This window comes from Strongylocentrotus purpuratus, unplaced genomic scaffold (assembly GCF_000002235.5).
Source record: "Strongylocentrotus purpuratus isolate Spur 01 unplaced genomic scaffold, Spur_5.0 spur5_scaffold_11, whole genome shotgun sequence".
In the NCBI taxonomy this organism is placed as follows: Eukaryota; Metazoa; Echinodermata; class Echinoidea; order Camarodonta; family Strongylocentrotidae; genus Strongylocentrotus; species Strongylocentrotus purpuratus.
In genome coordinates this window covers 27504179-27771366 of record NW_022145596.1, presented here as the reverse complement: position 1 = coordinate 27771366, position 267188 = coordinate 27504179, and the positions used below count along the sequence as shown (strand labels likewise).

At 37.3% G+C, this 267188-nt stretch overlaps 6 protein-coding genes across 16 annotated transcripts; 3 read left to right on the top strand and 3 right to left on the bottom strand.

Moving 5' to 3' along the window:
- Window positions 1–23962: 23962 nt before the first annotated feature.
- LOC587558 (proton-coupled amino acid transporter 1) lies at window positions 23963–48235 on the top strand. 4 transcript variants are annotated; one of them, XM_011678345.2, is made up of 13 exons: window positions 23963–24072; window positions 31389–31577; window positions 32236–32502; window positions 33591–33611; window positions 36704–36794; window positions 40229–40317; window positions 40952–41050; window positions 42642–42726; window positions 43902–44069; window positions 44822–44959; window positions 46057–46223; window positions 47016–47188; window positions 47821–48235. In XM_011678345.2, the coding sequence occupies exons 3-13, from the start codon at window positions 32309–32311 to the stop codon at window positions 48063–48065; spliced, it is 1470 nt and encodes a 489-aa protein (XP_011676647.1). In that variant the 5' UTR covers window positions 23963–24072; window positions 31389–31577; window positions 32236–32308; the 3' UTR covers window positions 48066–48235. The 4 variants fall into 4 exon arrangements, with proteins under 4 accessions (XP_011676647.1, XP_030836938.1, XP_011676649.1 ...); XM_030981078.1 differs by having other exon boundaries at window positions 32210–32502; XM_030981077.1 differs by lacking the exon at window positions 23963–24072 and adding an exon at window positions 24833–25054.
- Window positions 48236–51700: 3465 nt separating this feature from the next.
- LOC593572 (nuclear pore complex protein Nup98-Nup96) lies at window positions 51701–100652 on the bottom strand. 7 transcript variants are annotated; one of them, XM_030981070.1, is made up of 29 exons: window positions 100542–100652; window positions 98050–98163; window positions 90798–90968; window positions 87840–87992; window positions 86279–86448; window positions 82780–82887; window positions 81713–81890; window positions 80452–80666; window positions 77568–77690; window positions 76437–76587; window positions 75187–75387; window positions 74607–74682; window positions 73851–73953; window positions 73014–73088; window positions 72137–72196; window positions 69356–69466; window positions 68165–68286; window positions 67470–67568; window positions 66833–67050; window positions 65472–65699; window positions 64203–64342; window positions 63666–63878; window positions 62826–63048; window positions 60877–62427; window positions 59656–59911; window positions 56216–56625; window positions 55550–55668; window positions 54952–55134; window positions 51701–54485 (listed from the first exon to the last, which is right to left on the bottom strand). In XM_030981070.1, the coding sequence occupies exons 2-29, from the start codon at window positions 98102–98104 to the stop codon at window positions 54315–54317; spliced, it is 5883 nt and encodes a 1960-aa protein (XP_030836930.1). In that variant the 5' UTR covers window positions 98105–98163; window positions 100542–100652; the 3' UTR covers window positions 51701–54314. The 7 variants fall into 7 exon arrangements, with proteins under 7 accessions (XP_030836930.1, XP_030836933.1, XP_030836934.1 ...); XM_030981073.1 differs by having other exon boundaries at window positions 66833–67047; XM_030981074.1 differs by having other exon boundaries at window positions 75187–75378.
- On the top strand, window positions 100642–118741 carry LOC577830 (PGAP2-interacting protein). Its single transcript, XM_778037.5, has 14 exons — window positions 100642–100843; window positions 102853–103165; window positions 103623–103777; window positions 104823–105003; window positions 109137–109261; window positions 110276–110468; window positions 110983–111143; window positions 113847–114035; window positions 114619–114754; window positions 115265–115471; window positions 116666–116753; window positions 117258–117319; window positions 117899–118051; window positions 118307–118741. Exons 1-14 carry the CDS (start codon window positions 100654–100656, stop codon window positions 118401–118403), a joined length of 2250 nt encoding a protein of 749 aa, XP_783130.5. The 5' UTR covers window positions 100642–100653; the 3' UTR covers window positions 118404–118741.
- Window positions 118742–124449: 5708 nt separating this feature from the next.
- On the bottom strand, window positions 124450–135225 carry LOC100893136. Of its 2 annotated transcripts, XM_003723696.3 has the most exons (8): window positions 135044–135225; window positions 132655–133726; window positions 130206–130475; window positions 129439–129561; window positions 128909–129069; window positions 128102–128703; window positions 127354–127597; window positions 124450–126138 (listed from the first exon to the last, which is right to left on the bottom strand). In XM_003723696.3, exons 2-8 carry the CDS (start codon window positions 133684–133686, stop codon window positions 125697–125699), a joined length of 2874 nt encoding a protein of 957 aa, XP_003723744.2. In that variant the 5' UTR covers window positions 133687–133726; window positions 135044–135225; the 3' UTR covers window positions 124450–125696. The 2 variants fall into 2 exon arrangements, with proteins under 2 accessions (XP_003723744.2, XP_030836927.1); XM_030981067.1 differs by lacking the exon at window positions 135044–135225 and having other exon boundaries at window positions 132655–134353.
- Window positions 135226–135904: 679 nt separating this feature from the next.
- LOC584996 lies at window positions 135905–166020 on the top strand. Its single transcript, XM_030981069.1, has 12 exons — window positions 135905–135922; window positions 138490–138550; window positions 139864–139888; window positions 142836–142964; window positions 145849–146021; window positions 147173–147372; window positions 148398–148484; window positions 149647–149683; window positions 150111–150138; window positions 155635–155762; window positions 157202–157253; window positions 163726–166020. The coding sequence occupies exons 5-12, from the start codon at window positions 145969–145971 to the stop codon at window positions 163783–163785; spliced, it is 645 nt and encodes a 214-aa protein (XP_030836929.1). The 5' UTR covers window positions 135905–135922; window positions 138490–138550; window positions 139864–139888; window positions 142836–142964; window positions 145849–145968; the 3' UTR covers window positions 163786–166020.
- Window positions 159343–163400, bottom strand: LOC115922319. Its single transcript, XM_030981068.1, has 3 exons — window positions 162812–163400; window positions 162260–162363; window positions 159343–161414 (listed from the first exon to the last, which is right to left on the bottom strand). Exons 1-3 carry the CDS (start codon window positions 163174–163176, stop codon window positions 160873–160875), a joined length of 1011 nt encoding a protein of 336 aa, XP_030836928.1. The 5' UTR covers window positions 163177–163400; the 3' UTR covers window positions 159343–160872.
- Window positions 166021–267188: the final 101168 nt, after the last annotated feature.

Genomic DNA, 267188 nt, shown 5'->3' with positions numbered 1-267188 from the left:
TCACTCTTGCTCTAAAAATCTAAACATCCTAAGGGTTTTTATTGTTACAAATATGGTTTTTGGTGTATTCCCCTGTATTTCACAAAATGTCCAAGTTTTCCCCATATATTTGCTAGACGCTATTTCTCGTCCGGTATTAAGCGGCCAACCCGCATCTATCCGCCCCCCCCCCCATTTCTCTCTAGACGTCATACATGTCTGCATACCTGAGGCAAATCCATAAAAAACCTCTTACACCCCCTCCTCTGTACTCATGCTCCATGTCATCACGTAAATCCAAACAGAATCCTTCTATTCATCCCAGGCTGCAGGCTAGAAGGGACGATGGGTGACTCCCGGATGAAAATGTCATGCATAGTGAAGAGGGGTTTGTCAACTTAATGCATTCTCTTGTCGAATACCAGGGTACAGTTTAACAAAACCATCATTAGAACAAGTTCGCCAATTTCTCACTGAAACGCGCACTTATTTTAATAACGCGACAGGATGTTGGTGTGCTTGTACTTGTGACGGTCTCGTAAAACGCCACCCATAGACATCGATTACTTGAGAACAGTGAGCGAGACAGACGAACCTTGAAGTAGCAGGTGAATTATTAATGTCCCTGTCCTCAGATTTTAGTTCACTTTTCTTCTCGTCTTTCTAGCCATCGAACAAAGAAATGCCTGCACGTTGTCTCTCTTCTCACTGACTATTCTGTTGACTAACATAACGTATGGACAGCAACAAACAAATTATCTGTCTACCCAATGTTCACTTTACAGCATGAGGACAGGAATTGTCGCGGCTCTTAAAAGTGTTCATGATTGTGAGCACGTATGATCATCGACATGTCTCTGGTCACCTAAATCTCTCTCTGATTAATAGCCACCTGAGTGGAGAGTAAACCATGTGTCTTTATTCTAAACAGTATCCATCTTACAACGACAGAAAAATGTTGTCTCTCGATAAACCAGTGCAAAAATGGCAACGTATGGGCAGTGAAATGTCAATCTCTAAAATAGTTTCATCTGATAACGTATGGACCATATACACAATTCCACTAACCAGTGTATATCTGACAAAGTATACATAGAGAAATGTACAACTTTTACAGCCCATTTTGTTTTACTCTCCATAATTATGTTATCAGATTTTATTTTCCCTTAAAAGATGACAAATGTTATCATTCTGTATTATGCTTTGAAGATCTCCAGGTAATGTGAAGGCTTTCATAATGGTTCAAATCATCTCAATGCATGATGATTTCCTCTATTCTTATCAGCTTCGTCAAAATTAACAACATTTGCGTACTGATATATCCGCATAGATACTTCATATAATAACTCATCCGTTTTAAAACGATCAAATTATATCTATAAAAAATGCATTTCTATATGTTCAACCATCTCCACCACAACATATGTAAAATGAGATTCTGCCCAATGTCACTATTGAGAATGTCTTACTTCAGCAAAATATTCTTTAACGGATAGATCCCGGTAGTGCACTTCAGTTGTACAATCAGTACACTCACTATACCCAGCCGCATTGGGGAAACGCCACATGTAAACAAAAGCGCCACCGCGTGTCTATTTTAATCGTGAAGCTCGTCCACTCGAGTAAATATATGAAACTTTAGATGATCATTTTTTTCCGTCAAGCTAGGTCTTCCGTTCTCCTTCGAGATGTAGGCCTACCGGGGAGGAAATAAAACAAAAGAGTCGTTGAAATACTTCAAGGTACTGGATTACACTTCAAAGGTACTCACTAACAGTCAGGATAACTGTTCGCGGTTTTCGCGGTGTTTCCTACAAGCAAAACACAGAGGTTCTCGGATCTTTAAATACTCATTCAAAATAGACAAAAATGGCTTTAGTGGCTTTCTTATTTTACCGACTACGAATTTTTCAACAATCATGTAAGATGATGTTAAATGGGGAGGGGGGGGGGGGTCCACTCCACTCACCCCTATGTACACCCTTATCAAGATTTTTAGGAAAATACATACAACTAAAACATTAAAATAGCAACAACTTATACTGGATTCCATGCATGTGGCGGTGTACAAGATGTAGATTCATCAATGCTTAAGCAAGAAGTTTTCGAAAGCTGGAATTATACCATCAGCTTTAGAAAACACAAATCAATATTATAAAGAACAGAAAATATTCACACATTTTCCCCTTCACTTTACTTTAATGAAATAGTCTGAATAAAGCAGAAATTTTTAATATCATACTGTCGAGAAATTATCATTTTTAAGTAAATGGAAACGACTACCAAAACATGTCTAATCCTATGTAAAAAAAAAAAAAAAAAAAAAAAAAAAAAATCCCGACTCTATTTTGTGCTTTTACAGCAACGTTTTCCTGTCCAGATTATAATGCACTTTAAAGTGTTTCTCAGAGAAAAGTTGAAGATACGAACGATTTTCCTTTTTTAGATCTTGACCTTTGAAGTTTGGAACCCTTTTGGTCTGCCCACCCCCGTCTATAAGAAACCATGTCGCGTATGGCATACGTGATGCTGCATGGCAGACAGCTAGCAGACATCGATCGTTTTAACCGAATTTTGAAACCATTTAGAAATGATTGTGCCAATATCGAAGCTCAAAATAAAATGAAGCTAATAGAATACATTAGAGAGTATCTCGGGCGTCAATGGCATAGCAAGGATGCAGTCATGGGTGGGGGGGGGGGGGGGGGGTAATGCTACAAGGACATGTTTCGGCTACAATCGCCCCACGGTCATTTTTTACAATACCTTCCTAACTTCAACTCTAGACCTAAATACACCTGAACCTAAACTAAAACTCACTTGCAACCCTAATCTTTATTTCTAACAATTGTTTTAACTCCCCTCGTTCTGTCTATCTCTTTCAATTCCCCCCCCCCCCCATTATCTCTCTCCCTCTTGTCATTTCTCTCTGTATGTTTGTTGCTAATAACAACAATAATAATAATAGCTAGTTCTTATATAGCACTTTTCAGGACCGAAGGCCCTCTCAAAGCGCTTTACAGATATATAGATATAATTATTACCCCGGTCATCGGATTCAGGCTTACCCGCACACAATGTATGCACATTCTCCACTCCTTGGGGAGCATTCCAGTCAGGCGTCATTTTTACAAGCGCACACTTGCTAATCTAAGCACATTAGCTTTCGCATCCATATAACCCTTGCGTCCCCCATGTGACGAAGCAATTACTACTTTACTTCATAATGTTAAACGGTAATTTTTTTAAACACAATTTAATTATTAAATAGAACGGAAGTATACCAATGTGACGGAATGAAAAGGAAATATTTCAACACTTTCGCTAAACGGTCGATAAAACGCCTCTCGTCTGGATAAAGTGTCCTGCCTACATGAATAGGGGAAAAGCTTCGATTCCTTTTCCAAGAATAAAGCAAGTAAATCTGATTATAAATGATGTCTCACGCTTCAGACGGTCTGCACTAGCTAGTTAAATAATCAACTTAAACACTTCAGCAAATCAATACTACAATCAATAAATTGTAGCTTTGATAGCATGCACATTTCTAAGGAACGTTATTCATAAGGCAATCATATACCCGTTTGCAAAACACTTTTTCGACTTTCGATTTTCGCCTTTATTTGTCACGAATAAATGTAGCATTATAAGATATTTAACCGACATACTAATATTGATGGAAAAAAGTTTTCTTTCATGAAACAAAGGCACCTGGTGAAAATAGAGGGGGTTCTTAAGCTTAAAGCTACTATGTCCCATTTGCAGACCCCCACAAAATGAAAAGTTTAAATTCCAACGGCATTTGAAAGATAATACTAATTTAGAACTTCCCTAAAAAAATTGGGGCTTGAAAATGTCTTCAAGTGGGAAAAAACGACTATTAGTTGTCAAATCGACTTAGGAGCTATAGAGCCAATAAGTAATAGTCTTGATTTTCAGACCATTGTACCGAATGGTCGTACGTTTTATGCTGCGCAAAGATTCAATCAGTTTAATTTTGGCCATTACAAGAAGTGGGTTATTGATGTAGACAAATGCTCATGTACCCATTACAGCTCATTTTATGTATGTTATTACCAAAAAAGCCAGTTAGTCACTCAAGAGTGTCTGACAGTGAAGTCTAGTAAATTAACGGGTTTTCTTGCATAATTTGAATATTAGGACACTGCCAACGTTTAAATTCCACAGATAGGACATACATGACATATTCATAATTCCTGCAAAGTTCTACAGAATTTGAGGTTGGCTGCAAAAGGGACAGAGTACCTTTAACACCTTACAGATCAGCATACTGTAAAAAAGTTTGGAAGCTGAGACATCTTGAAGAAAGAAGACGAACTAATGGTGACAAAATGTGTCTAGTCCTCAAACGTAATAGTCAAAGATTTGTGACAGGTAATCACTGAAGTAGACAGTTTCCTGACAGTTTGTTTGAATGCACGTTCAAGAAATAACAAATGACTTTCGCCCTTAATCACTCCTCATCCAGGGGTATGGCTAGACTATTTATGGGAGGGAGGTTGTTGTCTTACCATAATGGTTCTTATATCTTTCATTTGTCTAAGAGGATGAAATCAAACGATATCTCTCAAACCAATTCATTTGATTTTTAAAAGTCCAAACAGCCTTAACAGCTACTAATTGACTATATTTTTTTTTTGAAAAAGAGATGTAAAATCCCCTTATCCACCCCTTGAATAGCCCCCTGTGGTTTTCATAGCTCCGCGGCCCACTAAGTACATTTCGGCATGAATCAGGAAAGTGGCGCCATTTCCTGTATGTAGTCAAGGAAAGGGGTTATGTTAGCCGTTGCTCCATGTACAGAATATGCCAAGAAGGCGAGGCTTAGCTAGAACATACTTTAGATCATGGCGGTGTTGTACATTAATGTGACTCACGGATTTGCCTATTCTCCAACAAGAAATGCAGGGGAGTTACGGTAGAAACATTGCATTTACTAATAGAAAAATACGTTTACCTTGGAATTATTAACCCTGGTAGCTTGATACTTGATCGATTTAAGACATCAAAATCACAGGGAATTTGAGGCAGATATTGCTCAGTATTACTATTAGCTTATAATGGATTAGCTTCGATTGTTAAGATTGATATACTGGTCAAGAGCCGATGCTATTTTCTTGCCTTGATTTCCTCTTTTCCCCTTCCATTTAGTACAATAACATTGATTGGGCATGTTGAGAATGCTATTATTCCTGTCTTGGATGTGTCATATTTTTATGAACAGACCACATTAAAATCTACATGTTCTCGCTTTAAATTCAACGTTAATCATTGTAACACAAGGCAAGCAGGCAGGTATAACATGCCTTATACCCTTCGAGTGCAAGCTATAAATACACACCATTTTAAGTCGAAAAGGCGCCTGCCCAAATAACTGGCGGGAACGAAATGAACGATGGAGCATTAATGTAGTAATGAATGAAATCTTGTGACGTCAGAAGGGAGCTTGGAAAATCGCTTTCATTCATCAACAATCTCGAATCACACAAATTCCTACGGGAATCACTTAATAATAGAGAGCCTAGATGGCTTTAAAATCTGTGACGCATTTGTAAGCAAGTAGCTGATAACTGCCCCCCCCCCCCGAATCCTCTCCCTCTCATTTTGAGTTAGCTCTTTATCGCTTTCTCCCATTCTTTCTCAATCACTCATTACTATCTCATTCTTTCTCCCTCTCCCTCCATAATAACTCTCCCTCTCTCTCTCTCTCTCTCTCTCTCTCTCTCTCTCTATTTCAAACATAATCTCTCGTTTTTCAACTTGTTCACTCACTCCTCCGTATTTTCTTACACACACACCCCTACACACACTACCCCTCTTCCACTCTCCCTCCCTCTATATGTACCATTTACTCCTATTTCCTAATTTCTGTCTACCACTACGATATATCTCCATCTCTCTTTCTCCCTCTTTCTCTCCATCCCCTACAGCTCCTGTTCCTCCTTCTCCTGCCCCCACCTTCCACCTCTCTCCCTCTCTCCCCATCCCTATTTATCAAGTCAATGAATTTCCCCACGACACAGTGTGCGCCAGAAGATATCCCAAAATGCGTCAATGTTAGCATGGAGGAGTCGTGAATTAAATTCAAATGATATACCAGGATAACATTGCCGACAACGAGACCTCGAGTAATTCAGAATCTAGGATTTAATGTTGACAATATATTAGTGCTATGAAGGATTGCCAAATAAATCATATGCTGTAATCATAATCGTAAACAATCTTTTAAGGGACTTATCACCCCCAAATATACATATTTTGTACATTCTATCGATGACATAAACATTTACTACCTATACCCCACTACAGTAAACATGTATACATTACTGGTTGTGGTTTATGACTTCGAAACATCATAACTTTCATGATTATACCTTTACTTGTTGTGAAATATTACAAACCTATTGTAAATTATTATTCATTAAAATGTGTTAAAGAATGATCAGAATTATATAGACGGGTCGACTACAGGGAAATAAATCAGCCCCTTTCATCCCCTCCCTTATCCTGGGTCGGCCTCTCGATTATGTGTCTCCTCTTTGCTGCGGTATTGCCCTTATGATGAACTGTTGCAGAAACATGCTCAATCTCAAATGCACCTCTTACTTTTGTGACTCGACATTTGCTGTGATGACATTATTTTGCTCTAGTCTTTATTTCATCAAAGAAACATATGATTAGGGTTATGGTTTCAATTTTGTGTAAGGTTATGCTTATGCTTGCCCTCAGCCTCGCCATTAGCCTTAGGCATAACCCTAACCCCAACCCTATCCTAAAGCCCTACTCTCTTAAAAAAAGAGTGAATTTTCACTCTATTTTCACTTTCTTGGGAGTGACGTCCGTGATCACTTGTTTAGAAGTGAAAATCGATTGATTTTAGAGTGCTCTCTAAGAAGAAAAAAGTGAATGTTCACTCTATTTTCACTACATTTTCACTCTCCAGAGGAGTGACGTCCGTGATCACTCGATTTTTTTAGAGAGTAGTCTTAGCCTTAGCTATGGCCCTATCTCTCTTCCAGAACATGTTACAACTGTAACAAGTCTGTTGGCATACTATTTTAAATTTCAATTGAAATAACAATAAACTAGTTTGTTAATGAATATGTAATTAGCTTCAATGTTAGATTAGTTCTTTCCTCACATGTTGTAAATTGTAACACTTTTTTAAATTCTATTTTACATTTGTAATATATGCATATCATTAATCAATCAGAATACTCATTATTTTATTTATTCATTGTTCAAATATATTCCTAGTAGAATTATCCTTAGCCTTAGAATTACATGTAGTAATAACCCTAGCCTGAGCCTTAGCCTTAGACTTAGGTTTTGTTGTTGTTTGTCTTGCTTTTGCTTTTTAAAGGTAGGTGTATACTTTGTATACTTTGTATACTTTCACGCTTTAACACAATATACCAGTCTTTATTGGGAAACATCCATTTATAGGAGAGTGTGCTGCCAAATCAGATTAAACTTTTACACGGATTTCATTCCAGTGTCGACGCAGAAAATGCTGAATAAAACTTATTGTCTTACTTATGAAGTCCTTAAGTGGTACAGCGAATAAACGTTCAAAGAACTTGTGCTATTAGATTGGGGGGGGGGGGGGGTAGAGTATTGGCGTGGCAAATGAAACTCTAGGATATATATATATACCAAGAAATGGCAGAATACAAAAAGCTCTTAATTCGGGTCAAGGTGAAAAGAAATACGAGATTTAGTCATAAAAACCGACAATTTAAAGATGTTTACGTACGTATCCAGCGAGGCTATGGCGATATGGGGCATTTGAGTATATACACACTCTCTCACAAATCATCTGACTCAAGACATTCTTACACAAAGTCATTTCTCCCATCCATGCTTCAGAGGCATCAGGTAACTTGCCAATTTATAAGATTCCACATTTTTGTTTTCTTCTTTTAAATAGAGTTAGAGTTTTTATAGGAAATCGGTCAATTCCAACCAAGGCCGTTTTTATATATGTATGGGGTAATTTGATCGACAAAATGGCAACTCAATTTGCTATTTCCACAAAGTATTTTGGTTGGGCACAATTTACTGAATGACGCAATGGTCGAAATTGACCAGTCCGTTTTAGAGGGTAACTCATTTACAGAAAACCGATTGTGTATCCACTTTTTTTCATTTGGATGAGTGCAGCCCATGAAGGGAATAAAACGACAACCATTTGGCCAATGTGCATGTATATAGTGTGATACGGTATGTCACTGAAACAGCTCCCGTAGGACTTTTGTGCCAATTTTTTTGTGCATTTTTGTGCATTTTTAGATTCATTGGGGTCCAAGCTATCAGAAATTGATGGGGTTCAAATTTTCCCGAAGACACCAAATTTCCCTATTGCGCTTTATATAAGCCATTTTGGCGCCCAATATGGACCCCCAGGAAGGGTCTGAAAATGTGAACCCCCATCATTTTTGGCCAATTGGGACCAAAACAGCAACAACAACAACAATAAAAATTCAATTTTGGCAAAAAAATCCTACGGGATTACATACCATACCACACTATTTGGGCCTTTTTCGAACATTAAAAGGCGCTCTATAAGTCTTAAACAATCTCGATTCGCGAGTCCCTGATTCCTCTTCGATAATGGAGAAGGAGATGAGAGCAATGCTAATCCTCCTTTAAGCAAAACATTGCACTCAATCCCTCATTCTAAAGCCCTTTCCTAATAGAGGTTTCACTCAAACTAAAATCTGACATGTTTCTTCCGAACCCATAATTTGTTTTTATGCCATATTTTGCTGTGTGCACACATCCGTCTCTTCAAGAATGAGTACCTTGGGGGCACTGCAATGCGGACATGCAGAAGTAGAATGACGGGATTAAACAAACTGAGGACTAGCCCAGACGTACGTGGCCATTTCGTTCTGCAGATTTTCATGTTTACTGAGCGAGGTTTACATTCCACACAAAATGCAAACATGATTCAAGCGCAGATGTGATTTTAATGCTTTGCTTTATTTCTCCCTTTCTCCCTCCCCCCCCCTCTCTCTCCGTCTCCCTTTCTCTCTCTTTCTATCTCTCTTTCTCTCTCTCTCTCTCTCTCTCTTTCCCCCTCTCTCTCTATCTCTTCCCCATCCTATGGTACAATATTATGATTAAAAAAGCCGCAAACATGGATCGAATGCTGATGTGGTTTTGATACGTTACCCCCCCCCCACCCCTTTCTATCTCTCTTTATATATTATGTGCATGTATATCTATCTTAGATTTATCTATCTCTACGAGAACTGGATCAACATAGTAGCAGTAAATATAATACCTGCATTAAATTCTAGGTTTCTGCATTTGCAATTTAGAAATAGAGAAGTTCATATCTCACATAGATCTATGATGTAATTCGGACAAGGATAGACGTGATAAATCAAGGATGAAATAAATTCTACTTGCCATGCGATTGCATAGGAAAAAAAACATTGTCATTATCATTGTCACTGTTACACTCACCCTTCCACTTTAAAAATAAAATAAAATAAATACACAATAACACATTTAAAATAAGCGGTAGCCCAATGCATCTTTCAAGAAATGAAAACCTTCTCTCAGACGGACCATAATTATCATCTCGAATGTCAGCATATAAATTTCAAAAGTGTTGATATTTTTGTATCGTGATATTCACTATTGGTGGTCTACATCAGATAAATTATCAAAGAATCCACGTCGCTATCTGAAAAATAAAGAGGTGACGGATCCTCGAATTTGCGGTTGGGGGAAGGCTGCAGCCCCCTAGCCCCTAACATCGAACGAAATATTCAGAGCACACATGCAAATAGGACGTATTGATTTTATCCATTTTTTTAGCAGGCTATCTGCAAAATGTTTCTGTACGACAATGAGAATAGCTCTGTTGATGGTTCATGAAAGATTGATATATCGACAGACAAGTAGAAAAGAAATTGTAGATGCCATCAGCTTTGATTTACGGCCTACTTCTAGTGAGATCTCTTGATAGAGTTTAAAGGATGGCTTTCATCAATGGCGTCATGTGTTACAGTTTCATAATCGGTCTCCGCAAGACAGACAAATTAGCATCTAGGGGCTAGAGGAGTGGAGTGGAGTTCATACGAAGGTTTATATTGATTTAAACAATAATTAAAACGATATCAAAGACTTTCGAGAATCAATTTAGGGTAATTTGAATTGTGCGAACATTCTATGACGTGTTACGTAATCCAAACATGATTTCTATCGGATATACAATAAGGTATTGAAATCGCCCGTCGGTTTTGTTCTTTCTTCTAAAATCTTTGTTTTTCTTTGAAGAGATGGTTTCCTGTAGTATTTCCTCCAGTAAAACAGTAATTCAGTGCTCTAAAGATTGACAAAATCAAAGGGCCCTTCTGGGCATTAAAAAAATGGGACCATTTTGAGTGTGACCAGGGTCTAGAGTAAAAAATGACATGGTAAATCACAGTTAGTACGTAATCCCTTAAAATTCCTGATCCGTTTGAGAAAGATGTACCCTTCCTCTTTCGAATCCAAAATTGTATAAATTTCCCCAAAATGTCATGATCAAACAAGGCCATGTGAATCAAGGATGCCTGGTATAGACGCGTGTAGTATACCCTTGGATCCATAGATCACGGTGATATATAATTTATTATTGATCACTTTTCGAAGTATCCTCAAGATTTATTAGCATACGAGCTCTGAATAGTGGTTATATAGTGGTGGAGATGGGGGCTCAAAAATTCTTCAAGTTCCCCCAAAAAGTCTTGTTTATAAATGAATGTAAACGAGGCACATGTAGATGTAGAAAAGGGATGCAAGAACCCCCCCCCCCCCCCGCCCCCCGCCCCCCGCCCCACACACGAGGATAATCTTCGCAAACCGCTCCTGCAGGCGCTGTAAGGATGTGGTATAGAATAACGAGGATGTAGGGTTCTGAGATCTCAAAATCAAGGATAATCGGAATCGGATTATGTTTTATTGGGTATATTCTAAATTAAATTAGCATGGCTGGATGAGGAGATGGATAAAGAAAACTGTAGGAGGGGCATGAGGGGATGAAGAAATATGGAGAAAGGGGGATGACAGAAAATGTGAAAGAGGAGAAAGATATAAAGAGATAGAGAGAAAGGAGAGAGCATGGAATGAAAGGAAGAGGGTGGGAGGGGCGTTATGAGACATCTCTTTTGGGAGTATAGGAAGAAAGAGTACTCACCTGAAGGAAAAAAAATGTCAACGCGACGCTTGATTAAACGGTATGTAAACACACCGCCCTGCCCCAGGTCCCGCCAAGGAACACTCGAGGTGCGAGCTAGACTCATGTGATGAATGCACTTCAATAGTAAATGATTGAGTCTTTGGGGTATACACAGAGCGATGCATTTCATTAAGCGTTCCTATCAATCATTTTGTCTCATTCTCACTGTGTAAGAATGTGAGAACTGTGAGCACCAGACGAAGCGTGATGAAAACCAAGACAGTGTTTAATTTTTTAACTTGTAAATGTACAGACAACCACCCTCCGGATATAGGATAACCACCCTCTAGGACAACTACCCCCTAGGACAACTACCCCCTAGGGCAACCATCCCCGGATATTACCACCATAGGATAACCACCCTCTAGGACAACTACCCCGGACAACTACCCCCTAGGACAGACAACTACCCCCTAGGACAGACAACTACACCCGGACAACTTCCCCCAGACAACTACCCCTAGGGCAGTCCGGGGTGTAGTGGTCCTAGGTGGTATAATATACGGATACGGTATAATGATTATCTTTTTGATGGGCTTTCAAACGGGGGTGGGGTGTATGCCAGCTTCACATTATATGCCATCATATTGATATCGGCGCTTAGATTACAATTAAATATTGATGTTGTTCACATTATAGGAATTTGAACTTCGTAGGTAGTATGGGATTTTGATTTAAAGCAAACACCAGGCGATTTAACTCATGGAGACTCACTCAACAATAAGAAATATAATTTCCCTCGCTATTGCAGTTTAATTGAGTTTTTAGCCCGGCGTGCTATTGCCGATCAAATGCCATTCGGTGAAACCGTTGTAGAAGCACGTTCAAGAATTATGGCCCATGTTTGCGCTTGCCACTTGACATTTTCATTTCTAGCGATCAGAATATTATAATAATATGCTTAAAGTATGTCTATAGAATACATATTTTTATGAGCCCATGATTATAATGAAAGCTAACATTTCATTAATAACCCCAATTAAGCCATTAATTTTATTTTTTATTTACAAAACTCAAAACATCCTTAATACCGTAAGACCGTAGGAATTGGCACAAAATGAATTAACGAACAGTTTTCAATGTCATTGATTCTACACGATAATACACAAATATTGTCAGTTCGCCACATTTCTTCTTTTTCTAATGTTGGGTTATTAAGAATATAAATAAATTACATATTTAATCTGAAAATAATCAAAAAGATAACTATACAGAGATAGAGAGAAGGAGAGAGAGAGGGAGAGAGAGAGGGAGAGAGAGGGAGAGAGAGAGAGAGAGAGAGAGAGAGAGAGAGAGAGAGAGAGAAAGAGAGAGAGAGAGACTGTCAATCATTAAATTAATGATTATTCTAAAATCAGTAATCAGTATAACCTCGCTGAGCACGATTTCAGTTTTAATCAAACAATCCACATTTTCTTCGTTGGTGTTGATATTGTCAGAAAAATATTGATCGATTGCCATCTGTCATCGAACTAATAGACTCAAGTGAGCAAAATATGTTTAAAGATAAATTTACATCACAACCCATCAACCTGCATCATCACTCAGACAATGACAAACATGGATAGGGGGATCCTCCGCACTGAACGGCGTGCATGGATGAACGTTGTAGACTCAAGTGAGCAAAATATGTTTAAAGATAAATTTACATCACAACCCATCAACCTGCATCATCACTCAGACAATGACAAACATGGATAGGGGGATCCTCCGCACTGAACGGCGTGCATGGATGAACGTTGTGGACGCCACTGTAGAATAATTTTTCAAATATTTTGTAATGATGAAAATGCAGAAATGCCAATATTACCGAAATGCATGCTTATGCTTCATTCCAAAACTTCTTTTCCAGTTTCGTGAACAGTGGCGTAGCGTGGACTCAGATATAAAGGGAGCATCAGTCGTTAGTATACTGATCAGCGTTATCAAACTGTTTTCTTTTAGTCACGGCAACCTTTTCGCATCACCCAAATCCAAATTTATCAAAGATGATTTGTTTCCATCCTTCGTACACAATCGTACGGATCCCAGATATTGCGAGCAAGCGAAACGAGCAAGCAAAAAATTGCTCTATTAATATTATGGAAAAATGTTATTATGCACTATACACAAAATGTAAAATTATATATTCGGTCATCTCGTTGCCATGAATCATCCTGATTTATCAATTTTGCGAGAATGAAACGAACGGGGGGGAAAATTGCACTTTGCTGTGATATAAATTTAATTTCTATGTAAAAGCACAACTCATATAAGGTTATACTCGGGCGCCATGCTGCCAAAATCATGACGATGTTCGGTCAGTGAGATGCGCGTACATCGTCATATCAAAAAATGATGTAGGGACATTCATGGACCACGCTCCGACTGCCATTATAATGGTCAGAATTGGAGGGGGCTGATTGACTATAGACTGGGACAAGGTATACCCCTTGCCTCTTTAGAGTGGGAAAGCTTTGCACTTTAAAGTGAAACGGACACAAATACATATTCTCTATGTCTCTTCTCCGGTGTGTCTTCTGTCTTTCTCCGCTGTACGTAGACCGGATAATCCCAAGGCTTTTTTCCTTCTGATTCACAGAATAGTATAATATTTGATGTGCAAGATCGAGCAGTTTATCTTCTTATATTATCTCACGTTCTTTTTCCTTTTTTCATCTCTCCCCTTGCTCTCATCTCTCCCTCTCCCACCCCCCTCTCTCTCTCTCTCTTTCTTGCCATTCGATTTGGGAGGAGGCGCATGTCTCCCCCTATAATCTAGGCCACTGTTTGTTATAGTTAGCATCAAACCTATGAGAATCAGCATTTTATGTTTTCATTAAAGAGAGAGGAAAGCCTTTGTTTGTTCCATTTCAAACGAAAATGATGTCAGTATGATTTATTTTATCTATAAATATTCTCCTATGGTTGTATATAATGTATATATAGGCCTATATATATATATATATAGTGGTGCACTATTACGCGTGTTGGACTGCAGATGGCAGCAATTATTTTCACGACTGGAGCACAGTTGAGTATAACCATGAAACTGACACTCACAGCTTTAATTGCGCTGCCGTCGAATCCCCTTTCAGTGGTTTTCTTTACAGTGTTAGCATCAGGGAAGGTGGGAAGAATTTGTCCCCTCACCGACTCAATTCCTTCGCCTCCTCTCCCCCTTAGAAGTCCAGTAAAGAAGCAACAAACAAAAAACAAACAGAAACGGAATTTCAATGTTTATCCTCTCCTTCATAAAAAAATTAGATGGCTGGATAAAAGTGGACAAAATGAAATCAGATCTTCTTTTTCATTTTTACCCATGATATGAAAATCCGCAGATACTTTTGTACAATTTAATTCAACTCAATTCAATTTGTATTCATTAAAAACCGATCAAATAGGATAATTCCCAACTTTTGAAAAATATCATTGGATAACAAATTTCAAAATTATCGTGAAACATACATAATTTAGTGCAAAAGTAAAGATTACAGTAAGCAGGATTGACAAAAATGAACGTTCTACTGTTTGTCTCTTCTGGAATATAATACAGAGAATCACTCGTCATACTTTTTACAATTTTTTCTTTTCTTTTCAAAATAAAAAAAGAAGAAAAAACGTGCAAGTAAAACAATATTGTATTATGTTTTATGCTTACTAACCCCTCCATGTAATTATGGTCGCGGGTGGGGCACCCCTCTCAACCCAACCCCCTCATTAATGTTGTCTTTCTTCAATAAGGGAATGTGTGCCCGAATGTGTGCCACGGCTAAGGCGTGGCCCTGTATATCTGTAAAGCGCTTATAGAGACATTGTATTAAGCGCTATATAAAAGTGGAATATTATTATCATTCATCGGTAGCAACAGGTGAGGAAATTAAGGAATGTTAATTCACCAATCAGAGGAGAATACTGACAATCTACCGGCACATACTTACACATGGTTGGTCCAACCCATTCCCACATAAACATGCTACAGGACTCGGTTTATTTGGGGGTATTTTATGATCAACCATATTTTTATTTTGAAAACTGAGAGTCCATTTTCGGGCAAGACGTACGGCCACACCCCAACTTCGTCACCCCTTATGAAATGTGGGCCTACTCATACACCGATGTTGGTGAATTACCATGGGTAATAATCTATGTTCTCTCTTACATAATGTTCTTTGATGGTTGTGATAACAGTAATAGGTTATTGACATAATTCTAATTATTATCATAAATTTGAAAATCCGTTTTCAGCTGACAGTGACACGTCCCATTCATAAGTTTGTAACAACGTAGCCGTAGGGCTACAATACATGTAAGACTTTGCAATACGGCACCAATATGCTTTTTTATTTAATAAAACTGAGTTGAATGGAAGATGGCTCAAAGTAAAGCCAGCTAGAGTATTCTTTAAATCTGAAGGGGGTAACAAGGCATGGTGGAAATAGATTGTAAACAAACAATTACTATGAACGCCTGAGACCTAGACTATAATAGAATTTCAGCTGTTCGTGATTATGGGTAGCATATATTGGCACCAAGATTAACGGCGATATGAATATTCATTATTCCCTACGTCACAGACGTGCGGCGTGCGTACTCTGTCATATACACATGTATTCAGTACATGAGTACGTTCGTAAGCATTAGGTCATGTACATTGCTCCGGAATGAAGAGAATCATTATAAAGGACGAATTACTCCGTGAAGCCAAGTACAAGCAGGGAATTGAAAATAGCAAACGTTCCTCGGAGCGGCTATACACTCCCTAATCTAGCTAGTTTTGTAATGACAGTTTATTTAGGATAATGGACATTTAGTAGGCCTATTGTTTAGTTGTTAAATAACATCACTCAGTGTGATTTGATTCGAGATCTATCTCATTAATAAAACAGTATAAAGGCTGTATGAGTCTCGAACGAACCATATCGCCACTAATCTTGGTGCCAACACCGTTAAACTATGCTCCAAATTTAGTAATACATTTTGTGTGCCCTATAATGACCCGGGTTGGATTATTTAGGAGAACAGAAGATTGATATTGTTAAGTTGTTTCATAACATCACTCAGTTTGATTTGATTCGAGATATATCTCATTAATAAAACAGTATAAAGGCTGTATGAGTCCCGAACGAACCATCGCCACTAATAATGGTGCCAACACCGTTAATCTATGCTCCAAATTTAGTAATACATTTTGTGTGCCCTATAATGACCCGGGTTGGATTATTTAGGAGAACAGAAGATTGATATTGTTAAGTTGTTTCATAACATCACTCAGTTTGATTTGATTCGAGATCTATCTCATTAATAAAACAGTATAAAGGCTGTATGAGTCTCACACGAACGATCGCCACTAATCTTGGTGCCAACACCGTTAATCTATGCTCCAAATTTAGTAATACATTTTGTGTGCCCTATAATGACCCGGGGTTGGATTATTTAGGAGAACAGAAGATTGATATTGTTAAGTTGTTTCATAACATCACTCAGTTTGATTTAATTCGAGATATATCTCATTAATAAAACAGTATAAAGGCTGTATAAGTCTCGGACGAACCATCGCCACTAATCTTGGTGCCAACACCGTTAATCTATGCTCCAAATTTAGTAATACATTTTGTGTGCCCTATAATGACCCGGGGTTGGATTATTTAGGAGAACAGAAGATTGATATTGTTAAGTTGTTTCATAACATCACTCAGTTTGATTTGATTCGAGATCTATCTCATTAATAAAACAGTATAAAGGCTGTATGAGTCTCACACGAACGATCGCCACTAATCTTGGTGCCAACACCGTTAATCTATGCTCCAAATTTAGTAATACATTTTGTGTGCCCTATAATGACCCGGGGTTGGATTATTTAGGAGAACAGAAGATTGATATTGTTAAGTTGTTTCATAACATCACTCAGTTTGATTTGATTCGAGATATATCTCATTAATAAAACAGTATAAAGGCTGTATGAGTCTCACACGAACGATCGCCACTAATCTTGGTGCCAACACCGTTAATCTATGCTCCAAATTTAGTAATACATTTTGTGTGCCCTATAATGACCCGGGGTTGGATTATTTAGGAGAACAGAAGATTGATATTGTTAAGTTGTTTCATAACATCTCTCAGTTTGATTTGATTCGAGATATATTTCATTAATAAAACAGTATAAAGGCTGTATGAGTCTCGGACGAACCATCGCCACTAATCTTGGTGCCAACACCGTTAATCTATATGCTCCAAATTTAGTAATACATTTTGTGTGCCCTATAATGACCCGGGGTTGGATTATTTAGGATAACAGAAGATTGATATTGTTAAGTTGTTTCATAACATCTCTCAGTTTGATTTGATTCGAGATATATTTCATTAATAAAACAGTATAAAGGCTCTATGAGTCTCGAACGAACCATCGCCACTAATCTTGGTGCCAACACCGTTAAACCATGCTCCAAATTTAGTAATACGTTTTGTGTGTCTGCAAAGACCCGGGGTTGGATTATTTAGGAGAACGGAAGATTCCTATATTGTTAAGTTGCTCTATAACACAGGCGCGGTTCCAGGGGGGCAGCGCCCCCCCCCCCCCGCAAAAATAAAGAGAGAGAGAGAGAGAGAGAGAGAGAAAAGGAAAAGAAGGACAGGAAAAGAGGAGAGAAAGGGAAAGAAAGAAGAGGAAGAAGACAAGAAAAGGGGGAAGAAGGAGATTGGGGGGACCGAAATGGCCTTGCCTTCCAGGCTGTTGCCTCCCCGCCCCCCCCCCCCAATCAAAAAAAAATATGAGCGAAGGAAGGAAAGGGAAGGGAAGAAGGAAAAGAGGAGATAAAGGGAAGGGAAATAAAAGAGGAAGAAGAAAAGAAAAGAAGGAGGATATCAGTTTTCCTGCCAATAAGTTGTGGTTCGGGGGGGGGGGGGGGGGTTATTTCTAATTCCATAACGGTGACTTACAAATGTTGCTAAAATGACATCATTTTCCGAGATTGTTCCTCACTTTTTATTAAATTATACTTTTTTATGCGTTTGTTGGAAAATGACATATTCCGAAATTTACAGTCAGGCAAGAAAAATATGCTTATTGAGATGCCTACATGTCGGGGCCCGCGGAACGGTCGGGATCGGGAGCCTCGAGCTCCCTCGCCCTCCCCCTCTTTTTTGAAAAAGTATATTAAAGAGAGCAAGAAATAAAGAATAGTGAACTGCCAGTGTCACAGAAAAAAATGAGGTATCAAAATATGCTCATCTGACCGTGATTAAATGCCTAAACCCCCCGAACTTTCGGGGTCTCTACCCTCTGGATTCCACCTAGGGCCCAAAGGTCGGCCCTTAAATGCTCATCTGACGGTAATTTAATGCCTAAAACCCCTGGAATTCTTGGGGCTTCGCCCCCTTTACCCCAAGCCAAATAGTGTCCAAATAATGTCACAAAATAATAAGGTATCAAACATTGCTAACCTGACCGTAATAAAACGCCTAAAACCCCTGAGCCTCCGGGGCTCTGCCCCTGAACCAAACCAAGGGCCCTAAGGCGGGCCCCTGAATGCTTATCTGACGGTAATTAAACACCTAAAACCCCTGAGCTTCCGAGGGCTCTGCCCCTAGACCCAACCAAGGGCCTTAAGGCGGGCCCCTTGATACTCATTTAATTTAATGCCTAAAACCCTTGAGCTTCCGGGGGCCTCGCCCCCTGAACTCCACGACAATTGGTGATCTGCCAGTGTCACAATAAGTCCCCCCCCCCCCGCAAAGAAAAAAGAGAGGAGAAAAGGGAAGAGGTCATAGGAAGAAAAAGGAGCAGACAAAGAACAATTTTGAAATTCAGACAAGGATTAAGAGTCCAGAACGGTACACAAATCGTCTTCTTTCTTTAATGATTTAATGAAACGTCAAAGCTTCCGCGCTTCGCGTATGAGGGAGGGGAAACTCGCCCCTCCCTGCATCCCCCCCCCCCCCAGGGAACGCGCTCTGTAAGTGATTCGCACGCATCGCGTGCTCCGACCCCCCTAAAATAAAATCCTAGCTACGCGCTTGCCTGACCGTAATTAAACGCCTAAAACCCTGAGCTTCCGGGGGCTCCGCCCCCTGGACCCCACGCAATTAGTGACCCTGCCAGTGTCACAAATAAGGTATAAAAATATGCTCATTTGACCGTAATTTAATGCCTTAAACCCCTGAGCCTCCGGGGGCTTAAGGTGTGCCGCTGAATGCTTATCTGACCGTTATAAAATGACTCAAATCCCTGAGTTTCATGGGGCTCAGCAAGTAAGTTTTGAAAAAGAACAAAAACGAGTAATCCAATTGTATCGGCAATTGTGGTATTGCGAATGTCATCAAATATGTTTTTTCCTTTTAACACAATAATTGTTTTGCAACTCAATTTAGGCCTGACTAAATATATACTTTTTCGTGAGGCCACAGACAAGTTATTTTATCATATAACTGATTAACATTTGAAGTTTTCCTACACTAGTGCCTGGCCGCAGTGGCGGATCCAGGGGGCCCGGGCGCCCTCCCCTGGGGAAAAAAGAAGGGGAAAAAAAGAAGGGAAACAAAAAAGAAGGAAAAAAAGGAGGAAAAAAAGAAGGGAAAAAAAGAAGGAAAAAAAAAGGGGAAAAAAAAGGAGGACAAAAAAAGAAAGAGAAAGAGAAAAGGAAAAGAAGGGAAAGAGGAGAGAAAGGGAAAGAAAGAAGAGGAAGAAGAAAATAAAAGGGGGAAGAAGTGATCGGGGGGGGGGGCGAAAGAGCCTCGCCTCCCCCTCTCCCCCCCCCCCATCAAAAAAAATAAGAGAGAAGGAAGGAAATAGAAAGAAGGGGGTATCAGTTGCAATTTTTCCGCCAACAAGTTGTGGATCGGGGCGGGGATGGGGCAAAATGCCCTTGCCTCCCCTGCCCCGCTAAAAAAAAAGAGAGAAAGAAGGAAAAGAAGGGGAAATAGATCATTTGCAGTTAATCCCGCCAACAACATGTGGAGAAGGGGCCGAAATGACCTTACCTCCCCCTCGCCCCCCCCCCCCATCAAATCTTACAGAAAGAGAGGGAAGGGAATGGAAAGGGAAAGAAGAGAGAAAGGGAAAGAAAAACAGAGAAATAAGAAAGGTAAGGGAGATCAGTTGCGATTTTTCCGCCAACAAAGAGTAGATCGGGGGGGGGGGGGGAACTGGCGTATTGATCGAGGAGGGGGCTCGGGGGAAATAAAATTTAAACGTGGTTTATTTCTAATTCCATAACGGTGGTTTACAAATAATGCTGAAATGACATAATTTTCCGAGATTTGTCCTCATTCTTTAGTAAATTATACTTTTGTATGCGTTTGTAAATTAACAACCAGGCAAGAAATATGCTTTTTGAGATGCCTACATGTCAGGGCCCGCTGAACGGCGGGGATCGGGAGCCTCCAGCTCCCCCCCCCCCCCCAATTTTTTTTTTGGAAAAGCATTTTAAAGGTACTATGTCCCTTTTGCAGCCAACCTCAAATGCTGTAGAACTTTGCAGGAATTATGAATATGTCATGTATGTCCTATCTGTGAAATTTAGACCTTAGCAGTGTCCTCATTATTCAAAATATGCAAGGAAACCCGTGTACTTGCTAGACTTCACTGTCAGACACTATTGAGTGACTGACTGGCTTTTCTTCTTCTTTGGTAATAACATACATGAAAAGAGTTGTAAAGGGTACATGACCATTTGTCTACATCAATAACCCACTTCTTGTGATGGCCAAGATTAAACTGATTGAATCTTTGCGCAGCATAAAACGTATGAACATTCAGTACAATTGTCTGAAAATCAAGACTATTACTTTTGGGCTCTATAGCCCTAAAGTCGATTTGACAACTAATAGCCGTTATTTTCCCACTTTAAGACATTTTCAAGCCCCACCTTTTATAGGGAAGTTCTAAAGTAGTATTATCTTTCAAATGCAGTTGGAATTTAACTTTTTCATTTTTTTGGCCTGCGAATGGGAAAAGAGAAATAGAAAGAGAGAGAGCAAGAAAGAAAAAATAGTTAACTACCAGTGTCACAACAAAATAAGGTATCAAAAAATTGCTCATCTGACCGTAATTAGACGCCTAAAACCCCTGAGCTTCCGGGGGCTCTGTCCCCGGGACCCAACCAAGGGCCCTTGGGCAGGCCCCTTGATACTCATCTGACCACAATTTTGTGCCTAAAACCCCTGAGCTTCCGGGGGCTCTGTCCCCGGGACCCAACCAAGGGCACTTGGGCAGGCCCCTTGCCTACTCATCTGACCAAAATTTAGTGCCTAAAACCCTTGATCTTCTGGGGGCTCCGCCCGCTGGACCTCACACCAATCAGTGTCCTGCCAGTGTCACAAATAAAGTATAAAAATATGTTCATCTGACCGTAATCAAATGCCTAAACCCCCGAGCTTCCGGGGGCTCTGCCCCCTAGACCCTACTGGATGCTAATCTGACGGCAATGTAATGCCTAAAACCCCTGAGCTTCTTGGGGCTCCGCTCGCTGGACCTCACGCAAATCAGTGTCCTGCCAGTTTCACAAATAAGGTATAAAAATTCTGTTCATCTGACCGTAATCAAATGCCTGAAACCCCTGAGATTCAGGGGTTTCCGCACCCTCGACCCCACCAGGGGCCCTGAGGCAGGCCCCTGAATACTTATCTGACCGTAATTTGCCTTCAACCCATGAGTTTCCTGGGGCGGACAAGGTATCAAAATCGTCTTGTTTCTCTAATAATTGAATTAAATGTCAAAGCTTCCGCGCTTGGCGCAGGAGGTGTGGATTAAAAGTCGGGAACGGTACAACAAATCGTCTTCTTTCTCTAAAGATTTAATGAAACGTAAAAGCTTCCGCGCTTCGCGCGCGCGGATAGGAGGGGGGGGGGAATGAATTCAGACGAGGATTAAGAGTCGAAAACGGTACAACGAATCGTCTTCTTTCTCTAATGATTTAATGAAATGTACAAGCTTCCGCGCTTCGCGCGGGAGGGGGGGGGGGGACTGAAAACAAACGAGGATTAAGAGTCGAAAACTGTAATCAGAAGAGCAGGCGCGTACGGAGGGGGGGGGGGGATTTGGGGTTGAACCTCCCCCTGTTCGGTTTTTTGTTATGTGTGTATCTTGGAGCAACCCCCCCCCCCCTTTTTAATTATGCCAATGGCTGTCCTAAAAAAGGTGACCTCAACACCCCCCCCCCCCCCCCTACGGAACAAAATGTCAAATTTTCAAATTTCGAGACCCAAAAAAAAGTGTCCTCTTACCCCCCCCCCCCCCCCCCCCCCCTGACTCTTTTTTGTTCCCTTTTAGCTCTCCTCTTTCCCTTCCCCTTTTTCCCCTTCTTTTTTGGCGGTGGGGGAGGGGGGGGGGGGAAGAGGCAAGGGCCTTTTGCCCCCCCCCCCCGGATCTACAACTTGTTGGCGGAAAAAATAGTAACTGATATTCCCCTTCTTTTCTTATCTTCTTCCTCTCTTTTTTTCCTTTCTGTTATCTCCTCTTTTCCTTTTTGCTTTCCCTTTCCTTCTTCTCTCTTTTTGTTTTGCTGGGAGGGGGAAGTGGAAGCAACATCATGGGAGGCAAGGCCCATTTCGGCCCCCCTCCCCTGATCTCTTTCTTCCCCTCCCCCTTTTTCTTTTCTTTTTCCTTTTCTTTCTTTTCCTTTCTCTCCTCTTTCCCTTTCACATCTTTTTCTTCTCTCTCTCTCTCTCTCTCTCTCTCTTTCTTTCTCTCTTTATTTTCTTCTCTTTAGAGACTTTCACACCATTATTAAGAGACATAATGCGCAATCAAATCAAACTGAGTGATGTTATCGAACAACTTCTCAATATCAATCTTCCATTCTCTTAAATGATCCTGGGAAGCCTCGGTCTTTATAGACACACAAAATGTATAACCAAATTTGGAGCATAGTTTAATGGTGTTGGCACAAAGTTTAGTGGCGATGGTTCGTTTGAGACTTGTACAGCGTTTATACTGTTTTATTAATGAGAAAGATCTCGAATCAAATCAAACTGAGTGATGTTATGGAACAACTTTACAATATCAATCATCCGTTCTCCTACACAATCCAGCCCCGGGTCTTTATAGGGCATACAAAATGTATTACTAAATTTGGAGCATGGTTTAACGGTGTTGGCACCAAGATTAGTGGCGATGGTTTGTCCGAGACTCATACAGCCTTTATACTGTTTTATTAATGAGATATATCTCGAATCAAATCAAACTGAGAGATGTTATGAAACAACTTAACAATATCAATCTTCTGTTCTCCTAAATAATCCAACCCCGGGTCATTATAGGGCACACAAAATGTATTACTAAATTTGGAGCATAGATTAACGGTGTTGGCACCAAGATTAGTGGCGATGGTTCGTCCGAGACTCATAGAGCCTTTATACTGTTTTATTAATGAGATATATCTCGAATCAAATCAAACTGAGTGATTTTATTGAACAACTAAACAGTAGGCCTACTAAATGTCCATTTTCCTATAAACTGTCATTACAAAACTAGCTAGATTAGGGATTGTATAGCCGCACCGAGGAACGTTTGCTATTTCAATTCCCTGCTTGTACTTGGCTTCACGGAGTAATTCGTCCTTTATAATGATTCTCTTCATTCCGGAGCAATGTATGTAGTAATGCTTGCGAACGTACTCTTGTACTAGTACAGTACATGTACCTGTATATAAGACAGATCCATAGACAGAGTACGCACGCCGCACGTCTGTGACGTAGGGAATAATGAATATTCATATCGCCGTTAATCTTGGTGCCAATATATGCTACCGTGATTATGATGGCAGAGCTGCAGATCGCCTGACACTGATAGGTCGTGTTTTCTGAAACGTCTGCCAAAAACTCCTTCTGAATGAAGACTTTTCATCCTTTCTATTTTTGTAAGTTACAATTTTATGTTTATTGATGTTTTCTTACTATCAAAATGATATGAAATCAGTTGTTTTGTATGAGAATGTGGCCTTGATCGTGCAGCGTTCGTGACTGACTGAGCCGACTGCCTGGTTTATGTGCTCTGAGGTGGAGTAGGGTGTCATCACCGCTGAGCTCCCCGGCGGGTCGGGTCATGATTTAAAAGTCAATATGTTTTTTGAATAAATAGTGTTAGACTAGATCTACCTGTTTCATGTCAATTTTCTTATCTTTTCAGAGTATTTTTCCTAAAAACGAAGACGTAGTTTTCAGAGACGCCAAGTTCAAAGATCAGCAATGCGTAACATGTGCATGATTTGGCGCGCTAGCGCGCGGGCGAGGTTATAACACATAATGCTAACTGAGGTTAGCATTATGTGTTATAACATAGGTTATAAGGTATATAGCATTTTTGCAAAATTTAGCGCGCGCGTCGTGCGTGAGAGCATTTCCAGACCCTCGAATTGCGTGATGTCATGCCTAATGCGTGATACTTGGTAGCTCTGAGTTTTATAATATGCACTTTCTCACAGGATTCACTGCAAACTGCAGCACAATACAATTGCATACCGTACTGACAGTGGGATGCGGGCATGCGTGTGTTCAGTAAAGCGACTGTAACTGTACACACGGACGCACCCGCACCCCACCGTCGGTACGGTATGCAATTGTATTGTATTTAAAGAAAAAGACCAGTTATGGTCATGCGATTGAATTGTGAAAGAAACGTTTTTCTTTCTTTTTTTCCCCAATTGTCAATATGGTTGGAAGTTCACTTTTAGTGGATTTAAGAAAGATGTGCATAGTTCTCGTCAGTTAGCATTTTTCTTCTGACTTCTAGAGGGGGCTTGTTCATTTCAACCTGAAAGGCTGCAAGGGATGTACTGTGCAGTATTAAAAATGACATCTATTTTATTGAATCAAGAACTTTTGAACTTCACTTGCTGAATTGTAAGTCTTACATCCATAGTCTAGTAATGATCTAATCAAATATCTATAGGGCACAAGTAAATTTTTTGTGTTGTTTCCCCAACTTGTACCTGCTTCACTCTTCAGGATGTTAGGTTTCTTTCTGCATCTGTGCCTAATGTTTTGGATACAGTCGTTACATGTGAGTTTACTGTCAAACAGGATACATAGAAAATGTATGATTTGTTTGGTATTATAGTTTTTTTCAGTCTAATTTCTGGAAGATTTGATCTACATGTAGTGCTGTTGCTGAAGAGTGCAGGGATGCTTTTGTTTTTCGGATAGTTTGAAACCTCATTGGTCAGACCAGCCTTATAGGGTGTTTAAGTAAGTTAGAATTCTTTTCACAATAAATTCAGTGGCATTACATTAGGTCCAGATGTCTATGTACATGTAGCACAATTGTCAGTCATCATCTTATCTTCTTGAAAAAAAGGTAAAAAGCATAGTATTTTCTGTTATTATTCTTGCCATTTTCTTCAAAACTAGCTTTGTGAAGGGTTAAATGAAAGATGTCAACATGCTTACATGTAGCTCAAAACAATACATGTACATGAAAACATACATATCTAAAACAGGGTAGTCTTCTGGTATTTTTCCTATCACTTGTCAGCAACAAAAGCAGAGCATGGACCTACTATGGGCAGAGTAAGCAGATTAAATGTTTTGGGATTAAGAGTGCTTGTTTGTCCACAGTTTAATCCCTTCTGTGCCAGTATTCAGGAAATCCCATGGTCAATGTACCTGTACCACTACATACACTGAGGCCTTTTGTATGACTCCTTTTTGCCCATTCATGTGTTTAACACTCTAGCCAGTACTTTTCCACTCCCAAGTCCAAAGCTGTATTATCAAGCGAACATATAGTGTCAAAGGGTCATTACAGTTAGCAGGATTGGGGGTATTCATGAAGCCATGTCTTATCTAGAGTTTGAATTAGTCATTGTTTTAATTTGTTTAGTTCAGATCTGGTTTAGTTAGATCTTCAGTAGGCCATATGAACTTTGTGATATCACACTGTAATATATAAGTACTGTAATCCATATTCATGGAAAGTCAAATATCTTATTGCTCACAAAGTGCGATACATAAATAGACCTAAGAACTTATAGGAAATAATATGAAATACTTGTAGTAATTCTTCAAAATAATTACTCTTCCTTAATTGTATGCACTAAGATTAAAGTAAAGGTACATTGATTTTGATGATGATTCAATCTGTATCACTAAATTTTGTGGCAAAGTGCTTGTACATGTATATATCCGAAATCCAGAGAGGTGCTCTTGTCTGTGTTAAATTTTTTAATCGTCTGATACGCAGTTGACCTAAAACTTTGACCCTATTCTGTCTCACTTCTTGGACCGATCTACGCTGGATTGGTCTAACGGTGAGTGAGGGCACACAACCATGCCAGGAAGCGATCTTCTGGACAGATTAAAATATATCACTTTGCCATGTGGTCTTCTGGACCGGTTTGCTTCCTAGACCGCTCCAGACCGTTTTAGCGAGCAGTGTGAATTCAAACCGTACCAGGATGTGTACTTCAACCGGAAGTGAGTGTTTTTGGCAGAAAAATAATGAAAGAGAGAAAGCAAGTACAAGAATAAAAATAAAATAATATAAGGAAAGATAGAGAGAAAATGATAGAATGATAAAAACAAATAACAACATAAGAGAAGGTGATAGAAGGAAGAAACAAAGGTAGCATAAAGAAAAATAGGAAGAGGAAATGATAGAAAAATCAAAACAGAATAACATAAGAGAAAATGATAGAAGGAAAAACAAAGAATAACATGAGAAATGATAGAAAGAAAATTGATAAGAATAATAAAAAACAAAGAATATCATAAGGAAAGAAAAGTAGAGAAATTGATAAAACAAAGATTACTGGTAAGGCTATTTAAAAAAAAACATGTTTAGCTTCCTGCCTTTTTGAAAATTAGAAAGGAGGAGGCCCTTTTTTTCTTCTTCAAAATGTCTGCTCGATACATTTTCCCTGACAGTAGGGCTATTTATCTTGATGGCAACCGGCATTTAAAAAAAAAAAAATTTAAGCAGTACGTTTTTCATTATTTTTTTTATCTAAAAAAAAATAAAAAATGAAGGAGGCGCTCCCAAAAAGGAAGCAGGCAGGGACTCTAAACATGATTTTTTTTTTTTTTTTTTGCCGAACAAGAAAATGATAAATAATAGAAAATTCAAAGATAGAAGAGAAGATGAAAGATGGAAATACAAAGTATAACATAAGAAAAATATAGAAAGAAAAACAAAGAATATATAAGAAAGATAAAAAGAAAATATAATAGAATGATAAACAATATTAGAATAGAATATCATAAGAGATGAAAGAAGGAAAAAAAACAAAGAATAACATTAAGAAAGACAGAAAGAGAAGGTGATAAAATGGTAAAGATCAAGAATAAGAAAGGGAAAAGTAATAACTAAAAAAAATAGTAATTTTGACTTTTGAGATGGAAAACAAAACAAACCAGGACTTACAGACCGCCGTACATACATTTTAATTACGCGCTAAAATGACCCATGATATCATAGCAGCAGGAACTGTTTCTGTTGCTGTGGAATAACGTGTCTCACCAGGGTAAAAATTATGATGAGTGTGAACCCAAACGAATCGTACCTCTAGAGCACCCAGTGGATTGGTCCAAAGAGATCTCTTTGATTGGTCTAGTGTAGATCCGTCTAGCACAGTGAGTGAGAATGGGGTCTTATATGATAGTTATCTGCAAGCTTCCTGGTTTCTAGTGATAAAATATTGGAAGTACTTGTAATGTTCAATTAATATCTACTTCAAAGATAAGCTTGTTTCTATTATCAGCCTATTGTATTGGTTGGCATTGTTCAACAAAAATCATTTTCATCTTAAAAATGCATATTCAATCAATTTATCAGAACTATGATTTGCACAAATTAAAAAATGTAGATCCATATTATTGAATATCATGTAGTTCCAATGTTAACAGTTTGACATTCAAAGAAAGTAAACCAGCTATAGTTTTAAAAATCTTAAAACTTTCACTTGTAAAACTCCTAGCACAGAGAAATTCATAAATTTCTGACACATCACCATAGTGCACAAATTTCAATTTCAGATTGTTTTGGCATTCATGATGACCACTGTCATTTACAAAAATCATGCTCTCTTTTGTCGGAGAAAGAAAATTGCTCTGCATAACAATGCCAGTTCAGTTTGCAACTTTTCACTTTGTCCATGCCATTCATTATGATGTACTACGCCATGGCTGCAAAAGTATGGTATCATTTTGAAAAGGAATACCGTACACACACTTGCTAATCAACGTGATGATTATGCCATGATAAGAAAGCTATATCAATCCAACTTGAGTTTAGCAACTTTTTTGATGGATTTATGTACATGTATTTTAAACCAATTAAAAAATCCTTACAATGATCATGTAAGTGCTCCTCTGAAAGTAAAGTGAGTTAAATTGAAAGTACATGTAGTTATAATTTAATGAAGTATTCCAATAGATTAGTTTCTAGAGGTGTACATGTAAATGTATTGTGCAACTCTATGGCGTGTCTTTGTGCATGTGCTGTGGGTATTACATAATGTAGGATTATAATGTGATTGTGATATTACAGACAATGTACCGCCGGTATGCTATTCAGTCTACTCTGAGAGTTCAGATCGTATATGGAAGGAAGTTATTGGTACATTAAGAGTGTACATCAGCCACTGGCTTTACCAACAGTAGGGTCATTCACATACATGATTAGTACCAGTAATATTTGAAAATCAATTTTTGAACTGAAGTTGCAATCTCACTCTTTTTTTGTGTGTGAATGGAAGAAAATAAATCATTGAAAAGTGAGATCCTGATCGTGACTCAAATTGAACTTGTTGCATTTGTGTGTGTGTGTTGTGAATACTGGTAACTTGAAGTTCCTGTGTCATTTATGTTGAACAGAGCTAGGTCAGTGAAAGGAAATCAATTTTGATCATCCAACTATGAACGGATATAGAGAAGAGAGATTTCAACTGATCTTTGTTGTAACAAAGCATTTCATACATGTATACATGCATGTTTTTAATAGGATGTAGAGGTGGCTGTGGTCTAGTGAATACATGTCACTGGACTGTGGATCACATGGTTTGGGGTTCAAGTCCTGTTGCGTCATTAATGTGCTTTAGCAAGACAATCTACATGTGCTTATTTCTGCCCAGGTGTACATCATGTAGTAAATGTTTAGCTGGTAGGAGTTTGTTGAAATAGAGCCTACATGTAAGGGCAGCTAGACGCAAACCAGGGTAATAATACACAGTAGTAGTTTGTACAGTATAGTCACCTTTACAGTAAATACCTCACTTAAGAGATCCAGCCATCTGATTGGTCGAAATTGCAGTGGTGATTTTAGCCATTCCCGTAAAGAAACAAAAAATGCCAAGACTCGTTAATAGTCCAAGAGTAAAATCCCTAAAAATCCCAGTTACCAGGAAAATAATAAAATCTTGCTGCGATTACCCATTGGTTTATGTGTTAAATTGTTCTTTGAGCGAGCGCGGACACCAAACAGTGTTTTTTGTCTGTGATTCCCAACTGATCAAAAACAGACAGCTTCTCAGATTTTCTGTGATGTTTTAACCAATCTTTACTCGATAAAAGGATAAGGTAAGAATTCTAAGTAGATTTTTGTTTTAATTTGGCATATAAAAGGGATATCAACTGCTTTAATATTCGAGGTCTGGCTGGTTTTGTATATGCTTGCGGGAACTCGCTCAGATCCTGCCATGACCCCTCGGCGAGCCTCAGGGGAATGGCAGGATGCCTGAGTTCCCTTGAGCATATAAAACCATCCAGGCCTCTCAAAGCGGTCGATATCTTTATATCGGTATGAGCATCCTCTGGGATAGTGCAGATTCTGTCCATTTTTTTCTTCTTTTTCTTTGATCATCTTTTCTCCCCTCCCTTATACACGTCCCACATAGAACGCATTGTCTCCACAAATTGTTTCTCCCCCCCCCCCAAAAAAAAAAAAACAAACACACCACCTATCCCTCGATTGTCTCCAATTTGTCGTTGAGGGTGTATTGTTTTCTCAGCAGATTAGGCTCACGACACAGAAGCAGTCCAGGCAGTGGACTGCCTCTGATACCCTTTTCTAACTGCACTGATTTTCATCGGATACATCCGGACGCATCCGATGAAACGGCCAGTTAGAAATTCTCATTCTATCAGTGTGACACTGATTAAACGGCCAGTTAGCAAACGGCGATTAAAACAGCGATTAAAATGGTCAAAGGGCGCAGTATACGCGCGTTTTATCGTAACCAGCTGTGTTTGTTGACTTATGGTTGAACATGCTGCATGCTAGCTAGATGGAGCGCGGGCTTAATAATTACGCAATAATTCTTCACTTCCGGCAAGGGCTCGCCACAGCGAGTGAATTTCACCGGCAGTTAGAAAGCGACAGAGGGAAAACTGCGGTTTCACCTTTGTTAACATAAGGAAAATTCAATCTGTATTTTCATCGGTGTGACTCCGATAGAAGCCAGTTAGAAAGCAGTATGAGATTATGTTCCTCCATATAAATGTAGCTATTATTATCCTTTATAGGGATCCGGTAACTTTGTCTCAGATTCTGAAACAAAATCCCGGATTTAGCTCATGCTGCAATGATAATTATAAACCCTTAGGTCGGTCAGGAACCCCATGACTTTTACAAACCGATCGCCTGTCTGATTAACACAATATTTATGATTGGAAATCGAAACCAAAATTTGTGTTTTCCTAATGGTTTTCGTAACACTACAGTCTATTGGGGAAAACAAGTACCAGTACATGGTAAAACCGGTCACTCAAAGATTTTTACTTTTTTGAGGCACTTCTTGATCATTTTGAAGCGCAATTTTGTTAGGGCTTCAATATTACACCATATCACAGACACTGATAACACTTAGGGCCGTGCATCTCAGATTTAACATTGTTAAACGATGCCTTTAATATTATGCTGTATTTCAACACGAGATAAGAAAATTGTTCTTATATATCCAATGTGAGAAAAGGGACAAAAACCTTTCAGATTCAATTGCAATTTAGATATCACTATTTCCTTGTGTGAATGTGTCAAATGGAGTGGAATAGAAGGTGTGTGGGTTGATCAAGGAAATCAGCAAGGTCATTGTTATCTGAACAAGGTTCCTGTCACGTGAATATGACTGTGTCTCGCCGCATTTATGACAGCTCTATCTCCTAAAACAGTGTCACCGGCCTTTTAGAAACAATGTGATTATTCTCACCAGTTCTCACAATTTCTCATCGTCTCTCTTTACAGGGCCTATAGATCTGAGTACAAAGTCTGATGTGCATGTGCAGAGTAAATGCAGAGGATTATTTTAGTACCTGTGAATGTATCTATATGTAGGTAATGGATTAATACCTACTGTAATGGTACATTGTGCAAACATCAGGTGACCAACAGATAAGACACAAACCCAGACCCAGTATATTTTTTTTACTAAAGGTAAGTCCATTTCCTTTTTCTTTCAAGTATACAGGGTGAAAAAAGGGTTTTCAAATAGAAATGTAATTCATGGTAATACATACCATACTGTAAACAAAAAACTTTCACATGCAAGAAACTTTTCTATATTTCACAAGTGATTCATGTCTCATATACTTCTAAATATATGGGGTGCACACAGGGATACATGGTACCTTAGTATGTTAAATTGTTAATTAAGACATACATGTACTGTAAGTTTGTGAGTACTCCATATTCCTAGAAGTTGCATGCTCCAGAATTCCAGCATCAAAACTTTTTTGCTGCAAAATTGTTGTGATATATAATTTGAGAAGTTTTTCTGGTTTATGGCCTCAATACACTTTACTGTAAGGAGAATGTACTTTAAGTTTGAATCTACTTTTACTAACTACATGTGTATATTTCGATGAAAATGAATAAAAACTTCCATGTGAAGTGAAATGCACATAATGTGATGAGAATTGTAAATCTAAATGTTGTTATTGTCATACTACATACTGTATCTATGCCATGTACATTCAAAGTCAATTGAAAACCATGTTCATTCAAAGTCAATTGAATACCATGACATTTAAAGTCAATTTCAATTTTTGAAATTATCAAAGATATAGAACATCGTTTTATTCTCTATTGACAGAGGAATTCATGCATGCTGGTCAAAGAATATAATTGCCCCCAACACCCTGACCTGAAGACATCTCACAATCACCATGTCAACCCCAGAAGAGATGCGGGCCGAAAGGCAGCCCTTTCTGCATAAGTCACAAAGTCTGAAACCACAGGTAGACTTCCCTGTTGATGGTCACGGCAATGAGAGTCTGGAGAGAGGGAGACAGGAGGAGGAAAGGAACGCTAACCTGACCCTGTCGACAGAGTCACGCCTCTTTACCTCACATTCAACCACGTAAGTCCTTATGCCTCTTATTCAAGATTACCGTAATTAACGTTGTATAAACCGCCCTCGTGTATTAACCGCACCCCTCTTTTTCGCCCTTACAAAAAACAAAAAAAAATTGCTGAGATTTTTTTTTGTGTGTGTAAGATCATCGATGTAAATTAAAAATTGGTAGGGGACCTAGGATAGAACCTTGTGGTACGTGTAATAGAAGAAAAATTGGAGGAATTATTATTATAAACTAATGTACATATTGAGATCTATCAGAAAGATTACTTTCAAACCAAGATGACAGACAAATTTGAGTGTTGTTCTAGTTTCCAATTGGTGAGTCAACACACCGATTACCGAGCTGGGAGACATTGCCAGGCATAGCGCCAGGTGGAGGGGCATAAATCGAAACTTTAAACAAATTTTTTGGTGTACCATGTATTAGCCGCACCCCCGACTTTGAATTTTTTTCGGCAGCAAAAAGGTGCGGTTAATACACCGTTAATTACGGTAGAATAAATACAGTCATTTCAACCTGCTTTTTAGATAGCGACCACCTGTATGGAAAGACTACATTTCATTTTCCCATACCTTGAATACCATTTCCCATCAAAACATGTACTAAGGGAACTTGTACAAAAAAAAGACTACATGCCTGTTAAGACCACTTTTCTTTTCTTTATGACAGGTTTCGCTGTATCAATGATAATAATGCACATTTGTATGTATCTTCTTCTAATTCTTACCTGAAGACAGTCCTGTTCAAAAGCATTACAGTAATTACAAACACATTTTGTCCTGTTGTCTTTTTTTGTAGTTTTACTCCTAGATGGTGCAATACAATTTCAGGGGCAAATTTGAGGTTACACTCATGTACATGTGTACTCGGTACTACTACTAGACTCTTGTGCACATATATTATAGATACTCATACAAGTGTACCGGTAGCTCATAAAATTGTTCAAATCTTTTAGTTGCAAGATTTTGCATTTACTTTTGTTTTAATTGAACAAATTGTCATATGAAGTAAAAGAACACTCTACAAATACATGTACATGAGACTTAGTAAATATTCTCTTTTAATCTTCATTTACACTTCCATTAAGTCCTTTTCCAAGTAAACTAACGTAAGTATTCATTCAATTAGCAATATATAAAACTGAGTATTATTATTATTATTATTATATTGTACAATATATATTTCCGTTTGTACTTGATTCACCTTCAATATCTGCATCATTTTTTAAAAAAAATTTGTAATATTATAAGTTTCTTTCTTTACATGTTACACGCAGACAAAAAAGCAACTGAAAACATCTTAAAACAGAATTTAAAATAGTTATAGAAATCTGGATTGCTCTTTATACAAAAGTTTTTGTTTTGTTTTGTAGAATTCATTCAAGGATGATATGCAGCAACTAGCAATTTCATTAATGAAAACAAAATCTGAATATTAGACAGGCCTCTCTCATGTATGATTACTGTTGAATAGTGATTACACAAATAATATTGCTGTAAATGCATTGCACAGAGATGCGCAAATATGTATTAAGTGATTCAAATCAAACTGCAGCTCTTAGAGTTGCATTGTGGGTGTTATTGTTTGTATCTGTTGATTCAAGTAACCAATCACATAATAGTTTGACTGGCTAGAGGCACAAATTTGTATGTATTTGGCTCAATTTTATGATAACAATCACTATATTTTGCAAAAGCACGCCTGTCAGAAAAAATTAGAAAAAGAAAGAAATTGCACACAAAAATTGATAGTAACAATGTGATATATATGCATGTGAACTCAAGCTGGTTGATTTTTAATTTTTAACAAAAACGTGCTCTTGTAAATTTGAATTTGATTGAAAAATTATGGTTATCTGAAACTCACAGTGAAATAAATAGCAAGGTTATTATAGAAACTACATGTACATATACATATCAGGTTACATTTTGTTCAAGACTATGAAATAACTAGATATTGCAGACAACAAGATCTATAATGGCGAAACTATTTTGATTTGGGGGATACATGCACTATACCTTACATGTATGTATCATGTTATTGTTATGTCTAGGATTTTCTTTTGTTCCATACTACTTTGAATAGCCACCTATGAGTTTTACATTTTATCATTTGGTAAATGGGTTTATCATTTTCATCATACATGTACTTTTCATTTGATTTATTGAAGATATAAAACCTCTTTTAAAATCAAGGCTCTTTTATGACATATTTAGCTTGTCCGTCGTATTAAGAGATTTAAATGATTACAACCCGCAAGAATTTTTGAAGGGCCTTATTTTATTTACAGTATCTCTTCTCGATGTTTACAGGCAAGTCACTCTCAATCTAGTATATTTTATCACATTATGTCTTCTCATATCTTCGCTACCAACCATTTCTATTTTGGAGGAATAAATCCTTTTTTTTTTGCCTAAATGATCTTGTGAACCCTAGATTCCTCTCATTTTCTGAAAAACCAGTATAAAAAGTTAGAAAATAGAGCATATTCTTAGTTTTGCCTTGTGAGATTCCTATTTTTGACTGTGAAAGTTGAATTGGCGGGTGTTCAATAGCATGTGAGATGACGAGCAAATATATTCCATTTTTCTGAAGGACCATAGAAACTAGGAATAGAAACATACCGCTAGTTTTATTTTTGCAGACAAGGATGTCTCCTGAAGGCCTTGTTAATAAATAAATATTGAAGGATAATGAAGTGTGATGTAGCCATAAATATCTCCTTCATCAGTCTTGGTTTTCTCTTCAACTAGACTTCAAAATGACTTTACAAAATTATAATTTCTAGAGTATGATTTTACTATTCTTGGATATATATACACATGTAGTGTAATTGCATGAGAGCCCAAATGAAATACAACTTTCTGTTTAATGATTCCCTATGATATACAAAATAAGTGGTGTAGTAAGGGGCCCAGGAGGGGGGGGGGGGATCTATTTATTTTACATTTGTAATCATTTCTTTTCATCAAAGAAGAAGGATCATAGTTAGCCATTTATATCTCAGAAAACTTGTCTTTCTCATATACAGGTCTGTAAGTGTAGAATTGTTTGGTACTGTTTGCACAGGGCAGATGGTAATTTGTTCTCTATTTGCAATTCAGTAGAATACTATTGAAACTAATCATTAGAATGAATGTAGGTGTGATAGCCGTAAATATCCACTTGATTAGTACTTTTGGTTTCATAATGTTTTGAATCATTTGAAAACACTTCTGTAGAAGGTGATTTAGAGACAGGTTCAATTACATATCCTGTTTAAAGATGATGAATAAAAAAATTAATCAAGGAAACACATCAATATATTGCTGTATCTGTGAGAGTGTGAAAAGAGACAATTTGCAAGTGATGCAATGCATTAGAAATTGATGTTAAAAAGGGGCACATACAGTATCAGTTAGATTAGTTTCATATTGGAGTTTTGAACAACCGTTTGGTTTAACACTTTATGCACAGTTCACACCGACGCCGAATGTCGCGCTTTAAATCGGCGATCAATTCGGCGTCACTTTTCAAAAAATCTCACGATCTTCTCAGATATGTTATGCTCTGACATCTTAACAAAGCGTGTCAATTGGTGACAGAGCGTACAAAGTGGGGTCACCGCTTTGAACCAAGCTCTGTTAAGCTTTCCTATGCTTTGAGCAAAAATTTGATAAGCTTTGTGATGCTTTGATAAGCTTTAATACGCTCTCCCCGCTTTACGCAATTCGTGACAGATCGCCTCAAATTTTTAAACAGTTTAAAAAAATTTGGCGCTCTTGCCGAATGTCCCGAATTGCTCAAAGCTTTCTCATGCTCTATTACGGTCTTTACGCTTTAATTAAGCTTTGCTATGCTTTGCCGTCGCTTTGCTCGCCGATTTAATTCGGTGTCGGTGTGAACTTAGCATTACAATTGTTAAAAGGGAGGATGATTTTGATTTATTTTTATTTCAGATTTGAGTACCGGTAGAATGTCAATGTCTTCAACATATATTTTCTTATACACCCTGCCTGGGCATATACATGTATGTAGATTTGACACATTGTCATATTGTCCAAAAAACAATACATGTAGTCATGTACCTTTGGTTTTCATGTCCTATGGACCTATGATTTCAAGAATACTATACCATTAAGCCATAAATGCAAGTACAATGTACGCTATTAATTTTGTTGACTTGAGTTGACCTTGTTATTTCTTTGAACTTCTCCACAGTAATGGCCAGACATTGATGCATGTGATCAAAGGAAGTCTGGGAACAGGCATGCTGGGACTTCCTTTTGCCATCAAGGAATGTGGCATTGTGGTAGGTATTACATTAGCTTGGGGTAAGGGAGAGGGGTTGAGGGGAAGAAGGTCTCTCTAGGCTACAACCTATGAGACCAATGGCCCAAAAGACAGGCAGCCCACAAGATCGACAATGACAGTCTAGCAAACTTTCTAAAAAGTTTTGAGAAGGCCCAGGAGACTGACATGTTTGTAGGTTGCGCCTTCTGACAATTTTTTATGAGGCTTCACCAGGGCCGCTTCTTATAAATTTAAATTTATTTGCAATTGATATCAATCGCAACATAAGATTAATTTATTGCAAATATTGAAAAGATGGGGCCGCGGTCTTGTGTGCTGTCAGTTTACTACAGTAGGATATCTGGGTCTGTAAAGTGGGTTCTGTGCTTGCTTGCTCTTTAGTTAGCACCTCCATAGTTTTTTGTATGTTTGTTCTCATGTGTACAATTTAAAATATATGTCGTGTTCTGTTGAGGGCCAAAAGGGCATTACACTCGGTGTATATGGAAAGGCTTACATACACATGTATGCACTTTATGTAAACACACTTTTGTTTCTCAGTATGTGATAGAATTGATGTGTTTGTTTATCATCCAGTGTACATACAGCATACATGCCAACTGTTCAGATTAAAGAGGAACATTCCTCTTTTTGGGAGAAGATAATTATCATTTTAATGCAGGTGTTCCTCTTCCTGTACAAATTTGTCTGTAGTATTGAATAGGAGAGTTAGGATTGTTCCTCTTTTTTTTAAAAATAGCATAATTTGTACAGATTTCTGATTTTCAAATGTTGGCATGTATGATACAGGCATGTATGAAACAAGCGGTGTTGGCACTGAATGAATGAATGTTCATTTCTTTTAACAAGAATCATAAGTACTCTCTTGGTAGTGCAGTATCAATAACTAAGAGATTACATTTATACTAAAGAAGTCATTTCAGATGAATTACATACCATTGTCACTACCCATCACTTTTTGGACTGTAATTTTCAAAGTGGGTACATTCAATTTTTTAATTTTTTTGGATTTAGTCATTCAAAATGAAATAGTACCCTTCAGATTCATGTAATACGAAGGGTTCTCATTGTACAATGCATTTAAGTTTGAGTGGAAGACAGTTGCTGAAGTAGGGGCTCGAGTGTGAGAACTACAGTGTGTTTACTCCATCTGATGTTGATGATTACATATCATGTGCAAATACTGATAAGAGCTTGTAAGAGAAAAATTGAAGGAGATAAAAGGCCATTGTGTGCAGGAATGAAACAAATGATTAGGGCAGTAATATATTGAAATTGTTAATGCCTTTACAGTCAACAACTAAATTATTCGTACCCCTTGTAAATTTGAGGTTTTTTTGGTTTTTTTTTGTTTGTTATTCAAGAATGACAGGTGGAATCGTTAGAATTAAGGCTTTTGTTGAATATTTTTAGATGTACACTTTATTATGTCACATCTCAAGAAACACAAATCGGGGACAAAACAATTTTTCACAAACATTGAAAAATAGAAAACTTGGTAAGGGTATGAATAATTTAGTTGTTAAGTGTAGAAAATGATGACATTTTCGTGTTTGTGTCTTTCTTCTGCCAAGTGCATTAGAAATATACATTTTCAGATAAATCCAAGCATTAGCTTTATAGACATTTTAATTGTGTACTGTAGGATTGATTTCATGAACATGTAAGGTAAATAAAAACACATAGCAGACTACAATTACATATAGAAAGGAGTACACCCACTATTAAAGACAGGTTTGAAACATTCAGTAGCTTGAATGTTGTTTACTTCTGCCATTTGAAGGTCTTTCAAACCCATGACGGTAAAAAAAAATAGAAATATGTTGCTGGATAAAATTTTGAATTAAGTGCTTTATATTTCTGTATCTTAACATACGATTCAGTGAGTATGCATATGGCCTGGCAATTGTTGCATGAAGCTATACTCCCCCCCCCCCTAAGGAAATATTGCTTCTTTTGCTTCAATTTTAAGCGTTTGTTGCAGTTTTTAAGGCAGTTTACAATGTCATGTCTGAAAAGGGTTTTAAAGGTAAAGACCAGTTTTGGAAACGCCCCAATTTCAAAAAATTAAATGGAAGCTCTTATTACCAATCATGTGAAAGAATTATGTTTTGAATAATACATGATGATAAAAAAATTGCCGGGAAACCCCCCTACTAATTGATATATTTGGTAAATTAGTTTATCTATTGGTGTGTGAGAGATAAAAACGCACATGTCGCGCAAGTGTGCGTAGTCCTATATACATCTTTCTGTGTACAGTGCTTGTAACTTTATGAAGACTGGGCCAAATGTTGTATCATTTTGATGATTCCAGAACCTTGCAGTACATCTATGCTAGATGATCAACCTTTTCTGATCGATTTCACTACGTTTCTTTCACAATGTAATCGCATGACCATAACTGGTCTTTATCTTTAAAGAGTTTACGGATTTGCATGCTCTCACCTTGAATGTAAGCAATGTTGTAATACATCAGTGAACATGTACAGTATGAACTAGTGTGATACTCTTTAAAAAGGATCCTAACAATTATGTGGTATATTCATTTTTTGCTATTGAGACCTCAAATTTGTAAGTGGCCTTGATAGGCCCATGTATTCTGTATCTCATACTGTACATGTACATTGTATGTACGCTGGTATGAATCATGCTCTGTGTACAGTGACCTTGACAAAAAGTTCAACATGAAATCAAAGTCCAAGATCATGTCCGATTGCACAGGTCTTTGCTGTAATTAAAACACTTTAACCTCGGCGTCTAGAATTTGTGGAATCCCTCTTAATTAATTTAGGTATTTATTTGGAATATTTCTCTCTAATAATGCTGTGTTTTAAAGGAGACGAAAGTGTGCTGTCCAAACAATGTTAGATGTCATATATCTCTAGATAAAGAGAGACAAATGAATGCAGAAATCTAGCAAATGATGATTTAGCCTGCATGCATATATGGCTCTCAAAAGTGGGGTTCAAATATCTATAGCCCAATGCAATTTCAGTGGCCGGTGAATCCAGCATAGGATGGAGCTGGATGCACCCCCCCCCCCTCCAACACCACCCCCCCCCCTCGTAAGCTAAGAAAAAAAAAACTAGATCTTTGAAATATGCACGTGGAGGCAGCTTTGATAGGTATAATTTGCTCCCCTGACAGGGAGAGATAATAATAATAATAATAATAGTGGCTACTTGTATAGCGCACAGATTCTATAGATTCTATAGATTCCACACTACTGTTTGTTTCAAGTATTTTTAAGATACAGTAATTTTTTGGGGCTACACTTTTCTTTCTGATACATAGACATTACTTTGGGAGAGTTTTTGCCTGTTTATTTGTTTGTATTGGGCCATCCACAGGCAGGCTTCCATTCTATTCTATTTGACTCTCTGGACATAACTAACTAATTCAATATTTGTATGACTTCTATTTTCACAGCTGGGTCCTCTCCTGCTCTTACTGATTGCCTTCATGGCTGTGCACTGTATGCTTATTCTAGTCAGGTCTTGCCACAACCTATGCAGCAGGTAGGTCATGACCTAGGTCAAGACTAGGGTCAAATATTTCAATGCTCTTTCATTGTCCAACATTTTAAAATCAGTTTACAAAATAGGAAATAGTGTGTGTACCTTCTTGTCAAGTCAAGCCACAATCTACGCAGCAGGTACATTTACATGTACATAAACAGTTTAAATAATCTTGCAGAAAATACATGTCTACTAATCAAAACACTACCTAAAATATACATGTATGTGGTTGTCCAATGAAGTGAAATGCATACCGGTAGATACATTTGGCCACTGTTCATCAGTGTGCATAGTAATTGATCTGTATGCACAATGTACATCTATTTGGAAAACAACTATATATAGTAGCAAAACACTTGAGTTATGTATTCTCTTTGACATTTAATACTCCAATGAACTTCATTTCCTTTTGAAATACCCACTGCTCTTTGCTACTTATATTCTTGGACATTTCAACCACTTCAAAATTCATTTGAAACATTGTGTATTTCCTTGTGAGGGAGTGACTGCAACTATTTTTGAATTCACATGTATATTCAATGTATGAAAAAAATTATCACTTAAAGCTCTCTCTCTCTCTCTCTCTCTCTCTCTCTCTCTGGCTTGCTCTCTTCCTCTCTGTCTCGCTCTCCAGAACATCTCACGTGTCTTTAGATTATGGAGAGGTAGCTGAAGCAGCTCTTAAAGTAGGCCGTATACCAAGGTGGCTCAGAGAAAGACCCGGTATAGGAAGGTAGGTTTGGGGGCAAGACATTCATTCTCATTTACCACTCTCCACCCAGGTGTTGAATGGGCACCGGTAGGAATAAATTCCCTGAACGCTAAAATCAAATCAAACCAAAATCAATTGTCTCATGGTATATTGGAGTGCCTTGAGCACTTTGTGTTATCAATGTTAGTGCTGTGAAATGTCCAATACTTTGATTATAGTTATTCGGTACACTGTAGATACCATATTTTGTACCCGTTCTATGAATCATTCCTATTCTATTCAACTCCCAAAATCTTACTTATGCATAAATGGAAGACTTTTATTACTTGTAAATGTTGAAATGTAATGTGTACCAATTCAATTGAGATTGAGACCATCAGAAAGGATGTGAGTCCTCCTACTCTATTTGATCAGCCTCTTAAACTACTTTTATAAAGGTAGCATATCAATGTTGTTGTTCTAAACTTCCAGCTATGAATCTGAATTTACATGTATAGCACCTAATAGGAAACATTGTCTCTAAGCACTTTACAGGTTATTTTTACCCCTTTTATTTCTAAAAAATGAAACATACACAGATTGGTTTATCATTCAAAAGTAATATGACATACACAGTCCTTGGTAGTATACTACTGTAGTGCTGTGTGTTTTGCAAGATGGGGTTTGCATCATTATATTTAACTGTCGCCTGCTTGGAAAGGGATAATTGGAGTAGTATTCTTGACCCCTTACAGGATGAAACTAGATACCCAATACAAACCTCTTTGTTGAAAGAAGGGCAATACGTTGTTATTTTCAAGCCAAAAAGTACCGGTAGAATGAATTATACTGTATTTAGCAACGTGATAGACACATCCTGTTTCGGTTGCGTCGATATACTCAGGGTTAACTGTACTTCACCAACGTTTCTTAAATTTGGTTGAAATTAATAATAGCCTATTGGAACATGAAAATTTAGAAGTCAACAGATTCACCCCTTCCATGGCAGCTAATTTTTATGAGCAATTGTCAACATTTATATCTCAAGAGTAAAATGTTGTGTTATATACTTTGTTTCATTAATGGATTCAGGAGCATAAAATGGCCCCCATGTAATTTGACTTCATAATACAATATCATTATTCAGTTTTAGGAAGTTGAGATTTTAATTTGTGATTGTCCAACAACATTGGAGTTATTGTGTGTGTGTGTTTGTGAGGACCTTGGCATGAAAAGGGTTAGGGGTGTAGTGGTCTAGTGGATAAGTCACTGGACTGTAGATCACAGGGTACAAGTTCAAATCCCAGCTCAGTACTCATGTCCTTTGGTAAGACATGAATCTACATTTGCCAATCTCCACCCAGGTGTTAAATGGGTACCAGTAGGATGCAAACATTAATGAAGTTTGCTCAGCATTGTGATTGTCTGTAAAATAGTGCCCAGTGAGTAGAGAATATGCATACATTGTGTGCAGGCAATCCTGATTCTTATGAACGGGCTAAAATTATATCTGTAAAGCCCTTAGAGACATCAGTGTTTTAAGTGCTATATAAACACAGAATATTATTATTATTATCATGTGATGGAAATTAATTTCCCTGTGGTCTTGCTTCTTTTTTGTCTTCCCATGCAGGATAGTGGTGAATGTTTTTCTTGTTATAACACAGTTTGGATTCTGCTGTGTCTACTTTCTTTTCATAGCAGATAATATACATGCGGTAAGATTCTAGTCTCCTTCATTAACAACACCCCCCTCCCCCCCCCCCCATTGTTATTTTATGAAATTATTATTAGTACAAAACACAAGGAAATTTGTTTGCAAAGGAAACAGAGTTTCTAATTTGGAATATATCAAGTTCAACTTTAACAACTCATAATTGTCATCACCCTTATCAATTGTCCTCAAACTGTTTTTCTTATAATTCTGACTTCATTAAAACTATAACCTGGATGTCAGGGTTATTTCCCTTAAAGGTACCATGTCCGATTTGCACGCCCCAAAAAACGAAAAGGTTGAATTCCAATGGCATTTGAAAGATAATACTAATTTAAAACTTCCCTCAAAACGAAAGGGCTTGATATTGTCTGTTTGTGGGAAAATAAGGAGCATTAGTTCTTGAATCAACTTTAGTGATTGTAATCACTTTAGTAAATAGTTTCATTTTCAGACCCTTGTACCAAATGGCTGTATGTTTTGTGCTGCGAAAAGATTCAATCAGTTTAATTTTGGCCATTACAAGAAGTGGGTTATTAAAGTAGAAAAATGTTCATGTACCTGTACAGCTCACTTTTTGTATGTTATTACCAAAGAAAGAAATTCACAGCTAGGACATACGTATCATATTCAATATTCCTGCAAAGTTCTACAGAATTTGATGCTGGCTGCAAAAGGGATACACTACCAGTACCTTTAAAGGTTAATCCAGTCTCTGTTGATCTTTTTCATGGTTATAAAAACTTGAAAGATATTTCCTGTCACTGTTGTTAAATATACTGGTACACTGGTTCTTCTGTTATTACTCTCTTGAAACCTCTCCTTTCTAGCATCTCTTCAAGAGCATATCACTTACAAATGTAAGGTATGAAAATATTGCTCCCTCTTCCACGTATTTCAGTGTATGCCCATCTATGATTGTACATTTCATCCAGAACCTTTTTTCTTTTTTCTTTTTTGACATTTATCTTTTTGGTTAAAAAGTTGTCTGTGTATTAAGAAAAGGAGGGTTGAACAGTGAAATATTTAAAATAAATAAATTAGTTATTACATAGTGAGGTTCATTTTAGGGGCAATAGATGGATATTTGCTATGTAGCCATTTTCATTACGATATTGTTTGTCAACATAGTGAGCACTGTTATTAGCCCGCAAGACTGTATTGTTTCTCCCCTCTCAGGTATATGAACAGTTTTATCCGCACTCTGTGCCTGATGAAAAGGTATTTGTTCTGATGGTAGCCCCAATGATCATCTTGCTAGTCTACATCAGAAACCTGGATGACTTCGCCCCTCTATCGACCATCGCCAATGTCCTCTCATTTGTTGGAATTGCCATTTTATTTGAGGTATACATATATATTTACATGTAGGACAGTTTTAATGTAAAATGTAACCTGTTAAGATTAACAACATTGGATCAGCAAGAGCAGTGTTTTCAGTCTGTGAAGCTCCCAAAGAGCTCAGAAATATGAAATTACAAGAACAAAATTATAAGAGGTTATATTCTAAAATGTTATTCTGTTTTATTTTTTATAATATATGTTCAAATTACTCCATCTTTCCTTGAATTTTATGGAAAACAGTTTTCAATGACTCAAATACATTGTAGTCTGTTTTCACTGTGGCCAGATCATATATTTGTTTGTAGTCAACAGTTTTTTGTTTTGTTGTGTACTCATGAAGATGGAATTATCTGATATGCTTTTCATGATAATGATAATAATAATGATGATGATGATGAAAATAATGATAAAAATAATAATAATAAAAGATAACAATACTATTTTCGAATTCTACGCAACTGTACATTTTCTATTTTCTTATATTATCTTATTTTTTTATGTTATTCCACTATGTAAAAACGATTTATATCCCTGTTTTCATATGAATATGTCATTGTATGTTTGCTAATGTGTATTATCTATTTGTGTATATTATTTTCTGTTGTATATTGTTCATGTGCCTAATGGAATGCCAACAACTGAATTTCCAAATAGACCAATAAAATCAATCTGAATCTGAATGAGCAAGAACTTTGTCATTAATGTGTCTTTGTTTATCATTTCTTCATTTGTCCATATCTCTCTTTCACATTTAGTATATGCTGACACATTTTGGCCATGGTAGTGGAAAAGCTCCGCCTTTTAAATTAAGTGAGCTGACTTTTGTTGGTGATGTAGGAGGCATCGCATTCTTCTTTGGCACTGCAATGTACTCATTTGAAGGCATCGGTGTGGTGAGTGAAACATTGACATTTTCCATTCTTCTTCTCTTCTCCCATCTTCTCTCTAAACGCTATGCTTACAGGCACTTGAACTCAATTGTGACCTCTTGGTGACCCCATAGTTAACTTGACAAATTACTTGATGAGGAGGGTGCTCTATTTGTACAGAAATTCAGATTGGAGTTGGAGTTTCCAAAAAACTTGTTATTCTTTTATCACTTTAATAGCTGTGTACCAATTGAAAATGTTAAATTGAACTTCCTCTTGAACATTTTACTTACGTTTTCTGCGTAGATGCTTTCATTAAAGAAATTCACTAGGCAGATTATTATCTTTTTTTAACCATAATTAAATGAAGATCTGCGAGTGGACCATTCCTTATATGAAATGTCCAGTGACAATATTGGGGTCAATTTCTTACATTTTCCAAATGTGCAACTTTCGTCATGGACCTTATACTATGCCTCACCGTAACCATAAACCTAAACCTAACCAAAGGCATTTTTGCAACTGTATTTCCTCATATTCCCTAACACAAAGTTTTTATGAAGCCTGTGGGATGTTTCACAAAGATCCTAAGTTGAACTCAGACATAAGTTGGACTTGACAATTATGGAAAGCCATTAGCATTTTGTTAAAATTTTATAAAAGTTATTTTAAAGGGCATAAAGTGTTGATTCAAATCATTCATATTTTCTATTATCAAGGAAATTTCATGTTCCTGGTATGGAATTTATGAAAAGTCTAAAAAACTTGGATTTTTGCTTTTGAATATACTTTATTTGAAGGCTACAAATGGCTCTCCATAACGTTGAAGTCCAACTTAGATTTCAGTTCGACTTTGGATCTTTGTGTATCACCGCCCTGATCAGATACTGCAGACTGAAGCATATCTACTACTTGTGAACTATACCAATCAAATGTTAACTATAGAAACAATTTTAAATTTAGGAGCTTACTTTTGCTTCTACAAGTATATCCTAAGTGTGTACTACTGTTAGCATGTACAAGTAGCATAATAAATGCTTATTTATTATTAAACGGTAATACAACTGAAAAGTCATTAACAGAGTAATCCTCAAACCATTTTGCTTGTGTGTTGTGCCTAGGTATTACCGTTAGAGAACAAGACTCAGCACCCAGAGGACTTTCCCAAAGTGCTCAAGATCGGGATGGTGGTAGTAGCCTTCCTCTACATCGCTACAGCTACCTTAGGCTATCTATGCTTTGGGGATGAGCTAGCAGACACTGTCACAATCTATCTTCCTGATAATGGGTGAGTTAAGTCACGGAGTGTTGGCTCAGTCAGTAGAGCGTCCGCCTCACAACCGGGAGGTCGTGGGTTCAATCCCCGGCCGTGTCATACCAAATGACGTTAAAAGATGGGAGTTGCTGCTGCCTTGTTTGGCGTTCAACAATAAGGGATAGAGCAACATTGATCTGGCGCTGCTCAGTGGCTGCCGGGCTCACGATCAATTGGGCAAAAAGAATTTTCATTTCGGTTTAATAAAATTTGGAGTGGACTAAAAGATTATTATTATTAAGTCAACTCAATTTTTATTTTAATTATTTCATAAAAATCACATTATTGAATATAAACATGGGGATATTCAAAGGTTATAACACCCTAAATATTCAATGGCTTGAGGTAAGAGGGGGATTCATAACAGAAATGGCAATGTAGTGATGAAGCATATATATAGAATAGGGTATGGCATCAACAACATTGGTATTTATGATGATGTTGATTTATATTTCAAATCATAGTGCAACTGCTAAACCGAATGCCCACGTTCAACAAGTGAAATTGAAATACTGTTTAAAGGTTGGACATGCATGCTTTGTCAAAAGTATATCCATCTCTTTTAGAGGTATGAAACAGATATTCAAAGCAAATTAAGCAATTAAATTGATATTCTTATTGTGAACAATCGGTAAGTTTGTAAATGCTACTTTCATTAGCCAGCTGAAGCAAGACAAAGTTCCTAAAGCCATCAGAAACTTCACAGCGGTGTTCATGTGATTTATTAATGTATGAATCCCATTGTTTTTCATTCTTCTTTAATAGTTTATATACTGCAACTAAGCTGCTTTTTGTTGGTGCCATCTTTATATCATATGGACTACAGTTCTATGTACCGCTCAGCTTTGTGTGGCCTCCCATAAGAAATAGGATACCCCAGGAGAGATACCACACGCTGGCTGAGTATGTCTTCAGAACAATAATCGTCCTTATCACAAGTAAGTTACACTCTTTTAGGACAAAATGCTTTTAAATATGATTCAGGAATCCTTTCTTTCTTCTATAGATCATAAAATAATTAAAAGCAGGTTAGAATTAAGACACTTTTTCATTAGTTGTTCTTTCATTTGTAGAGAAGTTTTTGGTCTTGATACTTGTGAGACACTTGAATTTTTATCCATGTTGATTACCATATAGAATGGTTCGATAAAAGTTTAAATTGATGCACATTGACGGTGAAACGGTAAAGGTAAAGGATTATAAATGGATTTCTTTAAGTTTCTTCTTTTTCTGTTGACCAATATGTTTGTAGAACATAGTACCATAGATAATTGATATACATGTATATGGAATATTCATCCTTTTTCCACAAATCAAATGTGAAGTATGTGGATCTTGTGCTGCCACCATTTTGCTTTGCTCAAATTTACTCAAATTTACTGCAGCTGAAACCTTGCAAGTATTTTGTCATTTGTCAGATTAATCAATCCAACACTTTTTTTTTCGGAGGGGGGGGGGGGGGGGCATTACCAACAGTATACAATGGTTATTCTCACACCTAATTATGGCCAACACTATATGCCATTATAAACTGAATTAAATGAAATATTGATTTCTCTTCTCCATGCAGTGACCCTTGCCATTGCTATCCCACAACTTCCTCTCTTCATCTCCCTGGTCGGAGCCATGGCAAGCTCCACCCTCGCCCTCATCTTCCCTCCTGTCATAGAGGAGCTCACGTTTAGTTACCATGGATACGCATCAAAAGCATCCATCCTCAGACTGGTTAAAAACGCTTTCATCTGTTTATTTGGTTTGATTGGATTTGGGGCAGGTACATTTGTTTCTATTAAAGGTATTGTAGAAAAGCTTTGAAAATATGAACAGTACATGTACATGTAGAATATACATTAAAGCTAATCTTGAGCTCTGGTATGGGGATCGTATTTCGAGAGAAAATTGCTATGATTTATTCTGGATTGTTTATCCTGCAGTAGATTGGTTGTTTGAACCAATGAAATAAAGACATACGCACAAAAACGCATCATCTTTGATAAAAACCACAACTCCCATTTGCACATAGTGACCTGTGTTAAGCACATGGTGTTGGGCCTAATTACCGGATTTCCTTATCTTTTTTTGCTCATTACTCAGCCACTATACATTTTATTTGTAATCTTGAACATTCAGTGTATTAAAGCTTCATTGGATTCTTTGAGAATTTATTTTGTATATTTACCAGAACTCAAGTTTATCTTTAACATTTCAATGTAATACTTTGGATGAAGATCCAAAGTTAATATATTATACAAAATTATACACCGTCTTGAGAGGTTCTAGTTGAAACTATGGGCAAGAGGTGACTCCAATAGTACCATGTGCTTCGAGGCGTATATGCTAAGTGGCGTAGCTCCGAAGCAAATGGTACTATTGGAGTCACTGAGGCTTGTAGTTTTAACCAGTACCTCGAAAAGAAGGCATGGTATATTTTTTTTATATCTTGCATCCACAAATTATTTTCAAATTTTGAAAAAATATTTATATTTTAATAAATTTTTCTTTTTAAATGTATACAAAAATTTTAACATTTTACAATTTTACAGTTTTAACAGAATTTTAAAATTAAAAAAAATATATTAAAAAAAATGTCAACTCCCAAATAGTACTTCTACTCCTAGTATTAACCCCCAACTAGTACTTTTTCAGAGCAACCTTAACATAGTTGAAATATTTCTGGTCACGTGAAGAGCTCTCAACCAATCTAAACCAATAAACTTTTGATGCAGGATCTAAAACATTATGTTCTCATGTCAATTATGTATCTCTTTTTAAAATGTATTAATTGCAGTTGCATCTGAGTTGTTATTGTAGATACATGATCCACGTAATAAATAGGGTCATATGGATTCATTTTAATGATTATTTTTACAAATGTGAGGGTTCCCATTATATTACATCGAACTCCTCATGTCAGACATGTCATCTATCTATCGTCTTTGCTAGTGAAAATGCCAGTTGTCTGTAATAATACATTGTGTGTGTTTCTACGATGGACTTAAATTCATTTTAAATGTACCTCTTACCCATATGGCTCCTATGTGCATGAATACCGTGTATACAATCAATCCTATTAGGGTCTGTTGGATGGAGAGGATTATAATCAGCTATCTTGGCTGAGCTCTCAGGTCGAAAGTGATACCAGCTCTCAACTCTTAAGAAGGACCTGACAGTACTTATAAGAAATGTCTGAGGTTTAGAGAGTAATACACATTACTCTTCAGAGTATGTTGTAAAAATATCATCAGACATTTGCTATCCATGATAAGGCCATGAATCAAAAAGGGTCCTGAGTTATTTGGCTTGCAAGAATAGTAGGAGAACAAATCCTAATTTTGTCATAAAAATGGAATTCAGGGAGAACTGAGCACCATTTTCCTTGCTCAACTAAATTTGCAGAGCAGTCAGTAACCCTCCTTATTTCATTTTGAAAGCTCTATCCTCATTAGAGGATCTTGTACATGTATGATCTTGGTGTTGACTAGTACTTGAGAGAGAATTATTAACTTTTTACCCTAGTCTATATTTATCAGTTTTGTCTTGTTTTTATCTTTATTACATTGCAAGCCGATGCATTTTTTAAATTATTTTAACCAAATGCACTTTTAAATGAATTTTGTTTTAGGTTAAAGGGAAAGTTTTTGTCAAATGTTAGTAAGAAGATAATCTTAATGATATTGAAAAACTGCATACAATGTCAGTTAGTATAATTACGAGGGAGTTATTTAAGAGAGTATAATGAATTGCAAGGATCATTTTCCAGCATTTATGAGATGAAGGCTGAATGTCGGCCTTTACAGTTATCTTTGCAAAACAAGTTTTGAAGTCAAATGTATTGATGTGATGATGCATAGCTTCATGTAGCTACGATTCTGGAAAAGCATGTAACTGTAACATTTGAATACTGTATGCTTTTGGAACATTTTACTGGTAATCATTTCAAATTGTTGGAATATTTTGTAGAATGTACAGGGCTCATTTTGTTATACTCTCTTTCTTTTTCAAGGTTTTGATTAAAATGTGATGATAGTCTTCCTTTGTAGAGCTCACTATGATTCAGGGAATGGCATTGACAAATTAGGAACATTTGATTTGTCATTAAATTATGACAGGTGTTGTACATGGTTTTTAATTTTTTTTTTAGCATTCATGGGGTCACTTTTCCTAAATCAGCTTTCAAGTTGATATCCGTCTTCTATTCTTTTAATTGAAATTCACCATGAGTAATATCTTTCATGTTCTTATATCAAATATTATACAGTAATGTTGGCTGTAACAGTACCTCTCTGTAGATAACTACACTGTATACCAGGTATGAATGCAGTACTGAAATATGCACATATCTTAATATATTCAACTGTGTGAAAATGTAAATGCTCATTGTGAAAGCAGTAGCTTTCATATGTTATTGCATGGAATGTCTTTTTCCTGTTATACAATTTCTTTTTTGAAGTAACAGGTTTCAAATTACATATATATTTTGTGTGCAATGTCATTTTCTTTTCGTATAAGCATGTATACCGGTAGTCAGTTTTACATATATACAATGTACTGTATATTTTAAAGAGACATTTATTTTCCTTTTGTTACATTATCCAAAGCATTTTTTGTATAAGTTCATCTTGTTGGATTTACTTTTTGTTTGTGTTGTGTTGTAGAAATAATGTTATGTATTGTCATTTACTTCCCTTATGCACTTTATTTCATTCAAGAGTAACTTGAAGCAACTGAAGGACTTGTTTGAATACATGTGTGCAACCCAGTCTGAATGAAGATACAGATTGTACATGTATTAAACCACTTCAGCCCCTCTCCCCTCCCTCTTGCCCTCCTCCTAGTCTTCTCTCTCCCTCTCTCTCCCTCTCTCCCGGCCCCCTCTCTTCAATAGTATGTGTAGGTTTGATAATAACTCACTTTCAAACATACATGTATATCTTGTAAAACTCTAGTTTTTATACATGTATATCTTGTAAAACTCTAGTTTTTATACATGTATTATCTGTCTTTTAATAACATTGCATAACTGGGAGATTTATAAAATATTTTATGAGATTTTTGTCCATGGAATTGATTTCCTGAATGAATTTGTAAAAATATTTGAAATAAAACAATTTATTATATATTTCCAAATTTGTATGATGCCTATATTTCTTTATGTATGACGGTAGTTGAAGCAGTATTGCTGGAAAAGAAATTCTCACAATGAAAGTTAACCACAGTAAACACTATTCTTACAGCTTGAGGTTGGTAATAAGGAGTCAATCTTTTTCAGCCCTCATTAATTTCACAGCATTCTTAAATTATCCTCTTCATCATCAATGATCATCAATGATCAACAACGATCTAATTATCACCTTCATGATCAACATAATCACTAGCATCATAACCATCACCTACATACGAAGCCCTTGGTTGTACACTATAAAATATGTTGGAGACATGAACAGGACACATTCTGACAATATCACATTTATTTTTCATGACTTTCATGACTTGACAAATCATTTAAACAGAACATTTTCTACATACTGGAATTTGACATTAAATACATCATTTGATTCAAATTAAAAAATTATAAAGACAAATTCGGTTATCCTGAAACGGTAGCAGTACTTCTGATTCGTATGTCCCTAATTAATCTAAAATCATAACGCAACACTCGGCCACAAGTCAAATGAATCCATGGTTTGCTCAGCATTGACATATTGTCTGTATCAGAGCCAAAAGGTTGTTAACTCTGTGATAAAACTATATGAGTTAATGTCCTTCTGGTTCCAAACAGACGATACATAGATTACTGGGCATGTCCAGGCTATTTGTCCAATACGTTAAAAGATAAATGCATATTTCACTACTATGTGTATGTTAAAGTGACAACTTTACTAAAACTGGAATAGGATAAGAAAATTGTAAATCATATTCAATGAAGGATGTGATACACTGTATTACATTACGATAATCAAGCCCTTACATGACCATATTCATCTCTAAATATCTCATCATTTAGCATAAAAAAATACAAGATCTTGACTGTTGTATTTTCAGTGTTCAAATAGCAAAATCTCTGATTATATTTCTTATTGGTCTACCCACTTTTCAAGTTTCTCATTTATATTGATCGACTTCGAGAAGCATCAGCCCAACAGAAAACAATGGGAAACATTATCATACACCCCTAATCCATTTTCATGATACATGTATACAAGTAAAATTATGCAACTCATTAACATTTGGAGAAAATGCCCAAAAGTATTCACCGATGACAGATTTACGTGGCTTAGTACAAAAAGAAAAAGATCTTAGAGCAAAAGTATTGAAAAATTGTCACTGGGATACTGACATGGATAACTTGTTGCCAAGCGAGTTTTGCAGCATTTTCACCTACAGTACCAAAAATAGGATTTATTTTTTCCATGGGCATTTTGTGAGTGTTTGGAATACCAATATCATTCCATTCTCCTTTGGTACAATTAATACATAGAAACCCTGGAATTACAAATACAATATCTAGAAAATAATTATTTTTCAACAGAATATACAACAAAGCACAGAATTAAAGAACAACAAGTTTTTAATAATTACAAGAACTTCATATATCCAAAGCAATGAACTTATATTCTTAGTGACAGTCCGGATCATACAAAAATGTATTGGTACTGGCATACAAGTGATCAAAATTACATTTTAATTCCCTCAAGTCCAAAGGTGAATTATATATTTACAACATGTACAGAATATACTTTTTTAAAGTTAGCATTGGTAGAATATGTTTGACTGTCTATTCTGCATATATTGACCAGCGTTGGTCTGATTGAAAGTAGATTAATGTCGTTCATCTACAGCAGCAAAGGCCGACTTTGTACACTAAATACATGTGGATGTAGGGAGATCATTTGAGCAATTAAGGAAAAACTACATATGCGCAGACAAGAATGAAAAATTGTTCACTGAATTTGAACTTACTTCATGATTCCAGCTGAAGAAACAGAGTGACTTCAATATCGGGGAAAATTAGTTAATAGTTAACATTGGATAATTAATGACAAAACAAGTGGGAATATGAGAAAGTGTACCCTTTATGAAAGAGGATTTGGGGAATGATCTCGCACGTTTCCTCTCCATGACAAGTCTGATTGATTATAGAAGTACTTGCAACACTAAAGGATGACATTACCATAAAGCAGTTGGCCATTTACTAATAGAAGCTTGGAGAGAAAGAAAGTCAGCTCCAGTGGCCTCATAACCATTTCTGCTACTCTGATGTTAGGGGGTGACAGGCAAGCACTGCGAGCAGACTGCAGCTAGCTCCCACTCTCTACAAAGAACATCAACTGTAAAAGGGTTTGTTATTTTATAGAAGTGAGCTTTTTCATGGTAATCCAATACAATGCAGCTCTTGTGGACAACCATGTTTTGAAAGAGGGGAGATTGGTGACATGTAGAGCCCCCCCCCCCCCCCACAAGACTTCCCCCCACCTCACCTAAGAGCCTAGCCCCAGAGCCTGGAACCCAGAACCCAAAACCTTAAACACAAGGCCTAGAGCACAGAGCTCTGAGCCTGGTGACACATGGACCTGGGAGCCCAAATGGAAGGTTTGTGAAGTCAAGTGATGAGCCCCTGCGTATAGAGACAAAGGCAGCTTGATGACACGTGGAGAAAGGAGCCAACATAGAAGGTTATTGGACAAGTCTGTTAAATCACGCTGTGAGCTCCTGCATACCGATACAGCTCCTGGAGAAGGCCAACCTCTGCGAGGAGCAGCTTGGGAAATGTGAAACCAGCCAGGAGCCAGGAGCCCAAATAGCAATGGTTGAATAGGTCTGTAGCAGTAAGCTCCTACATGTAGACTCTGTACCTCCTAGAAAGTCACCCTACAAAAGAGGGAGACATAGAGAGGGAGCCAGGAGCCCAAATGGATGGCAGGTCTGTAATATCAGATGGTAAGCTCCTGATAATCTGACGTAGCTCCTGGAAAGTTTAATTCTCTACGAGAGGAAGCTGCGTATAATGGGGAGCCGGGAGCTCAAATGGAAGGTTTTTAGATGCTGTTGGTAAAGTCTGTGAAATCATGCAGTGAGCTCTTGCGTATAACTCCTGGTAAGCTGACGTAGCTCCTGGAGACTGTAATCCTCTGGAAGAGGGAGCTTGGTGACATGAGGAGCCAGGAGCCGGGATGGAATGAGAGGATTGAGTCCCCTGGTGGGTGAGGATCCTGCAGCACTAGCCAGACTCTCTTGCTGCAATGGAGAAACAAAGGGAAAATGGTATTGTTATAAAAGCACTTTCTTCAAATACCATTCCATGATAAGTTTTTACATGTATGATAAAACATAAACATTTTAGTTGTGAGATATTTAGAGATGAGATTGTGTTTTTCCTTCACTTTTGTTAGTTCCTTAATCTGTCAAAGATATAGTTTTGGGGAACCCCCTATTTCATACCACCTGCAATATCTCTGTAAATAAGAAAATTCTATACCTGTCATTAACAGAAATAGAATTGTGCAAAAAGATTGAACTTGAAGAAAAGATCACAGCCTCAATGTGTACATCATGTAGTGAAGCCCTGACTAAGAAACAGGTTTGCAAAAGTGTAAATTGCTCTTTGCTCATAACTTTCTGTATTTCTCGCATGGTTAACAACCAATCAAGGATTCAAAGTACAGCACAGCACTCAAACAACACTGCATTTGTGTTCATTTACCTGAATAGTGAGGACAGCTTTCATCATGTTGGCCGTCCGTTTGGCAATCTCCGAGCGGCAGACCCTATCCTTGACTGTCTGGCAGTAGACCCCACCCACACGCAGACATAGAGATGCTATGTCAGGGTGAAGCTTCTCCACCTCAAATGTTGTCGGCTCTCGTCTACCAAGCTCTTCCAAGCGCTACAGAAAGAAGGTACAGGGTTGGCTTTCAAATGCTTGATCTTGGCATGCAGAAAAATCAAGTTAAATTCTAAGCTTTAGATCTATTCTTTCTTCAAATTTTATACAACTATCAAGGCTGCCATTTTAAGGTCAACATCAAAACAAAATCTGAAATGTTGTATTTTTTTCTGAAGCATCATGCAGCACACATTCTCTGAATGCAAAACAAAAATGACATTGCATTCATTGTCATGATGGTAAGCTTACCAATCACATGTTCTTAGCCTTTGGGCTAGATCAAACTACATGAAAGTGCAATAGAGATCGGCTGTTACTCCTGAATAAATGTGATTAGGGGGGGGGGGGGGAAATCAACATCTCAATTTTTTTACAAAACCCAAAGCACTACATCGCCCTGTCCACCTGTCCTTACCTGATTAATATTGATGAAATCCAAGTAGACTTGACCATTGGTTGACCAATCCTGAATGAGCGCTGACCTCTCTATGTCACTCAGCTCGTCCAGTACTCCTTTCAGAAAACCATAACTCTCTGAAAGATAAACAAAACACACAAACTTGACTGAAACATAGAACCATAGGGTATGTATAGGTACCAATACAAGCTGCAGACTTTTGCGTTAACCAGATTATTGTTGTGCTCTCTCTCAGCCCACCAACCCCCCCCCCCCCCCCCCCCCCACCCCCTGGCTCTTTTAGGAATAAATGTGACTGCTCCGTCATGAAATAGGCATATTTTAGCAAGAACAGCAACCTCTATTTGCAACTAGTGATATATATAATCCTTTAATTAATTTGAACAAACCTTTCTACACTTTCTTAATAATGATGGAAATGGGAGTTACTTTTCACTATTGCCATTTGTCAATGTAAACTTGCCACTTTTGACTATGGTTTTGCAAGTGGATCACTGGTGGGAAGAAATTCCTTGAGTGATGGAATCCAGAGCCTTGTACCCTCCAGAAATGTCACTTAAACTGACCTATCAAATTCATTAACCCATTGGTTACAGGAAGTGGGTGGCTTCTGTGATATGCCTATAGGGATATCTGTATTCAGTAGTCAACAGATTAACTTACCATTGATAATAGCATCAGCTGCTATCTTCTTAATCAACACCATATGACAGTCATTCCATCGCCCCGCCCTTAAGAGGTGCCAGGCCTCCTCCCGCTCCCGGCCTTCGTACAGCGCCCTCAACGCCTTCGCATCGTGGATCCACTCCACAGGAACATTGAGCTGGATCAGGAAGCTCTCCTGAGCGGTCAGCTGGTCACCACTCAGCTCAAGGGTGATGTGACGTCCAAGGAGTGACCGTAAGAGATCCTCTCGGGCCAGGTCATTGGGTACATGGAGGAGGACGAAGGCTGACCAGTGCCAGAGACCGATGGATTCAAGCTGGGAGGCATAGCTGATGGTCAGGTGAGCCTGACGATGGGCAGAGAGATGACCGTAGCCTAAAGCTTGAAGGACCTGTAATGCATGCCAGCTAGAGTGACAAGAAAGAGGATAGTGTGAATCAAATACATTTTTAAAAGAATTTTGTAACATTGCTCCAGGATACAAATCTTTCCTGTGGAGACGTTTGAAAGAAGATTAAAAAGGATACAAACTTAATACTGAATGTATTTCCATCATTGACAGGAGGAAACCTATGTTTAATCTAGTCTTTCAACTGAATTATTTGCAAAGAACTGATGGGCCAACAAAAAGGTTGAATTTAGAACAAAATAACTGAATTGTAGCAAAAATCTGTGCAAAAGTAGGTCATTCTTTAACAAGAATAACAAACAAGTTTATGGAAGTATTTTCAATCACCTTTTTTTTCCTTTTACATCGAGGCGATATAAATCGAGATGTAATTCAGAAGTTTTTTTACAACTTTTTTTATTACTAAACATCACTGGGTTTGATGCCAAGAATTAACAAGGAAAGTCAACATTAACCTCTTCTAATTGGCAACGTCTGGAACTGAATTAACTACTAGAAGTCAACAAGAATTAACTAATCACTCCAATTTCTTAAACAGATCATTCAATCACAAAAAGACATGAGAATTCATACTTTAGAAAGTAAATGAAAAATACCAGTGTTGCCAATTCGAAGAAGAAAAGATTCTAAATGCCTGGTTTTAAAGATGAAGTGGAGTTCTGGTTATGCGATTGCATTGTGAAAGAAACGGTGTGGAATCGACCAGAAAAGGTTGATCATCTAGCACATAAGAATTTGTGTGTATTGCAAGGTTCTGGAATCATCAAAATGATAAGAAATTTGGCCAAGTCTTGGTAAAGTTACAAACACTGTACACAGAAAGATGCATATGGGACTACTCGAACACTTGGCGTAAAAATCCTACCCTGGAGTTTTACGATGTTACATGCCATTAGGCTTGGGAGCGAGAGCCGAGTACCCGACTCTAACCGATTCTGAAATCCAGAACCGAGGAGTCGACTCCAATCTCTAGAGAGTCGATTACTCGAGCACGTCGGTTCCGAGAAAAGGAGACTCGGTTCCAAGATGAGAACCGAGTCTTTAGCGCTGGAGTCGACTCCACAGCACCAAAATTCAAAGAGATACTTTGCAAAAGTGAACGAAGGAACATTGCCCGAACGAACTGGTGTCGATTCCACAGCACAGAGAATGAACAAAATCAGCTCTGTCAAAGCAGAATGCATGCGAGCGATGGGCGCACTAGCAGCATGCTGTTTTGATACACACATTTGTGTGTGTACCTCCTTCGTAGAACTGTGCATCACTGCTGCATGTTGTCTGTAACTGCCCCCCCCCCCCCCCAGCTGAACGTTTGACCTTTGGTGAATTGCGCAAGAGTCTTGGAACAATGGCCCCATTTTCTCTCCTCTTGGAGCGTGTGATCAAGGAGTTGATTCATGTTTTCTCTCGTGCGCACACTGATTTATGTGACTTTGTGTTTGCTCTCTCTCTCTCTCTCTCTCTCCCTCTATCCCTAGTCTCCCCTTCCCCTAGACATCAGACGTTTAGTTTTCTTCCTCAAATAAACTAAATCACACAACTCACAATTTTCTCCTCCTTTCTCTCCCTTGAATTCTCCTCATCAAGTTTTATTCTTCTTAAAAATAAGTTTGACAGGTCTACAATTTACATGTACATTCCCCCTCCCCCTTTATCTTGTTTCCTTCAGTTATTTTGTTTTCCTTACAAGAATAAATGTGGCAGGTCAACATCTCCCCTTCTCCCTTTCTCTCCCTCTCTAGCATCCCCTTCTGTTATTATTTTCGTCTCAAGAAAAAGTTTTGCAGATCTACATCTCTTTGTCTTGTGTTCTTTTTGGGGGTATTTAAACAAATAAGAATAATTCAGGCAAGTCAAGTGTCCCCTCTCGCTGTGGCATTAGCGCAATCTCTAATAGTGGCTGAAAATGCAGACTAGTTATTCTGAAACTAAGATCTAGCGCTGTTATCTGTTGTTTAGAAAGCACGTGGTTAGTAGTAACCATGGGAATGGAGTGCCACGAGCTGGGGCTGGGGTCATTAAAGTTTTTGGGTGGCATTAGGCGGGCGGGCGGCCATGTGAGCATGAGTTATTTACACTTAGCTCTCAGATAAAGGTTGGTCCCTGGGAGGAGAGCCAGCGGACCAGGCATGTTTCGGATACATTCCATTTATTTTAGGCAGGGAATCAGAATCTTTAGTTTTACATAATGGATTGTTTACCGTAATATTGGAAATAATTGTTCTGCATTTCTTACATTTTAGCAGTGTAAGTACGAGTTGATTATTCCATCATTCTATGTTGAAGTTTAGAATTTAAATTAGACCTAACATGTTTTTGTTTGTTTACATTGTTGCCAAGTTGCCATGAGTTATTAAATAATTAATTACTTTATTAGCAGTGGTAATGTTTTTTTCTCGATTTGATCGAAAGTAGTAAAATAAATCATTTCATAACTGTTTATGAAGGTCTGCACTTTGATCTTCTTTATATATTGTTTGCATGTAATTGCAGAGATATCATGAGACGAAACAGATATAAACAAAACATCAATTTACACACACATACATTCATACTTTTGATACTCATTTTTAAAAGTAAAGTTTTCCAAAAAAATATCTCAGAAAATCATCTGTTGCTATCGGTGCCACTGCTGAGTGGAGCCGACATGCACAGTACATAACATACAGTGTGTAAACACCTCCCTGGTGTGTGTGTGTGTGTGTGTGGCCTTTACAGCATTGTGGCTTCAATTACATGTACTGTATATGGCAGCCAGCGGGAGTCGATTCCACTTGGAACCGAGGCCGAGAGTGGGAACCGGAGTCGGTTCTCATCAACAAGGGAACCGCCCAAGCCTACATGCCATATTTAGAATATAAAGGCATTTGAAGAGCCATGCTTTTCAGGTAACATGTCTTATCTGATGTTCTTCCACACTTGTATAATAAACATGATAACGTTCACAAATTATTTTTCACCTCTTCCCAGAACTCAACCTTCTCTTTAAATACTGTTGACTCAGTGTTGAGCTCATATATAAACCCACCTGAGTCTATAGTCCAGCTGGTACTGCGAATGAGCCGTTGGAGCAAGGACGTTGTGCATGTGGTGCGTCTTGTCACAGTAGAGCTTCAGCAGATGATAGCACATGTCCCAGACAGGAAACCTATCTGGACTAGGCATGAGACCATCTCCTTCATCCATCGATTCTAAGGCACTCAGATCCTCCCTGTAGAAGCCAGGGTTACTCTCCATGTAAGGAGGGCGGGGCGGAAGGCAGTAGTCCCCAAGAGATGATTTGCCTACAATACAGGGATGGTAGTCAGGTTAAAAAAAGTAGAATATAAACTTTCCCTCGCTTCTACTAATAAATCTATACAAAAATTAAAGTCTGTATATTGAGGACTCATACAAAGTAATGTTATACAAGGAAAAGTATGCTGCAAGCTAGGAATAACATTGCAATCGTACAGTTCATTGGATGCAATTTTACAGGTCCTATCAGTCTTTACAAAATAAGAAATTATGTGATTGACATAATATAGAGAGATAAATGTAACATTGAAAAAGAAAAGTTGAAGTTACTTGTGGGCAAGAATCAAAATGGAAATTTGATACTTTAACATAATTTAAAGTATGTGAGCCCCATGAAAAAAAGACATGTAACTAACCCAAATCCATTGCAAGTCCTCTAAATCAATTATTTTGAATGTACAAGGTTGAAATCAATTTCAATATATTGTATAGACCAATATGATTAGTAAGCCCCTGGGATTACTTAAAATTATAAGATGATGACGTGGATCCTAATCAAATGATTGGTTGAAAGCCACACGTGACCAGGCATTTATTTTGCCTCACGCGTAATCGCGCGTAATTTGGGTAATGACCGGTCATTATCCAATGGTAATAACCGGTCATTATCAAAATCATGTTAGAAAACATCATTTTATAAAACAAATAATACACATCATTTTGTTCGGGCATTAGTAAAATTACCCACACTTGGTACCTTCAAAATAGTCGGACTGTTCCAAAGGTACCTCGTGTGGGTAATTCTTACTAATGCCCTCACTGATGTGTATTAGTTGTATATTGTAAACACATTAATATCAAAGTAAGGGCTATAACACAAATGAGTGGCATACATTCTGTGATAAAGTGAAAGTTACTGCTATTTTGAACAAGGTTTGCATTCTACAGGACAATTAACACCAAGTATCTATTAACCCTGGCACACCTCTAAGCCAAATTGCATTCTACTCACCAGTGAAGCCATCTTCAAATGCAAGCAAAGCATCTTTAATGGAAGCCTCTTGGGAGTTGTGATACCAGAGGTGCACTGCCAAGGCTCTCTTCCAGTCAAGATCTTCACAGATATTGACCCCTCCTCTAGATGACTGCCATACCAGTTGACCAGCAAGCAGCGAGTACACTTTCAGGTACTCATCAGCGATGAACTGATCAGCTCGTAGTTGCTCCCAGTGAATGAGCTGCGTCGCCACCAGATGGCGGGCTTCATGAGTGGCCCCAGCCTGAGCGAGTAGGAGTGCTAACCTGTGGTCACCGGATTCTTGCGCCTTGAGGCACGCCTCGTTGATCAGCCGTCCGGTGAGAAGAGCAAAGATGGCCTCCACGTGACCCAGGTGACGGAACTTGGAGTCCTGGACCTCATTGTCGATGTGCTTCCTGCAGGAATCTGAGAGCCACTGTGACATGGCCTTCCTCCTAGCCTTGCGATACGGGTAGCTTATAGGATCCAGCGGACCTTTGCTTTCTTCTTCTGGTAGTCGCCCCCAAAGAGCAACCATGAGAGCCCACACCAATCGTGTGTGCTCCAAGAGTTCTGTATCGTCCCCTGTACCTTCTTTCTTATCTTTGACGGATTCAATGGCATACCTGTGTAATGCATCAATACCTGATTGTGGAGCAAATGCAGGACAGAGTGTTTCTGTGGCACACACACTATGGTCTAGCGCTACCTTGAGGGATCTTTCGTACATTCTTGTTGAATGACCTGGCTTGCCAAACATAGGTGCAATGTTCACTTTCTCAAGAGTCACTTTGAAAGGGGAGCTTTCCGTCGTTGGTTTAACCGTAGACTTGGATGTCAGCAGAGTGAAAGGCATGGGTTCCTCCTTGACCTTAGGTCTGAACCCCTGGACCCCGACGGCATTCCCAGAATGGACCAGTGTCCAGTTAGGCCCCCATCCAACCCTGAATGAGCGACTCATCATGAGTCCTGCATCAGCTATGTGATTATGACGCTCACATACCACTGACTGCGCTACAGGAACCAGGCCAAGGTGGGGGCGTGAACCCACGATCTTCGGAATCTTCTCATGAGGGCTCATCCCACCTGGCATTACCGGAGCTTGTCCAACATACCCTCTCTGGTCCCTGGTGTCCATGGACTCTCTCAGGAAGCGCGGGATGGGACTTGCCACTCTACCTCTCAACGCCGGTGATGACATGCCAGCAAGGAACTTGGCTGGACTACCCATCATGCTGGCCTGCCACATATCTCCCGTCTGCTCTCGCTCAAACAGCGGCTCCCGTGACGGTCTTGGTGCCCTCTTCTCTCCATCCATGCCTGGAGCTTTGGCGAAGGATCCGGAATGGGCATACTGATCCTCCTCCTCCTCACCAAAGAATGATGCCTTCATGACCTGCATCCTGTGAGAGCTCACTCCGAGGGCCTCGGCCAGACGATGAGAGACGTCTAGCGATCTCTGACCTCCCTCTATCACCTCATCTTGCCCAGTCTGCATATCACGATCAGCATCATCATATGGCATGTAGGTATCAAAGTCACCAGCTGGGCGAAAAATGAACAAGACCATCATTAAAATCTATTCCAAGATATTTCAAAGTAATGTACCAGAAATAATTCATTCTTTTTTTCTTTTAAAAAAACAATACAGAGGTCCAACAATGCCAATCTTTTTGATGCAGTGAACTTCATAAAACCTCTTTTTATCAGGAGTGGAGGTTGTATATGCCACACTCTTCCAAAATTCATTATTTCCTTCTTTATATTTGTTCTAGGATATAAATTTATACCAGGCAACTCTACTTACTCAATTTAAAAACCCATTAAGTGCATTGAATGTAACAGAAAACAATATGTACAAGGTTAATGAATACACCACAAGCATATCATAATTCCTAATTCAACTAATACAAATGCCAAAATATATGATTGAAAGAACTCACCTTCTCCAGCCATGAATTGGTCTTGCTGACCCCCTAATCCTCTGCTCCTTGGTACAGCCCGGTCAGGTTCAGTGTCAAACTCCTCCCTCATTGGCTCCTCAGCTAGATACTGGATGCTCCCATTCTCTTGGAGGGGTGCCCTGGTGTTGCTGGATTTCTGCTTGTCGTCCCTCTGCTTGGTTGGAGGTAGCTTGGTGGAATCCTTGGAAGGAGCTTTCTCCACCTTGGGGTCAAGATATTATATAGTCATGGTAACAGCAAACAACAACAAAGTACATTGGATATCAACAAATTTCCAAGGACTTTTCTAGGTCTTCTGATCTATACGACATATTTATGCAGTCATTTGGCAATGACTATGTAAGGTGTAACCATCATCAATATACACCTGTATAGAACACTTACATGTATAATCCATACTATGAAAGTAAGAATTATATACATGTGCATATAAGACAGTAAAAATTAAAGACTTTTAAAATAATTGTTGGTTATGCTTTGAACCCTGAAATTACAAGTATTTTTCACTTCTATAGGTCGATTGCATTTGATTCACTGGCTCACTCAGGGGTGTCAGCAGATTTTCAGAGCCTCGTCAACAAATCACATTGACCTGTCTCATCCTCTGCAGGCTACTTAACATATCTGACAACCAGCTTTTACACTTGTTGGTAAATATGAAAGCACCTTCTTTGTCAAATTTTGTTCAATTTTGTTCTCATTTTTCTGGTCTTGATGGAAAATTTGACTTAATCATTTGCAAATTTGCTTCAACACCCACCTCTCCCACCCCCTGCAACTGTAAGACGTTCCAAAATTGGCAGCCGCAATATCCAATACCTTTTTAGCTCCCTTTTGAGCCTGTTGCTGCTGGGCCTGGGCCTGTCCTCCGTCCTCCTCATCACTGTCTGTCAGACCATACTTGGAGAAGTGCTGGACCTGGAACACCCAGGACCCGGTCTCGGGACGGTACTCAATGAACTTGGCTCCAAGCTTGGCTGTGGCTCTCTCTAATCTCTCCTCGTATTCCAATGAGGTCAGTCTCTCAGGGTCCTGCGAAAAGTAAATAAATAGTCAAACGATATCTGCCAAGCTAAACAACAAATTCAGAATCTCTCAAGGCAGCATTAGGAGGGGGGGGGGGGGGGAATGTATTTTATATGATTTTTAAACAGAACTTTCCAGGGGAAAAAAGGAATCCCAATTAGGAATCCCCCTTGTACATTGATTGGTTGTCTTGTAGACTTGTCAATGTTACTTTAGCTTTCCTGTCATGTCCTATACCAATGCAAGGTTTACTGGTATCATCAAGGTCTAATATCTTTACCCCCTCCCCCCCCCCCCCCCCCTCCCCACCATCTGGAAGAGGCCATGTACCTTGATTGGCTGCCTGTTAGACTTGTCGATCGGCCAGGTCGCGTCTAGGGTCACTTCAGCTTTCTTGTTGAGTCCTGTACCAACGGTAGGTTTGCAGGTGTCATCAGGGTAGAGGGTGATCTCCTTCCGTCGGAAGTGAACTGCATAAAGATTATGAGGAAGAATATGATCAAATCATGTGAATGTAATCATTCAAAGCTGAATGCAATCAAATGAATACAGTTGTAACTATCTTAACATACATGTTATAATATTGAAACAAATGTAAATATTATGAGGAAGATTAAATTTTGTCATGTGAATGTAATTATTGTTAGTAAATGCAATCATTTTCACAAAAAATGTTGTAATATTGAAGGGAACAAATGTAAATAAAATCATAATCATTATGAGGAAGAGTACATTCAAGTCATTTGAATGTAATCATGCAAAGCTAAATACAATCAACTGAATACAAAATGTATTCATTGTTAGTTAATGCAATCATCATGTAATACTGAAGGGAACTTTTCTAACTAATACAATCATAATCGTTATGAGGATGAATATAAAGCTAAATGCAATCACAGTTTTAACATAAACATTAAATATTGAAGTGAACAAGTGAAGTGAATGCACTTCATCTCAATATAAATTGAGCTATTTTGAATACATTACAAGCAAGTTGAAATATAAAATTGAATATGATCATTGCAAAAGAGGTAATATCCTGAGAGATTAATACAAGATGAGAGCATTTGATCATCTTGAAAAGCTTGTCATCATCTATAAAAGTATAATCTCACAAGCTTTCAAAGAATACAACCATATGGAAGGAGAATGAATTGAGCACAAAACAAACATGTCATTTAAAGAGAAGGTTGAGTTCTGGGAAGAATTGAAAATAATTTGTGAGCGTTATCATTGGTTTATGGAAGTGTGGAAGCACATCAGATAAAAGATGTTCCCTGAAAAGCATGGCTATTCAAATGCCTTAATATTCTAAATATGGCATGTAACATCATAAACATCAGGACAGCTTTTTACGTCACATGTTCGTGTAGTCCCATATACATCTTTATGTCTACAGTGCTTGTAACTTTACCAAGACTGGGCCGAATTCCAGAACCTTGCAGTACACACCAATACTTGTATGCTAGATGATCAAACTTTTTTGATCGATTCCACAACGTTTCTTTCACAATGCAATCGCATGACCTGAACTCAACTTTATCTTTAAGTAATGTGTTTGTCTATGAACACATACAATCAGAAAATAGATGAGCTTACCAATTTCATCCAGATTAAGTCCTTTCACATTGGTCATTCCTGGGAAAAACACGCTGCCATACCTCTCCCTCCCGACAGAGAAATCATCGACAAAGCAATTGCCATCTGCATCAGTGAGCAGAGCCAGGTCCCCTAGGGTGGGGATGGTGTAGTAGCCAGGGCGGCGTAGGACCACCTTGGCAGGGTGGGGAGGGGGTTGGTTCTCCTGGTCGATTACTTCATCATCTCCTGTGTCAACAAACAAAAAAGTTAATTTCAATAATAATAATAATAATAATGATAATAATAATAATAATAATCTTTTAAAGTCCACTCCAAATTTTATTAAACCGAAAATGGAAATTCTTTTTGCCCAATTGATCGTGAGCCTGGCAACCACTGAGCAGTGCCAGATCGACGTTGCTCTATCCCTTATTGTTGAACGCCAAACAAGGTAGCAGCAACTCCCATCTTTTAACGTCTTTTGGTATGACGCGGTCGGGGTTCGAACCCATGACCTCCCGGTTGTGAGGCGGATGCTCTACTGACTGAGCCAACACTCCAGTATCTATAAGTTCTATCATTGAATAATGATAACAATATCCCATGAATACATACATAGACATACATCGCTTGAAAAGTTCCTGATTGTCAATGCCTAATACAGGTTTTCAAGATACTAGTTACTTGGACAAAAATTCTACAAATCTGGGATAAAATTTCTATTTTTAACTGATAAAACACAGGCAACAAAACAACTGTGTAAAATCCCAGCTGACCAAGATGTTCTCAGTCTTCATCACTTACCACTTACCTTTTAGATATTTTGTTGAGCAGAACTCAAATGCATTCAGTATTTACCATTCAGTAAAAATGTCATTGGATTCAGCACAAATATTTTTCATTACTCATAACAAATAATTTTAACAAATTACATTTTGACAGTGCATTTATCTCTGCGGGACAAAGTCAATCACAATTTAAGTCATACGCCAGAAAACAAAGGTTAAAGACATGGAGAAAGCCAGAGAATCAAAGTGGAGATGGGCTGGGCATGTAGCAAGACTTCAGGACAATAGATTGACAAATCGTTTAACACAATGGCAACCAAGGATGGGAAAGAGAAGAAGAGGAAGGCAGAAGAGAAGATGGAGAGATGACCTAACATCATACATGGGAACGGCCGCTTGGACAAGGATAGCTAGAGACAGAAGAGAATGGAAATGTTATGAGGAGGGCTTTGTCCAACGTCTAGATGAACTATAGCCTGATAGATAGATAGAAAATGACTATGATTGATTTCTACGTTCAAACTCCAGATAAACTTCAGTTGGCCTTCTATAGCTTCAATCTGGTCTGGTGTGTCCCCCCTCCTGACGTACCTGATATCTCCAATGATGCATCCCCTATGCTTCCTATGCTCTGGTTAAGGGGCTCCCTGCTAGATGATGGAGGAGTGTTGGGAGGGGAGCTTCCTGGTGGTGAGGGTGGTGGTGGTGGTGCAGCTCCAGAGCCGCTGGGTTTCCTCTGCTGTCTCTTCGGTTGGGCATTCATGGCATGGATGGTGCAGTCTGGGTCCTCATGCTTATTGCCAGGACTGGGGAACATCAAATCATTGAAATAGGATATTAAAGGTATTATGATACAAACAATTCATGTTTGAGAGTGTATAAGTGTATATGCACATCACAAAGGTTAAGTCGCAATCGGATAATTAACAAAACTTATCAAGCTCAGTCTCATTGTGACCTAACATAAGGTTAGTGCATATCACTAAATTCACAAATTAAAAAAAAGTATTAATTGTTAAATGGTTGGTTACATAGTAAACAACGTGACTGTGTTTTAGGAGAAGTTAGTAATCACATTTAAAAATCTTGTTGAAAATCAGTACCACTGAAAAGCACTTTAAATTATAAATTTGGGTATATGGGACTACATAAACTTGTGGTTTAAGGGACACAAGTTTTGAATCATATGTATTTGAAGTGATATTTGAAATAGAAGCTAATTTCTTACCTGTCCATACCACTGGTATCTTCCAGTACTTTAGGTTTGCTGAAGAGGGGAATGTCTGGGGTGTTTGGTTCTTCACTGGACTGTCTAGGATGATCATCACTAAGGAATAACACAATATAAGAGTTGGTAGTGTACGTAGAGGTGTCGTGGTCGAGTGGATAGGTCACCAGACTGTCGGGTCACAAGGTCCGCGGTTTGAGTCCCACTGCGACATTAATGTCCTTTGGCAAGACATTGATCTACATTTGCCACTCTCCACCCAGGTGTTAAATGGGTACCCGGTAGGATGCGAAAGCCAATATAGTATGCTTAGCAATTTGAGCCTAGTAGCTCTTGCTAAAATGCTCCCCAGGGAGTGAAGAAAGTGCATACATTGTGTGCGGGCAAGCAAGAAACTGATGACCAGGGTAATAACATATCTGTAAAGCACTTAGAAACTTGCACATTGTCAATGTATTAAGCGCTATATAGGCAGAATATTATTATTATTGATGATCAATCAATCAAATTATTGGTAATTGATCATTTGTCTGATTGAACAACATCCAATTTAGAATTGGTCAATACACATTCATCAGTACACATACATTTTATCAGTAAATAAAACATCTACACTGCAATGCAACATTAGAAAATAACTCTATTGACGGACTACATAGAGAAATTGAAGGAAAGTGAGAATGAGATAGACTTACTCCTTCTCTGGTGTGAGATGCACGTATGATCTGGACTGGTCTCTTGGGTAGACTGGGAGGGGTGAAGCAAGCTCATCAGGCTTGACTGAACTCCTCTGACCAAAGCTATCATTCCGAGAGTCCTGCAAAGTCACAGAGGAAACCACATCATAATCAAGTTTGGTGGTCTATGGCAATGCAGAACTTATGGATATTTCTGAAATGTTATTTTCACCTCTACGACAGATGCTCCAGTAATAGGGACTTTTAGACTTGCAGGACATTGTGGACTGCTACGTCACACATGACTGCCAGTGCCTCAAAATGATGTCACACGTAGCAGTCCGCGCAAATCTAAAAGTCCCTAATAATTGGTCCAAGGTTAACATTCTACACTAACAGAGGTCTTAACTCACTCCAATACTAAACCCTAACCCTAAATCTAGCCTAAAACCTACTTGCAATCCAAAGCCATACTTAATATCTTGGACACAATAAAGCCTGAAGCAACCGTCTTTGGGGCATATATGTCGTCCCACCAAGAAGGTAGAATATAGCCACTTAATTTTTTGAAATTAACTTACGTAGAAACATAATATTTTCAATACAGAATCCCTAAAGTCAAGATAAATCACTATGAACATGACGGACAAAGAAAGAGGACAAAATATACAGTTCCTCATTCTACCCTCAACAATTGCTGTGGTAGACAAAGGAACATCCCTTCACTGCTATTATGTAAAAATGTGTAGAACAGGTGAATAAGCATGTGACACCTGTTCTACACATTTTTACATAATAGCAGTGAAGGGATGTTCCTTTGTCTACCACAGCAATTGTTGAGGGTAGAATGAGGAACTGTATATTTTGTCCTCTTTCTTTGTCCGTCATATTCATAGTGAATGCAAGCAGGATATAACAAAAGAATCCCATATGACTGTATATCAGTGCTAGTCAGCATGCTAAAATACATCAATAAGGGTTGGGTTTAGGCAGTCTCAGACTAAAGTGGGCTCAAGGTTCTATGCAACATTTTAATCAACAAAACACAAACATGTAGGTCAGAGGGATGTGGACAGTGCAATAACCAAAAAGACAAATAATAAATAGGTTCACTGCATTTTCCATTTTCAGTTAAATGATCTTTCCATCCAAGCTCCCAGTATGTGTTTCTTCCAATAGTTACAAATAGATTCATCAGAGGAGACTTACATCCTGGCTTCCCTTGTTTTTGATAACGAGTTTCTTGATGCTGCGTCTGGTAACAAAGGTCTCTGAGTTGAGAGTATTGTCTTCCTCTTCAAGCCCATCAAACAGCTTGGACTGGAATGCAAAGAAAACATCAAAAATCAAGGTGATTATTTACTGTAACAGATGCGATGACTCAACATGCCAATAGTCCTAATATAAGCATTGTACATAATAAATGAATGATTTATCACACTTTCTTTAACCCACCAGCTTTCATTACATTCATTTAAAAAGGTTTAGCTTGAGATCACTCTAAGAGTATTAACGTTGACCTTCTAAACCTTGAGAATTGAAAACCTGACCACATCCTTTATGTGTTCTTAAAGATAATGATCAGTTCTGGTCATTGCATTTTGAAAGAAACGTTGTGGAATCAATCAGAAAAGGTTGACCATCTAGCATATAAGTATTGGTGTGTACTGCAAGGTTCTGGAATCATCAAAATGATAAGAAATTTGGCCCAGTCTTGGTAAAGTTACAAGCACTGTACACAGAAAGATGTATATGGGGTCATTCCATGTCAAATCACCCAATGGTTTTAACCCGACCATTTTTGATTTTGATGAAACTTGGTGAACTTGTTGAGTGTGATCTCACAGCACCAAATCCCCAATTTTAGGTCAATCGGGTGAGGGGTTTGGGAGATACGGCCCACCAAATTTTGAGATTTTTTCAAAAATGGGGGTGGCGGGCCTACCTGTGAACCCTTGTATCTCGGGACCTAATGGGTCAATCTTCACAAAATTTGTATTGTTGGAAAGGGAATTCAATAAGGATTCCAAATCTGCCGTCATTTTGAAGATTCGTACATGTTGGGGTACTTTGACCTCTTGACCTCAGATTTGACCTTGAAATTGACCTTGTGGATCACGTAACTTTGACAACATTTTTCATGAAATGTAATCTCTGACATGTTCACTAAAACATATAAAAGTTTCAGAGATATAATATTTTTTGTTTAGGAGCAATAAGGATTGAAAGTATCCATGCTCACAGATATTCACAATAAACCCATATTATAATGTATACAATACATGCAATATGCACAGTACAACATACATCTTCCACATGCTTTTTTGTTTTAGGCATATCCATCCTAAATGTCAGTAGTACTTGAATAGAAATAAAATGACAAGTTCATATAGGCCTAAAGGGTTAACAGGATGTATGGCTTTAGGCCTCTGAGTCGGTTCTAGGATAATTACCCCCCTGAAAAATTAACCCTCAGGAAATGTCTCCCCCCCCCCCCGAGGACAATTACCCCCCAAGGACTATCACACCCAGAGGATTATTACCCTCCAGGAAATTACCTCCTAGGACAATCTGTCCCCCCCCCCCCCCAAGGACAATTAACCCCCGGACAATTTCCCCCTAGGACAATTACCCCCCCCCCCCCCAGGAAAATTACCCCTCAAGAATAATATACCCCCCCAAAAAAAATCTGCTTTCATTAAAACCACTTTATTATCAGGATGGACTTCCCCTTTAACAAATAGGGGGGGGGGGGGGGGTAATTGTCCTCTGGGGTAATTGTCCTTAGAGGGTAGTTTTCCGGGGGGGGGAATTTTCCAGGGGGTAATTATCCTAGAACTGACTCAGAGGTCTAAAGCCATACATCCTGTTAACCCTTTAGGCCTATATGAACTTGTCATTTTATTTCTATTCAAGTACTGCTGACATTTAGGATGGATATGACTAAAACAAAAAAGCATGTGGAAGATGTATGTTGTACTGTGCATATTGCATGTATTGTATACATTATAATAGGGCTTATTGTGAATATCTGTGAGCATGGATACTTTCAATCCTTATTGCTCCAAAACAAAAAATATTATATCTCTGAAACTTTTATATGTTTTAGTGAACATGTCAGAGATTACATTTCATGAAAAATGTTGTCAAAGTTACGTGATCCACAAGGTCAATTTCAAGGTCAAATCTGAGGTCAAGAGGTCAAAATACCCCAACATGTACGAATCTTCAAAATGGCGGCAGATTTGGAATCCTTATTGAATACCCTTTCCAACAATACAAATTTTGAGAAGATTGACCCATTAGGTCCCGAGATACAAGGGTTCAAAGGTAGGCCCGCCACCCCCATTTTTGAAAAAATCTCAAAATTTGGTGGGCCGTATCTCCCAAACCCCTCACCCGATTGACCTAAAATTGGGGATTTGGTGCTGTGAGATCACACTCAACAAGTTCACCAAGTTTCATCAAAATCAAAAATGGTCGGGTTAAGATTTTCAGATTTTTTGGGTGATTTGACATGGAATGACCCTATGGTACTATGCACACATGCGCTACACGTGCGTTATATCTATCATGTCCAAATAGATAAACTAATTTACCAAATATATCAATAGGTACGCGGCTTCTCGGCAAAATTTGTATCATCACGTATTAGTCAAAACATATTCTTTCACATGATTGGTACTAAGAGCTTCCATTTCATTTTTTGAGAGGGGGGCGTTTCCAAAACTGGTCTTTAGCTTCAATTTTTGAATTTGCCATACATAAGAACCTGAACTTTCTGCTAACTAAACCAACTGCAAAATTACTTAATACTTGATGTGTAAAGACCCTGTGTCATTTTACACCATATAACAATTATTCAATCCCGCAGTATTCTTGATCTGCTTCGGAAAAAATATAATTTCAAGTTTGTTCAAGTTTTCACATTGTCACTGAAATTTTTCTAACAACTGGGGTAAGAGTAAGAGGACTAGCCGTTAGCTTTACCTTCCCTCCACCTCTCTGTAGCAGCTTGGGTCGTAGCTTAGCTCCTGGTCTGGCTGATACCTGCACAATGTAAACAATCAGTTTATTAAGCAATTTTTAATTTGTTATTATGCTACATATCTGTATCAAAAGCTTCACAGTTCAAAAACATGGTATTTGAAGATTTGGAGGAAGAAAAAACAAATAATATTGAGACTGAAAAGTCATTTGTGTCATTTAATAAAAGGGAAAGTGTTTTTTTTTCTTTTCTTGTGAAGCACTTTGCCAAGCTTTAAAAAAGGGTTATCAACTAACTGTTTGGTGAGAAAAACCATTATAGCTGTGTGTTTCTACTGCTTAAATTATATTTTGATGGCCTGAATAAAATTATCTGGCCTTTTACTAAAGAAAATCATGACTTCTTACTGGCAAACATTTCTACTCCACAAAGTTACTTTCAGAGATGCCAACCTCTTGACACAAAAAACAGACTGAGTATCCTAAAAAATCAGATTTTGGAGAGAAAAATCAGATTTTCACGAAAACTTGACACTACCAATGGCCGGTTGGCCCCGGGCCAGTAAAATTTCAGAAAAATGTGATACTGGTACGTACAGTCAAGTAAAATGTTTGCTCTTTCATTAAAATTTTAAAAGAAAATTGTAAAGCAAAGTTTTTGTTGGGGCTGCGGGGTTTACTTGTTCATGTTTTAATGGGTATTAAAAAAATATATTAAAAAAAAAAAAAAATTTTTTTTTGTTTTAAAAAATCATATTTTAAGAGGTGATATCATCGTATTATCGTATTCCACTCTACTAAATACGATTAAATCGTACTGGTTGGCACCTCTGTACTTTGCATGGCCTGCATACCAATTATTTTCTGGCCTTTCATTTACCTTATAATGTGATGGAGCGCTGAGAGACTTTTGAGCAGAACTGCCAGGAAGGACATCTTTCTTCTTGTCGGAATCCTGGGGAGAAAGTAAATCAAATATACAAACATTTGAGGTACTGCACAGGAAATCGAATGCAAGAGTTCGGGCAAAAATTCTTCATTTGACTCCTCTAATTTGCATAAAATCATATTTCATATTTGTATTACCACTCATTTATGATTAAAAAGATAGCATTACTCTGATTAGAGCATGTGTCTTCTAGGAAGAGAGAGCACTGTATTAGGAAACCTTACAACGCCCTTTAGCAGATAACATTCACAATCACATCATGTGTGGCACGTGTGTGAAATGTGCAATAAATAAATCTTAAAGGCATCGTTTAAAAATGTTAAATCTGGGATACATGGCCCTACGTGTTATTAGTGTCTGTATCTTAAAGGCATCGTTTAAAAATGTTAAATCTGGGATACATGGCCCTACGTGTTATTAGTGTCTGTAATATGGTCTAATATTGAAGCCCTAAAAAGTGGCTGACAAAAGTAAAAATCATTTTCCCCAATTGACTGTAGTCTTGTAAAAACTGTTAAGAAAACGAAAAATGACATTTCGGTTTCCAATCATAAATATCTTGATAATCAGACAGGCGATCGGCTTGTAAAATTCATAGGATTCCTGACTGACCTAAAGGTTTATAATTATCATTGCAGCATGAGCAAAATCCAGGATTTTGTTTCAGAATCTGAGACAATGTAACTGAGTCATTTTAAATCCAATGATCTTCTGCCCTTGTGAGAACCCTGCGTGTGTGCTACCAAGAGCATGACTGTGTTGACTTACTACAAGTATGTTCTTGAAGAGAGGGTTATCTCCATACGGTGAGTTGAAGAGAGTCATCAACTGCTGCTGAACTTGAGTGTTCTGATCTACATTGGCTTGTTGACTGGAAATGAAACAGAACAGTTGGTCATTTTTAGTGGACATAATAGATAAGTTTTTTACTTGGTCCTATATATATTTTGTTAAAAGATAGTTATACCAAAGACTGAGAAATATCGATGATCTAGTCCATGAGGATTTGTCTATTGATAAATTCACTGCCTGAAATCTTAATAAATTCAATGTAATTTAATTGTTTCTATTTTACAATGGTTGTGTAAACTTCTTGTCTTCTTGATGATATTCATTGAAGTGATCCTACCTCTACTCTACAGAGTAATAACATCCAAATGGCTTATATCTTCTAAGATTCTGTGTTAAGGATACATAAACAATTAAAGCTGTTAGTGAACTTTGATCAGAAATACATTTGAATAAACATTTCTGATTAATTTCATTTGGCAAGGAAAGAAAGTGAGACTACAAGAAAAAGGAGGTCAAATACTGAGTCTGGAATTATAAAAAACATACAATTTTTAAAACTAAAAACATAAATTTTATTGAAGAATGGCTGTACATATTGTATATTCTTCTGTAACTGTAAAAGGATCTTCTCATACGAAATGGAACAACACTCATTCTATTAAATCCTTTCAAAGAGTCAAGATATACAGTACTGATAAACCCTTTTGAACCCTGGTTCCATGATGTACTTACCCTCCTATCATAGATGCAGCTCCTAGTCCTCCACCAGTCAGGCCGGTGGTGCCCCCGAGTCCTCCACCAAATGTACCTGAGGGATGACATCAAACAAAAGCTGCAAGACTTGTAGGAATGGTGAGGTAATGTCACGCATCAAAAAACAACTTGTCTTTGTGGCTACCTATTTGTAAACGGCACCTGTCTAAAGTAATGACCTATATTGTCTTCCTCCCATCACTACCAATATCACTACCAGTCTCCTACTGCTTCTAATACCACTATCATCAGTACTGCTATAATCATCATAATCACAATCACATGACTATTCTTATCAATTCATACTAGCACTTCTTGTTTTTGTAAGCAACCATGTTCCAGATTTTGTAATTATGGCATAAAAAACAATGCTTATCTTACATAGTGCAGTATATTATTTGTAATTCTTTAAAAACTAAGTACATGTCATATTTGGTAATGATGATACTGTCTAGAAACGTCACACACCCTCCCCCCCCCCCCCCCCCCTCACAGGGCAATTAAAAACTTTTTAAAACCCCCTTCAAAATTTCAAACTACACATTCCCCAACCAATTACCTGTATTTCCAAATGTGGTACCCAACCCCGCTGGCTTGTTACCTCCAAAGAGGGAACTAGAGGTGCCCCCACCAAAGGTGGAACCCAAGTTACCACCGAAGCCACCTGTAGACAGTCCAGTGGTGCCGAAGCCTGTGGTGCCCTTGTTGCCTCCAAACAGACTAGATCCAGCACCAGTATTGCCCCCAAAACCTGTTGTACCTTACAAAATGTAAGATGAAATGAGACATTGTGCAGGGAAAAGGATGGTGGTTGAGTTGTACATGAATTTTGTAATTGATCACATAATGCTTTATGAACATAAATAAATATTGAAAAAATCATAATAGTGTGCTACAAAAAAAGCTCTTCTCTCAGTATCATAAACCCCTGAAAATATTTATAATTATTAATTCTAAACCCCCGTTGAAGACTGCAGGAACGTCTGTGAAAATGTGATAAATGCAATCTCAAGTTACAGAATTGGAATTCAATCAGTTGTAGCTGTTGAATTTTCATACCGTATTATAATGTGAAATATGGATGAAATGGATAAAAAGGCAAACAATCTTCCGGGAACTAATTAAAAAATCACCTAAACTGGAAATCAGCAATACAAAATCTGTTTTTTCTTTACTGAACTCGTACAAGGTACAGTGACCGTGCATTTTGTGTAGCAACCCCTAAACTATGGAACAAGCTCCCGATCAAGATATTGTTAACTTCTCTATGCCTCGTTACTCGTCTCTCACAATGTTTTCTCTTTATACTGTAGTTTAAGGAAATATACTCTGATTTGGTATATTCTTCCTTATTTTCCATTCCATATATTTTCTCTAATATTTCTTACTACTTTCTTTGTAAATTTAGTTTACAAGTCGTTAATTTCTTTTCTCAGGCAAGATACTTTTAATTGTTTTGAAAAATTGATGTAAAGCACTTAGAAACACATGTATTAAGCGCTATAGAAATATAATTCATTATCCATTTTATTATTGTATTTCTTTGTCTTAACAAAATGGAAGTTAAGTTTACAAGTAAGCAATGTACTTACACAAATTCCTTATTAATATTTTTTAATTCTAAAATCATACATGTATGTTCATCTTTTACATTGACTAGGACACAGTCACTTACATGTACATCCAACGGTACAGGTGCCGTGTAAATCCAGTTAGTACTATCATAATCCTATATATTATATGTGACCCTTCCTATTAATATACAATGAGATTGAAGAATGATTGGTCGATGTGAATGTTTCCACTCACCGAATCCTGTACCTGTTCCAGCTCCTAATGTCAGTCCTGGCTTGCTGGCACCTCCAAATAGACCTACAGTCCCTGTATTGGTTCCAAGACTTAGTCCTGGCTGGCTGGCTGGGGTTCCAAAGTTGGGCGCAGACTTTCCAAATAGGCCACCCTGTTGGTGAGATTTAGACAGGAGGGGAGAGTGGTATAAGGACTTTTGTAAAGGAAATGATGATGTAGAAGGGAATAGTCAGGTTTATCTATCGATCATCAATATCAAAATTGCTATGATAAATAACATAATCAAGCCACTTCAGAAACTCTTATTTGTATATCATCAGCAGTAATCTCTATCTTTATAATAGATGTTGCTTCTAGCACTTCTAGTTTAATCCTCATCCTCCCTCAACATCCTTTATAGATATTAGTCATATCACCAACATTTCTGTCGGACATATTCTGTCATCCAGGCTAACTTCATCGTTGTCGTCATCGTCGTCATCATCATCATCATCATCACCATCATCATCACAACCACCATCATCATCATCATCATCATCACCACCATCATCATCATCATCATCATCATCATCACAACCACCATCATCATCACCATCATAATCACCATCATCATCATCATCATCATCATCATCATCACAACCACCATCATCATCACCATCATAATCACCATCATCACGACCACCATCATCATCACCATCATAATCACCATCATCATCATCATCATCATCACCATCATCATCACAACCACCATCATCATCACCATCATAATCACCATCATCATCATCATCATCATTATCATCATCACCATCATCATCACAACCACCATCATCATCACCATCATAATCACCATCATCATCATCACCATCATCATCATCACATCATCATCATCATCATCATCATCATCATCATCATCATCATCATCATCATCATCATCATCATCATCATCATCATCATCATCATCATCATCATCATCATCATCATCATCATCATCATCATCATCACCACCACCACCACCACCATCATCATCCCTTTTATCAGCTTAATCATCAACACATTTCATCATCAATATTTTTGTTAACACCACCACCACCACCCCCACCACCCACCACTACCACCCCCACCACCACATACCTGGTTTTGCTGTCCAAAAGTGCCCGTTCCAAAACCTCCAGTCCCAAAGCCAGTTGTACCTGCAGCTGGAGTGCTACCAAATAAACCAGTGCCTGGGGTTTGTGACGTTGCTCCAAATAGACTCTATCGATCAAAACAAAACAAAAACAAAATGTGACAAGTAGATTCTTGCTACTCTTCTCAAAAGTACGTAGAAAATGAGCATTTGGTGCCTGGCTCTTAAATTTGAGAGTCAAGAAGTAAAATTTGGGGGACAAAATACATTACATTTTTTTAAATGAAAACCTTCATATAGAAGTTCATATACATCACATTGAACTGTGTGTTAATTTCATTACATGCATCACAATGGGATGTCAGAACTTAGACTTGAGATTGTTTTGTGAAACAGTGACCAGGTCTCTGTACAGTGTAGTACCAGAGCTGCCAAGTAGTACGGATTTCCTGTATTTCGTACGGAAATCAACTTAAAATACGGACGTACGTTTTTTCATGTTAAAATACGGAAAAGAAAATATCAGTCGTGTATAAGTCAACGGGCGGTGCGTGCGCCGTGTCAATTGTGTATTCGTCTATGGGCATGGCTGGTGCGCACTCCGTGCGCTGAAAGATGTGTGTCGACTTTAGATATCCATTTGTATGTTTACTATGCATGTGTGCGGTGCTTCATGCATCGATCGTTTGCGTGTGGGACTGAAGTGAAATCGGCGCTACAACTTGCCAATATGCGTACATGTGTGTGTGTGTACTAATTGTGCATGCGATGTCACTACGAGTCGAGTGCTAGTGATGTTGTTGCATCGTGTCGTGTTCATGCATCTGTGGACAGTGCCAGTGTTGCTTTTTGGTTTGATTTGACATTTAATGTCGTGGAAATATCAAAATGTCTTCTAAATCAGCTCTACCACGCAAACAACTATTCAAGGAGGAAAATTGCCCAACGTTGAAAGTGTATCATTAGGTCAAGGAGGGACCAGTACAGTGCGAGATGCACAGTTTGCAAATGTGATTTTACTGTGAGCCACGGAGGAGAGACTGACATCCAAGCACACATGAAATCCAAAAAGCACAAGTCACAGGAGGCAGGGAGTTTGGATACTTCAAAGATAGCAGCCTTCTTTAAACCCATCGGGAAAAGAAACCTCCCAGCTGCGTCCTGGAACAAAATCTACTGTGAAAAGAAAGTCTTTGGATGAAAGTTCTCAAATGTCGTCTGAAATTCCTTTTCTAAAGCAGCCTCCATCTATGAAAAACTAGTGCAAGATAAGAACAAGTTATATTGTCTTTTTTTGCGTGTGTTTAACAGTGTCAATGTGGAACTTCAAGAAGAAGCGCCAAAAATCCATATGATGCTTGATATTCTTCAGGAATTACTTCATCAGCTTCAACTTTGATTTGTCCAGCCAGAGATGATGCTGGATGGTAAAATGCCAGACAGGCGTGACTTCAAATGTCGCAAAAAATCAGCAGGAAGATGGAGACCTGATTGTGGGGACAAAAGTGAGAGAATTTCTCAGCAGTGGAAAGCTCGGTGAGGAGGAAAAGATTGTTACAAAGTTCCCTCTCCAAGATGATGTCATGAAACATGCAAGGGTGGGTAACCCAGCAAACAGAGTACCCATGACTTACTCTACAGTTGACTATTTTGTCAATAGGTTCAAGCTGGATGGCATTGACAGAGATGCTCTTGAGTTAGAATTTGCATCATACCAAGTGGACACCTTAGATGGAGTAATCCTGGATGAGAGAGTAGATGTGGTGTGGACTCAGATCTCCATCATGGAGAACAAATCAACTAGCAGCAAGAACTATCTCAAACTTGTCAAGAGTCATGCTAACAATACTCAGTCTTGCACATAGCAATGCCACTGATGAACCGGTGTGTTGGCTCAGTCAGTAGAGCGTCCGTCTCACAGCCAGGAGGTCGTGGGTTCAAACCCCGGCCGTGTCATACCAAAAGACATTAAAAGACGGGAGTTGCTGCTACCTTGTTTGACGTTCAACAATAAGGGATAGAGCAACGTCAATCTGGCGCTGCTCAGTGGCTGCCGGGCTCATGATCAATTGGGCAAAAAGAATTTCCATTTTCAGTTTAACTTAATAAAATTTGGAGTGGATTATTATTATTATTATTATGAACGGATCTTCTCACTGGTTAGGAAGAATGCAACAAAGTTCAGACCCAGTTTGGCAACACCAACTATCTCTGACTTTCTGACTCAAAAGGTCTGCAGTCAGGCCATGGGCTAGGCTTGCTATGAAATGACCTTCTCTGATCGACTTCTTGAGAAATGTAAGAAAGCTACAAATGCATACAATACAAAAACTGCATAAGATGCTGCCCACTTGAACAGAATATGGTACATGTATGTGGAGCCTAGATACTTTCAGTAGCTTATAACTTTGAAAGCTACATGTTTATTAGAGATACATGTACTTTATATGAACAGTTGGTACTGAAATGAAGGACATTTGCAGAAAATTTGCAGAAAAGACTGAAGGAATTGTCCAGTCAATGACGGTAATGAATGTCCATTTGATAAGCTACATTAGCTAGATGTATGTGTACTTCTAAGGGTTTTTTTTTGTTGAAAGGGCAAATTAAATGCATTAAGTTCAAAGTGTGAAGTCCATTGTGCAGTGCTTAGTGTACAACACAATTGTTTACGAGTGGGACGGATATGTAATAAGTGATCAAACATTTCCGATATGCATGCATATTTTTTTCACGCGGACAAAATTCTGATTTTTTTTTTTTTTTTTTGGGGGGGGGGTCAAAATACTGATTTGGGGAGATAAGAATACTGAAAATGCAAAATACAACTTGGCAGTTGTGTAGTACGGAGCCGGACCTGCCACTGTCAGGTACATGTCAATGGGTTACCTTTTGCTGGGTCTGGTTCTGACCGAACAGACTTGTCCCAGATGATTGGCCAAAGAGACCACTCCCTGCTGTACTGGTGGTAGTCTGACCAAAGAGTGGTTTGTTCCCAAACAACCCACCACTCTGTTGCTGTTGCTGCTGTTGTTGCTGTTGTTGTTGTTGCTGACTGCTGTTGCCGCCAAACAGACTAGAACCGGTACCAAAGGAGGTGGGAGCTGTTATGGTAGAAGAACAATGGCAATGAATACCATTAAACATTTTGTTTATACATGTAGCTACTAAATAAATTGTTATTTTTCAATCTTCAGACACTATCTTACAAATTTTGGAATATCTTCCAAGTATCTCATGCTTGTTTCCTGTCAATTTCAAGTGAATATCATACTTAATTTTATATTAATATTTTATTTTGTAAATTAAACAATTTCAGCTTTGGAGCTTCATGCTTTTATGAGTGTAAGCCCATTGAAATTGCAATGAAGAATACAAGTAGATTACAGTTTGACAGGAATTCCTGTAATGGTGAAAAATACAGCACTTTTTTTTTTGCTGTATTACTTGGTGAGAAGTTTGTAGTGTGGATGATAATAATAATAATATCGGATTCTTATATAGCGCATGTATCGACCTCGCAAAGGTCCTCAAGGCGCTCCAACATTACCCGGCTATGCTAGGCTGCCGATTTCAACGCTCACGCTCAAGTAACTTCTTGTGAGGGTTCGAATCTGTCTATATATACTGTAATTAACGTTGTATAAACTGCCCTCGTGTATTAACCACACCCCTCTTTTTCGCCTTGATTTTTTTTTTTTTGCAGACTGTCGGCAGCAAGCCAGGTCTGTGTTAAAAAAAACCCACGCGGAAAGGCCTTTCATTTCACTGCGAGGTGCAGTTGAATGTGTAAGAACATTAATGTAAATTAAAAAGCAGTAGAGGACCTAGGATAGAACCTTGTGGTCAGCCGTGTGTAATATCGTAGAAGAAAAATTGGAGGAATTATTATTATAAACTACATATTGAGATCTATCAGAAAGATTACTTTCAAACCAAGATGACAGACAAATTTGAGTGTTGTTCTAGTTTCCGAGTGGTGAGTCAACACACCGATTACTGAGCTGGGAGACATTGCCTGTACCTGTGTATAAGACGCACCCCCGACTTTGAATTTTTTTTGGCGGCAAAAAAGTGTGGTTAATACAACGTTAATTATGGTAGCCGACACTGCCTAAACAATGGAGCAGAACACAAGAATTGTACTTACTGCTTCCAAATGTGCTCTTGTTTTGACCAAAGTTGAATGCACTGCTGGCTGTGGATGCAGGTTGCCCAAAGAGACCAGTTGTTTTGTTGTCTGGTTGGGTCATTCCTGTTGCCCCTAGCAACCCGCCGCCAGAGGTTCCACCTTTCCGATTGGCCAAGTAGTCCTCTGTTCGCAATTCCTGCGATAAGAAAATTAGATTATATGATGGGGAGTTGGGTGTCTGGACACTTAACACATATCGTCCCCATACATACAAGAGGAACACCTGCATTAAAATGATAATTATCTTCTCCCAAAAAGAGGAATGTTCCTCTTTAATCTGAACAGTTGGCATGTATGCGTCCCTATTTTCATGAAGTGACGGTAGTGAGGACAATCGTCAAGCAAATTGTATGTGATATTCCTCACTACCGTCACTTCGTGAAAATAGGGACGATAAAAAGACTTCTCTTTCACTTCCAGATTCCAGAACAGAAAACATTCATCAAATAGCACTAACCATCATGAATATTTATCAATATTGTCCAACATAAGTCTTAGAAATTTTATGAAATACTGCTTGTAAACTTCTTCAAATTGCTGTTTTAAATCAAATGTCAAGATACACAACCCATCCGGACATACGTCATCTGGGTATGAATAGGAGATTTGTAATTTGTGCATGAAAAGTATGTTTAGAAAGACTTCCTCTATCTACATACTGGTTTTCTTTCCCTTGGAAAATGTTCCTCACTGAAACCTACATGTATACTAAAGGAAACCTGTACAATTTATATAGACCACCTCCTAGTAAAGTCTGTCTGTAGTTTTACTTGAGCAGGCTTCTTATACTTGCATGAATTTAAAATTGTGTGACATTGACTTTAAATGAAATGGTTGGGAGTTTAAACCTTTCCTAGGAACATGCATACTTAGACAAGGTGGACAAGGTGTTTTATCAACACTTCTCTCCTTATAATCTAGGTGTGTAATTGGTACCTGCTAGAGCCACACACATTCTCAGTGTGTCAGGTGTTACAAAAATATAATTAATATTGATTGATGTGATTAATATTGATGAGCATTACCTCAAATGATTTATTTGTGTATTCTTTCATAGCCGTGATGACCTGGTGCTTGGTGTTGACGTTGGTGGATGCTCCATTCTTGACCATTGTGTCTGACCCTGTGGTAGGCTGTGAGGAACAGAGGAAAGAGAATAATGCGTTCAATAGACAGACATGGCTTAAAGGCATCGTTTAACAATGTTAAATCCGAGATGCATGGCCTTATGTGTCATCAGTGTCTGTGATATGGTGTTATATTGAAGCCCTACAAAAAAAAAATGCGCTTCAAAATGATCAAGAAGTTCCTCAAAAAAGTAAAAAAGTTTTACCATACTCATTTTCCCCAATAGACTGTCGTGTTATAAAAACTGTTCCAAAAACAAAAAATGAAATTTAGATTTCCAATCATAAATATCTTGATAATCAGACAGGCGACTGGCTTGTAAAAGCCATCAGATTCTTGACTGACCTAAAGGTTTATAATTATGATTGCAGCATGAGCTACATCCAGGATTATATTGCAGAATCTGAGGCAATGTTACCGAGTCACTTTAACCGTAACAGGGGCCCTTAATGTTTTTTTGTGTCTATATATCATGGTATCTTCTCACAACTTGGAGGTTGATGGCCACATTTCCTCCACACATCTCTTTTCTCTGCCATTCACTCTTGCAACAGCATTCCACTCCATGTCTTTCAATGTTCACCTCCCAGTTGGTTCTTGGCTTCCCTCTTAGTCTATGAACTCCAGACCCTCATCAGTTCAAAGTTTAAACAGAGGGACACATGCGCACAGAAAATATATAAAAGCCTTTCATATTTTTCACCAAAATTAGACAGTTAAGAAAATTTGGATATTGCTAAAAGCAGGGTTCTCGCTTCATTAGAAGGTAGACTGAAGCATTTATGGACATTTTGAAAGTAGTATTGCTTCATATTTTTATTTAAATTTAAGGTTTTCAGAAAATATTTATGTGTGTGTGTTTTGCCTCCATGCCAATATGCCCTGCGATGGAATCAGGATATTGTTACAGTAATTGCACTTGCTGAAGGCAACTGAAAAAGACCAATGGAACTGATACCGGAAGGAAGTGGATGTGTGTCAAACATGGGCTTTATACACATGTAAATAATGATACATGTAGGTATAAATGTCTGAACAAAGAAAGACATTTCCTTTACATCCCCATCCTAAACCAAACTGGAAAAGAAGCCATCATCACTAAGTCTACATAAATGTCTAGTTTACTAGATCAAATTGGGTGTATTTTTCTCAATAATAAAAACAATTAAATAAAAAAAGTGGAAGTGGTCATGGGACAACTGATTCCAAAATTTCATCTGGAAGAGCCTACCAACAAGTAGAGTGACGATGAAGGCAGTGACATAATTTCTGTCAAGGGATAATATATAACACTGAATAGAACACACAAGCCTTGTTTTGAATTCTCATGAAATTCAATTACCTGAAATCTAATTATCAATTAAATATCAGGTGCATGGGATACTCTGATATCAAAACTATTTTGAAGAGCACTGTAAAGTCTGTAATCCAAAGGAATTTGAACTGACAGGAGGGGTAGGGTGCATGGGTTGATTGTTTCATTTCTGAGCGATTATAGGAAGCAGCAACCATTAGGTGATTTCCTGCAATGGGTTCAATGTGAATTTCCCCTTCAGAGACACCATAGCCGACCTTGGTAATGACTTCAACTCAATTTCCTGCATGTAATGTGATCTTCTAGACTCTGAACAAAGCCCCATTTTAGGACAGGATTTATTTTGATCCCCCTCTACATGCCAAGTCACATGACAGCGAGGGCAAGCAGACATACATTTTAATGGATTTCTTACGTGAATGAGGCTAATGTAACTCAACAGATGGAATTGCAGAATTCCCTCCCTTTATTTGCCCTTTTTCAGATTTATTATTAAGTCAGCATGGATTATCTTTGCACATGTAAGTATGCTGGGTGGAGAATAGGTATATCAGCAGCTGAAGAGAAAGGATATACATGTAGCTAATAATGAAAGACACAGAGTAATGTAGTCAAACAAAATATCAACAGAAAATTAATTCATGTTGCCATAAACCTCATTTTAACAATAAATCACAAAATTGTCATGCTAAATTTACCCTTATAGTATACTCATCCTAATAAAGTATTCCCTGTTTTGCCCCCCCCCCCCCTCCTCCCCCTCCCCTACCCATTTCTCTCTCTTTACTCCCTCCCTTCTCTCTTTCCTTAACTTGCCCTATCTCCCTCTCTCCATTTCTCTTTTTAACTTTCTTCTCCCCCTCTCACCCCATGTAGCTGTGCAACAAGGAATCACATTATCTCATCCAACGTTCCAATCATGTCTGATCAACAATTGTTGGGAAATGTCTCTATCTACACACATGCTGTCTGGACATAATTGAACATTAATGTATTCCATTGTTCCTCTGTTCGGTAACAAAACTTGCCATGATTGTTTTTCATAATGTTACACACCGCTGTATACTTGATAGCAACTGAGCCATTAGGGGCTACTCCGCTTTACCTCAACCACTATAGGGTTGATGCTATCAAATGGTAAACCTGACCTCTGTAATTTATGAAATATAATTTATATTTTGATGATCTTTACCCACAATCATACAGCCTACACAAATTTCATCCTCAACTTGAAGCAATAAGATGAACTATTGACAGAAGCAACCCCCCCCCCCTCCCACAAAAATATCTATAACCCTCCGTTGTCTTTTGTTATGAAAACTTCCAGTTTCGATACATTTCTCTCAGAATGTCATGGTTGTATATTAACACCATCTTGCACCAATCCCTCAAATGTCAAAACTGATGATATCCAAATCATCTATACATATCAATCTACAGAAGCATGGGGAAATAAGCTCTCCTTTCACAATATTTCATCATCTACAGAAAAAAAAAAATCATTTTGTATTTTGGAAGGGTTTTGTGTATTCCCAGCTGGATTTGGATCCCAGGCTGAAGCTTCTGATAATCTGATATCTGTATTGAGATCAGGTCATGAGTCAGGTTTATAATGTTCACTTTGTGTCGATGATAAACATGGAGAGAGTCGGTTACATCTGAGATGACAGATGCCGGACCATATATGTTGGAAACATTGTAATGGGCGGGGGAAGATGGGGGGGGGGGGGGGGTCTATTGTGGCTACTGCCAGATGAGATGAAGCACGACTTTGTTGCAGAGCCAACAGTGGGGGAGAAGCCCAATTCCAAGAGAGAGGAAAAGAGGAAATACATGTATGTAACGATGTGCTGGACGTTTTGGCTTTCTTGTAGTTCTTATCATGAAGAGGAAACAGAGAGTGGGGTAGAAAAGCCGGGAGAAAGGAACGGAGAGTGTGAGAGAAGAATGAAGGATGAGTTTAGTGGTGGTGAAGAAGGCAAAACATTCCAAATTGAAAAGAAAGTAATGAAACAATTTAAATGTTCTGCTTCATCTATCACCATCATAAATCTTCCAATGTGCATTCAAAATATACTTACAGTAAACTTGATGGTGGTGCCATTTTGTTGTTGGGTAGCGCCGAACAGCCCAGCCCCTGTTGTCGCTCCAAAGAGCCCCCCTGAAGGTTGGGTTGCTGTCTGACCAAAGGGGGTGGTGGACGTTGCTGGCTGACCAAATAGACTTGTGCTGGAGGTGCTTGTGCCAAACACTGTGTATGAAAAGCAAAGGAAATCATACAAATTTAATGCTAGCTTTTGAAAGTCAAAAGATTTTGTTCTTTTATTTGTAAATTACCAATTTGTAAAGATGAATGTTATAACTGCTTGGCACATAAGTGTGCTAGTATTTAACTCAATTACAGAATACCTGGCATAGAAAATTACTTTGTAAGGTGCATACAGAAACATAAAGTAGCACAATGCGACTGGAGAGGGAGAGGGAAAGGTTAGAACAGAGAGAGACAGAGAGAGAGAAAGAGAGAAAGAGAGAGAGAGAGAGAGAGGAAGAGAGATATAGAATAGTGAGAGTGAAAGACAGGGAGAGAGATAGAGAAGTCAGTGGAAATGAATGAAAGGGAGAGAGGATAAGATTTACATATACAGCTGCATCATTACTAACTCTTACTTTTGCACACTCTTCAAAAAAAGGTTTAGAAGTTAGAAGACAACTAACAGCAAACAGGTCCGATTATAAGGACATGATGCACATAGAGCAATCAGTCACATATCTTCACATAGTTTGATCCTTCTTAATTTGGCCTTTCCCCAGACCTGAGTCTAGTCCTCCCAGAGGGACACTTCCCAAGGAGAAATGGCGGATTGACAATGTGGATCCCCCTACTTAATTCAAGGATGCCAGACGGATACTGGAATCACAGGACCTCCTAATCACATCAACCCACCAAGGGCGCTAATCACTTTAGAAGAGCAGTGAAAGAGAGAGGGAGAGAAAGAGAGAGCAAGAGAAAGAGAAAGAGAAATGAGTGTGGGTGCCATGGAATTGAACCAAGACAACCGAGTCTCCGTCCAAAAATGGGAGGTTCAGCAGTTCAATCGTCTGTTAAGCCTGAAGAAGAATCAGTTTTGGATCAAGTACGATTTGCGATGTGACTATGTTTGAAAGTGAAGCTCATCTAATTTGGACTGAGGAAGAAGTATTCATATGATTTTGTACACCTGAAGGAATCAGTCATTACACAAATAGAACTATCAGGATATACATGCCTTGCAGTGCTGGCTGTTTTTTTGTTTTTTTGTTTGTTAATATTCTCCTCTTTTTTTATAATACATATAAAGAACCTTCCAAAATAGGAATTATTTCAATATCCACAACAAACTCTCATCCTAACAAATGAAGATCAGTCATTACAAAAGATGTGCCATAATCATATCTTAAAGTCGTACTATTACTTTGTTTCATTTTTTAACAATAGCACATGGTAACATTTTTTCATCATCTTTAAAAAAAAACGTGTACTACTACACCGTATAATGTACTTCAACTGGCAGAAATCCTAGGAAAATACTCAAGTCTGTAAAGCAGATTTGGAAAGAAACAACTAAATGCTGAAGGGGAGACATCTCTTCAGCTTGTACTTACAGGGTTTGTTGCCCCCTCCTGCACCAAAGGCTGTAGTACCCCCAAAGGATGTCGAGGCAGAAGGCGTGGGGAACAACCCCCCTCCTGTGCTGGTACTGGTAGCACCAAAAAGACTACCGGATGCACCAGGGGTTTTATTCCCAAAGCTGAAACCTGATTAAGAAATGTATGAAAAAAGGGTTAATGCTAATATTTCAAACCTTAAGATTTATCATCAAACGTCTTACATCACAATAAGGCAGCAATTTTTGTTTTTTGCATGGTCTCTGTTTTTCTATATCTTTCTTCCTCTTTCCTCACATCCTCTCTCTCATATCCTCTCTCATTTTCTCGCTCATATCCTCTATCATCCTCCCTCTCATCCTCCATCTTCCTCGCCCACTCCCTAATCCTTTATCTTTTCTTAGAGTCAGTCTGTCCGCCTCTCTCTCTCTCTCTCTCTCTCTCTCTCTCTCTGTGTGTCTCTGCCTCTCTCTCTCTCTCTCTCTCTCTCTCTCTCCCCTCTCTCTCTCTCTCTCTCTCTCTCCCTCCTGCACTTCAAACATGCCTGTGGTTTGTCTGTTGGAGCCAGGGCATGAGTTCTTAGAAGGGGATACCTGATACAGTGTCTAGTGAAACCCTTCAATCCAGAGAAGCCACTAGGGACAGTCCCACACGTCACACAACATCACCACTCTTTCACCGAACATCATCAACACCGTCTCTCTATTCAGGGTGCATAAACACTGGAACATTTTTTTCTTTCTTTCGTTGAATAACAACATGAACCTTTACACAGGTAAACACTAGTTTGCAGACACAAATCCTAGCTAGTTGTAGTGTGTATTTGAACAGAGTGTCTGAACTGTTAGACTGTATTGACTGCATGATCTACTGCATCACGTAGGCTCTGTGTAATAGTCGCTCATGACTGACACAGCCAGAGATTGACATAGCTAGGGTCAGCTCAAGGATGGAATCAAATCAACAGTTTGTGCTTGTAGACAAAAAACTGCTTTCTTCATCCAATCTCAAGTTTAAAAGGGATGTAGGGGCATTTTACCCTTCAAAACCTTTTCTACAAGAACTTATCTATTTGAACAGTTACTCCATCAAGGGAAAACATGATCTCCTTTCTTTAGAAAATGTCCTTAAAATGACCCTTCAACCTAAGGCTAGGAGTGAGACCCTCATGGGTCTTAAACAGTACTAGAATGAAGAAGAAAAGAATGAGGGTGTGGATGGGGACTGTGTCATCTAGTGTATTCTATTTCTAGTTCTCTCTCTCTCTCTCTCTCTCTCTCTCCCCTTTCTCTTTTCCTCTCTCAGTTTATCTTTCTATCCCCTCTCTCTCTCTTCTTTCCATTTGCCAGGTCCCCCCCCCCCCCCCCCCCCGGGGCTATGCCACATAATGTGAAGCCTTTAAAATATAAACAAATGAATATGACAGGTGTACATTTCTACCGCAACTCACTCTTGAAATCACATGAAATGAATTTTCTTCATGACTTTGCACTTCCCGCATATCAAATTTGTTCCAATACCACAATAATCAAATTACGGTTTGAGACCGATTGGCACATGAGGATTATGGCCACTGAGTAATTGAGTTAGAAGCATGAATTATGCAATTAGATGTTTAATGGCAACGATTCTTGTGAATCATCACTTTTTCTTTGCTGCATATTAAAACTCTTGGAGTCTAGAGGGGAAGCCTTAACTTTTCCCCCTTCTCTTTTATTGCTCCATAGAAATTGGTTTATCCCTTGAATGGAAGTGTGACAGAGACAGAAGCAATGAGATTTAGCTCATCAACTTCCCTGACATTAAATGACATCTTTGACAAAGATTGAAGCAAAGAAAAACAAGGCAGTAAGCATAAATGTAGAATATTAACAAAATTGTACCCATAAAATCGTCATCAAATTAATTTCAAATCCTAACATACATATGATATGTTGTATAAATTGTAGTTGTTCATACCATACTTTCATTTTCATTAGAGGGAAAGTCCATTTTGGCCTCAAGAGATAAATCACTGGATATAATTTCCCCCCCCCCTGATTCTTCTCCTATTTGCACCTCTGTGATTACTACTGCAAGCACCTCTACCATTAATTCATTAAAAAGGTCTTGGATAAATAATTTTGTTAATTAACAGTATACTTAGTATCACTAGGGCACAAGTGTAATAAAATATTGGGGTGGAATTTTATGAAATTTCTTAATACAAAATTGAACACATGTTTGAGTAATCACAACAATGGTTTTCCCTCAAACTTTCACAGACATGTTTATCTCATTTCTGCCATTATTTAAGCCAATTTTATAAAAAAAGTCGATTTCCCCTTATTTTTTTCTTTCAAGAGAGCCCTCCTCCTATTTCTGATAATCATACATGTAAATAGCATTCTGTATTTTTTGTATCAGTTCACAATGCTTCACACCAAGTCAGCTGTATGAAAAACACCTTTATTTGAGAACAAAATACCATCTATTGTACTTCACATGCAAATGTCCTTGCAAAAAATAACAGGTGTGTAAATTTTCTTTCTTCAACAAACCCCTCAATAAACAAATTTACGGTACCATCCAACTACCATAAAAGTAAAAAAAATAAAAAAGGGGGAGGAGGAAAGTTAAACAAAAAAAATCCCAATGCGAGCTCTTCTGGAGGTGAGAGTGAGAGGAAGATATCTGCTTAGTAATAGTAAATAGTACACTCTTAATGTAAAATTTCTTTCATTTTCATTTTATTTTAATTTATTATAAATCCCTTTCAGTTTACCAGAGTTCTGACAATTGTAGAGCAAAGCTGCTCGCTTCTCTTGTGAAATTTTTCCCTGCTATTCAAATACCTTTGTTTGTAAATTACTACTCCTGTAGCGAGGCAATGGTATCATATTAATACAGATTAATACTATTATCATCAATGCATTTTAAACCAATTCATTACATAAACATGTAGATAAAGCCTACCTGTGCTGCTTGGCTGTCCAAATGAAGTGGTTCCTCCGCTAAACAGTCCGCCAGCAGTAGATGTACTCGGGTTAGCTCCAAACAATCCTCCTGCAGGCGTGCTCTGCCCAAAGGCATTGGGGGTGCCAAAGCCACCCGCAGCGGGTGTGGCCGCGCCGAAGCTGGTGTTCCCTGGAGGATAGAAATAAAGCCCTAGGTCAGAAAGATGTTTGGGGATTCCCCCCATTAAGCCATCAAGGTAAAGCTCAGAGGCTTCTTGGGAGAGAGGGTTCAGCATGGTGCCCCTTTCTACTCGCTCACCTACCACAAGAGTTTAATAGCCAGTCACTTCCTGTAGTTTCCTATCGCTGTAGGCACAAGCAGTGATGCTTCTCATTTGCAGAAGTCATTAATTCATTATCCTCATAAACATTATACTTGTTATCAAAATAAAATCCTTCATCAGTAGAGGGCAATGCTCTCCTTCAAAAACTCTGCACAGAGCAAAGCCTCACAATTACAAATAACTTGGCATTTCAGCAAAAACACAGCGTCAGGATCCCTAAGGCAGCGATAGAGTTGGAGGGCTATCATAATATGATTTTGATACAATTCCTTCCTCTCATTAACAGAGACAGGAGTAGGTTCCCTTGAAGCGGGAGGCAAGAACAACAAAAATCCTGATCCAGCTCTGGCTCTGGCTGATTACTTCACTGATGTTGAGGCAGACAATCCCCGAAGAAAGGTAGCAAGAGAAAGAGGGGACTTCCCTTGCACTCTGCACTGAATCCCGGCCCGAAATGAATCCACAGAGATAAGCCCTAGCTGTCTGCCTACGACCTACAGCTGAATCAAGGGCCCCAGGGGGATACCCCCACACTACCCCCACGTTACCCCTACACCGTAACAGCACAGGTTATAATTACGCAACTAATTCGAGGTGACTTCTCAGTTAACATTTGCCTCTCACCGCTGGTCCCATGAGTGTGCTACCCAGCCAGTGAAAAATGTCATGGCACTTCCGTCAATGATCTTGGCAATGTTTTGCCCTGACATCCTATCCACAATGTACCTTCTCTTTCTTTTCTCTCTGTTTATCCTTGGGGAGGAGAGGGGGGATTAGGATAGAGGAACATATCTTGCGTCACAATGTTCAATATTTCTGTGAAAGACGTAGATGTAAAGTGCGCACAAACATAGAATATACAATTGTACAGAAAGAATGAGGGTTCATGAGGTATAAAGCTACTACAGCGTGGAATGGAAGATAAGTTTATTAAATAAAATTAGATGTCTAAAAATAGAAAAAAGTCAAGAGAGTGGATTCAGCGTATTCAGCAACCCCACTGGTAAGCCGTGAAAGGCTAATTTTTCAACTCGCGATTCAAAATCTTATAACCAGGGCAGCGCAGCACAAAGCTAGTCACTGATCAAAATGACCAAAGTGGTCCGAAGAGTTCACATTTATATTGAATTTGGATGTCAGAACCACAAATCAACAGAGTCTGATTGAAAATTTGACATTTTTGTCGACTGCAGCACATGAAATGGACTAAAAACTGGTGTCGCTAGATGGCGCTATGTATTGTGAATCCACTATATTGAATTTACACATCATTATCCAGAAGGTCAAAAGATTGATTGTATACAAATTCAGTACATTAAAGGAAAGGTGGTGATACAGTTTCTTTTATTGAAATAGGGATGACTGGGCCAAAAAAAAACCAACAGGAGAGTACAATCAGCTGATGGCAAAGAGAAATTACAAAAACTACTAATGTGATAAACAAAAAACAAAAAAACAGAAAAATAACAACTTGCTGGAATGGCCTGTGCAAACTTTACTTGGGAACATTCTTTATTCGCCAATGGGTTTTTTTTTTGGGGGGGGGGGGGGAGGGGCCCTTTATATTAGGATCAACTTCATTCCAAGCCCCCAGTAATATCTATCCACATGTAGTACTATATATATATATATATATATATATATATATATGTATATATATATATACAGTATATATCAAATTAAAGCAATATGGTAATTGTATTCCCTTAACAGTGGCTTTTATTTCAATACCCAGCATACAAAGGGGCTTGTACTGCCTTTTACATTTAATAATTCTGCCCTATTGCTACAAATGACCTTAGAAAATAAGACTTTGGGGAGACAGATTCCTCTCCATGTGCCCATCTGAGGGTGGGGGGGAGGGGTGGGGTGGGTGCCATACATGTTTTCCTAAGAATAATTATAATATACCTTCTTCTTTTTGTGTGTGTGTGTGTGTGTGAAGAGAAAGGAGCTATTAATTGTAGACAATTGCTATCAGCTCAAGGCAAACTATTTTGTTTTCATACACAAGTACAGTAGGTGTGCAAGATTTAAAGGGAAAGTTGAGTTCTGTTTTCAGACCGCAAATGCCTTCAAAGTGCATGGTTATTGCTCTTATTCTTATCTTTGACATTTATAGTGCCCTTTTAGAACCTAAAATTGCTATGAAGGTAATTTTAGACCCCAAAATGTGTGAAATTTAGCCAATACAATCATATAAATTCAGCTCCACTTTAAAAAAAAACACGATGACAGTTAATTAATTATTTAATCAAAAATAACAATACATGAACCGGCTAATTGTGGTAATATAAGCAACACGAAAATGCCAACAAAAAAGTCAATATCTGCATTGGCTGAAATACGACGTAACAGGCGTTATTTCGTTTTTCTTCAACGGTTATTTCAAATTTTTCAAAATATCTAATATTTGTAGTGGTACACAAGTATTAGAAATTGTTATATTTCAGCCGTCTCTGAACCGATTTTGATCAAACAAAGATGATTTTGTCATTTAAATATTATGTTCTTTCAAATTTGACACTCAGTTTTTCATTATCTCATAAAAAAATTATTTTGTGTAGCACCCTCTGCAACAGAACTCAACTTTCCCTTTAAGTTTACTTTTAGAAGTCTAACACATGCACAATTGCCAGGGCTTGGCACTCACATGGATCTAGTGTGCATTTGCCCTCAAATTATTAACTACGGTACATGTATGGACCCCATGTTCCTGGTGTTTCTCATGTTACACTCCCACACATTTCAATTCATTATGCGCTTACATGTAATTCATATTCTCTATTATTATTATAACTGTATTATTATCCAATTTTCAGACTCATTAAACATATAGGATGGTTAGGGGCATGCCATGTCAATAATGTGAGCATTTCAGTGCCAAATCATTGCATAAAGGGCATTCAGGTTTCTGTGTATGTGTAACAGCGCCATCTAGTGCCGCATGAACGGCCATCATCAGATAAATAAGTCATCATCGTTTAAATGCCGGCAAACCATGTGTTTGATGCACTCGCTCAACCAGCGCAGTCCCTATGTTTTTTTTTAAAAACAATATTGTGCCCCTATATACAGCCAAATAATAACCCAAGCCATGGAGGTCATCGTACTAAATCACCCTCAAAATGACGGCAAACAGACAGTTATTAAAACTTGCTTGAGAAAATATTCCAAAATAAATCCTAGAACTATTACTGAGTTGTAAACACATTTGAAGAGCTATGACACAAAGTTTGTCAGCAAAACAATTGACCCCCAAACATTCCCCATTTTGTATACCCATGCTTGTAGTTTTGTACTCCTGTTCCAGCAACCCAGCACGTGATCTGCTATCTGTGCACGTGCACTTGTGCATGCGCAGTGATTTCGTATTATAGCTAATGGAACATGCAAACATTAAATAAATGTTCAAAACATAAATGGGTTTTAACTGTAAGCTAAAAGAGTTTCTTATACATTTACAAAACTGCTAAGCATCTAGTACAGAACAAAGGACTTGCAAGCAGCAAAAATGGCAACTAGCAGGAAACATTAAATTTTCATGTAATCTTCATAAATCATCAAATGACTCCAAAAATCAAACTACCGTATCAATTTGAAGACGTCCCAGTCCACCTGATGTCAAAGACCCCTTCCTCGCCCAACTTGAAGTGCAGGAAATTTCCAATGACACTCATCAATGTGACTCACACATGGATGCATGTTTTCAATCATCAAACCGGTACATTTTGGGAAAGATTTGATGACAAGCAGGAAAGTGGTAGAAATGACGGAAATTTCATATTTTGACAAGAGAAAAAACATTATGCTGCCATCAGAGTGTACATAATTACATACATGTGTGTATGTGTAAATGCAATGTTGTTTTTTTTCTAAATAAAGCCTTTCTGTATATTTGAAGGTTAGAGTTGTAACATGCCTATAGATGGTCGTTCTTGACAAACATGTACAGAATAATGTTTAAAGGAGAAGTCTACCCAGTCAAAGAGCTGGCTTTTAAGAGCAACAGAAATCAATCAATAATAGTGTGAGGAAGACACCCACTACTAAAGGCTAAAAATATTTCATGATGTAGCCATGGTTACTATACATGTATTTACATGAAATTTCTTTGTACATCAACAATAAAAATGAAAAATGTTATTCATGATTTTCAGTTTTCAAAGCACATATATAAAGCAAAGAAAATTATGAAAACTTTCTCATACTTTTATGTCAAAATTCAAGTGCAGGGCTCCACACTAACTTTTTTGAACGGGAGTCAAGATTCAACTTTTTAGAGTCGGCATGCTTAAAGGGATAGTTAGTTCTTGTTAAAGACTACAAATACCTTCAAAGTGCATGGTTATTGCTCTTATTCTAATTTATAACATATTTAGTGCCCTTTTAGAACCTAAAATTGCTATGAAGGTGATTTTAGACCCCAAAATGTGTGAAATTTAAATTAAATACGATCATACCAATTCAGCTCCACTTTCAAAAATATGGTGACTGTTAATTAATATATAATAACAATACACAGGCCGGCTGGCTGCTCGTATTATAACCAACACAAAAAAGCCAACAAATGGCCAATATTGGCATTAGCTGAAATAAAAATAAAGGTGCTATCTTGTTTTTCAATGGCTGGTTCCAAATTACTGAATATTTGTAGGGCTCCACAAAATATTAGAAATCATAATATTTAAGGAGATTTCAGCCATTTCTAAACTAATTTTGATCAATCAAAGACGATTTTGTCATTAACATGTAAATTGTATATTCTTTCAAATTTGAAACTTAGTTTTTCATTATCTCACAAAAAAATATTTTGAATAGCGCCCTCTGCAACAAAACTCAACTATCCCAACATCAAATTCTGTAGAACTCTGTAGAACTTTGCAGGAGTTATGAATATGTCATGTATGTCCTATCTGTGATATCTAAAGGTGAAATTCAAAAAATATCACAAATATGTCACAAATGTATCACTAGAAACTGGTAAGCTAACAGATGGCCATCGTACAAGTTTGAGGTCAACTACATATCGGGTGATTTATAGAAATACAAATACAACCACCTCCATAGCAGCTGGGATATACGAGAGATTCGCCGGAAAAAATAACGATGTTTTAATGACGTCACTATATGGACCAATGCTGCCCAAGCGGATGACATCCCATAAAGAATGAACATAATTGCAAAGCTATTATTTGTCAAATTATAATGAGTTAAGTGTATATAAATGTAATGGCATGTCAAACCATTCAAAAGGGGATACGACCCGATTCTGATAACTAAAATCTTTTGCTTGTAAATACACAGGATGGGGGTTAATTAACAATCAAAGAAGCTAGACTTTCAAATTGAAAGACCCCCGGAATGATATTGAGGACGGCATTTGTTCCCTCTTGAACCGCCTAACAAACCGCGGTGTGTGCAGCTGAATATACAATGGCATCTTATTTTGTTTACAAGCGACAGATTCCTTTATTTTTGTATCGCTGCATTTGTCATCAAAATAAAAACATGCGCGGGTTTAGAGTGAGGCAATAGATTATACATTTAGCCTGACGGTAGTGAAGAAAGAGAAAGAACTCAAGAGAAGATGAAAAACAGGCATTGAAAATGTGTGAGATGTCATAGGACATCGTCTGCTTGTGCAAATCATGTCCATACTGTGATCTCACACATCTCAGCAGCGTTCGGAGAGCTCTTCAGGTGCTATGCCCGGGGCTGTATTTAAGCGTTTTGTAATTTATAATAATCATTACTTCGAATGTTACCAAGCATTGAATTTTGATAACCTTGTCGAATCAAAGTTTCAACTTTGCAATAATGAAAATAAAGTTTAGTTTTTTAAATCAATGAATATCTACTTTAAACGTTACATGTAGCTGTGTCCTATTATTCAAATTATTCATGGAAACATGTTTAGTATTCTAGGACTTCACTGTCAGACACTATTGAGTGCCTAACTTCGTTTCGTTGACGATCAGCCATGCATGCATCACGTCTTTCATTTTCTTTGTGCATGGCTGACGCACTGTACAGTATTCCGAAAAGATTATCAATTTTTTCAAAGTTCATAAAAGATTGTGAAATGTCATGCATGAAATGATACAAATTATATACATGTAACCTGGGCAATGGCAAGGGGAAATCAAGTTCTTGGGTATGAAAAAGGGAAATTAATGGGATAAAAATATGTAAAGCAAACAATGCGTCCCAGAAAAATGATGATCAGCCTTGCATCAACTCTTTCGTCTTCTTTGTGCATGGCTTGAGGTCAACGAAATGGAGTTAAGTCTTCTGTCAACTCTGTTTGTTGCTACGGCAGGCAGTCAGTGAAAACGATTTCGTTTTATCAAATTATGGAAGTGCAAGCTTTATTTTAAACAAACAGAACTCTCTCATTCCTATCTCATTTTTTCTGATTGAGGTGTCATATGAAAGGGCAGAAATTGAACTTTCTAGAAATCTGATTTCCTCTTTGAAATTCAGATACCGCCAACCAAAGGTCTTCAAATTGTTTGTAATCACTCATGCATGAAATATGTATCATATGAGTTGCATCACATGAAAGCGGAGGATCTAAGCTTTACAAATATGGGTCATTTATTAATTATAATTGTGATTAAGTTGTGATAAAACATTGACAAACGGTTTTGTTTTTCTGGGACGCATGATAGTGAGGCAATGACGTCACAAACTATTGAACAGAAAGCAAGTTATTTTTGGAGTGGACTTAGCCTTTAAAGAGGGTTGATTTCTGTTAATTTTGATATATATGAAAGGTAGGTTTATAATCACTATTTATTTGAAAATCTTTGTCAGAAACAGTGTCCACTTTCTATTACTGCCAATAGTATCTGAGTGTACACTAAACTGAATTACTTATCCTGACAAAAAAAGAGTGGAGTACAAAAGTAAATATGAACTTACCTGTCCCAAAGGATGACGTCCCCCCAAAGGGGGTTTTATTTCCCCCACCAAACATTGTCTTTTCTCTGTTCCTCTAGACTGGTGTTGTTTTCTGCTACTGCTTTAGAATAAGATCTAGAGGCATAAGATAAAAGAAAAGAAAAGATGCAAACATCATTTAATTTCAGTTTCTGTAATTTATGCAGAAAAATGTTTTTTTACAACTTTTTATTCATAGACCTAGTGAATGAATCCAGGAAGCTGTGCCGTCACTGCCGTGCACCAGATTGGAGGGCTGTGGGTAGCTGCTTAAAGTTTTAAAGCTTATCTGCCGTAGTTTACAGGAGGGATTAGACTGCCCTGCAAGGTCACTGAATATGTGGTTATCTCATCAACTCAGCTCTCAGTTAACATAAGAAAAAGAGGATCATGGGGGACCAATGGTCACCGATTAGGCATTGTTTGTTATATAGAGGGCACAAGTAGCTACAAGTAGTGCAGTGGGCCTCTAAAGATAACAGGGTCCTGTTCCTGTTGTTGGAGAGTGCCCCTAAATTCAATTATTGAATGGATTCTTTTTTGGTGGGCAACTTTCTTGTCGCTGGGAATATAACCAAATTTGTTTGGTAAGGACGCAATTTATCTGCGTTTACGAGGATAACCTCATTTAAGTGGACAATCCTCATTCTCGGACCAGCGCCCCCCCCCCCCCCCCACTCTCAATATAAAATTATTATAATAAATCTAGTGACTAGTCTACAGTAGGGCGGCGCTGGTCCGAGAAGATGCGTCAGTAAAAATAAGGATCGTCCGCATTTTCGCAGACGTTCATAATTCCGATCCGCGCTATGACGATGCAAAAAACGGATTTCGCAAACGAACTCACCAATGTTTTTTATCAAAAGATACAGCCCCCCAAAATCTAGGCAATATTCATTCAATTTTTGTCAGAATCAAACAAAAAAGATGTACACGCAGAGTTATATTCCTTACGACTGGGACTACTTATCGCTCGGGTGTCATTTTTCAAAAGTGGCATATTCTCGGAGCTAGGATGCAAACAATGTTTAATTCGCTGTTTTGAACAAGATATTTTTAGAACTACGAGATGACCCCCCTTTGGAAATATGGAGAAAAACCTGCTTTCATATGACATCTCATTTATTGAGTATCACCTTTAGGATCACGAGCAATAAAGGTTTGAATCTTGATTTGGTAATAAAACCATTTGACCAATTTTGCATGAGCACGCAATGTAGATCTAGATCTAGGTATAGACTGCAATGGATGCATGCAATTGCAATCTAAATCTAAATATGGGAAGGATTTTAGCACACAAAATCGAGTGTGTGATCATTATAAGCGATAAATCCTCAGGAAGACGGACAAGTGGGACAACCCATAAAATTAGTATACAGTGAACCTTATTTTTTAGGACGCAATTTGTCTGCGTTAAAGAGGATATCGTTTATATTAAACGGATTATTTCAGTCAAGTTGGTAAGTGGAACCGATGTAGTATAACCTTCTCCTAATTTTAAATAATCAATGCATGAGGTAAAATGACATTTTGGGGGATTTTGGGGGCAAAACGCTACGACCTGAAATGGCCGTGGCGTTATCAAGGGAATGTGTATAGACGGTTTCCGTCTCTAAAGAGAGAGCCGGCCGACCCTACCACAATAAGAGGCTAACGAACGAAAGAGACGAAAAATTCGGTCTAATACTTTACATGCTGTGAGGCAGGGACCTAGAAGTCTATACACAAATACACACACCACACAATATCGCATAGACTGTACACAATCATGTTGATGCGGCTGTAGGCCTAAGCAAAGTTTGACACAAGACTTACAATTTGAATTTTTAAATTATTCTTTTTAACATCAGTATGACAGTAAGTTGAAAAAAATGTATTTTACTGCTAGGCCTATTTAAATTTAGACTAGTCTAGGTGTCATCAATTGTCACTAAAGTACCGATTTTGAGTGAAATCAGTTGAGTTTTGTACAGTGGTGTTTGAAATGTTGAGAATCAAAAGCACAGCTTTTAGTACTACACAGCCAGGATAGTGATGCTCCTAGTGAGTAGTGTGTCTCGGACCAGCACTGCACGCACTACTCAACTTTCTGGTCTAGAATTATACTAGGCCCAAGTTAGGGACCATGTTTGCTCACCCTCTTGTTTACGTTGTTCAATTGAAATCACTCAGTCTCCTCTTGTCAAATCGTCTCATCAATGTCATTCATTGACTTTACAATTAATGCACCAACATGACCAACGCAATGGCAATGGCGAGTTTTAACGTCAACAACGTTTTCACACAAAATCAAAATGTAACGTTTTGTCGTTAGATCTACTAAAAGTAAAACACTCGTAGATCTAGATATATTACCCTTTGGATTAAGTTTAGTGTGTGTGTAATGCTAGTAAGTAGCATACTGATTACAGTCAACAGATGGTACACCTTTATAAACAAGTTGCATAGAAAAATCTCTTCGAAAATAATATTACCAGAGTCAAAATATCCAGTTCAAACCCGTCCAAATCTAGTACACGCTAGATGCACGTTACACATGTGTTAAAAATATACCCCGCCGTATTTTAGCTGTTTTTCAAAACGACAATGCAGAGGGAGCTATTCAAAATGGCGTCAAACACTGGAGACGAGAGTTCCAAAACTGCTGAACAAAAAGTCGATTCGACTCAAGGGAACTCATCAGGAAATGTCCAAAAACCATCTGCAAGGAAGCCTATTAATCTGGCTTACAATGGTAGAAGTTTTATGCGAGACATACTGTCGGAGTCGATCTTAGGTATGGAATGAAAGTTATTTGGCATGCATGTGGCATGCGGCCACGGCGCGTCTCTCAGTCCCAAAGATATCGAAATATGTAATGGGCGTGTAGATCTACGTGTGATTTCATTTTGGGGGAACTGCTTTCGGCACTTGTTCAGAAGCCTATTTAAAATTTGACCCGTAACTCCGGCGTGGAGACACCCGACCAAAACATACCCAAAATGAAGTAAATAATAATAATAAAGATAGATTTATTGAGCGCATAATAAACCGAAGTTTCTCTATGCGCTTTACAAATCTGAAAAATTGAGCTCATAAAATGAGCATTATTTCAAGTATTTTTCAGATTTAGAATTAGAGCCCGTTTTTGTGCGAATCGCAAGCTCAAAAGTATCTCATCGCATGTATTAAATCAATGCAGCCGGACACCGCAACGCACACACGATATCTCTGTCTAATTCAGATTCCAATTTCCGTTCAACTCATTTTATAGTAGATCTACCCATATTTCTTACATACACGCGTAAGAAACTCGATTTTTCAGATTTGGGTAGCGGGATCGGGACCGCCGATTACATCGCTAAAATGTGATATTTAAGGATATATTTTCCATTGCAAATGTGGTTCTTTAGAGACTCTGGCATTGTAATGATATGTGTGGGATATGTGATATTCTATTAGATCTAGAGTAAAGTACCCGGTTTTCGGCCACTTAAGACAAAATCCTATTTATTGGACTCTTTACTTTCTATTTATTATCATTTCTTGTTCAAATCATGAAGCAAATATTATTATTATTTAAACAAAAAAAGAATCCCAAAAAAAAATCACGAATTGCCATGACAATATTCATTTCAATTTTCACTGTTTTGGAGCCGGTTATCGGCCGAGCGTTTCAGTTTACGGCCGCATGTACAAAGTCAATAGGAAGCGCTCGCGCGCGCCGTGCGTTTCTGCGCTGATGTATAGCACAAGCGGGCGGAGCAGGTATCCCACGCCGGAGCTCCCGGGTGCTCGCCTGGCCGAATACAGGCACAGCGGTGATCGGAAGTTGGAATCTGAATTAGACAGACATATCGTGTGTGCGTCGCGGTGTGCGGCTGCATTGATTTAATACATGCGATGAGATACTTTTGAGCTTGCGACCAGCACAAAATCGGGCTCTATATCTGAAAAATACTTGAAATAAAGCTCATTTTATGGTACCCATATTTCTTACATACACGCGTAAGAAACTCGATTTTTCAGATTTGGGTAGCGGGACCGCCGATTACATCGCTAAAATGTGATATTTTAGGATATATTTTTCATTGCAAATGTGGTTCTTCAGTGACACTGGCATGGTATGGTATGTGTGGGATATGTGTTATGCTATTATGCGATGTATTTTAAAGTGATTTTACCATGTATCCAACCAATTGGCCGAAAACCGGAGCTGACCGATTACCGGGTACTTTACTCTATGCGATGTATTTTAAAGGGATTTTACCATGCATCCAATAGAACGGCCGAAAACTGTCGACGGTCGATTACCCCCTCCTTTACTCTAGTTAGTAGTTCATGATGTCCTCACATTAATATTTATTTCATACTAGAAACTAAAAATATAAGATATGAAAACAATTGAGGCAGGCCAATAAAAGGCAGGGGGAAATTGCTCCTCAGAAAAACTCACATGGGTTCAAAAACATGCACTACTGGGAGTATTATACCATAGATAATATTGGATATTTGTATAGTGCACACATCCACCATGCATGGTGCTCAATGCGCTCCAACTATTACCCCCCCGCTCTTCTAGGCAGCCGATATCGGCGTTCACAGCATTCAAGGAATTCCTTCCTACCGGTACCCATTTAACACCTGGGTGGAGAGTGGAAAATTTAGATTAATATCTTGCCAAAGGACATTAGTGCCATGGCGGAACTCGAACTGCAAACCCTGTGATTCACAGTCCAATGACAGTAGTAGTACAGTATGCAAGATTATCCATATGATAACCTTACCTCTTCAAACAATCCACAGGGTTCATCTTTTGGAGTGTCCTGCATGGCTTCGCACCAATGGTATGGTTTTACCCCCTCAACATGCTGGAGATCTCAGGGTATGAAGCTCTTGCTGTTGTCTGGTTTTCTCCGATCCTTTGCGCCATCCCTGCTATCTACTCTGCCCTGCAGACCAAGACAGGCCTGTTCTTGCTCCGAGCCATCATGGTGGGTAGTGTGGCGTCCTTCCAAGCGCCCACGACACTGACGCGGCTAATGGTGCTGACAGCTGGCAACTTTGCGCTGGTGCTTCTGTGGTGTGCGACTTGGTGGCATAAAACATCCCAACAGAGGTTAGAGGCATTACTTTCAACATGATTTATAACAGAATTTGTGTATTTGAGGATACGTGTATAAGAATAAAAAAAGGAAAGTTTGATTTAGGCCACCATAGTGTTGTTTGAAAAGAGAACGGTATTGTATGAGTAATTATATTCATCAGAGAAAATAGAGAAGAACATGATATGTTGTGTAGGATCGTTTTATGGTTTGATTTCAGTGGGAAAATTAGAACAAATATTGTTAAAAATTGTCCAAGGATTCAACAGATGATTTTTTTTTACATTGTTATTTCAGGCTAAATAAAAGAAGATTTAAAACTCCCCTAAATTGTCAATATTTATGGGACCATGTTAACACCACTATACAAAAGGCCCGATCCTAACCGAAGAGTTTGACTCATTATCATGTTCTTGAAAGTAGTCTTTGACACGCTTTACAAAAGAATTCTCCTTCTCTTGTTGAATGCAGAGTTGTATCATTCTGGGGAGCCATGATAGGGTTCATAGCCATGCTAGCATCCCGCATCTGGTACGTCTCAATCAATCCTACCTGGAGTGATACTACCAGTAATACCTTCATCCTCACCATCGGTGCCATTGCAGTGGTAGAAAGGTACTTCGCAGGTAAGAACGACCTTATGGATATACATGGGCAAAATCAACCCTTAGGTACATGCACATAGACAGCAGTAAGGGTGGATGGGGAGGGGGGGGGGGCATTGAGTAAGAATAAATCTCTTTGAAAATGTGATGAATAATCTGCAATAATTTGCATCCTTTTGGACAAAGCCACATGAATGACCTGATTCTAGAAGACATTGTTTTTAGGTTTCTTATCATTTTTATCATAACCACATCAGCATTCTGCAATATTTCCAAAATGAGGAATTCTTTCTTTAAAGGTAATACAAAGTTTGGTAGGGGGTCATGAATTTGGTTCAAATGAACATTACATATTTCATATTAAAAGCATATGCGATTTTACAATATTCAATGATCGTTGAAATCGAGTCTAAAGTGATGAAATTGTAAATAATAAACTCTTTATGCTGTATAGCTCCCTCTCGAGACTGGTATTACTTTAGATTTAAAACAATGCTTCTTGACTACAATCAACCGATTTGCTATTCCCGTTTGGAAATTATATATCAGAACTGCATATTCTGAGATTTTCATAGTCCCAGCTACCATGGAATGGCTTTAGGCGATATTTGAAATATTTGAAATATTTGAAATTAACGGGAGCACCAGTAAATTTTGATTATTCAATTTCTCGGAAGCAGAAGTATTTTAGGGGCTAAATTTTCTAGTGCTTATAATACATCCACAGGGGCATCCAAATATATCAAAATTTTAAAGAATCACTAGCCATCCAATTTCTAAAATTTCCCAAAACCTTGCATTACCTTTAAAGCTACAAGTACATGGAAGTATCGATTTGTACAGATTTTCTTTAAAAATTGTCAGATGTACACATTGTCAGTGCACAGATGTATTTGTTGCATTGTTAAAATAAAGGAAACATCATGAAGCGAGCCCTTCTTTTGGCTTTTCACAGAAAGTATCCTTGATAGAACTTGTAGTATTAATGTTTACATAAATATTAATAATAGGTCTTTGAACATTGAGCGTAGTCTCTCAATCGTGTAAATTGAATTGTCTTTTCCAGCTGAACCAAAGAGTCCAGAGCCAAGGCCCAATGAAACAGTGTCACCTTATTGGAAGACTATTGGCATAGGTTTCGGGAGTCTTCTTTTTGTCACTCACTGGATCTATGGGGAGGTGGCGGTGGTGAGCCGATGGTCAGTTACCGGAAACCCCCTGCCTGGACCACACCCATTCCCAGCAAGGTAGGGTAACTTACAGGGATCTTAGGGAGGTGTCCGTGGTAAGCTGATGGTTGGTTGGTTGCTGGGTACCCTTTGCTTGACCCTCCCATTCCCAGCAAGGTAGGGTAACTAACAGGGATCTTCGGGAGATGTCTGTGGTAAGCTGATGGTTGGTTGGTTGCTGGGTACCCTTTGCTTGACCCTCCCATTCCCAGCAAGGTAGGGTAACTTACAGGGATCTTAGAGAGGTGTCCATGGTAAGCTGATGGTTGGTTGGTTGCTGGGTACCCTTTGCTTGACCCTCCCATTCCCAGCAAGGTAGGGTAACTTACAGGGATCTTAGGGAGGTGTCCATGGTAAGCTGATGGTTGGTTGGTTGCTGGGTACCCTTTGCTTGACCCTCCCATTCCCAGCAAGGTAGGGTAACTTACAGGGATCTTAGGGAGGTGTCCGTGGTAAGCTGATGGTTGGTTGGTTGCTGGGTACCCTTTGCTTGACCCTCCCATTCCCAGCAAGGTAGGGTAACTTACAGGGATCTTAGGGAGGTGTCCGTGGTAAGCTGATGGTTGGTTGGTTGCTGGGTACCCTTTGCTTGACCCTCCCATTCCCAGCAAGGTAGGGTAACTTACAGGGATCTTAGGGAGGTGTCCGTGGTAAGCTGATGGTTGGTTGGTTGCTGGGTACCCTTTGCTTGACCCTCCCATTCCCAGCAAGGTAGGGAAACTAACAGGGATCTTCGGGAGATGTCTGTGGTAAGCTGATGGTTGGTTGGTTGCTGGGTACCCTTTGCTTGACCCTCCCATTCCCAGCAAGGTAGGGTAACTTACAGGGATCTTAGGGAGGTGTCTGTGGTAAGCTGATGGTTGGTTGGTTGCTGGGTACCCTTTGCTTGACCCTCCCATTCCCAGCAAGGTAGGGTAACTTACAGGGATCTTAGGGAGGTGTCCGTGGTAAGCTGATGGTTGGTTGGTTGCTGGGTACCCTTTGCTTGACCCTCCCATTCCCAGCAAGGTAGGGTAACTTACAGGGATCTTAGGGAGGTGTCCGTGGTAAGCTGATGGTTGGTTGGTTGCTGGGTACCCTTTGCTTGACCCTCCCATTCCCAGCAAGGTAGGGTAACTAACAGGGATCTTCGGGAGATGTCTGTGGTAAGCTGATGGTTGGTTGGTTGCTGGGTACCCTTTGCTTGACCCTCCCATTCCCAGCAAGGTAGGGTAACTTACAGGGATCTTAGAGAGGTGTCCATGGTAAGCTGATGGTTGGTTGGTTGCTGGGTACCCTTTGCTTGACCCTCCCATTCCCAGCAAGGTAGGGTAACTTACAGGGATCTTAGGGAGGTGTCCGTGGTAAGCTGATGGTTGGTTGGTTGCTGGGTACCCTTTGCTTGACCCTCCCATTCCCAGCAAGGTAGGGTAACTTACAGGGATCTTAGGGAGGTGTCCGTGGTAAGCTGATGGTTGGTTGGTTGCTGGGTACCCTTTGCTTGACCCTCCCATTCCCAGCAAGGTAGGGTAACTTACAGGGATCTTAGGGAGGTGTCCGTGGTAAGCTGATGGTTGGTTGGTTGCTGGGTACCCTTTGCTTGACCCTCCCATTCCCAGCAAGGTAGGGTAACTAACAGGGATCTTCGGGAGATGTCTGTGGTAAGCTGATGGTTGGTTGGTTGCTGGGTACCCTTTGCTTGACCCTCCCATTCCCAGCAAGGTAGGGTAACTTACAGGGATCTTAGAGAGGTGTCCATGGTAAGCTGATGGTTGGTTGGTTGCTGGGTACCCTTTGCTTGACCCTCCCATTCCCAGCAAGGTAGGGTAACTTACAGGGATCTTAGGGAGGTGTCCATGGTAAGCTGATGGTTGGTTGGTTGCTGGGTACCCTTTGCTTGACCCTCCCATTCCCAGCAAGGTAGGGTAACTTACAGGGATCTTAGGGAGGTGTCCGTGGTAAGCTGATGGTTGGTTGGTTGCTGGGTACCCTTTGCTTGACCCTCCCATTCCCAGCAAGGTAGGGTAACTTACAGGGATCTTAGGGAGGTGTCCGTGGTAAGCTGATGGTTGGTTGGTTGCTGGGTACCCTTTGCTTGACCCTCCCATTCCCAGCAAGGTAGGGTAACTTACAGGGATCTTAGGGAGGTGTCCGTGGTAAGCTGATGGTTGGTTGGTTGCTGGGTACCCTTTGCTTGACCCTCCCATTCCCAGCAAGGTAGGGTAACTTACAGGGATCTTAGGGAGGTGTCCGTGGTAAGCTGATGGTTGGTTGGTTGCTGGGTACCCTTTGCTTGACCCTCCCATTCCCAGCAAGGTAGGGTAACTTACAGGGATCTTAGGGAGGTGTCCATGGTAAGCTGATGGTTGGTTGGTTGCTGGGTACCCTTTGCTTGACCCTCCCATTCCCAGCAAGGTAGGGTAACTTACAGGGATCTTAGGGAGGTGTCCGTGGTAAGCTGATGGTTGGTTGGTTGCTGGGTACCCTTTGCTTGACCCTCCCATTCCCAGCAAGGTAGGGTAACTTACAGGGATCTTAGGGAGGTGTCCGTGGTAAGCTGATGGTTGGTTGGTTGCTGGGTACCCTTTGCTTGACCCTCCCATTCCCAGCAAGGAAGGGTAACTTACAGGGATCTTAGGGAGGTGTCCGTGGTAAGCTGATGGTTGGTTGGTTGCTGGGTACCCTTTGCTTGACCCTCCCATTCCCAGCAAGGTAGGGTAACTTACAGGGATCTTAGGGAGGTGTCCGTGGTAAGCTGATGGTTGGTTGGTTGCTGGGTACCCTTTGCTTGACCCTCCCATTCCCAGCAAGGTAGGGTAACTTACTGGGATCTTCGGGAGATGTCTGTGGTAAGCTGATGGTTGGTTGGTTGCTGGGTACCCTTTGCTTGACCCTCCCATTCCCAGCAAGGTAGGGTAACTTACAGGGATCTTAGAGAGGTTTCCATGGTAAGCTGATGGTTGGTTGGTTGCTGGGTACCCTTTGCTTGACCCTCCCATTCCCAGCAAGGTAGGGTAACTTACAGGGATCTTAGGGAGGTGTCCGTGGTAAGCTGATGGTTGGTTGGTTGCTGGGTACCCTTTGCTTGACCCTCCCATTCCCAGCAAGGTAGGGTAACTTACTGGGATCTTCGGGAGATGTCTGTGGTAAGCTGATGGTTGGTTGGTTGCTGGGTACCCTTTGCTTGACCCTCCCATTCCCAGCAAGGTAGGGTAACTTACAGGGATCTTAGAGAGGTGTCCATGGTAAGCTGATGGTTGGTTGGTTGCTGGGTACCCTTTGCTTGACCCTCCCATTCCCAGCAAGGTAGGGTAACTTACAGGGATCTTAGGGAGGTGTCCGTGGTAAGCTGATGGTTGGTTGGTTGCTGGGTACCCTTTGCTTGACCCTCCCATTCCCAGCAAGGTAGGGTAACTTACAGGGATCTTAGGGAGGTGTCCGTGGTAAGCTGATGGTTGGTTGGTTGCTGGGTACCCTTTGCTTGACCCTCCCATTCCCAGCAAGGTAGGGTAACTTACAGGGATCTTAGGGAGGTGTCCGTGGTAAGCTGATGGTTGGTTGGTTGCTGGGCACCCTTTGCTTGACCCTCCCATTCCCAGCAAGGTAGGGTAACTTACAGGGATCTTAGGGAGGTGTCTGTGGTAAGCTGATGGTTGGTTGGTTGCTGGGTACCCTTTGCTTGACCCTCCCATTCCCAGCAAGGTAGGGTAACGTACAGGGATCTTAGAAAGGTGTCCGTGGTAAGCTGATGGTTGGTTCCTGGGTACCCTTTGCCTGACCCACCCATTCCGAGCAAGATAAAAGACATTCAAGGGTCACCTAACAGTGATCTTTGGGGAGGTGTTGGTAATTGATAGCTGGTGATCGTTCACTGGCTACCCTCTGCTCAGGCCACACCCTATCCTAGCAAGGTATGAAACGGTCAAGGATGACCTAGTCGATGGTGGGCAGTGGTTAGGTGGTGGTGGTCATTTACTGTGAGATTAAGGAGATTAAACTGAACCCATTGAGAATTGGGTTTTGTTTTATGTAATGTGGAAGACAATAAGACCTATATCAATTATGTATGTTATGGAATTTAAATAAACTATTAAAAGGGCTGAGATGTTATCCTACAGAAATGTATTACATGACATTCTCTTATGTATTTACTTCTTTCTGTTTGTTGACAGTGCTGCAGTTTTCCTTGAACTCGTAACAGGCATACTGTTGTCAACCAAGCTGGATCTTGTCACCAACTTTCTATGGATTTGGTTTGTGGGTGGACATACAGCGTTAGGACTCTACTTTCTCTCAGGTAAGGTCAAACACACAGGATTCTGAGTAAATTCACAGATTGATAAAAAGGGACATTAGTCCATAGCAATGTTTGATTTTAGTCATCATACTGTTCTCTACTTCTTATCCTAAATTGTAGTTGTGCTTCCTTTGTAGACGGAACAAATTGTGCATTTTATTGAAGAAGAAGAAAAAATTGTTCAGTATTACATCAAGTATTGTATGAGATGTGCAGAATTTCTGCGTAACAAAAGAATATGTTTCCATATAACTCGATTTTATTTTTCAAATCTTATTAAGCCATGAAATAAAAATATTTTCCTCTGATACTTAGTGAGGAACTGTTATTTAGAATCCAGTACCTTACTGTTGGGATGTTTCACTGTTTTCTTTTTTATTTATATCGTCAAATTTGCATAAAACTCACTCATTGAAGAAATGTAATAATGATAGTACCGTAAATCTCTGTGAATCTCTCTGAGACGCACCCCTATTTTTGGGCCAAGAAAAGAAAAGAAAATCTTTTTTTTGTGGGTTCTGCTGACTTTGTCGGCAGCAAGCCAGGTCTGTGTTAAAAAAAACCATGCGGGAAGGACTTTCACTTAACTGCGAGGTGCAGTTGAATGTGTACGATCGTTAATGTAAATTAAAAAAACAGTAGAGGACCTAGGATAGAACCATGTGGTACGCCGTGTGTAATAGAAGAAAAATTGGAGGAATTATTATTATATCAGAAAGATTACTTTCAAACCAAGATGACAGACAAATTTGAGTGTTCTAGTTTCCGAGTGGTGAGTCAACACATCGATAACTGAGCTGGGAGACATTTTTTTTTTTTTTTGTACCTGTGTATAAGACGCACCTCCGACTTTGAATTTTTTTCGGCGGCAAAAAAGTGCGTCTTATACACAGAGATTTATGGTAGTGGCTTCTTGTATAACGCCCACGTCAGTCTAATTTTGTAAGCAAAATGAAAACATACTTGGTGAATTTTCAATTTCCACTTTCCAATGTCTTTTTCCCTTTTTTTCAGGCTTCTTCTCATTTGCCTTTGGTCTCATCTTCAGTCTCTTCATCATGGCGGCATGGCCCGAGATGAGTGACCGCTTGATCAGCTGTCCTCCAGTCAAGACCCTGCTCGTTGTCATGGCAACCTACCTCTTTGAGATGCTGTTCTCTGTGTGGACCGTGGCCTACAACTTTGTGCCTTACGGATACCTCACCAGGTAAATATTTGATTTCTGAAAAAGATGATTTAATCAATAATAATAATAATAATTATGATTAAATGATAATGATGATAATAATAATGATAATGATGATAATGATAGTAAGAGTGAAAGTAATAACAATAATGATAAGAATCATAATAAAAGATGAATGAAAAAAAGTTTTAAAAAACATATAATTTGTCAATATTTAATGCAGAGATCTTTACAAATTATCAAAAAATAATTTTATATTCTTCTATTGTCTTTCAAAAGGACAGTAATATCACTTCTGTGGACAGTTTTCGCTTTTAGTGTATTGAAAACACAACTCATAGTTGCTTTGAGTAAAGGGATATATACATGATTCCAAGATTTTTTTTCCAACAGAATAATTGTCAAAGAAGGAAAATTTGGGGGCTGTTCTGCCTCCATCCTCCTTCTTTATTTAGAAAAAGCACAATTTATGTTCTGCAATTGGTTATTGCTTTTTGTTGATCATCATTATTATCATGAACGGTATTTTTTGCAGGGAGCAGACTGCTATCCTGCTAGTTTTCTGTGTGTTTATGCTGGGTCGAGCTTTAGGCAAAGGATCACCACGAAACACAGATGAAAAGGAATGCACTCACATCGGATTCTCCAATCTGGATGGAACTGGTTCTCACCAGGCCTTTGCAGATGCCAAGATTTGTAAGTTTCAGATCTTTCCTATCATTTTTCGAAGCTTCTTATAGCCCGTGAAAGTAATCATTCATTCTTGAGGTTTTGAACTTGCCTTTTGAGATGACAATTATTAACCTTTTCTGCATGTTTTATTTCATTCAGCATTACCTGTGCCCGGAGAGAAACAGTGAATTTAATGTAATCACTATAAACCATCAAGCAGACGTCCCAGTCGAACTTAACTCTGATATAAATTGGACTTACAGTTATGGAGAGCCATTTGCAGTCTTATGAATAAATATATTCAAAAACAAAAGCTCAAGTATTTTAGACTTTCATAAATTCCACATCAAAAACATGAAATCTCCTTGATAATAGAAAATATGAATGATCTGAATCAACATTTTATGCCTTTTAAAATAACTTTTACAAAATATTTCCATAATTGTTAAGTCCAATTCAGAGATAAGTTCAACTTAGGATCTTTGTGAAACACCCCCTAGGTGTACTACTATTGGATGTGCAGGTGTTACTGCTACACTGGAGTTACCCCCTATTCTCTTTATGACTAGTTAATAGTTTATTGGGTTCACTAAAAGTGACTCTCCGACACACAAGGCCTAATGAGAGAGGGACTATGTTACACTGTAACAATGCATGCATCTTTGGAAAACAGGAAAGGCACGTTAGCACACAACAAATAGTTCACTCATCCTATCCCTCTGGCAACTTGTATAGGTTTCAGGCCTTAAATTTCGTCATTTTTAGGGCAAGGCCAGTTTGGCCTCGAGTACCTCATATTTTTAAGGGCACCAAGGCCAAAATATTTTTACAAAAAGGGCATCGAGGCCAAAATATTTTACAAAAAGGGCATCGAGTATGAGGCCAAAAAAATTGATTCTATTTTTGTTAGATGTCATGTGTATTTTATGAAACTTGTGCAGGATCAATTTCCCATGACTTTTAGCACCAGCTTCTTCACAGAATGTATAGAGGTCTACGGTACATACAAACAAGCAGGCGCGTAGCCACGGGGGGGCACGTGCCCCCCCTAAAATTTCCAGGATCGGTTGAAATTTTGTAGACCCCTTTTTTTGACCTCGATCGATTACATGTATGTGCCCCCCCAAACACCAAACTCTGGCTACGCGCCTGCAAACAAGACGGCGGCCCGCAAGCCTTAGATTTAGCAGCCAGGAGCAAGGGGCAATTTTTTTTTTAAGTTGCCCTTTGCCACGGGAATTTACCAGAGCAAGGGGCAATTTTCCAAAAAAAGATAGGCCGCTTATCTAATCATAAGTTCAAAGAGAGTCTACAAATGTTAATTTCATAATGTGAATAGATCTAGATCGAACGATCAATTTAATAACTTTTTAATCTTAACAATATGAACAGGAAAGATTGATTAAGAACATCAAACTTGCACATTAAACAGTATTTTAAAGTAACTAAAAATATTGATGAGCAAATGAATAAATAAATTGTCAATTTCACAAACATCGAAAGTCAGAAGGACTTAATTGGCAAGTTTACTGGGCCGGGTATTCCAAATCAAAATCGCACCTCACACACAAACCTTCCGCCACTCTCTCGGTAGTAGGAGCAAATTTGAAGAAATTATCTTTTTAACTGTTGTATAGAAAGGTCTACATAGGCCTAACTAATGAAATAAGATGTAAAAATGTCCTTATAGACATTCGACAGCTGAAAGTGACACGCTCAGCTCAGTTGCGTAACGTGCATTCACGAAACCAAAATCGTTCCTCGCACACACACTCTCGCCACTTTTGGTGGGAAGCTGTCGGGCTGGAAGTTTGCCAGCGAAACCGATGCACCCTCGGAATTTTACCGGGACTCGAAACGTTCGTCTTGGGAAGCTGGCGGGGTAGCTTTTTGAAGCGAGGTCGGCTGGTGGCAAAATGAGAGTAACTACGATCGAGAACATCGTAGGTGTTCTTAACTTATTAATAAGATAATTCTAAATTCTATTTGAGATAAAATAATAAACTAGGCCTACAAACAAACCTCGACAGATCTCTAATGACTATTTGAATGCTTGTTTATTTCTCCATTTGACGATTTGTTTTCTTGATCCTGCCTGGCCTTCGATTTGTACGTACGTGCGTGCGTCAACAGCATGCACCATATGCATATCATGCGATCGCATAATATGAACGTACGTACGTACGTGCGCTAGCGCATTGCCTATATAATAACAAAGGGCGCATTTTCACGGCACTTGCGCCTTATTAAAGCACTAAATACGAAGCTAGAAGAGAGCTCGTGGGCGGCAAACTGTTCGTGATTCGTGTATTTTTACTGTTCTAATAATTTATGTGCGCATTTTCACGGAAAACACTTGCGCCTTGCCGTCTAATTTTAGATGATTATGGGCGCAATTGGTGGTTTTATGTGCGCAAATTTAAAATAAAAGGGGCACGTCCAGTTGGAAAAAAAGGCACGTCGGCCAGTTTGAAAAAAAGGGCACGGCCTTTTTGGCCGTGAATATATCTTTTTTTGGGAGGGCACCGCGGCCAGTCATAGGGGCATCGACGGCCTGGCCGTCGATGGCCGTCGATTAATTTAAGGCCTGAGGTTTGAATGCATGATCTTTGGTTCAACGGGCAGATACTTGACTGGAGCCACTGAATACTGGTATTATCTTTAATTTTTAGGGATTAACCAACATGAAACTCAACATTTTGTCTTGTTCACTGTCCTTCTTTTCAGTTATCATCCTTGTTGCCATCGTTGGAATTGCTGGCTTTGCGTATCGTCTTCCAGCCCACACCTCCAGGCCTGCTTTAGAGAAAGAAAACCCTCGGGAGTTTACCAGTCTGATTTGGACGTCTCACTTCATGTACGACAACGATGGATGGCCAAGCTATGAGAGAGCTGCTCAGATGCTGGAAGATTCAGGTGAGCCTGAAGGGCACTCAGTGTCTTGCACTTACTACTCTGGCCCACAATAATGGGAGACCCTCCCACATTCCCTTAAAACATGCAGAGAAAGAGAGAGAGAGAGAGAGAGAGAGAGAGAGAGAGGGGTGAGGAATGCCTAAGTGAGAAAGAGAGAGAGTAACAAGGTGGTGGAAAATAATGTAAATGAAAAGAGGGGACACCTAAATAGACTGATGACTATAGAATGGGGAAAGCATTGAGTTATAATTGTACTACACATAAGCTTGATATATCCTTAAGAAGGATAACAATAATAGCAATGCTGTTATTTTAGATTATTAGTATTAACTCTTCCACACTAATGTTGACTAATGTTACTCAAACTGGACTTCATCCATAAATTTAGGCTCATCTTTCATTTGATTTCATTTATCAAGTCCTATTTCATTGATATAATCATTGTCATCATTAGCACCATGAGTAGTATTACATTATTGTGGGTTGATATAGCATTAAGGTTGTGCACTAGAATCCTATCATATCAATTTTAATCTGACATCCCCCCCCCACCCCCCTTCTCAATTTGTTTTGCATATCACAGGTGCCGATATAATAACACTTTTAGAGAGTGATGCTTCTAAGCCCTTCTTGGGTCATAATGATATCAGCATGTGGCTGGGAGAAAGGCTACGCATGCATGATGATTTTGGTCCATCTACAAAGCTACACACGTGGGGGTGAGTCAGTCTTTCTCCTTGTGATTGCATGGGGTGATTGTGTTTGTGCACAAAGTAGGATCTCTCCATGTTCAAAGAAATTACTTAGGTGTCATGTATCATGGTTTGTTTTGTGGAGGACAAAGTCATTGATGAAAGTCTTATCATTGTTTAATGTACTAATTAACATTTTTATGGTTTGTAAGAAGTAGCTGCTTTATGTATTAATTTGTCACAGAATATCAGGAAAAAAATCTTCATAAATGTCAGGAAAAGTCTTTAAGGTTTGCTGCAGGAAAATAAAGCAATTTTCAATAAGAGTTTAATATTAGTGTTCTGTTTGTGTTGTCCTACAAATACCTCTAAAATTTAACCATATCATCATTAATAAAGAGATTATTTTTGAAAAAGTTCTATGCTATCCTGAAGATCCAACTTCCCAACAACTTTTGGACTGATTACTCAACAATTTTTTTCTCCTGTTTAATAAATAGAGCCCTTTAAGTCTGTGTTCTTGCTCTGGTCTTGTAGAAATTTGCTTCTGTCCCGACACCCCATCCTAAAATCTGAGCATCATCTCCTTCCATCGCCGAGGGGTGAACTGGCTCCAGCTATCAGCGCTACGCTCAACATAACAGGCAACCTGGTCGACTTTGTAGTCACTCATATGGGCAACGATAGGGATGATGAGGATAGAAAACTACAAGCACATTATCTGGCTAATATTACAAGGAGAAGGTAGGTGTCATTCATACCTCTCATAAATGCACATAGTAATTGATGTTTCAGCAACAGGGATGACAGCATTCAATTGAGATGTTTCACTTTGAGGGTGCAGATGCATTAGTTCAAAGTATAAACTTTATAGGATACATAGTTTATCTTGAAATTTGAGGGGGAACAGCCCCCCCCCCCCCATCCCCTCCTCCCAAGAATGTTATACCTCACCATTTTATTGTTACCATTTCTGTAAAGTCACGTGGATTGGAAAAGAAGACCTTCGGGTTACAGTTATTTAGTTAATCTTTTTCTTTTCCCGGCATCCATGTGACTCTTTTCCAAATGTTCCAAATGTACTCTTGTTTTGTATTCAATGATTTTCTTTGTTTTTGCTGAATAAATAATAATAATAATAACAGACAATGTTCTTGAAATTGGTTTTGAAAGCAGTTTCTTGATTTGAAAGCTCTTAGTGAAAGAATCACTTTTTTTCAGGAGAAAAAAAACTAATAGCCCCCAAGACTGAAACATTTCATTATATTTCATCATCAGTTCAATATCTGATCCAAAAGGGATATTTAAAACATAATAGGCTCATTATGAGTGGCATATCTATGAGGTGTAAGAGGGTGCATGTTCCCTGGGCAGCACTTAAAGGGCCGCAAACAAAAACGGGGGGAGGGGGGGGGGAGGAAAGATAGAAGAAAAAAATGAATGAATGAATTATGGTTTCAGGAAGAATATGATATCAACAGAAAACTACATGTACTAAACTGGCATATTGATGTTCAAAATTCGAAAAATTAATGTACAAATACAGCCAAAGATTTCTATTAAAAGTTCCAATATTTGGGCAGCGTGGTGTTCAAATTGAATTTATTTTAATGTTGAAGTTACATTTTTACCATAATGAATTTTTTTTCCCCCCTCGTTCACCTCGCCACCAAGCCTCAACCCCCCCCCCCCCATAAAAATATGCCCATAATTTCAGTGCACCCATGTACATTATTTTTGTTTGCCAATGGTGTTAATGTAAATGATTCTGAGAGAATATCACAGTGGAAGCACGTTTCCGCTTTTAAAAGTGTTTAAATAATCAAGTAAGTTTTTTTTCTTTTTCAATAAACATTTTAAACCACAACCCTGTTCAAAGCTACCAAATAAGAGTGACACATGTGATTTACAACTCCCTTCAATTCTCTTCTTCCTTAGCAAAAATCCTGTTGTTTTCATGGGATACGTCACATCGAAGCCTGGAAGTAGAGACTACAAAAAGTTGACAACTTTTGGAAAATTAAAGGTACGTTGTTAAAAGAAAACTTTCAAAATGTCACTCCCTCGAAGGATCCTACTAGTGAGGTTTATCTTCTGTTTGTGGGTGTTAATCCAGTCAAGAAATATGACGAGTACATCATAAAAAGGATTATGATGATGATGATGAATTTAATTATGATGATGGTGATGAATTTAATGATGATAATGCTGATGCTAACGATGATGATAACTCCTCTTGGATCAATTTCAGCCGTTTGACTGTTTGCAGGTCAGATGCAAACATGCCATTCCAACCATGATGTTGATCTCATCCCTAAGGGCACCCATGTGACATGTAGATGGAGTGGAGCTTTGTAATACCAGTTCAGTGTTTGGAGCCGCTACAGATTTTCATTGCATTTCCATTAAACCACTCCACTATAACACCTTCATTAGTGAAAGAAGCAGCATAGATAAAAACATATAATGTCTGTTTTGGTTTAAGTTTAATATCAAGTTTAATTTTTTTTCTTTGTCTTTTGTTTTTCAGGATATAGATGCAACTGATATAGATAGATTCTGTGAATACATCATGTATAAAGGATTAAGAAAGTAAGTTTGATGTTTCATTCGCATATTTTTCACTGTTCAGAAATTTCTTTAATAGTTTTGGAACTATTGGTGAGCATGAAATGTATGTATACTTTCTTATGTCACTTGAAAATGTGGTAGTGCAATTATTTTAGAGTGAGTATATTGTTCAGAAATTGTTATTAGGCTATACTTTAGACTGTGGTATACATGCATAATACATATATGTATCACTAAAGCATTACCTCAACCATGTTTGAGGATTTCAATAATGTTAAATTGTTCTGGGTGTGGCTCATAGCTTTAGATGTATATTATGCAAGCATGACACTGAGAACCATAACGATTATACAGTCAAACCTGTTTTTATCAACCACCTGTATAGAAAGACCACCTCTTTTCCTTGCATAGTGTTTCTCATTGAAATGTCTATGAAGGGAACCTGTACATAAAAACCACCTGCTTATGAAGACTGCATTTCTTTGTCTCCTTTGAGCAGTCTTTGTTTACAGGTTTCATCATACCATTGTATAATTGACATGGATGTAAAGATATATGAAACATAAATCAGTAAATCCTACTTGTTGTGTATGTTTGCAGATTAGGATATGCCAGGATATCTCATGGAGGCCTGAGTGATACAGAGGTCCAGATGGCCAAGTTTGAGATCCCCAAGACTAGACAATTTGAAGACAATGATATAATCATCACAGACAAGAATGAAATAGATGAAAGTGTGAGATTTTCTGACAAGTAAGTGTCCTAAGTTTTGCTAAATTGTTACTATTATAAATTTCATCTTATCTATGCTTATACAAAATTGATATGAAAATTGACATGAATCATTATTGCATAAACTTGCATATAACAAAAGTGCTTTATCTATTGAAACTACAAACCAAATAAACTTTGTATTGGAACAAAAAACACAGTTGGTATATGAACATTACTAGTTTAAAGAATCAGAAATGTTCATTATATTTATACTATTTTTTCTTGATTTTGCAGGTTTGGTGATTACAAGGTGGGTCACAGCTATCCTAAGGAGCACCGATACCACATGAGCACACCAAAGTACTTCATCAGGAGAACAAAAGAGGAATGAATCGAGCATGAGCCCTGTAACATCATAATTGACCGACAATCAAGCACTTAACCTTTGGTATCTCCATTTTTTCTACAGGTGATTGTATCTAACCTTGAAATGTACCTTAACCCTAAAAAGGCAGGTTAAAAAAAAAATCAGACCCCATTCCCCCCCCCCCCCCTCCTTTTCAGGGTTAATGTAAATGGATTGCAATTGCAAGGTACTTTTGATTATATAGATACAATTGTTTGGAGGAGATGGGATTTAGTTTGGTGAATACAATTGATTGTTACTCTTCAGATCCCTGAAGCTGGTCATATCGAGATGTGAAATACATCCCCCCTCCCCCCCCCCACTCCCAATTAAAGATGCATAATAAAGACTGCTCTATCTAGAGAGTTTTTTTAAAATAAACAAACAAGCAGCCTTTCGTAATAACTCTTTATATGCCATCCCATTCAAGATTAATTTGTACTGGTGTGGAAAGGGCTATCATGTATCTAATCAAAACCAGAAATGGATGATTTTGCAGTCACTGTGTTTTCCACAGCAATCCTGTCATTCGGTGCCTAGTGGTCTGTGCAAAATTGCATGTGTGGCTAACAAGCAACCGTGAAGAAAGCAGCCAATGTGTTAATACCTCAGTCACACAACTGCAGGGGCCGCTGGAAGAGCAGTTTCATAACTGAAGTGGCTACCCTGGGTGAATAAAACGTTATTATTAAGATCAACACCAGACCAACAGAATAAACAGTTACATGACTCTGTCTGGCTATCAAGCTATCAGTTTGGAGTCAGTGTGAAGAGGGTTTAGCAATATGACTGAGGTACACATGTAATACAGGTTGTCTGTGAGACACATTCAGTTAAAACAAAGAAATGATGACGTGGTAGCTAGGTGGTCTTTTTATACAGATTGTAATGCTAAAGCAGGTTTAGCAGTACAATTGAGCCAAATTTAACAACTCATTTTTAGTAAGGAATAGGAGCATCTCTATTCAGTGATAATTTGTATGTTGCCAGATTTTGTGAAAGTGATGTTAGACTATCATAATACAGTATGATAGAAAAGTGATGAATATGTAATTGCCCCAAAAGTTGTATTTGTTGCCATATTGAATTAAATTGATTAACCATTTTTCTATTAATCTAGAATATTTTGTATGTTTCTATCTGATATGAAAGATGAATCAGACTAACAAAGTACCGGGTACTATAGAATGAAAATGCTTATATGCACATTGTAATTGTCCACAGAGTTGTATATTTCCTGTGCTGAATGAATGCTATTGACAACTATTGAAGTCTAATGAAAGTGTTAAGTGTTGCTTCTCTTGACTATCCTGGGAACTAGTTTGATTTCTAGTGCACTTATGTTTTTGTTTTTTACTAAGACCATGCCAATACTTGAAAGTATATTTCATCTACGAGGCGGGGTTATTTTGAATGAAAGTATTGTCTTAGAAGAGAGAAAATGAATGTGTCAAAGAAGAGAAAGACATGTACAGGAGCTACTCAGAGGGTGAGGGCGCTGATCCAGTAAGTCTGTAGGGGAAATCTTCCTATGCTGGCTCCCATCTTCTTTTATGAGTGCTGGGGGGTGTTTCACAAAGATTTTAAGTCGAACTTAACTCTAAGTTGGACTTAGCAATTATGGAAAGCCGTTGGCATCTATGAAAATATTTTGTGAAAGTTATTTTAAAAGGCATAAAAATGTTGATTCAAATCATTCATATTTTCTATTATCAAGGAGATTTCATGTTCTTGATGTGGAATTTTTAAAGTCTAAAATACTTGAATTTCGCTTTTGAATATATTTTATTTTAAGGCTACGTATGGCTCCATAATTTATAAGTCCAACTTAAATTAAGTTTGACTTAAAATCTTTTGAAACACCCCCCAGGTCAGTACTTTGGACAGGGGACTGATCATAGGGAAATTCTGAAGTTTTCCTGGAGGGCAGCCATTTTGGGGCTTGAGGGCTGGCTAATTTGATAACTTAACGCTTAACCTTACCAGTGTCATCACACTTATGTTTTCAATTGCCAAGTATGTATTTTTGTGGCAAAGCTTGTCCCCCCCCCCCCCCCATAAAAAAGCACACATTCTGATTTGAGATTCATGCTCTTGAAGTAGCAACTAATCATGGTATATTAAGTTGACAAAGCATGAATGAAATATTGAAAGCAATACATGCAACTCCTCACCACACACCTAATGCCAATATTTTGTGGTTGCCAATTTCATTTCTGAATTCATGAAGTATGCTATTGAGTGAAAAGTGATTCAATGATTTTACACTTTAATGCATGCATTCTTATAGTTCCTTAAAACAGGGAATAATTGCATTATGCATATTATGTTAAGTGTCATCGTTTTTTTTATGCTTAAATGTTCTTCTTGAGAAGCTGATTGGTGCTAATTTCATTTTTATGTCATGTTCTATGTTTGAAGGTCTTCGCATTCATTATTTTCATAGTTTTGATTTTGGAATTCTGAATTCAAAGTAAACTCAAACTTCACAGCCATTATAGCCCAAATCCAACTTGAAAATGTTGTGTCTTTAGATCAAGACTCCCAATGAAACTTGTAGGTCCAAATTCACAAAGGAGGTTTTAGATTGACCCTTGGTCTATACCACGGTCTTAATCATGGGTTACATCTCTGTCAAGGACTAAATAAGCATACAGTACACAAGCATGTAATTATTTTATTAAGTGGCCAGTGGACACATAGACACGCAAAATATGAGGATTTAAATCATGGGTTAGGATAAATTTCCTTCTTGACTCTGGGCTTTTATGTTCGTTTGGTTTAAAGGGGCTGCTTGTGAATTTACAAAATGAAACTACATGTATTTAATAGTCGAGTCAGTTTTTGCAAGGAAGAGATAAGAAGTATGATATTGGCAACAAATATATAAAGTTGTATAAATTTGAACTTGGAGTATTGTCTTGTATTAATCATTGCTAATTAACTGTGATATTACAATAGATATAGAATCAGAAACAGGGTAATAGTAGATAGCTAAGGTATAAATTTAGCCGATGTTATAGACCTTGTTAGATGTACTTACATGTATGTAGAAAGTCTGTGATATCATATCTACCGGTGTACATATGGACATGTGTATGTGATATTGACAAACAAGATGTAATATTTCATTCCATTGTAAGCTTGTATTTATAGTTGTGGTAATTTGTAGAGTATCAAAGAAAAAATAAAATAAATGAGATACCACTCTGTCAAACATAGTCCACGCCAACTCCAAATGGACGCATTCTTGGCCATTCAGAGTACCTGTAAGAACATTTCTTTTGATTGGTCCATTGTCGGTCTGGGGTCAGTAGCGTGGGTGTGACTAAGTTATCAACTCCAGCACTGCCAATATTACCAGTATCAATCTGTTTTGAAAGAAATTTGCTATGAACTGTTTCAGAGATCGGATGTATATGTATATACTCAGCTAAGTTGGGCAAGTTTTTATCTTGGGATTTAGGATTTTAAGATTCTGACAACACAGAAGAAAAAATATTGATAGTTATCAAAGAATGTTTCAATAATGTATCCCCATCTTCATCTGTATTCTTGTTTACCGGGTATGTACGGGGCACATCTCTTATTTGAAAACATGCATGATCCATCCATACTTTTTAAAGCTTTGTTCTTTTTATGAACTCTTCTCTTTTCATTTTAGTGTAGAATCTAGGGAAATTTGTAATTCTGTCAATTCATCATTGTTTCCACATATTAGTGGGACAGAGCAGAGTTTAATTTCCATTGTCATGATTTAAACGTTTTTGTTTATGTGATATATTGTTCTCCTTGTAAATGCGTTGCATAAATGTACTTAGAAATATTATAGTATTAATGACTGCTTTGAGAGAAATAGTTGTTTTATTACGCTCAAGGGAAGGTTAGAATTGGGCTATTCCCCGAGGCTTGAGGGGAATAGCCCAATTCTAACCTTCCCGAGAGCGTATGAAAACAACTATTTCTCGAATATTAAAGCAGTCATTAATACTTTTATATGCCGAAAAAAAATAGACTAAAAAATGAAAAATTAAAAAAAATTATTAATTTTGTCGAAGACGGGATTCGAACTCTTGCGTACAACAAGAGGTGTACCGAAAACCAACGCTTAGACCACTCGGCTATGGCCCGACGTTAACATGCTTGGCAGTTTTCTCCAATATATACATTAAAATGGATTGAAACCGGCTTCGCGTGTGATGAATGCTTCGCAAAAGCTCCATATACGGACTCTTCTTTTACTTTTGCAATGCATATTGGCACGAACTTAGATCAAGATCTATCGGCAGATGTTGTTTTTAATACTAGCAGTCATTAATACTTTTATATGCCGAAAAAAAAAGACTAAAAAATGAAAAATTAAAAATATTTATCATTTTTGTCGAAGACGGGATTCGAACTCTTGCGTACAACAAAAGGTGTACCGAAAACCAACGCTTAGACCACTCGGCTATGGCCCGCCGTTAACATGCTTGGCAGTTTTCTCCAATATATACATTAAAATGGATTGAAACCGGCTTCGCGTGTGATGAATGCTTCGCAAAAGCTCCATATACGGACTCTTCTTTTACCTTTGCAATGCATATTGGCACGAACTTAGATCAAGATCTATCGGCAGATGTTGTTTTTTTGTTTTTGGAAATTTATTTTCGTCTTCATGTCAACAATGCAAGATAAAATTGTCGGTAAGATCGATCGAGATTCAATTGTATTGAAATTACCGACCAATCCTTCGCACACATACGCATCCTCCATCGCTCAAACCATTTTTTAACATGTAAACCTATGGGGTAACCATGGACGCTGACCAACTTTTTTTAATAACCATGGTTATTAAAAATATTGAAATGTTTTATGCATGGTTACCGAGAATTTTACAGGAACAGTTGAAGTTTATGAATGCAATTCGACCAATCAGATGGCTGGATTTCTTAAGTGAGGTATATAAAGATTAATGTGTAATGGGACGTTTGTTTTGGTCTTTGTGTTATTCTTTATCTGAAATCATATGCAATGTGTTTTATGTCAGATGTTATGGAAAGTGATGTTATATTTGTCAAAAATTTCAAGTGATTTCTTCTTGAGCTACATTGTATTTGAATAGCAATAACGTTTGTCGTTGAAAATGAATAAATTTTGAAATCAATATTATGATCATCTTTGTCTGTTGTTTTTTATATGTAAATGCATGTTCCTTATAATATTACCCATAGATTACTGCAGAGCTAAATATAATTATATTAGAATTACATGTATAAATGTCTCTTATGATGGCATAGGACATTATGATCACTTGACTGTGGACCATATAGTTTGCAGTTCAAGTCCTGCCACAGCACTCCAGTCCTTTGGCAAGACATTAATCTACAATTGCCACTCTCCTCAGGGCAGGATGATAATAGTACTTCTTAGGGTGCCTCGAGCATCCCCTGGGTCGGATATGTGCGCAACATAAATGTAGCCATTGTCATGATTATTTATGTTATATTTTATATGTACAGTATACATACATACATACATACACATAGTTTGAGTTTCACAAAACAGCATTGTAGCTGATAAGGTAATTCGAAAGCAATTTAACTTTGATAAGCTGCTCAGAATTCAATCAGTAATGCGGTTGATGCGTATTGGTGAACAAGTTTTAAAGAAAGTTCAATGGAAATAAGAAAGCTAAGACTTTGTTAGTGTCAGAATGTTTAAATAATCAAAATTACCCTGATAGCAGGCAGTCATCGGGGTAACCTTGAGGACAATTGTCCATTTGCTTTTGTACATGAAATAGCAATTTCCTCATTTTTACTAGAACAAGGGTTTCATTTTGTTTTAATATGCTATAGGGGTTGAGGGAAAATTTACTTATGAGACGGCTGCAAATGTAAGAAATTGTTCAATACAAACAAATGGGGAGTTGTTTGCCAACTTTGAATTCCCATACATATCTGAATTTTCAAATACCAGTAAATTTTTAAATAAACTTTGCTAGTGTTCACCTGACCTCATAAGAGAAGACATACCTCGATCACTTGTATATGTTTGTTTGCTTGTAATTTAATACAAAATATATATCATAAAGTCAAAGCTGCAATTCACATAAAATACTATTCATGACAGAGTTCAAACCAATTAACCAAGAAAGCAGTATTTTGTTGAAAGCATATTAGACGATGATTACCAACTGGTATGGGCACTGTTGAGCCCTGTTCGGCTAGGTAATGAAAAATTACATGTTTTTCATCCCTTTCAGACATCTTTACACATGTGTCTTCTATGAATATCATTTTATTCTCTTTGGCGACCACATGGAATAAAGCGTAGATAATTTTGTTTTTAAGTACTACTGGTATAACACTGTGCTTCACTTTTACGAAAGTCCCCCCCCCCCAAAGGGAGTAGGGACCCTATGATTCAGAAGTACATGGTCACTTCACATTTTAACATCATGAAAAGAATAACACAATGCAAGTATTCCCCCCCCCCCCCCAACCAATCTTCAATATCCTTTTTTTATGAAAGAAAGGCTAGTTTTTTACTTGGTCTTTATAGCAAAGTCATATTTTTCAAAGAGTGAAAAACTGAAAAACCAGTACTGACTTTTTCTTTGGCTGGCTTTACAAGAAACAAATTAGCCTCATCATAAGAATGTGTTAACAAGCAATTTATTCTCATAGGGACACATTGAAGAGTATAATGCAAGGGTTGCACTTGTATTGAATTCCTTATAACCTACTGAATGGATGCTGTTTCATGTTGATTTATTGATTTATATGATATATATATGTTTCCAAACAGAATATTTATTTGTTACATTACATGTTTATAAACAGAATATTGATGTACATCAATGAAGTTTAATAAATACAATACAATACATGTTTATCTGACAGACATTTTCTTGTCGGCTATTCATAAAAAAAGTCAGTCTAGCTTTAAATTCTATTGTGAGTACAGTTAATCTAGTAATTTTTTGAGCAGTAAGCCTTAACCTCTTCAGTTCATTAAATTACAATACTACAATTAAATGAATAAAAAGTCCTACTATAAAAGCAGCTTCTCATTTTCATTTTGTGACTTGATTCATTTTTTTTCCATTATGAAAATACATTAATCTGTAAAGGAGGAAATTTGGTTGAAAATTGGGGGCTCCATATATGAGTGGAACAGACTGAGCCATGTCTTACTTTAATAGTCTAGTGTACAAATATGGACCAATGTATGTGAGTAACCAAGTGGTCAACAGGATCAAAACAAGGTTGAGTCTCTTTGAAAAACTCGTCATCAGATGCATCTGCCGAGTACTGTAACAGCAGTGTCAGTATTTCCTCTGAGTTCCACGAGTTTGACCCTAAGGGACTCTGCTTGATTGCTCGCCATTGTACAATCCTTGGACTTGGAGCTTTGCTGCTGCTTCAAGAACTCCTCTCTCAATCTCTTGATTCTTTCTTGTTCATGACTGCTATTGTCACTTCCATCTCCTATTTCCATTCGAGAACCGTCGCTCCCCTCCCCATCCCTCTCTTGTTGATTCATCCCTCTGTCAACAGTGGAGCAGGCCAGTTCAGTTATGTTTTGCATGTGCTGAAGTTCTTTGTTCATGCTTGTGACACACTGTTTTATGGCCTCTTCCATTTGCTCAATAGGGGTATCCGAGGTAAACTGGACATCGACTGGAAGACTGGATTTTAGGGTGTGGAAGAAAAGCATCAGTTCTCTCTTGTCTCTGTCGAAAATATGGAAGAAAAAGCAAAAAAGATATTTCAACAAATATTTTATGCCAAGTGCATGATTATCATCAGAACTGGCTTTTTTTCTGCCCAACAACACTACTACAGATTTTAACAGCTAACATCCTCTTTGAAAGGACCAATTATGGCAAAAAAGAAATAAAATATGGTCTGTGAAAGACACAAGGGTTACAATGATTCAATGACTAACTTCAGGTACATGTAGTACATCCTGGCCCCTCAAGAAACTATGTATGTATGGTCTCCTGTCTGTGACATAGCTTGCTTAAACCCCATCCCCTACAGAAATGTCTATAGTAATTACAATAATAAAGAGCAAAACAAATAAAATAATTATACAAATTATGATGAAGATAGTAATGATGGTGATTTTGTCTCTGATGATGACAATGATGATGATGATACAGAGTGTGATAGGGAAGATGATGACTATGATGATGATGCAGAGTGTGATAGGGAAGATGATGACTATGATGATGCAGAGTGTGATAGGGAAGATGATGACTATGATGATGATACAGAGTGTGATAGGGAAGATGATGACAATGATGATGATGCAGAGTGTGATAGGGAAGATGATGACAATGATGATGATACAGAGTGTGATAGGGAAGATGATGACTATGATGATGATGCAGAGTGTGATAGGGAAGATGATGACTATGATGATGATACAGAGTGTGATAGGGAAGATGATGACAATGATGATGATACAGAGTGTGATAGGGAAGATGATGACTATGATGATGATACAGAGTGTGATAGGGAAGATGATGACAATGGTGATGATACAGAGTGTGATAGGGAAGATGATGACTATGATGATGATGCAGAGTGTGATAGGGAAGATGATGACTATGATGATGCAGAGTGTGATAGGGAAGATGATGACAATGATGATGATACAGAGTGTGATAGGGAAGATGATGACAATGATGATGATGCAGAGTGTGATAGGGAAGATGATGACAATGATGATGATACAGAGTGTGATAGGGAAGATGATGATGATACAGAGTGTGATAGGGAAGATGATGACAATGATGATGATACAGAGTGTGATAGGGAAGATGATGACAATGATGATGATACAGAGTGTGATAGGGAAGATGATGACAATGATGATGATGCAGAGTGTGATAGGGAAGATGATGACTATGGTGATGACGAAGATAATGAATACACTGTACCTTGTGCACACTCTCAGCTGGGCACTGTGGCTCCTGACATTTTCCAAATACACCCTTGCTCCCCTCAGCAGACCGCTGTTACATTTACACAGACACGTGTTGCCTTCTATCTCCTGGAAGCCCATATCGCACAAGAGCACGCTGTGAAGATTTTGCAAGGAGGTGTATCTGGATGTGACCCTGATAGAGGTGGAAAGCTGAGATGCATCCATAGCCAGCTTGTCTGTTTTTGATAGCACTCCCTCTGTTGTACAGACAAAAGAAGTCACTATTTAAAGCCACGAGCATGAAAATGGCAGTGTTCTGTTTATACTATTACCATAATCTTTATCATCACACTTGAAAAATAACAATATAATAATTTTTATTTGCCCAGGGAAGCTTCATCATCATCAATGCTGTTCTTCCTTCTTCCTGAGGACCATGCAATTATTATTACCCCAGAAATTGCCAGGTAACCATTTACACATGGGTGGAGAGTGGCAAATGTCGATCCATCGGCAACACAGCAGTTGTGTAGATATGTGAACATTACCTATTCACACTGGGGGGAAGATGAACAGATTACCCCCCCCCCCTTCCCTTCATCCTCCTTTCTCAGATTTCAATGAAATGATTATAATATAGGTCAGGCTAAGGGTTTGGGTTAGAAAGAGCCTAGAGGTATACTGTTTAGTCCAGGATTTAATTTGAAAACTCAGTTAGTGTAGGAAATTGACCATGGTGCATGACCAGAAAGCAATCATACTTTGATTCTGGTTCAGGTGAAGTGGTAGTGGCTTGATGAGTGTAGGATGGATTTCTGGTAACCTCAGATCCAGTTTGGATCTCACAACATCAGCTGGTAACCTCACATCCAGTTTAGACCCAACAACATCAGCTGCAGCAAGATGGACAGACCCACAGATCACCGACATCACCCTCGGCCTCTTGGTCCCACTTTGCGCTTCTTGAGGAAATGCACGGTGGCTTGTCCACTGCAGAACCAGCAATCGAGAGGCAACGGGTCCATCCAGGAACTCTGGTATGGTCGTCATAGCAACAGTATCGCAGCTCCCTCCTGACATCAGAGGTGATGCGGGGGATGACAGACTTCCTGCTAGTCTAAACGTTGGTGATGACGACGATGCGGATGTTGCTCCATGGTTCCTTGCTGCTGGTGCCTCAATGTCTTGAAGCTTAGTTCTTTTACTTGGTGGAGCCAGATGTGGTTCTTGCGACTCTGTCTCAGCACTGTCCACAGTAATACCTCTGGACACCGAGTGCTGGATACAGCCTTCACATCCAACTGGTTCTTGAGACGAGTTGGTCTTCCAAGGCGAAATCAATAACTTCACACCTGATACAGCCCTAGAATGAGAACATATATTTGAACAGTTGCTGGTAAACATCAATCTGCAAAATGTAAATAATACCATCATCAAGGTCGACGTTATTTGAATCTCTTTCTACAGAAAAGAAATGAGTTAATAAATAATGTCATATACTTCTAAAATTTTACATAATGGAAAGGGCACCTCACAACATATATATAAATTTCCATTCATCGACTCACCATTGGTTCTCATTTGTGACCTTGAATCCAATGACCCACTTCTTATTGACAATCCTCTGCCATCCTCCAGTGACCTTTAACCTGCCACCTGTGTCACTCCCTGATGTAGGAGCAAGCGATGGGTTACTAGGGGTTGTCCCACACAGGTGGACAAGAGTTGGCTGGAAGAGTGGAAGAAAGAGAAACTACATGTAAATTATAAGATACTCTTATATCAGCTTATGAGAAATAAAAAGGTACTAACTAGAGATATGGGAAAGGGGTATGATTTATCAACCTTCTTGCTTTCAGCAGATAAAACATTAATCAAAGTTGGTGCCCTAGTGCCTGTAGGTACTAGACATTAAACCTTCAATTTACAAAGTCCCTCTAATAAAATTTCTTAAAGTCTAAGGTTGACTGGCACAGACATGCAATGTACTTGCTCATCTGGCCTAACAAATATTAATATTCAGATCACATAAAAGCATGGAAAAACTTAAGTGATATATAAAAATGGAATGGAAATTCTTAAAATTGTTGAGCCTAACCTGTCTCTGAATTGGACTGGACATACCGTTGGCCATCTGAGCTAGGTTCTCCACTGACTGTGATATGATGCGGTCCTTGAGCCTCTTGCTCCGCTCCTGCTCCCTCAGTGATGTCAGACCATTCTGAAACCAAACACAGAACAGATCAGTACCTTCAAGGTATGTGTAATCAAGCAGTAGCCTGGGTGTGATTGACCAATGGAGATCTTATCACTCAACTTACAAGTCTTGTCTTTGTTCCCAAAGTGACAACTAAAATAACTCACATAAATTGGATGGCGTACAGGATTTTTTGCAAAAGGGACAAAAATGGCAACCTTGGAAGTAATGCTGTACCCTTTTCTTAATATGGGTGGCATATCATATCCCATCAAATAGCCTTAAATGGTTGCCTTAGATACTTACATGCATACTTAAAAAAGAAAGTCTTTGCTTATCGTAATTACATTCAAGCAGAAACTTTCATTTTTATCAATTCAGTAAATTATTATCCTCTTGACACTGTCAAGAAACTAAGTGGGACAGAAGAAGTTACACATAATCTGTAATTTTCCAGATTCAAATTATCTCTTTATCAAATCAGAATTATTTAATATACAGTTAACTCTGCATAACTCAATGTCAAACAAATTTACTTTTCGCTAAGTCAAATCATTTTTTTTAACAAACTATGCAAAACGTGTTATTTACAAATTTTCTAAAGTCATATTTTGCATAAGTCGAACTACATATTTTTGCAGATTCAACTTATGAAGAGTTAGCTGTACCTCCACTTTAGCTTCCAAAGCTTGCATTGCTGTGATGAGGCTCCTCGGGGTCGGGGCAGACTGTCCATCATCCGACCTCTGACCTCTCCCATCATGCTGTAGCTGGTCACTGCTTGTGATGTGGCACAGATCTAGGTCAGTGAGGATGAACTCTGGGAATGGTTTAGGAGGGTCTTTACTGGAGTTCAAGAGAAGCAGTAGTTGGTCTCTACCATTGCCAAGGATATTATCAACCAAAAGACACATGACATTCTTGCATTCCTGAATGACCTATAGTGTATTTGTTAGGAAGAAGATCAAAATTGTTATTAGAATGTAAAATGACTGACATTTCTTATTCCTTTCTTTTCTTATCTATATCAAATGGATTTGTCACATGCTTTTAAGTTTATTAAGTTTGTGTATATTTATTAATTGGTTATAATCACCATAAATGAACTGTCAAAAACTAACATTGGATGTCGAAGATTGGGAAATTTCTGCAGTGTATGCAGGGTGCTACAAGAATTTTTTTCACCACTTGCCCTGTCGGGCAAGTGGGTTTTCAATTTACTTGCCCAAACAATATTTCCACTTGCCCAAAACTTTAAAGCGAAAAAGGACTCGAGGTTAAAGCATTTATTATCTCGTAATGATAAGTTAGTGTTTTAGATAGCAAATTAATGCACATACATGTACAGTGTGTCTGTGCAAGCCGCTGTCATTTGGAAACGTAGGCTAATTTTCAGCTGTTAATAATTTGGGTCAACTCTTCCATCAAGAAACGTCATGTAAATAATGGGTAATCAACTATTTTAAATAAAGTACGGACATTTTTATTTCATCATTCACTGCTATAAATATCATGCCAAAATTTGTAAATTCTTACTTAATAATAATATTGAAGATATTTTACGATAAATCTCGGATAAGTATGCGAAAACTAGACTAAACAACGTCGCTAAAACCATGAAAACAAAACAACAACGGCTTATATTCTGGGGGTCTCGATACTATTATCAAAATGACTCGCTCGGTCGGATCTTGAGACCGCAGTAATAAATTGAAAACGAGACAAAAACATTCATCTGATTTATATGAGCAGCGAGTTTTAAATAATATGTTCACAATCATTAACAGTCATTATGAATAAATATCAAACATTTGACTTTTTGTACTTACTAGAAAATCCCTGTTGTTTATTCCATTCCGATTCGCACGTGTTCATTTCCCTAGAATAATGACGTCATATTTGGCGTGATTCAACCAATCGGCAATCAGAGAATAGCAAAGGCCTGTCGGTGCGGCCTGCAGAGCTAGAGAGAGAGAGCGCGAATAAGCTCGCAGCTGGTACGATCGCGCTAGCTGTCTCTAGCTAGCTCACGGCCGGCCGTGCGTGGAGGCGGAGCGGCATTCATGGCTTGAAGTGTCACTGTTGCATGCGCGCTGAGCTAGCTGAGCTGGCTAGCTGTCTGTGAAGTTTTTTCGAAATCGGAACGATCGCTTTTTTGCTTCTGGATTTTGACGACGGGTAAGAAGTTGACGGGTGAATGGTAGAGTTCTTGGACACTAGGAAATTACTGTAAAAGTATCACTTGCCCGAATCGGGCAAGTGATAATTTGATTTACTTGCCCGACGGCTCAATTTGGTTGCCCCGGGACGTCGGGCAAGCGGGTTTGTCGCGCCCTGGTATGAGATTTATCTTGTAGGACAAATAGCACAGATTTCTTATATTCTTCAGTAAAGATTCCATCAAAAAAGAGTCAACCACCAATATTTTCAGCAAATAATCTTGCGAATTGTGACACATTTCCCAATATAATTTGTATTACGTAATAATGATACCGTCTTATTCACTCAGGGAAGCCTGATCATATCATAAGGCCTAAAATAAAAACTTGTTGTAGCCTATTGCCCTTTACGACCGACCAAAAAATCTGAAAATCTACGGTCGGCATTTTAAGATTTTTTTTTTTTTTTTTAATTATTTTTTATTAATGAATACAAAAATATGTATTTTGTTTGTTAAAATGGTATATAAATGCATAATATCAAATTATTCCCAAATTCTTACTTGTCTTCTGCCCTAGTTCCAAAATCATAAAAAAGATATGAATGGAATGATGATGCTGAAACACAATATTAAAGTATTATAAACTGAGAAATATCGGCCCAAAGAGGGCGGAGAATTTAAAAAAAAAAAAAATCTGACCAACTGACTCGTGTTTTGGCACCTAAAGGGCAAAACAACAACTTTTTATTTTAGGCCTAACGGGTGTTCTTCCTGAGGGCCCAAAACCTAGGTCCAGCTCAACTAGATGAGATACCATGATAGGGTAGTCAACCATTGAAGGAATGTTTTCTCAGATAACCATTTTAATTCACCTGGGTGGAGATTGAGTGGCAAATGTAGATTATTGTCTTGCCAAAAGAAATTTTGATATGAATATGCATCACCTGCATGCTCACCTGAAAGGATGTACAACTAATAACACAGACTTCACCTCCTCTAGACCTTACAGCAAGCATCTTCTCTCCTCTTGTTTCCATGGAAACGATATCAACCGCATCATCAAATGGGATGCTGGCAAGTTTGCAGAATACACCATTCTTGAATTTCAAGAGCTGTTTCATGGATGTTGCTACATAGGCCGTGTTCTTCAATGGCGAAACTGTTGAGGACTGTTTTAGAGGCAGGCGCTCTCCACAGCACTCTGGTTCATCAAGTGATATGTGTACATTCTCTTGCTCAGTAATCTCTAAGAGCATGCAGCAAGCTATTGAAGCATAGACCCCTGGCACAAAACATTTCGAATCGGTCAAATGGCAACTGTCCTTTGGGTTCCATATCAAACTCATCCATCCTATGCTGTCATCACCAGCACACACTTTAATCTTGGAGGTAGTAATGATATGTAGATCATTATCAGGTTGCATTGAGCAGTACATGATGCTACTGGCTTTAGCGTCAATCACATCTACAAACCAATGCACTCTGAATTTTCCATTTTCTGCATCTCTCTTGGCAATAAAAAATTGATTCATTTCATCAACCCTCCAACACGCAGCTGGCCCATCAGTTAAATGCACATTGTCTTTGGGAATGGCCTGTTCAGAAGTGAACTCCCCATATAAAAAGATCTTGTTACTGGACGGTACATAAAAGAAAAGTGAAGAGATCAAATCTTTAGCTGATACCCTGCTTTGGACCAGTACGCATGGAAAGATCACGCCTGTGTGGCTTTCTCTAATGCATTGTGCCAACACAATTCTACCATCAGCACAGTCATGCCTCAGTGCATGAGTTTTGCTCTGCGTCTCCTCTTCAAAAGACCTCCTCTCTAAAGAAAATTTAAAAGACTTTGCTTGAAGTTCAAACGTCTGTCTCTCACTTGCACTGAATACGGAGTCTGCGCTGTAATTGGTGGGCTGCGAAGGGCCAGGAAGCAGATCAAATTTAATGACATGACCCAGATGTGACACATAAGCTGTCCGATCCATTTAGATAATTGGCAAATATATCTAGTTTGACAATATTGACCTGTGAAAGAAAAAATTACAAGATTGGGTCAGTTGGCACAAGTACATGTGCATAGCAGATAGGTATGGTCATAGTGTCAAAGTGTCATAGGTATAGCTCCTCCATAACTCACAAACATGTAGACCTACAATGTACATGTCATAGGTTTAAACGAAAATCCAACCTTAATACCAAATTGCTCTGAAATATAGTTAAAAAATTAGAGAAGCAGATTGGCGAAAGTTTGAACAAAGACAGACAAACAATAAGAATTAATCTAGATATGAATTATTAAAGTTGTAGTTACTATATACATGAGGAAATTTCAAACTGGCTGCATTGGTAACTAATGTAACTGATGTAGGAGTTGAAAACTCGTAGGACTCAGAGGACGATTTGCTATCCATTATTAATACTTAAGTTCATCTTCTGGATGCAAGTTGGGATGCCTCTACGTCCAGATCCTGGTTGAGTAGTATGATGGGGAGCTATATATTCCTAACATTTCACTTGAAACGATACTTTCTGTCATATTAATCTTAATGCTTGATCTCATCTTAATCCTTATATTCTAAAGAGCACAGTACTGAAAATCTCATCAAAATCGGGGCTGTCAACCCTCCCGCATTTGGAGGGAGTCTCACGCCACCATGCTCACTCTCCCCCCCCCCCCCCCTCCCTGTGCCACCAGCTCATAGCAAAGCTACCAAGTGTCACGCATTAGACGTGACATCACGCATTTGGAGGGTCTGGAAATGCTCTCACGCAGGGCGCGCGCACTAGATTTAGAAAAAAGGTTATACCTTATACGTGTGTTATACCCTCGCACGCGCGCTTGTGCGCCAAAAAATTAAAATGTCACGCATTGCCGATATTTGAACTTGGCGTCTCTGTCATAGACTCCAGTCACCACGCCCTTCTTCCTCCCGCTCTCCTGCTGCTTCGATGTAGAATATCTCCCAGTTTATAAAAACATCCCGTCAAACACACAATATAGCAGCTGCATTACTATCCTGGCTGTGCTACTGTCTTACCGATTCTCAACATTTCAAACACACATTGTACAAATCTAACTGTTTCACTCGAAATCGGTACTTTATAGTATAGGCCTAGACTAAGCTAGAGCTTTCGGTCTATTATTATATTATGATTAACTCTTTATGCTTTGCTGGAGTTAGACTAGTCTATTATTATCTGTGTTCGATGGTCAAACATATGGTAACCACAATTTTTACCTTTTCTCTGTTTTGTTTACAATTAAACTACATGTATATAGGCCTATAGTACAGTCTACACGTAATGTAAACATGATAAAAATGTTGATTTCAGCTAGCTTACAAAGACCGGAGCAACCAGTGGCAGTGAGAAGTGGTACCGTACCGAGACTGCATGAGAGGGAGTGACACTGTGTCAAGTGTGGGTGAGATGTGCAGTGCAGTGATAACGTGTTTCCACTTTTGTTCGATTGCTTTTGTGACTAAATCAATAGGTGATAATTTGCTTTCATAACAAAATCAATAGATGATATTGCTTTTGTGACAAAATCATATGGTGGGATGATTTGGTGACAAAATCATATGGTGGGATGATTTGGTGACAAAAACATTAATTTCGTGACAGAATCACATGTGTTAGTGTTACACTTGGCGCCCCATACATGTGCATGCCGAATGAATGAATGAATCACTGATCTCTTCCGTAGAGATCAGTGGAATGAATGAATGAATGAATGCCGCATGCATGGGATATACCGGTACCGGTACGTAACTCCAGGGAGCTCCGACCGTACGCCGACGTTGTGGGCGTCGGAGCTCCCTAGCCCTTGAGTTTATCGGTACGGTGCGGATCATCTAGACTTCACTAGTCATCTATTCTATAGAGCCGAAAAATAGACGAATGTCCTTGATTCTCACCTAAATTATTATGACATGCATGGTGTTACGAATCGACAACCTCGACTGATTAAATTAAACTAAAGAACCAGATTAATTATAGGCTTTTAACAGTCAAATACTAGTGGTGAAGGCCGAACATAGATCTACAGCAACCGTACGCGTACCGTACTAGTAGTAGTAGACGGCTGAGCTGACGGCACTGGCATTCTCCGTGCACTGCATGCATGCACAAGGTGATCGAGACTTCAATTTCCTCTCTCTCAGCTCACCGTACCCTCACAAACTCTCAAATAAAGATGAATTTCTTCATGCAAGAGTACCGGTATGTACATTCCTAACATGTCACATTATTATTAGTCTTTAGTCTTAGTCTTAAAGCCCAAGTAGATCCTAGATCTAAGTAGCCAGTAGGCCTAAGTCCACTCCAGTTTTCAAAAATTATAGCATGTTAAACTAGACAGAAATAACCGTCTGATTATGGGTCATTTCTTTAATAAAACTGACATATGTTGACATTCCCCATCTAGTGGAGCCAGACGTACTCGTAGTCTCAGTGGAACAACCAACGATATAGAGAGACTGAAGCTTTTGATCTAGACTCTAGTTTTGTGTAAACTAGACAGAAATAACTGTCTGATATGGGTCATTTCTTTAATAAAACTGACATTTGTTGACAGCCATCATGGGTCAGAGTAGACCGAAAGCTTCAGTCTCTATATCGTCGGTTGTTCCACTGAGACTACGTCTGGCTCCACTAGACCTATATCCGAAGGTCTAGTGGAGCCAGACGTAGTCTCAGTGGAACAACCGACGATATAGAGACTGAAGCTTTCGGTCTAGGGTCAGAGGAGCCAGATGCAATCTCAGCGGAACAACCGTCGATATTAGAGACTGAAGCCTTCGGTCTAGGCCTAGTAAACAAATCAAAGGTTAAATTTAAAACTGCCAAATATCACAGGCGCGGCGTACTCAATCAGGTGATTTTTTAAGAGCGATTTTTCTTTTGGTTATTTCAAGCAAAACATTTAAATTGCCGCACAGATGTGACGTGTGCTCCTCACATTTAGTATTTACCTAAATTGGGGGTGTGTTTTAGTAGGGTCTCCACGCCGGAGTTATGGGTCATATTTTGGGTACCTTACTGAACAAGCGCCTAAGTGGCGGTGTACTGCAAGGTTCTGGAATCATTAAAATGATAAGAAATATGGGCGCTTGTTCAGTAAGGTATATATGCTAGATGATCAACCTTCTCTGATTGATTCCACAACATTTCTTTCACAATGCAATCGCATGACCATAACTGGTCTTTATCTTTAAGTGAAATACTTAACCTTTTAAAGGTAATACAAGATTTGGTATGGGGTCATGAATTTGGTTCAAATCAACATATTGGAAGCATATGCGATCCTACAATATTCAGTGATCGTTGTCGCGATTGAAATTGAGTCTAAAAGTTATGAAATTGTAAATAATAAACTCTTTATTTTGTAAAGATCCCTCTCAAGGTCAAGATATTTATTACCGGGTAAGCTATAAAACAATGTTTCTTGACTAAAATCGACCGATTAGCTATTCCCATTTGGATATCACAACTACATATTCTGAGATTTTCATGGTCGCCGCTACCGTATTTGCCGGCGATATGGCCGCAGCACCGCATAGGCCGCACCCCAACTTTGACAACAAAAAAAAACAAAATAAAGGAAAACAAACGGACAAAACAAAATAATCATAATTTTCTCGTGAAACACTAATTTTTTTTTTACCAACTGTCAGATACCAAATTCATCAATATTCTTTTAATTTACTGGAAGTTTAGCTAAAAAAGTGATGGCAGGCAGATTTGGTGTCCGATATACCCCTACCACAATGTACGGTTTAATGCGAAATTGCATGAAATGGAAAACAAAATGGCGACTTCGGATGGATGCTTCGTGGCAGCTCCATTAAACGGTCCCTTCCTTTACTTTTGCAATGCATTGGCACGAACTTAGCACGAACTAGATCAAGATATATCGGCAAATGTTGTTTAAGGAAGTTATTTTCGTCTTCATGTCAACAATGCAAGATAAAATTGTTGGTAAGATGTGTGGAAATGTCCTGTACCATAGTGGTATCGTTATTGTACCGTTCGCAGTCCCATATGTGCAAATTCGTGCTGGTTTTGACTTAGGTTTTTATTTTTTTATACTTTTTCGCCGCAAAGGCCGCACCCCGACTTTTAGATATTTCCTCTTCCAAAAATACTGCGGCATTTACGCCGGCTAATACGGTATTTCAAATTTATCAAAATTTACTGGGAGCACCGGTAATTTTTTATATTAAATTTTTCTTGAAAGCAGAAGTGTTTTAGGGGCTAAATTTTCTAGTGCTTAAAATTCATCGACAGGAATATATAAAAATTGTAAAAAATCACTATCCGGACAATTTTCAAAATTTCCAGAAACTTTGCATTACCTTTAAAAGATTTATGAGGTATTGCATGTTAAATTCTTCAAATTGCTCTTTTGATTTAAAAGTAGAGCGTCCGCCTCACAACCGGGAGGTCGTGGGTTCGAACCCCGGCCGCGTCATACCAAAAGACATTAAAAGACGGGAGTTGATGCTACCTTGTTTAGCGTTCAACAATAAGGGATAGAGCAACGTCGATCTCGCACTGCTCAGTGGCTGCCAGGCTCACGATCAATTGGGCAAAAAGAATTTCCATTTTCGGCTTAACTTGATAAAATTTGGAGTAGACTTTAAAAGATTATTATTATTATTATTGTTATTATTAAATACATTATAATTGCAATTTGTAAATGAGTGAAGCAGAAATTTGAGAATCAATAAACATTTTTATTTGATGTCAGTCCGAAATAAATGAATGTCTGTTCTTTTTCTTCTCAGGGTGTTGGCATTTTTGGTGGCATGCTGTGTGTGTAATATACCAGGGGGACACACAAAATCGGTATGTACATGTGCTCTCACCTTCTCTGAGTTACTTTCGTAATATTTGAAGACTCGAGTGAGGCAGAGGTTACATTATAGGTGGATTAATTCAAGAGCAACAGGCATGTGTTCCTCCCTCCTAGTCCTACCAAATGTGACATACTTTGGAAATGAAGTAAAAGAGGAGAGAGAGAGAGAGATTTTGTTCTGGTGCCTTCAAACAAGACTGATATGGCATACTTAAAGCACTCAATATTGTATTTGATATCATATATATTTTATTTCTATGCCATTAAACCAACAAGTCATATAGACGTTTAAAGTTACCTTATTTTAGATAGTTCTTTGATAACTATAATTCATTGCAACAGAATCCAACTTGTCGTAAGACAGGGTCGACCCCAGGGCTAAGATCTGACACTGACAGGGTGTCATCTTTATTATGTCAGTTGAGTTATATGCTGTTCTTCCAGGTGTTAGTTCAATGTAGGATACTGTGTTGAAACTTTGAAAGGTTATAACATGTACATTTAGGTCTATTTTAAAGCTAGGAAGATGTGAGTTGGTCCAGTGGTCAGTGCTCTGATCTGCCAGATACACAGACCCAGAGTTCAAATCCGAGTCCCATCATTTCCCTAAAATGACATCTGATGGAAACAAAGTCTGTAGTACATAGCTTCATAAAACTATGTAAGAAAGTTTTTGTATCGTTATCATACACTTAGCACTTTTACCATATAAAGCGAATAACCAAATGCTTGAAATCAGGTATAAGAAGTTTTGATAATGAATAAATGCCTTCATTTCATGATGGTATGTGTTGTGTTGTGGGTTGGAAAGTAATACCTATTAAGCTAAATAAATATAAGTATAGAGACAAACAAAATGGAGCCTGCAGAAACACGTGTGGTTGCTTTGGTAGTTTAATCCAGACTCAATATCCATGTGCTTTTCAATCTGTGTAGAGAACAGCTTTCAATGAACCTGTTTCTAAACATAACAGTATGCTAATCCATGTCCCCCCTGCCCCCCCCCCTTCCCCATTTTTCTTTATATAACCACATCTTGCATCCTTTAAGTTTATTTTTACATTCCAGGGATGAAATTCCTTTGCCGATCGGTAGATTTCCGCTGATTTTAAAAATATAAAAAAATTGTCTAACCCTTACCCTAGCCCTATCCCTACCCCCCTCCCCCCCCCCCTCCCCGCCAGGGGCATCACCCACGGACCTCCATTTAATCTTCCTCCTTTTGGGGAATTTCTCTGCCTCATGCCTGACATTTTTCCTTTAAAGCTATGCATTCCTTGCTTTACTCATTGCTTACCTGCAGGCCAACTTCTCGTGTTACAAACAAGGTACAAGTGTTTGGATTAGTATCAATGTGTGGAACTCTTGGTTATGATGGTGGATATTTTGAAATTTAAAAAGTTTTGTTAATCCTTTCTGTTGTTTGTTCTCACTGTCTCTACTCTAACCCTGTGCTAACCAATAATTAGAAACAAGATACCGCATTCTCACAGGTCTTGTACATACTACATGTACATTCATTTTATTACAACAAGCATTTCCCTAGCAAAAAGAGCATGAAAGATTTGATTTTGTTTGTGTTTTTTACAAATGTTTGCTGCATTAATAATATTTTGGTTCTTTGATTGTCTCTTTGGGTTTCTTTTTTCAGTTTTGAAAAAATGTAAAGTTTCTGTTTTAGCACAGTCATTCATTCAGTTCATTTATTACCAAAATTGTTCAGATATAATATTTCAGCTTGACAAAAACTATACTTGACATTGTGTCCGATTTCAGTGAATCGATGGATGTACATGTCTGTGGCGTACGCAGATTTTTTCAAGGGGGGTTTTAAAATCGGGTCCAAAATTTCGCAACGACTCACCCAGCCGCTGAATAAGTTGGGGGGGGGGGGGGGGGGGGGGGGGGGGAAGAGGTCACTTTTTTTTTGTCTCGAAATTTGAAAAATTGACATTTTGTTCTGTTGGGGGGGGGTAAGGTCACCTTTTTAGGTCAGCCATTGGCATATATATATATATATATATATATATTTTTTTTTTTTTTTTTTTTTTTTTTTTTTTAAATAAAAAAAAAAAATCTAAAGGAGGGTTTTCCAAAAAACTTACACAAAACATACACATTAAAAAAACCCAAGGGGGGGGGGGGTTAACCACAACCCCCCCCCCCCCCCCTGCGTATGCGCCTGGTACATGTACATAGATCACTGTAAGTACTCTCCCTACCTGACCTGTTCACTGTGTACATATATCCGCTCCTACTTGACTTGAGTATGCCTGCCTGCTTTGGCATAGTTCAATGACATTGACTCAAAGCAAATGTCCAAAAGCCCTCAGAACTATTCTGGGCCATAAATATCATTCATTTGAGAGTGCTCTGAAGGCAATGAAGGCAGCTATGACTGAATTTTGTTTGTATTGCTTTCACATTTGGATGTCCAGATCATTGGTTTCGAAGCAAACTCATATACCAGACTCCTGAGAAAAAAATACAATCTTTATTGAACCGAAATGCAGAACTGAATATAGGAAGAGCCTTTTCTCATACCTCTCAAGGCTTCTAGACACAAACGGCTTCTAATTACTTATCACAGACGTGGTAGTACATGTAGTTCAGACCTGCCAACCAGTATGATTTAGTCATATTTCGTACGATTTTTAGAAGCAAATACGACAGTACGATTTTTCTCAATAAAATATGATTTTCAAAAACGAAACAAAAATGATTTTTTTTTTTTTTTTTTTTTTAATATTTTTTTAAAATAATTTTGTTTATTGTGTGTGTGCCATTTTCTATGGTGAAATGCCCATTCTGTCCTGCAAAGTATCCTACAAGCATCTCACATCGGCAATTTGGGAATGTTCATTGGTTCATCGAACACACCATTCGTGACGAGATCATGCATAATCAACCAATGATCCATAAAAAAAATTCTGCAGCTGTTTTTTACAAACTATAAGAGCATTGATTCGCGTAACAGCACATGTGTTTTTAAAGAATACAAGTTTTGTCAGTAAAATACAACTTATGGGATTAAAGAATACAGTTTTTGAACTCCAGAGGTTGGCAGGTCTGGTAGTTATAAATATTTTAATGTATTCCAATTTTTGGATATTATGAAGTCTGAACTCATTTCCAATGTCATCGGTCAAAAGGATATACCGGTAGTAGGTACATGTAGTAGCTTTATTTTTTCCTCAAAATTTCTCTCATTGTTAAGTTATTATTTTTTAGTATTAAAAGAGAGATACAACATCACAACTGTATGTGTTAACTTTCAGAATAGTGTTGGTCATATATAGACTTTTTTCATAATATATCTTCTTGGTTTTATCTTTGAATGTATTCTTGCGAGAATTGTGTAATAATTGTTTTAACATTGCTACATGTACATGTAAGTCTTTCATGTGCTTTTATTGTAAACTGAATGTAATTCAGCCATCAGGCTGCAATTTTCATTATTCTCAATAAACTATTCAAATGATATACTGTATGATTTAAATCTGAATATTCAAAATAGACAACATATAACATATTTAATGTTGCATGCTCATTTTTGGCTCATGCAGTCCATCTCTTTATTGCATGAGCATGTATTAATTGTTTTTATGGACTAATATTTCACAACCAAATTAGACTTTTTGCTGCACAATATTAATATCAATTGAATATGGGAGTGATCGATGCTGATAAATAATTGGGTCACAGCCCTGTAAGATTCATATACATTTTGTTTCATAGTATTTCATTGTGTTTCATTGTATATTTTATTAAATGGAACTTTCATTCTGTTGTTCCCCATTCTAATGTTAATTCACTGCACTTATCACTGTTTTATGAACTGTATTTTACTCTATTTCATTGAATAACACTTATATTCTATTCTGCATGTTTGGGTTTTATTTTTTTGCTGATTTGTGTGTTCGTTTCTCACTTTAAAATCTATTTCTTATTATGGATTTTCTGCATTTTCACTTTAACCTTTGTTTTAAATATCTGTAATAAGTACTATCCAAAGTAAAAGCCATGTACACAAGTTGAAAATGATAAAGTGAATAGAATACAAACATAGCAATTAAAAGATTTGACTAAAAGTGTACTACTGTACATGTACATGAATAGTTATACTGAATGTAGCTCGGTAAAGTTTGATATGTTTAACTTTATTAAAATTATTACTCTAAAAAAAAATTAACTTGGTAGTCTGCCAAACTAAATGATTTTATGTCAGGTACTATCTCTGATATTTCAAGTCCTTTTATTTTGATTGTTCATCAGACTGGAATTCTGTCTAGAGGAAAAAGACAATCCAAGGAGGAGTGTAAGTGGAACCAATACTGGGACTCAACTACTGCTACTAGTAGTTGTGAATTGTGCCTATGTCCTGCCGGTCAGCGGAACACGGCTGTAAGTACTACATAGTGCATATTACAAATGGTGTATACCTAACTTTAGTAGCTTAGGATTAAAAAGTCGTAATCAACGTGACCTTGAAATCCATTTCATCGTAAAGAGTAACTTGTTTTCTGTCAAATGATACCCTATCCATAAGTTTTCTGCCACGGATGAGCGAGCATCGGGGTTTTTAACAAGTGCCATCAAAATCTCCTTGTACCTTGTAAGTTTGGCGGATACACCAAAGTGGGTAAGCCCTTATGTATGTGTTACTTTGGTCTTAAATCCTTAAAAAACCCAAATTCTGCTTCATGCTTCATAGTTTAAAGGGATCCAATGTATCTATGCTTTCACAGGACTATGTTTCAGTCCACAGGGTAACCTTGAATTATTTTAAACAACCTACTAACTTCTTGTTTCATGATATGTAAGATCTCTCAGCTAAGTTGTCCATTGCACCATTTATCATGGTTTTGAAAAGGTGTGCAAGGTGCATAAGGTATTTGTCTCAAACAGCACATGCAGACTTTGAGGCTTATTAATGTAAAATAATTAGCTAATGCAAGAGAGTTCACATGTTGATAACTATGGTACCAAAGATAGTAAGAGTAGAATTTTATGAAAAAATCCCAAGTAAACTTTGCCCATTTAAGTGACTCAAAGATAAGGCTTACATTAAATAAAGGATGGGAGAGAAGCCAAGATTTTGTCATTTTAACAAAGAGCATATCAACTAAGGTATCGTTAGACAGAATATTGGTTACTCTTTAAAGAGAAATCCAACCTTGATAACAAACAACTCTAGAGGAAAGCAGAAAAATTAGTGAAGTAGACGGGTGAAAGTTGAAATAAAATCAGACTAAAATTTAGAAAGTTATGAATGTTTGAAAGTTGTAATCACTATAGATACATGTACATGTATGGGCTCTTCAAAAAGGCCAAATCACTATTTTGACATTAAAATCCCTATTTTCTTGTACAAATTGCGATTTTTTTTTAAATTTTTTTTTTAAATTTATTAATTTTTTTAATTGTGAATAATTGTTTGTAATAATTTTTTTTAATTAAGTAATTTTCATCCACATTGGCTCATTGAGAAGGAAACTCAGGAATGCTGTATTATTTAGACCGTAAGGAAACTCCGAACTGCTATTGATAAACTTTCAAGTCTACTTCCAAGGATGCAGAGCAATTATTTCTGTACAAGCCTTGATATGAGTTTGGGTTCCCCCCCCCCCCCCCCCCAATGCTCAACCACTTGGAATATCTCATATACAGGGGAGAAATGGGACTGAATTTGGGTTTGGAAATTGTGATGGACCTGTCTTCTGACGTATGAATCAACCAGCCCTCAAGCCCTTTGAGTGACCATTAGGGGAAAAATCTTAAAACTCACCATTACTAGTCCGCCTCTGTTTACATAGTATTTTGGGGTTATCAGGTGGGCTGTATAACGTACAGACCACCTTATAATTTCGGAATGATCGACCGTTTAACATAAATTCCAGTGCGCGCGAGCTCTTGTAATACATAGCATATATGGGCAAAAACATGCCTATACAAAATCCATTGTAGCTCTTTAGGATGCAAGGTGACCCCAATTTGTTTTCATATTTTAATAGAGTATGATTCAGAGATATTGTTTCATGTTTCTTTTGACCCTCAATTAACTCATGACGTCATCATAATGCCCTCCAAACTCAAAATTCCAATTTGCATATTATGACGTCAGCATATTTATGGAAAATTGATTGTATCTCTGTAAATGTTGATCGATTTTCTTCTAAATTTTGATATGTTCTAGCTGAGACAATGTTCTACAAATACAGTCGTTTTTATCCTTCATTTTGACAAAGGCATTAGGGCTGCGACGTGTAGTCGAATGCTCGAGTACCCGCACGGTTGACAACTACTCGGGTACGAGAAATCGTACCCGAATATTCATTCGCAAAAAAAAAAAAAAAAAAAAAAATCTGTCCAGGCCGACACTTACCCGTGCCTGGGTGAGCGGCAACCGCTGGCATGGTGTCGTCGGTAAAAATGTTTCCCAACTCAAGCACTGTCATACTCACCACTCACAAACTGGGACCAAATGTCTGGATTTCTGTTTGGACTTGTAGGAAAATGGATTATTCTGCCATCTTTGGTTTTTAAAACAGCATTGTTTACTGTTATTATTATTATTAAATCAGCGCCTTCAACTGCAACTCAAAGTAAAATTGGATCCGTTTTCGGCGACAGAACTGGGATACTGCTCCAAAGGTATGGTGGTGGCAAAAAAAATCAAAAAAATCAAAAAAATTCAAAAAAATTATAAAAAAACATGGCGTCCGAATATTCGAGCATTCGCTTGTAAGCCTGGGAGTGTACTCGGGTACCTCATTACACTGTTGTGCACAGCCTCAAAAGGCATCATGGCGTATTTCTGCGATTATAGGAGGCATGTCAATTTTTTACATTTTGCGTGTATTCTCTATGGGACATGACTTTTTCTCAAAACTCGATTCTACATTCCCGTCTTTCGCGAGCAATATCTACGTCGTTTTAGCTTCGTTTACGCTGAACTTCGAGTATGTTGTAGCTGCAACAATAAGCTATCTCGAATGTGCCCTTTATTTTGTCTCAATTTTTTGTTGGATCAGCCCACCTATACTTGTTCCAAACAAATATTACAAATCTAGTTTTATGTTTTCTTCTAACGATACACAGTTTTAAATATATGTTTTATACAGGCCTCGACGACAACAATATTTAACAACTGAAAGGACTACCCTGTTCAAATAATATTAATAAAATAAATAGATAAATAGTTTTCTACAAGTAGTCTTCTTAAAACATCACAATTAAGCAGGGTTAAAGCAACCTTCCTCTCATATTTCTTCATGTCTTGCAACAGACTTGTGGGGATGGCGTAGGAGGAAAGGTTTGCCAGGATTGTCCTAATGGGACATTCCGTGGTGCTGAAGCTGATTACCACACCTGCCGACCATGTACCATCTGTGATCCAGATGCCAATATGAAAACTGAGTGCACCAGGACAGAGGATACACAATGTGAATGTAAGGAAGGGTGAGTATATAACAAAGTTTGGTGAATTTTGATTGTATGTAATTAAGTATTATGGGAAGGCAGAAGAGAATATTTCCAAATATGTATGAAATAGGCTTAGCTGGATCTTTCGCTGCGGAAACCACTTTATTATTATTATTAAGTATTGATATTTGGTGCCACCTGTGACTGGGAGGGGAAATCAAACTGGATCAATGTGACCTTCGGGTCATGTGCAGGTGGACCACTACACCAGGCTTTTCCCCTACCCTTATACAAATAGTACAGTGGGTTCTTAATGTGCATAGGTGGTGACTTTACTCTATACAGGACCTCCATTTAACGTCCTACCCAAGGGACGGAGCGTTTTCCTCCACATAACCTGCGTCTTTATGAAACATTGCTCCCAATGATGTTCACAATACAATACCCGAGCTACTACATCTATACCTCGTCATGCCCTGGCAATGCCTAAAGATCTAGAGTGACATGTCCAGAGCTTCAAGGGCCAAGTGCACAAGTACATGATGTCTTTTAGACAATAACTTTATAGTTTGAAAGTCGTATTGTCTTTAAGATGGCTAGACACGTATCATACATCCTGCAGGGGCGGCATGCATGGCCAGGGTAAATATAGGTGAATCACCAGGTTTACTAGAGCACTTGTGATTTATGAGCTACATGTACCTGGAGTTGATCCTTAAACTACCAGAGAACAGTGCAGTAACACCTTGTGCTGTTTCTTTTTGAATTTTGTATTTGAACCCACAATCTTTGGTATCGACAGGCAGAAGCTTTACTGAATGAGCCAAGTCGCCTCATCACTTTTTAATCAACCCTGTTCACTCGCTTACCAATCGTCATGACGAATGCTGAATTCAAAAAAGAAAACTTGAACAAAAATATGTGAAGGCCGTGAAATGGACAATCACAGCTAATCAAAACATTTTTATGCTTAAAAACTACAAATAAATAAATAAATAAATAAATAACAAATAAAGGTGATATGTGTAGGATCTCATGTGAACTTTTGCAGATAATCATAATATATTTTTAAAAGTTCCAATATCATATGGTTATTTCTCCTTTATCCATCTATTTTCATTTATACTAGTACCACCAGTTGTTGATTTATACATGAGGTTATTACATCCTTTTCTCTTCTTACAAAGTCTTGGAACAATTAAAGATCACTGTGTAAGCTGCCGGGACCATCCTCGTGCTGATGGCTGTCAAACCGAAGACGTGAACACCACCCCAGCACCTCATGGGGGAGAAGACGGCAATTCCAACCAAGATGATGGCAATCCTGACCAAGATGACAGCAATCCCAACCAAGACCTAAAAGAATCTAAAAATGGTCAAGAGAGAGGTAGAGAAGATGAGATTATTATCAATAATCTAATTTAGAACTGTAGTTCCATCCACTTTCATTTAACAAAAATAAAAATGAAATACAAGGTTATTTTGGTGCCCTCTCATCTGGAGAAGGCTAGATTTGTCCCCCTATACCTACATGTACCTGCTCTGCCATAACATTCTGAAAAAAATAAATTCTAGTCATTCTGTTTGTAGGAAAACTAGGAGATTAATTGCCTGATAATAAATTTTAATGAAATTTTTACAAAGTCAACAGTTTTCCCCCTATGTATAGCGCTTTCAACTTCAACAGTGTGATGTCATTCCAACTTCTCTCATTCAAATCTTTCCCCCACTTTTTTATATTTATTCAGAGCAACCTGCTATTAAATTGTTATTTCCCTCTTGTTTATAGTTTAAAATTTGCAATGAGTACATGAATAAAACTTGAGATTTTAGTTTAAAAAACAAATGACTGATGAGCCTTATGCAAAAATCTCCACAGTCTGCCTATTTGAATATAGCGGGTGACATTCCTGATTTTCAAACGATCTTTGCATTAAAAAAAAATCCCCTAATTAGAAATAATTAATTACAAGGCCAGGTAATGCTTTTGAATATTTTTCTACACATGCATTTTTAGCTCATGTGAGCTATTGTCATCGCTTTTTGTGCATCGTCGGTAAACTTTTTACATTCTCAATTTCTTCTCAAAAACGCAAGGCTGGATTTTAACCAAACTTGGTAGGAATCAATCTTAGGCAAGGGAGACCTAAAGGTGTTCAATTGGGGTACGTACCCCCAAGGAGGCCCGAGAGAAGTGCCCTCAAAGTTCCTCAGGGGCAGCAATTACACATTTTCTTCTTCTTAAAAACCCATGGCTGGATTCCAACCAAAATTTGTGGGAATCACCTGCAGAAAATGGATATCTAAAGTAGTTCAAATGGGGTATGCCAACAAGGGGGCTTGCAGTCAGCATCCTACAAAGTGCCCAAATGTCAATAATTAGACTATTTATTTTTATTCTCCACATTACAGGATTGTCAACGGCTGGATTGGTACTCATTTGCCTTTTTTGTGGCATCGTTATTGGCATCGTTATTTGCCTTGCCATTCTGGCCCTGGGTAAGTTTAAAAGTAGGTAGAACAATAGGCCAGTTTACCAACATATTCAAAGTTATGGTTGTTTCTTCCTGTGGACCTAGAGATGAGTTATTCCATTAACCTGTTATTAATGAATGAAGTACAGTACTCGGAATCCATTAACAGGGCTCCACACTAACAGGCGCCTGGGACACAACTGTGCCCAAAATCTAGGTCCAGACCCCAAAATTTTAATATAGAGGGCAATGCATACAGACCCAAAAATATTTATCCAGACCCCAAATGAAAATAAAATTAGTGTGAAGTCATGTAGTATGCATACATTACTTGTTGATATGTTGGACAAGCCTCAGGCAAGCTTTGAGGTAGTCAACCTTTGTTTAAAATAGTACGCATAAAATTTAAATATGTCATTGAACCTGTCTATTGCATGATATATACCCTGTTATATAAAAAAAAATATTGAACAATTAGTGTTACGTAGCCAAAGTCTTACACTATTCTAAGTCCTCGCTTCAACCGTGGTCCCCACACTACACATAACCCTAAACTTGGACCACACCCTATCACCCAAGCCCTTATCCCAAATCTTTGAGCAAGTGTTTGGTCTCTGGTGGAGCATTCTATAGCTAATAATACACTTTTCTTTATCTATAATACTAATGCATAGTTGGTTATTATCTCTTTCCACCACTGGTTTCATGGAGACAATGCCTAATCAGTAGTCATCAAATTCATTAGTTACTGATTGCCTTTATAAATATCTTCACTCATAGTTCAACTTTCACTCTAAAGGTCATCTGCATCATGTGGATCGATTGCAAACCTTAACATTTTATTTCAGGCTCAAAGCGTAAAACCAACTAGGGCCGGTTTCTTGGAACCGTTGTAAATCTTAATTTGTAGACAACTGGACATCCCATTGGAACTTATATTGATTCTTTAGCACATGTGTCAGTGAAGAGTTTAGTTTCAAGAAAGTGGTCCCTGTTGTATCCATCCCTAATACATTGTGGATGTAAACATGGATAATGATTTAATGTTTATGTTCAGACTGTATAAATGACAAATGCTTTGTTGATGAACATAATCATTATTACCAGATGAAAGTTATCCCTTCTTGTGGACAGAAGAACAAGATGTATAGTTTTGTAATTTTCATTATTCTGTTTATATTTTTTAGGTATTTGGTTACATGGAAAATTTGGAAACAAAAAAAGGTAAGTTAAGAACAAATACATTACAATACTAACCACCAAGACATGTTTTGCTCTTGATGCAACAGGTTCCTTGTCCCTATACTATTAAAGTAAAAAATTGAGCTTCAAATGTTACTGCTGCAAATGGGTAATTCCATGTTTAGTTAAATTACCTTTTTTAAAGAGAATATTTTGCTTTTGGCCCAATTAAAAGGAAACTTGTGCATGTACAATTGCTATTATGTAACCAAGGGTAGCTCTTGTGTGATTGTCCAGGGGCTCATCGCCCTGATACGTAGATAAAATGATATTCCAATTTCAACCATCTTGAGCGTAACATGTGGAAGAAATGCTGATTTACATACTATTTGTCAAATTGCTTAAATAGATATTGGTGTGTAAATATTGTCTCAATAAACACTAAATTTGACATATTCCTTCTTTTCAGAAATGCCAATGGACAAACAAATTCTCCTGTAAGTTGAGCCTCAGTTATTCAAGATTTCATTCTTGTCATATTTCCTGTTAAGTGTAAAAATCTTGCAAAATACATTCCTAAGAATCAAATTTTTTGTTCTGCAAAAAGTGAATATATTATACATTTAGAAATTGATTTTCCAAACGGCAGAAAACAAATGAAGATTATCTGAAATACTGTCGGCCATTTGAAATATTGACTAAGAAGCATATTTTCAATTTTGCTTCTTTGGAATTTTTGTTTTCTTATTCAATTCTTATAGTCTGTCAGACCTTACAAGTTACTTTGAAGGTTAAGAATAGTAATTGCAAGTGTATTCGATACTTCCAATATGAAAAGTAACAAGTGATTTATGTATATGTGTGAGACATACCGGTAATGGTAAAGTGATTTATTTACCTGACTTTGTATTGTTTGTTTGTTTTATTTCCACTTTTTCATATTTCAATACAAAGAAACATACAAATAAATATGATGAATAGCATGTAAGTTTGACAAAATTTGTTTCTAGTTAAAATAAAAGTTTCATACAAAAGGAAAAAGCAGGAGACCACATGTCGTAAGCGAAAAATGCTTGAACATGACCGTGGCCTCTGCCGAGTTAACAAAATAAAAGAACAACCCATGCAACTGCATTGTATTCAATGTTAAATAAGATATAATTGAAGTGATTAAGAGTGAACATGGCTGAATTAATTTTGAGCGAAAATAACAAAACAAATTTAGTGAAATATTTCGTGTTGAGAAGTGCATTTGTGCAAGGTGCAAAAATTTAGCTTGGTGGAATAAAAAGAGACTAATACCGTGATATTAATTGTGTGTGTTGTGTGTTGAATGTACTATACCATGCCAAATAGTAAATTTTCTCATGCTCTCAAATTTAATCGTGAAACTATCCCTTTTTCGTGCTCTGTACAATCGTAATGCAAAAATCTATACATGAGGGATATAATAGTAGATAATGTGAATCCTAGCCCTGCTCTAGATCTAGTGTCCTTTTCCGGCCAACACATGAAAGAGAAGGTTGAGCTGTGGTAAAGATGAAAACAAGCTTTTTATTCTGTATATGTTATAGTTTGGAAGAATGTCGGAGTAGAAATGTCTCCTGAAAAAAAATTGTCCTTCAAAATGTGAAAAGAAATAGCTTAAAAGTTCTGATCCCACATTCATGGCACATGTGCATGTATTCCCATAAACCCATTTCTGTGTACAGTGCATCTTCCAGCAAGATTGTATCAAAACCTCATTAACACATAATCAACCTTCTAAATTTGATTTATTTCTCATTGTTATCACATGACCAGTTCTTAAATATATTTTCAATTAATATTCATTGTGTAACGGCCTTCTCAAGAATGGCAATTGTATTTTCAGTCACAACTTTCAGTCAGAATAAAAGGAGATCCTGTCCACACATACCGGTAGTGAAATTTTTCATTGAATGTGAAAGTCAAAATCCGCCATGTGCCAAAAACACTCATGCGTGTACAAACTCTATGGCCTATTTATTATTTTTTAAATTCACGATACCGGTATATATGATTTTCAAGCTTCATATTGCGTGTCCCATTAGAGATATCTTTCTGATACATTAGTCTCACACCCAGACCTTTTGTGGCTTATGAGTTATAGCATTCTTAATTTTGTGGAAAAATTCATGCAAAATCTGTAGTATTGGGTGCAACTCACAGGTATTGCAATATGAAATTGTCCCATTTCTGTGATGCTAGTATTCTTCTCAGACATTCATTGTTTATCAAAATGTTGAGCCTGGAATTTGTGTACAAAATCTATAGGGAAATTTCTTTATTCAAATATGAGAGTGAAATACAGCTCCTCTTTCTGTAAGCAAATGTCGATCGTACGTCAGATGCCATTTCTTCTGACAAAATCTAGTCTAGTTTTTATTTTATAAATTTGTTGCTGATTTTGTTGTTATTGTTAATGTTTTTACTATCAATATTTATATTGATATTATTATTATTATTATTATTTACCACAATAAATCAGCGTATCTACCTATTATTGCTTTAGTCTTCCAGACAAGCAAACCATTGAGAGAAAAGTCACAATTGTGCATACCCCACCCCAAAACCACGCTAACCTCCAGCCACGTACGCACCACGCACACACACACACTTCCTCTCTTTTTCTCGCATCCATCATGAGTGCATGCAGATAAGTCACTGTGCGCAAAATTGTAGTTTTTGACTCCTTGCTACTCATTGGTGCCTTTTTATGTAGTAAAATTCTGCCCAATTTTGTTTTAAACGATTTAGTTAGGGTTTTTACCCTCAGTCACCTTTTGTTTGAAGATATTTCAGTGTTTAAATTTGCCGAGCATACTTCCTTTTTGTGTTCAGTCCCGTTCACGGCTTTTCGTGTACCGGGGTTTTACGCCGAGTCGGCTGTGTGTGTATATAGCTCGACTTGTTACAGAATTTATTGTGCATACTTTGTGTTTGAATATTTTGTTAACGCTTGTTGATTCCTTTCTTTGTAGTAGGTTTAATTCACTACTCTATAGGATATTTTGTTGACGCTAAGATAATTTGTTGACTCTTTGATTGTAGTGGCCTCAGATTCACAATGAGCAAGGCTTCTGGATCTGGATTGGAGTCCCTCCCCCCAGTTACGGCTGTCTTTACCACCTCACTAGCGAGTGACTTTGGTTAGGCAAAAGGGGGGGGGGGGGTAAAGGGCGTCTCGAGACAGGTTACTCCCCGCACCAGGTATTTTTTGCCTGGTGTGTCTGTGGTTTTTCCCTGTGGTAAGAAACCGGCAGATACTGTTCCGGTATGCCGAGGTCAAGAGATTCAATTTTTAAGCGGCTTTCGGGTTAGCTAGTCTTTTAGAGGCCCCGGGCACTGTTGCGCTACAACAAGCACGAAGGTGAACCGGGTTACACAACCGATTCATTTCAGCAGTATCCCTGCCTTCACGATTGAGGTGCCTGAAATCACCTCAGTGGAACGCAAAGGTCACAAGCTCGCTGAGGCTTCTCATGAAGCATTTAAGCGAGTGGGCCCCGGTCACACTGACCGTAGGGGTTTCGCTGAGGCTTCTCAAGAAGCAGTGAAGCAAGACAGCCCCAGTCACACTGACCGTAGAGCCAAGCATAAGAAGGCCAGCAAGGCCCAGAAGCCCCCTTCGTCCTCCGTTGCGACAGGGGAAGAAGTGGAAGAGCTTGAGGCCCTGGTCACACTGCCTGTAAAGCTAAAGCTAAAGCTCTAGCAAGGCCGTGAAGCTCGCATCTAGGGGTAAGAAGCGAAAGGGCTAGTCCACCCAAGTTTTGGCTTGGACAGGAGCTAAGAAGGGGCAGAACAAATCCTCGCCAATGTCAGCCTTTTCTGCTACCGCTCAGGTGGAGCTTCAGGGATTTTTACAAACGACTACTGTTCCGCCGGGTCCAGCCCGTGTCGGGCTGCGTCCATCCACCCTGAGTGGTTTTCACTTTATATAGGGCTGGCGCCGAGGATACAAAGACTGCTACAAGCCATGCTGCCTTGACCGGAACGGCCGTGCGTAGATGTTTTGCAACAATCTGTGCCATCAGGCTCGGAGGTGACCCTGGTTTCACAACCGACGTTATGTTCGGGATTGACCCTGGTTTCTCAAGAGAGGTGGTTCCATTTGCCACCGTGAAGCACTAAGGCTTTTCCGTGAAGCGGTGAGGCGATACTGCCCCGGTCCCACTGGCCATGAAGCTAGAGCTGAGGAGGCGAAGTGGTAATCTAATGGCCAGGGTTTGGCGTCAAACGCTTTAGTCAGACATTTCTGTATCTGCTCAGGTGGAGCTTCGGGGTTTGATAATTCATTCGCTCTGGCAACTGGGCAACCAGTGGCTCCGTCAAATTCATCACCCCGTTTGGGCAGTGGCTTGGCGCCTATCTCTGCCCGTGCTCCGGCTGGCTTTGAGCCGGACCCGGTCACACCATACTCAGGTCACACCATACTCGGATTCAGATGTATTGTCCGAATTCTCAAGTGTGTCTGCTGTGGCGTCAAAATTGTCACCATGTCTATGGGAGCCAATATTCGGGCTACTGAGGTTGTCAATAAACCTGACAGGCGCCACGGTTTCAGGCGGAGACTTGGCTCCTACACTTGCTCCTACCCTTGCTCCGTGCTTCGGCCGGCATTGAGCCGGCCCTGGTCACACCTGATTCAGATTCAGATTTGATGTTTGATTCTCGGGTGTTGCTTCTCTGGCATCCGTTAGACCTTTTAGGCCCGGTTGCCTGGTGCTGCTGTTGGCTTTCCACCATGTGCCTTCAGCCCTTGTTGGGGTTAAGCCTCCAGCTCCCGCTGCTATTAGTGTTCCTCCAGGGGCAGCTACTATCGGCACCTTACCCCATCTTTTGGGGTTGATGGCTCCAGTTCGTCAGTCTCACTGGGAATCTGTCTCTCAGTTATCCTTGGATATGCCCCAGGCTCTCAATTGAGTTGAGGACTCAGTTACACTTGTCTGGTGTTTCTGGTTCCCGTTTTTGTTTCGGGACCCGTCTTGCCAAGCTCGGCTTCTGAGAAGCTCTGTGCTGTGATAAGCCTTTTCCGGGTCTTTGCCCATTGATGGTAGCTAGACTCCCACCTCCCTCTACCCTTGCTACTCCTCCATGAGAGGAGTCGGTAGATGGATCGGTTTCTCCATTCCCCTCTGGGGTTTTGGTTTTTCCTTGATAGCGATTAGCTGTTTCTTATTACGGAATCTATCTCTAGATGGATCGTTGCGGCGGTTAAAACGGCGGGTCCCGAGGCTCTCTTGGAGGGTGTGTGTCCTCGTGCGCATGATACCAGGGGTGTTAGCACCTCCTGGGCACTTTTCCATGAGGTAGCGCTTCATGACATCATGAATGCTGCTTTCTGGCTTTCACCGAACACCTTCATTTTGTGTTATCTTAAAGATATTCCTGCGAGTGAGGAGTGTTTTGCTACAGCGTCTTTTAGGGCGACATCTTCTTGCCTGCCCCCCCCCCCCCCCCCCCGCTAACCTTTTGTTTGGGACATGCCCCCCGCTTACATCCGTGTTGGTCTAAGCAATAACGGGTAGATACGTTGATTTATTGTGGTAAATTAGTTAAATCAGAACTGATTTTATTATTTACTATATCTACCATTACTACGTATCTACCTATGTCCCTCCCTCCATCCCCTCTCCTTGTGGGCAACGTGTCCAAAGTTGTGCCTTGGGCTGCTCGTTAGAGAGGAAGTGCGTGTGCGTGTGTGGTGCGTACGTGGCTGGAGGTTAGCGGTGGTTTGGAGGTGGGGAATGCACAATCATGAGTTTTCTCTCTATGGTTTGCTTGTCTGGAAGACTAAAGCAATAATAGGTAGATACATAGATTTATATAGTAAATAATAAAATCAGTTCTGATTTAACTAATTAACTACTACTAATATCTCGTTACCAGCCTTTTTAAGTTCATCAAACTGCAAACATGTCAGTTGTCATAATATTTTATTTTAGAGTACATTTTCTGTTTGTCTACTTCAGCAACTAACGGCGGAGACAACCACTCCACATGACACAACCACTCCAGCATCAGCAAGGGATAGAGAATCTGATGCACCTGTGCATGGAAATGGAGAAGCAACCCTTGCAAACGGCCCTTCAAGCTCCATGTGAGGAAACCTTTTATTGTCTTAAATAAGAAGTGATAGGTATACTGTTATGCTGATATGTTATTTCATGTGGTGTGCAATTCTAAGTTATTTTGTCTCATACCCACCACATGTAGGATTTTAGTATGGTAGAGGGTCCTGAAGCTATGCAGCTGACAATATAAGCAATACAACATATAGAGCGCGCCAAACTTATGATGTGACTGAGCAATTAGAATCTTAATGAGGTTTGCCAAAAATAATAAGTAATTTTTCTTTATTTTCTGTGAAATTACCAGTACGGTACTTAGATAGAAATTCAGGTAAAATTCCCATCCCTCAGCTTAATAATCAAGAACTGCATTAATTTAATACATTGTCCCTATTTTCACGAAGTTACGGTAGTGAGGACAATCGTAACGCAAAGTGAATGCAATTTTTTTTCACTACCGTCACTTCGTGAAAACAGTGACGACATGTGTATAGTTTAAAAACCCTCTCATATTTTCCTCCCAAATTGGACATGGGCATAGATCCCGGCCCCCCCACTCAGTGTTATTTAGGGTACGCATATGCGTGTTCCAACCGACCCCCCCTTTTCAGCAAAAGTCTGGTGTGTAAAGTCAATACGGCTCGACCTTTTTCTTTTGTATACGAGCCTTTTTCCGCACCCCCCCCCCTTTTCAGCAAAAGTCCGGTGTGTAAAGTCAATACGGCTCGACCTTTTTCTTTTGTTACGAAAAGGACATTTTGGCAACACGCATGCGGTCATTTTGAAACCTGAGTGGGGGGGCCGGGGCATAGATATCGATTTGTAAATGTGTGTTTTTGACATTTGTTTATTGTAATTTTACGATTTAACAATGTATAATCCGGAAAAGAAGAAAGTTGTGTCTACTACTGAATTAAATTACTTTATAGCTTCTAATACAAAAGTGTGTAGGTTTTGGTTCTCCCATCATCTATCTGATTCTTGTAATAGTGTGAAAGCTGTGTTAGAGTTAGTATAGTTGAGGATCTCACCAGTTAGTATCAAGTAACATGATAGTTTTATGTCAAGTTATGTTCCTAATACCATCATTTTTCATAATGTATGGGACATCAAGGGACCAAATTCATTAGACTTGCCCATATATGCCTTGCACTTTTTGCCCAATTCAAAGAAAACTTGTCCATGTTCAATTGCTATTATAATGACTTGTGTGGAAACAAATTAATGTGGGCATTGCTTAGAGCTACAGTGGTGACTCAAATTTTGGTTAGTAACATTAAAAAACAGGACATTCAAATAAAGGGTCATCTTTTGATCGGACATTATACGCCTGATATCTCCAGCATAAAATATGGAAGAAATGCTGATTTGAATTTAAATATCATAATTTGTCAAGTTGCCTAAATAGATATTGATATGTAAATATTCTCTCAGTAAACAGTAAAATTGACTTATTCTCTCATTTCAGCAATGCCAATAATATTTCAACATCTGGAGAACAACCAAGCAGTAATTCTCCAGTGAGTTGAGCCTAATTTATTAATGATTTCATTTTTGTCATATGTTAGTGTCATCCTGTTAAGTGTAAATATCTTGCAAAATACATTCCTAAGAATTGAACGTTCAGCTCTGCACAAAAGTGAATACATATGATATTTTTAGAAATTGATTATCCAAACAGCAGCAAACAAATGAAGATTATCTGACATCCTGTCAGCCATTTGAAATATTGATGAATCGGCAGGTATTTTTTAAAACTTTGCTTGCTTGTAATTTTGTTTTTCATTTTCAATTCTTAAAGTCTGTCAGACCTTACAAGTTACTTACTTTGAAGGTTAAGTATAGTAATTACAAATGTATTTGATACTGGTAAAGTGCACTTATTTGCCTGACTTTGTATTGAATAGTAGATAATGTGAATCCCAGATTCCCTGGTCTAGATCTAGTGTTCTCTTCCAATACATTAAAGAAAAGGTTGAGATGTGGTGAAGATGAATAATAATTTACAGACTTTTTATTCTGTATATGTCAGTTTGGAAGAATGCTGTTGTAGAAATGTCTTCTGAAAAAATTGATCTCTTCAAAATCTATACTGTGTGAGTCAAAAAAAAGTTTACACTTAAAAAAATTGCTAGTTATTTTAGAAGTCATCTATGAACAGTAAATTATTATACATCTTATGAAAGAGTGTTTTATCCCAAATCATTTGGTATCATTTTTGTGGGGTAAGTGTTCATTCTTGAATGAACAGGAGGCATTGTTTGCGAGAGTGCAAAAATTGAATTGCGCCAAAGTTGCTTATGTGAGAGAATGAATTGCATGTATCAAATGAGATGCATTGCATATTGCAGGAGCAAAGTCACACACACACGCACAAATGTTCGTTGATATATGATATTTGATATTTGTGGCATGATTAATTTGTGAGGGATGTTATTTGGATCTCCAAAGAGAGGATTAATACCCTAATCCCAATTGTTTTATTCAAACATCACATAAGCAACTTTGGCACAACTTGATTCTTGATTGCTTCCTGACTTAATTTCTTATTGTTATCTCATGACCGGGGGGGGGGTTCACAAAGATACTAATAGACCGCGGGCCATAGATCAAATATGTGGCTTATTTTTCATTTTCGTGCCTCAACTCTTGTATATACCTAAATTTTTGTTACTCAATAGAACAAAAATCATTGAATAACAATTGATAACTCGTCAGTGCAATAAGTTGCACATTAATTAATTATGCTAATTTAAAAAAGTTACAGCGCCCTCTTGTGTTCAAATCTTGAGATCTGTGTTGTGCTAATGGGTTCCACAGGATTTTATTGGACTTGGAGGTTTTGTTTCACCCAGGGAATAACACCCAAGTCTGTCTTGGAATGGTTGGTGTTATATTTTTCTTTATTTAAAGGTTAAGTCCATCCTAACAAATATTTTAGTTTAAATAAAGTCAGAAAAATGAAAGGAAGACGACAGTGAAAGTTTTCAGCAAGTTTTGAAAGTAAGCAAGTTATCAATTTTTGAAGGTGTGATTAATGAAACACAACTCGACAACTCCACAATGTAACTTTTTTCTGCTTCTATTCAGGATGGACTTCCCCCTTTGATTAAACAACAAACAAAAACAATCTTGAAAATAAATAGAGATAAATAAAGAGAGAGATTAATAGAGAGGGGAGAGAAGTGGAAAAGAGGGGGGGGGGGGTCAGGAGATAATGGGGACTTTGGTAGACTGTGGTACTTTTATTTATGTATTTATTCATTTTTGTTTTTATTTGTTTGGGGGGATATCAATGTGTGCACATGAGGATGCACATCTTTTAATGAGTATAATCATGGTTTCAATGCATTTTGACTACCAGTATTCATCACTTACTACACAACTTGAACCATCCTTCGGTATCCCATCACAAATATAGCACCCCCCACACTTATACTGAAAACTTCACCCTCTCTCTCTCTCTGGCTGTATGTCTGCCCCCCCCTCTCTCTCTCTCTCTCTCTCTATATATATATATACAGTGCATACACACACACACAAACAATCCAATAAATTAATTTACATTAAAACACAATTTGAACAGGTGTCAAGATAGATAAGCCAAAATTTCCATATTCAATCAATATTTTTAATCATCTTTTAACTACATGTATCTCAAATACATTGCAAAATCACAGGAAGTTTTGACAATGGGGTGGGGGGGGGCAGTAGACGTAATGCATAGTATGAAGTAGATTCATTGTAAGAAAAATAAATTGTATTCATGATGAGGTACACTTTTCTGGCTCTTAAAGGAAATTTCCAGGCAGTTTTGTTTTTGTTTTTTTCATAACAATGATCAAACTCATTCCTTAATACCAAATCTATTAAACTGCCCCAACAGATTTTGAACAAGTATAAGTCTACTGTACTAGCAATAAAGAGAATTAATTCATACAATGACTTTCAAATGTTCAATATCATTGTGTACTGTTAGAGGGAGAAAATCCATCATTGATTCATACAAGGCATGGAAACCAGACATAAATCAACTTCCTTGCTACTTGCCTTTGATGATTTGATGATTTAATTATATTTTTAACAATATTTTCCCTCCATTACGTTGATGACAAAAACAAGAATTGCCAGATACCCACATTTGTACAGCATAAAACATAAACTTAAACGTGAATACATTTCAATTACTAATCATGGTATTTACAAAATTGTGAACTACTTAATCTCAATCCTCCGATAGTGCACAATTAGAATATTTTTTCACAATGGAACAAAATACTTACATGTCCAGTTCAAATCTATACCTACAATGGTACAATGTATTTATTTAGCAGTGAATAGAGGCAAAAAACACATTTATCTCCCGACATCTACAAGTATTTTCTTCCCTTACATTAACATATTGAGAAACAACTTTCAGTGTCAAGTCATGATGAAAAAAAAATACATGAAGAACAAATACTTTCCAGAATGACAAAGGGAATGACCATTACTCAACATGTATCAGGAATTTTCAAAATAAAATATTGGTTCCTGTTTATAGAGCACTTGTTATGCTTTATGACACTTCTCTTTACCTGCATGTAGTAATACCTAGCAACAAAATATGTACTGCTCTGGTTAGATGGGTACCCATTTACATGTACATGTACACCTGAGTGAAACATGGTAACAATGGATTCATGTTATGTTTGTCTAAATGACTATGTACCATAAACAATTGAATGTGCAGTGCAGTCAATAAACCACTACTAGACTTGGGCATCAAAAACATTTTGCTGGAAGTATATACATTTACCTCACAAATACTGTAAATGACTATATATTCAAAGTGGTTATAAATTTTTAAGCCTCATCAATCTCTAAAGTTTTCATATAAATCACATGAACAGTAAAATACAACATCATACAAGTGTGACCTTAGTTGTCCCAAACAACTGTGTTTGAACAGAAATTGGTATATTCATATCTTTACCCTGTTTTTGCATGGAAGGATAACTATCATATAGGTATTGGCGTATTGATGTTACAATGCTACAAACTCTTGTCATCACAATATACATGTGCATGTATATTTTACTGCAATGGAGAAGTGAGACAACAGGTTTTCTTCAAATTAGCAAATCAGGAATAATAAACCTACAGATTTCTGACAATAGGAAAATTTGAATTTCTTAGCTTAGTCAGCCTAAGGATCTCCTTATTTTTCATTATCCTTTCCTCAATTACCTTTTTGCAGAAACTAGAGTATGACTTATCATATATTACTGTTTGCTGAGTATCCTGTTTATAAGTATTACATCTCTTCACAACTTTTGTATACCTGTAATAGCACGATTTATGGTACCTTACTTCTATTGCAACAAGATCTTTCCCACGTATGTGTAAAAGCAATTGTTCATCTTGCTTTAATAAAGCGGCCTCTAACAGATGCCCCCCATCTTTTCTTTCACAAAGAATTAATTTTTCTACCTTCCGTTTACCAGAAGACTGTTCGCGGATATACTTAGCTCCTTTGCAGATAATGCAATGGACTGGCAATACATGCGGCTTATCAAAGTCATGGCTGGTAGAGGGTTGATTTTCATGGGATACTCTCGACCGCAGCAGTCTCTTGGGTGCAGGGGCATCCTCACTTGCTGACACTTCCTCTGGATCTTCTGTAGATGTCTTCTCAGCATCTGTGGGTTTAACAAGAAAAAGAGAAGGAAGAAAGGAACAGACAGGGGAAAAAATACTGATTAAAACCAATTTTATCAAAATCATTCTGATTTTCTGAATATATAACTCAATGTGGTGTTGGTGTTGAAAGTGTGGATCAAGCTGCTGAACCAAGCTCCAACACTGACTGTACTTGAGAAATAGCTCAATACTGAGTGATGTCACGCCTTTTATGTGATCCACTCACGATTTCAAGCGAAAAGGCTATACAACGAAAGTGAAATCAGTGAGAAATGGCATTCAAATTTCATCAAACAGGATGTAAAATCTAAAATCGTATTTTCAAATCAAAAGAGAAAATGTTATTAATCTTTAGAAAATAGACACATATATAGCTCTGATGATTTGTAAAACATTTTGACTGTAAATTGGATTTCGCTTAACTTTGCTGTGACGTTATCATTTGGTTCATGATCTTAAGATCACCAACACCAACACCGAACTTCAAATCACAAATTTCCCAATCTCTAGGCGATTTGTGTTGGGGAATAGGGAAATAACAAATAAATCGTCAAAGCGAACCATGATACTCGGTTCAGCAGACAACATTCAACAACATATTTTCCGAGGTCAATTCCAACACCAGCCGCATTTCAAGTTCAGTGTTGTGGCTTTTGACACTGAACTTGAAATCGCCAGTAGATCTAAATGTGTAGATGCAGAACAATTATTGCACAATTGCACCTACCGGTGTCTTCTTTTGCACTGCCTCACACACGCACAGATCAAACACTCTCCTTCTCTTCTTTGTCTTTGTACTGTACTGTTTAAATTATTTTAGCAGCATTTAATCATTGTTTATTACCTCTCTTCTTCTGAAGTCTTGTCAATGCTCTACTGATTGTCGTTACGTTGCAAAAGTGTCGGTAACATTCAGCATGATATCCTCGAAGCCGAGTATGGTGCTCCCTAGTAAAAGAAAATGTGAGAGATGTAGACTAATAAATAATTTCTATTAAAGTTCAATCTGCTAAAATACAAGAACTGCTGGACCTAGTTTAAGTAGTTAGGCCTATGTAAATGGCTTAATTTCTTGACACAAGCAAGAGTCAAGAATTAGACTATTTTATAATTTATCTGTAGACGAAAAAAAGTAGAGGGTCTAGACAGTAGTAGTAGGGACAGGGTCTAGTAGTAGTAGATCTAGACCTAGAAAATCTATCCTGTAATCCAGGACCATATAGACATAGTAGATGAGAGGTCTAGATCTAGTCTGTTCTCTACTACTCTAGACCAAATTTGTAATTTCTGCTCTTTTTTCAAGTGCAATTTTTATTTCGGGGAAAATGTGAACACTTTTCATTTCATGCAGGCCTAGATATCTAGATCTATACCAATATATTAGGTGATAACTTACCTGCTTGTTGTCGATGACTGAAGACCGACTTGTCCCACACCTTCACTTTCGTGTACGTGTTCTTGCAACTTCTCTGCAACTTCACTTTCTAAACTCTCTTCCACGATTACCCACTTAGCTGCACACTCCTTACACTTTTGATAGCTTTTATCACTAAATGGTATAATCTTGCTCTGAGTATCGATGACATGTATGGAACAGAAAGCGGATTCACCAGCCTCAGAATTGTCCGTCTCACTGGCATCAAACGACTCAGAAGTCGCCATAGTACACAGTGAAAGTCGCAGTGCACAGTAAAAGTCGCATAGGCGTGCGCATAAAACAAAGAATATGATTGGCCAAAAGCCAGTCACTCCACACATCATGCTATCAGCAACGTATTGTGATTGGTCATTCTTACCGTAGAAAGTGAAAAATTGTCTCAAATTTGTTTTTTGTTTTTTGATATTTTCAGAAAATGTGCAAGTTTTGTTACTGACGAGTTTCAGATGTGACTGTAATAAATATTTTTAAACATGTTGACCAAAATACAGCTAGATACAAATTTGAGGCACGAGATGAAAAGAAAATGCACCTCGGCCCGCGGTCTATAAGTTGAACTTATCTCTAAGTTGGACTTAAAAACCATTGAGAGCCATTTGTAGCCTTTAAATTAAATATATTCAAATGCACAACAATGGAAGTATTTTAGACTTTTCATAAATTCCACATCAAGAACATGAAATCTCCTTGATAATAGACAATATGAATGATTTGAATCCACATTCTATGCCTTTTAAAATAACTTTTACAAAATATTTTAAATGTTGTTAAATGCTTTCCATAATTGTTAGGTCCAAAATATCGTCATCAAACTGCAAACATTGTCAGTTGTCATAATATTTTAGAGTACATTGTCTGTTTATCTACTTCAGTTTGAAGGACTCGAGGGGAAAAATGTGTTTGTACCTAAGTCTGACGAGTCCATTGCGTAAACTCTCCAAAGGATGCTCACACTCCAAGCTGCAAATGATGCATTAGCAAGCAATGGAGAAACTGATGCACTGGTGCATCAAAATGGAGCAGTAACCCATCCTAACAGCCCTTCAAACTCCATGTGAGGAAACCTTGTTTTGTCCTAAATAAGAAAAGATAGGTATACTGTTATGCTGATATGTTATTATATGTTATATTATATTATGCTGATATATGTGGTGTGTGCAAGTCCAGGTTATTTTGTCCCAAACCCAGCACATTGAGGATTTTAGTATGGTAGAGGGTCCTAAAGCAATGCAGCACGTAGAGCGCGCCAAACTTCTGATGTGACTGAGCAATGAGAATCTTAATGAGGTTTGTCAAAAATTATAAGTTATTTTTCTTTATTTTTGTGAAATTATCAGTACTTGGATAGAAATATGGGTGAAATTCCAATCCGTCAGCTTAATAATCAAGAACTGCATTCCTCCCAAATCGGACATGGGCATGGATATCAAATTAAAAATGAAAGAGAGAGAGAGAAAGTGAAAGTGATAGTTATTTACCTGACAGCTAAGAAAGTAATAAATGCATGTTAGTACCGGTAAGCAAACAAAAATGTGTGTTATTTACATGTGTTTATCGTTACTTTACGATTTAACTATGTATAATCAAGATAAGAAGAAATTTGTGTCGACCACTGAATTAAATTACTTTACAGCTCGTAATAACAAAGTGTGTAGCTTTTGGTTCCCTTTTTGGTTTCATAATATATCTGATTCTTGTAATAGTGTGAAAGCTGTGTTAGAGTTTGGATCTCACCAGTCAGTATCAAGTAACATGACAGTTTTATGTCAAGTTATGTTCCTAATACCATAATACTTCATAATGTATGGGACATCAAGGGACCAAATTCATTGTACTTGCCCATACATGTATATGCCTTGCTTTTTTATAGTAAGATTTGATAACTTCTAAAGTGGAATAGTACAGGTACTCTAAAAACAGTACTTAATTATACATGTGTAGACATGTATGTGTGTTTTTTTTCTCATGGATATGTAGATTGTGGTGTGAAGGAGTAAATGGGATATTCCTAAACATAGCATTCAATGTTATTTGATTGACCTTTACGTCAATAAAAGCAGAAGAATGGGAGAAACAGATCAGTTAATATTTCAGTAAAATTTGAGAAAAGTTTTAAGACAGTCATTAATTTTTACAAACTGTAATAGATCAAAGTGAAATAGGGAAAGTCTGTGATGTTACTTTCTTTCTCTCTCATCTCCATTTCACTGAAAATGTTCCCTTTTCTTGGATGCCGATGAAGGAATATACTATTTCATCAGGAGTTTTGTATAAATGTGTGTATAATGTTAATGTATAGTTAGGTGCATGTGGAATTGAATATTTTTTTTAAGAGGGAATATGATTTAGTGATTACCTGTATAAGTTGTCGTAGACCAACTAGATGCACAGAGAGAACATACGTAGTATCACCAGATTCGTGCACCTTGCACAATGCGGGACAATTTAGGTGGACGTCTATGCATTCCTATAGAATTCATTCTTTCCTTTTTTGTATACGTTTATAACCCATGTTGAATGTTAATGTTGTCTTTTGGAATATGAGTTCTCTGTTAGTCTACACAATTCATCTAGTCAGGAGAGCTATGACAAGCAAGAAGTGCCTTTGTCATACTTCAGAGAATGAACATATATCTAAATAACAGTTACTCTGGTATTAACTACATCTATCTCTTTATAGGTGTCTTGTAGTATAAAAAAGTGATGATAAATAAAGATATAAGTACAATAAACCAGTTTGAGATACATTTGCTATCTGCGCATGAGCAGATAAGGTCATTTGTCACTTGGTATGAATGTGGGATATATGTTTGTGAAAGTTATGTAATCATTATTCATCTATGCACCAGTGGTTCATTCCATGATATTCAAGAGAAAGTATTCGTCTCATGAGGGAAAAGAATAGCTTTTCATGAAAACCCTCCATCACTCTGGCAGGCATCATTCTAAAATGCCCAAAGCGGGAATTCTCCATGTTAAAAATATCTGTGGATATCTGTTATTTGCACATGTGTTAAACTCAGAGGTGGTCTTTGTATCAGCATATTTTTTGATGCACTTTTCGTTAGGGTTTACCTCTATGCCAAATTTGATCTGCCTTTGATTCTGATTCATGAGGCTACTTGTACATGTATGTTTGTCAAGATAAAGTAATGTAAGTTCTACTATTTTGCTTTCAGTTGTTGCTTTCAGTTGAAAATTCTTTCAAGTTTGTGAATAGTATCTAGCATATCAAATGGTTCTGAACAATTTAAAGTATACACAGTACTGCAGGCATTTTATATCATTGTTAACTTTTTATGTGCACCCATTTTAAGTGCCTTGCAAGATAGGGAATATGCTTTTTTTATTCATAGATATATGTACTGTATATTAAAGGTCTTATGTCCCATTTGCAGGCCCAAAAAATGAAAAGTTTAAATTCCAACTGCATTTAAAAGATAATACTAATTTAGAACTTCCCTAAAAAAAATGGGGGCTTGAAAATATCTTCAAGTGGGAGAATAACGACTATTAGTTGTCGAATCGACTTAGGAGCTATAGAGCCAGTAAGTAATAGTCTGATTTTCAGACCATTGCACCAAATGGTCGTACGTTTTATGCTGCGCAAAGGTTCAATCAGTTTAATTTTTTGCCATTACAAGAAGTTGATTATTGATGTAGACAAATGCTCATGTGCCCTTTTTACAGCTCATTTTATGTATGTTATTACCAAAGAAGAAAAAAAGCCAGTCAGTCACTCGATAGTGTCTGACAGTGAAGTCCAGCAAGTAAACGGGTTTCCTTCCATAACTTGAATATTAGGACACTGCTAACGTTTAAATTTCACAGATAGGACATACATGATATATTTATAATTCCTGCAAAGTTCTACAGGATTTAATGTTGGCTGCAAAAGGGACATAGTATATTTAAGGAAGATTTTATTTCTGTCTGATATTTTGTTGTTGTTAAAAAATCATGTATTGGCAACAATTTTTTTTTTAATGTTCATCTGCAAACTATGTCTAGGTTTTGATACACCTGTAGTTTTAATGTTTTTGTTTTTCAGTACACATAACTCTCAAGATATGTGATGAGTAATGTGAAATTGATCAATGGCTGACTATCATGCCGGTACTTTCGACCTTGCAATAATGTGTCACTGAAATAATTATTGAAATGTCTTGCATTGCCAGTAGAACTTGTTGCAGACATAAAAATGTTATGTGTGCTCAGTACAAGTCTGCAAAGCAATAAGTACCAAGTAATAACTTCCCAAGTTTACTAGATCATTATTCATTTAGCTAACCTTGCTGTATTGTTGAAACACCCCAACTTATTTCCCCTTAGACAACATCTTGAAATCATGTATTACCTTGAATTCCACCTGTGTATTTATGAATGTTTTTTTGTTTTTTCTACTGGTATTTGTGCTACAGTATGTTACTGTATGATAATGTATAACTGTATTACATGCTCTGAAGCTCTTTCCTCCTTTCAATGAAATCACTTTCTATTCCACTACTGTGTTTTACATGGTTTACTTCAAACGTATTACATGCTTCAGAGCTTGTGATATCACGAAAGTTGGTGCTATGCAGACATTTTTTTAAAGTACTGAGGGCCTAATCACATTCTGAAGAAAAAAAGGGGGGATAAGGAAACATTTTGCTTGTGCCAAAGCTCAAAATATTTTGACATTTAAAGGGCTAGTCTGGTCCATTTGCAAGTTGAATTGAATAAAAAAGAGAAAATAAACAAAATAGTGAAAGTTTCATCAAAATCACAAAGGCTGTATGCAAATTAGCAAGGTGATGATGTCATCACCTCAATTTTCACCTCAATCAGTATATCCATGAATTTAACAAAAATATAACTTTTCTGCTCTGGGAATGTAAAACATGGCTAGAATCCTTGTGGAAAATGTGCAAAATCACCATTACAATAACTTATTGTAATATAAAGGGAAAAACATTATACAGATGTGTCCCCCCAAAAAAATTAAAACTTGAAATTTCATAAACAAAATATATGAGAAATAATGAGGGAATGACACCACCAACAGGCTAATTTGCATACAGCCTATGTTTAATTGTTTTTATTTATTCAATTCAACTTGCCAGTGGGTTGGTTAATGTGTGTTAATGTGTTTTTCTTTCTTAGCTTATATAGACCGATCAGTAAAGCTTATATACCGATAATTTTGAGCTTAAAGACTGATAAGTTTTCAGATCATTTAAATTGTTCTGATGATTCCCTGCAGTATATTGGGGATATGTTACTTTTAACTTGACATTCTTTATGTGCATTATTGTTTTGTGCAATGATTATTCACAACTATCATTGGAATATTTTTTTTAAAATTTTTTTATATTGACTTCAGTATAACGGTGATACAGTGTAGATGTATTTATTTTCTTGAAAATATAAAAGGATTTCATTCATCCATTCCATGGAACAATATTTGTTGACTGCAACATTGAATGACTGAGGCAAATTGAACTACATTAATTGAAACTGCCTTTGTCTTTCATATAAAGAAAACAAAGGAATATAATTATTAAAAAGTGAATTTAAAGAAACACAGATGTTGTGCAGACGATTGTTTTCATTTTGCTTGTGTTTTCATGTACACTTAAGTAATCTTGATTTTTTTTTTTGCTCGTATTTTTTTACAGTGAATGTCACTGTTCTGTTCTCTGAAAATATACTTCTTCCTGCAGAAAATGAAAGCACACTTTTACAGGTTAGGGGGCATGCACGCAATGTTTTAAATGGGGGCACGCTACAAGAGTCTCGCACCCCGGGGCAACGTGTCTGACACGGCCGGTTGTAGCAACTACTCCGAAGATCAAGATTACAGTAATCTTGATCTAAGGAGACACGAACGAACGAACAGTTTAGGGAACATGAAGCAGTTATTGAAGCCTTTTCCACTCAAACGAATAATATCAACAACAGTAAACATTTTTTTTAAAGAAAGTAGTAACCAAGTATCCATGCAGACTTGCACTGTTGTAATCATTTAGTAAGCGGACACTTTTTTTTTTTGGGGGGGGTCTCAAATTTGAAAATTTGAAATTATTTTTTGTTGAAGGGGGGGGGGTAGAGGCCCGTTTCCGTTAGCCGTGGGCATAATTTTTTTTTTTTTTTTTTTAATTAAAAAAAAACAAAACAAAGGGGGGGGGGGTTTAGTTTTTTTTAGGGGGGTTTACACACAGAAAAATACCAAAGGGGAGTTTGAACCCCCAAACCCCCCCCCCCCCCCCTGCGTACGCCCCTGGATAGGCGCATATCGTGGAAATAATGTGAGAGGATGAGAAAGTGTCATATGTTCTTTATATTATAGGGGTGGGAAGACGTGAGTCCCTGACTACTGGTGTCAGGCGCGTACACAGGGGGGGGGGGGGTTAGGGGGTTAAACCCCCCTTGGATTTATTTTATTTTTTATTTTTTATTAAATTAAAAAAAATTATAAAATAAAATGGCTGACCTAAAAAAGCTGACCTCACCCCCACCCCCCCCCCCCCCCCCCCCCCAACGAAGCAAAATGTCAAATTTTCAAATTTCGAGACCAAAAAAAACCCAAAAAAGTGTCCTCTTACCCTTATTCAGCGGCTGGCTGAGTCGTTGCGAAATTTTCGTCCCGATTTATAAATGTTAACCCCCCCCCCCCCCCCCTTGAAAAAATCCTGCGTACGCGCCTGATTGTACGGCGATAAAACTCTTCAGTCGAGTGTAGGGAACAAACGCTATTATGGCTGAGAAAGGTCGTGAAAATCAACAAGACGGAGACAATTCTGGTTCGGACATGCGCAGATTGATTATTTTGCTCGGTTACCCTCGTCTTTGCCTTCCGTCATTTTCGTCTTGCCAAAGGATGTTAGTGCTGGGCTGGGATTTGAATCATTAACCCTTAGATAGAGAGTCAAGCGAATAAACCTCCACTTGACTTTTCTCTTATACTTAATTTTTGATTATCTGTTTCTATGGAAGATTGGCCAGCTTAAACTGCGGAAGTAATAAATTATTGACAGATGTACTATGATCTATTCTATACATTTCAACGGATTATTAAAAAAAAGAGAATTTAATTGTATCATTGCTTAATCTCTTCCAAATTTATGTGTTTTCTCTCGACTATTTGCAAGAAAACTTCTGGCAACCACTGATGCTAATAGGAAATACATGTACAAAAAATATTTCATTTGTAACCATAATGTAATTGGTTTATTCAAAATTGATCTAAATATACATATTTTGAGAAAAGATCTGCCAAATTATTTTTGAAAATATTGTTTTACATCGAAACAAGCAAGGTGATATTATTTGAACAACAAAAAAGGCAAAACCACAATTCAGAATATAAGACAGCATGGTAAATCGAAAATAGTTCAAGGTTTCATTTTTGATTAAATATTGATGATGAAGGTAAAGATGATGATGATGGCGATGTTGATGATTAAGTTGATGAATGTTAACATGGTGATGATGTCCTGATAGTGAACATGATGGTGGTGGTGGTAAAGATGATGATGACTATGATAGTGGTGGTAAAGATGACTATGATGAATATCTATTTTCGAGCGAGCGAGGAAAAAAAAGATTTGTGAGGTCTCAGTGCGAAGAGTTACATCTTATATAGAAGAAAAACTATCCTGATGGGTTTATAAGCACTTTCTTATAATAGACTGAACAAACCTTTGATAAGTAACATAATAAAATCATTTATAAATGCGAGCGAGCGTGCCTCTTTTTGTATTAATAAGAGCCACATCCCCTTTTACCTCCAATAAATTACCCTATTAAATCTGATCAGACTGTGCCCCTTTTCTTTCAACAAATGCACATTTTCCTGTACTGCAAGTGCCCCTTTTGATTTTATTTTATTTGATTTATTGGTTTCTGCTTCTTTTTTCTTTTTTTCATCATACATTTTCATGAACATAATATGGCTTGATACAATATTTCAAGTGTATATAATTTTATACAGATAATGAACGATATTAAACAAATATATTGAATTTAAACAAATATATTGAATGCATAATTAACATACATTAGATGCAGGAGGGCTACATAAATAAGCAAAGTAGCTTGACGTGCCGGCAGCCCTCAACTTATATTACAACAATACAAATAAAAATAAAAAAAGAGTGACTTGCAGAAAAGGAAAGGAAAGAGGAGAGAAGGAGGAGGAGGAGGAGCGTTGGTAATAATACACTAAATCTCATACATCTGCTGATTGAATGCAGGTTCATTCATGAATGGAAACACGATGCTAGGTCATGGACGATTACACATCATTGTTGAATATACAGTCAATGTACACACGAACATGAATACAGTAGAATTAAACACGGCATGATCAATACTTAAACAATAACATAGTTTTAACTGCCTTCATAAAAGAATACAATGTCCTAAGGTTTCTTATTACAATGGGCAGAGAGTTCCAGATGTCTGGGCCGGCGTGTCTAATGGATTTGAGAGCCAATGCGGTTTTTGGATTTCTTAAATGGAATTTTTCAGTTTGTCTTGTGGGGTAAGAGTGGATGGTTTTATTCAAATTAAACAATGGGGGAAAGTATGAAGGTAGTAGACCATTTTGTAAGCGAAACATGAAAAGTGCTATTTGTATCATCAGCTTTTAGAGTTTTTAGTTTTGAAAACAAGGGATTGGTGTGGTCGCGATAGGAAGAATCAGTACACATATACGCATGGCTCTCTTTTGTAACAGTAAAATGGCGTCAACATTGCTTTTCGAATTTGCCCATATAATGTTACAATATGAAATATAAGGCAGTATCAATGAATTATATAACATAAACAAGATATTTGAAGGGACATAATATTTCAATTTACAGAGAATACCAATATTACGTGAAATAGTATTAGAAATATATTGCACATCTTTTCCAATAATTCACCATCCAAAGTAATTTCAATGTCAGGAATATCGTTATTTTTTCTGTTCTGAAATATAGTTTGTTTTCTTTAAATTAAGAGACAGTTTATTACTTCTAAACCATTTTGATAATTTTGGTAATTCAGCGTTAATATTTCTTAAAAGGATCTGAAAATCTGAATTGGAACAAAACGCATTGGTGTCATCAGCGAATAAAATATAGTGTAGTGCATTTGATGAATTATAAATATCATTTACATATATCAGAAATAACAAAGGGCCGAGGATTGACCCTTGTGGCACTCCACATGTTATTGATAATAATTCTGATTCATTTGAATCATAACATACATATTGTTTTCTATTTGTTAAATAATTTTTAAACCATTGTATATAGCAACACCCCTCAATCCATAGTATTCCAATTTACGTATAAGTATTGTATGGTCAAGAGTGTCAAATGCCTTGCTCAGATCCATGAATACTCCAATAACATGCTTATGATCAGCTAAGGCATGTGACACTCTATCAAATAAATGTAACAAAGCTAACTCCGTTGAATGAAATTTTCTAAACCCATATTAATTTTCATACAACGGTTCATTTTTTGTTAGAAAATCATACAGTCTATTATAAGTCAGTCTGTCTAAGACTTTAGAAATACTTGGTAAGATTAAATTAGACACAGGTCGGTAATTTGAAACTAGAGAAAAGTCGTCTTTTTTGTATATTGGAATTACTTTTGCTATTTTCAGAGAGTCTGGAAATACTCCCGTTGTAAGTGATAAATTACAAATGTGTACTAGAGGCGTTACAATACTTCCTGCTATTTGTTTTAAAAAGTGCGCACTCATCTCATCATGACTACAAGAATAACTAATTTTCAATGAATTGACAATATTCAAAATTTCAACACAGTTTGTAGGCATAAAGAAAAACGATTTATCACATGGATTTGAAAGGAATTGTAAATAATCTTACATTCTCATAACTGCTCCTTCTCATATCTGGTCAGTGCCCCTTTCCATAATCGATAATTTCCCTTTTCCCGATAATGCCCCCTTTCCTTCTAATAAGGAACCTATCCCCTTTTCATAAATGCCCCTTGTCACCTCTTATACATGCCCCTAATAAAATCTGACGGGTGCCGCATTTCCATCGACAAATGCCAATTTACCATTCTAATAAGTGCCTTTTTCATCCGGCCTAGTGAGTGCCTGTTTTCAGGTATAAGCAGTGCCCCATTTTCACCTCTGATAGTTATCCTTTGTACTTTGACACGCACTCCTTTTGCCTTTCTAATAAGTGTATTATCCATTTCGATAAGTGTCCCCTTTTCCTCTCATCTTTAAATGTACCCCTAATTATTTTAAAGCCCCAAAGCTCGCCTGCTACACTCACTCGAATTTATAGATGATATAACTATGTTATTTGTTTTTTCCTCTTTATAAGATGTCATTTTTCGCACTTAAAATCATTTTGCTCGCTCGCAAATGTACTATTCAGACCATCAAACCAAACTGCAAATAAAGAGAAACATAATTGAAAGCATCCCGGATAATGTTAATCACAATGTTGGGGTATATATCAATGTCTAAAAAGTTATATATTTTTGCTATGAGATTTCTCTTTGTAGGTGCCCTTTTTCAGAAAGTGCCCTTTATGTTGGTGCCCCTACACTTGTGTAGTTAGTCCGCCGCCGCTGTAGCCACTCTGTGTGCCACTCAAACAACAGATGTCCTGTTTACACGAATTTAGACGGCAATATACATCTTTGAATATATATATATATAGCATAGAGAGTCAATGTTAATGCGTATTGACCTTTAGCACTGCACCACGTCTTAATAGGCTGCATTTGAATACATGAATAGTCAATACACTCACAACACACAAAAGCACACAAGCATGCCGATGCGGCTGATCGGCAAGTTTGACAGTAGACTCACAATTTTAATTTTTAAATTATTCTTTCTAACATCGGAAAGTTGAAAAAAATTGTATTTCACTGCTATTTAATTATTTTGTCCGTATTTATATATTTATATATTTATGTACGATGTATAGCACCTTTAAATGTCCGAAGGCAAATTGTATGTATTTTTTACATGACAATAAATTATCTTGAATCTTGAATATAGGTGTCATCAATTGTCACTAAAGTACCGATTTTGCGTCAAAAAACAAAAACATCATTCTGTATAATGGATAGATATTGATTTTCTATAAATTGGTATCAAAATCATATGACGTAATATGGATCAGAACAGAGAAAAACCACGTGTATGTAAGATAAAACAATTAAAATCCCCAACCAGCTCCATGAAAAGAGGGTTTCGATGGGCTATATGAAAAACATTAATGCTAATGCAATAAGTTACTGAGTGGGTGAGGACATACCACTGTCTTTTGTGAACAGGTGGTCAGTTGATGGGAAGTGACATACCAATGTCTTTTGTTCATCTAGCCATGGACCTACTACAAATGGATACTGAACGGTACCATAATATATTCATGCACCTGACTCTGTCAAAAGTATCAAAATGACATTCCAAACATGCTTTCAAGCTTTGATCTCATCATGACCGCCGCCAGTCACGGAGCCATAAAAACCCAGAACTGTGTCTTGAAGAATCTACAAAATGCCTGCGCAAAAGAAACTGAATCGCTTAAAATCACGGAAAAGCATATGCAGTTGTGCGGCGTACATTGTGAATAGTGACGCATATGAAGTTTTCAATAGGAATTAGAAGTAGTTTACAAAAGAAACCTGTAAATTTGGCTGAAACACAATGATTTCTAACTCATATGGTAATAGGACAGTAAAGAATATGCATTTTTCAAAGTTTGGCAAGTCCTGATGTATGTCCACCAGTGTCCACTTCTTTAATCATCAATCTAATATCACATAATTGTCAACATTTGGGGTTCACTGCTCCTCTAGTTGGTCTTAAATCACGATACTTTTCCTGAAACTACACTCTGGGCCCTCGCCCAGCGAAAAGTATCTGAGGAAATGTAAAAGATTCCTTTGTCTGTGACGATGCGTGATTACATAATCAACATTGTCGCGTCAAATTATTATACTCACTGACAATGTTAAATGAATACACATTATCAGGTGGCGGTGGTCATGATGTGATCAAAGAAAGACTCTCATTATTAGTCCATCTGTAGTAGGGTCCATGATCTAGCTGACTGATGAATGACTGGCATGATGATGTCACACAAATCATTTGCTTTTGGAGGATTTTTGTTTAGGAGTGGTGCTTAGAAGGTAAAACGAAAGTAATATAAAAAATAATATAAAATATAATATAATATCATATTTTGTTATTCAAACATCTAATTATATTTCATAGATGTTTAAATATGTTTAAACATAATTTTCTCAGACCTGCTAAGCCCAACCCTAAAAGAAAAGCTTCAGGTCTCATTCATCTTGTGCCATCATCTGTCAATCATTAGCGAGCTGACAAGAGACAGTGGAATGTAGCTTCACCAGAGCCGACCACCTGTTTACAATATACCATACAATACCAACATATAGGAGTTGCTATGTCAGACGTGCTATTGCATCACACTGAAAATAAGGGTAATCTGGAGGTATTGTATGAAAGAATGCAACTCTTTTGTGAGCATGTGCTGGTTCAGCTGGATTAAGAATGTCACGTCAATTTAGGGCGTGTCTCGTATTGGAAAATTATCAGCCTTCACTTCTCGTTCACTTCGCACACAGATTTCAAAGAGTAAGTAGCAATGAATTCTCTTCGTCCGTTTAGAATTAAAATCATTTCAAATCCATTTTGTATCTGTAGTTTTTTTCATGCTAGTCTATTTATTGAATATAGGAGGTAGGATATGCAATTTCGTGTACCTCATTTTTTTTTGTGGCATGTATTTGTAATAGCTGAAAAAAAATGTTTAGTTTGTTTGTCTAGAATTGCTAGTAACTTCGAAAACAAAAATCATCTGTTCTGATACCAAGTCTGTCTGGCGTTTAGGTTGGACTGTTAATGAAGGATAACTTATCCCAAAGAATAAGTTTAGTTGTTCTGAGAGATTTACTGCGTTCTTGCCAATCAATCTACAACATTCCCCACCAAAGTGTATGAGAAAGGCATAAGCAAGAATAAAGTACAATTTCTCAGCAAGACATGGATATCGCCATTTTTTTGATTGCATGACGTTTACTGCGTAGTCTTTGAACTAAATCATTCAAATTTATGGAAGCTTCCTCACCGCATGTGTGTGGTGTTGAAGCATTAATTCACCTGCTATTATCCTTTCTTTGTACTCCGATTGCCAGAACGCAAATTACATAAGTAAGTTGGTGCTGTTCTGGGATGATGATTTCGCATAAATTTTTCAACCGCTTTATTTCTTTTAATAAATGAGTTACATTGTTACCTATTATAGATTTTTCACCAAGTGTAAATGTTACCTTTTCGGCTATGATTCTCCCTTATTGAAAAGAATGGTTTTGTTATTGAATTAAAAAGTCTTTCCAATTAAAGCTTTAGTGCATGATACATGTACATCTCTGCATGGTACATCACATTTTCATGAAAATAGCCGCGCCCATGACATGTCATGCTAAAAGGCAATACACCATATGCCTTGAACTTTAAACGTTAGCAGTGTCCTAATATTCAAATTATGCAAGGAAACCAGTTTACTTGCTAGACTTCACTGTCAGACACTATTGAGTGACTGACTGGCTTTTTTTCTCTTAATAACATACATAAAATGAGCTGTAAAGGGTACATAGGCATTTGTCTACATCAATAATCCACTTCTAGTAATGGCCCAAATTAATCTGATTGAATCTTTGCGCAGCATAAAACGTACGACCGTTCGGTACAATGTCTGAATATCCGAAGATAACTTACTGACTTGGTAGCACTTAAGTCGATTACTAATAGTCGCTATTCTCCCACTTAAAGACATTTTCAAGCCCTCCTTTTTTAGGGAATTTCGAAATTAGTATTCTCTTTCAAAAATCTTTTCATTTTTGTGGCCTGCAAATGGGGCATAGTACCTAAAGGGGAAAGAGCTAACAAACCAGTGATTTCCCCCTATTTCGTCTACATAGCAAGAGGTTATAATAATACGAAAGCCTCTGAAAATCATTTTTGTGAACCAGTTTCCTTCATCTAAAACCTTTCAGTGCCACTGACATTTACTCAAACTAAAAAGGACGGGCCGAGAAGAAAGGTAAAAAATTAGATGAAAATCGTGCGCGGCCGGTTCACAATCAATTTCGAAGACTATAGCGACGAACTACCCCACCTTCTTCTTTTGTTAAACAGTCCGGTCAAGATAGCGAAGTTTAGGGGATGACCCAAAGTTATTGCAAAACAAATTATTTCACTGCAGTGTCTTTCGGAATAATCATTTAAAACATCATACCAAATGTGTAGGAAAATCTAAGTAGTGTAAAGCAGTTAAATTTGCACAAGTTAGAGGCAAATTGGATATGGTCTTATACAAATCTGTAGTAATCTGCATTTCAGTACCAGAATTAAAGGGTTTTAGTAATGCAAAGATTTCAAGGTGAGTGAATACAATTACAACATATTCAGAATAATTTCTTGACTACAATTTGTATGCAAATCAAATTCGGCCACGAGAAAGAAATTCATGTATTTTAAAATAATTTTGCATCTAAGTACCCGATTGATAAGTCAAATGCCCCACATTTTTTAATGTTACTTCAAGGCCAAGTCCACTCCCAAAATAATTTGATTTTGATAGAATGATGCATCAAACATAAGTAGAAATGGATGACTAATAAGGAACTTATGAACAATTATGGAACTTAGAAAATTACTACACAAATTGCCAATTTGGTTATCAGTTTGTGACGTCATTGCCTCACTATTTATCAATTGCTCTATTTGTATCCCATTAATTTCCCTTTTTATCTCAAAAAACTTGATTTCCCCATGCTTTTGCCCAGGTCAGGCGCGTACGCAGGGGGGGGGGGGGGGGGGGAAGGTCAACTTTTTTTAAGGGGGGTTCCTCCAAAATAGACACATTTAAAATACCAAAGGGGGGTTAACCCACCCCCTTCCCCCCCCCCCCCCCCCCCCCCCCCCTGCGTACGCGTCTGGCCCAGGTTATGTGATTTGGATCATATTGCGTGCATGACATTTCACAAAATCTTTTATGAGCTTTGAAGAATTGATACTTTTTTTCTGAATATTGTGTATTCCTAATCATTGAATTTGTTTTTATTAAATAGTTTATCAAAATTCACAGTTTTCATGACTCAACTGAAAAAAAAATTACTCTATATTTTAGTGCATCCACACAAAAACATTACTATCAATATAATTTGGATCCTGGTGTGAGGAAACAAGATTCTTAGGGGGGAAATTGAAAATGTATATTATCAATATATTAAGAAAACCATTAGTGTATATTGAGGCAATGACGTCACAGACTCATGAATGAGTTGCCAATTTGTCTTGTGATGTTTAATGTTATTACAAATTCATGACTTCCTTATTAGTATTCCGATTTTGCTCAAACTTTTGATTGGTTTGTCTAATTGTTCTGCTTCTATTGAAATTAAGTTGTTTTTTTTGGAGTGGACTTGCCCTTTTAACATGTTGGACACAATTCGATGTCCGAATTTTGAACCAAATTTGCGTAATATGCTAATAAGCGTCCGTCTTAAATAGATTAAAAATCATATTTGCCCTACGAATTTACATCCAAGTTTCCCATTAAAACAAATAGAGTGTTTAAAAACAAATGAAAAAGGACATTTTCTTAATGCGTAAATAATAACCAATAAAGAAATTTAAATTCATTTTTCATTTAAGATATCTTTAACAATAACCAAGTTCAACAAATCGAGTGTTTAATCCATAGGTTTTAAGGTATTTGGATAACATCGGAAAATGGAATGAGCTATCATCTAAAAGATAATCTAACATCCCAGTTTAAAAATTACTTACTACATGATAATTGGTGTTTTCTCATGTCACTATTATTATATTTTACGATTGTTATAGCCAGTAAATCTTACTTGATATGCAAAATAAAAATAACAATATCAATGATCGGATTTTAATCTTAACCCTAAAAAGGCCAGGCTATTTGAGGTCTTAGTACGATCTCGGCCGTGAAACGGCCGATCTCCGCGAAAATTTGGACGCATGTCAAGTGAAGTGTATAGAATAATATAATTTTTCATTTTTTGAAAAAAATCACTCATTTGCATATGTATGGTAATTTATGCAATAAGGTCATGAATCACATTTTTACCCATAAATCATATATTATTTATATTTAAGCATTCTTTTTCACCACATATATTCATTGGACCATTTGGAATAATAATACGACCAAAAAAAATTGGAAGAGCCAGCTTATTCCTTATGTTATCTCTCATTTTGATAATTTCTTATGTATTCCAATGTTTTTTTTAACTTATGTATTTTATTGTTTTTGTTATTTAATTTCATTTCTTACTACAATTCAACTATTTTGATCCCCAAAACAACGACCTAAACTATAAACAAGACCCAATAACCAATGTTTGATCTATTTTTAGGAAAAATGACATTTCCATATGTTTTGTACACAAATCACAAAAATGAGCGATTTTCGGGCTGACATGCAAAAACAAAAGGTCACATGACCTTGTAACAGTAGGTCCGATTTTCATTTTTTTTTTTTTTTTTTTTAAAAGATGCGCTAAAAAAAGTCAGCGAGCGGCGGGGCGCCATCCATATGCGTTCCCGAACAATCAGAAAAATCGTGGAGGGGGGGGGGGAATAATGCCCCCCGGTCTTATTAGGGTTACAGATAGGCTATCCGATTAAAAATATAACTTGATATAAATGTAAACTGAATGAATGTAGAATAAAAATCGAGGAATAAAAAGTATTTACCCTTTCATTATTGCACAAAAGCAAATTAAAACCCAAGTTTCCGCACCCCTCCAAATTACGGGTCAACAGGGGTCAAATTTGCCGAACTTTGCAGTGACGACATAACATGTGGACCCCATCTGTTCACCTTTATAGCTAAGGCGATGAGGTCGACAACTTCTGATTTTCAAAACTTTATTTTTTGAGTTTTCAGAGAGCTGATACTCCTCTGACAGACACTTAAATGGCAAATTATTAATTGATATTATTGTAATCAGGCTTATAAGCTTTCCGTTGATATTTATATCATCCGTTTCAATTATAGTCTTTAAATTGCATCAAACCCCTCTCACAGGAATTTAAGAGGTGAAAACTATGCTTTCGGGGTCGGCCACCATTTTCTGATTAACATTGCAAATATTTCGCCATCAATGTTATGAAAATATATATTTAAATGATCAGTTTCCATTCTGCTGTATGGAAGTTAAAACTATTATGTGTGAATTACTTTAGTCACCAATCTTAAAATGTGTTCGTCACGTTTAGTGACAATGCCACGATCAATTACATCGCTGTTGATTCAAAATTGATTCAACTGGGATATAGACGGCAAATTATGATACAAATATGAATTGTTTTATGATTATGATGGAAGCTTATTGGTATATTTTGCGAGCCTTAACAATAGCATTGGTTTAAGATGTATAGACTTTGTTCACTGACCTCGAAAACATTAGACTGAACACTTGATTTGTACGAATCAGCTTTTTACAACGATATATATGAAAATATGAATTTAAATTTGTTAATTGTTGACGATTATATGCTTACCATGCAAATTATATAAATCACGGTATTTTGAAATATTAATCTATTGCACTGCCTTCGAACACACTGGACATGAACACCAAGGTGCAAATTGATAGGGACATTTTTGTATATTTTTAATGACTAACGCTTATTTGCATAATTTTGAAAATTGGTTTAATAATTTGGAGGTCAAACTGTGGCCACTGTGATTAATAACATTTAGAATATACGGTGGGGCATTTGAATTATTTCAGTTCTGTACTCCTTAGATGCAAAATTATAAAGTTATGAATCTTTATTCATGGCAGAGTTAATGAACCTCATTAAAAGAATCTGAAAATTTTGTCAATGTGTTCACTGACCTTATAAAATGACTTAAACGCATCGTTAACCGTGCGAAATCTGAGACGCGTGTCCCTACGTGTTATCAGCGTCTGTGTGATAATAATAGAAAGTCCTAAAAAGAATCACGCTTCGAAATCGATCAAAAATGTGCCTCAAAAAAAAAATTGAGTGACCGGTTTTTATCATACTCATTTTTTCTAATAGACTGTAGTGTTATAAAATCGCCGGGGAAATTGGTTTTTAACAATTCGAATTCCAATCATAAATATCTTGATAATCAGCTTGTAAACGTCATGGGATTCCTGACTGACCTAAAAGGTTATAATTAAGATTGCAGCATGAGCTAAATCCGGGATTTTGTTTAGAATCTGAGACAAAGTTACCCAATACCCACTGGCGTACTGGTGGGGGGGGGGGCTTGGGGGGGGGGCGCCAGCCCCCCAAATAAAATTGAACCATGACCAAGTAAAGAAAGAGAAGAGAAATAAGAAGGAGAAAAAAAAGAGGAAGGAGAGGAAAGAAAGGAAAAGAAAGAAAAGGAGAAAGAAAAAAAAAGGAGAAAGAAAAAAAAGGAGAAAAAGGAAACATAAGAAAACAAACAAAACAAAACAAGACAAACGAAAGAGAGGAGAGAGAGAGAGAGAGAGAGAGAGAGAGGGGTGGTATTAAGAGCCTAAGAGAAGATGGGTGGGAGTAAGAGAGCAAAGGGAATGTTGGGTGGAGTCGCCACGTCGAAGGGGCAAGAAAGATACGCATAGATAATGCTGCTGTGTCGGGTCCGCTGTGTCGGTATTCTTGCTCTATCTAGCTCGTGTACTATATCAATTTAGAAGTTTGAAGTCGGTGAGATGTTTAATGTCAGTCGGCCGGCAATTTTTTTTTCTCCCTACAAACTGTGACTTTTTATCGGACAAAGAAAAGAAAAAATTAATTCAGACAATTTCTCTGATAATTTAATGAAACATCAAAGCTTCCGCGCATCGCGCGGGAGGGAGGGAAACTGAATTCAGACAAAGTGAGTAGAAATCAGTACAACGAATCCACTGGCGTACCTATGGGGGGGGGGGGCAGGGGGGCAGAGTGCCCCCCCCCCTGACGGGCTCCAGGAGAAAAAAAAGAAAAAGGGGAAAGAAAAGAAAAGAAAGGAAAAGGAAAGAAAAAGAAAAAAGGAAAAGGGAAGAAAAAAGGAAAGAAAGAGAAAAAAGGAAAAAAGAAAAGAAAAAAGGAAGAAGAAGAGAAAAGGAAGAAAAAGGGAAAAGAAAAGGAAAGGAATAAAAATAATGGGGAAATTAAAAAAAAAAAAAGACCATGGCCGTACGCACCAGGGGGGGGGGGGGGAAGGCAGTTGACCCCAGATATTTTGAAAACGTACAGTTTTTTTCCTGAAAATGTAGTGTAGGCCTATACCAAATCCTTCAATTCTACTTTTGAAAATGCAAAAGTACCCTCATGACCAGTTCGGTCGCTCGAACTCCCTTCACTCCTTTTGCTTTTGAGATTCTTCGAAAACTTTTAACGCATCTTTCCCCCTCCCCCACCAGAAAAATATTCCGCATACGGCCCTTAAAAATTAAAACAAATGAAAATAGGAAAATATAAGTGATATAACAAATTTGAAACTCTTCGCTGGCGCGAACTGCTTGCTAGCCTATTTTGTATTAAATGTTTTCACTTGCTCGTCCCCCTGAAAAAAGAAAAGGATTAGTATTGCCTAGATTATTGTGCCTGCCCCGACGGGCCCCGACCTGCAACCATGGCAACAATAACACATAATATATGTACCAAATGTTACTAAAAGAGACTAATTCATTTTTCTCGCTCGCGAATAAAATAAATAGACATTGCTTTGGAAACAATTGTGCCCACCCTTGACCTGCAACAATATCATTAAAAATGGAAGAGTTTTTTCGCCCTCTCGCCAAAAAGGAATTGAATCGCGTTAACCGCGATTGCGTCCATCCTGACCTGCACCAATAAAAACAAGTTTTTTTTAATTAATTTCTATTAAAAGAGAATTTATTTTTTTTTGCTTGCTCGCTATGCTCGCTCGCCAAAATGGAATTGACACCGCTAACGTGCCCGCCCCAACCTGCAATAACCAGTTAATAATTATGTACCAAACGTTATTCAAAGAAGTTTTGGTGTGCTTGTGCCCGCCAAAATGGAATTAACATCACCTTAGACATGATTGTCTAAGCCCTGCCCTGCAACAAAAAAATCTGAAATTTATGAACCAATTATCATTACAAAAATTTTGCTCGCTCGCTACGCTCGCTCGCCAAAATAGAAATAACACCGCTTTTAATAATCACGTCCCTGACATGGAACAATGAACCCAAGTTTATATACCATATTTTCCCTATAAAAGAGAAGTGATTTGTTTTGCTCGCTCGCTCGCCAAAATAGAAATAACACCGCTTTTAATAATCACGTCCCTGACAAGGAACAATGAACCCAAGTTTATATACCATATTTTCCCTATAAAAGAGAAGTGATTTGTTTTGCTCGCTCGCTACGCTCGCTCGCCAAAATAGAAATAACACCGCTTTTAATTATCACGTCCCTGACATGGAACAATGAACCCAAGTTTTATGTACCATATTTTCCCTATAAAAGAGAAGTGATTTTTTTTTTGCTCGCTCGCTACGCTCGCTCGCCAAAATAGAAATAACACCGCTTTTAATAATCACGTCCCTGACATGGAACAATGAACCCAAGTTTTATGTACCATATTTTCCCTATAAAAGAAAAGTTTTTTTTTTTTTCGCTCGCTACGCTCGCTAGCTCGTGGAATTATGTGCCCACCACTAACCTGCTACAATATCATTACAAAGATAAATGTAGGGGGTTGCCTGCCCGCCAAAATGGGATTGACATTACCTTAAACACGATTGTGCCCGCCCCCTACCTGCAACAATGAAACAAATTTTATATAGCAATTCATTGAGAGAAAGATGTATTTTCGCTCGCTAGCTAAAATGGGTATAAAATCACCCTAAACACAATATTGTTCCCGTGCCCTGCATGGGACAATTGAACCAAGTTTAAGTGGCAATTATTAAAAAAGACGTGATTTTTTTTCTTGCTCGCTACACTCGTTTGCAAAAAAAATGAAATTAACGTCGCTAACAAGTGAATGTTCCCACCCCCAACTTGCAACAATACCAGTTTATATACCAAACGTTACTTAAAGATTTTTTTTTTGCTCGCTCGCTCGCCAGAAGTGAAAATTAGCATCGCCTTTTTTGTTTGTTTCGGTCGCTTGCCCCCCCTGACGGAGTACCCCAGGTACGCCACTGAACGAATCGTCTTCTTTCTCTAATAATTTAATTAAACTTCAAAGCTCTCGCGCTTGGCGCGGGAGGGCGAAAACTGAATTCAGACAAGGATTAAGTGTCGAAAACAATACAACGAATCAACTTCTTTCCCTAATAATTTAATGACACTACAAAGCTTCCGCGCTACGCACGGGAGGGGGAAACTCTATTCAGACAAGGATTAAGAGTAAAAATTTAAGGAAACGCATCGTATTTTTTCCAAATAATTTAATGAAATGTGAAAGCAAGGATTAAGAGTAGAAATCAGTACCACAAATCGTCTTCATTCTCTTATAATTTAATGAAACACCGAAAGCTTCCACGCTTCGCGCTGGAGGGGGGGGGGGGGTGGGGGAAACTGAATTCAGACAAAGATTAAGAGTAAAAAAATCATTTAAAGAATCGTCTTCTTTCTCTAATAATCTAATGAAATGTCAAAGTTCCGCGCTTTGTGCGGGAGGGAGGACACTGAATTCGGACAAGGATTGTAAGTCGAAAACAGTACAACGAATCGACCTCTTTCTCTAATACTTTAATGAAACGTAAAAGCTTCCGCGCTAAGCGCGGGATGGGCGAAAATGAATTCAGGCATGGATTAAGAGTCGAGAACGGTACAATGAATCGTCTTCTTTCTCTAATAAATAAATGAAACGTCATAGCTTCCGCGCTTCGCGCGGGAGGGGCGAAACAAGAACAAAAAGTCTAGAACGGTACAACGGATCGTATTCTTTTTCTAATAATTTAATGAAGTATCAAACCTTCCGCGCGCGGGAGGGGGAAAACTGAAAAAATAACTTAGTTCCTGGCCCCGGGTTTACAGGGTTAAATTTGTAGACATTGGGACATTGACATTAATATATTTGTCGGTAATTGGTGGCTCGTTTTGAAGGTAATCGGTGGCCTCTCCCCCCTCCCCCACTGAAAAAGATCTAGTAACGCCCCTCATAACAACACAGTTTATACACTCGATATAATTTTTAGTACAACTGGTACCGGACCACCGTCTTTGTGCATTGTGCGGCAACGAACATAATACAACGTCTCATTTCCAGGAAGTGCCGGTGGACTATTATTGCGCAAAATGTGGTTCTCACATTGTAAAAGATTCCTACTCTTGGAGGGGGTAGGAGAAAGCAATTTTATGTCATATTACTCCAGGAAGTGCCTGAAAAGGCGTCTAATGTGGTTCTAAAATTGCAAATGCTTCCTACTCTGGGAGGGGGTCAAAAACCCCTCCCAGACCCACCCCCGCTTGGTCGTTCCCCTCGCCGCTAAAGCCTCGCTCTGTCGCTTCATCAGGTTATATTTCACCCCATGCCACCCCCGTAAGAAACTCCTGGATCCACCACTGGTTCCCATACCCATTAAGCTTCGGGGGCTCCGCCCCCTCCCGGCCCCCCCACTCAGTGTTATTTAGGGTACGCATATGCTCGTACCCTATTTTTAAAAGCACCCCCTATCTGAGGACTGCCAAAATTTCCGAACCCCCCTTTCGCGGGCTTTTCGCGGGCTTTTTCTGCCTTGGAGACCCCCCTAAATCAGGAAAAATGCTCAATGTACCCCCCTAAATTCGGAATAATTTCTCAGGAGTCCAAAGAGATGAGAGAAAAAAAGAAAAACACCCCCTTTTTAAAGAAATCTCCGGGTGAAAAGTCAAATACACCCCTTTTTTTACAATTCTCGGGCCGGACTTTGTCGCACGAAAAGTACCCCTTTACCGGACATTTTGGCAACACGCATGCGGTCATTTCGACCTCTGAGTGGGGGGGCCGGGCGCCCCCTGACCCCCCTGATGGGGCTTTGCCCCTAGACCCCACTTTGAAAAACGTTCAGCGGGGCCTGCATGTTAGAGTGGGGTGATGCGGATTTTTTTTTTTGCCAGCCCCCCCAAACGTTTTTGCTCATTACGCCACTGCCAATACCTTTAAACAAAATTGTTAGTATCATTATTGTAATTATAGATACAACTGACTACTGGACAAACGATCATACTGTGAACAAAATGTTTGAAGGTACTTGGTAAAGATTAATTCAGGGCTTAAATTAATCCAAGGCCACCAAGGCCATGGCCTCGGACGCCCCATTGATTGGCCTCAATGACCCTCTCATTGGCCTTGGAGATTTTTTGTGCCCTTTCCAATTCTTCCTATTTGTGCTGTAATATAGGAATGTGCCCTACAGAAAAGTGGCCTTGCCCTAGAAATATTGAAATTTAAGGCCTGTTAATTTAAACAAGCCAGTAATAAAATTCATACCAGCTACTGTGAAGTTTTTAGAATGTTCACAAAAGTACATATAGGTGCTCAAGATGGCGCACTTCTAGAGACAACATGCATTTTTGCGAAGTGAGAAAACCCGAGGGAAAAAAGAGGGAAAAAAGCAGAAATGTCTGCTAGGAGAAGGATCTTAGAGAACCCAAATACCATCGCTAAATATTTTGAACAACCTGGAGACAAATCAGATAAAGAAACAGAAATTATGGACAGTAGCGGGGACAAAATGGATACTCAAAGTATGAGTGAAGTACCTGCCGGTCACATCGATAAATCTATTCCCGAAGCTCTGGGCGTGGAATCTGCCATCAGTACGATGGACCATGTTGACAAGAAACGACGAACAAACGTCAACGGAGATCAGGCAAGTAACACCGCAGCTATAAATGATACAAAGGAATTGCTTATGACGATTATTAACAAAATAGACAATACAAACAGTAAAGTGGACAAAATGAATAATAACTTGACATCCAGACTAGATGTGGCTCTGCAGAAGATAGGCGAAAACAGGAAAGACATCGACGAATTGAAAGACAAACAACAGCACAATGATTTTGAGCTTAATGAAACAAAAGACAGAGTAAAAGAGCTTGAGAAAGAAAATCAAAGAATACATGAAGGAATGTTTTGTTGATCTTGCTGCTAGAGAAATGAGATGCACAGCTGTTTACTTTGGCTTTCCTGAGGGCTGTGAGAAAAGAAATTGTGAAGGGCTGATCCAGTCCTTTGCAGAGTCACATCTGGATATGCAGGGGCAAGACTAGACAGAAATAACCGTCTGATTTGGTCATTTCCTTTATAAAACTGACATTTGTTGACATTCCCAAATACAGACGGCAACCCAGGGATCTCGTACCGTGGGGGTGGCTAGAGCCACCGATGTACATCTCATATGAACAAATTTGACCCACATTCGGCCAAAAGATCAATGAGGCATTTTGTGTACCTCCCACACAGACGACGAACGTTCGAGTGCACTAGAGCGTAACACCAAGGTACCGGACTCGTCGATATTTATGAAATAGGGGTTTATCGTAGAAAACTGGTGAGAGTGTGAATGTCAACACCGCTGTGCAAGCGTGACTTGTCAACTCTCTGTCTCTCTGTCTCTCTCTCTCTTCCCTCTTCTTCTCCCCCCAAAAAGAAAACAAATCAGGAAATTATATATGTTAGTCTAGAAGATGCAGATGCACATCACAATGCATAAGTCCATTGTCATCCCTCCGTCTAAGATGGGCGGGATCACCCTGCAATATGAATACACGATTCCTTCACTACCAGATCGACCATGAATATTTAGATCTGCTCATAAAGCGAGTTCAGAGTGCCACTAATTTGCTAAATTTCAGGAAAACTAAAGAATTCAGTGTCTCATGAGAGATATAAACTAATCCCTACATATCGTTTTTGTAAAAGATCGTCAATATTATCTAAATTCCTTTCAGTAAATTGCTGAAATCAACATAAAATGTGTCTTTTCCATCGCCGCGGAGCTGAGTCAAATTCGATGGTCGAAATACGCACGGCTGCGAGCACGGTGTGTAAGCCTCATTGTCCGCTGTGTTAAAACCTCGCTTACGCACAATGCATAAATTACGGAGGTCGATGCGTAAATTTCAGAAAGCTTCTTTTTATTGGATTGAAATTGGCCCTAATTTCTCGACAACCAATCAAATTATGTGTTACATCAGACGACACAGGATTATATACCCTATGATTTGGCGCCCGAGATGGCCCAATAACAAGTCGCAGTTACGAGCATTAGCTCCTTGAAGTACACAACCCCAGTGAAAAAGGCGAATTTTCCTGTGACCTCCATAGAGAAATCACAAATTGAATGATTGTTGTCCATTTTTGAAGACGAAAAGGCCCTATTTTCCGGTATTCAAATCAGTTCGAAATTGGTATCAGTGGAAAGAACAGTATTTGAATATGTGATTTCCACCCGAGATGGTGTGTAATCAAAGTTTTTTTACCTCGTAGGAGCAATTCTTTGCACACTTAGCGCATTTTCAAAGACGATTTCACGTGTTGTAGACCGCTGAGCGAGACCCCGTGAGCAGATGCCCAAAATTTGTTCATATGTTTCGTTCAAAACATTTTCTCCCCGATTTTCTTTATTTAGATCTTATTTTCTGATTTCTAAATCAGATGTAAATTAGGTCGGTATATATACCTCCTAATTACAGTTTTCAAAATTTGCTAACCTATTATAGAATGTGAAATTTATGGACTTACTTATTATGAGTTATCCAATTTTATCTCAGAACCGCGAAGCAGTACGTTCATGCATTCAAACTATTACCCGGCGGCCGATATATTTCCGGTTCAACCTACCAAAACATAGCCAATGGCCAATCAGAGCACTCGTTTCGTGGGAGTTCGTTGGTCAAGCCGGGCTGACTCGTACGTAGCTACGGTAGCTATTGGACGTTCGAAAAGAAAAAATGAGGATGTAAAGAGTGAAAATCTCGTTGAATATCTCATTCACCGCGGTCCGGTCGAACCGAACCATATGTTCCGTACAGTCCCGTACAGTCCCGATAGGCCATACTTCAGTCTCTATAATCGGAGGTCTAGTGGAGCCCGACGTATAGTCTCAGTGGAACAACCGACGATTAGAGAGACTGAAGTTTTTGGTCTAGGGCAAGACCTACGTACATGTATAGAGAGAGCGCATCGCTCTGGGCAGGCATCTAATAGAGGGGCTCCTCGCCCCATAATGGTGGCTTTCAATCGGTACACGACGAGAAGTGCCATCCTCGCAAGTGCCAGAAAACTCCTAAAAAACAAACCTTTTGTGTATGAGGACAAGGAAAACCCCATTTTCATTGATGAAATGCTACCTAAGGAGATAAGAGACCTACGCAAGAAGATGTCACATACCAGACAGAAGCTGAAGGAAGAGCACGGAAGGGCTTAATTACTTCAAATATCCAGCAAGGCTCTTCTACCGCGACAAGCAAACACAGAAGGAAGTGGAGTATAAGAAAGGTTGAAAATTAAAGACACCATCAACAGAAAGAAGAAGAATTAAAGCAACAAGTAAGGAAAGAGCAAGATGATAAAGCAACAAAAGGCACTTTTGATTAAGTTTGTTGAACAAGGAGGGTTATATCAGATCATTTTTTCACAACGCGATGCGTCGCTTGAGCTACGATGAAAGAGGCTGATGGAACAATCTCATGCACACCTTTTTTGTGCATTTTTTCCTATTGTAACTGCTTATGTTTTTTGTTTGAAATAGTGGGACCAACATTTGATGCTTACATGATGGACAATGGATTTGAAATTAATGACGCATAATGTAAATGGATTAGGGGACTTTAAGGCTAGGAAGCGATACTTCAATTTCCTGTTAAAGTTAAAAAAAGGATGTAACTTTACTACAGGAAACACATTCCACCGAAAAGGACGAAATCTTGTGGAAAAATCAAATCAGATCAAACAATATTCAGCCACGGAACATCCATGAGCAGAGAAGTGTGTATAATATTGAGAAGAACTTCGGACATTAAACTTATTGACTTGGTCAAAGATAAAGTAGGACGCTTTTTATGTATCAAAGTTGAAATGTAAGAAAATTTTTGTTATGGCCAATATTTATGTATTTATATTTATGTAGAGTTCTTTAATGGTTTTAATGTTAAACTTTTTTTGGACTCACACTGTATAGTGGGTTTTGAAGTGGGGGAAAGGAAATAAAATACACAGCTTATGCTGATGACATAACATGTTTTTGCAAAAGTAATGAGTCCCTAAAAATTGTATTTTCAGAGTTTGAGGAATTTTCAAAAATGTCTGGTCTTTGTATAAATAAATCTAAAACTGAAGGCATGTTGATCGGTAAGAATAGGCATGAAGGTGAAAAGGACAGTGCTTAATAAGAATAATGTTTGGATTCATCAAAGATTGGAAAGGGCCCAATATGATGCTATTGAATCACTTGTTGCTTATGTTTAAAAGATATATTTATATCCAAAAATGCAAAAACGCAAAACCATGTTTAAGTGGGCTAATGTCTTTTATCAGTAACACGAAATATATAGAACTTAACATTGCAAAACAAAAGAAGATTGAAGGAATGCACTATAAGAAATGGTCCCCTGTGGAAGAATTATTTTGATTTTAATCCTATGATATATACTGTAGAAAAGAAAGTGTTACCCACTATTTCTGTATTGTTGGACGTTTTTCATCTGTTCTTTCCTTTTGTAATTATTGTGCAGTGATTTTTATGATTATTGTTTTCATGATGTATGTACGAATTACTTGATAAATAAAAGTTTTTAAAGATAAAAAAACAAAAAACAAAAGTAAATATTGATAACGATCAAAGGCACTGCACACGTAAATTGTCATGTGGGACTTGATGCAAATGATTGGTCAACTCTTCAGCTACTTCCCCGACATATTTTGAACATGAGAGCATTCCAAAAGCTATTCTTGTCAAGAGCCTCTTTGAGCTTTTGCATTTAGAAAAAAATTGTGTGGAATAACAAGTAAAATTACAATTCTTAATGTAGTATAGTATATGGGCTTTCAGAATAGGCATTCGTGTTTGTTTTTTAAATACATTTTGATTAGATGTCTATGTATTAAACATCTCCATTAATTTTAATTTTTCCAACAGGAAAATAGAGAGAGACAAAGAAGGATCTAGAGGTAAATATGAATATTCTCATAAGACATATATAGGCCCTAGCTAATTTGCATATTATGGAAATTTAACTAATTTCCACTATACATTTCCATAAACAATTCAAAGTAATGATTATTAACAATTACAAAACGCTCAGATACAGCCCCGACATAGCACCTGAAAAGCTCCCCGGTCGCTGCTGAGATGTGACGTCACATGTTGAACATGATGTGCACAAGCAGACGATGTCCCATGACATTTCACACAATTTCAGTGCCTGTTTTGTCAGCTTTTCTTGAGTTATTTCTCTTACTTCAATACCCTCAGGCGAAATATTTAATCTATTGCCTCACTCTAAACCCCGTGCATGGTATTATTTTGATGAAAAATGCAAGGATACAAAAAAAAAGGAATCCGTCACGTGTAAACAAAATAAGACGCCATTGTATTTTCAGCTGCATACAGCTTTTCCTTTTCACATTTTTTCTTTTTTGAAAATGGGATAGTAAACTCTCGTATTTTATATTTTAGCCAGTCCCACAGCATTTTTTTTGTCATGTTTATGTTCATATTCATCAACCCATAAAGGGACATTGTCACTAAGAGCCTCAACAAACTCATTGTTTAATAGACTGTTGTTGAATTCAAAGTTTCAGACTTTGAAGAAGCAAGGAAAATAAACTTTGAAACTTGAATTAAAGAAATGAGAAATATACTTGCTAAATGGAAAAACAGAGGACTAACATTGATTGGCAAAACACAAATCTTAAGAATTTTTATAATGTCCAAAGTAATTTATCTCTTGTCCAACATTTCATTGCCCACTGAATTTGTCAAAGAAATTGAGAAGCTCATGTTTTCATTTATGTGGAACGGTCCGGACAAAATCTCAAGAGCAACTATGTATGCTGATTACTCAGAAGGGGGACTGAAATTCCCAAATATTCAATGTATGATAAATACTCAGCTGGTAAAATGGGTTCAACAATATTTTCATAAATCAGATCACAGCTGGACTATTCCTTTTGAGAAGTTCTTAAGGTTATATGGTGGTAAATCTATTTTTGTCAGTAATTATGCAATTGAGAAACTACCAAAAATCGAGGATATTCCTCCATTTTATGTTGCCTTATTGAAAGCATGGTTAAAAACAGATATTCATTGTGAATTGGTTACTAACGATAGAAGTCAGGTCAGTATACTGAAGCAGAGTGTCTGGAATAATAAGTTCATTCTGGTTGATAAAAAGTCAGTATACTGCAGAGCTTTACATGAGGCAGGGCTTTGTAATATATACCAATTGTTTGTTAGTTAATGGAAAAATTCTCCATTTTGATTTTTGGAATGAAAAAGGTGTTTCAAACAAATATTTTTTACAATACATAGCAATAGTGAACTCTGTGAAGAAAGAGTGGAAATGTGAATTTGTTCCCTTGGTATTCGAAAAAAAAATTAATAGAGAAAGTGAAGAGCACTCTCAATTAGAGTTCCTGTTATCTGAACTATATAAACTCAAGTCGAAAATAGTGTATAAGGGTTTTCTTTCTGAAGTAATAGCGAGACCAGTTTGTGAACAATTATTCTCTAGCACCTTTGATATTCAAGAAAACGACTGGTCACAAATCTATATTTTACCTTTCAAGTGTACAATTGAAGTAAAAATGAGAGTTTTCCAATTCAAACTGTCACATAACATACTTTATACTAATAACAGATTGTATAAGATGAAATTAGTTGAGTCAGAGATGTGTACCTTTTGTAATTCAACTTTAGAAACACCTGTTCATTTATTTTATGACTGTGATGTTGCTTCTAAGCTTAGACAGGAACTTGTTGATAATATTGGCACGAAATTTAAAGTTAAGTTTGAAGATCTCAGCAAGAAAAGAATAATGTTTGGATTCATCAAAGATTGGAAAGGGCCCAATATGATGCTCTTGAATCACTTGTTGCTTATGTTTAAAAGATATATTTATATCCAAAAATGCAAAAACGCAAAACCATGTTTAAGTGGGCTAATGTCTTTTATCAGTAACACGAAATATATAGAACTTAACATTGCAAAACAAAAGAAGATTGAAGGAATGCACTATAAGAAATGGTCCCCTGTGGAAGAATTATTTTGATTTTAATCCTATGATATATACTGTAGAAAAGAAAGTGTTACCCACTATTTCTGTATTGTTGGACATTTTTCATCTGTTCTTACCTTTTGTAATTATTGTGCAGTGATTTTTATGATTACTGTTATCATGATGTATGTACGAATTACTTGATAAATAAAAGTTTTTAAAGATAAAAAAACAAAAAACAAAAGTAAATATTGATAACGATCAAAGGCGCTGCACACGTAAATTGTCATGTGGGACTTGATGCAAATGATTGGTCAACTCTTCAGCTACTTCCCCGACATAATTTGAACATGAGAGCATTCCAAAAGCTATTCTTGTCAAGAGCCTCTTTGAGCTTTTGCATTTAGAAAAAAATTGTGTGGAATAACAAGTAAAATTACAATTCTTAATGTAGTATAGTATATAGGCTATCAGAATAGGCATTCGTGTTTGTTTTTTAAATACATTTTGATTAGATGTCTATGTATTTAACATCTCCATTAATTTTAATTTTTCCAACAGGAACATAGAGAGAGACAAAGAAGGATCTAGAGGTAAATATGAATATTCTCATAAGACATATATAGGCCCTAGCTAATTTGCATATTATGGAAATTAACTAATTTCCACTATACATTTCCATAAACAATTCAAAGTAATGATTATTAACAATTACAAAACGCTCAGATACAGCCCCGACATAGCACCTGAAAAGCTCCCCGGTCGCTGCTGAGATGTGACGTCACATGTTGAACATGATGTGCACAAGCAGACAATGTCCCATAACATTTCACACAATTTCAGTGCCTGTTTTGTCAGCTTTTCTTGAGTTATTTCTCTTACTTCAATACCCTCAGGCAAAATATTTAATCTATTATCTCACTCTATTAAACCCCGTGCATGGTATTATTTTGATGAAAAATGCAAGGATACAAAAAAAAAAGGAATCCGTCACGTGTAAACAAAATAAGCCATTGTATTTTCAGCTGCACACACCGCGGCATGTTCGGCGTTTCAAGAGGGAACAAATGACGTCCATGCTATCATTCTTGAGGTTTTTTAATTTGAAAGTGTGGTTTCTTTGATTGTTTATTAAGCCCTATCCTGTGTATTTACAAACAAAAGAATTTAGTTATCAGAATGGGGGTCATATCCCTTTTTGAATGGTGTAAAATTCCATCACATTTATATACACTAAACTCATTATAATTTGAGAAATAAAAGCACTGCAATTATGTTCATTCTTTATGGGATATCGTCTGCTTGGCCAGCATTGGTTCATATTGTGACGGCATTAGAACATCGTTATTTTTCCGGCGAATCTCTCGCACATCCCGATGCTATGGAGGTTGTTTTATTTGTATTTTTATAAATCACCCGATATGTAGTTGACCTAAAACTTGCATGATGGCCAACTATTAGCTTACCAGTTTCTAATAATACGCTATTTACCATATTTGTGATTTTCTATGAACCCGCACTTGAAGAAAAAATTTCATTTTCTTAGTTACTACATGTAATTAATTTACTCGTTTTCATACAGTATGTCAAAACTCATTGGTAATGTGTGATTTAAAGCTTCCTTTAGAGGAGGTAATTTGATTTTCCTTAGTAAAGAGCAAATGGGAGGGACCTCGCAATATACGTGAGAAAATTACAGACTTGCGTTTGATCCATGCAACTTCAAAAGATTTTTAAAAAATAAATAAATTTGATCATGCTCAGACTTACATTGGTTATCTCATTTGTATACTTCTATCAAATCCAAATAAATATCGGAGTCATAAAGATGAAGATGCATGGGGTTGGGGTGTAGGGCATTACAATATTTTGTTCCATGCTGGATATAGGATGGGCAGCTTAAGAGAAACACCCTCGAATCATCTTTCACCTTTACCATTTCTCATTTCTCAATGCTGTATTGTGTTTTCTTGACACTATCTATTCTATCTATTCGTCAATAAGAACAAGAAATTACAGTGAACCCATGTTTGTTATGCTTAAAGGTATAGACCAGTTTTGGAAACGCCTCCCTCTCAAACAATGAAATGGAAGCTCTTATTACCAATCATGTAAAATAATAATAATAGTCCACTCCAAATTTTATTAAACCGAAACGGAAATTCTTTTTGCCCAATTGATCGTGAGCCCGGCAGCCACTGAGCAGCGCCAAATCGACGTTGCTCTATCCCTTATTGTTGAACGCCAAACAAGGTAGCAACAACTCCCATCTTTTAACGTCTTTTGGTATGACGTGGCCGGGGTTCGAACCCACGACCTCCCGGTTGTGAGGCGGACGCTCTACTGACTGAGCCAACACTCATGTGAATTAATATGTTTCGACTAATATGTGATGATACACAATTGTATATATATTAAACCCCGAATGGCATATCTACCTCCCTCCATATGCCACTATGGGGAATAATGAGTAAGGATGACTAAGCAATCTTTTATTCATGTCATCCATTTATATTTCCGTAGTGGATCTTTATCTTATTATTTACTCTGTATTCCAATTTACATTAAATTGTATTTTCCATGTACATTGCCAGCGCCTTGAACATGTTGGGTAATGGATACAAGAATGGCGCTATATAAATACTTATTATTATCATTATCATTCAGTCTAATTCGCTATATAAATACTTATTATTATTATCATTATCATTCAGTCTAATTCTCTATATAAATACTTATTAGTATTATCATTATCATTCAGTCTAATTTGCTATATAAATACTTATTAGTATTATCATTATCATTCAGTCTAAATTGCTATATAAATACTTATTAGTATCATCATTATCATTCAGTCTAAATTGCTATATAAATACTTATTAGTATTATCATTATCATTCAGTCTAATTGGCTATATAAATACTTATTAGTATTATCATTATCATTCAGTCTAATTCGTATTGATTTATTATCGATGATTCATCTCTTGCAGAGTCATGGCTGATCTTGGGGGAGTTTGGGCCCGTGTGGCTCATCGCTGCACCCATGCCACACGGGCCGGGAGGCGCTGTAAGCGCACAACGCGACACGGGAGCCGGGTGTGCTGGCAGCACCGGGCAATGATGGGGGCGGAAGAGTGAGTACATTTACTATTTCTTGAAATGTTAATTTATCAGAAGCCACTCAATTTTCCTAAGGTTCTGACGAATTCTTTTTCGCTTTCAGAATTATGAACCCTATTGCAATTATGGAAAATATGACCATTTGAAATTATGAATCTTTGAAGTAACAAATCTTCCCAATTATACCTTCGGAATTATGAACCAATTTTTTTTCTCTCAGAAATACAAAACCTATCTATTTTATTTTTTGGAATTATAAAGCCTATGTAATTTGAATAATGAATCTTATTTTGAAAATGTGTGCCCTACTGGATTTTTTTTGGAAATATATTGTAACAACATTAAGAATTATGAACCTTCGGAAAAACGTCATGTTATAGAGGTATCATGATTTAGTGAAGAAGAATGATTTCACTGGACTATCACATGGTTCGGGATTCGAGTCCCGCCGCATCACTACAGTCCCCTTAAAAAGGCATTGATCTATATTTGCCGCTCTCTATCCAGGTGTACCCTGGTAGGATGTTATTCCTTTAAAAGCCCCACTGTCCTACCTGTAGCTACTTGCTCCCTCTATATAGAAAACTTCCCCAATCGGTGCCTGTTGGTCCCCCATGATCTTTTTCTTATGTTAGTTGAGAACTGAGTTAATGAGATAGCCACCTGTCATTGACCTCGCTGTGTGGTCTTATCCCTTCTTGTCCAGTAGTATTGACGGACTTTAATGATTCGAGCACCGTTTGGTCATTTAAGTAGAAAAGGGGAGGACTTTGGATGAAAAAGTGAAATGATTTCAACAATGTTCCATCTGGGATTTGCACTTCAGCGAGGATGTGGGTCATCCTGAAGACCATAGGAAAGAAATGAGCCTGCCGCATACTCCTGCGGCAGACCTGCCGCAGATCTGCAGCAGACCTGCCGCAGACAGTCATCTTTTTCACATGCAAATTAGTTTTGCCGCAGATTTGCCGCATACTCTTTCAGTATGATGAAGAGTCTGCGGCAGGTCTGCGGCAGACTTGCTGCAGACTTGCCGCATACTCTTCATCATGAATATTCATATCTCATATAGACCTGCTGCAGACCTGCCGCATACTCTTTCATATCCAGTACGTGGCAATAAAGTATGCATGTAGAAGAACCAGTGATAAACTGATCAATACTTCATAATCGATATTGGCAATATCGATATTACCAATTAGGTGATACCAATATATATCGATATTACCAATTAGGTATATTCTATTCTCAATTGTATTAACTCCATCACATAGATCATTTGAAGTGTATTCAAGAGTTACATTTAAAGTGACACAGGCTTGTACACTTATATATATACTAAATATGTATATTGTTTCTTGGTTATGTAATCATATAATCAATATCAATCTATCAATCTATTGCTGATGTAATGTAATTGTAAAATGATCAGACCAAATAATCTATTGGTCAATAATAGCAAAAGGAAAAAAGAAATCACAAAAATGATGTGCATTGTCTTAATTTGCTTAACAAATCATTTTTCTGTCACACGTGTAAAGTAATAATGAATATGCATGAGATGATTGGTTTCAATTGGTTTCAATTGGCCCTATTAGACTTTAATGGGATTTCAATTGGACCAGTCTGCCCAATTAGACTTTAAAAGGTTTTCAATTGGTTTCAATTGGACCAATTGAAGTCCAACTTCAGGCCAATGGGGTCCCATTAAAGTCTAATGGGGCATAGGCCAATGGGGCCAATGGGCCCAATTGGTCCAATAGGGACAATCTGGACCAATTGAAACCATCTGAAGTCCTATTAAATTCCCATTGAAACCTGTTAAAACCTATTGACACCAATTGAAACCAATTGAAAATTCAATTGGTGTTCAATTAGTTTCAATTGGATTTTCGTCTTGGGTATGTACAACAAAAAAGTGAGTTAGTGGGGCTGAAGATAAGATCACATATGGCACAACAAAAAAGTTTGAAACAGTCCGTTAATTCCTCAGTCTCGTCTTATGTAATAAATTCCTCTTATGGTACCAGTTGAACTTGAAGCAAATTGTTTGGTTTGACAGAAGCTAAAAAGACAATTAACAGTGCTAATTAACACAGGAATTTACAAGATCATGGGCTCAGCCTTCAACCTCATATGGTACTGCAAAATGGCCGCCTATAGCCTTGCTTCAGACTGTATAATTTCCCACATTTCTGTGGCAGACCTGCCGCAGACTGTTCCTGTGGCGTACTGGTATGCGGCAAGTCTGGAGCAAAGTTTCGCCCTGCCGCAGACCGTTCCTGTGGCATACTAGTATGCAGCAAGTCTGGAGCAAAGTTTCATCCTACCGCAGATCTGCCGCAGACTGTTCCTGTGGCATACTAGTATGCGGCAAGTCTGGAGCAAAGTTTCATCCTGCCGCGCAGATCTGCCGCAGACTGTTCCTGTGGCATACTAGTATGCGGCAAGTCTGGAGCAAAGTTTCATCCTGCCGCAGATCTGCCGCAGACTGTTCCTGTGTCGTACTGGTATGCGGCAAGTCTGCAGCAAAATTTCATCCTGCCGCATACTTCGGCATACTCTTTGCCGCAGACTAAAAGTCTGCCGCAGATCTGCGGCAGGTCTGCGGCATACTTTTCACTTTCCTATGGTTAAGCCATGTTTAAAGCTTATCTGCCGTAGTTTACAGGAGAGATTAGACCGCTCGGCAAGGTCACTGAACAGGTGGTTATCTCATCAACTCAGCTCTCAGTTAACATAAGAAAAAGAGGATCATGGGGGACCAATGGTCACCGATTAGGCATTGTTTGTTATATAGAGGGCGTATAGGTATAGCTACCAGTAGTGCAGTGTGCCTTTAAAGGAAACCTCACCTTTGATAATAAGTGTAGGTATTCTGACAAAGTAGATGTCACCATGCCCTTCGATGTACAATTTTCCTTACGAAAATGTACAAAAGAGAAATTTATATATATATCCTTACTATAATTTGGCTGATCTTGTGTGTATGTCTATCTGTGTGTGTGTGTCCTTCCGTTTGTTTGACGGCGCTTTTCTCCGTGGTCTTCCACTCAATCGAGTCGGAAATCCACCCATTCCCAGTTTTAAAACCTCCAGATTGCCATGAAGAGGTTTATTTCAACCAATTTTGTCTATATGGGGGTTCTAAATTTAAAATATGTAAGTTTCTATTCACTGATCCAACAGGGAATAGGAATGCTTTGTAGGCACATTGTGCAATGAGGATCAGCGCACACGCGGGAATTCAATTTTCGAATGCAATGCATGCAGCTACGTGCTGAGCGGGGCAGCTCTCACCGAATCTCTGCATGGAGATTAGGCTTAATTTATAGTCCTTTTGAAAGTTTCTTCGGAATCACACGAGTGTATATATAGGCCTACATGCAATAGTTGTCCGGGCTTTAATATCTGAAAGGAATTAAATAACATGATTACATTTTGATATGCTTGGCAAATGAACCAACTAGTTCAAAGATTTTACCATGTATTTTGCGTTACTAATTAGTTTTGATTTTGTGTATAAATATATTGTGTCATGTATGAGGATCATAGGCAAATTAACCGACACGGTTCAAATTGGTTTTAAAATCTAACTCAATCGAAAAAGATGTATTTGCCAGGTTGTGTATCTGGACACTTGATTTTATCCGGCTTTATAGGCCAAGTAATTGGCCTTCATATTAATGTCGATCATAATTAGGAGCGACTTTCAAACGATTTTCTTTTGAGGTAAACGGGGATGTGCCCCTCTAATGTGTGACTTTTTCGCCAAAAAAATCCCTAAACACGGGGTATTATTTTGGGCCGAAAAATCTTTTAAAGGTACTTTAATTGTCCCATTTGCAAGTCAAAAAATGAAAATGTTAAATTCCAACAGCATTTGAAAGACAATAGGCTAATTTAGATCTTCCCTCAAAACGAAAGGGTTTGAAATGGCTTTTAGTGGGTAAATAACGACCATTAGTTGTCGAATCGACTTAAGTGAAAGCAATAGCCTAAGTAATAGTCTGATTTCAGACCCTTTTACCGAATGGTCGTACGTTTTGTGCTGCACAATTTATTTTGGGCGTTATACCAGTATGGGTTATTGATGCAGACAATTGCTCATCGGTACCTGTTACAGCTAATTTGTTAGATGTTATTACCAAAGAAAGTTATCAAGAAAATGGCGATGCACACGCATATTATGGCGATTAGGCAAGTACCAGTACGTGGGGAACGGGGGTTCTATACTCCTCACAATATCAATAATAGTGCCTACGACTAGTATGAATACTGATAATAGCAACATACTAATGGTTCTAAGAATTGTATAGTAAAACACATCATGTTATAAAGCCCGTCTGCACTAGTTTGGCCAGTGGGGATTACACCTCCCTGCAAGGTCACTGACAGGTGGTTATCTCGTCAAAATCAGCTCTCAATTAACATAAGAAAAAGGGGATCATGGAGGACCAACATGCACCGATTAGGCATTGTTTGCTATATAGAGGGCTCAAGTAGCATAAGTGCAGTGAGGCTTTATGGAACTACTCTGATAAGGTGCTTTGAAAAAGGTACCAAATTACTGCACTAGGATGTAGAGTGGCAAATGTTGATTAGTGTCGACCTTGCCAAATGATGTTTGTGCTGTGGCAGGGATCAAACCCAACGATGCTTTGTGATCCGTAGTCCAGAAACTAACTACACCACAACACCTCTACAACCACTTTGAAGTAATTGATTTGTGCACGTCATATGTATTCGCTACACTTGCCAGTATGTTTTCTGGCTTGTAACCTTGTTGCGCCCCCCCCCCCCCCCCCCGTTTCACAAAGTTCTGGATCTGAAATTGTAATTCCCCCTAAAATCTTTACACCCCATTACTCCTAAGTAAAAAACAAATCATTAATAAATGTCATACTACTATTCATATTATAACCATCTCATTGGTAAGCACATTTAGACAGGAAAAAAAGGATAATTTTGTGTTAAAAAAAACACTGTAAAGTACAATGTTTAAGAAGATATCTAATTAGTTTATAAACTATAGAAAACAATCTTCATCTTTTCAAAACTGCTTTCTAGTAGTTGCACTTCACATCTGAATGTTCAAGATGTTTTTAAATATGATGTTTTTAGTGTTATTCGTGACTTAATTATTAAAGGTGGACTGGTTGAATTGGGGTCTTTGTGAACACATTTAGATGTAAGTTTTAATATGACAAATTGTCAAGAAACATAAATCGGGAAAATTATTCTTTAACAATAACAAATTACAAAACTTTCTTACGTTCTTACTTTCATCTTGCGCCACAAGGACATTTGGGGTTGTGCATCATAAATACTCTTTAATAGTTGCCATAGTCATTATTCATCCTTTTTCAATGCTTCTTGACTTATATCTTCTTCTTCAAACCAGATTGGAGCAGCTGCGGCACCCCCATCGCTGCCAGGCCCACATCCGCAACGGGCTTGGGCGACAGTGCTCCCGTGTCGCGAAAAAGCGATACATTATCCCGTATTGCCGCCAGCATTGTAAGTACAGGACAAAGTCCCGTCAGACACAGCACAGATAACTGGCTTAAAAGGACAATTACAGCAAAATAAAGTGGAACCTGTATATGGCGACCACTCAAGGCAGGTAGCCTTATGTACAGGTTCCTTGAGTACACATTCCGATGACAAAGGCTAGTCAAGGAAGCGGAAATGTGGTTATTATAAATGGGTGGTCTTTTTATACATATGGTTGCCAAATCAGCTTTCGCTTCATAAACAGCTTACTTATTAACAAATATGAATTTTATATGTGTGCTGCAAGAAAATGTATATACACTATGAATTACACAACACTTATTTTGCCAATTAATTTCTTTAAGGTTTTGTTTTTCTTTTTTTGAGGCAGCTTACCCCAATCTATGTGAATGAAACATAACACGATTAATTCTCGCTACCCTAAATAGGTACGAAAATCTCGAAATTCGCGAGACGAGGTAATTTTCACTCTCTCGGGTCGTCACTACAACTTCCGGTATAGAGTCCCATCCCGCTGGCGCTAGCGCCTGTGTTCGCTGTGCAGAGTTTTCACGCACGCTAAAATCGATGCCAATCAGTGTAATTTGTACAGATTATAATATGCAATGGAAAGCTTCGGGCAGAATTAGTGACTTTAGCACAAAAGGCCGTTAAACTCTACCGTGAAAGAGAGGGTTGTGATCACGAACGCCTGCACAGGAAGCTGTAATGTCGAAAAGCTATCCCATAATGCAATGCGCGTTTTCAGGATTTTCCCCGGATCTCGGCAGAATCGCTATTTGGGGTAGCGAGAATTGCACTTTAGAATCATGTGAACTTTCTAATAGTGTAAACCAAAATATTTACCTTTCAGAGGAAATCGTTAGTAGTATCATTGTACACATTCAAGAAGAGAATATTTGCTTCGTAGCATTGTACCCCTGTTAATATCTTTGCTATTATCAATATGTTTTTCTCCTGTTATATAACACAAATCTCTGAGACAGATTTCAATGTATGTATTTAATTGTGATTGATTTTGTTTCAATAAAACATAATAAAAAACGACCATTTACAGAAAACTATCATGCATCATAACCTTTTCACAAATTATCATGAGTGTCTGAAAAAAGGCACGTGGCTGTATTGCTCCCCCAAGCAGTAGAAAACGTGCACAATTGTATTAAAGTGGGAAAGTCTGAATCAGATGACTTAAGGGTAATTATATTTCTACCTGGTATTTCTGTAAATTGCTTACATACTTGGATACATCAAGCACTATATAGATCCATCATATTGATATCATTATTACTTATTACAAAGACGGAGTGTCTACATGTACCCAAACAAAAAATACATGTTCGATGGGCTTAACATTCGTTCTCATGTTTTTTTCATTCGCAGATTACATCCATAGACAGATAGACGCCTGGTCATCCGACGATGATCTGTAGACTGTTCTGTGACGCTATCTTTTATGTAAGATCATGGCAAGTAGTTCACTATGACAACTGAACAGGTTGTTTTATTTAACATTTCAGCAGAGGCTGCGGGGGGTGTCATCCTTTGAATATAATGTTACATAGTCCTTTTACATTTCAGCAAAGGATTTTTTTTCTCTCCTTTGAATAGAACTTAAAAGTTTAACAACATCTTGCATTTTTCCTGCATACTGATATCATAATGATGAATTTATTATGTACGAGCCCACATACATACATACATGTACATATTGCTATTCATATAGCGCCTTTACATAAACATGCTCAAATTATATTTACATAAGCAACTCAAAAAAGTTGTGCACCACATGAACTAAGCCTGGTTCACACAGTACACAACCTCGTTCACATTAGTAAATAAAACAGAATAATTATTCTTATTTTGCTCTCCAAGTGCATACACTGTAAATTTGGTATGTAAAGCTGTGTAAAGCAACTCAAAAAAGTTGTGCACCACATGAACCAAACCTGGTTCACACAGTACACAACCTCGTTCAAATCCCACATAACTCCACACAACTCCACACAACTCCACACAACTCCACTGACAACTCCACACAACTCCACTGACAACTCCACACAACTCCACACAACTCCACACAACGCCTTGTCAAAAAACAATTACAAAGAACACAAGGACCCTAAATACTATTTGCAAAGCCGATATTTGCCCTTCGGTTAAATTGTGAGTGTATACGTATACATCCACTTATCATAGCCCTTTCATTTCTGCACACTGAGGCCATTTTTTGTTTTTTGTTGGTTTATTTCTTTTGCTTGTTGGCAGGTAAAGTGTTAAATGGTATCAGCACGCTCGGACTCAATTTGATTCATTTCTGCTAATGTTGGAGATGATCACATTTATCATGGTATGCAGTCTATATGGTACTTTTTAAGTGCTCCCAGTCTTCACTCAACATCTTCCCTGTTCGCGATACTGTTTAGCTACTCTGGAGCATTGTCTCCCAAGTCCATTCCGTATATGCGCCTGGCAACGATGGGGATGCTGCAGCTGCTCCAATCTTTTTTTGAAGAAGACGATATAAGTCAAGGAACACTCCACATCTTCCCTGTTCGCGATACTGTTTAGCTACTTTTGTCCTTTTAATCCAGTTATCTGTGCTGTGTCTGACGGGACTTTGTCCTGTACTTACAATGCTGGCGGCAGTAGGGTATTACATAGCGCTTTTTGGCGACTCTGGAGCACTGCCTCCCAAGTCCATTCCTTATGTGTGCCTGACAGCGATGGGAATGCTGCAGCTGTTCCAATCTTGTTTGAAGAAGAAGATAGAAGTCAAAAAGCATTCCACATCTTCCCTGTTCGCGATACTGTATAATTATGTTTCATTATTTTCAGTCATCTCAGTTTCATTAGATTTATGAGTCCACATCTCTTGTGCTAAATCCAAATATGTTAAAAAAAATTTCTCCACACTTTATGATTAAATGGTAACTTTTCATGGGTACCAGGCCTTAAGAATCTCTCGGACTCGAGTCCACATCTCCTCTGTTAAATCCAAACATGTTACATTTTTTTCTCCACATTTCTCCTGCTCTTGGTGGTACACTTTCGTTTACCAGCTCTCTTGGACTTGAGTCCACATCTCCTGTGCTAAATCCAAATATGTAACATTTTTTTTCTCCACACTTTATGATTAAATGGTAAGTTTTCATGGGTACCAGGCCTTAAGACTAGCCTACATAACTTCCTGGGGTATCTTTTAGACATGGCAGGATGACACTTTGCAACAGGCTCTTGGCCCGATTTAAGGATGGATGAGGTTTTGATTTTCCTTGTGGTACACATACTCTCTTACACTTCAGTCCATTTCTCCTGCTCTTGATGGTACACTTTTGTTTACCAACTCTCTCGGACTTGAGTCCACATCTCCTCTGTTTGCGATATATTTTATCTTTTTTTTCTTCTTCCAGTCATCTCCGTATTTGGTCCAATTCTCCTGCTTGTTGGTGGTATTTGTTTACATTTATGAGCCCTCAATCTTGGACTTTAGGGACCAGTTTCTCGAAACCGTCATAAGTCTTAAGTTCGTGGACATCCCATAGAAACACGTGTTAATTCTATAACATACGTTTCAATGAGATGTCTATGAAGTTAGACGTACATGTATGATGGTTTCGAGAAACGGCCCCAGACCACTTGAAAGTTCTTGAAGTGAGTATTGAAACATTTTCTATTAGGAATTGTTGAAAGAAAAAAATATATATTCATGTTTATGACTGGGCCTTTTCCACACATGTAAACAGAAAAGTTAACACAATTCCTATTATTAAGCATATAGGTCGTGGAATATAATCACCAACATATTTAAGTCTACTGCTCGGTGCTGAATCTTCCCAGTACAGAATGTAGTATACTCTGTAAATTATATGATTCATTTAATCACTCTTTAAGAAAGGAGGGATTGATTTCTCATAATGAAAACCTGACTAGACCCAGAGTTGATAGAGCTGGTAAAATACTATCACTGATAGAGAAAAGGCAATGTCAAAGAGACTTTTTGTTTTCAGGGTTATGATAATAATAATAGGCATTTATATAAAGCCGTCCTTCTTTCTCTGGAATTTGTTTTAATGGAAGTTAGTAGCTAACTCAGCGGGATACTATCACCAGCAAACAATAATATTGGGGAATAATTTCATGAAAGGTGAAAACAAAACATTAAATATCTTGGGAATTATTTTGGTCTAGAGAAGAATAGCTCGAGTAGCATAATAAGAATGACTATCTCAAGGGATAAATGTGAATGCTGTTGTCAAATTTGTTTATATTATTTTTTTCTTATTCTTTCTCTCCTTCATTTCCATATCTTATTTTAAGCTACGGTCACAAAGGTTTGTACGAACGATGCATTCGTATGAATCATCCTGTTTTTCCATTGTCTTTCCGAATTTCAATTGTCTGAAAATCGTTCTGCCATGTATCTAGAAACATGAACTCACATTCTTCCTTTCTGTTCTGATTGTTCAAGGTTGTTTCCTCAAACAGTATGATTCATGTGATGATGACGTAGCAGGAAACCTTTGTTTGGAATCAATCAACCATTGCTGGGAAGCTGCCTGACGCCTGTACTATGGAGACCCAAGCATCAGGTTTTGTCACTGGATGGATGGGCAGCGAGTTTCATTGAGTCGGTATGGTAAGACAGTCATGTAATTTAGCGTTGTTGCCTGTAAAATCACTTTCCTACCAGCAATTTTAAAAAAAGGAAGAAAAGGGATGTGGAATACACTTTTTTTAAATCCTGCACTACTTTTATTTCTTTCGAACTTGGCATCTTTGGTGGGTGGCGAGAGTAAAACAAATGCTAACAGTAATTTACATATGATACCTTTATCAAAATAAGTTACATAATTTTGCAAACTTTGTATTGATGATGGTAGGTTTATATTTCTGTTCACTAATTTTCATCTTTTCCTCATAATCTCACCACTTTTGTGTTCTTTAACTTGTGATCCTAAAAAGATGTAGAAATCTGTTTTCCTATTTTGGATTATGTCTTATAGTTACAGTTCTGCTTCCTTACTTTTCAATATTCCACTTTGAGTTATTTTCAAATCGTTCTCAATGAATGATGTGAATAATAGACAATACAAGGCGAGCCCTTCAAATCATTCTCTATAAATGATAGAACATGCAAGGCCATTCCTTCAAATAATTCTCTATAAATGATCCAGCATAGTTACTAAGGCGTTCCTTTCTCATCATTCTCTAAGAACTATGAAATACTAAACAAAGCCATCAATTCAAATCATTCTCTACGAATGAAAGACCATACAAGGCCATCCCTTCAAATCATTCTATATGAATGATAGGCCATACATGGCCATCCCTTCAAATCATTCTATATGAATGATAGGCCATACATAACAATATTCCGCTTTTATAAAGCACCTAATGCATAATCGATGTGTCTAAGAACTGGACATATATATACTAGGGCGGTGCATCCCTAAAAATCATTCTACATAGTTATGCTTCCTTCTATCAATTTTTTGAAAATATTTTCCTCATAATCTCACCAATTTTGTGTTCTTTAACTAGTCACCCTAAAAAGATGTAGAAATCTGTTTTTCCTATTTTGGATTGTCCTATAGTTACAGTTCTGCTTTCTTGCTTTTCAATATTCCACTTTCAGTTATGGATTCAACATATAACAAGTAAAAGATCTGTAGTTTAATTCACACAGTCTTTGATCAACTCTCCATGAAGACGTTATTTGCTTTATCCTGACAACAGAAATAGAATGACACAATATTATGTCAGAAATATATCTCTGATCAAAAGAGTCTACCTACCTATGTCAGGGGAGGTTCTGTACAACCAAACAGTGTAGGTTCGAATCTAAATTAGCCATGATGTATAACTAGAGCCTATATGAAGTCTAGATTTGCACGACGAGAACGTGGACTGCCACGTTTGACATCCTTTTAAGGAAATATAACATCATTTTAAGGCACTGGCAGGGCCCGGCAGTGCTTTAAAATGACGTCACATTTCCTTAAAAGGATGTCACACGTGGCAGTCCACGTTCTCGTCGTGCAAATCTAAAAGTCACTATTCTCTACAAATGGTAGAACATGCAAAGCCAGTCCTTTATATCATTCTCTATGGATGATACAATATTCTAAGGCTATCCTTTGAAAACATTCTCGATGAATAATAGACCATACTACATGTAGGCAATCCCTTGATATCATTCTCTACGAATGATAGAACATTCAAGGTGATCCCTTCAAATCATTCTCTACGAATGATAGAACATTCAAGGACATTCCTTCAAATCATTCTCCACGAATGATCCAACGTACAAATAGGCGATCCCTTCAAATCATTCTCTATGAATGATAAAGGCCATCTTTTTAAATGATAAAGCATATTAAGGCCATATCTTTATATCAGTCTCTACGAATGATCCAACATACTAATGCGATCACTTCGAATCATTCTCTATGAATGATAAAGCATATTAAGGCCATATCTTTAAATCATTCTCTACGAATGATCCAACATACTGGCGCGATCCCTTCGAAAAATTATCTATATCAAATGGTAGAATATATAAAAGCTATCCCTTCGAATCATTCTCTATGAATGATAGACCATACGAGGCAATCCCTTCAAATCATTCTCTATAGATGATAGACCATACAAGGCTTTCCCTTCAAATCATTCTCTATTGATGATAGACCATACGAGTCAATTCCTTCAAATCATTCTCTATGAATGATACAACTTACTAAGGAGGCCATCCCTTGAAATCATTCTCTACGAATGATCCAACGTACCTTTTGGCAATCCCTTCAAATCATTCTCGATGAATGATAAAGCATACTAAAGCTATCCCTTCAAATCATTCTCTATAGATGATAGACCATACAAGTCAATCCCTTCAAATCATTCTCTATGAATGATAAAGTATACTAAGGCAATCCCTTCAAATCATTCTATATTAATGATATAACATACAAGGCCATCCCTTCAAATAATTATCTATGAATGGTAGAACATACATGTACAAGGATATCCCTTGAAATCATTCTCTAAGAATGATAAAATATACTAAGCCAATCCCTTCAAATCATTCTATACGAATGATACAACTTACTAGGGAGTCCATTCCTTCAAATCATTCTCTACAAATGATCCAACGTACTATTAGGCGATCCCTTCAAATCATTCTCTATGAATGATAAAGGATATTAAGGCCATCTCTTTAAATCATTATCTACAAATGATCCAACATACTAACCGGATCCCTTCCAATAATTATCTTTATCAAATGATAGAATTTATTAAAGCTATCCCTTCGAATCATTCTCTATGAATGATAGATCATATGAGTCAATCCCTTCAAATCATTCTCTACGAATGATCCAACATACTGATGCGATCCCTTCGAAAAATTCTCTATATCAAATGATAGAATATATAAAAGCTATCCCTTCGAATCATTCTCTATGAATGATAGACCATACGAGGCAATCCCTTCAAATCATTCTCTATAGATGATAGACCATACGAGGCAATCTCTTTAAATCGTTCTCTATGAATGATAGACCATACGAGTCAATTCCTTCAAATCATTCTCTATGAATGATACAACTTACTAAGGAGGCCGTCCCTTGAAATCATTCTCTACGAATGATCCAACGTACCTTTTGGCAATCCCTTCAAATCATTCTCGATAAATGATAAAGCATACTAAAGCTATCCCTTCAAATCATTCTCTATGAATGATCCAACATAGTTAATTAGGCTATCCCTACAAATCATTCTCTATGAATGATCCAACATAGTTAATTTGGCGATCCCTTCAAATCATTCTCTATGAATGATAAAGGATATTAAGGCCATCTCTTTAAATCATTATCTACGAATGATCCAACATACTAACGTGATCACTTCCAAACTATATCAAATGATAGAATATATTAAAGCTATCCCTTCGGATCATTCTCTATGAATGATGGACCATACGGGTCAATCCCTTTAAATTATTCTCTATGGATGATAGACCATACAAGGCCATTCCTTCAAATCATTCTATATAAATGATTCAACTTACTAAGGAGGTCATCCCTTCAAATCATTCTCAACGAATGATCCAACGTACAAATAGGCGATTCCTTGAAATCATTCTCTATGAATGATAAAGTATATTAAGGCCATCTTTTTATATCATTCTCTACGAATGATCCAACATACTAATGGGATCCCTTCCAATAATTATCTTTATCAAATGATAGAATTTATTAAAGCTATCCCTTCGAATCATTCTCTATGAATGATAAGGTATATTAAGGCCATCTTTTTATATCATTCTCTACGAATCATCAAACATACTAATGCGATCACTTCGAATCATTCTCTATGAATGATAAAGCATATTGAGGCCATATCTTTAAATCATTCTCTACGAATGATCCAACATACTGACGCGATCCCTTCGAAAAATTCTCTATATCAAATGATAGAATATATAAAAGCTATCTCTTCAAATCATTCTCTATGAATGATGGACCATACAAGGCTATCCCTTCGAATCATTCTCTATAGATGATAGACCATACGAGGCAATCTCTTTAAATCACTCTCTATGAATGATAGACCATACAAGTCAATCCCTTCAAATCATTCTCTATGAATGATAAAGTATACTAAGGCAATCACTTCAAATCATTATCTATGAATGATAAAATATACTAAGCCAATCCGTTCAAATCATTCTGTATGAATGATATAACATACAAGGCCATCCCTTCAAATCATTCTCTATGAATGGTAGAACATATATGTACAAGGATATCCCTTGAAATCATTCTCGATGAATGATAAAATATACTAAGCCAATCCCTTCAAATCATTCTATACAAATGATACAACTTACTAAGGAGTCCATTCCTTCAAATCATTCTCTACGAATGATCCAACGTACTATTAGGCGATCCCTTCAAATCATTCTCTATGAATGATAAAGGATATTAAGGCCATCTCTTTAAATCATTATCTACAAATGATCCAACATACTAACCGGATCCCTTCCAATAATTATCTTTATCAAATGATAGAATTTATTAAAGCTATCCCTTCGAATCATTCTCTATGAATGATAGATCATATGAGTCAATCCCTTCAAATCATTCTCTACGAATGATCCAACATACTGATGCGATCCCTTCGAAAAATTCTCTATATCAAATGATAGAATATATAAAAGCTATCCCTTCGAATCATTCTCTATGAATGATAGACCATACGAGGCAATCCCTTCAAATCATTCTCTATAGATGATAGACCATACGAGGCAATCTCTTTAAATCGTTCTCTATGAATGATAGACCATACGAGTCAATTCCTTCAAATCATTCTCTATGAATGATACAACTTACTAAGGAGGCCGTCCCTTGAAATCATTCTCTACGAATGATCCAACGTACCTTTTGGCAATCCCTTCAAATCATTCTCGATAAATGATAAAGCATACTAAAGCTATCCCTTCAAATCATTCTCTATGAATGATCCAACATAGTTAATTAGGCTATCCCTACAAATCATTCTCTATGAATGATCCAACATAGTTAATTTGGCGATCCCTTCAAATCATTCTCTATGAATGATAAAGGATATTAAGGCCATCTCTTTAAATCATTATCTACGAATGATCCAACATACTAACGTGATCACTTCCAAACTATATCAAATGATAGAATATATTAAAGCTATCCCTTCGGATCATTCTCTATGAATGATGGACCATACGGGTCAATCCCTTTAAATTATTCTCTATGGATGATAGACCATACAAGGCCATTCCTTCAAATCATTCTATATAAATGATTCAACTTACTAAGGAGGTCATCCCTTCAAATCATTCTCAACGAATGATCCAACGTACAAATAGGCGATTCCTTGAAATCATTCTCTATGAATGATAAAGTATATTAAGGCCATCTTTTTATATCATTCTCTACGAATGATCCAACATACTAATGGGATCCCTTCCAATAATTATCTTTATCAAATGATAGAATTTATTAAAGCTATCCCTTCGAATCATTCTCTATGAATGATAAGGTATATTAAGGCCATCTTTTTATATCATTCTCTACGAATCATCAAACATACTAATGCGATCACTTCGAATCATTCTCTATGAATGATAAAGCATATTGAGGCCATATCTTTAAATCATTCTCTACGAATGATCCAACATACTGACGCGATCCCTTCGAAAAATTCTCTATATCAAATGATAGAATATATAAAAGCTATCTCTTCAAATCATTCTCTATGAATGATGGACCATACAAGGCTATCCCTTCGAATCATTCTCTATAGATGATAGACCATACGAGGCAATCTCTTTAAATCACTCTCTATGAATGATAGACCATACAAGTCAATCCCTTCAAATCATTCTCTATGAATGATAAAGTATACTAAGGCAATCACTTCAAATCATTATCTATGAATGATAAAATATACTAAGCCAATCCGTTCAAATCATTCTGTATGAATGATATAACATACAAGGCCATCCCTTCAAATCATTCTCTATGAATGGTAGAACATATATGTACAAGGATATCCCTTGAAATCATTCTCGATGAATGATAAAATATACTAAGCCAATCCCTTCAAATCATTCTATACAAATGATACAACTTACTAAGGAGTCCATTCCTTCAAATCATTCTCTACGAATGATCCAACGTACTATTAGGCGATCCCTTCAAATCATTCTCTATGAATGATAAAGGATATTAAGGCCATCTCTTTAAATCATTATCTACGAATGATCCAACATACTAACCGGATCCCTTCCAATAATTATCTTTATCAAATGATAGAATTTATTAAAGCTTTCCCTTTAAATCATTCTCTATGAATGATAGATCATATGAGTCAATCCCTTCAAATCATTCTCTACGAATGATCCAACATACTGACGCGATCCCTTCAAAAAATTCTCTATATCAAATGATAGAATATATAAAAGCTATCCCTTCGAATCATTCTCTATGAATGATAGACCATACGAGGCAATCCCTTCAAATCATTCTCTTTGAATGATAGACCATACAAGGCCATTCCTTCAAATCATTCTATATGAATGATTCAACTTACTAAGGAGGTCATCCCTTCAAATCATTCTCAACGAATGATCCAACGTACAAATAGACGATTCCTTCAAATCATTCTCTATGAATGATAAAGTATATTAAGGCCATCTTTTTATATCATTCTCTACGAATGATCCAACATACTAACGGGATCCCTTTCAATAATTATCTTTATCAAATGATAGAATTTATTAAAGCTATCCCTTCGAACCATTCTCTATGAATGATAGATCATACGAGTCAATCCCTTCAAATCATTCTCTACGAATCATCCAACATACTGACGCGATCCCTTCGAAAAATTCTCTATATCAAATGATAGAATATATAAAAGCTATCCTTTCGAATCATTCTCTATGAATGATAGACCATACGAGGCAATCCCTTCAAATCATTCTCTATGAATGATAGACCATACAAGGCTATCCCTTCGAATCATTCTCTATAGATGATAGACCATACGAGGCAATCTCTTTAAATCGTTCTCTATGAATGATAGACCATACGAGTCAATTTCTTCAAATCATTCTCTATGAATGATACAACTTACTAAGGAGGCCGTCCCTTGAAATCATTCTCTACGAATGATCCAACGTACCTTTTGGCAATCCCTTCAAATCATTCTCGATGAATGATAAAGCATACTAAAGCTATCCCTTCAAATCATTCTCTATGAATGATAGAACATAAAAGTCCATCCCTTTAAATCATTTTTTATGAATGATCCAACATAGTTAATTAGGCTATCCCTACAAATCATTCTCTATGAATGATCCAACATAGTTAATTTGGCGATCCCTTCAAATCATTCTCTATGAATGATGAAGGATATTAAGGCCATCTCTTTAAATCATTATCTACGAATGATCCAACATACTAACGCGGTCACTTCCAAACTATATCAAATGATAGAATATATTAAAGCTATCCCTTCGAATCATTCTCTATGAATGATAGACCATACGAGGCAATCCCTTCAAATCATTCTCTTTGAATGATAGACCATACAAGGCTATCCCTTCAAATCATTCTCTATAGATGATAGACCATACGAGGCAATCTCTTTAAATCGTTCTCTATGAATGATAGACCATACGAGTCAATTTCTTCAAATTATTCTCTATGAATGATACAACTTACTAAGGAGGCCGTCCCTTGAAATCATTCTCTACGAATGATCCAACGTACCTTTTGGCAATCCCTTCAAATCATTCTCGATGAATGATAAAGCATACTAAAGCTATCCCTTCAAATCATTCTCTATGAATGATAGAACATAAAAGTCCATCCCTTTAAATCATTCTCTATGAATGATCCAACATAGTTAATTAGGCTATCCCTACAAATCATTCTCTATGAATGATCCAACATAGTTAATTTGGCGATCCCTTCAAATCATTCTCTATGAATGATGAAGGATATTAAGGCCATCTCTTTAAATCATTATCTACGAATGATCCAACATACTAACGCGGTCACTTCCAAACTATATCAAATGATAGAATATATTAAAGCTATCCCTTCGGATCATTCTCTATGAATGATGGACCATACAAGGCCATTCCTTCAAATCATTCTATATGAATGATTCAACTTACTAAGGAGGCCATCCCTTCAAATCATTCTCAACGAATGATCCAACGTACAAATAGGCGATTCCTTGAAATCATTCTCTATGAATGATAGACCATACGAGGCAATCTCTTTAAATCGTTCTCTATGAATGATAGACCATACGAGACAATCCCTTCAAATCATTCTCTATGAATGATAGACCATACGAGGCAATCACTTTAAATCGTTCTCTATGAATGATAGACCATACGAGTCAATTTCTTCAAATTATTCTCTATGAATGATACAACTTACTAAGGAGGCCGTCCCTTGAAATCATTCTCTACGAATGATCCAACGTACCTTTTGGCAATCCCTTCAAATCATTCTCGATGAATGATAAAGCATACTAAAGCTATCCCTTCAAATCATTCTCTATGAATGATAGAACATAAAAGTCCATCCCTTTAAATCATTCTCTATGAATGATCCAACATAGTTAATTAGGCTATCCCTACAAATCATTCTCTATGAATGATCCAACATAGTTAATTTGGTGATCCCTTCAAATCATTCTCTATGAATGATGAAGGATATTAAGGCCATCTCTTTAAATCATTATCTACGAATGATCCAACATACTAACGCGGTCACTTCCAATCTATATCAAATGATAGAATATATTAAAGCTATCCCTTCGAATCATTCTCTATGAATGATAGACCATACGAGGCAATCCCTTCAAATCATTCTCTTTGAATGATAGACCATACAAGGCTATCCCTTCGAATCATTCTCTATGAATGATAGACCATACGAGTCAATTCCTTCAAATCATTCTCTATGAATGTTACAACTTACTAAGGAGGCCGTCCCTTGAAATCATTCTCTACGAATGATCCAACGTACCTTTTGGCAATCCCTTCAAATCATTCTCGATGAATGATAAAGCATACTAAGGCTATCCCTTCAAATCATTCTCTATGAATGATAGAACATAAAAGTCCATCCCTTTAAATCATTCTCTATGAATGATCCAACATAGTTAATTAGGCTTTCCCTACAAATCATTCTCTATGAATGATCCAACATAGTTAATTTGGCGATCCCTTCAAATCATTCTCTATGAATGATAAAGGATATTAAGGCCATCTCTTTAAATCATTATCTACGAATGATCCAACATACTAACGCGATCACTTCCAAACTATATCAAATGATAGAATATATTAAAGCTATCCTTTCGGATCATTCTCTATGAATGATGGACCATACAGGTCAATCCCTTTAAATTATTCTCTATGGATGATAGACCATACAAGGCCATTCCTTCAAATCATTCTATATGAATGATTCAACTTACTAAGGAGGCCATCCCTTCAAATCATTCTCAACGAATGATCCAACGTACAAATAGGCGATTCCTTGAAATCATTCTCTATGAATGATAGACCATACGAGGCAATCTCTTTAAATCGTTCTCTATGAATGATCGACCATACGAGTCGATTCTTTCAAATCATTTTCTATGAATGATACAACTTACTAAGGAGGCCGTCCCTTGAAATCATTCTCTACGAATGATCCAACGTACAAATAGGCAATCCCTTCAAATCATTCTCTATGAATGATAGACCATACAAGGCTATCCCTTCGAATCATTCTCTATAGATGATAGACCATACGAGGCAATCCCTTCAAATCATTCTCTACGTATGATCCAACATACTGACGCGATCCCTTCGAAAAATTCTCTATATGAAATGATAGAATATATCAAAGCTATCCCTTCGAATCATTCTCTATGAATGATAGACCATACAAGTCAATTCCTTCAAATCATTCTCTATGAATGATACAACTTACTAAGGAGGCCGTCCCTTGAAATCATTCGCTACGAATGATCCACCGTACCTTTTGGCAATCCCTTCAAATCATTCTCGATGAATGATAAAGCATACTAAAGCTATCCCTTCAAATCATTCTCTATGAATGATAGAACATAAAAGTCCATCCCTTTAAATCATTCTCTATGAATGATCCAACATAGTTAATTAGGCTTTCCCTACAAATCATTTCCTATGAATGCTCCAACATAGTTAATTTGGCGATCCCTTCAAATCATTCTCTATGAATGATAAAGGATATTAAGGCCATCTCTTTAAATCATTATCTACGAATGATCCAACATACTAACGCGATCACTTCCAAACTATATCAAATGATAGAATATATAAAAGCTATCCCTTCGGATCATTCTCTATGAATGATGGACCATACAGGTCAATCCCTTTAAATCATTCTCTATGGATGATAGACCATACAAGGCTATTCCTTCAAATCATTCTATATGAATGATTCAACTTACTAAGGAGGCCATCCCTTCAAATCATTCTCAACGAATGATCCAACGTACAAACAGGCGATTCCTTCAAATCATTCTCTATGAATGATAAAGTATATTAAGGCCATCTTTTTATATCATTCTCTACGAATGATCCAACATACTAACGGGATCCCTTTCAATAATTATCTTTATCAAATGATAGAATTTATTAAAGCTATCCCTTCGAATCATTCTCTATGAATGATAGATCATACGAGTCAATCCCTTCAAATCATTCTCTACGAATGATCCAACATACTGACGCGATCCCTTCGAAAAATTCTCTATATCAAATGATAGAATATATAAAAGCTATCCCTTCGAATCATTCTCTATGAATGATAGACCATACGAGGCAATCCCTTCAAATCATTCTCTATGAATGATAGACCATACAAGGCTATCCCTTCGAATCATTTTCTATAGATGATAGACCATACGAGGCAATCTCTTTAAATCGTTCTCTATGAATGATAGACCATACGAGTCAATTTCTTCAAATCATTCTCTATGAATGATACAACCTACTAAGGAGGCCGTCCCTTGAAATCATTCTCTACGAATGATCCAACGCACCTTTTGGCAATCCCTTCAAATCATTCTCGATGAATGATAAAGCATACTAAAGCTATCCCTTCAAATCATTCTCTATGAATGATAGAACATAAAAGTCCATCCCTTTAAATCATTCTCTATGAATGATCCAACATAGTTAATTAGGCTATCCCTACAAATCATTCTCTATGAATGATCCAACATAGTTAATTTGGCGATCCCTTCAAATCATTCTCTATGAATGATGAAGGATATTAAGGCCATCTCTTTAAATCATTATCTACGAATGATCCAACATACTAACGCGGTCACTTCCAATCTATATCAAATGATAGAATATATTAAAGCTATCCCTTCGAATCATTCTCTATGAATGATAGACCATACGAGGCAATCCCTTCAAATCATTCTCTTTGAATGATAGACCATACAAGGCTATCCCTTCGAATCATTCTCTATGAATGATAGACCATACGAGTCAATTCCTTCAAATCATTCTCTATGAATGTTACAACTTACTAAGGAGGCCGTCCCTTGAAATCATTCTCTACGAATGATCCAACGTACCTTTTGGCAATCCCTTCAAATCATTCTCGATGAATGATAAAGCATACTAAGGCTATCCCTTCAAATCATTCTCTATGAATGATAGAACATAAAAGTCCATCCCTTTAAATCATTCTCTATGAATGATCCAACATAGTTAATTAGGCTTTCCCTACAAATCATTCTCTATGAATGATCCAACATAGTTAATTTGGCGATCCCTTCAAATCATTCTCTATGAATGATAAAGGATATTAAGGCCATCTCTTTAAATCATTATCTACGAATGATCCAACATACTAACGCGATCACTTCCAAACTATATCAAATGATAGAATATATTAAAGCTATCCTTTCGGATCATTCTCTATGAATGATGGACCATACGGGTCAATCCCTTTAAATTATTCTCTATGGATGATAGACCATACAAGGCCATTCCTTCAAATCATTCTATATGAATGATTCAACTTACTAAGGAGGCCATCCCTTCAAATCATTCTCAACGAATGATCCAACGTACAAATAGGCGATTCCTTGAAATCATTCTCTATGAATGATAGACCATACGAGGCAATCTCTTTAAATCGTTCTCTATGAATGATCGACCATACGAGTCGATTCTTTCAAATCATTTTCTATGAATGATACAACTTACTAAGGAGGCCGTCCCTTGAAATCATTCTCTACGAATGATCCAACGTACAAATAGGCAATCCCTTCAAATCATTCTCTATGAATGATAGACTATACAAGGCTATCCCTTCGAATCATTCTCTATAGATGATAGACCATACGAGGCAATCCCTTCAAATCATTCTCTACGTATGATCCAACATACTGACGCGATCCCTTCGAAAAATTCTCTATATGAAATGATAGAATATATCAAAGCTATCCCTTCGAATCATTCTCTATGAATGATAGACCATACGAGTCAATTCCTTCAAATCATTCTCTATGAATGATACAACTTACTAAGGAGGCCGTCCCTTGAAATCATTCGCTACGAATGATCCAACGTACCTTTTGGCAATCCCTTCAAATCATTCTCGATGAATGATGAAGCATACTAAAGCTATCCCTTCAAATCATTCTCTATGAATGATAGAACATAAAAGTCCATCCCTTTAAATCATTCTCTATGAATGATCCAACATAGTTAATTAGGCTTTCCCTACAAATCATTTCCTATGAATGCTCCAACATAGTTAATTTGGCGATCCCTTCAAATCATTCTCTATGAATGATAAAGGATATTAAGGCCATCTCTTTCAATCATTATCTACGAATGATCCAACATACTAACGCGATCACTTCCAAACTATATTAAATGATAGAATATATAAAAGCTATCCCTTCGGATCATTCTCTATGAATGATAGACCATACAGGTCAATCCCTTTAAATCATTCTCTATGGATGATAGACCATACAAGGCTATTCCTTCAAATCATTCTATATGAATGATTCAACTTACTAAGGAGGCCATCCCTTCAAATCATTCTCAACGAATGATCCAACGTACAAACAGGCGATTCCTTCAAATCATTCTCTATGAATGATAAAGTATATTAAGGCCATCTTTTTATATCATTCTCTACGAATGATCCAACATACTAACGGGATCCCTTTCAATAATTATCTTTATCAAATGATAGAATTTATTAAAGCTATCCCTTCGAATCATTCTCTATGAATGATAGATCATACGAGTCAATCCCTTCAAATCATTCTCTACGAATGATCCAACATACTGACGCGATCCCTTCGAAAAATTCTCTATATCAAATGATAGAATATATAAAAGCTATCCCTTCGAATCATTCTCTATGAATGATAGACCATACGAGGCAATCCCTTCAAATCATTCTCTATGAATGATAGACCATACAAGGCTATCCCTTCGAATCATTTTCTATAGATGATAGACCATACGAGGCAATCTCTTTAAATCGTTCTCTATGAATGATAGACCATACGAGTCAATTTCTTCAAATTATTCTCTATGAATGATACAACTTACTAAGGAGGCCGTCCCTTGAAATCATTCTCTACGAATGATCCAACGTACCTTTTGGCAATCCCTTCAAATCATTCTCGATGAATGATAAAGCATACTAAAGCTATCCCTTCAAATCATTCTCTATGAATGATAGAACATAAAAGTCCATCCCTTTAAATCATTCTCTATGAATGATCCAACATAGTTAATTAGGCTATCCCTACAAATCATTCTCTATGAATGATCCAACATCAGGGAATAATTTTCCTGGTATCGCATCGCAATTTGCTATGCATTTTTGCATGACTGCTATACAAAATATCTTTTGTGTAGCAATTTTCTTCCATAGAAATGTACAGAGTTTCATTTGAAATATTTATCCATCGGCTGAAATTGCTAATCAAAAAATTTGAGGAAAATTATTCCCTGAACATAGTTAATTTGGCGATCCCTTCAAATCATTCTCTATGAATGATGAAGGATATTAAGGCCATCTCTTTAAATCATTATCTACGAATGATCCAACATACTAACGCGGTCACTTCCAAACTATATCAAATGATAGAATATATTAAAGCTATCCCTTCGGATCATTCTCTATGAATGATGGACCATACGGGTCAATCCCTTTAAATTATTCTCTATGGATGATAGACCATACAAGGCCATTCCTTCAAATCATTCTATATGAATGATTCAACTTACTAAGGAGGCCATCCCTTCAAATCATTCTCAACGAATGATCCAATGTACAAATAGGCGATTCCTTGAAATCATTCTCTGTGAATGATAGACCATACGAGGCAATCTCTTTAAATCGTTCTCTATAAATGATCGACCATACGAGTCAATTCCTTCAAATCATTCTCTATGAATGATACAACTTACTAAGGAGGCCGTCCCTTGAAATCATTCTCTACGAATGATCCAACGTACAAATAGGCAATCCCTTCAAATCATTCTCTATGAATGATAGACCATACAAGGCTATCCCTTCGAATCATTCTCTATAGATGATAGACCATACGAGGCAATCCCTTCAAATCATTCTCTACGTATGATCCAACATACTGACGCGATCCCTTCGAAAAATTCTCTATATGAAATGATAGAATATATCAAAGCTATCCCTTCGAATCATTCTCTATGAATGATAGACCATACGAGTCAATTCCTTCAAATCATTCTCTATGAATGATACAACTTACTAAGGAGGCCGTCCCTTGAAATCATTCTCTACGAATGATCCAACGTACCTTTTGGCAATCCCTTCAAATCATTCTCGATGAATGATAAAGCATACTAAAGCTATCCCTTCAAATCATTCTCTATGAATGATAGAACATAAAAGTCCATCCCTTTAAATCATTCTCTATGAATGATCCAACATAGTTAATTAGGCTTTCCCTACAAATCATTCTCTATGAATGATCCAACATAGTTAATTTGGCGATCCCTTCAAATCATTCTCTATGAATGATAAAGGATATTAAGGCCATCTCTTTAAATCATTATCTACGAATGATTCAACATACTAACGCGATCACTTCCAAACTATATCAAATGATAGAATATATAAAAGCTATCCCTTCGGATCATTCTCTATGAATGATGGACCATACAGGTCAATCCCTTTAAATCATTCTCTATGGATGATAGACCATACAAGGCCATTCCTTCAAATTATTCTATATGAATGATTCAACTTACTAAGGAGGCCATCCCTTCAAATCATTCTCAACGAATGATAGACCATACGAGTCAATTCCTTCAAATCATTTTCTATGAATGATACAACTTACTTAGGAGGCCGTCCCTTGAAATCATTCTCTACGAATGATCCAACGTACCTTTTGGCAATCCCTTCAAATCATTCTCGATAAATGATAAAGCATACTAAAGCTATCCCTTCAAATCATTCTCTATGAATGATAGAACATAAAAGTCCATCCCTTTAAATCATTCTCTATGAATGATCCAACATACTTACGCGATACCTTCAAAAAATTCTCTATATCAAATGATAGAATATATAAAAGCTATCCCTTCGAATCATTCTCTATGAATGATAGACCATACAAGGCTATCCCTTCGAATCATTCTCTATAGATGATAGACCATACGAGGCAATCTCTTTAAATCGTTCTCTATGAATGATAGACCATACGAGTCAATTCCTTCAAATCATTCTCTATGAATGATCCAACATAGTTAATTAGGCTATCCCTACAAATCATTCTCTATGAATGATCCAACATAGTTAATTTGGCGATCCCTTCAAATCATTCTCTATGAATGATAAAGGATATTAAGGCCATCTCTTTAAATCATTATTTACGAATGATCCAACATACTAATGTGATCACTTCCAAACTATATCAAATGATAGAATATATTAAAGCTATCCCTTCGAATCATTCTTTATGAATGATAGATCATACGAGTCAATCCCTTCAAATCATTCTCTACGAATGATCCAACATACTGACGCGATTCCTTCGAAAAATTCTCTATATCAATTGATAGAATATATAAAAGCTATCCCTTCGAATCATTCTCTATGAATGATAGACCATACGAGGCAATCCCTTCAAATCATTCTCTATGAATGATAGACCATACAAGGCTATCCCTTTGAATCATTCTCTATAGATGATAGACCATACGAGGCAATCTCTTTAAATCGTTCTCTATGAATGATAGACCATACGAGTCAATTCCTTCAAATCATTCTCTATGAATGATACAACTTACTAAGGAGGCCATCCCTTGAAATCATTCTCTACGAATGATCCAACGTACCTTTTGGCAATCCCTTCAAATCATTCTCGATGAATGATAAAGCATACTAAAGCTATCCCTACAAATCATTCTATATGAATGATAGAACATAAAACTCCATTCCTTTAAATCATTCTCTATGAATGATCCAACATAGTTAATTTGGCGATCCCTTCAAATCATTCTCTATGAATGATAAAGGATATTAAGGCCATCTCTTTAAATCATTATCTACGAATGATCCAACATACTAACGCGATCACTTCCAAACTATATCAAATGATAGAATATATTAAAGCTATCCCTTCGGATCATTCTCTATGAATGATGGACCATACGGGTCAATCCCTTTAAATCATTCTCTATGGATGATAGACCATACAAGGCTATTCCTTCAAATCATTCTATATGAATGATTCAACTTACTAAGGAGGCCATCCCTTCAAATCATTCTCAACGAATGATCCAACGTACAAATAGGCGATTCCTTGAAATCATTCTCTATGAATGATAAAGTATATTAAGGCCATCTTTTTATATCATTCTCTACGAATGATCCAACATACTAACGGGATCCCTTCCAATAATTATCTTTATCAAATGATAGAATTTATTAAAGCTATCCCTTCGAATCATTCTCTATGAATGATAGATCATACGAGTCAATCCCTTCAAATCATTCTCTACGAATGATCCAACATACTGACGCGATCCCTTCGAAAAATTCTCTATATCAAATGATAGAATATATAAAAGCTATCCCTTTGAATCATTCTCTATGAATGATAGACCATACGAGGCAATCCCTTCAAATCATTCTCTATGAATGATAGACCATACAAGGCTATCCCTTCGAATCATTCTCTATGAATGATAGACCATACAAGGCTATCCCTTCGAATCATTCTCTATAGATGATCCAACGTACCTTTTGGCAATCCCTTCAAATCATTCTCGATGAATGATAAAGCGTACTAAAGCTATCCCTTCAAATCATTCTCTATGAATGATAGACCATACGAGTCAATTCCTTCAAATTATTCTCTATGAATGATACAACTTACTAAGGAGGCCGTCCCTTGAAATCATTCTCTACGAATGATCCAACGTACCTTTTGGCAATCCCTTCAAATCATTCTCGATGAATGATAAAGCGTACTAAAGCTATCCCTTCAAATCATTCTCTATGAATGATAGAACATAAAAGTCCATCCCTTTAAATCATTCTCTATGAATGATCCAACATAGTTAATTAGGCTATCCCTACAAATCATTCTCTATGAATGATAGAACATAAAAGTCCATCCCTTTAAATCATTCTGTATGAATGATCCAACATACTTAGTTAGACTATCCCTACGAATCATTCTCTATGAATGATCCAACATAGTTAATTTGACGATCCCTTCAAATCATTCTCTATGAATGATAAAGGATATTAAGGCCATCTCTTTAAATCATTATCTACGAATGATCCAACGTACTAACGCGATCACTTCCAAACTATATCAAATGATAGAATATATTAAAGCTATCCCTTCGGATCATTCTCTATGGATGATAGACCATACAAGGCCATTCCTTCAAATCATTCTATATGAATGATTCAACTTACTAAGGAGGCCATCCCTTCAAATCATTCTCAACGAATGATCCAACGTACAAATAGGCGATTCCTTGAAATCATTCTCTATGAATGATAAAGTATATTAAGGCCATCTTTTTATATCATTCTCTACGAATGATCCAACATACTAACGGATCCCTTCCAATAATTATCTTTATCAAATGATAGAATTTATTAAAGCTATCCCTTCGAATCATTCTCTATGAATGATAGATCATACGAGTCAATCCCTTCAAATCATTCTCTACGAATGATCCAACATACTAATGTGATCACCTCGAATCAATCTCTATGAATGATAAAGCATATTGAGGCCATATGTTTAAATCATTCTCTACGAATGATCCAACGTACTGACGCGATCCCTTCGAAAAATTATCCATATCAAATGATAGAATATATAAAAGCTATCCCTCTGAATCATTCTCTATGAATGATAGACCATACGAGGCAATCCCTTCAAATCATTCTCTATGAATGATAAACCATACAAGGCTATCCCTTCGAATCATTCTCTATAGATGATAGACCATACGAGGCAATCTCTTTAAATCATTCTCTATGAATGATAGACCATACGAGTCAATCCCTTCAAATCATTCTCTATGAATGATAGACCATACAAGGCTATCCCTTCGAATCATTCTCTATAGAGACCATACGAGGCAATCTCTTTAAATCATTCTCTATGAATGATAGACCATACGAGTCAATCCCTTCAAATCATTCTCTATGAATGATAGACCATACGAGTCAATCCCTTCAAATCATTCTCTATGAATGATACAACTTACTAAGGAGGCCATCCCCTGAAATCATTCTCTACGAATGATCCAACGTACCTTTAGGCGATCCCGTCAAATCATTCTCAATAAATGATAAAGCATACTAAAGCTATCCCTTCAAATCATTCTCTATGCATATTAAACCATACGAGGCACTCCTTTCAAATCATTCTCTTAGAATGATAAAGCATATTAAGGCAATCCCTTTCAATCATTATCTATGAATGATAAAGTATACTAAGGCCATCCCTTTAAATCATTCTATATGGATGATAGACCATACAAGGCCATTCCTTCAAATCATTCTCTACGAATGATCCAATGTACATATAGGTTATCCCTTCAAATCATTCTCTTTGAATGATAAAGTATATTAAGGCCATCTTTATATATCATTCTCTATGAATGATCCAACATACTAACACGATCACTTTGAATCATTCTCCATGAATGATAGATCATATGAGTCAATCCCTTCAAATCATTCTCTACGTATGATCCAACATACTGACGCGATCCCTTCGAAAATTTCTCTATATGAAATGATAGAATATATCAAAGCTATCCCTTCGAATCATTCTCTATGAATGACAGACCATACATGCCAATTCCTTCAAATCATTCTCTATGAATGATACAACTTACTAAGGAGGCCGTCCCTTGAAATCATTCTCTACGAATGATCCAACGTACCTTTTGGCAATCCATTCAAATCTTTCTCGATGAATGATAAAGCATACTAAAGCTATCCCTTTAAATCATTGTCTATGAATGATCCAACATAGTTAATTCGGCTATCCCTACAAATCATTCTCTATGAATGATAAAGGATATTAAGGCCATCTCTTTAAATCATTATCTACGAATGATCCAACATACTAACGTGATCACTTCCAAACTATATCAAATGATAGAATATATTAAAGCTATCCCTTTGAATCATTCTCTATGAATGATAGACCATACGAGGCAATCCCTTCAAATCATTCTCTATGAATGATAAAGCATATTAAGGCCATCCCTTCAAATAATTCTCAATTAATGATGAACTAAGGCCATCCCTTCAAATCATTCTCTACGAATGATCCAACATACTAACGTGATCCCTTCCAATAATTATCTATATCAAATGACTAAGTATACTAAGTTGATCCCTTTAAATCTTTCTCAATGAATGATAGAATATGGTAATTAAGGCCTCCTTTAAAATCATTTAAATTAATGATGAACTAAGGCCATATTGCTCCAAATCATTCTTTATCAATGATCCAACATAGTTACTAAGGCCATCTAATCCCTTCGAATCATTCTGCATGAATGATAGAACGTACAAATTCATCCCTTCAAATCATTCTCTATGAATGATAGAACATTCAAGTCCATTCCTTCAAATCATTCTCTATGAATGATACAACTTACTAAGGAGGCCATCTCTTCAAAATCATTCTACATGAATGATAGACCATACAATACAAGGCTATCTCCTCAGTTCATTTTCTATGAATGATAGACTATACAAGGCCATAATTTAAAATATTCTCTATGAATAATAGACCATATAGCCGCAAAGATTTCAGAGCAAATATTGTTTAGTATTTGGTCCAATTAAGATATAATAATACATGTTTCGTGTTCCATTAAGTAACCACAGTGCTTAGAATATAAGTATTACCCAGGCACTGGTGTCAATTACTATTTTGAACATTACAGTGCACATTCTCCACTCCCTGGGGCGCATTCCAGCAAATCCTTTTTTACAGGTGCTTACAGTAATTATTACTCAGGCACTGGTGTCAATTACTATTTTGAACTTTACAGTGCACATTCTCCACTCCCTGGGGAGTATTCCAGCCAGTCCCCTTTTTAGAGGCTCATACATAAATCCAACCACAATATCCTCCGCATCAATTCATCCTATATACTCTTGCGTCCATTATATATTTTCATAATGTGACCACGTTGTTTTTTTAACTGTCATCTTAATAGGATATGACAGTCTTTTAGCACAAATCTGCTTCCCTTACTTCAAATTTCTAACGATGTTGGTTATAGTCTTTATCTTGTTCTTTCCTTCATACTCTTTTCCTCAAAATCTAACCCCTTGTTAATCTCTTTAATGGCCAACAATTATGTGACCTCTATTCCATCAACTTATCAGGCATGTGCAAATAGTTTATGAAATTACTAGAGGGATAGGAGCAAAAGGATTCATTTTGGGAGACGTAAAAGGCAAATGCTATTACAACATGACTGTCTTACATTGTTGACTCTTAAAAACTTGTACCATCTTCACAGTGCATAACCTTTTGTTTGTTGAGTCGAATTAATTCAGGTGTCAGGCAGCTTCTAAGAGAAGGCTTTGATCTGCATCATCATCTCATGGACCACACTTGGGAGAGACAACCCTAGCCTGAAGCAGAACATTAATAGAGGAGAATATGGGTGAGTGTGTGAGATGAAGTTAAAGAGCTGTGTTCCTTATTGGCCTTTACTTAGGATAAATATTCAGCTACATCTTTCTTTACTGTTCTATCCTTTCGTTTTCATTTTATCCTTTTCTTTTCATAATGTCCCTCTTCCTTTTTTCACATTCAAATCATTCTCTTTTCTCTTTACAGCTGGGATTTTTTAATTCCTGAATGTTGTCATCTAAATGTAACATTTTATGATTAGATGATGATGGCATCAGCTTTTGGTGGTAATCCTCAGGCTCTGATATTCTTCCTAATTTATGTCAGGGATTAATGCACAGCTGCCAACCATTCCGTTTTTGCCGGAATTACTCCGTTTTTTCCTCCAAATTACGGTACTACGTTTTTTCTTCATAATTTTTTTAATAATTTTTTAATTTTTTTTTTTTTTTTTTTTTTTTTTTTTTTTTTACATACCACACGTCAAACAACTGCCCTTAAATGGTGATTTGATCACGAATTCAATAGAAAACTTATTTTAAAACATACTTGAAGAGAAAAATATTCTCAAAAGAAATGAAATGCCGATAATACCAAAATAACCACCAAAAAAATTACCTGCTTGTATGGAAAAAACAGCATGATGAATGAACATTTCTGCATTGGAAGTGTGTCGCGCGTGGTTGTAAGGTTCTTTTTATGAATTCCTTTTTTTGGCTTGAAATCCTTTTTTTTTGCCATCATGATTCCTTTTTTTGGTCACACAAGGTTGGCAGCTCTGTTAATGTATATCCCTTGAACATTTTAGCTCAGAATGAGAAGCCCCAACAAGCCTAATCTATCTACTAAATAAAACTTGACCTTCCCTTACTGAGTCTACTCAGACTAAGCAATGCCGCTGGTCTAGTGAAGAGAGAATATATTATCTCTTGCAATCTATTATCCACCATTTTAGTGGAAAACTGCAAAGATAGACGATATATTATTGAGTCAGGAGAGAAAACCCATCTTCCCATTCCAAGGTCTCTGAAGTCTTTTGAGAATGAGCTGATGAACAATCTTGTCAATTCCTCTGATATCACTGGGCTTCCTACATGCAGATTGTGTTTCAAAGTTTCGTGGTGCAAAGGATAATCCAACTGGAAAAATTGTTTGTCTTTATTTCTGATTATATTTCAGAATTGGCTAATAACGATGCAATGAATAATGCATGTTTTACTGGTTCACTTGCTAAAACTAACTCGATTTTCTGTTGATGAATTTTTTTTCAGTAATTGGAATATCATGTGATGCAATGGTGTGGATTAGTATCAAGAAACTATTGTTCTTTAGTAACATTATAATGAGATTTTAACATACAATAGAATTTTGTATCAGAAGAAAATGGAAGACAATTACCAATTCGAAACCTTATCTCTTTGTACATAATTCGTACTTGTTCATAAGCTATCAGCTAAGCATTGCATAGCCTACTGATTACTGCAATGTAGGTTATTGCTGTTAGTGGTCTCAACGCTAGTGATAGTGATAATCCTCTTTATTTTTTTAAGTATCAAATAATAATTGAATCTCTCTTATTAAATTAATTAACTTTATGTTCTCTGTTTGAGCAATAGAATAATGGGGTACATTGATTTCATTATCTCCAATATTACTGTCCAGTTGTGTATCATCCAAAACAAGTATGATATAAGTTTTACAAATATGTGCCATTTATTGGTTATGAAAACATCAATACTTCTTGGTTTCGTTTTTTCTGGGACACACTGCATAGTAATAAATTACTGTAGAAGCCAAATGTAATAGAAAAAATACTTATTACTTATTACAAGCGAATCAACTTTTAGTGAACGGTCTATTAAATGCACCTATGTTCATTCAATGAAGTAGTAAACATCTTCTTTCAAGCAAATCGTGATCAATAACGTGGAATGAACACAAATTGTCATGAATATAGAAATATCTACCAAGGGTACTTTTATGTAAATATGCCCATCATATACATAGCGTCTTAACGTCGTAACACCTGTTTTCATATCAACACATCTGGAATGAGCTAGTTACCAGTTTAGTGTAAGAAGTAAGAAAGTTAGTTAGACCTTTAAGAATTGATTTTGCCAATCAACGATCGAGAAGAACATCACCATATAAAACATAATGCATGTCCTGTACTGAATTCAACAATGAACCGAATAATAAAGGGGTCAATTAAATGACGACAATGACTATTGTCCGGTCAAAAGCAGAGCTCATTCCAGATACAGTGGGCCCCTTAATTTGCACTGATCATCCCATTCACCTAACTGGTGAAGTAAATCACAACTTGTCAATGTCTACCTTGGATTTGATGGTCACGCGGTAATCATTCTTGGTCAGTATGCGTGTTCAGCCTTTTGGGGTCCAAATTCCCTTCAACTTAGCTTTGTATTTCGATTTTACCTCCCAAAACAGGTCCCCTCTCTTCTTTGTCAAGCTTTCCAGTATCTATATCTGCTGGTCCTCTATGTTCCGCAATATTGTCCTTGCTTGATATATGTTATTTCGAACACAGTGTGATCTATCAAGGTCGCCTTTCATCATCTTATGGTCAGTTTCTCCTAAACAACCTTATGAATAGGCACATCAGTGTTTTTATCGTCACTCTCTGGTAGACCATGGAAGACTAAACAGTTTCTTCTGGAATACTGTTCAGCCTCTTCTTGTTTTTCCTTTAAGTTGACGATTTATTTCTGTAGAGTGTTGATTTCGTCGTCTCTTTCCGACATCTCAAACCCAAAGTTCTCATTGATGTTTTCCGCTAGTTTCTGTGTTATGACATATGTAAGCTCGTCATTCAAAGTCTGCTTTACCTTTTGAACGAGGGTGTCGATGAGTATGTGAATGAACTCGAGTGTGTAATGCACTAGCTTCCTCACAAATGTTGATTGCGAGATCTTCATGCGGCTTGTAGTGGAGTCGTTTTTGTGCAGTTGATTGATTTCCCAGATCAACGTAGTTCGCAAAAGATGATTTGGAGCGATCACCATGCATATGAGACACACATGATGGAATCAAAAATGTTAATAATGTTAACATCCAATATTAACACAGGAGAGTACATAAAAACATATTCCAATCACTGTCACGCTTCATCGATGCGTTGGTGCAGTATATAGGGCTCCCATTTCCACACAAAAAAGAAATAGTTTTTGGATTTCTGAAGTTAAAAACAAAAACGGGTTATCCCTTCAAATCATTCTCTATGAATGATAGAACATAAAAGTCCATCCCTTTAAATCATTCTCTATGAATGATCCAACATAGTTAATTTGGCGATCCCTTCAAATCATTCTCTATGAATGATAAAGGATATTAAGGCCATCTCTTTAAATCATTATCTACGAATGATTCAACATACTAACGCGATCACTTCCAAACTATATCAAATGATAGAATATATAAAAGCTATCCCTTCGGATCATTCTCTATGAATGATGGACCATACAGGTCAATCCCTTTAAATCATTCTCTATGGATGATAGACCATACAAGGCCATTCCTTCAAATCATTCTATATGAATGATTCAACTTACTAAGGAGGCCATCCCTTCAAATCATTCTCAACGAATGATCCAACGTACAAATAGACGATTCCTTCAAATCATTCTCTATGAATGATAAAGTATATTAAGGCCATCTTTTTATATCATTCTCTACGAATGATCCAACATACTAACGGGATCCCTTTCAATAATTATCTTTATCAAATGATAGAATTTATTAAAGCTATCCCTTCGAACCATTCTCTATGAATGATAGATCATACGAGTCAATCCCTTCAAATCATTCTCTACGAGTCATCCAACATACTGACGCGATCCCTTCGAAAAATTCTCTATATCAAATGATAGAATATATAAAAGCTATCCTTTCGAATCATTCTCTATGAATGATAGACCATACGAGGCAATCCCTTCAAATCATTCTCTATGAATGATAGACCATACAAGGCTATCCCTTCGAATCATTCTCTATAGATGATAGACCATACGAGGCAATCTCTTTAAATCGTTCTCTATGAATGATAGACCATACGAGTCAATTTCTTCAAATCATTCTCTATGAATGATACAACTTACTAAGGAGGCCGTCCCTTGAAATCATTCTCTACGAATGATCCAACGTACCTTTTGGCAATCCCTTCAAATCATTCTCGATGAATGATAAAGCATACTAAAGCTATCCCTTCAAATCATTCTCTATGAATGATAGAACATAAAAGTCCATCCCTTTAAATCATTCTCTATGAATGATCCAACATAGTTAATTAGGCTATCCCTACAAATCATTCTCTATGAATGATCCAACATAGTTAATTTGGCGATCCCTTCAAATCATTCTCTATGAATGATGAAGGATATTAAGGCCATCTCTTTAAATCATTATCTACGAATGATCCAACATACTAACGCGGTCACTTCCAAACTATATCAAATGATAGAATATATTAAAGCTATCCCTTCGAATCATTCTCTATGAATGATAGACCATACGAGGCAATCCCTTCAAATCATTCTCTTTGAATGATAGACCATACAAGGCTATCCCTTCAAATCATTCTCTATAGATGATAGACCATACGAGGCAATCTCTTTAAATCGTTCTCTATGAATGATAGACCATACGAGTCAATTTCTTCAAATCATTCTCTATGAATGATACAACTTACTAAGGAGGCCGTCCCTTGAAATCATTCTCTACGAATGATCCAACGTACCTTTTGGCAATCCCTTCAAATCATTCTCGATGAATAAAGCTATCCCTTCAAATCATTCTCTATGAATGATAGAACATAAAAGTCCATCCCTTTAAATCATTCTCTATGAATGATCCAACATAGTTAATTAGGCTATCCCTACAAATCATTCTCTATGAATGATCCAACATAGTTAATTTGGCGATCCCTTCAAATCATTCTCTATGAATGATGAAGGATATTAAGGCCATCTCTTTAAATCATTATCTACGAATGATCCAACATACTAACGCGGTCACTTCCAAACTATATCAAATGATAGAATATATTAAAGCTATCCCTTCGGATCATTCTCTATGAATGATGGACCATACAAGGCCATTCCTTCAAATCATTCTATATGAATGATTCAACTTACTAAGGAGGCCATCCCTTCAAATCATTCTCAACGAATGATCCAACGTACAAATAGGCGATTCCTTGAAATCATTCTCTATGAATGATAGACCATACGAGGCAATCTCTTTAAATCGTTCTCTATGAATGATAGACCATACGAGACAATCCCTTCAAATCATTCTCTATGAATGATAGACCATACGAGGCAATCACTTTAAATCGTTCTCTATGAATGATAGACCATACGAGTCAATTTCTTCAAATTATTCTCTATGAATGATACAACTTACTAAGGAGGCCGTCCCTTGAAATCATTCTCTACGAATGATCCAACGTACCTTTTGGCAATCCCTTCAAATCATTCTCGATGAATGATAAAGCATACTAAAGCTATCCCTTCAAATCATTCTCTATGAATGATAGAACATAAAAGTCCATCCCTTTAAATCATTCTCTATGAATGATCCAACATAGTTAATTAGGCTTTCCCTACAAATCATTCTCTATGAATGATCCAACATAGTTAATTTGGCGATCCCTTCAAATCATTCTCTATGAATGATGAAGGATATTAAGGCCATCTCTTTAAATCATTATCTACGAATGATCCAACATACTAACGCGGTCACTTCCAAACTATATCAAATGATAGAATATATTAAAGCTATCCCTTCGAATCATTCTCTATGAATGATAGACCATACGAGGCAATCCCTTCAAATCATTCTCTTTGAATGATAGACCATACAAGGCTATCCCTTCAAATCATTCTCTATAGATGATAGACCATACGAGGCAATCTCTTTAAATCGTTTTCTATGAATGATAGACCATACGAGTCAATTTCTTCAAATCATTCTCTATGAATGATACAACTTACTAAGGAGGCCGTCCCTTGAAATCATTCTCTACGAATGATCCAACGTACCTTTTGGCAATCCCTTCAAATCATTCTCGATGAATAAAGCTATCCCTTCAAATCATTCTCTATGAATGATAGAACATAAAAGTCCATCCCTTTAAATCATTCTCTATGAATGATCCAACATAGTTAATTAGGCTATCCCTACAAATCATTCTCTATGAATGATCCAACATAGTTAATTTGGCGATCCCTTCAAATCATTCTCTATGAATGATGAAGGATATTAAGGCCATCTCTTTAAATCATTATCTACGAATGATCCAACATACTAACGCGGTCACTTCCAAACTATATCAAATGATAGAATATATTAAAGCTATCCCTTCGGATCATTCTCTATGAATGATGGACCATACAAGGCCATTCCTTCAAATCATTCTATATGAATGATTCAACTTACTAAGGAGGCCATCCCTTCAAATCATTCTCAACGAATGATCCAACGTACAAATAGGCGATTCCTTGAAATCATTCTCTATGAATGATAGACCATACGAGGCAATCTCTTTAAATCGTTCTCTATGAATGATAGACCATACGAGACAATCCCTTCAAATCATTCTCTATGAATGATAGACCATACGAGGCAATCACTTTAAATCGTTCTCTATGAATGATAGACCATACGAGTCAATTTCTTCAAATTATTCTCTATGAATGATACAACTTACTAAGGAGGCCGTCCCTTGAAATCATTCTCTACGAATGATCCAACGTACCTTTTGGCAATCCCTTCAAATCATTCTCGATGAATGATAAAGCATACTAAAGCTATCCCTTCAAATCATTCTCTATGAATGATAGAACATAAAAGTCCATCCCTTTAAATCATTCTCTATGAATGATCCAACATAGTTAATTAGGCTTTCCCTACAAATCATTCTCTATGAATGATCCAACATAGTTAATTTGGCGATCCCTTCAAATCATTCTCTATGAATGATAAAGGATATTAAGGCCATCTCTTTAAATCATTATCTACGAATGATCCAACATACTAACGCGATCACTTCCAAACTATATCAAATGATAGAATATATTAAAGCTATCCTTTCGGATCATTCTCTATGAATGATGGACCATACGGGTCAATCCCTTTAAATTATTCTCTATGGATGATAGACCATACAAGGCCATTCCTTCAAATCATTCTATATGAATGATTCAACTTACTAAGGAGGCCATCCCTTCAAATCATTCTCAACGAATGATCCAACGTACAAATAGGCGATTCCTTGAAATCATTCTCGATGAATGATAGACCATACGAGGCAATCTCTTTAAATCGTTCTCTATGAATGATCGACCATACGAGTCGATTCTTTCAAATCATTTTCTATGAATGATACAACTTACTAAGGAGGCCGTCCCTTGAAATCATTCTTTACGAATGATCCAACGTACAAATAGGCAATCCCTTCAAATCATACTCTATGAATGATAGACCATACAAGGCTATCCCTTCGAATCATTCTCTATAGATGATAGACCATACGAGGCAATCCCTTCAAATCATTCTCTACGTATGATCCAACATACTGACGCGATCCCTTCGAAAAATTCTCTATATGAAATGATAGAATATATCAAAGCTATCCCTTCGAATCATTCTCTATGAATGATAGACCATACGAGTCAATTCCTTCAAATCATTCTCTATGAATGATACAACTTACTAAGGAGGCCGTCCCTTGAAATCATTCGCTACGAATGATCCAACGTACCTTTTGGCAATCCCTTCAAATCATTCTCGATGAATGATAAAGCATACTAAAGCTATCCCTTCAAATCATTCTCTATGAATGATAGAACATAAAAGTCCATCCCTTTAAATCATTCTCTATGAATGATCCAACATAGTTAATTAGGCTTTCCCTACAAATCATTTCCTATGAATGCTCCAACATAGTTAATTTGGCGATCCCTTCAAATCATTCTCTATGAATGATAAAGGATATTAAGGCCATCTCTTTAAATCATTATCTACGAATGATCCAACATACTAACGCGATCACTTCCAAACTATATCAAATGATAGAATATATAAAAGCTATCCCTTCGGATCATTCTCTATGAATGATGGACCATACAGGTCAATCCCTTTAAATCATTCTCTATGGATGATAGACCATACAAGGCTATTCCTTCAAATCATTCTATATGAATGATTCAACTTACTAAGGAGGCCATCCCTTCAAATCATTCTCAACGAATGATCCAACGTACAAACAGGCGATTCCTTCAAATCATTCTCTATGAATGATAAAGTATATTAAGGCCATCTTTTTATATCATTCTCTACGAATGATCCAACATACTAACGGGATCCCTTTCAATAATTATCTTTATCAAATGATAGAATTTATTAAAGCTATCCCTTCGAATCATTCTCTGTGAATGATAGATCATACGAGTCAATCCCTTCAAATCATTCTCTACGAATGATCCAACATACTGACGCGATCCCTTCGAAAAATTCTCTATATCAAATGATAGAATATATAAAAGCTATCCCTTTGAATCATTCTCTATGAATGATAGACCATACGAGGCAATCCCTTCAAATCATTCTCTATGAATGATAGACCATACAAGGCTATCCCTTCGAATCATTTTCTATAGATGATAGACCATACGAGGCAATCTCTTTAAATCGTTCTCTATGAATGATAGACCATACGAGTCAATTTCTTCAAATCATTCTCTATGAATGATACAACCTACTAAGGAGGCCGTCCCTTGAAATCATTCTCTACGAATGATCCAACGCACCTTTTGGCAATCCCTTCAAATCATTCTCGATGAATGATAAAGCATACTAAAGCTATCCCTTCAAATCATTCTCTATGAATGATAGAACATAAAAGTCCATCCCTTTAAATCATTCTCTATGAATGATCCAACATAGTTAATTAGGCTATCCCTACAAATCATTCTCTATGAATGATCCAACATAGTTAATTTGGCGATCCCTTCAAATCATTCTCTATGAATGATGAAGGATATTAAGGCCATCTCTTTAAATCATTATCTACGAATGATCCAACATACTAACGCGGTCACTTCCAATCTATATCAAATGATAGAATATATTAAAGCTATCCCTTCGAATCATTCTCTATGAATGATAGACCATACGAGGCAATCCCTTCAAATCATTCTCTTTGAATGATAGACCATACAAGGCTATCCCTTCGAATCATTCTCTATGAATGATAGACCATACGAGTCAATTCCTTCAAATCATTCTCTATGAATGTTACAACTTACTAAGGAGGCCGTCCCTTGAAATCATTCTCTACGAAAGATCCAACGTACCTTTTGGCAATCCCTTCAAATCATTCTCGATGAATGATAAAGCATACTAAGGCTATCCCTTCAAATCATTCTCTATGAATGATAGAACATAAAAGTCCATCCCTTTAAATCATTCTCTATGAATGATCCAACATAGTTAATTAGGCTTTCCCTACAAATCATTCTCTATGAATGATCTAACATAGTTAATTTGGCGATCCCTTCAAATCATTCTCTATGAATGATAAAGGATATTAAGGCCATCTCTTTAAATCATTATCTACGAATGATCCAACATACTAACGCGATCACTTCCAAACTATATCAAATGATAGAATATATTAAAGCTATCCTTTCGGATCATTCTCTATGAATGATGGACCATACGGGTCAATCCCTTTAAATTATTCTCTATGGATGATAGACCATACAAGGCCATTCCTTCAAATCATTCTATATGAATGATTCAACTTACTAAGGAGGCCATCCCTTCAAATCATTCTCAACGAATGATCCAACGTACAAATAGGCGATTCCTTGAAATCATTCTCTATGAATGATAGACCATACGAGGCAATCTCTTTAAATCGTTCTCTATGAATGATCGACCATACGAGTCGATTCTTTCAAATCATTTTCTATGAATGATACAACTTACTAAGGAGGCCGTCCCTTGAAATCATTCTCTACGAATGATCCAACGTACAAATAGGCAATCCCTTCAAATCATTCTCGATGAATGATAAAGCATACTAAGGCTATCCCTTCAAATCATTCTCTATGAATGATAGAACATAAAAGTCCATCCCTTTAAATCATTCTCTATGAATGATCCAACATAGTTAATTAGGCTTTCCCTACAAATCATTCTCTATGAATGATCCAACATAGTTAATTTGGCGATCCCTTCAAATCATTCTCTATGAATGATAAAGGATATTAAGGCCATCTCTTTAAATCATTATCTACGAATGATCCAACATACTAACGCGATCACTTCCAAACTATATCAAATGATAGAATATATTAAAGCTATCCTTTCGGATCATTCTCTATGAATGATGGACCATACGGGTCAATCCCTTTAAATTATTCTCTATGGATGATAGACCATACAAGGCCATTCCTTCAAATCATTCTATATGAATGATTCAACTTACTAAGGAGGCCATCCCTTCAAATCATTCTCAACGAATGATCCAACGTACAAATAGGCGATTCCTTGAAATCATTCTCTATGAATGATAGACCATACGAGGCAATCTCTTTAAATCGTTCTCTATGAATGATCGACCATACGAGTCGATTCTTTCAAATCATTTTCTATGAATGATACAACTTACTAAGGAGGCCGTCCCTTGAAATCATTCTTTACGAATGATCCAACGTACAAATAGGCAATCCCTTCAAATCATACTCTATGAATGATAGACCATACAAGGCTATCCCTTCGAATCATTCTCTATAGATGATAGACCATACGAGGCAATCCCTTCAAATCATTCTCTACGTATGATCCAACATACTGACGCGATCCCTTCGAAAAATTCTCTATATGAAATGATAGAATATATCAAAGCTATCCCTTCGAATCATTCTCTATGAATGATAGACCATACGAGTCAATTCCTTCAAATCATTCTCTATGAATGATACAACTTACTAAGGAGGCCGTCCCTTGAAATCATTCGCTACGAATGATCCAACGTACCTTTTGGCAATCCCTTCAAATCATTCTCGATGAATGATAAAGCATATTAAGCTATCCCTTCAAATCATTCTCTATGAATGATAGAACATAAAAGTCCATCCCTTTAAATCATTCTCTATGAATGATCCAACATAGTTAATTAGGCTTTCCCTACAAATCATTTCCTATGAATGCTCCAACATAGTTAATTTGGCGATCCCTTCAAATCATTCTCTATGAATGATAAAGGATATTAAGGCCATCTCTTTAAATCATTATCTACGAATGATCCAACATACTAACGCGATCACTTCCAAACTATATCAAATGATAGAATATATAAAAGCTATCCCTTCGGATCATTCTCTATGAATGATGGACCATACAGGTCAATCCCTTTAAATCATTCTCTATGGATGATAGACCATACAAGGCTATTCCTTCAAATCATTCTATATGAATGATTCAACTTACTAAGGAGGCCATCCCTTCAAATCATTCTCAACGAATGATCCAACGTACAAACAGGCGATTCCTTCAAATCATTCTCTATGAATGATAAAGTATATTAAGGCCATCTTTTTATATCATTCTCTACGAATGATCCAACATACTAACGGGATCCCTTTCAATAATTATCTTTATCAAATGATAGAATTTATTAAAGCTATCCCTTCGAATCATTCTCTATGAATGATAGATCATACGAGTCAATCCCTTCAAATCATTCTCTACGAATGATCCAACATACTGACGCGATCCCTTCGAAAAATTCTCTATATCAAATGATAGAATATATAAAAGCTATCCCTTTGAATCATTCTCTATGAATGATAGACCATACGAGGCAATCCCTTCAAATCATTCTCTATGAATGATAGACCATACAAGGCTATCCCTTCGAATCATTTTCTATAGATGATAGACCATACGAGGCAATCTCTTTAAATCGTTCTCTATGAATGATAGACCATACGAGTCAATTTCTTCAAATCATTCTCTATGAATGATACAACCTACTAAGGAGGCCGTCCCTTGAAATCATTCTCTACGAATGATCCAACGCACCTTTTGGCAATCCCTTCAAATCATTCTCGATGAATGATAAAGCATACTAAAGCTATCCCTTCAAATCATTCTCTATGAATGATAGAACATAAAAGTCCATCCCTTTAAATCATTCTCTATGAATGATCCAACATAGTTAATTAGGCTATCCCTACAAATCATTCTCTATGAATGATCCAACATAGTTAATTTGGCGATCCCTTCAAATCATTCTCTATGAATGATGAAGGATATTAAGGCCATCTCTTTAAATCATTATCTACGAATGATCCAACATACTAACGCGGTCACTTCCAATCTATATCAAATGATAGAATATATTAAAGCTATCCCTTCGAATCATTCTCTATGAATGATAGACCATACGAGGCAATCCCTTCAAATCATTCTCTTTGAATGATAGACCATACAAGGCTATCCCTTCGAATCATTCTCTATGAATGATAGACCATATGAGTCAATTCCTTCAAATCATTCTCTATGAATGTTACAACTTACTAAGGAGGCCGTCCCTTGAAATCATTCTCTACGAAAGATCCAACGTACCTTTTGGCAATCCCTTCAAATCATTCTCGATGAATGATAAAGCATACTAAGGCTATCCCTTCAAATCATTCTCTATGAATGATAGAACATAAAAGTCCATCCCTTTAAATCATTCTCTATGAATGATCCAACATAGTTAATTAGGCTTTCCCTACAAATCATTCTCTATGAATGATCCAACATAGTTAATTTGGCGATCCCTTCAAATCATTCTCTATGAATGATAAAGGATATTAAGGCCCTCTCTTTAAATCATTATCTACGAATGATCCAACATACTAACGCGATCACTTCCAAACTATATCAAATGATAGAATATATTAAAGCTATCCTTTCGGATCATTCTCTATGAATGATGGACCATACGGGTCAATCCCTTTAAATTATTCTCTATGGATGATAGACCATACAAGGCTATCCCTTCAAATCATTCTCTATAGATGATAGACCATACGAGGCAATCTCTTTAAATCGTTCTCTATGAATGATAGACCATACGAGTCAATTCCTTCAAATCATTTTCTATGAATGATACAACTTACTTAGGAGGCCGCCCCTTGAAATCATTCTCTACGAATGATCCAACGTACCTTTTGGCAATCCCTTCAAATCATTCTCGATAAATGATAAAGCATACTAAAGCTATCCCTTCAAATCATTCTCTATGAATGATAGAACATAAAAGTCCATCCCTTTAAATCATTCTCTATGAATGATCCAACATACTTACGCGATACCTTCAAAAAATTCTCTATATCAAATGATAGAATATATAAAAGCTATCCCTTCGAATCATTCTCTATGAATGATAGACCATACAAGGCTATCCCTTCGAATCATTCTCTATAGATGATAGACCATACGAGGCAATCTCTTTAAATCGTTCTCTATGAATGATAGACCATACGAGTCAATTCCTTCAAATCATTCTCTATGAATGATCCAACATAGTTAATTAGGCTATCCCTACAAATCATTCTCTATGAATGATCCAACATAGTTAATTTGGCGATCCCTTCAAATCATTCTCTATGAATGATAAAGGATATTAAGGCCATCTCTTTAAATCATTATTTACGAATGATCCAACATACTAATGTGATCACTTCCAAACTATATCAAATGATAGAATATATTAAAGCTATCCCTTCGAATCATTCTTTATGAATGATAGATCATACGAGTCAATCCCTTCAAATCATTCTCTACGAATGATCCAACATACTGACGCGATTCCTTCGAAAAATTCTCTATATCAATTGATAGAATATATAAAAGCTATCCCTTCGAATCATTCTCTATGAATGATAGACCATACGAGGCAATCCCTTCAAATCATTCTCTATGAATGATAGACCATACAAGGCTATCCCTTTGAATCATTCTCTATAGATGATAGACCATACGAGGCAATCTCTTTAAATCGTTCTCTATGAATGATAGACCATACGAGTCAATTCCTTCAAATCATTCTCTATGAATGATACAACTTACTAAGGAGGCCATCCCTTGAAATCATTCTCTACGAATGATCCAACGTACCTTTTGGCAATCCCTTCAAATCATTCTCGATGAATGATAAAGCATACTAAAGCTATCCCTACAAATCATTCTATATGAATGATAGAACATAAAACTCCATTCCTTTAAATCATTCTCTATGAATGATCCAACATAGTTAATTTGGCGATCCCTTCAAATCATTCTCTATGAATGATAAAGGATATTAAGGCCATCTCTTTAAATCATTATCTACGAATGATCCAACATACTAACGCGATCACTTCCAAACTATATCAAATGATAGAATATATTAAAGCTATCCCTTCGGATCATTCTCTATGAATGATGGACCATACGGGTCAATCCCTTTAAATCATTCTCTATGGATGATAGACCATACAAGGCTATTCCTTCAAATCATTCTATATGAATGATTCAACTTACTAAGGAGGCCATCCCTTCAAATCATTCTCAACGAATGATCCAACGTACAAATAGGCGATTCCTTGAAATCATTCTCTATGAATGATAAAGTATATTAAGGCCATCTTTTTATATCATTCTCTACGAATGATCCAACATACTAACGGGATCCCTTCCAATAATTATCTTTATCAAATGATAGAATTTATTAAAGCTATCCCTTCGAATCATTCTCTATGAATGATAGATCATACGAGTCAATCCCTTCAAATCATTCTCTACGAATGATCCAACATACTGACGCGATCCCTTCGAAAAATTCTCTATATCAAATGATAGAATATATAAAAGCTATCCCTTTGAATCATTCTCTATGAATGATAGACCATACGAGGCAATCCCTTCAAATCATTCTCTATGAATGATAGACCATACAAGGCTATCCCTTCGAATCATTCTCTATGAATGATAGACCATACAAGGCTATCCCTTCGAATCATTCTCTATAGATGATCCAACGTACCTTTTGGCAATCCCTTCAAATCATTCTCGATGAATGATAAAGCGTACTAAAGCTATCCCTTCAAATCATTCTCTATGAATGATAGACCATACGAGTCAATTCCTTCAAATTATTCTCTATGAATGATACAACTTACTAAGGAGGCCGTCCCTTGAAATCATTCTCTACGAATGATCCAACGTACCTTTTGGCAATCCCTTCAAATCATTCTCGATGAATGATAAAGCGTACTAAAGCTATCCCTTCAAATCATTCTCTATGAATGATAGAACATAAAAGTCCATCCCTTTAAATCATTCTCTATGAATGATCCAACATAGTTAATTAGGCTATCCCTACAAATCATTCTCTATGAATGATAGAACATAAAAGTCCATCCCTTTAAATCATTCTGTATGAATGATCCAACATACTTAGTTAGACTATCCCTACGAATCATTCTCTATGAATGATCCAACATAGTTAATTTGACGATCCCTTCAAATCATTCTCTATGAATGATAAAGGATATTAAGGCCATCTCTTTAAATCATTATCTACGAATGATCCAACGTACTAACGCGATCACTTCCAAACTATATCAAATGATAGAATATATTAAAGCTATCCCTTCGGATCATTCTCTATGGATGATAGACCATACAAGGCCATTCCTTCAAATCATTCTATATGAATGATTCAACTTACTAAGGAGGCCATCCCTTCAAATCATTCTCAACGAATGATCCAACGTACAAATAGGCGATTCCTTGAAATCATTCTCTATGAATGATAAAGTATATTAAGGCCATCTTTTTATATCATTCTCTACGAATGATCCAACATACTAACGGGATCCCTTCCAATAATTATCTTTATCAAATGATAGAATTTATTAAAGCTATCCCTTCGAATCATTCTCTATGAATGATAGATCATACGAGTCAATCCCTTCAAATCATTCTCTACGAATGATCCAACATACTAATGTGATCACCTCGAATCAATCTCTATGAATGATAAAGCATATTGAGGCCATATGTTTAAATCATTCTCTACGAATGATCCAACGTACCTTTTGGCAATCCCTTCAAATCATTCTCGATAAATGATAAAGCATACTAAAGCTATCCCTTCAAATCATTCTCTATGAATGATAGAACATAAAAGTCCATCCCTTTAAATCATTCTCTATGAATGATCCAACATACTTACGCGATACCTTCAAAAAATTCTCTATATCAAATGATAGAATATATAAAAGCTATCCCTTCGAATCATTCTCTATGAATGATAGACCATACAAGGCTATCCCTTCGAATCATTCTCTATAGATGATAGACCATACGAGGCAATCTCTTTAAATCGTTCTCTATGAATGATAGACCATACGAGTCAATTCCTTCAAATCATTCTCTATGAATGATCCAACATAGTTAATTAGGCTATCCCTACAAATCATTCTCTATGAATGATCCAACATAGTTAATTTGGCGATCCCTTCAAATCATTCTCTATGAATGATAAAGGATATTAAGGCCATCTCTTTAAATCATTATTTACGAATGATCCAACATACTAATGTGATCACTTCCAAACTATATCAAATGATAGAATATATTAAAGCTATCCCTTCGAATCATTCTTTATGAATGATAGATCATACGAGTCAATCCCTTCAAATCATTCTCTACGAATGATCCAACATACTGACGCGATTCCTTCGAAAAATTCTCTATATCAATTGATAGAATATATAAAAGCTATCCCTTCGAATCATTCTCTATGAATGATAGACCATACGAGGCAATCCCTTCAAATCATTCTCTATGAATGATAGACCATACAAGGCTATCCCTTTGAATCATTCTCTATAGATGATAGACCATACGAGGCAATCTCTTTAAATCGTTCTCTATGAATGATAGACCATACGAGTCAATTCCTTCAAATCATTCTCTATGAATGATACAACTTACTAAGGAGGCCATCCCTTGAAATCATTCTCTACGAATGATCCAACATACCTTTTGGCAATCCCTTCAAATCATTCTCGATGAATGATAAAGCATACTAAAGCTATCCCTACAAATCATTCTATATGAATGATAGAACATAAAACTCCATTCCTTTAAATCATTCTCTATGAATGATCCAACATAGTTAATTTGGCGATCCCTTCAAATCATTCTCTATGAATGATAAAGGATATTAAGGCCATCTCTTTAAATCATTATCTACGAATGATCCAACATACTAACGCGATCACTTCCAAACTATATCAAATGATAGAATATATTAAAGCTATCCCTTCGGATCATTCTCTATGAATGATGGACCATACGGGTCAATCCCTTTAAATCATTCTCTATGGATGATAGACCATACAAGGCTATTCCTTCAAATCATTCTATATGAATGATTCAACTTACTAAGGAGGCCATCCCTTCAAATCATTCTCAACGAATGATCCAACGTACAAATAGGCGATTCCTTGAAATCATTCTCTATGAATGATAAAGTATATTAAGGCCATCTTTTTATATCATTCTCTACGAATGATCCAACATACTAACGGGATCCCTTCCAATAATTATCTTTATCAAATGATAGAATTTATTAAAGCTATCCCTTCGAATCATTCTCTATGAATGATAGATCATACGAGTCAATCCCTTCAAATCATTCTCTACGAATGATCCAACATACTGACGCGATCCCTTCGAAAAATTCTCTATATCAAATGATAGAATATATAAAAGCTATCCCTTTGAATCATTCTCTATGAATGATAGACCATACGAGGCAATCCCTTCAAATCATTCTCTATGAATGATAGACCATACAAGGCTATCCCTTCGAATCATTCTCTATGAATGATAGACCATACAAGGCTATCCCTTCGAATCATTCTCTATAGATGATCCAACGTACCTTTTGGCAATCCCTTCAAATCATTCTCGATGAATGATAAAGCGTACTAAAGCTATCCCTTCAAATCATTCTCTATGAATGATAGACCATACGAGTCAATTCCTTCAAATTATTCTCTATGAATGATACAACTTACTAAGGAGGCCGTCCCTTGAAATCATTCTCTACGAATGATCCAACGTACCTTTTGGCAATCCCTTCAAATCATTCTCGATGAATGATAAAGCGTACTAAAGCTATCCCTTCAAATCATTCTCTATGAATGATAGAACATAAAAGTCCATCCCTTTAAATCATTCTCTATGAATGATCCAACATAGTTAATTAGGCTATCCCTACAAATCATTCTCTATGAATGATAGAACATAAAAGTCCATCCCTTTAAATCATTCTGTATGAATGATCCAACATACTTAGTTAGACTATCCCTACGAATCATTCTCTATGAATGATCCAACATAGTTAATTTGACGATCCCTTCAAATCATTCTCTATGAATGATAAAGGATATTAAGGCCATCTCTTTAAATCATTATCTACGAATGATCCAACGTACTAACGCGATCACTTCCAAACTATATCAAATGATAGAATATATTAAAGCTATCCCTTCGGATCATTCTCTATGGATGATAGACCATACAAGGCCATTCCTTCAAATCATTCTATATGAATGATTCAACTTACTAAGGAGGCCATCCCTTCAAATCATTCTCAACGAATGATCCAACGTACAAATAGGCGATTCCTTGAAATCATTCTCTATGAATGATAAAGTATATTAAGGCCATCTTTTTATATCATTCTCTACGAATGATCCAACATACTAACGGGATCCCTTCCAATAATTATCTTTATCAAATGATAGAATTTATTAAAGCTATCCCTTCGAATCATTCTCTATGAATGATAGATCATACGAGTCAATCCCTTCAAATCATTCTCTACGAATGATCCAACATACTAATGTGATCACCTCGAATCAATCTCTATGAATGATAAAGCATATTGAGGCCATATGTTTAAATCATTCTCTACGAATGATCCAACGTACTGACGCGATCCCTTCGAAAAATTATCTATATCAAATGATAGAATATATAAAAGCTATCCCTCTGAATCATTCTCTATGAATGATAGACCATACGAGGCAATCCCTTCAAATCATTCTCTATGAATGATAAACCATACAAGGCTATCCCTTCGAATCATTCTCTATAGATGATAGACCATACGAGGCAATCTCTTTAAATCATTCTCTATGAATGATAGACCATACGAGTCAATCCCTTCAAATCATTCTCTATGAATGATAGACCATACAAGGCTATCCCTTCGAATCATTCTCTATAGAGACCATACGAGGCAATCTCTTTAAATCATTCTCTATGAATGATAGACCATACGAGTCAATCCCTTCAAATCATTCTCTATGAATGATAGACCATACGAGTCAATCCCTTCAAATCATTCTCTATGAATGATACAACTTACTAAGGAGGCCATCCCCTGAAATCATTCTCTACGAATGATCCAACGTACCTTTAGGCGATCCCGTCAAATCATTCTCAATAAATGATAAAGCATACTAAAGCTATCCCTTCAAATCATTCTCTATGCATATTAAACCATACGAGGCACTCCTTTCAAATCATTCTCTTAGAATGATAAAGCATATTAAGGCAATCCCTTTCAATCATTATCTATGAATGATAAAGTATACTAAGGCCATCCCTTTAAATCATTCTATATGGATGATAGACCATACAAGGCCATTCCTTCAAATCATTCTCTACGAATGATCCAATGTACATATAGGTTATCCCTTCAAATCATTCTCTTTGAATGATAAAGTATATTAAGGCCATCTTTATATATCATTCTCTATGAATGATCCAACATACTAACACGATCACTTTGAATCATTCTCCATGAATGATAGATCATATGAGTCAATCCCTTCAAATCATTCTCTACGTATGATCCAACATACTGACGCGATCCCTTCGAAAATTTCTCTATATGAAATGATAGAATATATCAAAGCTATCCCTTCGAATCATTCTCTATGAATGACAGACCATACATGCCAATTCCTTCAAATCATTCTCTATGAATGATACAACTTACTAAGGAGGCCGTCCCTTGAAATCATTCTCTACGAATGATCCAACGTACCTTTTGGCAATCCATTCAAATCTTTCTCGATGAATGATAAAGCATACTAAAGCTATCCCTTTAAATCATTGTCTATGAATGATCCAACATAGTTAATTCGGCTATCCCTACAAATCATTCTCTATGAATGATAAAGGATATTAAGGCCATCTCTTTAAATCATTATCTACGAATGATCCAACATACTAACGTGATCACTTCCAAACTATATCAAATGATAGAATATATTAAAGCTATCCCTTTGAATCATTCTCTATGAATGATAGACCATACGAGGCAATCCCTTCAAATCATTCTCTATGAATGATAAAGCATATTAAGGCCATCCCTTCAAATAATTCTCAATTAATGATGAACTAAGGCCATCCCTTCAAATCATTCTCTACGAATGATCCAACATACTAACGTGATCCCTTCCAATAATTATCTATATCAAATGACTAAGTATACTAAGTTGATCCCTTTAAATCTTTCTCAATGAATGATAGAATATGGTAATTAAGGCCTCCTTTAAAATCATTTAAATTAATGATGAACTAAGGCCATATTGCTCCAAATCATTCTTTATCAATGATCCAACATAGTTACTAAGGCCATCTAATCCCTTCGAATCATTCTGCATGAATGATAGAACGTACAAATTCATCCCTTCAAATCATTCTCTATGAATGATAGAACATTCAAGTCCATTCCTTCAAATCATTCTCTATGAATGATACAACTTACTAAGGAGGCCATCTCTTCAAAATCATTCTACATGAATGATAGACCATACAATACAAGGCTATCTCCTCAGTTCATTTTCTATGAATGATAGACTATACAAGGCCATAATTTAAAATATTCTCTATGAATAATAGACCATATAGCCGCAAAGATTTCAGAGCAAATATTGTTTAGTATTTGGTCCAATTAAGATATAATAATACATGTTTCGTGTTCCATTAAGTAACCACAGTGCTTAGAATATAAGTATTACCCAGGCACTGGTGTCAATTACTATTTTGAACATTACAGTGCACATTCTCCACTCCCTGGGGCGCATTCCAGCAAATCCTTTTTTACAGGTGCTTACAGTAATTATTACTCAGGCACTGGTGTCAATTACTATTTTGAACTTTACAGTGCACATTCTCCACTCCCTGGGGAGTATTCCAGCCAGTCCCCTTTTTAGAGGCTCATACATAAATCCAACCACAATATCCTCCGCATCAATTCATCCTATATACTCTTGCGTCCATTATATATTTTCATAATGTGACCACGTTGTTTTTTTAACTGTCATCTTAATAGGATATGACAGTCTTTTAGCACAAATCTGCTTCCCTTACTTCAAATTTCTAACGATGTTGGTTATAGTCTTTATCTTGTTCTTTCCTTCATACTCTTTTCCTCAAAATCTAACCCCTTGTTAATCTCTTTAATGGCCAACAATTATGTGACCTCTATTCCATCAACTTATCAGGCATGTGCAAATAGTTTATGAAATTACTAGAGGGATAGGAGCAAAAGGATTCATTTTGGGAGACGTAAAAGGCAAATGCTATTACAACATGACTGTCTTACATTGTTGACTCTTAAAAACTTGTACCATCTTCACAGTGCATAACCTTTTGTTTGTTGAGTCGAATTAATTCAGGTGTCAGGCAGCTTCTAAGAGAAGGCTTTGATCTGCATCATCATCTCATGGACCACACTTGGGAGAGACAACCCTAGCCTGAAGCAGAACATTAATAGAGGAGAATATGGGTGAGTGTGTGAGATGAAGTTAAAGAGCTGTGTTCCTTATTGGCCTTTACTTAGGATAAATATTCAGCTACATCTTTCTTTACTGTTCTATCCTTTCGTTTTCATTTTATCCTTTTCTTTTCATAATGTCCCTCTTCCTTTTTTCACATTCAAATCATTCTCTTTTCTCTTTACAGCTGGGATTTTTTAATTCCTGAATGTTGTCATCTAAATGTAACATTTTATGATTAGATGATGATGGCATCAGCTTTTGGTGGTAATCCTCAGGCTCTGATATTCTTCCTAATTTATGTCAGGGATTAATGCACAGCTGCCAACCATTCCGTTTTTGCCGGAATTACTCCGTTTTTTCCTCCAAATTACGGTACTACGTTTTTTCTTCATAATTTTTTTAATAATTTTTTAATTTTTTTTTTTTTTTTTTTTTTTTTTTTTTTTTTTTACATACCACACGTCAAACAACTGCCCTTAAATGGTGATTTGATCACGAATTCAATAGAAAACTTATTTAAAAACATACTTGAAGAGAAAAATATTCTCAAAAGAAATGAAATGCCGATAATACCAAAATAACCACCAAAAAAATTACCTGCTTGTATGGAAAAAACAGCATGATGAATGAACATTTCTGCATTGGAAGTGTGTCGCGCGTGGTTGTAAGGTTCTTTTTATGAATTCCTTTTTTTGGCTTGAAATCCTTTTTTTTTGCCATCATGATTCCTTTTTTTGGTCACACAAGGTTGGCAGCTCTGTTAATGTATATCCCTTGAACATTTTAGCTCAGAATGAGAAGCCCCAACAAGCCTAATCTATCTACTAAATAAAACTTGACCTTCCCTTACTGAGTCTACTCAGACTAAGCAATGCCGCTGGTCTAGTGAAGAGAGAATATATTATCTCTTGCAATCTATTATCCACCATTTTAGTGGAAAACTGCAAAGATAGACGATATATTATTGAGTCAGGAGAGAAAACCCATCTTCCCATTCCAAGGTCTCTGAAGTCTTTTGAGAATGAGCTGATGAACAATCTTGTCAATTCCTCTGATATCACTGGGCTTCCTACATGCAGATTGTGTTTCAAAGTTTCGTGGTGCAAAGGATAATCCAACTGGAAAAATTGTTTGTCTTTATTTCTGATTATATTTCAGAATTGGCTAATAACGATGCAATGAATAATGCATGTTTTACTGGTTCACTTGCTAAAACTAACTCGATTTTCTGTTGATGAATTTTTTTTCAGTAATTGGAATATCATGTGATGCAATGGTGTGGATTAGTATCAAGAAACTATTGTTCTTTAGTAACATTATAATGAGATTTTAACATACAATAGAATTTTGTATCAGAAGAAAATGGAAGACAATTACCAATTCGAAACCTTATCTCTTTGTACATAATTCGTACTTGTTCATAAGCTATCAGCTAAGCATTGCATAGCCTACTGATTACTGCAATGTAGGTTATTGCTGTTAGTGGTCTCAACGCTAGTGATAGTGATAATCCTCTTTATTTTTTTAAGTATCAAATAATAATTGAATCTCTCTTATTAAATTAATTAACTTTATGTTCTCTGTTTGAGCAATAGAATAATGGGGTACATTGATTTCATTATCTCCAATATTACTGTCCAGTTGTGTATCATCCAAAACAAGTATGATATAAGTTTTACAAATATGTGCCATTTATTGGTTATGAAAACATCAATACTTCTTGGTTTCGTTTTTTCTGGGACACACTGCATAGTAATAAATTACTGTAGAAGCCAAATGTAATAGAAAAAATACTTATTACTTATTACAAGCGAATCAACTTTTAGTGAACGGTCTATTAAATGCACCTATGTTCATTCAATGAAGTAGTAAACATCTTCTTTCAAGCAAATCGTGATCAATAACGTGGAATGAACACAAATTGTCATGAATATAGAAATATCTACCAAGGGTACTTTTATGTAAATATGCCCATCATATACATAGCGTCTTAACGTCGTAACACCTGTTTTCATATCAACACATCTGGAATGAGCTAGTTACCAGTTTAGTGTAAGAAGTAAGAAAGTTAGTTAGACCTTTAAGAATTGATTTTGCCAATCAACGATCGAGAAGAACATCACCATATAAAACATAATGCATGTCCTGTACTGAATTCAACAATGAACCGAATAATAAAGGGGTCAATTAAATGACGACAATGACTATTGTCCGGTCAAAAGCAGAGCTCATTCCAGATACAGTGGGCCCCTTAATTTGCACTGATCATCCCATTCACCTAACTGGTGAAGTAAATCACAACTTGTCAATGTCTACCTTGGATTTGATGGTCACGCGGTAATCATTCTTGGTCAGTATGCGTGTTCAGCCTTTTGGGGTCCAAATTCCCTTCAACTTAGCTTTGTATTTCGATTTTACCTCCCAAAACAGGTCCCCTCTCTTCTTTGTCAAGCTTTCCAGTATCTATATCTGCTGGTCCTCTATGTTCCGCAATATTGTCCTTGCTTGATATATGTTATTTCGAACACAGTGTGATCTATCAAGGTCGCCTTTCATCATCTTATGGTCAGTTTCTCCTAAACAACCTTATGAATAGGCACATCAGTGTTTTTATCGTCACTCTCTGGTAGACCATGGAAGACTAAACAGTTTCTTCTGGAATACTGTTCAGCCTCTTCTTGTTTTTCCTTTAAGTTGACGATTTATTTCTGTAGAGTGTTGATTTCGTCGTCTCTTTCCGACATCTCAAACCCAAAGTTCTCATTGATGTTTTCCGCTAGTTTCTGTGTTATGACATATGTAAGCTCGTCATTCAAAGTCTGCTTTACCTTTTGAACGAGGGTGTCGATGAGTATGTGAATGAACTCGAGTGTGTAATGCACTAGCTTCCTCACAAATGTTGATTGCGAGATCTTCATGCGGCTTGTAGTGGAGTCGTTTTTGTGCAGTTGATTGATTTCCCAGATCAACGTAGTTCGCAAAAGATGATTTGGAGCGATCACCATGCATATGAGACACACATGATGGAATCAAAAATGTTAATAATGTTAACATCCAATATTAACACAGGAGAGTACATAAAAACATATTCCAATCACTGTCACGCTTCATCGATGCGTTGGTGCAGTATATAGGGCTCCCATTTCCACACAAAAAAGAAATAGTTTTTGGATTTCTGAAGTTAAAAACAAAAACGGGTTAATAATTCTAAAGGTTCGTTACTTCAAAGATTTAATTCCAAATGGTCATATTTTTCGAAATTGCAAGAGGGTTCCTAATTCCGAAAGCGAAATAGGATTCACCAGAACCTTCAGAAAATCGAGTGCCTTCTGATACACAAACATTTCAACAAATAGTAAACGTACTCACTCCTCCTGTGCTAGCATTAGGGCATTTTAGATTTGCACGACGAGAACGTGGACTGCCACGTGTGACATTCTTTTAAGACAATGTGATGTCCTTTTAAGGTACTGTCAGGGCCCGGCAGTGCCTTAAACGGACGTTACATTGCCTTAAAAGGATGTCACACGTCGCAGTCGACGTTCTCGTCGTACAAATCTAAATGTCCCTAATATCTGATGATGCCAACACACCTGGCTGCCGTGTCGTGTGGACCTTTCACATTGGCATCCGGTCCGTGTGGAATGAGTGCACCTGTGATCCATACGGGCCAAAGGTCCACTATCGTTGCCCAAATCAGCCATGAACCTGCAAGAACTGAATCATCGATAATTCATTCATAAGAATTAGACTTTATAGTATAAGTAATAATAATAATAATGACTAGATATGTCAAGAAATAGTAAATGTTCCCACTCCTCGTTCATCATGGTACGATGCTGCCAACATACTCGGCTGCCGTGTCGGGTCGCCCTCTTACACTGGCGACCGGACCGACGTGTGGCCTGACTGTACCTGTGAGCCTTCCCTTACACTTACCATTTGAAAAAATAGTAAATGTTCTCACTCTTCCTCGTTCAACATGGAATGATGCTACCAGCAGACCCGCGATCCATTCCGGGTCGCCCTCTTGCATTGCCTCCCCGCCCTCGTGGCGTGTGTGCAGCGATGGGCCACACGGGCCCAATGTCCACCGTGATCAGCCATACTCTGCAAGAGATGAATCATCGATAATTAATCAATACGAATTAGACTTTATAGTATCAGTAGTAATAATAATAATGACTAGAAATGTCAAGAAATAGTACATGTGTACTCCTCCTGTGTAAGCATGACGCGATGCTGCCAACACACCCGGCTGTTATATCTTGTTGTCCTTTTACATTGGCGTCCGGCCCGTGTGGCATGACTGCACCTGTGAGCCTTCCCATATACTTAACATTTGAACAAATAGTAAATGTTCTCACTCTTCCTCGTTTATCATGGCCCGATGCTGCCAGCATACCTGCCTGACGTGTCTTGTGAATCTTTTACATTGGCGTCCAGCCCGTGTGGCATGACTGCACCTGTGAGCCTTCCCATATACTTAACATTTGAATAAATAGTAAATGTTCTTACTCTTCCTCGTTTATCATGGCCTGATGCTGCCAGCAGACCCGGCTGACGTGTCTTGTGAACCTTTTACATTGGCGTCCAGCCCGTGTGGCATGACTGCACCTGTGAGCCTTCCCATATACTTAACATTTCAACAAATAGTAAATGTACTCACTCTTCAGCCCCCCCCTTACCGAAAACGCAGGCTTATTTAGCCTGCTTTGAACCTGCGTCTGGCCTGCATTCTTAAATACATGCTAATTATTCTATTGCATGTTAAATTTTAGCCTGTATTTTGCAAAATCAGTCTTACATGTTTTAGCAGGTTAAATTTTAGCCTGCATTTTGCAAAATCAGTCTTACATGTTTTAGCAGGTTAAATTTTAGCCTGTTATTAGCATGCATTTTGCAAAACACAGTCTAACAGTTTTTAGCAGGCTAAATCTCAGCCTGCAGTTTAAAATTAGCATGCGTTTTGCAAAATACAGTTTTAGCAGGTTAAATCTTTAGCATGCCAGATGAGATGCAGTTTAATCTTTAGCATGTAAATTTCTATCATAATTTGTTAAACCTGCAATCTGAAGAAATGTCCTCTGAGCAGGTTTAAAACACAAATTTAACCTGTTATTGCTTTTTACAGGTTATTTTTCACATGCACGTTTAATGTTATATATCAGGGGTGATTCGAGAGTTTAAACAAAAATAGGTTCATAGAAAGCCGAGCAAGCGAGGTTTCAAGCGCTTGGGGAGGCATCCCAAGACAAAAATCCAATTGAAACCAATTGAACACCAATTTAATTTTCATTTTTTCAGTTGGTTTTAATTGGTCTCATTGGGACTTTAATAGGACTTCAGTTGGTTTCAATTGGTCCAGATTGGCCCTATTGGACCAATTGGCCTAGGCCCTATTAGACTTTAATGGGAACTCGATTGGTTTCAAATATTGGACCAATTGGCCCTATTTTGGACTTCAATTGGTCCAATTCAGTTTCAATTTCATTTTATTTTCATATTTCACATGTTTATTTCATTACATAAATTGGCATGTTACATTTTTTGTAATCATATTTTGGGGGGATGCATTTATACAAACGAACAGAATAATACATAAGACTAAGTTAAATAAAGGAAGAAATATGATGGAGCCTAAAGAGAGAGCAATGTTTATAGGCCATAGTTATAACATTGATATAGTCTTGTGTTTATTAAATATCGTAATTGGATTAAATTGCAACTTATATGAAGAAAAGATATATTTGAAACCAATTGAAAACCTTACAGTCTATGGGGCTGATTGGTCCAATTGAAGTCCCATTTAAGTCTAATGGGGCCAATTGGTCCAATTGAAACCATTTGAAATATCTAATGGGGCCAATTGGTCCAATTGAAACCAATTGAAATCCCGATTAGAGTCAAATGGGGCCAATTGGTCCAATTGAAACCAATAAGACCAATAGATCTACCAATAGGAACAATAGGACCAATATAAACCAATAAGACTAATTGAACCCAATGGGACCAATAGAAACCAATAGAAACCTTCATTTATGTTAGCCTGCCTTTTCGATTAGCATGCTAAAATTAACCTGCAATACGTATCTCATGAATATTCATTATTACTTTACACGTCTCACAGAAAAATACATTTATCATGATTAATTGTTAAGCAAATTATGACAATTAATGCACATATCAATTTTGTGATTGTATTTTTCTTTGGAAATTATTGACCAATAGATTATTTGTCTGATCACACTTACATTCACGTTTTAGCAATAGATATATTGATTATACGATTACTAACCAATTCAAATAGCATGTATGTTTTCTATATATAGGTGTATGAGCCTGTACTTTTACAAAAGTCAATCTTGTAGTAACTTCAAATGATCTTTGTGATGGAGTTAGTCTAATGCAATTGAGGTTAGAATATTCCTATTGGTGGACACTTGCAAATATTGATTATGATGTATCAATTTATCCCTCGTTCCTCTACCCGAGTCGATATACCAATAGAGGTCTTGTAACGCGATGGCAATAAATCGAATATCTTCATTTTTGTTAGCCTGCATTTTAGATTAGCATGCTAAAATTAACCTGCAATTAACTTACATATTTCAGCGTTTTTGCAGGCTAACAAAGCAGGTTAATTTGCATACTAAAAAACAGGGCAATTTTGCAGGCTAATTGAGCCAGGTTAATATGATTTTGCAGGCTAAAATAAGCCTGCTTTTAAAATGTACAGGCTAAATTAAGCCTGCCTAATTTGCATATTTCGGCGTTTTTGCAGGTCAGTGCTTGCTAAGGAATTAGCCTGCTTTTTAGCAGCTATGCAGGCTTGATGATGCAGGCTATAAGCAGGCCTGCCTTTTCGGTAAGGGCATCATCGCGCGGTGCTGCCAGCGCACCCGGCTCCCGTGTCGCGTCGTCCTTTTGCACTGCCGCCCGGCCCGTGTGGCATGTGTGCAGCGATGGGCCACACGGGCCCAAGGTCCCCCGAGATCAGCCATACTCTGCAAGAGATGAATCATCGATAATAAATCAATACGAATTAGACTTTATAATATCAGTAGTAATAATAATAATAATGAGATTTCCTGCTATAAGATGCTCGACATCTTCATAAAGCTCCTCAATATACTTCATCCATCTACTTTGTATTTGTTACCCTTCAAACAGCACATTCCCTCTTTATGTTGAATTACGTCATTCGTTATCCCCTTTTTATTCGTTTGTGTAACCTCCTCGATCTTCTGATGCATAATCCTTGTGTGATGCAGACGGTCTAGTTGCTCTATCTTTATTTGCATCCCTTAATGAGCCATTTTTCTTTAGCTTCTGTACATTTTAATCTGATTTGTTTGTCAAGTTCTCTGTATTCTACATCTTTTATTTTGTGTTCTTCTCTCTTCCATAAGATTCAGAATGTCCCTGGCCATCCAAAGTTGCTTTGCTACCCGCTTTTTCTTAGGGAGGCGTTCCTCAGCTGCATTTTGCATACACTCCTTTAGGTTTGACCACATTTCCTCTGGAGTCCATATAATATATTATGTTGTGTACTGATGTAGAATACTAGCTCACGAAAATCTTTCTGCCTTAGCAGATCTACATCCAATCTAGCTTTCTTGAAAGGATCCGAGCCTTCTTTATCACCTTTGGTGCGATGTTGACCTTGACAACGACTGGGTTGTGGTCTGAGCCTATATCTGCACCAGGATAAGTTTTGGCCATCCTTATACTCCTTCGGAAGCGTTTGCTGACTGCAATCTATCTGTCTCCGTGCCGTATCTCCTGGTTTCTTCCAAGTGTATAGTTTGCGCTTGGGAAGCTTGAACCATGTGTTGGCTACCACGAGTCTATGATGCTCACAAAACTGTATAAACCTCTCCCCTCTCTCGTTGTTCTCATCCAAATATATTGTCCTATGATGTATTTATATCTCTTATTGCCCACTCTAGCAGTCCAGTCACCTATATTACGAAGACGGCATCAGAGCTTACAACACTTTTCAAGGCTAAATCAACATTATTGTAGAACTTCTCCAACCTCTTCATCTTCATAATCAGACATTGGTGCATATACGCCTGCACTAGTACAACATCAAAAGGTTTTCCCTTGAACTTAGCTACAATGACTCCTCTGAGGAAGGCCAAAAACTATTCATAGTATTATAGATTGCCTCTTTCAACCGAAGTTCACTTATTCCTAATATATCAAGACTCATACGAGACATCTCTTGAATTGCGTTATCTAGCTTTACTGCTTGAAACATCGTACGCACGTTCCAAGTGCCGATGCGCATGCAGAAGAGTTCCCCTAGTTTTCAGCCTACCATTATCCAGTGCCACACTTCCTTTCCACTTTGGTGTGACCCTATCATTCTCGGAAGACTTACAATTCGAACGGGCACTATCCTCATTCTTGGCACTATTTATAACAGATGCATCACTTGCAAGGGTCCAAAGCTCATCTGTGTGACTTCTGTCTGTGTCGTTTCTGTGCATATATAGCATACTATTTTAGAGAATACGTGGTGAGGCTTCAATCTTTTCCACAGAGGATGGCCGTTGGCCCACATGGATCTCATAGATAGATTATTTTATTGATCCATATTCAAAACATAGAAAATTGGCCTCCACTGGCAGCACATAAACAAAATACAATGTAGTTACAAGATAATTGATAAACTTAGGTGTATATACGTCACTCATAATATACATAAATTCAAACGAGTGTCATGACATAAAAAAAAGCATAAATATAAAGCCGCCCTTTGACAGGTCTTGTTTTTAGTCCTCACACCCTCCTCACCTTTGTATGCTTTATCATTCATAGAGAATGACTTAAGGGATGGCCTCCTTAGTAAGTTAAAGGAGGCCTTAGCATATTCTATTATTCATACAGAATGATTTGAAGGGATGGCCTTGCATGTTCTATCATTCATAGATAAAGATTGGAAGGGATCGCGTTAGTACGTTGGATCATTCGTGGAGAATGATTTGAAGGGTAGGCCTCCTTAGTAAGTGTATCATTCATTGAGAATGATTTAAAGGGTAGGCCTTAGTATGTTGGATCATTCGTAGAGAATGATTTGAATGGATGGCCTTGGTCCATCATTCATTGAGAATGATTTGAAAGGAGGCCTTGGCATATTCTATTATGCATACAGAATGATTTGAAGGGATGGCCTTTATATGCTTTATCATTCATAGAGAATGATTTAAAGCGATCGCCTTTATCATTTGATATAGATAATTATTGGAAGGGATGGCCTTAATATGCATTATCATTCATAGAGAATGATTTGGAGGGATTGCCTTTTATGGTCTATCATTCATAGACAATGATTCAAAGGGATAGCCTTAGTATATGATATCATTTAATATAGAAAATGATTGGAAGGGGTCGCGTTAGTATGTTGGATCATTCGTATAGAATGATTTAAAGGGATGTCCTCCTTAGTAAGTTGTATCAATCGTAGAGAATGATTTGAAGGAATGGACTTGAATGTTCTATCATTCGTAGAGAATGATTTGAAGGGATGGCCTTAAGTTGTATCATTTTTAGAGAATGATTTGAAAGAATGGCCTTGAATGTACTATCATTCGTAGAGAATGATTTGAAGGGATGGATTTGAACGTTCTATCATTCATAGAGAATGATTTGAAAGAATGGCCTTGAATGTTCTATCATTCGTAGAGAATGATTTAAAGGGATGGCCTCCTTAAGTGTTATCATTCAAAGGGAACGCCTTGTATGCAGGGGCGGGGAACTTTAGGAGAAAACGTCAGGGTTCCAGCAGATTGATGGATATAGGTACTCCCCCCCCCCCTCCCTCCGAACCGTCCCCCATAATGATTGAAGGAAAGAACAAAATCTCTCTGCCAATCTGCTGGAGAGTCCTGCAGATCTTCAGGACTCTAGGAATTCTAGTTGAGTCAAAATCCATGTAGTAATTTAGCCAAAACAAATTGCAAAAATAATGTTTTCCACTGACCGAATTCGAAAAGTTTATGGAAATGTATAGTGGAAATTAGTTAAATTTGCATAATATGCAAATTAGCGAGGGCCTATATATGTCTTATGAGAATATTCATATTTACCTCTAAATCCTTCTCTTTGTCTCTCTATATGCTCCTGTTGGAAAAATTAAAATTAATGGAGATGTTTAATACATAGACATCTAATCAAAATGTATTTAAAAAACAAACACGAATGCCTATTCTGATAGCCTATATACTATACTACATTAAGAATTGTAATTTTACTTGTTATTCCACATGATTTTTTTCTAAATGCAAAAACTTCAAATTCCTTTATGAATGGAGAAAGAGAAATCATTATAAATACCGGGATTGCTAAAATAAGTTAAAAACAAGCAACCCCAAACATAAAAACATACAGATACTATACAATACGATGAAATACGATACAATACAATACAATAATAATAATGTTACATGCTAATACGATACAATACAATACAATACAATAATAATAATGTTACATGCTAACAAAATATATGAATCAATTATGTATTTCAATAAATCAATAAGAGGCAAGTATTGTTCTTTTCAGTTTAAGTTTAAATGCGTTGTGGTTCTTAATACCCTTTAAATAACTTGACATGGAGTTCCATTTTTGAGGACCTTGATATCTAATTGATTTACTTTGCACAAATGAGTTAGTGAATTTTGGTAGATGGAAGTCTTTTCTTGTATTAAAGGAGTGGACATCCGAGTTCAAATGAAAACTGTCATAAAACGTTACTGGTAGCAAATCATTTTGAAGTTTGCACATAAATAATAAAGTCCGTTGAGAAAGAATATCTGGAAGTTTGAGTAAATTTAAGGATTTAAATGATTTGTTTGTCAAGTTCTCTGTATTATGCATCTTTCCTTTTGTGTTTTCTTCTCTCTTCCGTAAGAGATTCAGAATGACATCTGTCATCTAAACTTGTTTTGCTACCCGCTTTTTCTCAGGGAGGCATTCCTCAGCTGCATCCTCGTACTCCTTTAGGTTTGACCATATTTCCTCTGGAGTCTTTTCCACGTCTATAGTCCTTCATATCTGTTGTGTACTGATGTAGAATACTAGCTCACGAAAATCGTTCTGCCTTAGCAGATCTACATCCAATCTAGCTTTCTTGGAAGGAGCCTTCTTTATCACCTTTGGTGCAATGTTGACCTTGAGAATGACTGGGTTGTGGTCTGAGCCTATATCTGCACCAGGAAAAGTTTTGGCCATCCTTATACTCCTTCGGAAGCGTTTGCTGACTGCAATCTATCTGTCTCCGTGCCGTATCTCCTGGTTTCTTCCAAGTGTATAGTTTGCGCTTGGGAAGCTTGAACCATGTGTTGGCTACCACGAGTCTATGATGCTCACAAAACTGTATAAACCTCTCCCCTCTCTCGTTGTTCTCATCCAAACCATATTGTCCTATGATGAATTTATATCTCTTATTGCCCACTCCAGCATCCAATTCACCTACAACGAAGGGGACATCCAAGCTTTTAGCTTTATCTTCATAATCTGACGTTGGTGCATATATGCCTGCACTAGTACAACATCAAAAGGTTTTCCATTGAACTTTAAAGCTACAATGACTCTCTCTGAGAAAGCTATTTATAGTATTAGAGATTTTGCTCTTCATAATTATTCCTATTCCATTGAGATGACGCACGCCTCCAGAGTAGACAGTGACAAAATTGTCCCTATCAACTGCCCCTGTCTCTTTCCACCGAAGTTCACTTATTCCTAATATATCAAGACTCTTGAACCATCGTACGCACGTTCCAAGTGCCGATGCGCAGGAGATTTTCCCTAGTTTCATCCAGTGCCACACTTCCTTCTGGCTTTGGTGTGACCCCGTCATTCTCGGAAGACTTACAATTCGAAGGGGCACCCTTGGCACTATTTATAACAGATGCATCACTTGCAAGGGTCCAAAGCTCATCTGTGTGACTTCTGTCTGTGTCGTGTCTGTGCACAGCATACTATTTTAGAGAATACGTGGTAAGGCTTTAATCTTTTCCACGGAGGATGGCCGTTGGCCCACATGGATCTCATAGATAGATTATTTTATTGATCCATATTCAAAACATAGAAAATTGGCCTCCACTGGCAGCACATAAACAAAATACAATGTAGTTACAAGATAATTGATAAACTTAGGTGTATACGTCACTCATAATATACATAAATTCAAACGAGTTTCATGACATAAAAAAAAGCATAAATATAAATCCGCCCTTTGACAGGTCTTGTTTTTAGTCCTCACACCCTCCTTACATTTGTATGCTTTATCATTCATAGAGAATGACTTAACTCTTTATGCGCCACTTAAAAAACCCCCCTGTGCCACATTCTTTTAGGGTCACACATTTCGAGGGAATCTTTATTGACTCTGCTGAATCAAGAGGCTATAACTCTTCACTGGATGATCATGATGAAAAATATTGTGCAGCAAAGTTGTAGACCGGAAAACGTGCTTTTCGATGAACCGTCATTTGTTATATTTTGAATTATCATTTTTATAATAATCATAATTATATAATGTTTAATTTTTCTTATTTACGGCAGTTTTTTATCCCTCTAGAATTTCTTATTTAGCAATGATAAGACATCTTCAAATCGAATCTATTAGAAAGGTGGACTTCTTACCTTTCTTTACATACCTTGCTCAAGTATTCTAACAATTCAGAAGGTTAGTATTTAGGTTGTTGAAGAAAAGAAGTTCAATAGGGAGAGACTTGAAAGTACCCCGCTCAGCCACCCTTGACAATGGGCTAATCTGCCCATTGAAATCCCTATTACCCCAGGTTATTGTCAATGTCCGGTTTAGCGGGGCATGAAAAGGGACGTCGTGGGGATGTTTTTCTTTGTTGTGCCATGATAAGTCAATAAGAAATAAGAGAATGTTATTGATTTTGCCCACTGGTATGAGCATGTAAAAATGGTATAGGCATAATATATTATATGTGATATACATGACATAATCAGCATCTTATTGAAATGTCTCATTATGAATGTTCACCGCATCTGTTCTCTCACCTTCTTTACCCCTCAATAAAATTGATTTCAAGTACATTTATCACAGCCATAGATATACAAAGAAAGAATGAATCAATCTTAAAATATAAACTATATTGCATTGTTTTCCATTTACTTTATTGTGAGAGAGCTTATTATCAGAAATGATTGACGAGTGGAGTATGCAATGAATAAAATATGGAGAACGGACGTGGGAGACATTATGAGAGAGAAATAGTGATATGAAATGAAAGGACTTTACTGTGAATAAAGATTATAAGAGAAAGAGATAAAGATGACGGCAAGACAGGATACATATTGATACGAAAATAACAATAATAATGAGATAGAGATGACGGAAAGAAAGAGAGTAAACACTGATAGCATAAGAATGAATAAAGATAATAAGAGAAAGATATAGAGATGACGGCAAGACATAGGGTACATATAGATAGGAAAATGATAATAATAATAAGATAGAGATGACGGAAAGAAAGAGAGTAAACACTGATAGCATAAGAATGAATAAAGATAATAAGAGAAAGATATAGAGATGACGGCAAGACATAGGGTACATATAGATAGGAAAATGATAATAATAAAAAGATAGAGATGACGGAAAGAAAGAGAGTAAACACTGATAGCACAAGAATGAATAAAGATAATAAGAGAAATATATAGAGATGACGGCAAGACATAGGATACATATTGATAGGAAAATAATAATAATAATAAGATAGAGATGACGGCAAGAAAGAGAGTAAACACTGATAGCATAAGAATGAATAAAGATAATAAGAGAAAGATATACAGATGACGGCAAGACATAGGGTACATATAGATAGGAAAATGATAATAATAATAAGATAGAGATGACGGCAAGAAAGAGAGTAAACACTGATAGCATAAGAATGAATAAAGATAATAAGAGAAAGATATAGAGATGACGGCAAGACATAGGGTACATAATTATAGATAGGAAAATGATAATAATAATAAGATAGAGATGACGGAAAGAAAGAGAGTAAACACTGATAGCATAAGAATGAATAAAGATAATAAGAGAAAGATATAGAGATGACGGCAAGACATAGGGTACATATAGATAGGAAAATGATAATAATAATGAGATAGAGATGACGGCAAGAAAGAGAGTATTACACTCATAGCATAATAATGAATAAAGATAATAAGAAAAAGATATACAGATGACGGCAAGACATAGGGTACATATAGATAGGAAAATGATAATAATAATAAGATAGAGATGACGGAAAGAAAGAGAGTAAACACTGATAGCATAAGAATGAATAAAGATAATAAAAGAAAGATATAAAGATGACGGCAAGACAGGATACATCTTTCTTTCATTAGTTTTATTCATTCTTATTCTATCACTGTCTACTCTCTTTCTTGCTGTCATCTCTAGCTCTTTCATTAATTTTTATTCATTCTTATTCTATCAGTCTACTCTCTTTCTTGCTGTCATCTCTATCTCTTTCTTTCATTATTTTTATTCATTCTTATTCTATCACTGTCTACTCTCTTTCTTGCTGTCATCTCTATCTCCTTCTTTCATTTTTTTTATTCATTCTTATTCTATCAGTCTACTCTCTTTCTTGCTGTCATCTCTAGCTCTTTCATTAATTTTTATTCATTCTTATTCTATCAGTCTACTCTCAGGGAACACTTTTATCACTAGAGTCTTCGTCACTGCTCGATTCGTCGGAATCAGAGTCCATGCTCCATGCTTCCATAGTAACAAGATCTCGAGCCTCCTCTACACTAAACACACGTTGACGTTTTCCAGCAGGTGCCATCGTAACATCAGTAAAAAAAATCCAAAGAAAACCGCTAAATACACGGTAATTTCGAATGTAACACTATGAAGAAAAACAGTTTACCGGAAAGTGTGCGATGTATACAATGTAAACAATAGTAAACGCAACGCGTGGCTACACACTGCGAGCGGTATTATGAATGTCTAATTGACTCGTATACATCTGTGCAAAAATGCGAAGTTGGCACGCCTACGTCCGTGCAAATCGGCGAACAAAGCAAACAAAGAGTTAAGGGATGGCCTCCTTAGTAAGTTAAAGGAGGCCTTAGCATATTCTATTATTAATAGAGAATGATTTGAAGGGATGATGGCCTTGCATGTTCTATCATTCATAGATAAAGATTGGAAGGATCGCGTTAGTACGTTGGATCATTCGTGGAGAATGATATGAAGGGTAGGCCTTAGTATGTTGGATCATTCGTAGAGAATGATTTGAACGGATGGCCTTAATTGGTCCATCATTCATTGAGAATGATTTGAAAGGAGGCCTTAGCATATTCTATTATGCATACAGAATGATTTGAAGGGATGGCCTTGTATGTTGTATCATTCATAGAGAATGATTTGAAGGGAAAGCCTTCATATGTTTTATCATTCATAGAGAATGATTTAAAGCGATCGCCTTTATCATTTGATATAGATAATTATTGGAAGGGATGGCCTTAATATGCATTATCATTCATAGAGAATGATTTGGAGGGATTGCCTTTTATGGTCTATCATTCATAGACAATGATTCAAAGGGATAGCCTTAGTATATGATATCATTTAATATAGATAATGATTGGAAGGGATCGCGTTAGTATGTTGGATCATTCGTATAGAACGATTTAAAGGGATGTCCTCCTTAGTAAGTTGTATCAATCATAGAGAATGATTTGAAGGAATGGACTTGAATGTTCTATCATTCGTAGAGAATGATTTGAAGGGATGGCCTCCTTTAAGTTGTACCATTTTTAGAGAATGATTTGAAAGAATGGCCTTGAATGTTCTATCATTCGTAGAGAATGATTTGAAGGGATGGATTTGAACGTTCTATTATTCAAAGAGAATGATTTGAAAGAATGGCCTTGAATGTTCTATCATTCGTAGAGAATGATTTAAAGGGATGGCCTCCTTAGTAAGTGTTATCATTCATAGAGAATGATTCAAAGGGAACGCCTTGTATGCAGGGGCGGCGAACTTTAGGAGAAAACGTCAGCAGATTGATGGATATAGGTACTCCCCCCCCCCCCCCCCCTCCGAACCGTCCCCCATAATGATTGAAGGAAAGAACAAAATCTCTCTGCTAATCTGCTGGAGAGTCCTGCAGATCTTCAGGACTCGAGGAATTCTAGTTGAGTCAAAATCCATGTAGTAATTTAGCCAAAACAAATTGCAAAAATAATGTTTTCCACTGACCGAATTCAAAAAGTTTATGGAAATGTATAGTGGAAATTAGTTAAATTTGCATAATATGCAAATTAGCCTATATATGTCTTATGAGAATATTCATATTTACCTCTAGATCCTTCTCTTTGTCTCTCTATATGCTCCTGTTGGAAAAATTAAAATTAATGGAGATGTTTAATACATAGACATCTAATCAAAATGTATTTAAAAAAAAAACATGAATGCCTATTCTGATAGCCTACATTAAGAATTGTAATTTTACTTGTTATTCCACATGATTTTTTCCTAAATGCAAAAACTTCAAATTCCTTTATGAATGGAGAGAGAGAAATCATTATAAATACCGGGATTGCTAAAATAAGTTAAAAACAAGCAACCCCAAACATAAAAACATACAGATACTATACAATACAATACGATACAATACAATACAATACAATAATAATAATGTTACATGCTAACAAAATATATGAATCAATTATGTATTTCAATAAATCAATAAGAGGCAAGTATTGTTCTTTTCAGTTTAAGTTTAAATGCGTTGTGGTTCTTAATACCCTTTAAATAACTTGACATGGAGTTCCATTTGTGAGGACCTTGATATCTAATTGATTTACTTTGCACAAATGAGTTAGTGAATTTTGGTAGATGGAAGTCTTTTCTTGTATTAAAGGAGTGGACATCCGAGTTCAAATGAAAACTGTCATAAAACGTTACTGGTAGCAAATCATTTTGAAGTTTGCACATAAATAATAAAGTCCGTTGAGAAAGAATATCTGGAAGTTTGAGTAAATTTAAGGATTTAAATAATTTGTTTGTCAAGTTCTCTGTATTATGCATCTTTCCTTTTGTGTTTTCTTCTCTCTTCCATAAGAGATTCAGAATGACATCTGTCATCTAAACTTGTTTTGCTACCCGCTTTTTCTTAGGGAGGCATTCCTCAGCTGCATCTTCGTACTCCTTTAGGTTTGACCATATTTCCTCTGGAGTCTTTTCCACGTCTAGTCCTTCATATCTGTTGTGTACTGATGTAGAATACTAGCTCACGAAAATCGTTCTGCCTTAGCAGATCTACATCCAATCTAGCTTTCTTGGAAGGAGCCTTCTTTATCACCTTTGGTGCGATGTTGACCTTGACAACGACTGGGTTGTGGTCTGAGCCTATATCTGCACCAGGAAAAGTTTTGGCCATCCTTATACTCCTTCGGAAACGTTTGCTGACTGCAATCTATCTGTCTCCGTGCCGTATCTCCTGGTTTCTTCCAAGTGTATAGTTTGCGCTTGGAAAGCTTGAACCATGTGTTGGCTACCACGAGTCTATGATGCTCACAAAACTGTATAAACCTCTCCCCTCTCTCGTTGTTCTCATCCAAACCATATTGTCCTATGATGAATTTATATCTCTTATTGCCCACTCCAGCATCCAAGTCACCTACAACGAAGGGGACATCCGAGCTTTTAGCTTTATCTTCATAATCTGACG

Excerpts from the sequence above, each read along its gene's own strand:
- LOC587558 (XM_011678345.2), top strand. The coding sequence starts at position 32,309 with ATGTCAACCCCAGAAGAGATGCGGGCCGAAAGGCAGCCCTTTCTGCAT. Across the intron at positions 44,070-44,821 it reads GAATTGCCATTTTATTTGAG|TATATGCTGACACATTTTGG; the intron begins GTATACATATAT and ends TTTCACATTTAG. Across the intron at positions 46,224-47,015 it reads ATCTATCTTCCTGATAATGG|TTTATATACTGCAACTAAGC; the intron begins GTGAGTTAAGTC and ends CTTCTTTAATAG.
- LOC593572 (XM_030981070.1), bottom strand. The coding sequence starts at position 98,104 with ATGTTTGGTGGGGGAAATAAAACCCCCTTTGGGGGGACGTCATCCTTT. Across the intron at positions 77,691-80,451 it reads AGAACCAGACCCAGCAAAAG|AGTCTATTTGGAGCAACGTC; the intron begins GTAACCCATTGA and ends TTTGATCGATAG. Across the intron at positions 74,683-75,186 it reads TACCACATTTGGAAATACAG|GTACATTTGGTGGAGGACTC; the intron begins GTAATTGGTTGG and ends GTCATCCCTCAG.
- LOC577830 (XM_778037.5), top strand. The coding sequence starts at position 100,654 with ATGCAGAGGGAGCTATTCAAAATGGCGTCAAACACTGGAGACGAGAGT. Across the intron at positions 105,004-109,136 it reads CCACACCCATTCCCAGCAAG|TGCTGCAGTTTTCCTTGAAC; the intron begins GTAGGGTAACTT and ends GTTTGTTGACAG. Across the intron at positions 109,262-110,275 it reads AGGACTCTACTTTCTCTCAG|GCTTCTTCTCATTTGCCTTT; the intron begins GTAAGGTCAAAC and ends CCTTTTTTTCAG.
- LOC100893136 (XM_003723696.3), bottom strand. The coding sequence starts at position 133,686 with ATGGATCGGACAGCTTATGTGTCACATCTGGGTCATGTCATTAAATTT. Across the intron at positions 130,476-132,654 it reads TTAGTTGTACATCCTTTCAG|GTCATTCAGGAATGCAAGAA; the intron begins GTGAGCATGCAG and ends AATACACTATAG. Across the intron at positions 129,562-130,205 it reads CTTTGGAAGCTAAAGTGGAG|AATGGTCTGACATCACTGAG; the intron begins GTACAGCTAACT and ends GTTTGGTTTCAG.
- LOC584996 (XM_030981069.1), top strand. The coding sequence starts at position 145,969 with ATGAAAACTGAGTGCACCAGGACAGAGGATACACAATGTGAATGTAAG. Across the intron at positions 148,485-149,646 it reads CCTTGCCATTCTGGCCCTGG|GTATTTGGTTACATGGAAAA; the intron begins GTAAGTTTAAAA and ends TATATTTTTTAG. Across the intron at positions 155,763-157,201 it reads AACGGCCCTTCAAGCTCCAT|CAATGCCAATAATATTTCAA; the intron begins GTGAGGAAACCT and ends CTCTCATTTCAG.
- LOC115922319 (XM_030981068.1), bottom strand. The coding sequence starts at position 163,176 with ATGATGTGTGGAGTGACTGGCTTTTGGCCAATCATATTCTTTGTTTTA. Across the intron at positions 162,364-162,811 it reads CAGTCATCGACAACAAGCAG|GGAGCACCATACTCGGCTTC; the intron begins GTAAGTTATCAC and ends TTCTTTTACTAG. Across the intron at positions 161,415-162,259 it reads AAGACTTCAGAAGAAGAGAG|ATGCTGAGAAGACATCTACA; the intron begins GTAATAAACAAT and ends TTAAACCCACAG.